This window comes from Heterocephalus glaber, unplaced genomic scaffold (assembly GCF_053883595.1).
Source record: "Heterocephalus glaber isolate CG9 unplaced genomic scaffold, H.glaber_assembly_v1.0 deba00001444, whole genome shotgun sequence".
Classification (NCBI taxonomy): domain Eukaryota; kingdom Metazoa; phylum Chordata; class Mammalia; order Rodentia; family Bathyergidae; genus Heterocephalus; species Heterocephalus glaber.
Window position 1 is genome coordinate 12,787,792 of NW_028258297.1, and position 210,805 is coordinate 12,998,596.

At 40.3% G+C, this 210,805-nt stretch overlaps 2 protein-coding genes and 1 pseudogene across 4 annotated transcripts; 1 reads left to right on the forward strand and 2 right to left on the reverse strand.

The window, feature by feature from the left end:
- Positions 1–614: 614 nt before the first annotated feature.
- Positions 615–57,864, reverse strand: LOC147827479 (chromobox protein homolog 3 pseudogene; annotated as a pseudogene). Its single transcript, XR_015452157.1, has 2 exons — positions 35,659–57,864; positions 615–1,561 (listed from the first exon to the last, which is right to left on the reverse strand). The product of XR_015452157.1 is annotated as a chromobox protein homolog 3 pseudogene (transcript).
- Positions 57,865–58,002: 138 nt separating this feature from the next.
- Sspn (sarcospan) lies at positions 58,003–163,668 on the reverse strand. Of its 2 annotated transcripts, XM_087213443.1 has the most exons (6): positions 163,550–163,668; positions 148,782–148,820; positions 127,148–127,270; positions 126,564–126,704; positions 67,650–67,736; positions 58,003–61,998 (listed from the first exon to the last, which is right to left on the reverse strand). In XM_087213443.1, exons 5-6 carry the CDS (start codon positions 67,704–67,706, stop codon positions 61,633–61,635), a joined length of 423 nt encoding a protein of 140 aa, XP_087069569.1. In that variant the 5' UTR covers positions 67,707–67,736; positions 126,564–126,704; positions 127,148–127,270; positions 148,782–148,820; positions 163,550–163,668; the 3' UTR covers positions 58,003–61,632. The 2 variants fall into 2 exon arrangements, with proteins under 2 accessions (XP_087069569.1, XP_004845795.2); XM_004845738.4 differs by lacking the exons at positions 126,564–126,704; positions 127,148–127,270; positions 148,782–148,820; positions 163,550–163,668 and adding an exon at positions 96,569–97,152.
- Bhlhe41 (basic helix-loop-helix family member e41) lies at positions 160,150–165,334 on the forward strand. Its single transcript, XM_004845740.4, has 6 exons — positions 160,150–160,318; positions 160,514–161,146; positions 161,281–161,344; positions 161,657–161,764; positions 162,076–162,187; positions 162,612–165,334. Exons 2-6 carry the CDS (start codon positions 161,085–161,087, stop codon positions 163,634–163,636), a joined length of 1,371 nt encoding a protein of 456 aa, XP_004845797.2. The 5' UTR covers positions 160,150–160,318; positions 160,514–161,084; the 3' UTR covers positions 163,637–165,334.
- The last annotated feature ends 45,471 nt before the right edge of the window (positions 165,335–210,805 follow it).

Sequence of the window (210,805 nt, forward strand, 5' to 3'; positions counted from 1 at the left end):
ACTCACTTTAATTTTTATATTTTTTTGTTTATTTCTATTCTAAACTTTATTATTTCCTCCTATCTGCTAACTTTCTATGTATGTATTTGCTTCTTCTTTTTCTAGTTCCTTGAAGTGTGATATTAGATTGTTTAATATTTCAGAATCTCCCTGGTTGCTTTCCAAAGTTGCTGCAGCATTTTGAACAAGCACGCTTGCTTAACTTCTCACCAACACTTGTAATTTTTAGTCCCTCTACTTTTAGCCATTCTAATGGACATGAGATATCATTGTGACATTTGTTTTCATTTCCTCAATGACCAGTGATATGGAACATAGTCTTCTTGTGTAAATGTTTTTTTTTTTGGTACAGGGGATCGAACTCAGGACCTTGTGTTTTGAGGCAGGCAGCAGCACCACTGAGCTAAATCCCTGGCCCCTTCTTTCATAAATTCTGTATGCATCTTTCCTGTTTTTATTTGTGTTATTACTTATTGTTGGGCCTTAAATATTTCTGTATAAGTTCCTCCAGTGTGGTGATACTGGTGTGTTTTCAGTTTGTCTCCATTTTTGTGGTTCACTTTTGTTCTGTTTTATTTTTAAAGAGAAGAAGCTTTTAATTGTATAAAGTCCAATAAATATATTTTTTCTTTCACAACTAATTACATTAGTATTTGTGTGTGACATGAAATACAGTTAACCTATTTGCTGTCAAGACTCTCAACAGCTTAGTGTTTACAATTGGCCATAATATAGATGATAAAGAGAACAGGACAAAAGCAAACGAATGCTCCTTTGAACAGGACAAAAGTTAAATGCTTAACTACAACACAACTGATCTTTAACCAAGAGCTCTGAGGTTTAGTAAAAAGGCCAGAGGTACTGATACCTATTTTTTAAAGTACAAAATTACACAATAAGATCTACATGTTGGTTATATGTTGTTACGCAGTCACAATCTTGAGAAGAATGCTCTAGAAAAGTTGTTTTGCATTTTTCTTCTGCCTGTTGACCCACAGGAAGGAGGGGATTGGAAACCCATGCTGCCTCAGAGCTCTGCTCCCATAGGACCAGGCTGTAAGATACCAAAGTAACTACAGGTTAAAAAAAATAATTTTATTGATACTTATTTGAAAATATAATTGAATGGAAACTTTGAAAATAGCGTATAAACATATAGAAAAGTGGTCTTCTAATTGTTTTATGTTAGACAAAATCACGGTGCTCATCCTGGCCTTGCCAATGCACAGACAGGTTAATCACAAGTGTGTAAAGATGCCGTAAGTCCACTGTCCTAAACATCATCCATTTGTGTCCTGGGGCTTGCGTGCTTCGCTTTTAATTTAGCTTTCTTTGACTCTTGGCAAATAAATGGCCCTTTCGGAGGTTCTTTTTGTTGTTGTTGTTTTTAATGTTTTGTTTTGTTCTGTTTTGCTTTGCTTTTGAGCAGGGAGAAAAGTAATATTAAATAATGAAGAAGAAAATATCAGTGACAGAAGGTGTTTCCCAAAGTGGTTTTCATCTGCTGGGTGGGGTTTCACCACTTGGGTAGATTTCACATGAGGATTGTCAGCTGGGCGACCTCGAGGGAGAGAAAAAAAAAGCCATGAGGAAAACATTAATGCAGAAGAAGCAGAACACAAGTCATAATGTCAATTCTTTTCTTATTTCACATTAGCTTTTACCTTAAGTCATTTATTATTTCAACATAGTTTTCAAGTCAGTGTACATACTCTCCAGTGGGTAAACCATATAGACATAAAATAGTGATTTGGAGCCAAATGATTTATTCAGATCATAGAAATCTTAAGGGTTCAAAAAAGAAGAGATATCAAGAGTAGAGCTGCCATGTAGGCCTTCAAAACAAATGTTAGAGATGTAATAGTGACATCACAACAGTCCACACTGAACCTGCCCCAGGGCTCAGCAGTATGGGGTGGTGAAGAGGAAGGATTAAAGCTGAAGAATATGAAGGAATGGGGTTTCCTTGGTCTTTTGGCCTTCAGTAAGTCTCAGCTCTGGTGTTTTTCCAAGGCAATTACTCTACGCAGACAAAAACACTTTCTTTGCTCTCATGAGTTTCTTTTTCCAAAAAAAAAGACTATCATGTGGGTTCCTAAAGTTAAAAAATACCAGTATATTGGAGTCATTGTGAGAATTATAACAAGTTTGGAAGATAAGAACACAAGTTTGTATCATCTAAAATGATAAAGAGGAATAAAGAAAACAGGTATGAATGGAAAAAGAGGTTCATTAAAAACAAAGACAAAAAGAGCGTTTCCAAGATAGCAAACGAATGAAATCTCCTTGTTGGCAAATACTTCATGTACTGAAGCTTCCTATTCAGATTTGGTTACCCTGCCCCTAGTCTATGAAATACATCCTTATTGCTGGTACAAACCACTAGTCTGGGCGTATTGTTCTTTTTAGTGTCCAGTCCCCTGGTAGACCTGGCACAATATTAGAAGAGATTGAGAATAACAGCATGAGTGATAATATAGGGTTGAGGCTGACTGTGGCTGTGGATGAGAGATCAACTTTATCAATGGATGGCTTTATGGGGAGGAACAATGGAAGATTAGTCCATTAAGCAAATATTTATAAAGCACTCACTTTGTGGCAGAACTACATGGAAGGGCAGTTAGTGGAGAGAAAAAGACTAAAGACACTTAAAAACTAGAGAATCAAAGGTCAGAAAGGAAAAGGCACAAAAAATGAACACATTTCCCTCTGGAACTCAATAGCAAAGATGCAAGTATGGAGGCTTTGGGACAAATATCTCAAGTAAATACTGGAGCGATGCTCAAGAAAAACTTGTATTGAGCATTTGTTACCATTCAGGCAACTTTTTCTGAGATGCATAGGGGGTATTGGAGGAGACAACAATGTGTAAAATATAATACCAATATTCAAGGAGTTCACAATCTAATGGAGAAATCAACTAGATCAGTAAATAAGTAATAAGGGTATATGTTGCAAGTGCCATAATAGCAGTACAAATCCACCTAGATGTCCTCATTCCAGATATCAGGACCCCAGTTTTCCCCCAAAATGGTCTTGATCTTGCCATGAAAACTACCTGGCCAAGAGTTTAACCATCTTTGAATTTAAGTCACTAGAGTTAGCAGGTACTCTAGGGCCTTTCTCTACTTGCAGCTGCACGAGAGGCCAGGAACCAAGGATCCCTCTGGCTTTCACACTTGGCCTTTATTATCAAAAGTTTGTTGTATTTTTGCATAAATAATGCAACAGTGACCTTTTGGCAATGGTTATCAAATATCAGAATAACATCATCCTTATAACTATGATTTCCTCCATATAGTTCAAAAGCCTGATACAGCACCCCTCTAATGCATTCTCTTCCACCAGTACAACTTCTGAATTTGCTATTGGTAAATGTTAACTATGATCAGAACTTTGTTCCGGGACTATCTGAGAGCCAGCTCACTGCCACCTGGAAGTGAAAACCTAACTCACTGCCTGTTTTCTGGGGCCACTCCCCATGTGAGTTCTTCGGAAGGAGACTCGAAGACAAATTTTAGGTGTAAATACGTAGTGTGATGAAGACCTCCAAAGGAAGGATGAAGAAGCAGGATTAGGTAGGGAAAGTTGATGACAACAGAGACCTTCAGAGGCAGGACTGCTCATCAGTAATCCTGTAGTTGACTGAAACACCCAGGACTTTATGTCCATTTTCCCTAGACATGAATGTGGCCCATTCCTATACAGATGGAGGCAAAGTGATTCTCTGCAACCGTGCCAGAGCCTAAAGGAGCTGACAGCTGGACACTGTCAGCTGATCACACAGCTCACAATTGGGTAGGAAGTCATTCCTTGAAGGGGAATCTGGACATCCTACCACAAGGCCTGAGCTAAGATAGGCACAGTAGGTGACGGTAGATGATGATGGTGATAGTGATGAGGGTGGATAGATGTAGAGATGCATGTATACAGATGTACAAGTATATTTATACACACATACACGGGGAGAGGAAAGAAAGGTGAACAGGAGGAGGAAGGTGAATTACAAAATAGTCTTAATATTTTCCATAATTCAAAACAGGCAAAATAATTTGCAAAGATCAAGGCTGATGATTTGGAGAAGATGGAGTACTTAGAAATATTTGCCAGGAGAAATTTTTTAAGTCTCCTGTAGGAATTTTAGAATCACCCTGCCATTGAATATCAGTTGGTTTATAGTGTAAATTTGCAGTATGCCAGTTCCATTAAATTTTGCCTTTATTCCAGTTGCATATCATCCAGGGAAAGTCCAGTGAACACAGTGCGTGCAGACCAGGCCTTGAGGTCAGCATGGTGAATGTATATAAATGCCAAATGGACAGAGAAATCAAGGGTGATGGGGCAATGTTGCAATAGCTGACCGTGGACCCCAGACTGAATGGGGCATCAAGTAGAGTTAGAATAAGTCCTGTGTGTTGGTGTGGCTTAACCTATGATAATTTAATGGTAAGAGATTTTGTGGTTGTTATGAGTAAAAGAGAGACAAGCTGAGGATGTTGGATTAGAACGAGAAAATGACCAACTTGAGATCCTGATTGGGAAATCTTCCTTGAAGAGACCCAAGATGTAGTGACACAGATAGAAGTGGGTATGGAATAAAGATGAAGAATGGTAAAATCGTGTAGGGCAAGAATATGGAAGAAATGACTTGTCCTTAGCATTGTCGTCAAGAGGGCTTTAGTAAAACCTGGAAATGTCACATTTCAATTTCAGGCTCTGCCACGTCTGGCCACTAGGGATTTATAATCTGAAACCTCTAGGAGAAGACAAAAATTTATCTCCCCATTCCTTGAAAATAGATCTCATCTGCTTTTTCCAAGCCAAGATAAATCAGGAAAATATTTTGGTGGTAGCTACTGGGTTTAAAATGCTAAACTGTGTGGAAATCATTGGTGGATGGAGGGTCAAAAAATACTTTTAAAAACAGACATCAAATGGCCCCTTCCTCTTTCACTTTCTGCCACAGTGTCTGCTAGGCCAGGAAAATGACTCATTAATAAATTTAGCACCAGAGGCTTGAATCATTCAGAAACCTCTGTACAACCACCTCACCCAATCTTACTCGACTTTAGCTCATGATATTCCCCAGCGCAGGCTGTCAGAATTATGCCTTCTACATGTGTAGTGAGTTCTACAGTGTGTACTAGAAATACATTAATAGTAAGAATTCTCATTTATTGATGTTGGAGTTCAACTAAGTGAATCATTTTAGTCTCAATACTGAATAGTGAACCGGTACTTCTTTTTATCGCTAAACCCAGCAAAATGTCCATAGCAAAACATGTAATTCTAGAGACATGCATAGCTTCAGGTCTGAACCCAGCAACCTCACACAGAAATAACTACTCTCAATTTTGAGGAAGTGATAGCATGCCTGTGTATGCACAGCTTGAGTCTAGGAATAATGCTCTCACGACTTTGTACTTACTTTGCCTGGCACAGAGCTTAGTAATAGGTATTCAAAAAACATATTTGTTGAATGAATGGATAAATGAATGAGTGAATGAAATGTCTTAAGTATAACTTTTTGTGACCATGGTCTTTCCTGAAAAGGATATGAGAAAATGCATATTTTTCCACTAAGGCAAACTTTGTAGTTCTCAGCAGTGAAATATATTCAAATGCAAGCATCAAGGATGAAAAAAATCATATTACAGAATTTCAGTCACCTTGATCTTGCTCTTTTGATCAGTGTTTGATGCTAACACCCATGTAGTTTCTGAGCAGAGGTGGGGAAGGAATGTAACATGACTCCAAACAGACCCTGGCTTCATGGCCTAGAACTTCTCAATGTTTTACCATTTTTCAGTTCATCATCTGAACCTCAGAAGCTCTGACTGCTTATTTTGTGGGGCTAGTTGGGGTAAAGAGAGTAGGTGAGTCTTAGAAAAGTCCAATCCAATCAATATGGACTGACACCTCTATAAGCAGGTAATTTGGGAGTTACAAAATGTAAAGTGTAACCTTTGTCTCAAGGTATTTCAAATCTACCTGGCAGAAAAAGAAAAGTGTAAAAAAGTGACAATAAAGGGATAAATAATTCAAGATAATAAATATTTATCACAGGGCAACATATGACCACGTGGCATTCATCTCTTCTTGATTCCTACCAGACCCCAACTCAATTAAAGTGTCCACTATTCTTCCCAGGTGATTCAAGGAAAGATGGCAGGGCGGGGGGACCTCTCCAGGTCCAAGTGTAGGTTCTAATCACTATAAAATCGTTAACATAGAGTCTCCAGGACCAGGTATAGATCCTAATTAGGATCTTTTCTTCCAGTGGTGGGCTGATGACCAACATTGGCTCTATCAGACCAGACCGAGAGAAATGTGGTCACTGCTTGGAGAGAGAGTTCCAGCTCTCTGTTGAGAGGTATAAACAAAGGAAAGGGTGGTTCTTGGCAGTCATCTTTGGACCATGAAAATACCAGACATTGGATGTCTGAGTGGAGAAAACATGGATCTCCAATGACTTTTTAAGTCCCTGAATTAACCTTGGAGCTTAACCAAACTCGGGATTTCCTGCTATGTGAGATAATAAATTTCCTCATTGCTTAAGCTGGCTGGGTGGAGGATTTGTTTCCAGTGGAATCTCAAGGAGACAATGACCCATTGCCAAATGTGTGGGCAGATAATAATTACTGTGAGAGTTCAGAATAAGAAGAGTTCACATCAGGCTAGAGTGGTCAAGGCAGCTCTCAGCATAGGAGTGAACAGAATTTAAGAAGGAGAGGCAGGAGAAAAACACTACAGGCGAAAAAGCACAAGAGAGTCGGAGGAGCAACAATGGAGAGTCAAGAGTGCAGAGACAAGAAGGAAAGTCAGAGCAGATTCTAGACCTTGAAGGTCACATTCAAGTACCCAGGACTTACTATTTTAGACAGTACACCTTCAATAAGGAGTTACACACAAGCAGATTATCTGTCCCTGCCTGAGCATTTTTAGTGGAGTCCATTCACCACAGCATTTTACTTCACAGCCAGCCTATAAAAACAAGTTGGGAACCTTAACGGGTATTTTAAGTGAATGACCCTACTGCTGCCCATTCATCCTGATCTGCCTGCATTGGGGTCTTTTCCTTCTGGCTCCACAGTCATAACTCAGGTCCTGGCATGGATGGATTGCATATCATTGGCTATAACAGATGTGTCTCACACCACAACTTGATTCTTGTTTCTTCTTGCTCATGAACTCTGGAGTACTGTTTCTTAGCAACAAAACGCCACTAAATTTTTGTAAATGCTTTACTATCTCACAGGCCAATCTCCAGCTAGGGATTCAGGACAGAGAGAAGATAGGGAAGATGAAGACATAAAGGCCAGTGTAGAAGCGATCCAAACATGTCCTTGCTCCGTGATTAGAACCAAGTTTGTTCTAAAGGAAATCAATAAGAATTTAATATATATGCTATACAAAGAACTCAGAATTGTCAAAAAAAATGCGAACAACCCAACAGAAAGTGAAAAAATGTCTAACCATCATGAAAACATGCTCAAAGTCCCTAAAATTATAGGACTGCAAATTAAAGAATCAAAGAAATATTAACTACTCTGGCAAAAGTTAAAAAGAAGCCTACTACTTATTGTTGTCAGGGATGTGAGTAAAAGTGTACTTTTATACATTGCTGGAGGAAATATTAAGTCTGAATGACTTTATAGGCAAAATGACTTTGTAGGCAAAATGGTAACATCTTTTAAAATTAAAATACATAACAACTTTATTCCAGTAATCCACTCTTGTTTTAACATCATAGAAATAAAAACGGAAATGCAAAAAGACGTAAGTACACAGAATATATGCGTGTCCCATATAAACAATGCTGTTTATACAAGGGAGAAACTTAAAAAAGGAGAATGCTCATCAAAAGAGGGACTGAATGTATTAAAGAATATTCTATAGCCATTGTTGTGGATCACTTAGTGTCAATCACTTAGTTGTGTGAATCTATTAGTCAGTTGATGCAGAAGTATTTGTATGGGGAGCAATAATGACTCAGATTTGTCTAGTGCTCACTAAATGGCAGGTACAATGCCAAGTGCTTTCCATATTTTAGCTCACTGATATTCATAGTACTCATATGAACAGGCATCATTGTCAGATTACAAATTTGGAAACTGAGCAGTGGAGAAGTTAAGTATCATGTCTGAGGATACCCAGTTAGTAAGTGGTACAGCTGGGTTTGAGCACTTGGGTGGTACAGAGCTGCTGCAATATATAGAGTAAGGAGAAAGGAAAATCAAGCAAAAAGAAAGAAAAGCATCAGACTTTACTCTTTTTTAAAAAACCAGGTGTGATATAATTGTCTTTATGCATTATAAAATAATATACTTCTGTGTATAAAGAAATTGTATTTTTAATGTGAAGTCATGCACACAAGCTTAAATATCACAGGAATTCTCTTGCATGAGAAATCCAAAATATAAATAGACCAAAGAACAAAATATAAGATAGAAAATAGGAAATGAGACCTTTTGCAAAGAGAAATGGACAAAGAGTTGGAGGGAGAGTGGATGGAGGATAGGAAGGTGATAAAAAAAAACAGAATTCAGATGTGTTATGTACATGTACCAACTCCCCATGATGATTATAATCATTATGTACTGAAAACATGTACTAATAAAAACTTTTTTAAATGAAAAAAATGCAAAGTCATAGAGTCGTAGAATCTTTGGATTGGAAGAAAGCATAAAAATCATGTAACACAATCACCTATCTGAGGCTTGAAGTGCCTCCAGAATATCTAATTCAGTCGTTGGCAAACACACTAGGAAGGGAAACAACATTTTTTAAGCATCCCCCTTTTTTGTTTGTGTCTCTGACTTATCAATTTGTCCTTGTTCTGCCAACTGGGTGTCATACAGAATAAGTTTATTCTCCATTCCACAAGAAAGCCCACCAAATATTTTAGGAAAACTATCTTATTCCCTCTAGATGTTCCCTTCTCCAAGTACCTACCCCCTTCAAAGAGGCATCAACAGAATTTTGAGTTTCCATTCATTTGGTCTTTTCTTAACAAATCTGATCTGATCTATCTATATTTCCAGCATCGTACTCACATTTACACACAATACTATAGATAAAGTTTAAAACAAATGTAGAACCATTCAAAATTATGACCATATGTCAATGCAAACTAAGCTCATGTTACCTTTTTTGATGACTAAATTATACCCTTGATTGTAAATGAGCTAGTCAACTAAAACCTGTACTTTTCAGTGTACTTTTTATCACTACAGAGAACTACACACACACACACACACACACACACACACTCACACACTGTGAGTTGTTTTTCAGATGCAAGTAACATTATAAAATACTCTTTGGAGAGAGACTGACCTGAGTTTTTAATCGTGGCTCTACCTTATCCTATGTGGGCTTTGACTTTGTTTAACCTCAGTTTCTGCAACTGTAAAAAATTCCAGTTACACAGTTGCTTTAAGGATTGAAAGCAGAAATCATAAATGATAAAATATCTAAGTATATAGTAAAAGAAGCAATTTTGAGCCATTTTATTGCCATTGATAAAGTAACTCAACTTACCAACATTTGAGGCTATTTGGGATTAAGATTATAGTTTCCTTATGATAATTCCTCACCCCTCCTTCCTGTCAGCCACCATTAAAAACATCCTCTGGTTGACTAATCTATATCCCTTGGGAAAGGTCAAGCACCGTTTATTTTTATCTGATTATCCTTTTTCCAGCAGTCCTTTGCTACTTTGCAGATTCTTCCTTCTTTCTTGAGGTCAAAGCTTTTGACCTATTGCCAACACCATTTGTTCACAACTTCACAAAATCCACTGATCATTCATTCAGTGATCTCATGAGCCAGGAGAATTGGGCTCATTTAAAGCAGTTGAAGAAATCAGACAATTTTCTCTCTAAATTCCCATCACCAAGACATTTCTTCTTCAAGAAAGGGGAAACTCACCCTGCCTCTCCTTATACCTCCTGATTGATGAATCTGTCAGGAAAGTAAGACAAGAATTTGTTAGATGCTCTACTTATAGCAAATGGGACTCCCAACAGATGCCCTCCTGGTTGGAGTAGACTTTTAGGTTGCTTGAGATCTGGGTCAGGAAAGAATCTACTCTGCCAGTTTGTCCTGCTTAAAACACTCACACTGCCATCAGGTTTTCACATTTCTACACAGGTATCCAGCTTCTTGATACGTATCTAAACTTCATCCTCTCTTACAGGGTTAGTTCTGGGTTTTTGATGGTTTGTTTTGTTTTGTTGTATTATTACAGATTAAACTCAGAGCCTCTGCACTGAACTATGTTCCCAGCCCTTTTTATTTTGAGACAGGGTCTTGCTAAGTCACTAAATTGACCAGGCTGGGTTTGAACTTTCAACTCTCCTACCACAGCCTCCCACCAAATAGCTGGGATTAAAAGCATGCACCACTGTGCCCGGTGGTAGTTCTGTTTTTAAATCTATTGAACCTAGACTTTTTCACTGTACATTGTCCTCCTTCACATCCCCACCTTTTTTGGTTAGTAAGCTTAAATTCTGTCATTGCAGCAACGCACTAGCATCACAAATCATTTTTCTCTCCATCCTACCTAGTTAAACTCTTCCTGATTATGCCCTCTATTGTGCCCACATCCTTAAGTCTTAACATGGCTAGAAAAAAATCAGAACCCTGCTGAGTAGTCTCACTTTAATTTATGACCACAAACTTCAAATGAACATACGGCACTGCTGTTTTGCCTGCTATTTCTCAGCTTTTTTCACACACCTTCTAGCTCCTCAGTCACTCCACACTAGCTCCTCCTTCCATCCACTGACTTAAATACATATGTCCCTTCTTTTCCCTTGTGCTTTGCCTTTGCCTGAACACTCCCCCATCCCACCCTCTTCATGATTTGCTTTTTGTTCCCTCAGGCTCTCCCTAAGTACCCTACCTAGGAGAGCACTCACTATTGTCAACTATTTTCTTTTTCCTCCACAATACTTATTTCTACCTGATTTAATTCTTTCTGGGGGCTCTGTCACTTTACCATTTGTGAAATCCACCCTACTAGCCTCAGGATACCTGTGTCCTAAGCCCTCCACCCTGCTGTTCCAAACTGCATACTTGCTCTTAATGTAGGTGGTGTAATTATCCTAAAATTTCTTTCATCTGCTCCCTAAATTGGAGCCACTTCTTTCCAGATAAAATGCTTTTCTCTTTCTTTGTTTAATTCTTCCAGCACTGGAACACATCCTCTGGGATCTTGGACCTCTAGACTCACAAAGTCTTAAGCTGTAGGGACAAAAAGCACAGATTTCCCAAGTGGGTCACTAGGTGCCATAGTAAGCAGGGTCACTCCTACTTCCATCCCTTGTTTCCCAGACCCATTTATTCTACATAGTGGGGACATCCACAGAATAATAGTCATTGATTTATAGCAGCAAGGACTCTCGAAGATAATCAAGCCTCAATGCCCTATGGTATCCATTTTATATAATGAATTAACTGTCCTCCTAAGAGGATAGGGTAGTATTAGCTATGGATAGTCCTTGGGAGAATGAAGAAAACAGTCATCCAAATAATTTTTAGTATGGATTAAATCTTTCTTGTACTCCTAATTGAGAAAGACTAAGGGTATATTCTATATCCTACAGGACAACCTTCCATATACTTAGTAACATCTCCAAGTAGGCACTATGCTTTTAAAACACCTTTGCATTGCTGTCAGGCTAGTACTTGTTGCTGGTCCAGTATGTGATATATTATGATCCTATGCTTGTTACTACATTTGTTATAACGTAATGACTCTCTAACAAGTGTACTTCTGTTAGATCAGTTAAAACACTACTTTCTGGGCCTTACCTCTGAGTTTCATTTAATAAGTACAGCACAGGGTAAAAAAAGAAGAATTTGCATTTCTAATAAATTTCCAAATGATGATGATCCAGGGACCATACTTTGAGAACTAGTGCTTGAGTTCCTTGATGCAATGCATTATTAACAAGATTTAAGTTGATGGATCAAACACTCTATAAACCTGTGGATAGCAGTGCAGGCCGAGAGCCTGAAGGCAGAAAAGACAAATCTACACCTAGAAAATGTACCCACATCCCCTTCCCTTTCAAATGAAGAGGTCCAATGTAATCAACTTGCCACAAAGTGGCTAGTTGATCTCCTTGAGGGATGGAGGTAATATTGGGGTTTTAGTGTTGGTTTCCACTGATGATAGGTTGGACAATTGGCAGTGGGAAGATCTTGGTGAGTGGGAGTGGTAGTCCATATACACATCTATTGTGCCAGCATTGGTGTGACCAATGATAGAGGCTTGCTGATATAGACCAGCTAAGTCATGACCAGCAAGTCAGCTAAGTCATGCTGATATCAGCCATCAAGCAAGTCACACTTGATCTTTTGGTGCTTTGTTTGTGGTTGATGACATCTGGCAGGTGATAATATGGACACAAAAGTTTTACATTATGTGTTCACATCTGTAAGTCTTTCTAAGATGTCCTTGTCCCATCCTTCCATTTTTTCTCTTTCTGGACCATTGACTAAATAAACAAGATATGTATCCTTTCCCACGAGCCCATACATGCTCTTACCATAAGCCACATTCCTTTCTGCACAAAGTGGCTGACCATGTATTTCACCAGATGTTCTGCCAATTGAGAGGATTTCTATTTACCACAGTTTTCAAGGTGATCTCTTAGTAATGTAAAACCAATCAATTTTTCTCTTGCATCCAGCTATTGAGTTGGCTCATCCTTAAAACAAGATCAGCCCATTTTTTGGTCTCCACTGTGTGATTATATCGCCATACGCATGAGCTAAAGGAAAAAGCATGATCAGACAGTGGTGGATGACATAGAAGTCTGAGACACCTGCTTATATGGCTTGCTTGTACCTTCTGGCCTTGACTGTGCCCTATCCTGAACGTTCTACTTCCATCTTATAATGGATTATGGCTAAGTCCACCTGATTTTGTGACTTGATGAGTCTGCCAGGACCCAGATCATGATAAGCAATTCTATTGTCAGGCATTTCATTTCTACCGTGCTTGGGTAGCACTCAAGTTGATAGTTTTTGAATGGTGTATAATTCTGTGCTCTATATAGTGTGCCTTTGCTCTAGAGTCTTTGAGGCCTACATTGTGATTTCCCTGTAGTCTTCTCGTAAAGACTTTATGACATCTTTTTTCATCTCAAGTGTCTTTAATATCATATGGTTTTCTGGGACATGGTCCAAACAGCAGTGTAGCCTGGATCAGCTGCAGAGCCCTTCCTTGTTCTGGGTTCCTCTCAGAGCTGGAAGCCTCTAACGACACCCATTAATTGGGCTATAACAGCATTTTCCAGTGTGAAATATGCTTCCTTTAGAAACCAATTAAGCTTCTTGACGGGGATTTAGCTCAGTAGTTCTGCTGCCTGCCTCACAAGTGCAGGGTCCCAAGTTCAATCCCCGGTACCAAAAAAAAAAGGAACCAATTAAGCTTCTTTCTCAAATGAGGTATGTGAAATTCAAAAGTGTGTCCTTTACTATAATGGGAATCTTAGTGTGTCAGACCACTAAGCCCCTAAAAACTTGACTGATGTGACGAGTCTTTGAATCTTCTTCATGTTTATCTCCCACTCTCTGGGCTACTGTGTCTTACCACGGCCTCCAGCATCTTTGCCACTTCTTGCTCACCCTGTTCAATTACAGTGATGTCATTAATTTTGTGAACCAGTATGACATCCTCCAGAAAGTCCAGAATTGGCCAAGTCCCTTCAGACCATGTTATATCAAGAGTAAGGAAAGTTAACACAGCTTTGACCCAACATAATTAATGTATATATTTATCTATTTCATCTGAATTACAAGATGCTTTGAGCCTTTTCTTAATGTATGGAAAATAATGCATTCATCGAATCAATGGGTATATAACATGTAGCTGAGGACATTTAGTTTGATCTAAAAAAAGATACCACATTTGGCACAACAGTTGTAATTGGAGTGTCTACTTTGTTGAGTTTGCAGGGGTCCATCAACGTCTTTCAGGTCTGTTTGGTTTTGTCATTGTTATTTGCTTTGGGAGGTAGAGGCCAGCTTGATTCATTAAATGGGGATACATTGGGACTCCTATCCTGGCATCCTTTAAGTGGCACTGTATAAAGATGGTAGCCCTAATAGCCACCACTCTCCTGGATTATGTTATTGTGTGGTAGTTCTAGAGCTTTCTGTCTGCCTTCCCCACTAGGATACCTCTTAGTCCTCAGGCTAGGGAATCAATGTGGGAGAATAAGAGACAGTAGCTGTCAACTACCAAATATATCCATTCTAAATCATTCCTTGTGGCTCTGAGGGTACTATGCCTGGAATGAGCCAGGATTTCATTTATTTCCTGGACTTCATACATCTCCTTTTTTAATAGAGGATCATAAGCTTCTAGTCCCCAGATATCAATGTCAGCTTAGACCTTATGTTCAAAAGTTCTCAAAAATCACTGGCTAATCCTCTCTCTGGTGTCTGACTACCAGAGTAAATGACTGTAGGATCCCATGGGGAGGGACTGAGGGAATTATAGCCATCTGTTTGCTGTAGTTCTACAATTCCCCGCCTCATAGGAACCCAACATCTCCTTCTTATAATGGGTCCTGTGTATGTTTAGACCAGAAACTGAGCCATGAACTTCTTCCCTTTTTTCCTTTCAGTCTTTACTTCCAATCTATCAGCAAACTTTTTGGCCTTACCTGCAAAATGTTCATTGAAACTTTCTATTCTGGGCACTTAGAATTACAGAAATAAAGAGAATAAAATCCATGACTCTATGGAATTTATATTATAGTGAGTTATATAGAATACAGACATGAATTCTATATAACATAATTTCAAAAGATAAGTATCATGAAGGAAAATAAATTGGGATACAGGGCAGGGTATAGCAAGGAAGTAGGAGTGAAAAGAGTATGCTTTTTTAATAAGGTGACCAGAAAAGATCTCTTCGAAGTTACACTTCAGGAGAGAGATAAATGAGGTGATCAACTAGGCATGTGACCAAACAGAGAAAATGTATTCCCAAATCTGCCTACTTCTCTCCATCGACACTTCTGCCATCCTAGCTCCTGTTCTGCTATCAGCAGACTCCCAACTAGTATTTCTCTTTGATTTTCTCATTTGCATAATCCACTCAACACACATCAAAATGATCTTTCCAAACCATAAGTTAAATTCTGCTGAAAACTCTCCAATGTTTCCTGTCACACTTAGAAATCCAAATTCCTCACCATTACTCCTAAGTGTCTACATGATATGGCCCTATCTACTTATTTCTTCTTTCCTTCCCCTCACTTGCCATCCTCCAGCCACTCTGGCTTATTTCCTCTTTCAAACTTTCCAAGGAGAGTCTTCCCTTGGTTCCAGTCCCTGTGTGGTTCCCACCCCTGGGGTTCATTTCACACAATCCCTTTATATTGTGGATCCATCTCACAATTCAGGGCTCAGTTTGAATGTTATAGAGATGCCCACGCAGAACACCTTCCCGTTGAAGGCTGACTGACCTTGTCCCTACCGTCATTCTATCTTCATCATTTTTTATTGTGTAGGATATGTAATACCTTCATTCAATTGATAACCTGGGTATATATCATCTCTCCTTTTCCCACTTTTTAGTAAACTCCATCATTAAAATGCTCTTGTCTCTCTTATTCAGGGGTCTATCTTCAGCATCCCAATAAAGTAATCACTTAGTTATTCTTATTTGTCAAGTAAATAAGTGACTCAATAAGCAGCCCCTTTACTTGATTCTTTGGTCTCATTCCACCTAATTTTACCAATATATGTGAAGTTAAATCTAATGATTTATTTATGGCTTATCCTTTTGGCCTTCTAACAAGCTATTCTCTACTCATAACCTCTCATAAACATACATCAGCCGGTTCTCAATAACCCTTGGCAAGATTACAGCCTTTTTCGTGAACACAGTTAATATTTGCCACCTGTTTTTGCCTCTCTGTCTCTTGATCTGTCTCCCACCTAAAGCATACACCTGCTCTGTAGTTGCTTTGGGTCCCAGTGACAGAGGACCAGACACCAGCATCATCATCTACACCTTGAATTTCCAGGATTCCGGGCACTGATAATGAAAGCTGTTTCCTGTTCCCACTTAGGACTTGCCATGGCCTTTCCTACATTATTTCTTTCCTTTTTCCCTACTCTATTTCTCCTTTCCAGGTTTCTACCTGCCACTCTCTTTGATAACTCTTTTCCCAGATTTATCTGATTATTTTTTGCCTCCCCAAACTTATACTGAGTTAAAAGTCTAGCCTCTAGCTAGACACATGCCTTCTGTGCTTGTGAAATGTGAACCACTCATGGCCAAGAACCCAGTATTCCAGCATCCTAAGCCACTGGGCCCCAAATCCAAATCCAGTTCATCAACACAACCTGGGCAGGCATTCCTTTATCTCTCAGCTCTTTCTCTTTCATCTCAAATCCAGAGACTCCATAGAATTAAGAGATGAAAAGCAGCACCTGCACCTCAAATAATTCAGTATTTTTATTCAAGGGTTTATATGCTCTAAAGATACCTTCCTGATTGCCTCTCATTGTTTCTGTTTCCAGACCCAAAACTTGCCTCTTTGTTTTCCCTTGTAATAGCCAGGTTTCCTGTGGATAGATCTAGGCTTTAAGGGTGTCTTTATGATCAGTTCTGGTGTAGGCCAATAATGTTTTTGTTCCTGTATTTCTTTATACTTCCAAGATCTTTCCATCAGATACACTGAAACTGCTCATGACTTAAAACACAGCTCCTTATGGAGTTGGAATCCCCTTGAAGGAGAATGAGCACATAAAAGAAAAAGACAATAGAGAGAAAATAAATTCAGTTCCTACACACGAATTACAATACTCATGGATATTTAAGAACTAAAACTTCCAAATGGAAAAGGAAAATTCCGTGAGGTTGCTTTATGTACTCTTTTGGTTCTTATTATAGGCCATAAACTTTACAGAATAATCTCCCTCTGAATCAAAATGTTTGTGGAATACCTTCCACATTTAAATTATAGATACAATATTAAAGAATAATTACCACCAGGAAATGAGAACAAATATAAGACCTTTATAGCTATGTTACTATAAAATATGAGGAAATAACTTTGTTTTGCCTCCTTTAAAAGGTCATTGGTCAGAACAACATACTTTTTTATCTACTCAATAGTAGTTAGAAAGGGAAAACTTAAGCTTTGCTACCAGTGGAATGTTTATTGCTGTAATATAAGGAATGTGTCATAGGATCTATTTTTTAGCATAATGGCAATTTCAATTCAGGCTTCAAACCAGTAAAAATCTTAATTTTATCAAAGAAGTATATACATAGAAAAAGAGCAATAGAAACAAGAGAGTTAAAACTATGAGAACAGAATAAGCAAGTGAACCAAGAGTGCTGTTTGTTTGTTTAATGATGCAGGTCTGTAGACAATGGTGTTGTCTAAATTAGTACAGAGTAAAATGTTGAGGATTTTTTTGTTGTTTTGTGTTTTTTTTGCTACCAGGGATTGAACTCGGGACCTTGCTCTTGCAAGGCAGAGGTGGTGCCACTGAGCTAAATCCCCAGCCCCGTACAGAGTAAAATGTTAAACTATGGGTCTCATTTCAAATTATGGCTCAGTCATTCTCAACACTACCTTTTGTGGTCTTCACAAAGTTAGTGAAATCTCCAAGTTAACCAAAACCCCAGGAAGATCAAAGCCATGGCTATGGCCAGTGCGTCCCCTTCCTGTTCCCATGGCAGACTTCACAACTTGCCACTGATTTCCCAGTGACCTTGGATGTGGTCATAGAATTGTGTAAAGATTTTGGGGCCCAGAATGAGTAAAGGCAGGTGAGCATCTTGGATTACAAGTCTCCCATCTGCTCCTCTGTGTTGCCTGCCATGTTGACCATGAATGGGAGAAACGTGCTCTGTCAGCTGATGCCAATATGTACTGCTGCTGATTGGCCCCAAAGAACTTACTTTTCTGATCCTACTCATTTGGCTTGGACTTTGGACTTCAAATCCTTGGATCTCACTGACTTTGTCTCTGCTGTCAGCAAGACCGCTTCTATATAGCATAAAGCTCTGCTCCTTCCCTGGCACCCACATAGATTCAGGCCTTACCCCAGATGCTCACTGATCTTGTTCACCGAACACAGGTCTCTGAGTCTTCCCTTGCAACCTTTTTGTGCTACTCCTGCTGCACAGAGCCTGCTGTGACCTGAGTAGGCAGCCACTTTCAGTTGTCCTCTCCCGGTCTGATTAACCTAGTTCTGGGAAACTGCCCTGAGGAGTCGAGCCTTGCTTGCTCTGGCCTTGTCTGGCCTTGACATTGGGAAGTCTTCACAGGCCCCAGCTATGCTCAAGGGACAGCCTGTACCTGAGTTGGCTCAGGCCAAAGGGGTGGCCTCCTCTTCCTTTTCTGGGTTTGTGGTTCACTAGTTATTCCTCAACCCTACCACAGTTGCCTTGGCAGCAACATTGGCTGGGGCCTGCTGGGAAAATTCCACTCGGATTTGGCACCTGTTCCTGGAAACAGACAAGCCTGAACTGCCGGAGAGGAGCACAAGCATGATGAGTTAGCGATTGAACTGATTGGGGCAACAGCAGAGTCCTTTCCCATGAAAATGGCCTGCAGAACAGAGTGAAGGAAATGGTTTCTGTTCTTTCCTCTGCTAGCAATAAATCCCTGCACCCCAGAATGGCCTCAGCTTGGCAGGTTGATCCTCAGATGATTTCTGATGGCCTACGTGCCAACCACAAGGCCAGCTTGAGAGCTGCCAACTCCGCCTCCACAGAGAATCCCTTCTCTGGGGAGGAGAGGTGCCATTCCAAACCCCAGCGAGCTGGAATGTGCTCACCGTACCCCTTGCATGTAGCTGCAGTGCACAGTGGTCAGCTGAATCAGGGGAGCTGAGGGATGGCCTGTCTGTATGGGAGATGTCAGTCCATTCTCTGAAATCTGAGACATGAAAGAAACTTGGCTACGGAGGAGCTATGGCTCCAAAACTGATACAAATGTTCCAAAATCTTGCTCTGTCATATGCTTGATTACCCCAATCCAGAAGATGGCAAATGAGCTTCCATCTTAATTATAGCTTAGGAAATATGTGTAGACAGTTCCTTGACTTCTGTTGTATTCTGTCCATTCCAAATGGCTGCTTCCAAAAGAGGGAAAGATGAAGAAAAGAAGAGACATAAATAACACTCTGATTTGCTCCAGAAAAATCTCCTAAAAGGTTAATGTTGCTTCTCATGCTTCTGAGCATGTGTGGGTCACATGCTGGGAGCTGGGAAGCTGCTCCAGACTCCCGCTGCTATGCTGCCCAGCCAGGCGGAGAGGGAAGGCGATCAGGCGGCACAGACATCAGCGCTGGGAAGCCAGTGTGGACTTCAGGGGTTTGTCTGTAACTGGAAGTCACATGAGAAGAAAAATCTCAGTCTCCTTCCCTGGGAGATGAATGGAGCAAGAATGGGAAGGGAACAATAATTATAATGCCTTCAGAAGCAGGGAAACTCCCTAGATAATGAGGTTGAAGCCACAGTCTGCCTCCAGGGATGCTGAAAGTATCAGGACACCCAAGGTGAAGGGATCGCTCAGTTTCTTGGAGCACATGATGGATTTCTAGGGTACAACGTCCTGATCATGGCTTTCTAAGGAGAGGAGGAAATGGGCCAACCCTCACATGGACTGTCTTTTGGGAAAAAGGAAGAGGGCTGAGTTAGTCTATTTCTGTGTGGCATGAGAGCCTTCAAGCTGCAGGGCAGGGAGCTTGAGCCTCACACTACTATCAAGGCGATAAGGTGCCAAAAGCATGGTCAGAATGCTGCCTTGCTTGGGGGGAGAGAGTTTCAAGAGTCCAGCTAGGATGTGTGGTTTTCCTTGGGATGAAGGTATCCATGGAGAAGGTATAGAACTCAGCCAATAGAGGCAGAGATGTTGAATGATGAGAAAAAGCAAGGCAGGCAACACAGCTGGTCTAACTGCAGCTGCCTTAAGTAGATTGATAGAAAGATGGATCAAAGATCTCAGAGAGCAAGGAAAGCAAGATGCCATGAATTTGTCACTAAGATTTCCTGTGCTGTGAGGACAGAAGGCTGCCTTTCCCTTCCACTCCAACCTCCTGTGACTCTCCTGTGTGGAGCAGAGACTTCGAATGTTGGGAAATCTGCTCCCCCTGGCGCAGGAAGTGGCCCCATGCCCGGATGCCCTATGAATCACCTGCAGCAGAAGGGGCTCATCACTCTTCCATCTGGTGTCCCTGCTCTCAGCCTTCAGATAGAGCTGGCAGCTGGGGATGGACCCAGGGACCACAGCTCTCTCCTTTTCCCACCCCACCCATTGGAAGTGAGTCAGACATGCATCACTAATCTTAGTGCTCACTGGCTGTCCACAGTGGGCTATTGCAGTCTTGTGTACCCAACCTCCAACCTGCTGAAGACCCCTGTGTAGTCTTCCAGGGCTGCCAAAATAACATACTAAAGACTTGAGGCTGCAAACAACAGCAATTTATTTCTTCACAGTTCTGGAGGCTGGAAGTCTATGGTCAAGGTATCTCAAGTCCTCTGCTCCTGGCTTCTAAAAGTCAAGCATCTCACCATATCCTCCCATCCTCTTTCCTTTGAGTGCTTGTATCAGCAGACACCAGTCACATTGGGTTAGAAGCCACTCTTATGACCTCATTTTACCTTAACCAGCTCCCTAAGGGCCTTACGTCCAAATACAATCACATTGGAAGTTAAGGCTTCAACATATGGGCTGGATGGGTTGGGGACATAATTCAGTCCATAACAACCTTACAGAAAATGTATTTGTCTGAATAGCATTGGAAACTGCTGGGGGACTCCAGACCATCCCCTCAACTCTACTGGCATCAGACAGCAAATAAGCCCCATCTGCTTGCATAATCTGGGGATGGGGTCCTGGCATCACTAGTGACAGGGGTCTTTTTTCTTTGTTTGTTTGTTTCTGCCATTTGGAAGGGGAAGCTGAGAAGCAAATTTCTGTTGTGCTTTCGCTTCTATTAATATTCTTCAACTTCACCATATTTATTTAGGGAATCACATAATCTTAAAGATGCCGGGGGCCTCAAGGGGTCTTCTGGCTGCATCTCTTGCTTCCATAGAGCTCTGCACCATGAAATCATCCAGGACAGAAGAAAAATGAGCTCAGCAGCAAAGATTTGTCATCCTCCCACCACCAGCATCTGCCAGATGCCCTGAAAATTTCATAGATGAAAGAAACCACTCCATTAACAATAATATGTACTCAAACTAAATAAAATTTATAGAGAAAGCTAAGATTAATTTCTTTTAAAAATTTATTGATTACTTAGTATATGTCAGTCATCAGTGAAACTGAGACTTAGCCAGATCTATTAACTTGCCCTCAGACGTAGCTACTATGCAGGAGAATCGGAGTTGGAGCATGCATCTTCTCAAACTCTTTGCCCAGTGTTGTTACTATGATGCCACAGAAAGGGCAGAAATAAGAAATCTGACTTTAAAAAATTTTTAAACTTAATTACAGAATTTCTTTTAAATAATACAGTTTTAAGAAAATTCGTAGGAGACTTAAATCCTATACAATAAGATACTTTCAAAACTTTTGAAGGCCAGGTTTTCACAAGCTGGACAAGCACTCTGGTTTTCTGATACTGTTCTAAGGAAATCCTTTTTGTTGAGCACTCTCAGCTTAACAGGTATAAAGCCAGATGAGTAGGATTCCAAGTAAGGAGCCTTCCTAGAAACGAGGGTGAAGTAGGATTGTTATAAGGCCATTTGGTCACTGATGAAGTTTGGTCAAGAAACCAAAAGCAGTTATAACTTTACCTGTTACAACTTTTGCCAGGGAAGATCAAAGGTTCTTTCCCAATTAGTCTTTCTCAGCACATGCAAAGTTGAATGGCAAACCTGGGGAGGGCATGCTGGTAGTCGCACAACTGCCACCAGTACTAATCATCGCTAACCTGGCACTGCCTTCTTCCCAGGGACCTTTGACATGACTCAGTCCCCAGCACAGGACTAGAGGCAGCGGTATACACAGGTGGTTGATATGTGAGCTAATATTCCGTGTTAACTTGGTCCTCACTTCTCCTTTTGACTCAGAGTGTGCAGGAAGCTCCCCACTCTTCTCTTCCGTTTGTTCTTTATTTCCATTCAACTGTGGTAGGGTCACACATTTACCAGGAGTGCAGTAAGATTTGCAGATGAACTGTAGTTTAGGACTGCTCTCCAGAGGTTCTGGTTGCTCTCCCCAGAAAACGAGGAAGGGACAAGGAAGGGTTCTTAGGGCCGACACTTCTCAATATTTAATCTTCATAGAAATCACCTAGGGATCTGGCTAGTGTGCACATTCTGATTTGTCCAATCTGGAGTGAGTCCTGAAAATCTGTATTTCTTGTCTTTTTAACTTAATACATTTTTATTGATAATAATAGGTAACACTATTGTAGCATATAATTGAAAGTAGCACAAGGATAGGATTTTGAATGTTCTCATCACAAAGAGATGGTGCATTTATAATGCAGCTGAAGCTATTTGTTTGAGCCCATCAGTTGAGTCGTAAGGCTTTTAGACAGTACAATAAGCTTAGTCAGGCATTACCATTTAAAGAGTCTAATTATGTAATTCTTCGATTTCTTTCACATACAACACAGTTGTTCACAATTCTGTGCCCTTGCCTTTGCTTCTGTCAGAGATGGTGTCTGGGTACATGAGGAAGGAATGTGTATCTTTGGTGGCCTCATGATAGAATGAGAAGACAGTGTCTATAAATTTATGTAGGGTCTTCTGGATCATCCCTAGCTCCTTTGGTGAAGGGGCAGGTCAGGGCTTCTCTCTCCACTTAGGTGTGTCCAGACTAGAAAGTTAATCTGATAGTGTTATACAAAGACATTGATGAATGACATTGACTTCCTGTGTCAAAACAGAGACTCTATGAGCATCTGGAAAACACTAGGCATGATATTTAGGGGCATTTTTAATGTGTTTCAAATCACAGGTTCCTACCTATTTCACCTGGAGATGAGGTCATACTGAGATGCTCAGTGTCACCAAGCCTTAGTTTCTTCTCTGTAAATCACAGCCACACCACAGACAGATAATATTTAGTGTCCTCCCACAGCTATAGTGAAGCATATTTAATCTTCTTTTGGTTTTGACTCAATCCAGGCAAAACTTGAAGTCCATTGAAGTAAAAGAGGCTAGAAAGTAATATCAAATATGCCAAGGACCTTCAAGCCTAAATCTTGAGTATTCCAGGTAAAACTTACTCTGTGGTAAAAGTTAACAACAGATTCCTTTTTGCTATGATTTGGTCACCCATTCCTCCATCAATCTAGCCATGAACATTTGTCAAGGATTTAAACAGGTGACGCACAAGAGCAATTCACTAGGCATGAGTCAACCTTTTGAGAAAAATAAACCTATGAAGTTCAAGGCCACAGCTCAAAATGCACATTTCCTGTTGCCTTGATTTGCAAAAGGAATATAGTATAATTTCATTCTCGCATACCACTTGCTTCAAAATGGTCTTGACTTAAGTCCTGTTTGAAAGCCCCTTTAAGTAGCATTCTAAAGAGTGGCTGACATTTTCTCTGGACTATGCACACCAGAAGCTTTTAGAATGCTGTACAGATTGCTGCTGAGAGCTCCCATTTACTTGCAAATCCACTCAACTATCAAAAGTGAAATGAGGAGAGGAGCCAAAGTCTTGTAAATAGAAAGAGGTCATTATTGCACTGATGGAACCAAGTTGTTCAAATCTTTCCACCAAACTAATGAATTCTCCCAGCCCCCTTTCTGTGTGCTTCTCATTTTGAAAGGAAGGAGCAGATCGATTGGGTAACTTGCTCAAGGCCACAAAATGTGCCCACCACCACGGTTTGGAATGAGAAAGATCTGGCTCTCAAGCCTTTCCTGAGTTGTCCTTTATCTTTTGGCTTGGCTACCAGGAAACCAAGATTTCTATGAGAGAAAAAAAAAAACCCAAGAAGAAAAGAATTAGAAAGTGTCAGGCAGCTGTATTGTTTTTATAGCCCTATTGTATGTGACATCTGCCCGTTGTGAGTTTGCTCAGTAGATGGGGAAAGCTAGGAACTTTGCTATTCGGATTGCAAATGAGGCCTAATCATCAGTCCTGGAAGATATGGGAGGACTGCCAGCCTTGGAGTCTTTGAAAACCGAATGCTGATGGTTTCTGACTGTAGCCTGGCCTTGACTTGAGCCAACCATGTCAAAGGCAAGCAACTGAGCTCTAAGAGTGGGGAAGAAAATTAACTCACAATGTTAGGAGACCCCAAATTAGAGATGTGGGCTGCTGTGAATGCAGTGAGCTGATGAGTATGTCACCTTCAGAGTCCCAATGCTCCCAAAATGTTGACCCCTTTTATAAAATGAAGAGGAATTGTCTTGCCTGCATTCTCATAATTCACAAGATGGTTTGACAGTCTAAGCCTCACATTCCTTGACTGGTTCTTCCTAGCCCTTGAGGTCAAAGTGCCTCAGATGGATCCTGGTCTTCAGTTGGTCCACCTGTGGCTGGATCTGAACCTTGAATGGACAGAGCAATGGAAGCTATGCTGATCTTCACCTGGCTGCACACGGCTCAGGGCTGGAATTCCTATTGTGAGTACAGTCTGAGGGATGGCCTTGCCCTAGCACCTATGTGACCCATGCATGGGATTGAAATGTCCACTGATTGCCCATTGGACCCTGTGTCTCAGACCTTCTAATTATCTTAGCTAAGGTTGGATTCCATAGTAATTATTTTTCCCTTTCTATTTACTTCCTCCTCCCACCAAATAAGTTCCATTTGGAACCAGGAGAGAGCAACAAATGCAAGGCAAAGGGTATTACAATCCCTGACTTGAAATTATACTACAAAGCTACTGTGATTTAAAAAAAAAACTAACATAGTACTGGCAACAAAACAGACCTGAGGATCAATGGAACAGATTAGAAGATGCAGAAGCAACTCCAGACACACTCAGCCACCTCATCTTTGACAAAGGAGCCTCACTGGAGGAAAGATAGCCTCTTTAATAAATGATGCGGGAAAAAGTGGGTTTCAGCTTGCCAGAGATTAAAACTAGACCCATATCTTTCACCATGACTAAACTAAAATCGAAATGGATCAGAGATCTAAATATTAAAACAGAAACACTAAATCTACTGGAAGATAAATTTGGTAGAACTACTGAAGGCATTGGTGTAGGCAAAGACTTTATGAACAAAACAGGAAATATCATAAAGAATCAACAACTGGAATCTCATCTTATAAAAAAGCTTTTACAGAGCAAAAGAAACCACCAACAGAGTAAACAGACAACCCATAGTGCGAGGAAAAATTTTGCCAGCTGTTCCTAAGACAAAGGACTAATACCTAGAATATATAAAGAACTAAAAAAAATCAGACCCCCCAAATTTAAAGACCCAATCCAAAAATGGGCATCAGAAATGAACAGACATTTCTCAGATGAAATAATAGAAATGGCATATAAATATATGAAAAAATGTTCATCACTGGTCATTCAAAAGATGAAAATTAAGATAACACTGAGATTCCATCTCACTCCAGAAAGAATGGCTATTATCAAGAAATCAGCCAATAACAAATGTTGGCGGGGCTGTGGAGTAATAGGAATATTTCTCCACTGTTGGTGGGAGTGTGGACTGGTGCAACCACTATGGAAATCAGTATGGAGAGTCCTCAAAAAGCTAAAACTAGAGGTTTCATTTGACCCTGTTATTACCCTTCTTGGCATCTTCCTGAATGAATTAAAAGCATCATACCACTGTGCTGTATGGACACTCCATGTTTATAGTGGCACAGTTTGTAATAGCTAAATCTTGGAAACAGCCCAAATGGCCATCAACTGGTGAATGGATAAAAAAGAGGTGGGTTTTTTTATACAATGGGATACTACTCCGCCATACTACTCTCTGATAAAGGAGACATTAATAGGTAAATGGATGCACCTTGAGACCATACTCTTAAAGGAAATAAATTGGACATACATGTTTAAATACTGCATTGTTTCTCTGGTGTGAGAAACTGAAAGTGTAAATAAGGACCAAAATATATAATAGATATTGGGAAATGGGAAAAAAAATGTTCAAATTGGAAGAGGAACGAGTGAGGGGGGCGGGGGAAGGAAAGAAGGGATAAGAAAAAAAGAGAATAGAGGAAAAAATGGAAATGAAGCTTTTGTAAATAAGGGGAAGAAGGGTTGAAGGGAGGGGAGGAGAATGGGAAAAAAGAAGCAAGGATTTCCTGTAATACTTATCCCACTTCCACTAGAGTGTAAGCTCTATATGTACAAGGATCCTGTGTTCCCTAAAGCACGTGAAGTTCCTGGAATAGTATCTGGCACATATTAGGAGTTCGACTAATATTTGCTGAAAATTTTTTTTCCTTCTCTTTGATCTCTCTTATTGGTTTCTAGCCCCTCTGTATATGTTCTCAAAGATCTCCTTCTAATCTAGTTCTATAGAAAGAATTTAAGACCCTGGCTAAAGCCTAAGCTAAGAAATTCCCCTGCACCTCAGCTGCTGAGAGAAATGAATTCCTACCCTGAGAGTGACAGGTCACAGCTCTGCTTGTGGGGACAGACACATCCTCAGAGGGCCCTGCGGGGATGCCTGGGCACAGAAATTACACAGCTCTGCTCTGTTTGGGGTGAGTTTTCCTCACTTTGTTTTCTTGTGTGCTTGGTGGCTTATTCCTAACTGGCAGCCCAATCACCACACTGCCAGATGGTGCGAAAGATTTACCGGAATTTCGTTTTCAAATAAACCACAAGCTTGGATGAGCTAATGTTGTTCCACATAAAAAAGCCACAAAACTGGACAAATTAGCGTTGTTTCAAGAAAAGAAATTTGTCCAAGCCATCAGCTCTGCCCTTCTGAAAGGGCTCCAGTGGTTGTATGTGTGAAGAGCTGGGGATGGGGTCATTCCCATCCAAGGCCACCACACCAAGGGATGGGAGGGGAGGGTGCACCCCTCTCCCTGAATGGCTGCCTCCACAGAATGGTCCTTATTCCTCTGTCCTATTGAGTTGCTTCTGTCCACTTTATCTCAGAAACACCAAGCACCTAAGGCTGGCAACAGCCCCTTCCGGCACATGAGCAGCACAGAGCATCCATCTCTCCCCATAAACACACTGTCTGTGAGCACTCTGGGGGTTTAGGCACCAAGCCAAGGTCCCCCACAGCTGCTTGACAGGGATATGATGGCAGATCACTTATAAACCACAGCTGCAGGAAGTGCTCGCGGCCATACAGCCTCATAGACAGTGTTCCCCAAGACTGGAATCCTGGACTCTGCCATTTCACCACTGTGGGATTACGAACAGGCTGCAAGCCCATGAAGAACCATGAAGCCCACGAAGAACCTGGTCCTTAAGAATGGATTGTTATAAGGACAAAACTGAGCTAATGCATCAAGTCCTTCAGCAGTATGCCCGATGCTCACTAAAATGCTCCCTATATGCTCCCTAAAATGTGGGCTCAGCATGGGGCCTTGGTGTCAGGCATGTGGCTGCCCTGGCTCTTCCTCTATCACTCACCTCATCCATCTGGTGCTAAAGGGCCAGTCCCAGAGGTGTGTCTTATGCTTTCTGTGGTCAGCTGTTGAGCAGGAAATCAAGCAGTTTAGCTCAAGCTGAAAGAGCCCCTGAATCTAAAAAATTACTTCATCTTTCCTCTTTCCTTTTCTTGACCAACGCCAGAATAGATGCCTTACGAATATTGTGTTAACTAGAATTGTGTGAATTTACCTCCTTTCTGATAGTTTATATGATTGATGCATGAGGAGATTCTCTAAAGAAAGGTCTAGGATTTGGGGTTAGAACTGTGCTTGCTACATGGGGTAAGGAAATCTGGAACTTGTGCAGGATTCAGTACAAGGAACTGGCAATTGTCACCAAAATACCTGCCATTTATTGAGCACTTTTTAAGCTCAATTTACTTCATTTTGTTGAATCTTCACTATAAGTTTATGATATTTCTCCGGTTTTGTAAGTGAAAATACTAAAGAAAAAATTTGCTAGTTGTAAAAGGGCCATATTTGGTGGACCATATGGCTTGTTCATGTCTCACAAACATATTTCTAGATAGAAGTCACTAGAGATGAAAATCAGGTTAACATTAAATGATGGTAAAGATGGTGGTGGTGGTGGTGATGATGATGATAATGAAGATGATGATAGGTTAAAAAAATCCACAACGTTCTTTAATGCTTTACAAGATTTACTGCAGTCCTCGCAACTGTTCTCTGGGACAAAGGCTCTTGTTGCCCCATCTTACAGATAAAACAACCAAGCAGAGAAGCTAACTATGTGCCAGAATCACAGGGCTGGTGGTAAGTAGCTGAGCAGGGATTAAACCATTTATGCTGAAGATTGCAATTTTTAAAATTTTTTGCATGAAATTCATATCTGTTAACTAGAAAAATTCAAGGAACAAGAATTTGGAGAGAAAAAAAATACGTATTATGTTCCATTGTTGTGCCATTCTAAAAATAGAACACCAGGGATAAATGGATTAAAAGGAGGCTTTTTATCTTGACCTCTACACTAAGCAGGGCCCATAGACAGGGCTCAGCTTCCTGCTCCTACATTGAAGAAAGTTTCCTACATTGCTCATCAGGCAAGTTGCCCTAACCCTATTACAGGATTCACCACACCAGTAGTGTCCAGCCTCTATTGGCATCCATGATTGCCTTCATGGAAGACAATTTTTCCAAGGATTGAAGGGGTTATGATTTCAGGATGATTCAAGTGCATTGCACTTCATTGTGAACTTCATTTCTATTTTATTACATTAGATTCTCATAAGGAGCATGCAATCTAGAGCCCTTACATGCATAGTGCACAGTAGGGCTCATGCTCCTATGAGAATCTAAGGCCACTGCTGCTGCTCTGCATGGGCAGGGCTTAGTCAGTAATGCCAGCAATGGGGAGCAGCTGTGAATACAGATGGAGCGTCTTCTCCCTGGTTGTTCACCTCCTGCTATTCGGCCCAGTTCCTAACAGGCCAGACATTGGTATTGGCTCGTGGCCTGGAGTTTGGTGACTCTTGCACCACAACATAAAGCAAACCAACCAACTCCATCTGAGACCCTGCCTGCACACCAAGGTGTGGGTGGGGATTTTCTGAGGGCCAATGAAGCTGTGGCTACTTGCTGGGCATGTTGAAGGGCATGGCAGGTGGGAATGAGGGAGGAACAAGAAATTATTTGCTGATGTAGAGAGTCCATAAATTTTGACTGGATTTCTTAGAAACCTGAAGAGATATCTGTGATTTCTACTTCATTATATTACAGGCCTTGATTTTGTTTTGTTTTCTTGGGATTTTGTTTATTTATTTTTACCTCAGAACATGACCTATAAGATAGCCTCTCTCTCCTGTGTGCGTCTCTCTCTCTCTCTCTCTCTAGCCGAAACTAAACCTTTGACTTCTCAGTTGATAAAAATATGCCCCTTTCTTCACCCCTCAGATTTATTTCATTTTTTACTGTTAACAGGAGGTTTGGAGAAAGGTCTGCTCACTTTGAATACTCCTGGATTCTGGCTGGAGCCTGGAAATAGGCCACAATCACTCCAGATAAGAAAACCCCTGGCAGGTTAATCACAGGCCAAAACAAACAGTGCATCTCCTCACAAAGTGCCCAGCTGGGCTGCAAATGCTGCCGCAACGTTCTTCCAGCCTGGGGGCCCAAGTTTGAGAACCACTCCTCCCCACAGGCCCCACCAGGCTCTGACTCACGCTTATCAGTCTTTACTAGAAGTTCCGGATGAAACAACACTGGGGAGAAACTCACTGTTTCTACTCCCTAACTCTGGCCATGACTCATTATTCAGCAAACACCAAATGGTTCCACATCCTCCTCCTGAGAAGGAGGCACTGAGCCCGTTACATAAGCCCCAGTCTACAGCTGCACTTGGTAACTGAAAGTGAAGCACTCCTGACTGAACGGAGGCCCTGTGGGGAGCGGCATGACTCTTTCCTTACCCCTAGATACTGATCTTTATGAGAGGAGAAACCCTCTCCAGGAGAGCACCCCCAGAGCCAGGGTGTGCTTGGGGGTTTGTTTTCTGCACAGTAGGCCTGATGTTTGGAAGAGCTTGTATTTTCTGCCTAGTTAAAACCCGGCCTTTCCATAGTATCTCTGATCTTATCTCCTGATGAGCTGGAGCTGAGCTGCATGAGGCAGGATCTGCCTGGCATGCAGAGCCCAGGAGGAAACGTGGCATGGGGTGTCTGGGCCCAGGGACCCACCCAAGAAGGACCACCCAGGAACCGTCATCTCACAGAGAGGATTTGCGAGGGCTGTGTTTGTGTAATATAGGCTCAGCACTGGGATTGTAGAAAATAGAGTTGAATTGCAAAGCCCAGAGCAAAGGAGACAGTTGTTGGTCTGTTTCAGGGGTAGAAGTGGCTTTAAACGGCTCTTTGAAAAACCCAGAGGGGTGAGAAGAGATCATTTCTGGGTTCAGTAGTCCCGTCTTCCTTTCCAGCCTGCATTACCAGGGAATTATTTTTAAGGAATAGTGGGAAGCAAAACAAATTCAGAACCTCTGCTTCTGGTTCTCACAGAGGCCTAATTGTAACACCACAGGAAGCACAGGCTCGGGAGGAGACGTATCTTCTGGAATGCTATGCCTAGGGGACTGGGATCAGTGTGCCATACCTGGCTCCCAGGCAACACCACAGCCCTCCTTAACTGGGCTTCAGTATGTGTTTTGGCAGAGCTGGGAACAGCCAGCAGGGGAGGAGTTTCGAGTGAGGGACCACATGGTCTTGCAGCTTGGCAATGCTGCTGTTCCCAAGGACAATGTTCCAGGAAACAGTCCCCAACACCTCAGGAAATGAGATGCCAGAGACAACTGGCCTCTTAAGGCCAGAAGGGCCAGTAAAACTGGGACATTTCTGTAAGGACATGGAATGGCATTATTGGGTTATGCAAAGGAGGTGTGCTCCCATGGCGGGTATGGTACCAGGTTCCCGGCCTTCCCGAAAGGCACAGACATGGTGTTCTTGGCTGACTCATGTCTCCCTACCCCAGTTCATATGTTGGAATCCTAACACCCCCACTATCACAGGCTCAGAGCCTTTCACGATGTAATTGAGTTACAATGGGGTCTTGAGGTGGGTCCTATTCCAATATGGCTGGGGTCCTTATAAGAAAAGAAGGTATTTTATGCAAAGAAAATGGAAGAGACAGCCATCTGCAAGCCAAGGAGAGAGGCTTCAAAAGAACCAACCCTCTAGGCACCTTGATCTTAGACTTCCAGCCTCCAGAACTGTGAGAAAACAAGTTTAATTTCTGTTGTTTAAGCCACCAGTCTATGGCATTTTGTTACGGTAGCCTGAGCAGCCTGTGACACATGGTGATCCTGCAATTCCCCTGACTTGGAGTCCTTGGCTTTTCTTCAAAGTTCAAAACCTGTGTTGTTTACAGGTAGTTCTCAAAAGACAAGTGATGGCATGCAGGAAGAAAGTGCTTCCTTCCCCGGTACAGTTCCTTAGGGCAAAGGGATGTGAAGACTGGGCTTCGTGAGTGTTTTCAGAAAAAATAGAAAGGAAAGCAAGTCTTGGTGAGAAGAAGTGAAACCGTGTCCCCAAGGCCCTAGTCAGGAAGCACAGTTACATGGGCCTTCCCTGCAGGAAACTGTGACTGGCACTGTGTGAACAGTGTGCCCAACCCAGGAGATGTTCCTGAGCCCCACTTTAGGATGCCAGGCCAGCATCAACCCCATATGCCTGCAGTGCCTCAAGGGAAATACATCTTCTTGTTGGCCCAGAGGGTCTCAGTAGACACTGTCAGAAGGAACCCTGAAACACAGTGCGAGCTGCTTAGTCATTGGCTTTGGCAGAGTTTCATTTTGTCTTCTCTCTTCTGTGAGGCAGGTATCAGAAACCAGAATCCACAGAATCAATAACACCGGAAGGATTAATGATGGGATTCCCCACTACTGCTATCATCTAACTGCCCCAAGTTTACTCTAGTCTAACCTTCCAGAAATCTGGCATTTTAACTGGATATTCTCGTTTCACCTCCTTTCTTTTAAATCTCTTTTAATTAAATGTGCTTTGGTTCCTGGCTGAGCTGACCTCAACTGTCAGTGTCATTGGCATGGGCTGCAGAGGCTGAGTTCAACCTGCCTTTCAGAGCTATCCCCAGTTCCTTCTCCCTTCTCCAATCCATGCACACGTGAAGATGAGGACAATGGGGGCACCTCTCAGGACAGTCCTCAGAACCATTTCTGCTCACTCTGCTTACCCCTCAAGCCCAAGAGAAGCTTGTAGTCTCCTAATTTCATTGAAGATTAAAGTTAAAACAGAGAAGCATTAAAAAGAAAGCCAAGGCAGAATCAGGCTCTTAGCACGTGCAGCAGTTCAGAGATGAAATACCTTTTAGAGGGAAAATTATACCCTCAGCCCATAGGTACTGACTACATCCTGCCATAAATGCCTCATAAACTTGGAGCTTCAGCACAGCCCTGAGAAGAGAAGGCTGCTCTCTCCCACGCGCTGATGACAGGCCTGGCCTTCTTCCAGGGAGATTGGTTGCAAGGCTGGAAACTCCCTGATTTAAAACAATGTCTGGGTGTTTTCTGCTTCCTAGGAGTCTGAAGGAGGATAAAAGTTTAATAAACTTGGTGTTTAATTTGACTCCTCTCGCACTATGTACCCATGCGTCTCATCTGTCTTTATTATCATGCCTACTACAAATGTGCCATAAATAAAAGACAGGGGGCTATAAATAAGCTCAGTGAACCAAATGAAGTGACTGCTTCACATTTGTTGTCTACTGCACAGTAGTGGGCATGGGTACTGGGTAGGACATCAGTTCTCCCACCCCTCTAATACAGAACATAGTCCCTGCTTTCTAGGAGCTTGTAAGCTAAGTAGTCCAGTTAGAAGATTAGTCAATCATTCCTCCAATTTTGCATCTCTAAGGCCTGTTTTCTTCTCATTCATCACCTCCTTCATTCTCTATCCTCCTTTCACTTTGCCTTCCCCTTTCTGCCCTCCTACCTCTTCCCCTTCTTCCTCCTGGTTCTCCTTTACGGGCCTCCAGAGGAGAGCATACAGTTGATGTTTCATTGCTCTCAAGGGCAGGGGTAAAGGGAAATAATTTGGATTTGTCTATGAAGGAATCTTTTCTTCCTAACACAATTGCTAACGTCGGCTTTGGGGGTGAGGTGACTATGAAGAGAGGAAGTCATGCCAGATGAGTGTAGGTGAATACAAACATGGCGAGACACAGGCCTCCAGAGCTGGAGGAGGACTTTGGATACTTGTAAACATTCCCTCACTTTACAGATAAGAGAAATGATACACAGGAAGTTTAGTGATTTATATAAGGAAAGAGTAATCATCCATGGATCTAGACTCAGCTCTTCCTGTTTCTGAGTCAAAACCAGGGCCTCCTAAATGCCAAACAAAGTGACTGGGAAGGCCATCCATGAGCCTAATCCTACCACCTTTCACCTGTAAGTTCTTTCCTCTTATCTCATTACATTAGATGGAACTTCCCGAGGTGTTACTCTGGCCTGTTGTCTGTCAGTCATGTCTGTAAAAATGAGCAAAGTGAGAATGGCAGAATGGAGACAGCACTTGGTTAGGAGTCATGGGTCATGACCTGCCTCCAATGACCCACACATCCTTGACGGAGTCATTTTAGAAAATCTAGACTAGTGCCACCCAATAGAATTTTAACTCAAGCCACACGTGTGAGCCACTTATGTAATTTTGAATTTTCTAGTAGTTTCATTTTTAAAAAGAAAGTGAAATAAGTGGGATTAATTGTAATGATCAGTTTTATGAAATCTAACCTATCCAAAATATTACCAACTCAATATTCCTCAATAAAAAATGTACTGAGATATTTAACATATTTTTTATTTCACATCAAGTCTTCAGAAATCTCTATGTGTTTTATATTTACAGCCTGCCTCTGTTCAAATGAGCCACTCCAAACACTCAGTGGCCCCATGTGACTAGTGGCTACCATGTTGGACAGGAAAGACCTGGACCTGCTTCTTCATCTGTAATACGAAGACTGTCAGAGCTTTCAAACTGTCTTTGCTTATGAGTCCTAGAAATTTTTTACAGGGGCCTCAGTGAGAGAGAGAGAGAGAGAGAGAGAGAGAGAGAGAGTGTGTGTGTGTGTGTGTGTGTGTGTGTGTGTGTGTGTGTGCTGGATGAATTTGGATGGAGTGGAGATGGCCAGCTTAAGATTGTCTGCTATTACTTCATGTTAGATACTTCAGAATTAACTGTTTTTTAAATACTGGACTCTGGTATATGATCTTGTTAGGAGATGTTCATAGCTAAATAAAAAAAGTTTAAAACCCTTGCATAGCATAACCTGCAAACTGCACGGATAATCCCAGTCTAGACTCTGCCAGACCTGAAAGAGGAAAACATAGTCACCTGCCAAGAAAGAAGGGGCCAGGTGACAAGCATGGGAGTGGCCCCACACTTCAAGGGGTTGTAAAAGACAGTAAATTAGTGTGTCAGCTGCAGAGACTCCCTGCTAGCTGGTCAGGTTAATGGGTAACAGCTTGTGTTATCAGGGCTTTGTCTGAGGGGCCTGTTCTGCAGCCTTTACTTTTTCCATAGGCCAAAATGTCTGGAATCTGGAGTAACTGATAGAGAGATGGCAAAAGGACAGGCTTTCTGTGGAACAGACCTCGGCTCTCTCGCTCCCTAAGCATTCTAGCATAAGGACCTCTTAGCCTAGTGGGTCCTACGTGAGTCTCTAAGCATTTTCCCTGCTGTCTCCATTTTAAACTGTACCATAAAAGAAAATAAAATGCCCCAAAAGGCAAAACAGCTGCAAGATATAAATGGCTCTATCAGCAGAGGATGCAGTTGTTGGAGGCTATCTTTAAACTCAGCTTCCCACAGCCACCAGCCCCGCCCGCTGACTTCCCAGAGCTGGGCCCAGTGAGGGGACCTCATGCCTGCAGGCCACGGGAACCCAGCTGCTGAGAAAAGACACGTTTTTGTTCAATTCTTTGCCTTTATTCATTGAGTTACTAAGCAGCCCTCCTGAGTTCAGGTAAAACATGACTCCCATCCTCCCGGAACTTGAAAAATGTTATGGTAAAGTGAAGATATCCTCCTTATCAGTCAGCTAAAGATTCCCGGAGTCTTAGGTAAGCTAGTGATGAACAAAACATACAGCAGTCCCTGGCAGGTTTACATCACCAAGGAGATAATTAAAAATACGCCTGCACATTCCTTCCTGTCTAATTCTTCTTTTACTTCTCTCTGATCTGTCGTATGTAGGTCTTTGGTTGTATACTGTGATATTATGATATAATAAATATATATTTTGGTGTGATATTATGATATAAAAAGAAATACACACTTCGGTCTTCATTCCCTGTTTCTGTCCAGAGCTCTTGGAAAGCCTTAAAATTTCCTTAAAATAAAGGTAATAAAGGTCTTTTGTTATTCATAACAAGTTTCTTTGAACTACACCTGAGTTTATGTTAAGAAGGTGATTTTTGGGAAACCCCTAAAGATGGAGGTCTGATTGCCAAGGGAACCAACCATGTGATTGGAGGGTGAGAAATTTCAACACCATCTCCAACCTCCAGGAAGTGGGAAGGGACAGGAGATTGAGTCATTCACCAATGACCAGTGATTTAATCACTCATACTTACATAATGAAGCCTCTGCAAAACCCCAAGAGATCTGGTTTGGAGAGCTTCTTCGTTGCTGAACGCATGAGGTGCTGGAACGGCGGCAGTGTGGCTGAGAGGCCAGAGAAGCTCCACATTCTTTCTTGTGTATCTTGCCCTGTCCGTCTCTTCATCCGGCTCTTCAGCGGTACCCTTTAATGTATTGTGTTTATAAACCTGTGACCTAGTAAGTAAACAATTATTCTGGGCTCTGTGAATGACTTGTAGCCAGGGTGGAAGGAAGTTGTAATTTACCTGGTGATCTAAGACTTACACATGTCACCTGAGGGGTCTGCAGTAACTCTGGATAGTGTCAGAATTCTGTTGAACTCTAGGACGCCTAGCTGGTGTCCACAGAGAATTGGAGAATTGCTTGCTGTGGAAAGACACCCCATACATTTTGATAGCCAGAAATGAAGTACTGAGCGTTGTGAGTAACAGTACAATGAAAAAAGTTTGTTTTCCAGATACAAGTTCAAACAAATCCTCAGAGGGAGCTCTAGATTTCTCCAGGTGGAAGGGACGGTACCATCTAATTGTCAAGAAACGTTTGATTAAGAATGACAGCCCTTTTGGTGTGCAGGATGTACCTACACACTTCCCATGACACATTGCTTCATTGAATTTCACAACATCCCTCATCAGGACACATGATTTATAGAAAAGGAAACTGTCTCAGTGAAAGTATGGCACGTAGGATGAGGTGGAAATGGGATCATAACTCAAGCCTAAGGGATATACAGACCCAGGTGCCTTCTGCATAGCACTCTACTGTGGTCTTAGAGGTGACCCAATCCTTGTGTTTAACATTTCTATACAAATTCTTCAGCCATAATAGTAAGAAGAGAGTACTTGTAACTGTGTTCTGTTCAATATTTATTAATTTAGGAAGAGGTACTAGTTAAATGACATATGCTTAGGTTTGATGAACACAGAGAATAAATGTTAGTCTGGATCAACCTCTCTCTTTCTAAGAACAAGTATCTTTCTCAATCCCACTTTCTTCGACTGAGGTCTTATTTCTCTATGGAAAAATATCAGGACAAGTGGTTTGGTAAATTTTTCTAATAAATAGATTGAATTATAATAAATCTTGGAAACTTTTCAAATTAAGTTCTACATTGTTACCCAGTTCTACATTGAACAACTTACTTTTCTTAGAAAAAAATAAAAGAAAGTAAAATTTAGATTTCCCAGAAAAAGTCTATTACAAATATTGTGGCCCAAGGGATCTTAGTCTTCACTATCTCACAGCTCAGACATCCTGATACAAACATGTTATCCAAGCAAACCAGCTGGAAAGCACTTTGGCTTCTCAGTATTTGTCTTTAAGAGGGGCCTCCTGGGAAACCAAGCTTTTCTAGACCCAAGTAATGAGACTAGAAAAATGGAATGACCTGTGGTTGGGCTAAAGTTTTGGACAAGACCCCATTTTCCTAGATGGTCAATTCACACCTCTCTTCTTAAAGCTGATCTCTCTCAGCTTATGGCCTCCTCCCCATTTTGTTGAAAAAAAAAAAAGATGCAATTAAAAGGGAACTCCCACAAATCTCAATCACATCTCCTTCATAAATGCATCTATGTCCACGTATCTCCACATATCCTGCCTTCTCTCCACTTGTTAGAGATGAATCATCTACTTCTAAGTCCAAGCCCTCTATTTTGTTATTCTATGTCAACTACTCATTGACTTTGCTTAATCCCACCTCTCCTGTATCAGTGCTTCACCTTTCCTCCTGGGCATTTCTATCATTTCATTTTATAGAAAATGCCTCAAAAGAATCATTGGTATTTACCATCTCTTACTTTTCTCCTCTGGAACGCATTACACACAAACTTTCATATCTACTATTCAAAGAAACAGCTCTTTTCATGGTAACCAAAAAATAAATTCTCAGTTCTCTCTTACTTGTCAAATCCATAGCATTTAACACAGTTGTTCATTTCCTCTTCTTCCAACAGTTTCTTCACTTGGCTTCTAGGATGCCACCCTCTTGGGGCATTGCTGTGCCTTTTTGGAGAGTTTATCCTCATGCTCTCATATTGAAACTCTGCATGGCTTCAAGCTTGGCCCTAGGTCCTCTTCTCTCCTATTCTCTTACAGACCTCATTCAGTTCCATGGCTTTAAAAATCCTGTCTTTACACTGAGGACCATCGAATGTGTATCTCTAGCTTAGACTACTCTGAACTCTACACTCCTATGACCAGCTGCCTGCTTGACATCTCTGTGAAGCAGTTCCACTCACACCTACTCTAACATCAACCTTACTGAAGGAACTTGAACCTCCTCTTTCCCATATCTTCCCTTTCTAAGTAAATGTCAGATCCACCCTTCTAGTTTCTCAGAGGCAAAACCTTGAAGGAGGAAAAGGAGGATAAACATAGTGTCCATTTCATAGGCAATTGTAGAGATTAAATGATCAGTATTTGTTGAGAGCTTGGAGCAGAGCCTGGTGTATAATTAGTCCTACATAAACTCTTGTTAAATTATTAGAATAAACAATCATTTTGGATCTTTGCTTTCTCTCCTATCCTGTACCTAATCACCAGTTAATCTTATTAGATTTTCATTAGAAATATGTACAAAATATGGTCACTTCTTGTCTCCATTGCTAACTCCCTGATCTGAGTCACTGTCACCTCTTGCCTGGATCACTGCAATAGTGTCTTAACCAGTCTCCCTGCTTCTGCCTCTGCCCTATTGGAACACAGGAGCCAGAGGAATCCCTGGGAAACAGAAGTCAGATTATGGCACTTCCTTGCTCAGAATTCCTTAATAGCTCCCATCTCACTCAGAGAAGAATCCAAATCCAGAGCCGTCCATATTCTGCAAGCCTTGCCTCCTCTAGCTCTCTGGATTTCTCTCTACCACAGACTCCTTACATCCTACAGCTATACTCTTACCCTTCTCTCGCTTCCTTGAATATATCAATAATGCTCCTGCCCAAGTCCCTTACATCTTATATCTCTCTGCCTGGGTTGCTCTTTCCCAAATTAGCAGCATAATTCCCTATCTTATTTCTTTCAGCTGCATTCAAATGTCGTCTTGTTAGAAAAACCTTAGCTTTTCACTTTCCATATGATGGTAACTGCCATCTCCACCACACAAAAATTTTTCCCTTTTTCTGCTTTTCAAAGTCCTCTGAGACAAAATATTAATATTTCTTAGTCTGTTATTTATTTCTCCCCCAATACAACATCAGTAGACTGTTTGCCTGCTGCTGTATTTTTACAACCAATAACAGTGCTTGGCACACAAAGCGGATGCTAAAGACATATTGGTTGAACAGTTAATGAATGAAGCCCCATTCCTTGTGCAGCTCCCTCCCTACTTGCTCCCAGATGAAGCTGGCTTTTGTCTCCAGAAAGCTCAAGGAAGCCATCTTTTAGAAAAATTGTGAACTATGAGATCTTTCATATTCAGCTTTTAGTGAGGAAAGGGGAAAAAGAGATTTTTTTCCATGGTCATGAGTTAAAGTTGTCTATATCTGATAAAAGTCCTCTCCACCTTGTGACTTCCCAGCTGTTTACCTCATGTGCCTTTCTCTCCCAAACTACTCTGAAGTCATTCTGGACGACAACCAAGCTACATGTGCCAAAAATACCATCTAAAGCTCAAGGGTACAGTGTGACAAAGGCACAGAAGTGAGAAAGTGAGTGCAAAAAGCTGCTTTGAAGAAAATAAGATAAAGAGAATTAGTCATGGAGTGATGTGTAGCAACTTGAATGTCTGGATATGGGTTGTATAGTAGCCCACAGAACATGATGAATTGTTTAAAGCTCAACTGAGTATTAAGTAACACTAATGAGCTGTGAGCCAAAGAGAATATAATAAACATATTCTTGCCTATAGCAATTTTACTGATAAAATTTAAATACATTAGTCATTTTTCCTTTTTATAATAGCTGCACTGAGCTGCCATTTACCTCAGTATTAAATGTTGTGTGTATTGAATGAAATCATTATAGTAAATTTACAGAATTGTAGAAATGCCACCAAATCTACAGGTTGAAAAAGTTTCCTTCTATTTTTAGTTTGTGGAGAGTTTTTAATCAAGAATGGACATTAGATTTTGTCAAATCATGAATGGATATTAGATTTTCTTTATCTATTAAAATGATTATATCATATTTTTCTTTATATTTTAGGTTAATTTCTCAGATCTTAAACCACCTTTGCATTCCCAAGATAAATCTTAATTTGTTTGGGTGCATAATTCATTTTAGATGTTCCTGGATTAATTTGCTAATATTGCAGTAATGATTATTGTATCTGTGTTCATGGTGGTTATTAATCTGTAATTTTTCTTTCCTTGTGATACCTTTGCTTTGATATCAGGGTAATATTGGCCTCACAGAATGAGTTGAGAAGTGTTTTCTCCTCTACTTTCTGAGAGAATCTGTGAAGGACTAACATTTCTTTTTTTCTTTCTTTTTTTTTTTTTGTTGGTACAGGGGATCGAACTTGGGACCTTACACTTGCGAGGCAGGCAGCGGAACCACTGAGCTAAATCCCTGGCCTGGACTGACATTTCTTTAAATATTACATACAATTTACCAGTAAAGCTATCTGGGACTGGACTAGTCTTTGAGAGAATATTTTTCATTCTAAATATATTTTTTATACATCTATTCAGATTTTCTATTTCTTTCTGAATTAGGTAATGTGTGATATTTTGAGCATTTGTTCATTTCTTCTAAATCATAGAAGTTCTTGGCATAAAGTTATTCATAATATTCCTTTTAATTTCTGTAGGGTTTGTAGTGATGTCCTGATTTCAGTCCTGATTTTGATAATTCGTATCTACTTTTTTTTTTTCTTGGTCAGTCTAGCTAAAAAATTGTCAGTTTTCTTGATCATTAAAAATCACTTTTCTTCAAGTGAGAAGGGTAGGGGAAAGGAAAGAAGGAAAAAATATGAGAAAAGGAAAAAATAGAAACAAACTCTTTGTAAATAGGGAAGGGTGGAGGGAGTAAAAGGAGGGCAGGAGAATGGGAAAAAAATAAGAAGCAAGATACTCATGTAAAAAGGTACAAGATCCCAATGATGAATGTAACTGTACTGTATACCTAAACTGTACCAATAAGCTTACTGGGGAAAAAAAAATCACTTTTCTTCTTCTACATTTTTGTTTTGTTTCTTGTTTTTTGGTACAGTGCCACTGAGCTAAATCCCACCCCTCTTCTTCTACATTTTCTTTTTTTTTGAATATAAAACTATTTATTGACCACTGCTTACCGTCATTTATAATAAAGTAAACAATTTACAGTAGGACAACATTCTGGCTACTACAAAGTTATTTTTCTGGCTTCTGCTGAAACAGCAACCCAAATACTGAAGATTGACCCTACATGTAAGGAACAAGTTGGGGTCAAGAAAAACATGCAGGTCAATAATTTAGATTATAAGTTTGTTCACTCATTTATTCTAGCAGGTCCTAAATTGTGACCACCTCTAGCCATTCAGTAGGTTTCCATGAACTAAGTCTTAGACATCCATGAATCCTGACTTTGAATACAGATTTCAATTTGTTGTAAGGGACTAGGTCATGAGCAATCTTTAATGTTCCCTTAACAAGTCTTCCTTAACTAATTCAAACAAACCAGGTTGACTAGTTACCTTATTTGGGTGGGGAAGTTGTTGGTCGTGATACAGTTTTTTTCAGGAATTTTCCAAGCAAACTGCTGTATTTTTGTAACTAAACACACAGATATGGATTCTGATATGGCTGCTTTGAAAATACCCATTTTAAGCTGTCCAGTTAACCACAGAATCATCTATTTAACTTGAAAAGTTATGGCTTCAGGAAAACTTTCAATTTAACTGTGATTTATTTCTTAGGTTGCTCAGAATGATAGCATCTCAAACATGAGCTTATCACCCATAGTTTGTGTTTTGGTGAATGTTTAAAAACAAAACAAAAACTATTTACATAAGTATTTTATTTATACACACACAAACAAAAACTCAGAATGGTTCTTAAGCATGTGAGCTAAAAATGAGTTCTGTTTGAGTTTGACTACGGATAATTTTCCGAATATTTCGAAAAGCAGAGAAAATATATCCGGCTATCAAATGCTGTTTTCTGATAAAGGAAGCAGCTATAGAAAGCTTTTTATTTGTTCAAAGTAACCAGTGCTACTGATGCGAAACAAAACCCAACAACTTCCTCAAATACTTTCAAAACCAACATATTAAACTTGATTTTCATTAGAATGCTGGGTTTTTTTCACACTAGTGAATCAAACACCATGACCGTTATACATATATATATATACACACACACACACACACACACACACACACACACACATACATATATATATGATGTAAGTGAGTTATTGAGCTTCATCTTCTGGACAAGAATTCCAAGTTAGTCTCTCTTTATGAAAAGCAATTACAATTTGAGGACATTTCATATTTGCCTCTCTTGCCAGCACCAAGTCAGCCTTATCTGAATCTTTCCATTCCATGAGAAACATCAATTCTCCACTACTGTCTGTGGCACCAATTATTCATTCAGGATCAAGACCTCTAGCAAATCCTCTAGGTTTATCTGCAGCATCTCTTCTTCTTTGAATTGCTATCATCAGATTCACTGTCATATAAAGATTTTCTTTTTGTACCGTCTTTTTCTTTACCAGCTTTTTGAGAATTAAGAAATGCTTCGATTAATTCTGGACAATCTAAATTTTCTTCAGGTTCCCATGGATTGTCAGCATCTGTAAATCCCTTCCACTTCAGAAAATATTCCACCTTCCCATTCACTACACGACGGTCCAGTACTTTTTCGACCACAAATTCTTCAGGCTCTTCTTCCTCAACTTTTTTACTTTTTCCATTTTGTTTCTTTCCCATTTTTTTGCAGTGCAGTTTCATTGGAGGCCATTTTTTATTGCAGACTTGCAGAGCTATTATTCACTGCCTGGGATGCTCACGTTGCGGGTGCGCAGCGCCTAGGCCTGCGCACCTGCAGCTCCAAGGAAACTCTTCTACATTTTTAAAGTGAAAGCTTAGATAAACGATTGGGAACTTTCTTCTTTTTTTGTTACAGGCATTTAAAACCATAAGTTCAGAGGCTGGAGGACTAGCTCAGTGTTAGGAAGCCTCCCTGGCATGTGTGAGGGTCTGGGTTTTGATCTTCCAATACCACAAAAACAAACAACAAATCTTGAATTTCCTTGTAAGGATTGATTTAGCTGCAGCACTTAAATTTTGTTACATTTTTATTTCATTTGGTTAAAATTTTTTTCTAATTTCCCTTGTGATTTCTTCTTTAAATCATAGAAATGTGTTGTTTAATCCCCCAACATTTGGGAATTCCTCCAATTTTTTTCTGTTATTGACATCTAGACATCTAGTTCTGTTGTGATTGGAAGCATATCTTATATGATCTTAATCCTTTTAAATTTACTGAGACTGGTTTTGGGTCACTGCATTCAGCCTATCCTGGTTCTTTTGTGTGCTTGAAAACAGTGTGCGTTCTGCAGTTGTTGGGTGAATTTTTATGTTAGTTTGGTGTTATGGTTTATGTGGGGATGTCGCCCCAAAGCTTCATGTGCTCATAGTTGGGGCTTTTGAGAGATGATTGGATCATGGATTAGTCCACTGATGAGTTTATAACTCATTGTGATTTGGGAGGTGAAGCCTGGTCAGAGGACACTGGTCACTGGCAGCATGGATTAGAAAAGTATATCTCCCTCCTTCTTCCCTTGATCAGTCTCTGCTTCCTGCCACCACACCATGAGCTCTTTCTCCTCTGCAGGGCCCCCTGCCATGCCACCTTACCCTCAAGCCAACCAACTATGGTCTGAAACCTCTACAGACTGGGAGCTGAGGTATTGTGTCTCAGCCACAAGAAAGTAACTAAAATACCAAAATCTGTATCATCAAGATTCACAAGAGGAATATATTTAATATTTTAAAATATGTTATATAAAGGATTTATAAGGTGGCCTTACAATGGCTGCCTGGAGATGCAGGGGTGGAAGAATGCAAAAGGACTGTCTGCATGCTGGAGAGCTGGAGGGTCCAGTTGAAAGGCCTGGAGTGCTCTGGAAGCCAGGAGATGGGTGTCCAAAGGCAATGGCAAAGCTTGGGGCTCCTCTAAGCAACAGAAATGGAGACTTTCTTCTTCCCCCTCATTTTATTCCATCTAGACTACAAGCCTATTGGCTGGTGCCACCCACATTCAGGGTGGGTCTTCCCTCTTCAGTAAGGCAGTCATCTGCCTAGACACACCCAGAACTGTGCCAAACCACTTCTCCAAGCATTTTATTCAAGTCTACACCACAATAACCCATTTACAGTTGAAGTGGCTTATAGTGTTAAATTTTGTTTAGTATTTGTATCAAGTAATGAGAATAGTATTGAAATCTTCAACTGAAATTGTTTCATTGTAAAATTCTTTTACATTTCTTAAATGTTTCTTGTTTTTGGACCTCTTTTAAAGTTCATTTACATTTAGAGTTATTCTATCTTCCTATGTTATGATACGGAAGTGGCATCATTTTCCATTTTTAAGATCCTATTGTCCCAACTTTCTAGGTATTACCTCAACTTCCCCATAACTCAAATAGGGATAATGATATGGATGGATCTCAGGACATGAAACTCCAAAATATGACTGAAGAAGATCAAAATTACCACCCCAAAATATGCTTCTTTGGCAAATTGATTATTTTGAGCTGGTTATTTGGAGAAACCGAAGACACGGGAGGAGCTCTAAAAAATTGTCATTTGTAAGAGAAATTTATAATTTCTTTATAAATTATAAAGGAAATCTCTATTTGTAAGGGTCTCTCCCCTGTCCCACAAAAGGACAATAATCCATAGAGACTCATGAATGAAGACATATCAACTCACATCTGCTAACAAACTTTACCTTTGCTTAATGTGCTTTTCCTGGCCATCTTCTGTTACTTAACCTGGACTTTGCCTGCACCTACCTTTCTTTATTGCAGAAAATGACAGTACTTAAGCCTAAAGATTAAACTCTTTCTTTGAGCTCAACTCTCTACAGACCTTTTCATTTCTGTCTCCTGTATGAATGCATGAGACATTCACGTTAATAAACTTCTGTTTGTTTTTCTCTTTTTAATCTATCTTTTGATATAGGGTGTCCCATTTAAGGATTATTACAAATAAAGAGACAATTACTTTTTCTCTCCTACAATATCTACCATGTTAGTTTGCTGTAACAATTAACAAGTAAAATGGGAAAACTTGAGCACAGTGCTAGGCATTAGAAGCTACTCAATAAATATTGAGCTTCTTCCTATCTCTCCTCTTTATATTGAGATGTGAATACAAGATTGGCTTTGAAAACAATTCTAAAAAGAGCAATTTCTCATATTACTTTTGCTTCTAGTAAATATTGTTATACTTCCCAGGAAGTGGCAGAAAGGGCGTCAGGCAAGCTGGAAGCCAGGAGTGTAGCTTTATTTTTCATCACTATAAGCTGCTGGAGAGCAGTCACTATACCACCTTATTAGTTTCTGTACAGTTTGTGCACAGTGTATCTTTCAATAAATATGAAATCAATCTGCCAAGCATTCTTGGGGAACTTCTAAGTTTTCTAAATCTTGATGGAAGTATTTCTCTATGGGTGATGAAACTTGAAACAGAGGAAATATTTGTCATATAAGTTAAGGAAATTAAAAATTAAGATTAAACAGCATTTACCCTTAAAATACAGGGGCCGGGGATTTCGCTCAGTGGTTCTGCCACCTGCCTCGCAAGCAGAAGGTCCCAAGTTCAATCCCCGGTACCAAAAATAACCTGAGATTGAACACAGGGCCTTCTACATGCTAATCACAAGTACAGCGTACCCCACCACTGAGCTACACCCCTAGTCCTAACTGTGGCTCTTGACTAAAGAGTAAAGTTGCCATTTAGTAAAAATCTACCATTTATTATGTACCAGGTACCACACAAGGAGCTTTGTACCTGTAAGGAATTATCAGCTATGTTCTGTTATGGGCATTCTGAAGGTGACTACACCAGGGCTCTAAATACTTAATGGTTTAATTTGTGGTCATATAGTTGGTTGCCTAAATTCTTACAGGGATGGAACGGTGGAGGCAGGATTAGAATTCAGGAGTATTTTCCTTCGAAGTTAGTCATCTTCCTCTCAGGACAATCTCAGTCTGCGATTAGCATGCTGATGAAATTTTCCAGGGACGTGAACTTTATGCAAGTGCCATTGGTTAATTTTTACTGATAAGTAGTGGGGCAGGGGGAGGTGTTCAAGTATTTGCCAGACCATTCCAGGTTTAACGCCCAATCTGTAGCTACACTGCTTTCTCCTCTTCTGTGTCAGCCTCCTCTGTGTCTGTCCTGAGGACACATGGTAGCATTTAGGGCTCACTGATAACGCAGGATAACCTGCCTGTCTCAAGATCTTTGACTTAATCACATCTGCAAAGTTGCCTTCTACCATGATACAGGATCCAAGAATTAGAACATGGATCTTTGGGGAACTAATATTTAGTGTAACATCTTTTCTACTTTAGCTTTTTAATCATTGGGCTAGCTTCCACTGCCTGTCCAAATTAAGGAAATACCTCGGAGGTAAAAATGAAATTTTAAAATTTATTTAAGGCAATAGAGAAAAATATATAGGGGTGGGAAGTGTCCATATTTCTTATATTTTATGTACATTCTCCCAGTTTTATTTAATATTTGACTTCATTTTTACTGTTTTTAAATATTTTGTATTTTAAAGTTAGCGAAGAATAAATGTAGTGAACAGAATAAAAATCTACCTATAAGTAATTCATGTTTCATGTGCTCTTTGTTAATCACTCCTCTGTTGAAGTCCAACATAGCTTTTTTCAGACAGTAACTTTGTTTTGTAAAAAAAGGGCTTCATTTACCTTTTGTACATATTTACTTTAAACAACAAGAAACACTGGATATGATATCTCTGTTTAATTTACAGAGTGAGAGAATGCCTCTAATCACTAGGTGTTTAAAACTCCATCCTTTTACAAGAATAATACTATGTGATTTTAGGCATCCTAGACATAATCACAGAATTCATAATAAAACCATTTTCCCTTTGAGCTCAGATTTCTCTCTCAAAGTTCTTTAAAGAGAAGAAAGTCACATAGAAGAGATGTATTTGAAGAAGTTTCATGGTCAACCCTCAAAATATTTACTTGCTCCAAGTCCTTTCATTGACTGGGTCCTCCAGAGTGCTGCCAATGTCCCAGGACAAAGACAGACCATTGTGACTAACCAAGTGGGCAAAACTGAAGGTTCTTGTCTGGATCTCACAGGGGGGCCTGGGTGCTCTATGCAAATATGGATAAACCATGCCCTTGTAAATTACCGGTTTTGAGTTCCTTAAGCCAAGTTGTGCCTTCTCTTAATGGATGTGAAAGGGGGGGGGGTGGTTAATGAGAAAGCCAGCCCATTTTTTTCTTCCCTGTAGTGTCCCTGTTCTAGCCATGACAAAATGCCTTAAAGGCTGGCTTTGAAAGGTCAATGTCCAGCATGACGTGTGTACTATGCTGCTCCTTTTCAGGTATTTGCTTCAGAGTTGCCTTATTTTTCCAATCTATCCCTTTCTTTTGTATGTCTGAGAAATTATTCATCCTAAATGTCAAATCTGAAGTAACAACCAATTATAGAAACATGAAATATTTTCACAGTCTAAACTCAGTTTCTCAGTATCTTTCTCTGTGTGGGTCTACCTGTGTAGGTCCCATGTGGGAATGACCTGCTCTGCTGATGAACACTCCCATGGTGCCTGAACTACTTATGGTGGCCTTCAGCCCTCCTGGGATCTGATCAGCAATGGCCACCTCCTTCACAACGGGGAGCAGCTTGCCCCACAGACCCTCTGATCAAGCCATCCCCACCATCTCTTTGCTTCTTCTATTGCCTAAGCTCACACTCTGGCATTTGTATCTGTTCTTTCTGCCTGGGATGCTTTGTCCCACACCATTTCCTGGCTCTGTTCAATTTTTGGGGCTCCAGCTTAAATGGCATGGTCAGCAAGAGACCTTCCTTTGCCATCCTTCACAGAGCTGCCCTTTCCTTCACTCTCCCCACCATAAGAAAAAAATGTTTTTGAGAGAAGTTCTTGCTATGCTGCTCAGGCTGGTCTTGCACTCATGAGCCTCCTGCCTCAGTCTCTGGAGTAGCTAGTACTATGTCGGGGAGAGGGTGCCACTGTGCCCAGCGTTATGATTCCTTTTCTTTACTTGGATCCAACCCATGGCCTCATGCATGTTAGGCAAGCATTCTACCATTGAGCTACATCCCCATTCCTTTTCATTTTTAATTTTGAGACAGGGTCTTACTAAGTTGCCCAGGCTGGCTGGCCTTGAACTTGCCAACCTCTTGCCTTAGTCTCCCAAGTAGCTAGGATTACAAGCGTGCACCATCATGTGCGGCCCAGAAATGGTGTTCTTCATATTTACCCACTATTCAAAATCTTCCATTTGCTTTCTTGTCTTTTCATTGTCTTTCTCCCCCACATAATTCAAGCTTGTCTGCTTCGCTGATCTCTACACAGGCAGCTGCTAGAGTAACACAAAGTAACTACTCAGTAAACGTCACTGAAGTATCGAATCTCCAAAAGCATTGATCTTTTATCCTATGATTAAGAGGTAGGGGTGTTCTGGAGAAGCTCAGAACAATCAAAGACCCATGAATCTGGTTATAATAAAAGGTGCCCATGACAGAAGGTTGGGGAAAGGCTTGGAGTGCTAGTACCTCATTGGGTTCTTGGGAATTTGGGAATGAGCTCACTCTACCCTTCTGCCTACCACTTCCCTACTCACACATCCCAATCCCAGCTGACCTGGCCTAGCAAAGAAACATCTCTCTGATCGTCTCTTCCCCCGACACACATCTGGACTATGAAATACGTGAATAATGAAATGGTACCGAGGTTACCACCCACTTCTGACAGAAGTACTTCAGGCCCAGCATGATTAAGCAAGCCACATGTGCACATTCCTATGGCATTTTGCGAAGATTCTCCCCTTGCTCACACTCTGGGAAGGGTTGCTTTGGTGAGTCACTTCAGGTAAGGGGTAAGACAGGGCCAGAGGAGATGGTGACAGTGGTGGGGACAGTCTCCCTCGGGGTCTGTGCTTTTTGTGCCTCGGAGGTAGAGAGATTAAGTAGAAACTCCCAGCTAAGCAGAACTGGGAGGCAGGGAGCAGTGACAGTAAGGGTCCTGTCTTGACCCCTGGCTGAATACTCCTATTATTGCTCAATCTGAGTTAGGTTAAAAGCAGACAGATTGTCTTCTTTAGTCATTTTCCCCCCGTCTTTCAGGAGGTATCATACCTGAAGTCTAGAAATTGATATAATTTAAAGGTAATGAAAAGAAAGCTCAGCAGCTGCATCATATTTCATGCCATTCTTTCCTTATCCATGGGTCCAGCCTCTCCCAGATCCTGTGGCCTTCTGTCTTATTGCCAGAAGTGCTGCCTGGGGTGGAGTGCAAGGGAAATTCTGAGGCCGAGGCCGTGGTGGGCCCCCTGGCTGCATTTACATTGGTCACATTATCACTTATTAAGATAAGCTGGAGCCAGCCCAGTCCTTTTATGAAGTTGAGCAGGTGAACAATGTTTTCTAACTGGTCTGGCTGAATGACCAAAGATGCTACTTTTTTCTGTTCTACCTACTGGCTCCAAAGTTCAATGCTTTTTAGCTTTAAATTACATGTTTGGTGTCTCCCTCAAATATGGGGCAGGGGGTGAGGTCTGATTGCTTTGGAAGAATTTTATACAACTGGCCAAGTTCTGCATTCATTATGGCTGCGGTGTGTTTGCACTGGTCCTTATGGGAAAGACACAGATTTTTTTAAAAATCAGAAATAATGCAAGGTGGTCTTGTAGCATAAATCCATTTCCATGACCAAGGACTCATAGGCCACTGTTTTCTTCCCAGGGAAAATGGCCCTCAGAATGTACTGGGTCAGGCCAATTCACTGTCACTGGAAATTGTCTTTGGATCTCCTTTCTACTTTTTCCTGTGTGCTACTCATCACGTGATACCTCCTGAGATGTCAACTGTAGCCCCAGTAAAGGCAAAAAGAGTACAGCCCTGGAAGGCATGAGGACTTGATGGAAAAGAAACGTGTTACAACTTGCCCATCAGTCTTTTCTATGCAGTGTGGAAGAGCTCAGATATCCCAGAGCTTTTCAGAAGTAACAGCCGGCATGCTCTGCTCCAGAGGGCCAGCCCAGCTTTTCAATGCACATCGCCAAAGGCACGGGCAGGTGACCAATCGAGAATATGCAATGCTTCTTGGAAATGGAAGCATTTAGAGCAAATCTAAAACCCAACCCAGTGGCAGAAGATGTGGAGTTGGTAGGACTATCATTCCCCATGGCTCCACAAGGAAAAAACTCAGAGCATACCAGTTTCAGAGAGGGTTTGTTAAATTAGCCTGAAACTAGACTTAATTTAAAAGTCTGAAGTCTCCCACAGATCCTCTGAGATACCATGGCCTCAAGATGCTATTTTGAATATGAACTGCAAGCATTTATGCTTTGATGGTGTAAGCCTAGTCTAGGCAGATGAGAAAAGATTCCTCATCAGCACAGCAGGACTTAACTGGATTGTTCTGAGCACCTGGTCAAACATAACAAAATTGCCTTTTGCAACTCTGGTCCATACCTTCAGATTTAAAGATGTCAGGATTTGGAAGCTCTGACCTAGTTTTCCCACACTTTCTAATATTTTCGAGAGGCTGAGGGATTGGTTTGTCCTTTCTATGTCCTTTAGGGCATAGAAATTATAAACTTGAGGATTTCTACAAAGTACTTTGCTATAAAAATTTTAGTTGCTATATTATTTTTCTAGTTTCCTGATGTGCCCATGAATTTCTATGTGTTGATAGTTTATCATCAAAATTCTCATCATAATACCCTTATATAGTATTGACCATAGACCCTAATCTAAATCTATAACAAATAATAATGTATTCATTCTTTACAAAAACTCTATCATCCTTCACATCAGGCAACTGAGGCAGGAAGGAACAAAGAAATTAGTTGGCTTACCTGCCAAAGGCCACATTGAAATTCAAATCCAGGCAGTTGGTTCAGAATTATATTTTTCATGACTATAGTTTGTGGCCTGTCAAATACAGATAGACACTGAATTCAAGTCCTCCTTAAAATATCATTCTGAGATTTCTCTAGTCTAGTTAAAAAGGATCATTGCTTTGCACGTCATTTTTGTGTATTAAAATATGTAGATTATTAAGGGGCTTATTTAAGTTTTATTTTTAAAGTTACCTTGAAGTGATAATTTATTGACATTTCAATCCTATTTATTCTTATAGTCTCTTCTCTATGTCTGACCCTGTTTCCAAAATTCCCAAAACTAGAAGTGTTGTTTAGAGATGAAACCCCAGGGGATAAATCAGATAGACAGTGACATTACTAGAAGTCTCTCTTGGTTTGGTAAATTCTCATGATTTCTAGCTGGAAGATTTCCTCTTATATATTTTGGGTAGTATTTTAATAAAACCATTGTAGAAAAGGAGTTGTATACCATTTTACCAATAATCTTCAGAGATTATTTAATATTCTGCAGAAATAGGGATTCCACAAGATCCCTTAGTAATTTTTCCCATATCTTACCCATTCATAGTAAGAAAGTTCTCCCCAATGTCTACTTTAAATCCTTCTTTCATAGTCAGAGCAGTGAGAAAAAAATGGATTTGCAAAGATGAATCCATAACTCGCTTTGAGTTATTTTACATGATGAATAGCCCCTCTCCATTTTGAGATAAATAAAATGGAAGCAATTTAATTTGATCATTTTAAGTGCACTTGAACTTTACATCATCTCCTGGAAATAAGAAATCTAAAGAAATAGGGTTGTTTGCATTTTTGGGTTTTTTTGGTACCGGGGATCAAACTCAGGACCTCGCACTTGTGAGGCAGGCGGCGGAACCACTGAGCTAAATCCCTGGCCCTGAATTATTTTGAATTTGGTGTAGTTTTTAAATTATACAACCTAACATTTTGTCCTGTGATGTAGGCAAGTAGTTCCTGCAAGAAGCTTAGACCTAAGACTCGAAGGAGTCTTCAAAGATCTTTGGGGAAATCTCTCTTTAAAAGCTGGAATGGAAAGCCCCTGTTAGGCTCAGCGATTCGAAACTCAGTGAACTGCTGAGACCTGAGGCACATTTGCAACCAAAGCTCAGCACAGGAAAATAGCTCACCCATCTCAGTTTGGTAGCTGCTGTCCAAAGATGCTTGCATAGGCCTGGCGAACTGATCCGTGACATGCAGGCATCAAGGGAAGCAGGAGGGACAGCTCTGTCAAGGGAAACAGTCTGTGACCTCTTCTCTCCAGGCTGCCCACGTAAGGAGGCACCAGGAGGCAGCTGGAAGGGCTGTATCACACCCAGCTCAGGGCATCTTTTCGCAAGCTCTGCTAAGGACTCAATGTCACCGAACAAGGAAAGAAATGTGCCTCTGCCTGAACCTAGACACCTAGCTGGTCCCAGATGAGAAAATGTCTACAGCTGAAAGAAGCAAGTAGGGGCCTGAGGGATCTTTGAAAGACCATGAGGTCTATGGGGAAGCGGGAGCAGGCTGGCCCCTCCTCTAGCAAGCTTCCCTCCCCAAGGCTGCTCTGGCAGCAGAACCAGATGGAAATGTCACCTAACGAAGGGTGTTTTATTCGCCTTCGTCTACACTCCTGTCTTACACTGTGAAAGCTCCCTGGTAACAACATGCAAAGGTTCTTTTCATTTTTAATTGAATCCTAAGAGGTATATTTTTCTTTCTAGAGGTGCCAGCTTAAAGTAATTACTAGAATTCCCAAAAGGGCTAATCAGAGATTCATAGAAAATAAAGAGAGAAGATCTTACCCCATGGGTCTCTGTCATTCTGCTCAGAAGTCTCTTGCCATCCAGGGCAAAGATCACAGTTCTTGGCATTGCAGTCTATTAATAGATGCCTTGAAATAAATCCCAGCCCAGTGAGATAAGAGAAACTGATTTCACTCCGCAGGTATCTCTCCTCTGATGACCACACACCACTTTCAGCAGCTGTTTATCAAAATCAGATTATTAAAGGGTAATTAGATCAAAAATGTTTGCGCCTGCCTCCATCTTCAATTACAAATGACTCTCATGTGCTATTTGAGCAAAGTACTGTGGTGACCTATAGATGAAGTAGCCTTCGTGTTCCCCGAATCTTGTAGTGAACTTATAATTCCCCAAAGACCACAAGCATTAAGTCTCACTGTTGATCCTTGTAAGTTAGGTGAGACCAGCTCATCTCCACCTCCGTAGAGGCTGTGGGTCATAATAGAATCTATCTTTGTGATAAGTCATAGGTCACTAATGGGTTATTTTGAGCTCTCCCAAGTGGAAGACAATGGAGCATTTAGTAGGTTGTGGAGTTATGTAAGATGTCTCTTTCCAAACAAAGAAGAGGCAGGACACCCAGCCAAAGGGTTGAGCACAGGAGGCTGTGTGGTCTGGTGGTTCCAGGGAGAGACATGGGGCCAGGGCTTCCTGGGTTCACCTACCAGCCGAGACTCTGACTCAGGGGGAAGTGGAGCCAAGACTCTTGGCTTGAGGCAGATAGACTATAAAACCAGGAGAGACAAAACCGCAGGTCTGTGCTCAAGGACTCAGGGGAAAAACACATTTTGGAAATTAAAAAAAAAAAAAAATCACCCTGTTAAGTTACAGTTTGGGACATTTTCAATCAGAAACGAGCATTTTTCCTGCTTAGTGGCCAACACATCCTGCTCTAGGCAGCAGTGTGAAGCCAGGCCAGTGTCTGAGGGTGTTCTGTGTGGATGAATAGAGAAGCCTTGGGGTGTGAGCAGAGTTAGTCAACCTTGGTGAGTTGTCACAAGTAAGGCTCGGGGAGCCAGGCACTTGGGGCAAAGAGGTTGTGCATGAATTCCTCGCCTCTGCTCCTTCTGCCCTACAGTAAATGCCCTATGAAACTGGGAGAGGAAAAATCCCTTCCCTCCAACTTTCTGGATGCCTCGCTTCAACCAGTCTGACCCAAGGTTTGCTCACAAGTAACCAGCAGCCTGATTGGGTGCCGACACACAGCAGAGCTGGGGCTGATGGGAAATGTTCTCCTAGTCCCACCAGCTCGGAAGCTCTGTGCTCACCCTGGTCAGACAGAGTAGGTGGCTTCCTACATAGTTGTGCTTGAAGGATGGCTGGGTGGGCCTCCACTCCTTGGCATCATGCCTCCTTTCTCTGGATCTGCAGAGTTAAAGTTATGCCAATGTTAAAGTCATACCAATGTTCATGGTACTAATCACTAGCAGTTGTGTTAACAATGTCTTAGTCACATGGAAATGGGATGGGGGATGAAGGGCAGATTTGCTGTGGAATGGGTGGGGTTGGGAGGGTCTCTTCTTCAGAAGAGTAGAGAGAGCCCAAGAGAGGAAAAAGATATAAACCCAATAGCTGTCTTGATAATTTTTCCCAGAGCTGTCTGGAGTAACTTTAAAATCAGGTGGTAGGTGGGTGTGAGGTTTGTACCAAGATGGTTACTCTTACTCTAACCCAAGTCAGGCCAAATGGAATCCAGGTTTTTTCTTGTGGTCACCTCATCCGGCCACCAAATATGCTCATGATGTCACTCTTCTCTACATTTGCCTGCATGCATGTTCCCAGCCATTGGTTAAACAGCCAAGTCAGTGTCTCAAGTCTTAAGTGTTCAGTGTTAAAATAAAGTAAGCCTTCTCTCCTTTGGAAACTGTATACCACATTTCTGTCACTTTTTGTCAATATAGGTAAAAATTAATGAAAGATTAAAGCAATTTGAGAGAACACTTTCTATTCAGTAGGAGTGCATGAATTCTATACCAAGTGAAAGAAATTTAAAATAATCCACTGAGGTTAGTGATGGTTTTATTCACACGCTTTTCCACTTTGGTTTCTCTAACAATTCAGTCCAGCTGACACATCACTGTCAGGCCTTTCTGGGACCTCAGTGGTCTGATAGCCACATATCTAGGAAGGTGTAGGAGATGAGTTGGGGTGGGTTTTATAAGATTACAATCATCTTCTCCGCTCGTGGTGCCCCTGTCCCCTGCTGTCCTTGAGTCATCTTCTTGCTCTCTAGAATCACATCTGGTGGGCAGATTCAACATAGTGAGAGGGGTCTGGGTGGGAAGTGGAACACATCAAATGGGGTACCCTGGCCAGAGTGATGTAGTCCAAAGCCTCCAGGTTCAGGGCTCCAAGTGCCCACCGACCTCCTGTGGTTCAGTCCTCCCTTTGGGTCTCACTCAAGTTCTGAAAGCTTTGGGTGGGTCTCTGCCCCATCTCAGGGCCCCCTGCCTCCCTTGTAAAAGAGCAAGAATCAACTTGCACCCCACAAATCAGGATCCAGGCCTCCCATCCTCAGCCATGGTCAGAGAGGCTGGGTTAAACAAAAGACTTCATGTTGCTAAAATCTTGGCATTTGGATTATTACTGTAGCACCTGCTTTTTCCAAGAATAATAGATGAATACATGTCCCAAATCCTATTGATTACAGGATCTTTCTAATGACCTTCCAAAACAAAAAAGATGGTATCTCTGTACCTATGCTTTGGAAAGAATTAATAAGCAGATATAAATATTGGTTAGAAAAAAATTAAAAATGAATTATTGGGCCAGGGATGTAGCTCAGTGGTTCCGGCACCTGCCTCGCAAGCGGAAGGTCCTGAGTTTGATCCCTGGTACCAAAAATAAAAAGAAAAATGAATTATTGTATTAGAGCTGTCATCCTCCTATATATGTTTTATTTTCACTTACCATTGGAATTTTTGAAACTGCAACACAATATCTGATATTAGTCATTACTTTATAAAGACTAATTTACAAATGACATGGATATATCAGTTAAAAAAATTTATCATGATGAATAGGCTCTATCAAGGAAAAAGTAGGCTACTGGCTGTGTAATTTTGACAATTAAATTGGTGAAAAATTTAAATATTCATGTTAATGTGTTTATATCCAGCTTAGAGAATGATGCTCCATTTGGTATTTTCTGATGGTGCTCAAAAGTAAACCTTTTATGATTCTTGAATGAGAATCAATGACTCAGAGATAAGCATATCAGAGATGTTTGATACTAGCTTTTAAATAAATGAGGGAATGTACGATAATGTACAGAAGAATGATAATGTATAAAAGCTCAGTGAATTAAATCAATAAATCTAATATTTAGAATATACAAAGAGCTCAGAAGAGTAGACCCCCCAAATAAGACTCAATCAAAAAATGGGCAACTGAAATGAATAACACTAACACTTCTCAGAAGAAGTACAACTCAAAACATCATTGAGATTCCTTCTTACTCCAGAAAGAATGGCTATCATCAAGAACTCAAAAAAACAACAAATGCTGGCAAGGTTGTGGGGGGAAAGGAACAACATTGTTGGAGGGAATGTAAATTAGTACAGCCACTATTGAAATGGAAATCAGTATGGAGATTCCTCAAAAAACTAAAACTAGAAATGCCATTTGACCCAGCTGTACTTGTTCTGGATATCATCCCAAAAGAGTTAAAGGATCATATTACAATGATACATGCATACCCATGTTTATAGCAGTACAACTCGTAATAGCTAACTGTTGAAAGCAGCCTATAGGATGGTCAACAGATGAATGGATAAAGAAAACGTGGTGTATGTACATAATGGAGTACTATAATGTACATAATGGAGTACTACTTAACTGAAAGAAGGATAAATTTGAGTCATCAGGAAAATAGACACAACTTGAGAAATAAATCAGACACAGGAGGTTAAATATTGCATGGTTTTCTTATACAAGATACTCAAAATGTAAGTAATTTAAAGAACAAAATAACAGATACGGTAAAAATAGGGAGATAGACTTTGTGGAGATGGAAAGAGGATCTGAGGGTGAGGGAGAGAGAGGGGAAGGGGAAGTAAAAATGATTACGATGCAACATGTATATGTTCCAATTGCCTAAGGTGAATGCAATTACTATTTATCACAAACACACACAAAACAAAAACAAAAGAAAAGCTCAATAAAGATTTGTTTTAAAGAGCTGGGGTTAAACATGCTTCTCTTACTTTAAGTTACAAATGAGACGAAAAACAAGAAAAATGCCACAGCCTTTACTTCTGCCTGAGAGAAGATGAACACATTAAAAAATAACCACATGGGGAAACCAGTAAATAGGGATCCAAACAGATCCTAATTCTGTGACTTCTGTGACTAACAATAAAATTTGGCACTATCATATTTTATCTCATTTTATTTATTTATTTTTTGAGACAGGGTCTTGCTCTGCAGTTCAGGCTATCCTTAAGATCACTGTGTAGCCCAGGCTGGTCTCCAGCTTGTGGTGATCCTCCTGTCTCACCCTACTGACTGCTAGGATTACAGACGTGTGCCACCACGCCCGGACTACTATCATTTTTTAAAAGTAGAATTTTTCTAAGGTCCATTTGACAATATTTCTGGTTTATAAAAAGTATGTCACTGAAGAGAACAGCAAAATAGAGCTTCTTTTCTATGTTGCTGTCCTGTGATACAGGACACGTGTCACAGGCCATGTAGATTAAGCTAAAGAACAAAGAAACCACATATATATTGGTTTCTCTCCACGAGCCAGCCTGTTTGCTAAATGCAATGTCATTCAACCTTCCCCATGGTACTGTGAGGCAGTTAGATTTTTCTCTGCTTTACGTGAGAAGAAGATAAAAACCAAATAGCTTGTCCAAAGTCACACAACCAATAAATAGCAGCCAGAGTGCCAAACATGGGACCTACCACCCTAGCACTAACCCTAACGAATCCAGCTTTGAATATGTGTCCTAAATTGTTATTCCTTTCTTTTTGCATCCTACAAGTTTGTCTACCTAAATGAAAAGAATCACTGCATTTTACACTGTAATTAATGCTTTAAATTGCCTCAGAGCTGGAAGGGGATGTCCTTGAATTGAGATTTGGAGTGGGGAAGACCATCTGTTTTTCTATGTAACTGAAAATGTTGACTATGCCTGGATGTCTGGTACTCAACATGTACCCCATTCTTTTGGAAAATTTTATTTGACATTAACTGATACAAATTAATAATCAGCATCCCAGGTACCCTTCCAAAGATTTTTTTTTCCAGCTCAGACTCTACCTGGGGGGCAATTACAGACTTGATTTCTGCAATGGATACAGAGTCCCAAAGACAAAGAAGTCAAAATAGTAACAATTTTTGGGTCTATTCCCGAGCCCCACTTTTGAAGTTTTTTTGAATTAAATATTAACATGTGAGAGTCTATGTGCACCAGTTCATGTGTATCATACAGTCACTTAAAAGCACATCTGAACACAGTGTTTTCAGAGACTGAAAATTTTATTAAGAAAATCTGTAGTATACACATCCTCTTTAAAAACAACCACCTCAAACATGGAGAAACATTTCATTTTCTACTCACTATTTGAGCAAGGCCAGAAGAATGAAACCGCAACACCAAAATACAGACCAATATTTTTGAAGGGGATAATAATAATCATTTGCAATAATAAAGTACTAGAAAATCAGAAGAAACAAATCAAGGTATTCATTTCAAAGGCGCAACCGCTAAATCTTCATCTAAACGAATGTTTCCACTGTGAGTCAATGTCTTTGGCCATCACATAGCTCCATACACAATGTACAGCTAAAAACACGATAGCTGTTTTATTATATTAAAAACTGATAGCCAGTGGATTTACAAAAATATATGGCCACATAACAGGAGTTCAGAAACAATCACTGGAAAATACAAAGATGTGTTTCATGTTTGCAAATGATTGGATCTGCAGGGCAGTTTTTTCGTCTCTGATTATGGTTAAGTAACCATTCCACAGCTGTCCTTTGGAATCTCCCTCGGATACCCATTGTCCCCGCCTTTACTAAAATTTAATAAACATGTTCCAGATACACTGCATGAAAGAAGGGAAATGCAAGAATATGAAAAGAGCCTAACGTCTTGGACAGGAACAGAAAATAGATCCATAATACATTCTTCCTGTCAGGACAAAACACTTGATGTCTACAGCTGGAAACCCCTCAAAAAAGATCATCTGCATTTTTAATTCGAAGAGGAAAAAAAAAGTTAGGCCGGTTACTTGACTACAGTTTCCAGGGCCCTGGTGTAGCTATACTCTTAGGCACAGTTCCAAGACGCTGCCTACACAAATTTGGATGGAGCGGGGGAGGCACAGATGGTGGTCACGTGAAGGCACAGGCCGACTGAGTGGGCTCGGTTACAGAGTCTGTACATTTCGGCTGCTGTATTCCTCCTATTTCAAGTCCTGCCAAGTCCCGGCTGTTTCCCTTCTTTCCAAAGTCTTGATTCGTTTAAATCTCCTGAAGGAGGTGGGAGAGGAGGAGGATTGCTCAAATCTTACTCTCTTATGGCTTAGAAGAGACAGTCCCCGTCTTGGCTTCCTGTCAGGTTTTAGATGTAACATTTTGCTAAGTGTAAAGCTGTGTATCTGTTCTTTTTCTGTTGCCCTTATTGTAACTTCAATATTTGCAAAACATAACATCAAAATACTTCAAATCCAGCCCAAAGCAGTTTGTTATTCATGCAACACAATTCTTACACATATCAATACACAGTGAGCTTGCAGCTAATCTCTTCTTCCTTTCTTTTCTGTTCCTTTCTTTCTTTGGGAATTTAAGAATGCTGATTACACAATAGTAAAATCCCTGTCATGTATGCATATGTGTATGTGTGTCCTGACTACTATAGGTATTGTTATCAAGCTCTATTACTATCTCAGCTCTTCTTGGTTTCATTGTGTAGAAAAAGGAAGCTTACAAGCTTAAGTTAATCTATTTAAAACAACCTGTGAATCATCTGTAAAGCATAGAGCACCTTCATGATGTGGAGAATATTAATTTTCTAATATAAAATCTTGTAGAGTTCACTATAAAAAAAGTTGCTAAAGGTATTCAGGATGGGCTTCCAGTGATGCCCGATTCATAGTAGATAACATTAAAGTACGACTTTCTTACTCTTTAAAAGCACGACTTTCTTACTCTTTAAAAGCCTACAACATTCCAGATCATTTTCTTCTCTATGTAGGAAACTTTATCAAAACCCAAAGCAGAATCAGTTTGGGGGATTTTTCTTAACAGGGCCCCAAGGACTTTTCAGGTCATCTCCAAGAGATTTGGTACTCCGTGGATGATATTTTTTGTGTGTGATCAATTCTGCCCTAAAGTTTTATCCATTGAGTTGGCCAATGTACTTTCTTGCCCTGAGCTCAGGCAGAGCAAGGCCATTTTTAAAGTGAGTTAAAACACAAAAAGGTTTTCGCATTTGTTAATCAGGTGTTTTATCTGGAGGACGTAAGAGATATTTACAGTCCTCTAGGTTACTGTCTTAACATTTTCCTTTTTATTTGAGTATTTTTATTGTGCAAAAATTGACACCATTATCACAATCAATGTAATTATTCCTATATCCTCAAAAGCAAACAAGAACATGTTTTCCTTTTAGGGTAGAATTTAATGATCAGAAAAGTGTATCAATAGGGAGCATAGAGTACTAATAGAGAAATTCTTGATAACACTTATGTTGCCTGAATTTTCATTTTTGGCTCCTTCATTAAAACACTGAAATTCTTCAGGATTTAATAACAATGGTACCATGATAAGGTACATGTGCTTTAAGTCTTAATTAAAAATAAAACTACTGCCCCAAGACCATGGACATATTACCCCAAAAAGGACACCAAAACGTTATTTTGAGTCTATAGGTTGACTACAGGCACAGGTTATGTATCAAATGCAATTTTATGAATAAAACTCATGGCCGTTACCCAATTTTCCTGAAAGGTACATGGTTGCCAAGAGAGATACTTTTTAACATATCACAAATGTGCTATTTGTATAAACATTTCCTATGACAAATGCTTTTGTTTTTGTTTAAACGAGTGTTTTTAACCTGAGCATTAGGAACAAAATTTTCTTTTTATAATTCTTGGCTTGGGGTGGATCTTTAAGCATGTTCTCTTGTGAGAGTAATTTCTCTTAACACCAACAGCACTGCGTGAGTACAGCCAGAGCTCATTAAATAGACTTCTGAGCATAATTATAATTAACAATTAGCTAGAAATTAGTTTTAATGATTTGTTTTAGATGATAGAATAGAAGCACAATGTAATTATTTTTAAACCTTCTACATCATTAAGAGTACAGCTACCACTACCTTCCAATTATTGAGAAGTAGACAATCATCCCCAAGCATTTAGCAAGTGATTCACTTAACAGAAACCAACTAAAGGAGCCCGAATTCCGCATCCCAGCCCAGCTCTTTATGATTACTTAGCCCATTGCAAAGTCTATTCCTTTTCTCCTCTGCTTTGTAAAGCTATCATGTCCCGCAGACATGTCTACCAGGGAAAATAAAAACATTCAGCCTGGACATTTAGCTCTTCCCTCACTGCTGCCTCTCACCAAGACACCCCCGTGAAGAAAATGGTGAGAGGCGTGAAAGACCGGAAGAAAACTATAAAATCTAGCAAGTGGGCTTGAATTGCCAGTTCACTTCATTGAACTGGACCAACAGGAAAGAAGGTCATATGAGTCATGGATAAAATGAGTGTGAGGAATAAACCCCACACTCTAAAGATAGATCTGTGTCATTCGTTCCCCGTTCAGCATTCTTTAAAAAAAAAAATTTTTTTTTGGTTCCTGGGGATCGAACTTGGGACCTGACCTAAATCGCCGGCCCTCTTTCAATTTTTAATATCCAACAAATCAATTTGGATCTTGTTCCCCCCACCAAGAATTTTTAAAAATACAATAGAAACCTGAAGAAATGCTCTTTGTTTTGTGAAAAATATAAAAATATTCATTTAGACCAGTGAACAGTATTTATTGTCACAAGTTTTCTCTTCTTCAAAAAAATTTTTTTTCTCCTCAGCTCCTCAGTGTGCTGTTTTCTCTCTCACCTCAGAGTGAATCAGTTAGGCCTTTTGCTGCTGGCCTTCGGAAGCTGTGAGGGAGCACATCCTCACACCCGCATAAAAGACCTGGTACCTGTGTTTCCACATCACAAAGCAGGCCAGCAAGCACACAAGGCCACAGACCAGGTTAAGGACCATCTGGGTGAGTAAGAAGAGTTTGAAAGTGCCAGTGACGCTGGCACAGTCAGTCACATCCCGGTAAACAAAGGTCCTGCTGAGTGGCTCGGAGGAGGGCAGTTTGCACTGGCAGGAGTCAAGTGCGGGCTCACAGGTAAACTGTGTGAGTTGCAAATAGTGGTGGGCAGCGAACGCCACGGCCAGCACACACACTGTCAGGCCCAGGGCACTCAGCAGAAAGTACAGCAGCTGCAAGAAAGCAGAAGGAAACCTTGCTGGTTACAAAGACCATTGGATGACTCTTTGCAAAGCTAATTAATGAACACTGTTCTTTTTCTTCTCTCTCAGGAAGAAACCTAAGCACCTAAATAGCTTCATGTTTATTTATTAGGGAGCAATTATTAAATCCTGATCCCATTTCCATTTGCCATACAGATGTTGGGCCCCTTTCATGAATTGGACCAACTGTATTAGCTTGATTGTGGGATGTTTATGTCTAGAGGTAACATGCAGTCTAAATGAATCCCAAACAAGATAGCCTTCCCTGGATGATACACTGTGCCTATTTTGAAATCAGAAATTGATAACTAAGACTAGAAAAAAACAGTATGTTTCTGTAACATAAACACTGCTTTGGCCAAAATTATCAGTAACTGATCAACTAACAATACAGGTTAATGAAAAAGACTGTACTTGATGTAATAGTTGCCAAGCTGAATCCATAATGCCAGGAACTCCGGCAAAAGGTGCTAGGAGAAGAAAATTATGGCTCTGGAAGGCAAGTTACTTGATGTCAGCTTCATCATTAGTCTTATTCCAAGTTCAACTATAACCACGAAGTCCCTGAGCATAAAATAAACTCTAAATGGTGCCCTGGGCAACAAGGCTCTGAGCACTGTAGTAGTCCACGTTAGTCTCAGGACTGGAAATGTCTGGCTGAAGTTCTAATTCTGCTGTGAAAAAAGAATGGAATCGCTGCAAAAGCCATTTAGCTGACTTACATCTGAAATACACTGACCAGACACTGCAGGTCCTCGTTGAGATGGTCACAATAAACTCTGTTGTACAGAACAACGAAAGTTCTTGGGATTGGACTCCCTGACGGGAAACATTTCTCTTGATGGTCCACCTTTTGAGAGGCTAGATAAGGACTCACACTCCTCAGACTTGGGAAGTGACCGCAGTTCACAGGGAAAGATTTGTGATTCCACAGTCAAAAGTTGCCCTTTGCAAAGAGCAGTTCTAGTGCCTGAGAAGTTCCCAAAGTAAAATTAGTTCCAGCCATTTCCATGTTCAGATTAAAGGAGCTCAGAAAAGATTATGCCCTCCTCCTACTCCCAATTATATATAATTTAAACAATATTTTAAAATATAAATATGTGTATGAAAATCTGCTAAATGAGTGATTTTCCACAGTGAAAATTTCAAGTGTTTTCAAGTCTTAAATTTGGAATAGTTGAATTTTAAATTTATTTTTCTTGGTGTGTATGTGCATGTGTGTGTTTGCTAGTGCCCTAAATGTGTGTCTGGTTTGCCTGGAAAGAAATCCAACAGAGATTGTATATAGTTTGAATGTACTTTGAGGTCTGGAAGAGAATGGAATTGGTTAATGCCACCTTTGTTTAATATATCTTAATATGTCTTAACTAAGGAGTACGTGTATTCTTTGAATCTTCTCAGGAAAGATATGTTTTCAAATTATTCTGAGGTTGTCAGAGGCAACCCAAATATCTTCATCTGTGACACAGTTTATAGAAACATGGTATATCTCAGGAACATAACAAGGATAGTTTAGAGTCAACATGTTTAGTGTTCTCTGGAGAAAGGAAGCCAGATAAATACAAAGTGGCGGCATTATGGAATTTAAAAAGGAATTATTTAATTTGTGATATTAATTAAGTGAAATCTGTACTTTGATCCTATCTCCATCATATGCAGTGACTATATTTGTTCAAAAATGGAATGTATGGGCTTAACAATATGGAGCTATTTTCTGTGTAGTTCTGAAACATTCAGACTTGATGATTGACTATTTATTTATTGAGACAGTGTCCCACTATGTAGTTCAGGCTGGCCCTGAACTCACTATGTAGCCCAGGCTGGCTATAATATCGAAGCGATCCTCCTACTCCTGCCTCCTGAGTGCTGGGACTACAGGTGTGCACCACCATGGCCAGCTTGATGATTGATTTAAACTTCATGCCAACAGTCGAACTGTGCCGGCCACGTTACATATGTGCACCCATGGCAGCTGTGTCGCCCAGGTGCCCGCCAGAGAGCTGGGAACTATGGGCTCTGGGAGCATCTGTACATCCTGAGTATCAGGAGGGAAGTCTCAAGCTAAAGTGAAAACTTCCTACCTGGCAGTTATCTGCTTAGCGGAATGGCTCCAAAGAGAGTTTTCTCTATATATTTCATTATCGTCAATGGATGAACCTGGAGGTCTTGTAACCTCAACACATACCTACAAACATACATGTGGGGGGGAAACAGAGTCTCAGATTTCCTATAACATTCACTGAGACAAAAGTCAATTTGCTGAAAATAGAAATGTGTCTATTGTTAAAAGAATAGTTTCTGGCACACAAATTAAAAGATTTGCCCAAGATCATTTAACAAGTGTGTAGCAGTACTGCATGATGTTTAAAAGCATGAGCCAGGAAGCCTGAGTTAGAACTCGGTCTTCCTCTCAGTAGCTATGATCCTTGGGTAAATTAATCATTGTGCGTGCACCTATATTTCTTCATCTGTGGACTTGGAATGATGATCAGGATAGCAATGACTTCACAGGACTATTATAAAGATCTAAAGAGCTGATATCTGCACAGGGCTGTGCATGGAATCTAGTAGCATTCCTGAGGTACTTGTGAAATAAACAGATTAGCAGGGAAGGACTGGGCATTCCAGTCCTCAGGTTTCTCAGCATATCAACTCTTCGGTCTTTGTCTTCTCTGTTGTGGGATTAACAACGCATCCTTGGCTTGTAGGAAGGATGTAAACATTTACACAAAAAGTGATTGCTCAACTTTAATTGGGCCTCTTTTAAATATGCTAGAAGCCAGCAAGGACCCAAGGTAAAACCATCTCCCTTAGCTCCTTGCAACGGAAGCCGATTTATATGTGTGTATATCTCACACATTCAGACTTGGTTTTTCCCACTCAGGAAAGCATCAGAGAACAGGAGGAAGTCACAGAATCAAGTTTCTTATCTATTTTAGGTCATAAATTGTACTTGACTCTCCCCCCCCCCCCCCCAAGCCTGCGGGCTACATCTGCAATGCGGGAGCTTTTTTTTTTTTTTTTTTTCCTTCAGGGCTTTTTAAGTTATCTGACAGCAACGAGCTCCTGGGTTAGAATCCATAATCTAAAATCAAGTGGCTTGTTTTACCTACACGGCACGAATAAACTATCAATGAAAGCGTGTACGATGACCTTGGGAATCCGAGCAAATATATCTTGATAACAGCAGGCGCGGGAGGCATCTGTGTCTCGGGTCGCAGCCGGCAGAGGCGCGGTGGCAGCGCTTATGCAACAGCAGCCGCGCGTCTCAGTCCGCTCGCTCCCTGCCTCTCCCTAATTGGTACCCGGCTGCGGTTTGCACGTTCGGTGATTTCGGGAGGGAGGAGGCTGGTTCTGCTTCAATTTAATTACCTTCCTCGGTGGCCTGAATGCTAAGGCCCCCGCTGCAGCACGCTACGCAGGAGGAGGCTGCCGCAGCAGTCCAGGACCTCTTGGATGTGACAGTAGGCACAGTGCCCCGGAATGTTTCCGAAAGCACGTGAACGAGACACGTTTTTGAAAAGCCAGGTGAGCCCTAGAAAGCTGGGCCACCGGGAGAGGCAGGAGGCATGACCAGCAGCTAAGTGGCCTGCCAGGGGCAGAGGGCAGGGAGAAAAAAGGAAAAGCACTGGTGACATCCAGGGCCTGTCACAAGCCAGAGAGAGAGACTACATCATGCCCTGACTGCTCTCCCTGGCTATCTGAGCGTTCAGCAGGAGGAAATAAATACTCAAATCTTGGGCCAGTGTACCCGTATGGGGGCTCTAAAATGCAGCTAGGCAGGTGGGAAGCTAAAAGATGTGTTTTATTCCTGTCCCCCTCCTAAAATAGTATGAGATGACCCCAGGGAGTCAGCTGTCCCTGGTGGACCACCAGAAAACTGGAGCCTGGTGAAGCTCACTTTGGACCGGAAGCTGCTGTTAAGAGCACCTTCCGTGATTCTGGCAACAAGTATCACTAAGAAAGAGAAACTTGCCTCCATATTTGTCATCGTCTATGACAGGCGAAAAAACAGGTAGCTAATGAGAGAGATCTTCCTCGTAGGGAGTTCTCAGCCTGCCTGACATCGGCAGCGACTTTTTTCTTTGTTCCCCTAGCTCCTGATGTTAACCAAGGTACAGATGATGTGATCCTTTTGGGGCCTCTCTGAAAGAGAGGTTTGTGCTTCTCTTGTTTTCTGGGATCATGGGATGGAGGAATGAGAGCATTTCATGCAAACTGATGAACACCTACTTTAGGGTGTTTTTCACCTACTGATTGAAAGTTCCTAAAATCTAACAGATCATTTCTTACTAGGCTTTCTTTCATTCTTTCTTTTCTTTGCTTTTTCACCAAGTTTTGTTGTTTAGTAAGACTTCAGCCAAAAAAGTAAACATGAACAGATGCCTGCTCTCTCCAGCCTTTCTCTTTGAAGGAAAATTCTCAGAAGGAAAAAGTAAAATTTCCAAATGTAGGTTGATACACCAAAGTTCTAAGTCATAACAATTTGAAAATCATCTATTTTTTAATTTAAAAAGTTATATGTCACTATTGGAGAACATTTCAAAATTAGATAAAAACTGCAAAATGTTGCTAAAATTTCAGCACTCGCAGATAACCTACTTTTTCTATACACCAAAAAGATTACCTTTCTTCTGTGGAATCATATCATACATTTTGTGTAACCAGTAATTTATTAATTAATATGTGACCTTTTTATTCCACTAATTTATTTTTACAGCATGATTTTTAAAAGTATCAACACGTTGCTAATGTCAACAGCTTCGATTGTACTCAATGTTCTAAAACATCTTATTTTCTCTTAGTAATTTCCGATTAATATTGTTGACTTACTGTTATACCTCACTTTGTTATTGTAACAAACAAAAGAATGTTTTTCTATAGAAGAAAAGTAAACAGTATGAATGGACAAAAAAATTGCAGAAAGCTTTTTATTCTCTGCTAATAATAGTTGAAAGAAAGTGTGGAATTTGATATCTACTAGCTCTGATTTCTCGGATCAGTGCTTTATGTCCTTAAATTCTGAAAGAGGGTATCTATGTTTCCCCTTAGAGATTCTACTGTGTAGCGAAAATGCTGTTCACTTGGCAAGACTCCAACCAACTACACTGTTCCTAACAGAGAGAAAATTCACATATAAAGGAAAGACACACTCTTGCCAAGCCATGCACAGCTCAAACATTGCCCTGAGACTCTTGGCTCAGATCATCTGGTTGCACCCAATGTACTTTTTCTGTCTCAGTGATCCCACCTACAAGAGGAAATACACTTAGATTGCTTCATTATTAAAATATTCCAAATAACCCCCAAGATATGGAAGTGGGTGCCAGTGGAGACACCTTTCTCTAGCCAAGTGTTTTGTTGAGCTAAATGTTCAATATTCCTTTTAAGGGCGCTAAAGGACACACTTCATACGCTTGATGCCAACCCAGTTCATGGAAATTAAGACTTAAGAAAAGACTAGCATTACCTTTGGGTCTGGATCGATGCCCTCTTAAAACATTTTTTGGCATGCCTGAAAATGCAATTTCTAGATTCATCAGATATGCAGCCCCTTAAAAAGCACTGTTTTATTTTTGTTCTTATGTTTCTTGCCATGAGATGATAAAAAAATTACTTACTTTCATAAAAAACTGGATACATGTCCGTTCATCAACTTGATACGAGACACAAAGCATAAACAAACCAAGATAGGCCACTAAACAGACCTGCAAGGAGAACACAAGATAATGGATGTTATCAGGGTGAGTCCTGATTCTAATGGCATCCATCTCAGTGTCTTTCATCAGTGACATCCATGGTATCAAACTGTTCATTTCATTTTACTTATCTTTATGTGCTGTGTTTTGTACTCACTTGTAGAACACAGCTTTAAAACTGTAAAGTCAATTCATTTCAATTTAGCTAGTATTTATTTGTGTGCCAGGTACTACGCAAGGCACTTCAGGGTATACACAATGAAGAATACAATTTTCTTAACTTTCATCAGGTTTTAGTTCAGTGCAGGCTAAAAGAAGTACGTACACCATTTTAAGGCAGGGCATTATAGTCAAGTGTAATTCAGAGAAGTATAAAAAAAGGAAGAAATTAAATTGAGTCAGGCAATGTAAAAGGTTTCACTCAAGATGTGGATTTGAAGTAGTCTTGAAAGTCATAATAATAATGATCCCTAATGTTTACTAAATACGTACTATATGCTGGAGCATTTCCAAAGGATTTGGATGTCTTTCTTCATGTAATTGGCACCAAACCTTAGAAAGTAAGTGCTATAATGATCCTCATACTGCAAATGAGGAAGCAAAGATACAAAAGACATAAACAATGGAACCAGGGAGCTTGGGTGAAAAGCAGTTGTATGAGCAACAGCAGAGGTGAGGCCACACAAAGCATGTTGAGGGAAGAGCAAACACATACCCATAACTGAATGAACTAAGTGTCAAACATAAAAGGTAAGGGCCGGGGATTTAGCTCAGTGCTTCGCAAGCGTAAGGTCCCGAGTTTGATCCCCAGTACCAAAAAAAAAAAAAAAAAAAACACCCATAAAAGGCAAGATGAAGATCTGAGCGTGTAGGAGTGATTTAGTAAGTGGCAGAGCAACTGCAAAAGCTTCTGATCAGGGAGGTGACATGATTTGACACATTTTTGGGAAATGAGTGGTGGGGTTGGATGGGCTGGCAATGAGGAGATCAGGATGTTATTTTATTAATCTGAGCAATATTAACATGTGAAGGGGCCAGAGCTCGGAGGGTGGCAGGCAAATTCAGAGAAAGGTGGAGAAGAAAGGTGTAGCAGAAGCAGAGGGTATATACCATGGCTATGGCCTGACTTTTGGGAAGACACTAGAAAGGGAGAAATAGAAATCAACAACCACATTTTTGAAGGTCAGTGATAGCAAGATGGTGGCTGTGCCTCACTGACAGCAGCTGCCAAAAGGAATAGAAGGAAATGTACTTGGTCTGTTAGTCAAACTGTATTTTCTTTTGCATGAAGTGGAGATTTAAAAACTGATTTAGAGTTTCTAATCAAAGCATATCTATTCACATTCAATTTTGGAAAGTATAAAATGTCAAAAAAGTTTTATCCTTTAAGCTAGAAAAGATAAGCAACACAGTTGTGTTTTCTGATAAGCACAGTTTTCCTAGAGATGGATGTTGGAAGGATAGCTGAGAATCACCTAGCAAATCATCAAACAACTGGTTTGGTAATTGTCTTAGTTATTTTTCTCATTGCTGAGACAAAATACCTGACACCAGTGTTAAAGGAGGACAGGTGTATTATAGCCCACATTTTGTAGAGGTTTCAGTTCACAGTTGGCTGGCTCCAAGGCAGGGTGCTATGGCAGAGGGGCATCACAGAGGAGAAACAGTTCATGGCAGGCAGGAGGCAGAAATGCAGCAAAGCACAAAAGTAGCATGCAGCAAGCAGCCACAGTGACAACAGCAGCCCTCTTTCTGTCCCTTATATTATATCCAGGCTACATTCTGTCAGCGTGGGTAGCACTCACACCCATTATTCACACTCAGAACTATGCCAAACCAATCCATAGACTAATTTAGTAATCACACACCCTTAATCACAGCATTGCATATTCTAGATCTAGCCACCTCTGAAAAACCCCATCTATGACTGCATGAGTCTTTGGTGGGACATCTAGACACAAACTACAACAATAATATTTATAATTCCCATCACTAGCTCCTGCTTCAAGCTATAGACAGTCCTAGTTAGGGTGGTAGAGCTGGTAACTTAAAAGGTGACATAACTTTTAAGATAATACTTCTATTCTCTCCTCAGTTATATATTCAATACAATGCCTGTAACTGCATCTCTTCCCAAGTAGAGCATTGTTCATTTTTCTACTGGACCATGAAGCCAAAGGCAAAATTTCCTTTTAGTCCTGGCTCTTTCCAAGGTTTTCCATTATTAGGACTGGCTACATGGTTTAATAGCAGCAGATAACATTTCCAGTGGAGAGACACAGCACTAAACTAAGTGAGCATGGCACGGGTTGAAGAGGTGTGATGGAAAACAAAGCAGATCAGACCCCAGGAGGCAGATTTTCAGTGCAGGGCTGGCAGGTGCAAAGCAAATGATACTGAAGTATCATTATTTGTGTGGTTCATAGGTGGCTGACATTTCCAAGTCTGGGATGAAGTTCTTTTTAGAAGCACATTTTTAAAAATACCAAATCAAGCTACAAGCTTGATAAGGTCTGTTAGAATTTACTGTGTATTCTCACATTGAAGATTCAGAAAGCTGAAACAATAGAAGAAAGACCTCCTTTTTGTTTATTAGTAGCAAACCAGGTCAGGGTTCTAAACCTGCTTCTGTAGGGTCAGCATATTCCCAAACATATGCCTGTGCTTCTTCGTTGCTTTCTGTCTGTGGGTGCACAGGGTCAGAGTCTCTGCTATGTAATTCTTTGTCTCCTAGAGACTACTGTGCTGATTTAGACAACTGCCAAGACTTTTCCCCTTGCCTTTTTGAGAGACACATTCAAATAATCAGGCTTAACTGACCAGCATTTTAAAAAATCTGATTCAGTGCCTCTGCTTGAACAAAATTTCTTCTTTTTGCAGTAGCTATTTCTTTGTAGCCTTCATTTATCCTGGTTTCCAGTGAGATGTTGCATAGAAATGCATGACCTCATTCTAGAGGATTTCATTTATTCAGTCAGCAGAACTTTATTGAGGATATACAATAGCCAGATCCTGTGCTATTGTATGACTCTGGGAATCAAGAGATGAAAAATATAGTCAATTACACCAAGGACTATCCAGCCACCAGGGTCTCTTATTCCAGTGGGGAAAGAGAAAAGACAGTGAAGTTACAATAAAATGTAGGTAGTAAAAGCACATCTACTGTAAGAATACACCAAAGGGATTGCTAACTTGGAGAAGAGTTGATAGAGGAAGATGGATTTTGAAGGCTATGCAGACATTAGCTAGAAGGAGGGTATGAGGAAAGATATTTTGGGCAGAATGAGTAGTGATAGTGCAAAGACATGGAGAAACACAAAGTGAATATTATAGAGCAGGACCAAAGATGCTTTTTAGAACAGTCTATCTGGCTATGGAGAATGCAATGAATTGAGGAAAGATCTGGGAAGGGAAAAACAGCCAAGACACAATTCTTGTCCTATGGAGAAGTAAAAGCTCAGATGGAGGTGAAGATGGAGAGTCGGGTGTTTGAGTGGCAGCTAGGCAGCTGAATCCATGTGTTCTAAAGACTGAGTAGCTGTAAGGCTGAAGGAGAGGGAGGCTCAGGAAGGCACTCAGTGGCCTACATGACCTGCACGTGCAGGTATATGGTGTTGACGAGATGTAAAGGGAGCAGCAGAACAGGAATGGGGACTAATGATCACACATGGTCTCAAAGCTCAGCCATCTGGACCTAGAGCTCAGGAATGAGGTCTGGGCTGGAGATGAGGATTTGTTAGTCATCAGCATATGTGAAGCTATTGAAACCATAGGAAGCATTGGTCCATCCAAAGAGCATCTAGTGAAAATAGAAAGGGGGCCAGGAAGTTACTCAATAATGAAGAGTCTCTGAATCCTCTGAACAGAAAGCACCTTAAATATACTTCTTATAATTTTGGTTGCATATCATGTCATATCTAAAATTTATTAAACTGGTGATACTTTGAGAATTTTGAAAGCTTCACTTCTAGGTCCTTGTGTCCCCTTGCTAAAAAGCTTAAATTCAGATTTTCATGTCTTAGCCATCACATAGGACTTGATAAATTCTCAACAGTTTTTCCTTACCCACAGCTTTGGATGTTACCACACAGCTTTTTTAAAATCAGAGAGTTTATCGGTATTGAGCATAAGCATGTTCTAGAAGCACAGTATTTACTGGACTTAAAACTGAAGGCTTTATGGCCACGTGAAAGAAAGCAAATCTCTCCTGCCAGACTGAGGGTCTTACTTCCTGACCTGGCAGGACATGGGCATGACAGGAAGACATGGTGTTCTGGCTTCCCAGGCAAGGAAGGGGGAGCTCATATTAATGAGCAATGAGACCGGCCAGACCTTTCTGGCACAACATTCCTGGAATCCAGGCCAGCACTCCCATTAGATATGGCGAGGTGAGGCCCACAGAACAGGAAACAAGCAATTACGTGAGATTTTTCAAGGAGGCCTTTGTGGGACCAGACACCCAGGCCTGAGGTGGACAGGTGGTGTCACAAAGCACAAAGCCAATAGAGAAAGGGGTGGCGCTGAAAACCAGCTCTGAGAAGGCAGTAGGGCAAGCACCATTTAAGAGCTTGGTAAAAGCCTGTGTGTGAGTGGATAATTACATTGATAAGAAAAGCTTGAAGTTTGTTTTTAATAGAAAACATAACAATCATCATTTTAACTCATTTTAAAATATGTTTTAGTGTAAGGAGAAAACTTAAGTCCTAAATTTCGCATTCTGTCTACAGATATTTTTTGACTTTACTGGGTGAGGTCTGCAGTCTCTTATGAGTTAGAGATTTAAACAGGGCTGAAATGTTCTCTGAATGTTAAGTCCATTTCTAGATACAGGAGTCCTGAGTCTTGTCACATATTGGCTTTGTTATTTATTTGGCCTATTGTACCTGCAATGGTGTCTTTTAAGTGATGGAATTGTGAAAAAAAGTGGATTCAGGGGACAATGTCCTGGAAGATTTACCTACATTTTGCCCCTTTTCATTTTGTCATAGCTAGAAAGTATCACCCTAAACATTTTGTGAAAATAAGAATTATTGGTATTTACTTCTCTCCACATCATACGTATTTATATTCTGGTCTTGTGACATTCACACAACCTCCAATTTATTTGTTTTCTTCTTTTGGTTGTCAACGGAGCCGCTTGACAGGGCTGTCTGGGGAATACAGCCTTCCCCTGTCAAAGGCCTTTGCGTGTTCCTCTTCTCCCTCAGTCCCCACTCCTCAGTCATGAGCCTGAAATGTGACTATTTCTGTAAGTTAATCAACTCCCACCTTTGTATTTAAAGTGCTTTAATTTAATCAATATAGTGACAAGATGAATTTGCTTCTGTTTGCACAGTGAATTGATCAATCAGGGAAGTAGCAGAGCTGTAAAGGTTTCTCTGCCTATTTCTGAAGACAACTTATATAAATTTCATTTATTTAACATAATTGAAAGTAAAATATTAGAAATCATTTTTAACAAATGATGAACATATTACAGTGTGTCAAATGAATGTAGGCTTGGGAGAATTGTTAACACATAATGTACTAGACAATTAAGTAATAGGAAACAGAACATTCCAAGAAAATCTATTCAAGTTTGTTTATTGAATCAAAAGTTCAGGATTGGAATGAATATTTTTGCATGACTTAAGCATTTTACTGGATTCTTATTGTCTTTTTGTTATGGGAAGACAAAATCTAAGAGAATGGTTCAGAATCACTTGAAAGGCTTGGTAGAAAGGTACCAAATTTCTGATTCAATAGGTCCCAGGTATGGACTGAGATGCTGCATTGTTAACAAATACCTAGAAAATACTGATGTTGTTGAGAATCACAGGTCTAAACTATAAACAGGGTCTTCTAAGTGCTGATGGCTGGTGTGGAGTTTATCAGAATGTTTAGGGATCTAGAGTGGCACACTATCTAGTGGGGAATCTTATGGAGAGCTGTTAATTATAAGCAAAAACAAAATAATAATAATATCTACTTACAAAATAGTAAACTTAGTACTGAATATATACATATCTCTCTATATATAGATACAGATATCTAGACAGATATATAGGTATAGATATATAGATATATATTTGTGTACCTAATTATCTCAAGAATGCATGCTACAAGGGAGAGAAAACTAAGGCTTCAGAAATGTAAAAAGTTAGGTACACATTCATTGCACCCTAAATTTTTATATTAATAATATATACAGGATAACAATAAAAGTATTGATTCTAATTCTTCCCCATAAAGAAATGTCATCTCGGGCTGGGGATTCAGCTCAGTGGTTCCAGCGCCTACCTCGAAAGCGCAAGGTCCCAAGTTCAATCCCCAGTACCAAAAAAAAAAAAAAGAAATGTCATCTTTTCTAATGTAAGAGTCCCTAAATTGGAGGCAACTCCATCTCTCTTGTCTTCATCACTACTTAAATACAACTTCCTTCCAGAGTTTGTGGTCTCCGTGCTTGTGGTTGATGGTTTGGGGAACATCTCTAAATTATCAGTGTGAAATAGGATTTGCTTCTGTAGATAGACATTATCCCTTCCAATCCAAAGCACATCCATCCCTTCCAAAATTGTATCACATCTATAGTGTTGTGTCAGCAAATGTTTAACAACTGGTTGAGGAAGAGCTCTTCCTAGCAATTGCTAATTTCTATGGCGTAACAACAACAACCATGGCTGACTATCAGACAATCTCTAGCTTACTCTTGCTCCTCTTCCACATTTTCAGCCTCCTCTTGAGTCTCTTCTTGGACAGAATCATTTGGTTACCAACTTGGATTGGTTTGTACTATATTTGGCACATTAGTCTTTAGTATTTGTTTGAGATCCCTGTAATCAGCCTAAAGCAGCAATAAAGACAGCCAAGAAGAAATCCTAGTAAATAGCCCCCCCATCCCTATGAGATATCTCCTATGACCCCCAACAAATGCCTGAAACCTCAGATAGTATTGAACCCTATATACACTATGTTTTTTCCTGTATGTACATATTCATTGGAGTAATGTTATATTAGGCATTGAAAGAGATTTACAATAAAAAATAACAATAAAATAGAATTATAGCAATATACTATAATAAAATTGCCAGCATCATTACTCTTGCAGTTTGGGGCCATGTTAAGTAAGATAGAGTTACTTAAACACTGTAATATAGTGACAGTTTTCCTGAACCTAGACAACAACTCTGAGTAAAGGACGGGTAGCATATACATCATGGATACACTGGACAAAGGGATGATTCACATCCTGGGTAGAATGGAGCAGGAGGACACAAGATAATCTGAACATCATGCAGTTTAAAATTTAAGACTATTTTAATTTTGGAATTTTCCATTTAATATTTTCAGGTTGCTGTTGGTCACAGATAGTTGAAACTGCAGAAGACAAAATTGGGGATTAGGGTCATTATTGTACTCATTCACTGATGTGTAGGATTAAGTAAAAATGGTTATAATATCATCTGTGAGATCTTGCTATCAGTGGGCACTCCCATTTGGGTATCAGTCTCCAACTAAGCTTAGCTCAACAAACCTTACTGTGCTAGGAACTAGGAATATAAGGAAGATATAGTCTTTGCCTTTCAGAATTTACAGTTTAGTCCTCACTTGCAAAAGAACAACTGAGGTGCAGGAAAATTGATTATCATGTCATTGGTGTGACATTGGGCAATGCCATTAGCGTGAAAGAGTAGCCAGTAACAGCTCATATTTCTCCCTTACTGATAACCTACCAAGATTCTTTATCCTTTTTACAATGTGAGTCATGTTATCAGCTGGGTTTTTTTCTACTGTATATTGTTTTTAAAGACAAAGTTTTAGGTGTTTATAAAATAGGACTTATATACAATATAATTATGAGGGGTAGCTCCTCCCTACATTTATTAGTATAGTATAGTATAGTTTAGTATAGTATAGTATTTTTTAGGTAAAAGCAAAATAAAAGGCAAAGAGAAGAAAATACAAAAAGTAAGAAGCATCAAATTAAACTTCATTCAACAAACAATAACTCTATTTGGTTTGTTAAAAATAAGTATAAAATTATGAGTATAATTAAGGAGACAATGCTACATAATGGAAAAGATATGAGCTTTAGAATTTGAATCTTGAATATATTTATTTATTGGTTAAATGATTTTGAGCAATTATTTAATTCTTTTTAGCCTCAGTTTCCTTGTCTATAAATGAAGACAATACTGCTTTCATGTGATGGTTAATCTGAGGATTAATGATAATATAAACAGGGTACCTATGATAATGACTATGTTATAGCTAGCGAATTGCTGGTAATGATCACTACCAACATTATTATTGCAAGTAGAGTCATTCATACACTTATTAGAATAGACTGAGTTTAGAATATATTGAAAGGCTTTTCATGTACTAGCAACATAACCATGTTTAGAATTGACATTGTCTTGTTTATAAATATCATGTAGTTGATTTAATGTCAGCATGAGTCAGCACTTGGCATGATCTTTATATAAAGAAAAGTCATTAAGTATAGATGATTTGACATTTTGATGTTAATATTGAACAGTTTTATATGCCTGGCACCTTACTAAGCACTTTATGTAAATTATATCATTTCATCTTCACAAAAATCCTATGAGGTGGTCACTATTATGAGTCCCATTTTATAGATGAAGAAATAGAAGCTCAGAAAGATTTTATGCTGAAAGGGCACCATCCATAGCACAGAGTTGAAAACTGTACCCATCAGAGTACAGAGCCTGCCTTTTGGCCACCACATGACACAGCCACCTCCTTGGAGGAAAACCGAGAGCACTATAAGCAAGAACTGCAGAGGTCTGGAGAGCATTCCGGAAGCTGCTTTTCTCCTGTGTAGCTGAAGCATCACTGAGGCCTAGTGTGAACAGTAAATCTCACAACCCAACCTAGGGGATTGCAAATCAATCATTGAGACCTGGTCTTATCATGTACGAAGTGGAGAAAACAATACTTACTTTAGAATTTGTTTTTAAAGATCTTAAGTAATGTGCCTGGAATCATAGTATATATTTTTCTCCCATCTCTTATGACCTCAAATAGTGCCAGTGTAACTTACTCTGAAATCTGAGCTGAAAATGAATAATATATGCAAATATAAGCACTCTATCATTTCTTAGAAATAATCTCATTCTGTTCTTTTAACAAACGCTCATTGTGTACCTGCCATGTGTCATGTACTCTTTGAACCTTGCCAATCCACAATGAAGAGAGAAGACAAAAATCCCTGCCTCAGTAGGCCTTAAGCTTTAAAGTGGAGAAGCAGTCTGTAAACAACTACGTAAGTATATCTCTAGCATGTCAGCTGTTGAGAAGAGTTCTGGAGAATAGAGCACTGATCACCATAACTACCCCCCCCCAACAAACACGACATAGACTGATTAACAAAATACAAACAATAAATCCACTGGAAAAAACGCATTGGTAATGTCCAGATCATCTTTAAAAATGAAAAACAATGAAAGCACATGGTGAACTTGCTGTTGTTTCTTAGGAGACCCTTGCTGGCTCTGTGATTTCAACAACATGTATCTACTACATGTAATCTAAGGTCTTACAACTCCACATACAACATGCCAGGACCTGGACAGGCGACAACAGAGGGCAACTAGATAAGATTTATAGCAAAATGGATCACACAGCTAAAAGTACAGACATGGTTGATCTGGATTTGACTGACATGAGTTCAAAACCCACCTCCACTGCTTTTTAGCTAATGGGCATAGAACAAGATAACTGTTAGAGCCTTAGTTTCATCATGACTAGGATAATATCAACAATGTGCACTTCATAAGTTGGTGAAAGATTAAAAGAGACAGCATATGTAAAGGGTTAGTATCATAACTGGTACATAAAAGACAGTCAATAAATATTTGTCAAATAAAGAAATAAATCCATTCATTTAGTGACTTGGGTTACTTTTGCGTTCGCAGCCAGGATCCATTTATCAAACATCTTTCCAGTAATGTTGACGTAAATAGTTTGCAAATATCTGAGAGGAATAAAACTTCTGCTTCTTTTTTTAATTTCTACTACAAATTTGTTTATTATCTACTACCCAGGAAATGCCAAACTCAGTGACCATGCTGAGCTATGTATGTTTCTCTGATGATACCACTGTGGTTTTACAGAGTTGAGCATTTAATTTCTGAAAAAAATGCTGTTCAGTGAAATATATGTTCTGGACATAACATCCAAAATTAATATTACTTTTTTAAAAACACAGTGGTCTCAGCTAAGCTTGGTGCACAAGACATTCGTGACAAATTATAGAAGTGATGGGGGTACGAATATAAAGATTGAAAACTAACCCAAGGGTTTTTGACAAAATTGAGCATCAAGATGCAGGCAAACATGGTAATAATCTGTCTCGAAATGGTGAGTGTGAATGTACAGATATTAAAACTCAGGGATCTAATCATAAACTTGAAGGGTTTTCCTTGGTTTTATTAAACTAGCCTCAAAATAGTAGCTTCTTTTCTAATGTGAATAAAATGATAGCTCGCTATAATTTTTTGCCTTTTTAAATTTTCTTCTTCTCTTTTTTCCTTTTTTTTTTCAGGATTGGAGATTGAACCCAGGGCATTTGCACTGAGCTACATCCCCAACTCAGTTTTTGTATTTTTATTTTTAAACAGGGTCTGGCCCAGGCTGAGCTCCAATTTGTGATCTCCTGCCTCAGCTACCCAGACTGCTGGGATTACAGGCATGGGCTACCACACCAGGTTTAGCAATAACTTTTTATAGCTTGGAACTTTTACTAAGGAGTGGCCTATGATATACCAGGAAGATATTCAATTACTAGTTCTTTTAAATTAGGAATCCACAACTTCAGAGCTTCATGACTCAAGTCTTTTATTATTAGAGTAGAAGTTGTTGGAAAACGCTAGCACAGAAATCTTCTCTTTATCAAAGAACTAAATTCTGCCTATCCACAAAGAGTTTGGATTTTGACCTACAGCCTCATCTATATATTTCCATATCTTTCTGCGAAACTGGGGATTGCAAATTTGTAATATTTACTTAGCAAAGATGATCCAAGAGATTATTGTTTAAAAGCAAATATTAGAGCCCTAGGTCAAAATTTCCCAGAGAGAAGGCAGTTCTACATGATAAATTCTATCACAGAAAATGATTTCCTTTTAGGGTGGAAAAAGAAATGACACTCCTTCAACCACTCCTAGATTCAGCCCCTCTGCAGTAACCATTCGATCTTTCTCCTCCCTCTTTTGTATTAAAATTGTCTTTTTGCTTGAGGAGTTGATATCTGACAGGTGTATGTTGGAATTACTGTAAATGCATGCACTGTTCATAAGTGAGCACACAAAGACATTTGAAATTGAACCAAAGTTACTTCTGTGCAAATTACAAAAGTGGGCCTAGGGCCGGGATTTAGCTCAGTGGTCCCACCGCCTGCCTTGCAAGCGCAACGTCCCAAGAGTTTGATCCCTGGTACCAAAAAAAAAAAAAAAAGCGGGCCTATTCTCACCTACGAATTCCTTCACTCTAGATCTCTGCAAAATAAACTCTAAAAATAAAATTTCTAAGATCTTGTGTGGTGATTCTTAAGTAAATTACTGCCAGCCACAAGAATGAATTCGCCTGATCTGTGTGATCGAAGCTTTGATTGATGGGGAAAGAAGTAATCGCACACCAGGCTGAAGTCCTCTGTATGAGCAGACATTTCCTTTCCAATTCAAAGTGGTGAGTTTTTATTATGAGTTAAGTAGTCAATAACCAGAATTATACTTATTGTTTGTACATTAACTTATATTTTTTATTAATTTTGTTGATACATTTTAGGTATACAATATAATGGCATTCATCATTCTAGACTTGCAGCTTTACATATTCTATCTTGGTTCTTATTTTTCCCGCTTCCCCTGCCCTCCCTATTTACAGAGACTTTGTTTCCATTTTTTCGTTTTCTCATATTAATTCCATTCCCTTCTTTCCTTTCCCCTACCCCTCCCACTTCCCCTTTCCCTTTGCCACTTTGCTTCCTATTTCACATTATCTATTATACGTTTCAGTCCTTATTTACACTTTCAGTTTCTCACACTAGAGAAACTATTCAGTATTGACACATGTGTGTCCTATTTATTTCACTTAAGAGTATCGCCTCAAGGTGCATCCATCCCACTTGGTCTTGTGTATAATCTTCTTGCTGATCTCCTGCATTCTATTTGCCACTATATTATTAAGGATTTTTGCATCTATGTTCATTAGTGAGATTGGCCTATGGTTCTCTTTTTCAGTTGGGTCTTTCTCTGCTTTGGGGATCAAGGTGATGCTTACTTCCAGAAAGGAATTTGAGAGTACTGCCTCCCTTTCAATTTCATTGAAGAGTTTAAACAGTAGTGGCAGCAGTTCCTCTCTAAATGTCTTGCAGAATTCAGCAGTGAAGCCATCAGGACCCGAGCTTTTCTTAGTTGATAAATTTTTAATTATGTTTTCAATTTCATTGATTGATATTGGGTTGTTTAGGATTTTTAGGTCTTCTTCGTTCAACTTTGGTAATTCATATGTATCTAGGAATCTGTCCATTTCTTCTGTGTTTTCCATCTTATTGGCGTATAGGTTCTGGAAGTAGGTATCGATGATCCTCTGGATTTCTGCTGGGTCTGTTGTAATTTCACCCTTTTCATTCCTAATTGCATGGATTTGGGCCTTTTCTTTCCTTTTTCTGATAAGGTTGGCTAAGGGCTTCTCAATTTCATTTATTCTTTCGAAGAACCAACTCTTGGCTTCATTGATTTGTTGGATAGTTCTCTTAGTCTCCATGGCATTGATTTCTGCTTTGAACCTCATAATTTCCTCCCTAGTATGAGCTTTGGGTTTGTCCTGCTCTTTCTTATCTAGAAGCTTGAGGTTCAGCATCAGGTGGATTAATTGAGCTCACTCTGTTTTCCTAACATCAGTATTCACTAGTATGAATTTCCCTCATAAGGCTGCCTTCATTGTGTCCCATAGATTCCAATATGTTGTATTGGCATTGGCATTTAATTCTATACTTATTTCTTCTTAATATTTTTTTCCAATAGTTTTGCCTTTAAACTTGCATTGCTGTGTATCATAGCCAGATTGGCTGTAGAAACACAGAAAGATTGGAAAGAGAAATGTGCTTGTGGAGTGACTTTGCTACTTCTCAGCACTCATTGTGATGTGTAGATGTTCACGCCTATCTCATTTATTGCTTTATGTGATATTAGAACAGTACACTGATGGAACTGATACAAATGAGTTGGAACTTGTGAATGGCAGCTAGATCAGAGGACTGGTGAATCCCCTAAGTCCTATGGATACAGTGTGCTTCCCTTGATGTTTCTGCCAAACTAAACTTTCTGCTTGAAAGCTAAGAGGAAGTACATGAAGTGTGCCAGCACTCAGTCACTAAAAGTTTTAAATTCCAAACCCTGCTTGAAAGTAATTGCAAATTACTTGACATTTTACACCATTGAATCTTTGTTGTGGTGGTGGTTGTTTTGTTTTGTTTTTTGAGACGGGGTCTTGCTATGCAGTCCAGGCTGGCCTCGAACTCACTATGTAGCCCTGACTGGCCTCAAACTCACAGCAATCCTCCTGCCTCAGCCTCTGGAGTGCTGGGATCACAGGAGTGCACCACCACGCCGGCCAACGCCATTAAATCTTATGACTGCATGTTTCATCAACTCTGAAAACTGAGAAAAGAAATCCCAGTGTCCATGTTATCAAGGATCCTTTAAGTAGAATACATTCACCTGGGCTTTCATTTCAGTATTTTAACACAGATTTGTATATGTAGATTAAGATTCTTATTTCATAGGAATTTCTTGGAATTTTGGCAATTACATCTTCAAAATATTGAATAAACATAAACAACAACATTGTTAGGCAATAAAATTGGTTTTGAATAAAAACTGGAATAAAATAATAATAGGACATGAATTGTGTCTTTGACTCAAAATGTCCTTTTTCTTCCTTATCTACCTGGTGTAATAGTACTCCGACTTCAACTATTTTAAATTCAGTTGTATTCATTCTTTAAACTCTGCTCAAATATATTCTCTACCCAAAAGAGTACATAGTGTATGTCACTTACTTTGTATATATTAGCTCATTTATTACCCAAAACATGCAATAAGTAAAAAAAATGCCCTATTTTATACAAAATTATAATTCAGAGAAAGTAATATGAAAGTGATCCTGAATAAAAACTTGGTTATTTAAACAAATGAAGTGTTAAGAGGGATAGGGAGAGAGAGAATAGAAAGAAGAAAGGACAAATATTTGAGTAAAAGAGATATAAAAATATATGTATCAATTGCAGTGTGTAGATCTTATTGGGATCTCTATTTTGAACAAATTGTGAAGAAATATTCATGAGTTAATCATGGATATTTGCACACTAATTGGATTCTATTAAGAAATTAGCTTGTTAGGTGTGATATTGGTATTCTGGTTACTTATAGTCTCTGTCATTTGCTTTACATAGTAAAAATATTTAAGGGTGAAATGATACAGAGTCAAGGATTTACTTCAAAATAACCTAACGTGTGATGTGCGGGTGTGGAGGAAGGATAGTAACACACAGATAAATAAGACTGATCATGCCTTGAGAATTATGGGGACTGGATGGTAGAACTATCACTGAGGTTCATTTTATGCTTTTTATCTCCTTTGTATATGCTTGAAATTTTCCATAATAAATAGTCTAAGAAAAAATGGTTCTAGACTTATGACACTATTAAGACCATGGCAAGACAAAATTATTTGGAAGGGCTTTACCCTCAGATAAGGTACCTTAAATTAGCATACGTAAAGCCTCCTGAAAGATGAGCTCATAAGCCAAAACTAGCCAGAACATGAAGAATTAACTTTTTAGTGAAGGCCAGTTTGCATATATGAGTACACACACACACACACACACACACACACACACACACACACACATTCTGAGGACTAAAGCTGTGAGAATTCCAAATAATGGCATTAACACACTGAATCTATTAAAAGTATATTCAAGTGGCTGGGGATGTAGCTCAGTGGTGCCACGCCTGCCTGGCAAATGCAAGGTCCTGAGTTCAATCCCCAGGACCACACACACAAAAAAGGATATTCAAAATAATTAAAGACAGGAATGAAGGAATTGAAACCATGAATAAAGAACAGAGCACTTTTTAAAAACACCGGGAATATTTGAAATACAAAATTCCACTAATAACAAAATAGAAGTTCTAGAAAGAAAAAAGAAAATTGATAGTTAGAAACTTAATAGATGGGTAAAAGGCAGATTAAAACCTAAGAGAGGATGGGCCAGGGATTTAGCTCAGTGGTTCCGCCGCCAGCCTCCCAAGTCCAAGGCCCCAAGTTCGATCCCCGGTACCAAAAAAAAAAAAAAAAAGAAAAAAAGTGCAAAACTGGCCATTAAGGACTCAGTGTCAGCAACGTTTTGGGCCGGGGATTTAGCCCAGTGGTTCCGGCGCCTGCTTCGCAAGAGCAAGGTCCCGAGTCCGATTCCCGGTACCAAAAAACCCCACAACACACTCAAAACCTAAGAGAGGAGGGGAATAGTGAACTAGAAGATCTGAGGAAATAACCCTAAATACCACACAGAGTGATAAGCCTTGAGATATGATAGGTTAAGGAATAGGAAGGCCAGAACAGGAAAGCTCTAAATCCACATCTCACAGCAATTTCAGAGACAAGGATTCAAGAAGGGGCAAACTGGTGGGATGGCTGATAGCTTTTTTTTTTTAGAATTAATGAAAAACACAAAAATCTTTAATTCAGGAAACATTACCAATCCCCGGATACTGCATTTAGACACATGGTAGGTAAATTGCACAACATCAAGAACAAAGAGCAAATTCTGAAAAGCAGTCTCTGAGATGGGTGTGTTATTTATGCTGAAACATTAGATGCTTAGTACACTCACCAGCAACAGCTGAGATCCAGAGATGGAACTGAGATTTTGAAAAGACTGAGAAAAAAGTGCCATCAGCCAAGGACTGGAGGAATTCATTATAATTGTTAACTTAATGTGGCTACTAAATAGCCTACAAAGATTGAGTGTAAAAGGGCCGAATTACAAGAAATTTTAAAAATCGACATAATTTTGGGAAATTTAACATAGATTTCTCAGCAAACTTTAGATCAAGAAGAAAAAAATAGTAATGATATAGAAAATTAAACATGATAACAAGCTTGATTTTATAACTGAATATAGAACCTTAAATCCCAAGTGAGACAATCAACATTATTTCCATACATGCATAGAATGTTCATAAAAATCAGCCACAAAATCTCATTGAATATCAAAGAATTGGTATTAAGGAAAGTACATGAAGCGAACACAAAGCAATTTAATTGAAATCAATTATCAAAAGACAAACAAAAAGACCTTAGACAAGACTCAACTAAATGAAGATCTCTTCTATGCTCATGTGTAGAAAGTACAAATTCCATTGGGCATGTGGTATAAAACTGTAATCCCAGCACCCTGGGAAGCTGAAGCAGGAGGATCACAAGTTCTAGTCCACCCCTGGATAACTTAATCCCTTCTGAGACTCTGGTTCCAAAAAAAAAAGAAAGAAAATAATAACATAAAGAAAGGAAGAAAAGGCTGGAGATGTAGATCAATATAAAGGCCTTCAATTCCTAATACTGGAAAAAAAGTATGAATTCTATAAAAATACCCAAAGTATTTTTCTTGGAATTTAAAGGGTTGGTTTTTGTTTTGTTTTGGTTTTGAAAGGTTGCTTTTTGAGTAAAGAAGGAAGAGAAAATGGCAAAAATTTATGAAGACAATTTTGAAGAAGAAAATGGGGGAAAGGTGCACTGTTTATCCTATTATCTTCATAATCAGAGGCATGATAGTGCTATTTTCAAGAGGACAGTATGATACTGATGTAGTGATAGACAAAATAATGGAACTGAAGAGAATCACAAATGAAATTTCATATGGAAACATGACAGTTGATAAATAGATATGTCCAATCCATATAGAAAGGCCTATTTATTAATTGGTACTAAGAAATTAACAATCTATGTGAGAAAATATGCAAAAAGTTCACGCCCTTAAACTAAAGGCATAAACACAAAAAGCAAAACTTTGACCTTTTTAGAAAATGGTACAGAAAAATCTCTTTCTGACATTGGAATATGGAGAAATTTCTTTAAAATACAGCAAAGCACACACCATAAAAGGATTGATAATTATAAAAATATTAAGCTTAAATCTTTTCATAAGAAAATCACCATAACAAAAGACATGATATCAGCTCAAAAAAAGATATTCTCAGTACTTAAAAGCATAAAGATTAAATAACAAATAGATCCTAAAACCCAAGGAGTGAGAAACAACCTATAGCAAATATTTTAATAAATAAATGATAAGAAAAAATCAAAATGTCCAATCAACATAAAATATGTTCAACTCTAGCAGGAATCAGGAAAAAAAGACAAATTAAATATACCACTCCACACAAATAAGAGAGAAAAAAAATATTCTGATTTACCATTGATGGAGGTATAAATGAGTACAATTTTGGATTTATATAGTGACTTGAATAATAAGTTGAAGATGTCTATCTTACTACCCAATAATTCAGCTTCTAGAAATATGCCTTAAAGAAGCTGATATACATGCACAGAGAGCCAGGGACCAGAGTGTCCATTGCAACACTGTAATTACAAAAAAAATTCATTTTTGGAAGCTATCTAAATGTTCTTCAATAGGCACATGAACAAATTATTATTACATATTCCTACAGTAAAGTACAGTATAGCAAAAGTGAATGAGTAATATCCATGTATTGTTATAAATAAATCTCAAATAACAATGGGCAAAAATTATACAATCTTATTTATATGAAACTTAAAGCAAAATAATAATTGGTTATAGATACATACATATTGGAAAAGTGAGAAAATAGGTATAGGCATGATGAATACCAAATTAAGGATAGTAGATAGCCCTGGAGAAGGAAGGAATGGTAAGAAAATGTGATTAAGGAGTGAAAGACAGAGGAAGGACATCAATGTACCATAATGTTTTCTTTCTTTAAAAAAATATAAAATTATGAAAATATATTAAAATTTGATGAAGCTAGGGATGGATAAGTGGTTTTATTCTATATGTCACTTTAGAATTGAAATTTTTATAATTAAAAAAATCATAGAATTGCCCATACTCATTTAAACTTGCACAGGAAGGAAAATAATAATTAATTTCCAACCACGTTTTGGAAAATGGTTAGAAATCAGCAGAGCCAGGCTCTTCCCCACACTTGTCTTACTCCAAAGCTGGAGCCCCTCCTACAGTTTGGGCTCTGGGTCCCTGCCTTTGTCACTTATGACCTTCACTTATGACCTCCCTGGCATCACACTATACACAGTTCCAAATGCCACCTGGCACTTGGGTATCTGAATTGTCCTGTAAGGAGCTGTTCATGTCTCCTGTACCGAAGTTAAGGACCTGGGCAAGGGCACTGTACCCAGCACATGGAAATATACGGGGAGGGTGGCCAGGATGGCAGAAGTTCTGATGTACTGGTAAGTATTCTTTCTTTTATAGGTTTCTGTTCTGTTGCTTATCAACCACCTAATTCACTCGTTTGGCTTAGGAGAAACTAATCACCAATGATTATGTACCTACTTTTGCAAAACAATCCCTTGCCTGAAGAAGGTTTAAAAAGAAAAGAAAAGAAAAACATTGTGTTCCAGCCATTTCTCATGAATCAATAGGAGGAGCAACATTGTCACATATTTGTGGGGAAAAAATAAACAACTTATAGTTCATTTGTTTCACTTTAGGAGTTTTCAAGCCCTCAGAAGTGGGTAAGGAACCTTGTTAAAGTGGATTTAGCCCACTCCAATAGTATAGTTGTAAACTGGATTTCATTACTCTGGCATAATTAAGCAGCTTCTCAAATTAAGCCCTATTTTAAAAATTAGTGCAGAGATAATTCTGCACTCATGCCCCTCGGCGTATACGTGAAAGAGTACAATAGACAGAAATCTATTAAATAGAAACTATGATAAATCAATATAAATTCAATTATATAACATTGTAACACTAGCGCAAATAAGAGAACTACTTTGTTCAACCTTTAAAAGATATGACTGAGTGGCTTTTGTAACTGAGAGCACTTTAAAGAAATAAAATAGAAGCGAATATTAGCAATCCATAGCAATATCACTTCTCATCTGAACATCGCTCTGTTCTTTTGGCAAGAGGTCTGTGTCCCCAAGCAACCTGCATCCCATCCTGCGTGCCTGCCATGGCAACAGGGTTAGCCAGACACTGAGGTTTTTGTAAGGTGTGTGTGAGGATAGGGAGAAAGGCAGGGAGGCTTCAGGGAGGTATCCAGGTGGAAAAATTGGTGACGCACTAGATTCGGTGACTGAATGAGAATTATTTATTGAGGCTTCTATGACACAATGGTTTTGGTCACTCTATGTTCATTTTTAAAACATTATAGTTGGTCTCAGAGGCCTGAACACAGACCTAAGCCCTTTAATAAGCATCCAAGACTACTTGCTATGGAATAGGTTATGAGCCCAGGTCAACCTGGGTGGGTTTGGACCTTCTGTTTCAGAATCAAACTAGTGGAGAGAGGGCATAGAGAAGCGCGTAGACTCACTGAGGTCGCTTGTGCACTGGAATGATGGCATCAAGCGTTTCATTTGTGTGCATTTATGAGGAAGTTATTTTTCCTTTTGTGCAATTTTTTTTTTTTACCTTGGAGTCCTAGCTTGTCCTTCTAACAGCTTCAGGAACCCAGTGTCCTGGCGGTCACAGGGTCATTCTAAAGGACCCCCCACCCATACACCAGAAGTCACAATGAAATGAAAGGCTGCCTTTCTCCTGAAACAGGTTTCCTTCACAGCTTTTCTGCACAGCTAAACAAGAGATAAGGCTCACTCAGCCTGGGCCTGATGGCCTGATGTGTGTCCCACACCTGATACTTTAGATGGCCTGAAGGTGTTATTTTTTCCCCTAGTTATACAGCTAAAATTATCTCTACTCAAGGTCTAGTTAACACATTAGCAATTCCCCCTCTTTTCTTGTCTCCTGTCATTATACTCTATACAAGAGATACCTTGATAATAACTTCTCTGAAAGGGGTGTTTTAGTGGCTCATTATAGTGAATGCTGAATCAAACACTTTAAAAGCAACAATTGAGTGGTCTGTCACTAAAACATTTTCCTTGGGACTTCTCCCCACCTGTCCCAGCACCGGGCCAGGCCAGGGAGAGTTGCTCAGCTCTGCAATGACAGGCGCAGGCCCAGAAAAGCTTCAGCAGAACCCAAGAATGCTCAATTACAATCTCTTTGCTTTCAAATGTCCAGCCACGTGCTGGCCCTTTGCCACCCCCAGGAAACACAGTGCTGTGTTAGGAAGGGGCTGGGGTATAGCAATGGTATGTCAGAAAGCATCAACTTGACATGCAAAAGTTAAACTGGTTACACTACAGCCATCACTCTGGAACCTCAGTAGTGGCCAGGTCTTCCTTTGGCCACTCACTCTGGAACTGAAATGGGGCTCCTTTTTCTGAAAGGTTGCATCTGTGACAGTTTTCAGCAGCCTTTTTTGCCATTTCCTCCTCAATGGTGTAGCTTTGTGCACTACTTGGTAAAGGAAAAGAAGATCCCAGTTTGGGACTTCTAAGCTTCAGGAGCAAAATCCCAGGAGAAGCCCTTGAATGACTAAGTGGGGATCTGCCAAGAAGGCACAGCTGGGACAAGAGGCTGGCATAGAACAAAGGCCAGGGAGGGGACAACCCAAGAGTTTTATTCTGACACATGTCACAGAACAAAATCTTTGATCTGATTTTCAGTGTCATCACCAAAACTGGAGATGGCAGATGGCTGCATGTTATGAAGAAGAGCTGAGAGATAGCTTCTCCTGAGTTCCAAATAGGAATCATGACCCTTTATAGGACAGTAGGCTGATCTCATTGTCAAAAATATAAGCACCCCCAAGGTACCACTCAGCTAAGCACACCTTGCCTAGGTGCCATTTAGCTACCTCTCACAACATGGTGGGTGGTCCCTAAGCCTTAGAGAGCTAATACAGTCAATGAAATTCCTAAGCTACTCTTCAAATCGCTTTCACTAGCTAGATCTACTCGATTTTATTTTTTTACAGAAATTTGACAAAAAAAGTAATCTGTAAATGCAATAAAAGCCACCCCCTCCAAATGTTTCACTCAGTTGGCAGGAGCACTGAGCCACACCAACCATTGCACTGCCACTTGGCAGTTTGCTGGCTCAGAATTGCCATCAGAAACATGCAGACTTCTAGCTGTTCCAAGAAAGCCATAGAGCTTTCATTAATAAGGTGAAAAATAAGCTTAAGAACCACTGAGTTAGTTGTACCAATGTACAGTCTCACCAAAAGTGCTATGGATTGAATTGTGTCCTCCTAAAATGCATCTTAAAAAGTGAATTCCTAACATGATTGTATTTGGTGATAGGGCTTTTAGGAGGTAATGTTAAATAAAGTTCTAAGGGTGGGGTTCCAACTGAAAGGATTGGTGGCTTTACAAGATGAGAAAGAAATCCCCCTCTCTCCAAGTACATGAATCAAGAAGGGACCATGCTGAGCATGCAGCAATAAGGCTGCTGTCTGTGTACCAGGAAGAGAGCTCTCACCAGACCCCGACCACACTGGCACACTGATCTCAGACTTCCAACTTCCAGAACTGCTTAAGCCAGCCTATGTGTGGCATTTTGTCATGGCAGCTGAAGCAGATGAAGACAGAAAGAAAACCATATTTTAGTTAATGCCGCATGTGTAGATGTACACATGAATTTTAAAATTAACTAGGGGATGATCGAGTGAGCTGCCTTGCTCAGGCATCTGACAGTTATTCCTGCCAAGTTTTATCTCAATGCATGGAGATTAAGGCTGCTTCTAAATCATCTGAGAGTGTGCGTCTGAAACAGGTATTTATATAGTTTATGCTATAAACCCTGTGCTCAGCATCTATTATTTTAAAGAAGTTCACTATCGGCCTATGAACTCACTGCAATAAACTGGACTTAAACATTCACAGCAGATAATAAATAGAAGGTTAAAGATGACATCATGAGATCCCATCCAGTTCTCAACTTTGATGGGCTTTTTGATCATACTTTAGTAGTTTGCCAGGTTCTAGGCCCTAAAACTGAACTGCATTCTTCAGTGAAATGATACCTAATTCAAGTTTAATGACTAGATTCTATTCCTGTCCTCCAGTAACATAGAAACATGCATGTTGGACTCTTCAGTATGCTCTTGTATGTACTGGTAACATTTTAATCTTGATGCTGACCCTTGAGAGAACAGCATGAGCAAGTGGGTCCAGTTAAAGAGCACCCTTAACAGAAATGCCAGGGACAGAGCTAAAGGCAAGAAAAAGTCTAGAAAATATTCATTTCCTCAGAACAAATTGAAAGTGTATGCCATATTAAAAATGAATTATTGGATCAAATATTAGGGAAATTTAAGCCATTGGTTCCTTCATAGAAGATAAGATTGGTAATATTGACACCTAGTATTCAACTACATCAATCCTAACATGTCCTAATTGATTCTAGTTAGGGAAATGCAAACTAAGTCAAATGACCTCTCTCTCTCTTCTAATGCTGTAGTCATTTTATAACATGAAATAAAACATCTTCATAGTGGTGTGTTGAAGTGTTCTGGGACCCAAAGTCAAAATACAGTGGACCCTTGAGTTATGACTGGCCTGACATATGAACAACTTGGGTTAGGACCAGAATTTTAGTTTTAAATTATGACCAAAGTCTTGAGTTACAACCTGAATGCCATCTGCTTGTACTTCCAGATGTTCTCAGATACAGACTTAACCCTTAAAGAATTCTGGAAGGAACATTACAATATCCTTTCCTGTGTGGGGTTAATTGAGAAATTCTGGGCCAGTATCTCTCTAAGGACACTGAGATCTGCCTGTATACAGGAGAGAGACTTTGAATGCTGTGTAGAAGTACCTGAGCCTTCAATTGACTAACTCGAGTTACAACCAGCCCTCATGGACGAATTGAGTTTGTAAGTCAAGGGTCCACTCTATAGTAATAACACACTCTTTATTATTGCTTCAGAGTATTCTTAAATGTTATAAGTCAACTTAAATTTCTTTGTATTTTAGTATACAACTCTATAGTTTAAATGGTGTTATGGCTTGTGTCTAGATGTTCCCCTAAAGCCTCATGTGATCATAGGTGGCTTTTCAGAGGTGACTGGATCTAGAGTGTGCAATGCTGGTATTAAGTGTGTGATGCTGGGATCAAGGGTGTGTGATCACTAATTCAGTCCATTGATTGGTTTGGCATAGTTCTGGGAATGGATAATGGAAGGCCCTCCTTGGGTGTGAGTGCTATCCACTCTGAGGGTGGGTAGCCTGGATAGAATAAAATGGACAGAAAGAGGGCTACTGTGATTGTTTGCTGCTTGCTGCCTTTGCTGCCTTCTGCCTGCCATGAACTGTTTCTCCTCTGTGATGCCTCTCTACCATGCCACCCTACCTTGCAGGCAGCTGATTATAGACTGAAACCTCTAAAAACTGTGAGACAAAATAAACCTTTTCTCCTTTAACTTTGCATGCTGAGTAGTTTGTCTCAGCAATGAGAAAAGTGATGAAGACAAATGGGCACATGCAAGTTCAAATAAGCTCTGATAATAGGAGGTATAAAATAAATGGATTTCAATACCACACACTGGGTTTCCATTGTGTGTCAGGGGATACTTAGTGACTCTGAGGATATATGATATACTTAAACTAAAAGAATATATTATTCATTTTCAAGTTTATAAAAAAATTAAAACAAAAATGATGATTGACATGTCAGAAGTTTCCAGAGATCAACTTTCTAAGTTAACTTTCTGAGCTGAATACATCTGCAATATAGGATTTAAACATATCAGGATTTGCCCCCATCTCCTCTTTGTTTTTTAAAAAAAGAAATACTATTTAAGGACAACTTTTTCATTATATAAGCACTCCTTTGGCCTTTGTGTATCTGACATTGAAGAGGTAAAAGCATGTTTTGCTCAATGATTTTGACTATCATTTTGAGTATTTTGTCCAATCTTAATATTCCTTATTCTTTATTCTATTCCTGAAATTCTTTTGGGAAACTTTCACCAAATTCTTGCATATTCCATTTTATTTTCATATACTCATCAAAATTAATTTTTACCAATTAAGCCAACTACATTCTGTTTTTATACTTACTATGAGAACTTCATATGCCTATAAGATAATTTTCTTGCCATTATCTATTATTCATATCCAGTGGAGATTGAGTCAGGCCATGTGATTATAATTCCTTACTTCTTAACAAACTTGTTTTACTTGCTGTAAGAAAAATTATTTCCCAGTGGTACATGATGGGATGTTGCATTAGGTTTGGAAACATATTAAAGTCTCAATAGTCTCAATATGAAAAATAGAAAATTACTAGGCAGTGTGTTCCTAAGATATAATTCTAAATTTAATTTTTCAAATGTCAAAATCTGTATATAGAATATTGACACCACTCTTAGCTTCTTGATTTGTCAAAGGGTCTATTAGAACTTCAATGATGAACATTTCTCCCTTCCAGTTCCTCTCCAGAACTATGATCAAATCATTTTGCTAAATCATCATGTATTGTGCTTTCCATTTTTTATAAATTATGGATAATAACAATAGCTGATTTCACTGTATGTCATAGGTCTACTTGCAAATTTTATAGTATATTCTATTTGAAAATAATTACTCAATTTTTCCTTGTATTAAGTCAAAACTTAAAATAGCTTTTAAAAATTTGAATACACCTGCATTCTGACTTTCTTAGAGTAAATTAACATGTATTATTGAAATTCTTGACAAGACTTTTAATCATTACATTTCCCCTTTGTTTAATCCCTTACCTTAAATTTTATAGAATGATTAATATGGTTATGTATCTCAGAGTTTATATTCCAATGGAAAGGTTATAGGAACAACAGAGGGAGAAGAAAGAAAAACTAAGAGCACAATAAGGCAAATAATTCCCACTTTCCATGAGAATATTGTCTCCAAGGGCCAAGACACCAACAAACACTAAACCCCCACTGGAAAGGAGAAGCAAGAGTTTGCTCTTAAATTGACTTCAGTGCAGCCATGCCAAGGCAAATAAATCACTGCAAGTGAAATACTTTGAAAGGTAAATGGGCTTTAAAAATATTTGTGTAGTTTAAATTTTCTAGTGAGTAGTATTCATTACTGCCAGATATGATAAGGGCACATGTCCATCAGGAACTGGAGATTTCCTCCAGGTACATGACTCAATATTTTTAAACCAATGGTGAGTGCAGTGGACACCCTTGACAAATGATACTGAATGAAGAAAAATAAGCCAAGTTTAAACATGTAGTGCTCTACACAAACCAGAACTGTATTCAAGTAGAAAGGAAATCAAATCCCAAAAGTTCTTAGAGTCTTTTAATCTATACATATTTTTTATCAATAAGAATTCTGGAATGATGACCAAGCTTGAATGCCTATCTGACCAAGCAATTCAAGCCATAGGAAAAAAAAATGCAGATTGAGCTTCTACTTCCTGAGATCCCTTGTCCCTAGCCAAATTCATCCTCAAAGATGCTGTTTGACTTTGTATTATCACTGTGGTGTGACTTAACCCTCCAACCATCTATAAAGAATTTTGAGAGAAGAACAGTTACGTGGTCTCCATAGCAGTTCATTTTTTCCCCTTTTGCTTTAGAGCAATCTTTTGTAACTGAAGTAAAAAGACCTCAGTCCTCTCTCTGATTGAGGGTGAATGCAGAGTTAAACATGGAGGACAGGTTAAAAAAATAATCTAGTTGTTTTCCTAAAATTTCACTGGACTTAAGTCTTTGATCACAAATCACCAAGGGCCTCTTTCAGTTTATAAGCAGAAGGTCACTGAACATTTATCAGGTCACCCAAGCCTTGGTCAACCAGAAAGACATTTCCTATGGAAGGGAAGGGATTTATTCAGACACCTAGGTTGTATTATGGGAATGTAAACCCCAAATCCCAAATTAATGGGATAGCAGCATTGGAAAATTGAACAGATTACATATGGTAAGAAGCAACCAGACTAAAGGTAAGTAGAAGAGCAAAGGACATGAAGTTGCAGCTGGTGTGGGTTGATCAGTCTGCCCACATTCCAGAAGTGGGTGTGGCTCTGCCTCCGCCCCCATGGAATGACTTGTACTGCTTTGGTCTAGCGGGTCTAGACCTGCACAGGACAAACTTTTCAGTACTGCCCGCAGGATATATGAAACCACAGTCACCCTACACCCAAAAGGGAAAATGACCCTCAGCAGGCCCCTCTTCTCCAAGTTTATTTTTATAGACCTCCAGAGAGATTCAGAAAGTACAGTACTGGAATAATCTAATACCATTGAGATTGCTAAATAATAACTTGGCTGAGAACAGAGAAAGGTGAGATGGCCAAATTGATATCTTCTTCTAGGTTCACACTGGTCTTGGGAAATGCAATGAATCCAAAATGACTGTTCTGCAAAACTACTTTTGAAGTGGAACTATTTCTTCTAGCTTTGAAGAACGCCATTATCCATGATTGCTTCACTAGTAATAGCTAATAAAAAGAGCTAACTCCTTGCACGCTCACCATCAGCTGGCACTATTCTATGAGCTTTCCATGTATTTATTTACTTAAACCTCAGAATAACCCCAATCATTCTGATCTCATTAATAAAGAAATGGAAACCTAGAGAAGTTAAGTAACCTTCCCAAAGTTATTCAGCAAATAATGTCCGAGCTGGAGTTCAACACCAAGTGCAATGATTACACATCCCCATTTCACCATCTCCTTATCTCTTCTCATTCCTGAACACTTGGAAGAGCGCCTGTGACCAACCACAGAGAGCATGGCGAGGGCACTTGTGGTGTCCGTGTGAGGCAGTGACACACTGGGAGGACAGTGCTCCCGGCCTGGCTTCTCAGAGACCCCCTCGCTAGTTTCAGGTCATCTCTGCTGGCTGCCCTGCTCTATATAGATTCTCTGTTGAAAGACAATTCAAGATTATAGATATCACCCGGGCAACACAGTGTGAGCAAACTTCAAATGGAGCCTAGATTATAAAAAGAAAACCAGAAAGAACAGAGACCTGGCTGGATATAATGTTCCTTGTACCACACCCCGGGCAATTAGGAACATCATATCCCACCGGAGATTTAGTTCATGAAAGTTCACAATTTGTATGTTACGTCTTAAACATTAAAATGAGTCGTCCCCGCCTCCCCATTTAATTTGTTTCTTTGGTACTGGGCTTTTTGAAGTTGAAATAAAAGATAGGAGACACATTAAAAAATGATGCTAGAAAACACTGAATCAAAGAGTTTCATTCCTTTTTTTTTCCTTCTAATTTGCCTAGCCTTTAAACACAGATATTTTTCCCTTGAGTACATTGACAGTCATTGAGGTGACTAACATACTCAGTATATCTTAGTGAAAAGCTATTTTTAAAATTACTTGATTTAGAAAACTCCAATCATGATAATTTCATGGGACTTCTTAGTATACAAATTAAAAGTTTTAAATTACTCTGCCAGCATTTGTGAATTGAAATAATCTTAATTAGAAAATACCTGCATTGATGCATATTTATCAGGTGTCTTTAATATCTGCCCTGATTCAAATTTTGAGGGTTGTTTTACAAGTTATAATTCCTGTGGTCAGTAAGGGCAGTACTGATGCCACATGAGACCAGCAATCAGAGGTGTCAATTTAGTCTTTCCCAACTCTGCCACTTTCTCTCTCTGGATCTGAGAATGGCATGTACCTTCTTTTAGCTTCTTTCCTTAGGTAAAAGCATTGTTTCATGGATCAAATGAAACAAGGCACTTCAGAGTTTAGTAAGCAAAGGCACTACAACATGGTCTTAAAATTGTAAACCAAATGTAGGGGGTGGCAGTCCCAAGCAGGAAATTGCAGATGAAGCTGACTGTGCCCTTTGTCACTCTCCTGGACCTGGATGAGTCCTACTAGAGTTCTCACATTTGAGAAATGAGAATAAGTACCCCACAAGGATGATATGGGGATTACAAATAACATCTGGACAGCCTCCAGTAAAGCAGGCACACAGTAGGTGCTCAAGAAATGGCACCCATTTTACATTAAAGAATTCATCTGATGAAGCCAAGTGTGCTAGTGTTCCAACACTCATTCTCACAACAGCTGACCACTGTTTCTGCTCGGAACAGTACATCCATTAGAAGAGTCCCAAACAGGCCTCTGCCATGGCCAGCGTCCTGGGTGTATCCCATTTTAGACCCTGGTGGGTTAAAGCTACCTTGCTGCATTCACATTTCCGGCCTTAGAACATTACTTCACAGAACCTACTAATGGACCCTCAATTTCATAAAACTAATACTACCTAAATGTGTCAACTCCAAGTACAGGCTGTTGTCCAACCTGCTTTTAATATATGAACTTACTTAGGGTTTCGCTCATTTAGGGGCAAGGATGGAGCCAGGAGAAAGGGATCAGAACAAGCCCAAGTGAACCTGCAGTTGTCACTGAGGCTGTTCAGTGTGACCACCTCGAGCAGCCTTTGAGAGCCGAGATCCCTCCCTGGCTCCAGCGCTTTAGTCAGGGCCGCTGGAGGCCCAGGAGCAGAAGGCCGAAGGGCACAGTCCTGCCGCGTGCAGCCTCGCCCTCCCCCGCCCCCCGGGGACCCAGTGTGCCCCCACGGTCACGAGCAGAGCGAGTTAGAGGCGTGGAGCTGGAAGGGCGCATGCATGTGGGTTAGTCTCAACTGGACCATGCGGCGGCTTTGCATTCCCGTTTGGCAAGCGCACTTAGGCAAAACAGACTTGATGCTTACAATGATCCCAGCCCAAAATGGAGTGTCTCTGACTAGCAGGGAGGAGCTGACGCTGGCCATGAGGAAGCCCACCACGGTCACGGCGATGCCCAGGGCCAGCTGCAGTAGGGCGAGCAGCAGCGGGAACCGGCAGCCGCAGCACGTCCGGGCCTCCTCCTCCCCGCACGCCTTGAGGGCCCCTTTGCCCTTCTTCGGCCCCGCGTCGTCGGGCCCGGCGGCGTCCGCGGCCGGCGGCCCCCCCTGCCTCTGCGGGCCGCGGGGCTGCTTGTCGTCGCCCATGGTGGCCGGGCGGCGGGGTGGCCGGCGGGCTCTGCGCGGCTCCCTGGGCCCTGGAGCGCGGCGCTGGGCGGGCTGAGCCTGCCCTGGTATTCGGATTACGGAGGCTGAACAAATATGGAAAACATTGGGAGTTGACTGCCGGCTTCCGAGGCCACAGGAGTCCGCGGCGGAGGGGGATGCCAGGGGGGTCGCCAACTGCCAACACGCGGGGACGCAGCGCCCGCCGGTTCCCCACCGCGGGTCCCGGGCCCCCAAAGCACGAGCGCTCTGCACGGGCGTGTGTGCGTGTGCGCACCTGGTGTCTATTAAACCCCTCTCTTAAAACCCCAGAATGTTGTTGTTGTTGTTGTTTTCTGGGAGGTGCAATGCAAGGTGATGAATGTTTAAACCATGTGAGTTTAATTAACAGACAATTTTTAATCCCAAATAGGATTTGCCAGGCTCCATGCTGTGAAGTCATTTCCAGAAGTTAAATTGTTCTAATTTTCCAGCGGAGGCATAGACTCTTCCAAGTTCTGCAAGCCCAATGACAAATAAGGCATTTCTCCCATTGAGATGTTTGCTTTTAAAGTAAGTTTATAGAGGTGCTGGTGAGCTCTTTCACATGTATTTGTTTTTGAAAGCGCTTTTAATCCTCCCCCCCCCCAGTAATATATATGGTTTCTCCAGCCAGTGTGTCCCTTGAGTGTTTAGGGGGTTGTCATTATGGACGTTTTTACCCAGGGACTTATTTTTAAGACATCTACAATGTGCTGGAAGGGTACTCAAGATAGAGACAAACCTGTTCCTCACCCAAAGTCACGAAGCAGATCAGCTAAGCCGGTCATGGTTATTCTTACACAGCTCTATTCAGTATTACTTAGAGTAAATTTCAGTGAAACCATTAGGAGATGATCCTGTCAGACTGAGGTATTTAAACCTCCTTTGATATGGTCATTTTACCATTGAGAAAACTATATTGAAAAATAAATGAGGTTGCCAAAGTGCGAGGGTAAATTAAGCAAACTTGTAGGTTGTTTGCATCAGTGTACTTAAAGAAAGTCTAATTTTCCACTGATTCCTCAGAATTATAGGCTAATCATCATCAGCTCTCCTTATAACTTGCCAAGTCCTCACAAAGGTACCTTTGAAGACAATATATTCTTCACCTTACGTATTTCATAATTTTAGTACTCTCCTGATACTTTCCTTCTGGACAAGAGAGAAAAATATAGCCCATGGACACGGTAATTTAGAAAGTACAATACAGCCGGGTGTGGTGGCTTATGCCTGTAATCCTACCTAACTGGGAGGCTGAGGCAGGAGGATGGCAAGTTCAACTTGATTGGCTTGAGAGCTGCCCAGGGGAGAAGGAAAGCACAATGGGGTCTGGGTGGGTCAAGGAGGTGTGGCTTTGGGTGCTGTGTACAGTTCTTGGCCCCTTCCTCTGGGGTACTCTTTCCCCACTCTGCCTCGTGCCTGCCAAGAACTAAGGGATTTTACTCTGCTACACCCTTCTGCCAGGATGTTTTTGCCTTGGAGCCAGCTGACCAGGGTATAAATCCTCTGAAACCATGAGCCAAAGAAACTTTTCCTCCTTTAAGTTTGGAGAATCAGGTAATTTATCCTAGCAATAGGAAAGCTGATTAATGTACTTGCAGATTAGATTTGTCTTTCAAGTTTCAGAACTAGTGTGGTTACAATTAACACATACTGTGCCTGTTACCGATGACAATAGCTTCCAAGACCCTGTGGATACCCAGACCCAAATACACTACATTTTTTCATATGCATTACTGTGATAAAGTTTAATTTATAAATTAAGCACAGTATGAAGTCAACAACAATTAATGATAAAATAGAGCAAATATAATGATATACTGTAATAACAGTTACTTAAACTTATGAATTGTTTATTTCTGGAATTTTCTATTTCATGTTGTCAGAAAAGCAAAATTACAGATTGGGGGAACAACTGCATATTTTATTAATAAAGGCTTACTTTTAATTGCCCAGCTAAAGAACAGTTACAAATGCAACCAGTAGCAGTGAACAACACCCCAGATAAATTGTGATCCTGCTAGTCTGATTACAACCGCCTAGTTCGATTTTTGGCTTCCAGTAAAGCAGGTAGTAGTGTAGGGAACCTCACACCTGATTATATTTCTAACAGCACTGGTGCATCTGTGTGTGAGAGGGCCTGGTCTTTGACAAAATCAGGAGATCATAGTGATAAGGATGGTATTTTCACTTAAATGACACAGGAAAGTTGAAACAAAGAAGAAAGAGAGAAAAGTTGTCAAATACTTAGTGAATGCAATCAAGGCTGAAGTGAGATTATATTGTCACCAAAAACACAGTAAGAAAATTTTTCCTTTAACGTGTCTTTTTCCACTGACAAAAATATCACCATTTTAGCAGAAGTGAACAAGTTTAGCAGAAACCAACAAGGATGTTTTTAGTATTCATAAATTATGATGCCACTATTTTATAGTTTCAGCAGTAACTTCAGATATTTATATTATCAGAAAGAAAAGCAAAGTAGAAACAAAGTGTTTTCAGATGCTCTTGGATGCTCTTGTAACTCAAAACTGACAGAGATTGTAAATTAGAAATTGGAGGAGAGTAGTTAATATATGTTTTGTGATTATTTAGATCCTCTGGGGAAAAAACAAAATCAAGCTTAGTGTCTCTATCTTTACAGTCTATCTGAAACTTAGCATTATTTTGAAGTATTTATGTTTCAGAGGTTCAGAACAGGGAAAATGATAACTTTTTCAAAGTACAATCATTGACAAAATGTCTTCAGGAAACCCAACTAGAAATAATCTCTACACCAATATACTTCAGAAAACAGTCTTAGATTAGCCAAGAACAAAAAAAGATTTGACAGAGAAATTATTACAATTCCAAGGTTTACATCAAGTCTTGTAATATGTAATTACATATCTCAAAAACATTCCATTAGATTTGCTATAAAGGAGTATCAAATACTCTGCAGAAAACAACTAGGACCTTATTTGTCCTAAGGAGCACTGTTGTCCCCAATTGGCTAAGGAGCCTCCTTACCTAAAATGACTCCAGGGATATTGCTGATCTGCGTGTGTGTGTGTGTGTGTGTGTGTGTGTGTGTGTGTGTGTGCATGTGTATTGGTGTGTATAGAAAAACTTTTTAACTTTTCCATTTTATTTCTATGTCATTAATTTCAAATGTGTCTTTTGCCCTGATTTTTTTCTCAAAAGAATTAACCCATTTATAACTTTTGCATGGCAGTTTGTAGTTTTGAATTACATCATATAAGTAATGTTCTCCTAATGGTCAACAGAGGGCTTGTGACTTTTTCATTCTACACAAACTCTATAAAGATTATAACTAGCAAATTGTTTTATTATACATTTTACCTACTTACAAAAAAATACTTTGTATTTTTATGAAAATTTTTAACATGTAATTTTGATATTTCCACTCCATTTGATGAAGTAGAAATAACTAAATTTATTTTAATTAAGAAATACCAGGAGACTAGATAAATAAATTATACTATATTTTATAGTCAAATACTATTCCCAATAGAAAAAGAATGAACTATTAGTCATCAAACAATGACTTGGATGAATCTCACTGTGTGTTAAGGTGAAAGAAACTACATGTAAATACGGCATAAATTCCATTGACATACAAATTTTTTTTTAAGTCAAAAGTAGTCACTAAAAATGTGATTGTGGAAATGGGATGAAAGAATTCACCAGGAAGTTCCAGAAGGGACTGTCTAGGCAATGGAAGTAAGTCCACTTCCATTACACATGGGTGTAAACAGTTGTCAAAACTAATTGAACACTTAAGCTCTGTGCATATTATAATAGGTAATGACATCTCAGTTTTTAAAAATGTAATAAAAAGAAAAATGCAGGGAATCACTGGATATCTGCCAGTAATTAACAACATAACAAGTAGGATTTTAGAGTGTTTTGTTTTTGTTTTTGTAAATTTATATCATACCAGACTCTCCCAATTTCTCTTTTCCCTGTGTGACCTGTATTAATTATGTATTGCTGCTTAATAAGCTACCATAAAACTTGGTAATTTGATAAATGTATAAAAAATGTTCAACATCACCGGTCATTCAAGAGATGCAAATGAAAACAACACTGGGATTCCACCTCACCCCGGAAAGAATGGCTACTATCAAGAACTCAACCAATAACAAATGCTGGTGGGGTGTGGGGAGAAAGGAACCCTTCTCCATTGTTGGTAGGAATGCAGACTGGTGCAACCACTGTGGAAATCAGTGTGGAGATACCTCAAAGAACTAGGGCTAGAGGTCCTATTTGACCCAGCTATTCCCCTGCTGGGTATCTTCCCCAAAGAATTAAAAGAATCATACCACAGTGATATATGTGCACCCATATTTATAGCAGCACAGTTTGTAAGAGCTAAAACTTGGAAACAGCCCAAGTGTCCATCAAGTGGAAACTGGATAAAGAAGATGTGGTTCTTTTATACAATGGAGTACTACTCAGCCATAAAGAACAAGAAACTAGAGACATTTATAGCTAAATGGATGCATATTGAAGCCATACTCTTAAGTGAAATAAATAGGACACACATGTGTAAATACCGAATCATTTCTCTAGTGCGAGAAACTGAAAATATAAATAAGGATTAAAATGTTTAAAATGAGTAATTGATAATTTGAAATAGGAAATAAAGGTCCAAAGGGGTAGGGGTGGTGGGAGGGAAAGGGGAAAGGAAAGAAGGGAAAGGAAAAATTATGAAAAAAGAAAAAAATGGAAACAAAGTATGTAAATAGGGAAGGGTGGAGGGGGTGAAGGGTGCACAGGTAATAGGAAAAAAATAAGAACCAAGATACATCATGGACAGGTACAAGCACCCAATGATAAATGTAAACATATTGTTTACCTAAAATGTACCAATAAAAGAACTTAAGAAAAGAAAAACTTGGTAATTCGAAATAATAATAATTATTATTATTTATCGTTTCATGGTTTCTGTGGGTCAAATATTCAAACAGGGCACGGCAGGGACAGTTTGTTTCCTTCTGTTACCTGGAAGCCTGGAATTGACTGAAGTCTTCACTGGGGCAGGAGGCTCTGTTTTCAAGGTGGCTCACTCACCTGGCTGGCAAGCTGTACCTATCCATCCTCCAGCATAGTGGCTGGCTTCAGTGGAAGTAGAGATTCAAAGACTGAGATTAAAAGTCATCTTTTGCTTGATGTAGCCTCAGGAGTCATTTGGCAATGCTTGAACCAAATTCTAATCTTTAGTAATAATTCACTAAGATTAATTCTAGCTCAAAATCAATGAGAAAAGAATTAAGATCTAGATTTTGAAGGGAATCCTACCACCACTCTGGGAGGCTGAGGTAGGAGGATCATAAATTCAGTGAGACCATGTCTCAAAATTTAAAGAAAGGCATGGGGGGGGAGGGGGGAGGGATTGGAACATGTGGGTATAGCTCAGTGTGAAGGCTCCAGGTTCAATACCCAGTGCTGGAAAAAGGAAAAGTTCTAACAGAATCAAGGAGTATCAAAGTTTTATTTTCAGATTGCTCGAGTGTCTGCATGAATTGAACCGCCTTTGCTGATCTCTTGAATACTGATACTATATTCCTTATAATTCTCTTCTTTGTCCTCCTTCTGTGTATCCTATGGCTTCACTGAAGACTCCCAAACCCCTTCGAAGCCCAGACTCTCCTTAGCTCTAGATCTGCAAATGCAAGTACCTATCCCCATCCCCATTTAAAAACCTAAAAGAACCTCAAACTCATTCTGTCCCTGAACTCCATAGAAAAGTCAAATAAAATAAGAGTCCAAAACCTACAGTAACAAGAGAGTCATCGGTTACCTTTGCCAGCACAATTCCTTGAAGCAGTATCAAAATTTCAACAGGTTTAAGGATGAGTAGGAGATGAAAAAAGGAGAACACATGTAAAGAAATGCATGGACATGCTCATCTCTGAAGGGAAGGAAACAAAGAAATTGTGGCTATGTGAATAATGTAAAGCCATGGTAATGTTTACCTCTTTTCTAGATCTTAAACCTCCCCTCAAAGGCTCCTGTGGTGAAGACTTGGTCATAAGCCACAGCACTAATTGGGAGAGTGGACTCTAGCAGGTGCTGCCTAGTGAAAGGTCATTAAGGGCACACACAGGAATGAGATTTTGGGACCTAGCCCTCCTCTCTCTTCACTTCCAGCTGCTGGGAGGGGAAGCTCTTCCATCACATTCTCTCCACACTATGCTGTGCTGCCCCAGGCCTAAGGCAGCAGGGCCAAGTGACCATGCACTGAAGCCTTCCACCAGAACAGACCTTCCCTCCTTGAAGCTGATGTTCTGGTTAGGTTTTCATATGGACAAACAGTTAAGTATGTTTGTGTGCTGAGGAAGAAGGTGGTAAAAGTTCCAGGCATAGCTGACAACTGATCAGACAGGCTGCTTGAGGTGGGAAAAATGTCTTTAAAATCCTTCAATTGCATATTTTATTTGCCCATTTTTATTTTTGTTTTGAAAATCATCTTTAGGAATAACCCCACCAAGACACTTTGGATGAATAATAATCATACTTGCTAAGTAATAACATTCAAAACACCACAGAGTCATTTTAAACATCCTATGTGTTCTATGAAAACTCTAGGATGTTCGTTTTGACCACTAATCCTCCTCCTTGGTGAACAGCTGAGTCATCCTGGGCCTCCACGCCACACTGACATCTTTGGTCATTTTTATAATAGCCATGCTTCTATGACCTTAGACCCTTGCATCTGATTTCATATCTACTCATCACCACCTTTAAAGTCATCTTTGGCCTGAAGAAAAAACCCTTGTAGGTCTTGTGCTTTTTATCCTAATATTTTTCTATGAGTTCGCTCATTTCTATGCAGCTATGAATACTAATGTGGTCTCAGACTACCAATCTCTGCTCTAATTGCTACCAACCGTGTGACTGCAGATTCCTTAACCTCCCCCTAAGTCTTGGTCTCTTCTCTGTACAACATGAATATTAAAAGTCCTCACCTCAGAAGTTTGCTATGGAGCATAAATACAATAGATGATGAAAACACAGAAAACACTTCCTGCTATCAATTGCTTCTTGCTTATAATTGATCAGTTATAAGCAAGTAATCGATAATAGCTATTATCATAGACTTGCTTCTTTTTCTTATTTGCTTCTCTCTTCCCATGTACTGTCTTTGTCTGCAATTTCCCTTTGGCAAACTTGTCCTGGTTATCTCTCCTCTAACACTCTGCAGAGGAGTGGAATCTTTCCTAGTGGAATCCTCACTGCTTGATAATCTCCGGACTTTCAACAATGCAATTAGTGCTTTTCTTCACAATATAATTTTCTTTTTCTTCTCTTGTACCCTGAGAGTTTTTGAGAATGACTCCTAGTTGAAATCAGTTCACCCCCTTAATCTATAGAGTTTTCTGTTTCTTCTTCTTCCTCCTCCTGCTCCTCCTCCTCCTCCTCCTCCTCCTCTTCTTCTTCTTTTTCTTTTGGTACTGGGGATCAAACTCGGGACCTTGCATTTGTAAGGCAGGTGCCGGAACCACTGAGCTAAATCCCAGGCCCAGTTTTCTGTTTCTTTAAAATGCTCCCCTGACCCACCTCTGTCCCCACCCACTGTTGCGGAAAAGTGGCCATACTCAAAGGCTGTGAGTCACCCACCCAGCAGATCATAAAAGCACTGCTGTTTTATTTCTAATTTTCTGCTGTGTACCTGGTAAAACTTCCATCAGATAAATAGGAAAGTCACAATTGATTTCAAATTATTTCACAGAGGTAACTGAGTTGTCGATACTTTAAAAACAATGTTTTGATAATCTAACGGTAAGCTTAGGTCAAGCAAGTCCTGGCAGGAAAAGTCCACATTTCTCACATGTTTTACCCCTAAAATATTCCACATCATGTATGGGACATTTTTGAGGCTTAAAAATGTCTATTTAGATAGAGAAATGACTCCTTATCCACCCCAATATGGTTTTGTGGAACTGCTTCCCACCCCATGTCTGCCCCATGACTGTAAGAGTGGCCTTGGCTTGACAATTCCCAAATCACTGATATCCCTTCTCCCTACCTTTTGTTTATGGGCTGGGCACATGGAAAGGCTAAGTCAAACCACAGCACATCAGAATCCTCTGGTCAAACGAGGTAATGGTGCTGCAGGGATGGATGCGTTCTGTCTTTCTGTTGGAAGGCAGCTGGCAGTGTTGGGATTGCTGTCCCACAATGTAAAGGGAGTCTTTGGATGACAGGAGAGAATAAGACCAATGTACAAAGAAAAACAGAAGCTAAAAGAGCAAAAAAGATGGTGCAGGGAGGGAGGCACTCAGAGAGATTTGATGACATATAAGCATCAGAAAACCGCTATTCCAGCTCCCTTTTGAACACCCCAGGCAGGAGACTGTCATGTTCACTGCTGCATCACCATAGCTGGTATACAGGAGATGCTCAATCAGTACGTGTTGGATGGTTAAATAATTAAGCCAGTAGATATCCCTTTGCTTAAGAGAGCTATTTCTATCTCCTGAAACTGAATGTACTTGGACCTGGGCTCTCACCCAGGCAAATCTCAGCATCACCACCATGAGCGCCCTCATTTCTGTGATAACAGACCTGCAGTAGCTAAAGAAAATGTGTGGAAGTGAAAAATGAGTGGTGAGTTCATTTCCAAAGAGACTGGCATATTAAAATAACAGATTTTTTTTTTTTGGTCAAATTGTGTGGAAAGATACAAAGACAGCCTAGGACGAGATAAATATTTTATAAGGTGTCTATTTACAATGCTTCTGCAGTGTGGCATATGGGGGAATGCCAGGTGCTACTTAATAATCTGCACCACTTTCCACTGAGGTGCATTTTTACCAATAAGGTATCATGCTCAACTAGCTCATTATACCTGGGGCTTTTATTTCTTTCGTTAGCCTAAATTAAAAAGTTACATGCTAACAGATAGTTGTATGCACTAGTCTTTAGCCAGGGATGCAGGCCAGAAGCACCTGTAGCACTCATAAAGCAGTTTTCTGCATGCCTGATTTGCTTGTTCTGAGTGTGGGGTGGGCATGTGCATGTTTGGGATGCAGTTTGCTGATTAAGCCCTACTAAAGCCCTGCAGGTCACACCCCAAGCTAAGCTCCTTAAAACAAAAGGGCACATTCTTTCTCTCAAGTCTGTTACTTTTGGTTTTACTTTTCAGCGGTGGGCTGCTTGCACAATATTGTTCCTTTAGTGCATTCAATACACATTGACTGAGTGTCTGATACTACCACACAACCCATTAGCATGGATCCCTGCCTCTCTAGAGCTCCCATTCAAATGGAGAGAGGACTCCTGATCCTAGGAGTGGCATAAAGTGTGTCACGTGTTAGGTCAGGTACCTGTGTGTAAAGTACAGTAAGGCACAAAGGGCAAAAGTACTTTGCAGCAGAGTGCCAAAGTCTCGGGCCACGGGCTAGAACTGGATGTGTGCGGGAGCCTGGTGACCCATGGACTTGGCACAGCAGTGCGGCTGTTCACATCTTGTGGCTGTTTGTCTCAGAGGTGACTGGAATGTGTGAGGTCGGACTAGGGGCACAGTGAGGACATTAGCTCACCTGACCTCACCTTCTCACTCAGCCACTGGGCCTTCCGTTGACCTAGGCCTTGGAGGTGCTTCTAGTTGGGCTTCTTTCTTCCACTGCCCCAAGGCCCTAAGGGCATAGTAAGACCAGGACTAGGTACTGTGAATGGAAGAGTGGCTGAAAAATATATATATATATATATATTTCAAATATATATGATATACATTGCACATGCTATATTCATATATCAAATATGATGTATTATTATACTACATATTAATTACATTTCATTATATATTATTTGTAAATATTTTCATATATTTAATATATGTGAATATAAATTTCAAATATATATCTGCCACTCCTAGATTCATATTCATACATACACACTATGTTTATATGAATTTTTCTCTCCTTCCTATGTCCTTGCTATCCTCTCATGAGCATTTTACTATATGACATAAAAACAGAGTAGAACAAAACTATCCTTAGTTTTCGAAAGAAATTCACTTCACTTTTTCTAGAGGTTGTTTTTCTGCTCCCTTCCTCTCCATGAGATAAAATACTTCCATTTGTTGACTCTTCTCTAATGGTCTTGCCACTGTGAATGTCCATCAAAAAGAGAAATTAATTATGCCACTCAATGACTATGGACAGTTTTTGAACAGATTTCCAATTTTTGCTAACTTTCAGAGTGACAACTGATTTGTGACTTGTTGCTTGTATCCCAAGAGGTTGCAGTTCCAGTCAGAGGTCAAGTACCTTTTGTGTCAACACAGAGGTTTTATCAGGAAGGGAAAGGTTCTACCCCAAGCCTTCCTTCTCCATGAAGAGCTTCCTAACTCTCCAGGCCGTTGAACAATTTCTTTCTTAAACTCCTATAGAATTTATGTATTACACATTATTATTTATATAGTCTAACATTCTATCTTTTATACGACAGTCTTCATTTACTTATAAGGCATTCTTTGTTACTTACTGTGTGTTAGGAATTGTGGTTAGCTACAAGGGGAATGAGTAGGATGAATAGCAGAAAATAGGGTCTTAGAATAAAATGAAGACCTAACTGCAACTTATAAATATACACAGTACTTAGAAAATGTGGGCCTCGCTCTTTGCCTCTCCAGTGCCTCTTCTGCAGCCTTTGGAGCAGTAAATTTCCCACTTTGGGCTGCACACTCTGACCATCATCCCTAAGAAGTTTCCCTGGGTCGTCAGACTCCCATAGGCCACTGGTACAGTGCTTGGAAGACGGGCATGTTTGCTGGCTCCTCTACCCAAGTTTTGACTCATAAAGAAAGATAGTAGGCTGAGTCAGGGGCCGCTTCCTTAGAAGACCCTGGGTGCTAATGTACTTATTTGCTGACAGCTTCTTTTTTTCCAGTTTCCTCATTTCCTTGTGGCCATCCAAAGTGCGGTATGATTTGGGATGATGATTAGGAGTTGTGATGCAGATCAGTATGGATGTCTGGCTTAGGGTTTATGATCCAGCTGAGAATCATACTGCAATCCACAATGGTGTTTGGGATCAAAGTCCACCTAGATACTTGCAGCCTTCCCTACATATACAACCCTCTGGAGACCACGAGAAAAGATAGCTGTGGTTTCCTATGGCTCTGGGTATTGTGAATGTCCTTTTCATAATTCTATTAATATCCTCCCCTATTTCTAACATTGGTCAGTAAGGGTAGCAACTGAGTCTTGAATTTCTTTTATAGTGGCCTACACAACAGAGTTAGGCACAGAACAAATGCTCAACGATAAAGATAATACTATTGGTAGACTGAGAAATTCTCTCTGGATCTGACTGTATTTATTAACTGGATTTAGTTTCAATTATTGTAAGATGTTTTAGCATCTTTTTTTTTGCTTAAATTCTTTTATTGGTACATTTTAGGTATACAATATATTTAAATTTATCATTGGGTGCTTGTATCTGTAAGATATTTATTTTTAAAAGAAAGTTTTATGTTAAGAAATAGGCATAATATGTTAGATAAAAGTCAAAATTTTCAAAGGTACAAGAAGTTATAATAAGCTCATGTTTCTTATCCCTGGCTATGTGTCACCCACAGCAATCACCCATGAGGCTCTTTAAATGCCTATGGGCAAGACCTCTCTCTGGAGATTCTAATTAGGAAGGGGGCTGACAGACAGTGTGGTAAGGTCAAAGCCCTATTGATGATTCTGATTTGTGGCTGGGACTGCAAGCCATTGGCCCAAATTAAAAAACAAAGAAAGAAGAGGAGAAAGGAAAGAAGGAAAAAAGGAAGGAAAGAGGTGGGAAGAATAAAAGAAAATCAATTAATCCAGGTACCAAACTAATCCATCTGAAATGAGTCTGCTTCTTCATCTCGATTAATTTAATGAAGTTAAAACTTTACTTACTGAAATTATAGTTTCTCACAAACCTTTGGAATATTGTTTTGGGAACTTTCATCAAAGCTAATTTAAGAACCACCAACATAATCATCCTCATTAACCAATTCTAGTGCATGCTGAACCTGTTTTTTTGTTTGTTTTTTTAAGATTGATCATCAATCAAGGACAGAAATGTAGAATCAGAGGTAATGAATTCACCCTTCAACTCCTGGTACCCACATTCATGTACATGCTCAGTAAAGTGTCTATTCACTGGATGAATGAATGAATGAATGAATGAATGAATCTGCTTCAGACAAGCTTATCTCAGTCACCTTGCCCAAGATCCCACTACTATAGATGACCATGCTGGCCTCAACTCCAGGTTAGCATCTCCATCTCTCCTCTTCTGCCACCAGCTTGTCTCATCCCCAGACAACCTACTGCTGCTCCCAGTGTTGAATCCATCTGTCAAGAATACTATTAGTGGGCAGGGGATTTAGTTCAGGGGCACCGTGCCTGCCTCACAAGCACAAGGTCCTGAGTTCAATCCCTGGTACTAAAAAAAAAAAAAAAGAACACTATTCGCTTCCATATAGAATATGACAAATAATGTGTCACACTAGGTTTAGAAGCAATTTTCACAAAAAATAAAACTAATTAGAGAGACAGAAATGGTGCTTAAGTGAAATGCCTTCCAAGGCAACTACTTTGAAAGGGACAACATGTATTTCTATGTCTAAGATCTGGTGCTTTAACAGTCAGCCCTTGATTTTCTACTTCCAAGTTGCACTGTGTTGTCCTTTGTCCTACGTGCTCCAGTAGAACACAGCACCGCATTGGTTTAGTTTGCAGGTTTCTGTCCTGGACAAAGGTGATTATCTCACTGGACAAATTTGGCTCAGATCATCCTACAAAGCACAAAAGGTTACTAAACTTTGATTTATAATTACTGTCTCTGTTTTCACAACCATACGCTTTTAGATAACATTGCCTACCTGATTTTGAAGGCTTACTTGTAGCTCCAAGAGAATCAAGGTCTTCAAATATATTCTCACTATACTCCCTTTTAAAGCCACTATTGAGAAAACAACTATAATATTACATATTCTTAAAAATAAAACCACATAATAGAGCTACTGTTGTTGACTGATTTTCCTTTAACAGAGTTATTGAGTCTGGTCCTAAATAATAATCTCCTTTTTTACAACAGTAAAAAATAACTTTTTTGTTTTTTGCTATCACGTCTGCAAAGAGAAGATAACACAGAATTCTCATAAACAAGTGAATCAAATGAAAATTTACCCAACTGGTACCGAGTAACTCTGCTCAAAACAGCTTCTTTGGATAAAAGAGAAAAAAGAGTACAGAGATCATGGTTTCTTATACAACCCGAATGGGAATGGAAATAGATCTCCTTTAAACACACAGCACGCATGTAAAACTTGCTTGAGATTCTCTGCTGTTTAAGTGATTCAATCTGCTTTCTTCTCAGCCAACCTCTTGTCCTCTAACAATGGCTTCCCTAGGGCACAGCCCAGGTATAGAAGATTCTGGAAGGTGGACCGGTGCAGACTTCTGAGGAAACTGGCAGACAGTAGGGGTTGTTTCCTTCTTGGAAACTTTTAATTCTTTCCTTCCAGCACAGTAAACTCTGCTGAATAACTCTGCACTTTTTAAATTTACCTCTAGTGTGCTCTATTCATGCAAATAACATTTGATAAATGTTTTAGCTTGGAGCAGCATTTAGTATCTTCAACATTTATTGAGTCTCTAGCTATGTAGGAGATGCTGTATTATTCTGAAGAATATAAAATTCAAGTGTCCAATTTTCTCCCCATTGGTCTCAGGACCTCAAGTGAATTTTAAGATAATGTTTCTTGTACCCCAGAATATATATTTTATCTTAAAGTGGTTAGTTATTAAGCAGTGAGCTTTAAATTTTAGATTGGGGTAAAATATGCTATCTACTCAGAAGGTATAGCAGACAGGTGGGAAGTAGCACTTCTTACTTGCAGTGGTTATTTTACATTTTGTAGCATGAGATTGTGTATGTAATTTTGCATAATGGTGGCACTTTGGGGGTAGTCTGGGAGGTGAAGTGAAAGTCCCTTCTCTTGCTGTCGCCTCTGATGAGGTTCTGTAAGCACCATAATGCCTAGAGGTGTCAGGACACTCTGTTCATTGTGTCAAGAAAAGAAATCTCGCCACGATGCACACGATCGTGCGAATGAATATTCAGCACCTCCAGCACAGATTCAGGGCTAATGATCCAGATTTTGAATTTTCAAGGGCCAATTGTGAAGCCTCCTTCTTTCACGCTGCCTTTCTTTTTAGCAGTTTCATTATTTGTTCACACCTCCAGGAGGAGAAGTGAAGAAGGAAGATGAAACATAAATTCATCAACTTTTCCCAATTCCCTCCTCATCCTGCGGCTTCTCCAAATCCAACACAGGTTTTGGAGAAATTGAGAGGGCTCATGAGATCATCTTCTATGTGCCTTCAGAGATCTACCCAGCATGTAGCCTCTGGTCAGGACCAATTGTATCCTTTCCATACAAAAGGCAGCAACCTAAATAAGTAATTTACTATGGGACTGGGGGCAAAAAGCTTGGTTAAATAAAAATCCAGTTAAAAGGCTTCAATAACCTGAGTGATGAATATCATGAGAAATTCTGCAGCCCTGTATGTAGACATGTGAGTGTCATAGAGAAGCTAGAGTGATACACAACTCCATTGCATCTCTTTCCTCCTTCCCAGGTAGCCTGACCCTAAGAGGCATGGCATTCTGTTGTTTGTTTTTAATGGCTACCATATGGTCTGCTAGCACCATTTTGTAGGGTTTCCTAGGAGGCATTTGGAACCAAGGCCACACAATAAAACCAGTATTTCTGATGCTGTGTAGGTAGGTGTGGACACAAGAAACTGAAAATTTATCATGCGGGAGTTGTGTTGAACTGGGAATATGGGGCTCCTGAATAAAATCGTGGAGAAGGTGAGGTTTCTCTTGAAGCAGATCCACCTTGCTTTGGAAGCCTCCTCTACCCTGATGTTACCACGGCCCCCAATTCTCCCTTTGGAGTGCTTGGCTCTTGAGTACAGTACCTTGTTGCCCACGCCCAGGAAACTTTGCTCTCTGTCTGCTTAGCATGTGTGATTTTCTCCAGACATCCTACCCTGACCACCCTTGCGAAAGTTTAGACCAGCTCTGTTCTTCAAGTCCTTACCAAAAGCTTCTCCTGTGGAAGGTCTCAGGTCATTATTTGTCCTCTTTGTGACGTTGTGCACCGCCCTTCCCCAGGCCAAACCCTGTCAGTCTCTGAAGTCTCATCATAGATGGATGTGTTTATTGTTGCCTTCCTACCACAGAGCTGGTTCCATAGCAAGAGCCAAAGAAATATCTAATGAGTGAATGATTTAATCTTGTTCAGATATCTACACTGATATCAAATATTTATAGAATCTAGTGTCTTTAAACTCCTAGGGGGGGGTTTCTGGTTTTTAATCCCATACCAGTTGCTCTTACAGGGTAAGACAGAACAGGGCCACGCTTGCTGGAAACACGGGTGGGAGATGCCTAGGCCATAGGGCATATCCAAACTTCCAAGGCCCTGCTGTAACAGTGTGTGCCCCCACCTGAGCTAGGCCCATTTTGCACCTTTTTGCTTTCCTCTGTCTCTAACCCACCCTATCCTATATGTCTTTTCCCAGAATTTCAACCGAAGAATTCAGAACCCATTCATAGCATGGTCATTTATTTGCTTTCCTCCCTACTGAAGCTGGGTTTTGCCTTTCATCTAGGTAGTGATTATTCAACCAGTCATCCTTAGTCCTTCTTAATTTACCACATTCTACACTTTACATTTCCATCTTTATGATTGTTAGGCCTTCTATGTCTTATACTAAGTATGCAAGTATTTTCACACACACACACATACATACACACACACACCCTTTACAATGACTAGGAGATGTGCACCATTATTTTTCCATTCTATTAAAGCACATTAGTAAGTTAAATAGGAAAGCACACTAAGAAATTAGATCAGTTGCTCATGGTTACCACAAGAGGTCTGGCTCCAGAGTCTACACTTTTAAGTACTGTACTCTGTTTCTTCTCACACAGTAGGCATGGAAATTGCTTTTGATTGTTGTTCTATTCACGTTGCCTTCTGAAAGAATTCTCACTCTTAGTGCCTACTAAGTGAGGATCAAAGCATGTGACCTTATATATTGTGGCCTCAGGTAATTGGTTACCCTGTTAGTACCTGATCCAGGAGATCTGATCCTTAGGCTACCCAGTGAGCTAAGATTTGGGTTCTTGTTCAAATGACAACTAGGATAAATCATGTTAGAAAATCTGGAGTTGAGAAAAATGAGCAACTAGAAATGCTGTCAGTAGATGGCAGAGATGAGTATTCATAGTGCATGCATTATGTATAGAAATGGATGGTGCCATGTTGAGTCTTTTGCAAGATGAGTAAGCAGAGAGCTGGCTGAAGCAGAAGAGCAGAGCATGTGGTCAGATGAGTGAGAAACAGACAATGGTGGCACTTATGATGTGGAAAATCTAACTCCAGTTCCTCATTTTCTAGTTTACAGTTTTGGGATTTTTAGTCTTTGCATTCAAAACATCTGTAACTAGAGCCCTTTGCTCTCAGATTTCTGACTCCTAAGGTTCCCAGTCAGTCCTTACAGATGATCCCAAGAAGAAGAGGAAGAAATAGGGAGCTCCTTTGTGGGAGGGGAAGCTACAGCTGTTGCTAAGTGGGTCTAAGTCATGTCCCTGGGAGGCTATTATCACCTTCACATTCCCTGCCCTGGATGATCCTGACTGTACAGCCACTGGGCAACATGGCTGGTCAAGGTTGAACCCTTCAAAGGATTAGAGATACAAAGGTGCCCAATAGCCCAGTGTTTATCTGAGTGGCCAGAGCTATGTACTAATCAACCCCACATTCAGGGCTGTGTGAATCTAGGCCGGAATAGATAGCCACTTAAATGTGAAATTCTAGTATCACTCATTCACAAAGAGACAGATAATAATAATAATAATAATAATATTAATAATAATAATAATAATATGACAAAGACATTGAAAAGATGTTTTTTATGCCTCAGTCATTTTCTTTAAATCTTCTTATTGGATGCTCACTAAAACACTATATCCTTCCAGTCATTGGACTGTTCTAGTTTTATATTCCAAACTTTAAAGAATTCTATTTCTCTTTCTTCTTATATTCTTATTATCTTAAGAGTGAATTCCCAGGCCCGGGATTTAGCTCAGTGGTTCCAGCACCTGCCTCGCAAGCGCAAGGTTGCGAGTTTGATCCCCTGTACAAAAAAAAAAAAAGAGTGAATTCCCACATGGAAAGCCTTACAAAGTCACACTGAGAAATGTGGATTTTATTCTTAAGGTGGTGAAAATCTACGGCAATATATGACCAGAAAGTAATGTGTTTGCATTGATGTCGTGGAAATATCACCTGATACAGTGTGAATGGACTGATTGGGAAGGAAAAAATGGAGGCAGGGACATCAGCAGGGTGGCTGGTGTAATAATCCAGCAGAAACAAGATGGCTCCTGGAACAGGGCAGTGAGACTGGAAACGAAAGAAAAGAGTGTCCAAGTATCTTTCTGACACAAGTAACTTAGGAGATGGTATTTCCATGCCAAAGAATAAAGTAGCTACTCCAAATGAATATCTACACTTCAACTAATTTTGGAGGAATAACTACTTTTGTTTGCCACAGTCACTTGAGAACACAAGAATAGGAAAGATAAAGGTGAAGATCTTTGATACTGAAGTTACTGGGTAGAGTTGTGCAGTGGTACTCAGCTTTCCAATGCACTTAGGAAGAGGCCTAACCAAGTCTAGGAGTTTAGCTTTAACATATATTGCTTTTGAACATCTTTATTTAGAGTTTGTCTTAATTCTGGAGTTAAATTTTGCAGAACATTAATATCACTTAAACATTTAGAGAGCCTTGTAAAAGGTTTAAGTACAACATTCATAGTCTCTCATTTATTACTGAATGTGAGTCACATAACCAAATAGTCAATGTAATGCTTGTGATGAGTCTTCTATGAAAGAATAAAATACAGAGAGACTGAATAAATTGTTTCATTAGAATAATTAAGGGAAAATACCCAAATGAAAAGAGGGATCTGAAAGAATTTTAAGAAATAAACTCTGTGACTTATGTAGAATTTATTTCCCTTTATAGACTCATGTACTAGCTAAAGTAAACTGACTTTTAAAATGTACGCTTATTAAGCTAAAATTTTGGGTCCGCCTCAGCTTTTCTGTATATCTCTCTAAGATACTGAATTACTAAATATGCTACTTATAAAATAAAAATTATCATTGTTTAAAAAATAAAATTTCCATGAAAAGCACACACAATGAGATTTGCTAGATAATAAGAGACTGAAAAGGTAAGCCTCATACTTGAAGACAATATTTGCAAATCACATACTGATAAAGGATGTGTACCCAAGATATGTACAGGATGAACTCTCAAATCTAGTAATAAGAAAACAAACAACTTAGAAAGACTCTTCACAAAGGAAGACAAACGACAAACACCTAGAATAATGTGTAATACCATCAGTCATTATGGAAATGTAAATTAAAACCACAATAAAATATCACTACAAATGTATTAGTGTAGCTAAAATTAAAAACACTGAAATTCCAAGTGTTAATGGGGATGTAGAGGAACACCTGAAATGAAAAATAGTACAACCACTCTGGAAAAGAGTTTGGGAGTTTTAAAAAAATGTTAAACACACATCTACCATATGACCCAGTCCAAAAGATTATGAAAGCTGAAGTAAACATACAAGGATGTTCATCACAGCTTAGTTGTAATAACCCTGAAGTAGAAAGAGTCACAGGCTAAATTGCAAAATAATTATCCTCTTTATTTGTTTGAGGCAGGGACTTATGTAGTTCAGGCTAGCCTCAAACTGGGGATCTTTCTGTCATAGCCTCTCAAATACTGAGATTACAGGTGTGCACTACCACTCCTGGCAAAATCACTATTCTGAGAGTAAAAGTCAGATCAGGAAAAAATACATCTGGTAATTCTTTGTCAATAAAATCCTAAAAAATGCAAACTATATTAGGGCAGAAAGCAAATCAGTGGTTTCCTGGAGATGATGGGGAGAAGAAGGTTTCCTGGAGATGATGGATAGGAAGGAGGGATTACCAAGTGACACCGAAATTTTGGAGAGTGATGGATACCAAAATTTATCAAATTGCACACTTTATTTATAATCTATAGAAAAAATAGGAAGATATGGTGAGTATCTGTAATGTAAGGAGAACCTGGAGAACAACCAATATTTAATCAAGATGGTGTGGAGAGATCAGGTGTATAATGTCAGTCATAGTGCCCTGAGAGTATGAGTTCAACCTTCTAATAATGCCTGCCATTTCTCATAGCAAGCACAAAGAAGTTTGCTTATTTATTTTTTTGTCTTTACTAGGTTGTAAACAAGATGTATTGATTATTTTTGGTGACCCATGAAACCCCAGGCATTCTTTCCTTTTAACCATAGAAGCTCTGCCTTTTATGCCCTTGGATGTTCCGCTACAAAAATGTAGAAATCTCATTATCACATATTTCATTTCAGTTTTTGAGATGGTTATCATGAATTTTTCCATGTCCACCTATTTATGGGATTCTTTAAATAAATCATCATTTCTTTATTCATCCTTGAAGATACCTTTTAAGTTTAATCATCCACATAAATGAGCCATAGTCAACATAACAAAAAGAAATAAGAAGAATTATAAGGGCAATATATTTTAGTGCACTGGCATTTTGTCTCTAAGTTCATTGAAATATAAAATTTGAAGACAGAATACAGTTTACCCATCAGTGCTTAAAATAGCTTTTCAAGAGAAACACTGCAGGTTCCTGATATAAGATCTTCTATCTTCCTTACTAAGACCCTCCAGAAAAAGCTATAAAGATTTAAAAAGGAAGGGAAAAAAGGGATAAACCCTTAAGAGTAAAGAGAAAGAGGGTAACTCATTTGCATATGAAATTTTTCAACAAATATCTGGACACTGGATAAAAAAGGGTGCCTGTTGAGGAAGTAGCTCTAGATAGTTCCACGGAGCTCCAGGGAGACTTTGAGCTCTGTGTCTGTTGCTATAGAGGGCAGAGTTCAGAAATGGATCTAAGAACTGGGAGCTCCATTAAAGATCTGTTTAGAGAAAAGTTGCACCCATCTGTCACCCCTACCTCCACTTGGAAATGAAGAACACAGCCTTACGTGCCTCTCAACACTTAGTCCAATGCTCCTACTGAAAGTAAGGAAATAAACTACAACTCCTAGAATGGCAATGCATGCCATTCCCCAATAGGGTTAATAAACGCAATAAGGTTTCCCCAATTCTGCAAATTGGAGGTCATCTGGAAGCCTGCCAGTCATATCCTGTCTCTTTGCCTAAGTATGAACAGGCAACCAAAGATCATAGAATGTGTAAGTAGAGTCAATGGTACAAAACAGGAGAATCAAAATGAATAGCCCTCAAATGGAACAGAGAGAATTCAGGAAACGGGAGAATAAGTTAAAAATGAATGTGGAATAAATGAATGAATGAATGAATGAATGAAGCCCAGAAATTGACCACAGCAACTTAGGAACAATAAGATCTGAGAATCCCTAATAGAGAAGGGTAACAAAATTAGAGTATGAGTGACATTGATAAGAGAATGAGCTAGTAAGCTAAGCTGAATGGGCTTGAATCTCATTTCTATCACTTACTAGCTGTGTGACTTTTAACCAAGTTGTTTGATTTCTCTTCAAATCTGTTTCATCTGTAAAAAAAAGAGAAAAAAAATACCAATGTGTAGAGTTACTGTGATGATGAAATGTGATGATTTCTATTATTTAATTGAAATAGCACAATGGTTGATAAAAAGGAGCACTTACATTTATTATTATTTCTGTTATTGAAAGGGCAAAGCTGTTACTCTCTTAATCTTCCCTGTCTGACCAATAGGGAGGACAGTAAAAGGTAAAGTACAAATAGCCAAAAAGATGCCCAACTTGGAAGAAGAACTTTCTCAATAAATATATATTCAATTAATTCCCAAACACAAACTGTCAGATTCCGAATTGAAGCAAATTTTCTCTAGCCTTCTCAGAATTAGAAAATCATAGATCACAGGGGAAAATTAAAGTAATGACAATAGATAATTAAAGAACAAGAGGTGAAGCATACAATTCAAGGATGTTTATAAAGACATTTTATAGTGCTTTGTTACTTTGAAAGGATTTCAAAAGTGCTAATCAATCTACTTGTTTGGATCTCAGTAAATACACGAAGACTTAAAATAGCACCTATTCTGAAGTCATGGGAAGAAGATGGTCTATTAATGGCTTAGGACAGTTCTTACTTAGAGCAATTGGAATTAATGCCATACATTTGAAGACAAGTTTCTCAGCTGCGCTTTATTTTAGATCTGTAGTTACACTGAGAAGCTGAGAATAATTTATTGTCATCAATCCTCGTTAAATTCCTAATTTTAACTATGTATTGTAGTAGCAACTATTCACTCACATAGTATACAGTCAGATGTACAAAAACTGCAGCTTCTCTCTCTCACTAGAATTTTTCAGACTTCCTCATGAGTCTCCACATTGTTGAAATTGTCCAAGTGTGGGGTGTCTAGGGAGTGTACATTTTGTTTGATCTGCAAATGTTAGTCCTGTCCATTCATTTGCAGTGTCTCTTCAGATGACTCAGCTTTTGGCTTAACAGCCCTCATTTGGAAGTTGCTTTTATTTTCAAGGTCTCTCTACATCCCTGGGCCCCTCAATGAGCATTTGAGGACTTCTGGGATCCTGTAAGGTCAAGTATGTAGTAGGAGGCAGCAGGTGCTCATCTCTCTACCCACCCACACTGTGCTACCACCCCTGTGCTGTCTTCTTGCACCATTTTGGATTTGCATCAGATTTTCTAGGAGCTGGAGATTTTCTAAGGGCTGCAGCCTCTCCTATGATAGATACCCTCAGAAAAGTAAACATTAGTCCAAATGTCCTTCAGCTTGTACATACCAATCTAGATATTTCTAAAACCTACTTACTGATGTTTCCAATCTACATGGGAGAAAGGAGTGAGAACTCTGAAATGTGACCTCCTCAGACTCTGTCTTCCTCACCTGGGGTCAGAAGGGCAGGCTTCAGTGTTTCTCCTTCCTGTGTTATACCCTCTAACCTCCTCCTACACCCATTCCCATAGCTTAGCTGTCTTAAGAGGAAGGGCTGCCCTCCATGCACTAGGAAAGAAAATCTATGTTTTGAATTCCCAACTTAATCTTCAGAAGCTCATGTTAAGAAATTTATATCACTCTTTCTTTCTGGCCAAAACATGACTTAAATGCCTATTGTCTTCTTGGAAAACCTACTTTGATATCAGAAGCTAAATACTAAGCCTTCCTAGTCCTTTGTATTTCTTTTAGCGCATTCTTAAATCCTCCTGTGGCAAGTGTGTACTTACGGAAAATACAAAGGCAAAAATTTCATTAATACATTTCAAAACATATCCCCCACTATGAATAACTGTCATTACTCCACATTCAGGCAATTTTCATTGACAACATTAATTTGTATATTAGCTGACAGCCTCCCAACTGCTTTTGAAAGAGAATGGCAAAGACAGAGCAAAAAAAAAAAAATTATTAGTAGAAGGCAGAATTGATTCTTTGAGAATTTCCAAATTAAAGAAATGCTTGCTGAATATAGAAATACATTGCTGAATATATAGGAATATAGTGCTTTCCGAGCATTGCTCCAGAATTTCAATCAACAACCTAAATAAATATTGGAAGGTAGATGGCCCACTGTTATCTTAAATTACTAAAAAAGAAACTAAGCCCACAATTTTTCTTTAAAGACAGTAACTAGGTTGCTTTCTTTGTCTTTTAGTCTTGTTAATGATACCACCTTTCTCCAAGGATGACAACCGTCTTGAAGTCAGTTTAATTCAAAGCACATTTGCTACAGACATGGTAGGTCCTGTGTTAGCCATCACAGCATGTCTGGAACACAAACTTGAGCCTCAGGGAAATTTCTTTATAATCTCTCTCTAACCAATCATTGAATCACTAGCATTCTTCCTTTGAAACAGGTCTCATGTCTTCCTCTTGCCCCTTTTTTCTACTGTCATCATGTCTTGTTATCTGAGTCACAGCCGTGGTAGCACGATGCCTCACGCCCTTTACACAACCCTGTCCTGCTGCCCAGGACACAGGTGACTGCAGTTATTTCTTCACCTCAGTGTTGTTGGTGCTCCATACGTACTTACTGGATTTAATTAAGTTTTTCAGTGCTCATATAGATGTCTCTGGACAGCCTAAGAACTGCAGCCAAAAGTAAAGAGAAAGGACTGTCTCTAAAGCCAGTGTTATTTCATTCATGAAGGGCAATAATCATGTTCACCTCCCACCCTCATTGGGTCATCACTGCTTTGACAGTGTGGGGGTTGGAAGAGGGTTGGAAGAGAATCATCCTAATATTTTTGAAACTTCTCCTCTCCATCTTTCTATGGAAGCCTTATTATGTGCATAATAAATTCTTAGTGCCCTTCCTTTTAGTGTCTCATGCCAGTCACATATTTAGCCTTACAAATATGACGCCCTTGCTATTGATATCATTCTTACATATCCTTTTTTTTCATTCTTATATATCTTGAAACATTCAAAGCAATGTTAATGAGTGGCATTTTTATTTTAAAAACTGCAATGTAGTATAACAAAATTGGCATTTTCCCGACTTGCGGGGGGGTGGGGGGCGCAGGGTGCAGTCTTCAGTATCTGGGTTCTAAAGCCAACTCTACTTCAGAACAATCCCACCTGAACCTTGTTCCCATGTGGGCTCTTATGTTATCACAAAGGACACAGAGTGCCATTTCAGTCTCTTTAAGAGAGAGCTGCTGTTTCTCAGATGGTACAGCCATTGGTAAATAAGTTTGTTTATATTTATTAAATGAAGGGAGTCTTTCATACCTGCTGGCTGTCTGGGTTGGTAGGAAAAGGAAACAGGGAAGATTTTTAAAGAGAAGCCCACTCTTCTGTTTTCTGAAGAGATTCACAGTGAAGAAGGAGATAAAGACAGAAATTGCTGGGGCAGAACAAGCTGGTGTCCCTGATGGCAGGGACCCTCTGCTAAGCCCTGCCAATCAGTCTGTCTTGAAGAGAGCTTTTCACCGCCCTTTCATACCCACTAATGCTTTTTCTAATCTTTTCAATAAGGCTTTTAATATGTGACATAAATGGCCGGGGATTTAGCTCAGTGGTTTTGCCACCTGCTGTGCAAGCGCAAGGACCCGAGTTCGATCCCCAGTACCAAATATGTGACATAAACATTTTACATGGAAAAAATACAAATAGAGAGATAAGGAAAAATATTAACAAAACTGATCACTGTTATGCAATCACTATGAACATTTCACTATGAACTTTCCTTAGTCATTTCCTCTCACATATAAGTTATGTGCCTTAATAATCTAGTTCCCATTGAAACTGGATAACTGTTGGGTAACTGAACGAGTTGGCTAACTAAAGGCTGTAATCATATAGTTACTCAAGTTTGTGCTCTTAATTTTTCCACCTTAATTAACACAGCCATTCAACTTTTCAATATTAGATATTCAACACCTTCAATTTTAGAAGTTTTGAGAAGTTCCATTTAATATCTATATCCCTGGGGGAACATTCATATTTTTCTAATTTTTCTATTATAGATCACACAGTGATAAGCTTCCTCCATATTGTTTATTCTACATTTTGGGGGCCACTTCTTATGGATAGATCAGGGGTCAGCAACCTTTTCCTGTAAAGGGACAGCTAGTAAGTATCTTTGGCTTTGGAGGCCATAAGATCTCTGTCTCCATTAACAACTCTACTGCTGTATTACAAAAGCAGTCACAAATAATACATAAATGCATGGGCATACCTAGATTCAATAAAACTTTATGTATGTGCAGTAAAATTTGAATTTATTTAGTTTTCAATTTGTCATGAAATGTTACCTGCTTTACATTTTATTTCACCATTTAAAAATGTAAAAACCATCCTTAGCATACAAGAGGTACAAAAATAAGCAATGGGCCTGAGGCCTATAGCATCCTGGCCCCTGCTCCAGAGTCTAGGAATCTGAAGATTGACTAGTGAAAGGTAATGAGCCATCTGTGCTCTTGATATACAACCAGTCTGTTCCTTGTTGAGAATGTTGATGGATTCCTCCAACCATGGTTCTTGGTTGTTAATTTCTGAGTTTGGGCCTTTAAATAGTGTTTTGATCTCTAGACCGCAAATGACTAAGGGAATATGCAAAAGAACTACCCTTGCAGTTCTTTACCTTTGACCAGTACCCGTATTCATTAAAATCCACTTAAAGTGACAAGTCTGTATGAGAGGTCATCTGGTCCCCCTCTGCTAAGACCATCTGAAGGAACAAAAGCCCTAGTTAAAAGCTGCACAGAAGGGCTCTCCAGGATTTCATCATCTAACCTGAGCATTTCCCGGTCAAACAAATTTCATTCTAAATTCTTCATTTGAACCTGAGAATACCTGGCCAGCTGCCACCTTCAAACACAAAGACAATTATTAAGTTAATCCATCTGATTTTCTTTCTGTATCCTAGGTTGATAATGATGAACCAGAACTATTTCCTTTTGTAGATTGTGAAATTAAGGTATAAAAGTGTCTTTTCTCTGAACGGATGGTGACTCAGAGAATAGGAAAACTAACTTGAAATTCCCTGTTCCCTGCCTCTAGGGCTGTCAGGATCATAAATTAATATTTATTAAGCATCTCCTGGTTGCATGCCATTGTGTGAGGCAGGATGGCAATTAGTCCCACTCATTTTTTCCAATTTATTAAACTGTATCCTGGATGATTAAATTGCTTCAGGCCATAAGTACAAAATTGAAAATATTCAATTAGGACACATATAACAAAGCAGCGGCGGTTAGAACATGCTGTATTAAAATATCAGCTTTACAGTTTCTAGTCTCAAAATCTGGAGGGGACAGGTTTACTAGTCATTGTGAAGGCCAGACTTCTGTCAGAACAAGGAGGGCAGTGGATTCCTTACAAAGAGGAAATCCGGGGGCTGGGGATTTAGCTCAGTGGTTCTGCCGCCTACTTCTCAAGTGCAAGCGAAAGGTCCTGAGTTTGATCCCCGGCACCAAAAAAAAAACAAAGAACAAAACAACAAAAAAAAGAGGAAATCCATTCTCTAGCTCCCTATAAAAGGAATTTTAGATTCAAGATTTGTAGGTGGCTTAAATTATCTGCCAGGGGCTTTCTAAATATTTCTTAATTTTAAGGTATGAAGAAAGCACACTCCCTGTTATTCCAATGAGAAGTTCAAAATTTTTCCCAAAAAATAATTTAAAAGTTTTCAAATAAAGAGACTTTACAAATATTTTAAATCTTTTTAAAAAAATACAACTCGTAGGGGGTGTAAGAAAGGGTGATAAGGGGATGGATATGATCAAAATATATTATATACATGCAGGAAAATATCTCACCGAAACCCAATGTTTTGTAATATTAATGTGCACAACTAAAAATACATTCAAAATACAACTTGTTATTAAAACATTTAAGTGGCACACACTATGATTTGAATATGTCTCTCCTTTTTGGAACCAAGCTCTTTTTTTGTTCATCTGATGGTCTTGGTGCTCAATAATATCTGTAATGTTGGATGTAAGGTGCAGTGCTATTGATTTATCAATGTAAAATATATGAAATATATCTGTATTTAAAGAAATATAAACCTCTGGGTAACAGAGGTTCCCACTTATTTTCAAACTTTTCACTATAAATGAGTGCTTTTGTTCCCTCCAAAATTCATGAGGAAACTTAGCCCCCTCCAAATTTCATGCATTGCCAATATGATAGTAGTAGGAGTGGGCTTTTAAGAAGTGATTAGGACATGAAGCCTGCACCACCATTAATGGGAGTGAGACCCTTTTAAGAGGCTTCCTGCAGCATTATTTTAGCTAGCTAGCTTACTTTCCCATTTTTCTTGCCTTTCTGCCCCTGCCATGTGAAATTACAGCAAGGAGTCCCTCTCCAGATGTTGAGTCTTGATCTTCAACTTCTCAGTCCCCAGAACTAGGAGAAATAGATTTATGTTCTTTATAAATTACCTGGTCTCCAGTATTCTATTATAGTAGCATAAATTAAGATAAATGGAAAGCTTTTTCTCACTTATTCTTATGCTAGCCATTCACCCAATTTTACTTATTCTATTTCTAATGGCTTCAGAGATTTTTCAAAGTACCTTTTCTTTTTTTTTGTACCAGGGATCAAACTCGGGACCTTGTGCTTTTGAGGTAGACGTCGGAACCACTGAGCTAAGTCCCTGGCCCTTTTCAAAGTATCTTAACAATTAATTACACTTTATCACAGAGAAGGTATTGACTGCCTTCTTAAGAATAATACTATATCTTGCTCCACGCCTGTTTCAGCCAGCTTTCCAGTACTGTACTAAAATACCTGAGAAATTAACTTATAAAGAAAATGGTTTGTTTTGGCAATTCCACCTCTTGACTTGTTGGCCCCAGTGCTTTGGTTCTGTGATGAGACACCGTGACAGAACTGTGTGACAGAGCAAAACTGCTCACCGCATGGCTATGAGCAGAAGAGAGAGAAAGAGGAGGGATATGGGGTCCCATAATCCTCTTCAGGGGCACATCCCCTGTCAAGGGTCTTCCTCAAGGACCCTCCTCTCCAAGGCTCCACCCCCAGTACCACCTCCCTGAGGACCAAGCCTTGCAAACTCTTACTATAGCACCACTGCACATTGAACTTTTAGTCCATTCAGGTCTAAACTTGCCGTCTCTCAAGACAAGACTAATTTCAGTTTCTTCAAGCTGTAATGCTGTGGCCTTATTTGCATGCAAAGTTCCAAGGTCCCAAGACCCATGCTTTCTTTTTCCCTTGGTTAGCAGATACTACACACACACACACACACACACACACACACACGCACTTCTTGAAGCATACAATGTTTATTCTACATAATCCTCTTCTCCTAACCTCTTTAGATAAACATCCTCCTACCAATTTGTCAACTTCATTTGGGTGTATATACATTTTTCAGGCAACATACTAACTTTTCAAGCTTTCAGGTCATTTGGAAGTTCTGTCTTAATGCAATTTCTCCTTTTGTGATGAACATTTTGCTGTTTTAACCAAGCAAAACTTTAAACCAAATTCCATCGTGATTTCATTATAAAAGCAATCATTGCTCACCACTTTAAATTTGAGGTTTAGTGAATTATTGCATTCACTAAGTGGTCGTGATACACATTTATGCCACCCTTTGGTATTTATTGGCTAAAAAATGTTTTGCGAAAAAATTGTATCTACTGGAAAAATGTATGATATTTGGGCAGTGTCATTCTTAGACTAGAAACGCTAAAGGTTAGCTTTATTATTTTCAGTTACACAAAGGATTTGGAAGGGCAAAGCATCTGGTTACTAGTTATCCATGTCTAGAAAGAATGAATAAGAAGCTCAGGGCTTGGATTAAAGCAAGAGAGCCACAAGTCTAACAGCGGGAGGACTCTAACACTATATTAGACACAGGATGATAACAGAAAACCCATTGGTAAGTTTGCACCTTCCTGGCCTAAAAGCAAGACCTGCTTGGGAGATGTCCTCGAAGCCCCATTGAGCTGGATGAATTATAAAAGTAAAAGGCACAACTGCATGGGTGAATATAGTGATTTTTTTTTCAAATCAAAGCCAAAAAAAGAACTCTCGATATTATGTACATAGATGAGCAAATGCTATAGTAGTACCCAAACTACAATTGAGGAAGTGACCGAAAGTACTAGCCAATGATATGTCACACAATGAATGTGCATAACAGAATACATATCAAAAACATTCATTGTTCACTCATTCATCCAACAATAGGAGCTGGGAGCCTACTATGTGTCAGATACTGTTCTAGGCACTGAAACAAAACAGATTCCTGACATTGTATAGTTCATAGTCAATTAGAGAGATGCTACTGACACATGATAAATATAATAAGTAAATCACAAAGTATGTTAAGAAATGATAAGTGATGAGAAAGAAATTACAACTTAGAGCAGATCAAGGGCGAACAAGTTTGTAGGGTGTGTGTCAGGATGCAGTATGAGAATGGTCTGCGCAGGCCTCCCTCAGGATGAAGACGAGTGGGCTTGAGGGAGAGCTGGGGCGAGCCCAGAGTTTCAGAGAAGAGTTAGAGCCATGGCCCTCAAGCACCACGTCATCCACTGGGGTCAAAGAAGAGCAGTGAGGCCAGGTGGCTGGAATTGGGTGAGAGCAGACAAACAAGGCGGATCTGAGGACAGAGGAGTGGAGACTTATCATGGAGTGCTATGTAGATAGCAGGCAACACTTCGGGTTTTACTGTCAGTGAAAAGCGAGCCCTGTGAGGGTCGAAGCAGAAGAGAGGCAGGATATAACTTTGAATTTAAGGTGCTCACTCAGATTGCTGTGCTAGGGACAGGCTAAGGAGGAGAGGTGGGCCTTGCAATAAGCTGAAAAGTGACCGTGGCTTTGACCAGGAGAGGAGCTGGAGAGGTGATAAATAAGGGGGACCATGGTCATGGCAATTCTGAATAGGAAAAAAAGTGATTCAGGAACCACCATAGATAAGTTTTACCTATACAGGACAAACTCACACACTCCCTATTTCACCAAGGAAATAAATAAACCACTTTGTGTTTGTGTTGTTTAGATCGAATGCTGCAGCTTGCCTAGTTTCTCGAAGTAACTGGCAGGACTTGCTGTACAGATGAGTTTGTTCTGACAGTGACTGTAGAATAGCAGAGAGACTTCTCTTGCCACCAAACACACCAATGCTATTTGTGTGTTAAGACTGCAGTGATTACTTGGGCCTGTAAAAAAAAATGTAAATTGACTTTAAAAAGGGAAGCTCATTTGAAAGTAAAAGATCACTGGGTGGTGGGTGGGTGGGGGTGTAAATGGGGGATATAAAATAAGTGTACATGTGTGTACCTGGGAGTATTTTTCTATTTTTTTTCTCTTGATCAGATACTGAACATCATGGATTGTCCAAGTCATGTCCTATGCTATCAGCTTCTCTCTTTCAAGATGGAACACCACACCCCATATCCCCTACAGCCTGGGCCATCACTGTAGTGCCTGTTCCATTAGGAAAAGATGTAGGTCCAGCTTCCCACCCCTGCTGCACCCCAGGCCTCTGTGCTGCGGTTTCCCAGTCTTGCTCTCAGTGGTTGATGTGCTGCAGGGAAGAGGTTCACCCCCATCTGCAAAATCATCTACAAACCCTCATCAAGGGACAGATGTCACAACTGACCTCCTTCATGGTCCAGACCCTTTCAGAAGTGCATTCGGGATGGTTGTTTGTTTGTTTCCTCATCCAGCCAGCATCTGCCTCTTAAATTCTACCTCCATTTGGGATTCCATCCTCCAGAGAAAACTGTTCAAGGATAAAGTACATTTGGGGATCCACACATCAGCTCTTTCTGTGTTTGTAATCATGACTGTCCTCGTGAATGGGTGCAGAATGGATCCTACGTCTGGAGACATACACCACCCTGAAACAGCTGCTGTCATCACCCAGAAAGACCTCAGGATGGCTCAGCTGAGAATCCCTCTGCTCCACAGACCTCATTTGAGTACACACAATGCATGGGACACTCGGGGGCCCCCTGATATTCCTCTGGTGGCTGATCTTTAGCCAGGCATGTTGCCAGGGCTTCTGCCCTCCCTGTCTCAGTTTTGAGCCATTTGTACAACCATTGTTTTTACAGTATTACTGAAACTCCTGCTTGAGGGACTACATAAGTTCATTGGGCAGAGTTAGCCTTGGGGCTTCTAGCCTTTGAAGACTCCTTCCCACCCCAGGGCATGACCTAGCAGTGTGAGGCCTCCAGGCTCCATCGCCCTCTGTCACATCCCATGGTGGGGCTGTGCTTTCTAGCCAGCCACACCTCTGTCCCCCATTCAGTGTGGACAGGGCTGAGTGGAACCAGGTTCCTACCATGGGACAGAGTCACCTTTCCTGGTCACATGGCTGCTGCACCTTCAAGAGCCATTATTAAGGGCAATGTAACAAAGGTTCCTGAAAGTCTGTCATCACTGATCACTTGAAATGGACACTCTCCTGACCCCAGATATCTTCCCCTGGGGCTTTGGGCTTGACAACACAATGGATTCTACTGGCCAGAGAGAGTGATCAGTGTCCCACCAATCTTGCAACAGTGCCTAGTGACAACACCTGCCTCCAAAGGGGCCATGGTATACAGTGGACAAACCAGAGCATCCTAGACCCCCAAAATGGTGGTCAACTGTCAGGGAAGTGCTGCCTGCTGAGAACCCTCAGCTGTGTTTGTGCCACTGCCCTCCCTTAGCACCTGGCTAGGACCCATCTACCTCTTCTGGTTATAAAAAGACATGCTGTAGTCTTGTTTGACTTCCTTCAGATCCTGGGATGTGAGCGTTAGGGACCCCCATCCCTCTGAGCCTGAGGGTCCCAGGACTAAGCTGTGGAACCTTCCTGATCATGGGTCATGACTGGGCTGGTGTCCGAGGAAACAGCAGGTCTGGCCAGAGGCCATGTGTTTGTTTACAGAGCTTGGGCAGAGTAGGCTCTTATATGGACAAATCATGGGGTGGAGAATGAAGGAGGGACTTACAAATATGGAAGCATTTTCAAAAGAAAGGAAGGGAAGGAAGTGGGGGTAGGAGGGAAGAGAGGCAAGAAAGATAATCCACTGGGTGAGGAATTGCTGAATGATGCATAGGACTGACATTTAACATTCTAGGGTGCTTCTCTCACATCAAGGCACACTAATATCCTATATATGTTTTTTGATATCACATATTAGAATGAGCATGTTTGATGCCTAAGACAAAACCTAATCTCCATTCCTAGTCACCTTGGATTTGAGCTATCAAACAAAGAAAAAAGTCAAAGAGGACTTCACCACAGATGAGAACGTAGATAACTGGCTTTGTGACGTTTTTTTTTTTTTCCTGATAGAAGCTACTTAAAATCCTGAAGAAAATATGTTTTTTTAAAAAGGAAAAAGGAACATGTTGCCCATATGGACTCAGGGAATAGCTGATTTCTACACAAAAAGCCTGGATACTGATCAAGGCATTGATTTTTGTTCCATGGTTTGAAACTGCCATGCTGCCACTAAGCCACTCAAATCTTATCAATAATTAGGATTTTTTTTCTTATCCTAGTGTAATGAAGCAGAGCTATATAATATGGCCAGGAAGAGCATAGAGACATTCTATGGTGACATCAAAGTCACCTTGACCATGATTTCTGGTATCTTCTATTCATCCTAATACAGAAATCGGATGTGTGGGGGTATTCTCCCAGATTTTCTTAAAAGAATCAGCAAAATTAGTCACTGAACAGTTTAGGAGTGTCAGCGTGTCATTGATACTAGTGATTGTATCCAATGTGAATTTTTGTGGGCATGAAGATGATTCAGAGTGGGCCAAATTTACTCTACTTTACTCAGAATATTTAAGTGTGAAACAGATTCCAGAGACTGGGAATGAGAATGTATTTCCCAGCAGTCAATTTACTTTATGAATGATACTGAGTTGGCCATCAAAGAATTGCCTTCGGCCAATCATTATATCCTGGACAGCTGCAAACAAGAGAACTTGTAGTAAAACTCTGCAATCATTTGGTGAAGTCAGAAAGCACTTTTGTTAATTATTAGACAGTACATAGTTAAAGTTCTGTATGAATCTGCCTCTGGAAATCACTCCAGTCACCCAAGACAGCACTAACAAAACGGAGCTGAATGGCATTTTCATCTAGACAGTAGAGCTGTTGTTATTAAAAACAAAATTGCTTAAAAAGAGCTACTTCTTGGGGCTGGGGATTTAGCTCACTGGTGCCATGCCTGCCTTGCAAGCTCAAGGTCCTGAGTTCGATCCCTGATACTGTTAAAAGAGCCAACTATAAAAAACACAGTAAGGAACCCTGCTCAAAAATATGTCCCCCATTATGAGATACCCCAAGTTTGCCACTGGAAGTGTCTTTCATTTAAAATGAAGATGAAACAGTATGAAGCATACAAGATTTAGAGTCAGGCACCTGGGTTCTAAAACTTGGGAACGCAGGCAAGTCCTCCAATTCTACAGGACACAGGTTCCTCACATGCAAAGTAGTGATAATAAAATTCACCCTACAAGCTGCTCGGGGTTGTTTTTCATACCCAGAGATGGTGGAGTCCTGCATAGTAACCATACTTCCTGCCAACCGTCTTTAGAAAGTGTGTCCACCTGAGCGCATCTCCATATTGTATCTTTTTAAAAACTGTCATTTTCTGTGAAACTTCTGTTGCAGTCAGCAGTGCATCGATTGTCTGCAAGCTTTCTTGTTGCTATTGGGGGTTTCTCCCAATCACATGTTTCACCATCGTGGAATATTCCCTGTTGAGACCAATGGAAGGGATTTTGTTGGCCTTTCTGGGGCAGTTGGTTGCTTTGTTTTTCACTCAGAGCCTTGACAAGGAGCCTCTTTGGCCAAAGGAAAAACAGGTGGTGTGGGCCTAATTATCATTCTGCGGTCCTCCCAGTCTCATTTCCCTTTTTTGTCTTTCTAGTCATGCTTTATTTGCATTTTGACTCCACCATTCGAAGGAGATGCCATTTCTGCTCTCTCACACCCAGTCCAGCACTTCCTTTCCCAAGGCAGCTGTGCGAATGGAAATACTGTGGGCTTTCTAATGCTGCAGGCGGTGGTTCTAATCCTGGCTCTGGTATTTACAAGTTTGTGATTAACCGTGGCTTCTTTGAACTCTTATCTCCTCATCTGTGTAAACGGAAATATATCTACTTCACCGGGTTCTTGTGATTAAAGGAGATTGCGTACATGCGTCTGAATCATACCAGGTGATCAATACTTATTGATTTCCTTATTCCTTTATCTTTTTATTCTTTACTATGTCCAACTTTCCCTCCCAGGATCCTTTAACATTGAAGTTTCTTGTTCTTTTCCCTCCTGTCTTTCTTCATTCTCTTTCTGTCCCTTGGGCACCTTGGCTGAATAGTTAGGCACAGGACTCTTGTCTTGGGGACCCTACCTTCAAAACTCACTTCTTGCCACTAAGCTGTCACCATGGACAAGCCTTGGCCTAACCGGCCAAGTGGGCCCACCACTAGGGCTCCCCTCATGGGTGGCTGTGGTAGTCAGTGTAGTGGTACACAAAAAATTTAGCCAGGTGGGCTTTCTTGTGTACTCGTTGATGATTAATGTTGGCTCTGACTCCCTGGTTCATTATTAAATCTTGCTCTTTCCTTCACATTCATCATCAATAATTTACCTTCATGTTCTTCTAACCTCAATTTTCCTCTGTCAGATTAACTTTTGCCCTTTCTGCCAAATTTTTCTCTCGCCTACATGCATATTTCAAAACCATTCAAGGGTCATCATTCTATTACTGAGGTGCCAGGGGACATTTTTTTAAATGTTACTTTTTGTTGTTGTTGTTCCTTTTGAGGTCTTCATGTATGTGTTACAACCATTTTAGGATAAAACTCAGGTCATTTTTATATTTGTGAAAGTTTGGTTATTTCCCTGTGTTGTTCTTTATTTTTTTTCCTCTGCACAGAACAAGACACACCCCTTTTATGTTGAGAGACATGCTCCTGTTCTTTCATCTGCAGCCTTCTCTTCCATGTTTATAATTGTCTCTTCTCTAACTTTCATTCCTTCAGCTACCAATGCACCTCTCCCTGATCAATCTAGACCAGTCAATTCAACTCATGGTCAAATCTCTATTATTTGATCTACCCAATATAAGAAAACACACATATTACCCAATGGCCTTTCTGTATACCATGAATACAATAGTCATACATTTAAAATCACCCAATCACCAACTTGCTCTAATCTGACGAATGTAGAACATAGTCTTGGTGTGTCTTTTCTCTCCAAAAAGTTGATAATCAGTGCGGAATAGAGATTCTGGGTAGTGTGGTAGAGACCCAGAGATCAGTCCCAGTGCAGTTTCCCATCTATAAAAATTGATCTGCTCCTAGATTCTATGGATTGTTTTCTTTGTTCTTATTCAGTCAGGCCCATCTTCCTCACCACACACCATCATCATCCCTGAGCCCCAACATCTGGGCCCCAACCCTACTCCTTCCTAACACAGTTCTGGCCTGGGATCTGCTGTGGCTCTAAGATACTGGACCCCATTCTATTCTGCTTTCCATAACTCAGCTCCTTATTCTGCTTGCTCACCATAGGAAAGCAGAAAACACCAAGTTCACACCAATAGCTCCCAGTCATTGAACACATATTAAGTACCAGTTTCTGAGCCAAAATGTTTGTATATTCTTTCTCAGTTAATTTTCATGGGTACCATTTTTATTTCCATTTAACAAAATAGAAAACTCAGAGAGGTTAAGTAACTTCTTCCAGGCAATTTAGCCATTCCTCAGGGCATTTAACTAATGATAGAGCTGAAGCCCTGTCTGTCTGATCTCAAAGCTTGCCCTCTTTCTCCTCAGTGCATCTGTGGAGGAGGCAGGGAGGACTTGGTTCATGCTCCTCCGAGCTGCACAAGGGACTGCTTTCTAAGATTTCAGGTGCCACAATCTAACTTGATATTGTTCTAAACATACAGAAATCTTGTCTTTCGTCTGTAGGTTATCCTCCAGTGGCTGGCCCATGCTACATCCTCAGGGTTCAGTAGTGAAGAACACACACAGCCTGTCCTCCCTGTCTTCCCCTGCAGAGCAAAGAAGCAGCCTGATTTTTCCAGATCAACACAGGGCAAGTTGCATAAAATCTTCACGAACCCTATTCTGTTTGACATATCAGGAATATAAACAAAAAATGAAAAAACAGGAAAATGGGCCTTTTCATAGCACCTTCTAGAATGCTCAGGTTCAAGGTATGTTAGCTAAAATGAAGTTTTGTCGTGACTCTGCTCTAAAAATAACCACCAAAAGAGCAAAGATTGGAAGCCTCCCTGAGGCTACTCCAAGTTTTCCCACCAAAGGTACCCATTGCTGAGACTCATCATCACGGAGACGAGGCATCATGAGGTCCTGGGCTCCCTGAGCTCAGGCTGCTGTGAGTCCTAAGCTCATACTTCTTCTGCAGTGGGTTCCTCTAGACTAGGGACATAAGCTACTAGTTTCCACGATTTAGTCTTCACTGGTGGATCTCAGCTTAGCCACACCATTTTGATGATTGAGACCACTGTGCTTCAGCCACCTGATGGAGCAGTAGGACCCAAGAAGGACCAGTACCCAGAATTCATGGACACCGTTGCTGCCCTGTGGCAAGAGTCAGGAGCTCCCCAGCCAAAAATAGGAGGCTGTGCCTTTACAACTATGCTAATCACAAGCCTCTTTGATATATTTTCCAAAAATAAGCCAAGGCTCAGAATGCTGTCACTACTAGCTCTTCTGTTTATTCACCTATACACACTCATTCAAAAAATCTTGAGTACTTACTATGTGGTCCGCACTGTTCTAGCATTGGATAAGTAGTTCATTGTTACTGCTCTCAAGGAGCTCATATTCCAGAGACAGAAAAAGAGACAGAAAAATAATCAAATAGACAAAATACTTTTAGAAAGTGACAAATACTTTGAATACTAAAATAAAAAATAATGAAAATAATACTTTAGAACAATGATGATGGTAATATTAGCAGCTAAACTTACACAGTGCTTAATATGATCCAGCCCAAGGCAAAGTACTTTTCATATATTAACTCATTGGATCCTCTTAACCCTATGAGGAAAGTGTCATAGTTACTTCCATTTAATGAGAAAACTAAGGTATAAAGAGGCTAAGCAGGGCCGGGGATTTAGCTCAGCAGCACCAAGCCTACCTCGAAAAAACAAGGTCCCGAGTTCAATTCCCGGTACCAAAACAACAAAAAAACAAAGAGGCTAAGTAAAGAAATGTGACAGAGAGTGGCGCAATAGGGTTCCATTTGGTAAAGGAGTCAGGGAAGACCGCTTAGGAGATGATCTTCCAGCTGGCACCTGAAGGATGGGAAGGTATCAGCTGTGGAGTGTTCCGAGGAAGAGTAATCCTGGCAAAGGCCCTAAGGTAGTCACAACATAGGTATGTTTTAGGAAAAGAAAAGCCAGCATGGTGCCGTGGAGTGACTGAGTGGGACAGCAGGCAAGATGAAGGGTGAGGGAAGCGTGCACCACATGATGTAGGTCCCTCTTAGGCATGGTAAGAGCTTGGGTTTTCTGCTAAAGTAAGGGCAACAGGAGGATGTTGAAGGGCTTATGATGGGAAGTGATATAATATAATAAATATTTTATAGATAGTCCTCGCTTCTGCATAGAGAATAGACTGTGAACACACTGGGAACGGAGACAGGAGAGAGCAGGTTGCAGCCTACTGCAAAGGGGCGAGGGGATGAGAACTGGGGTGGTGGTAGGAAAGAGATGGATTCAAAATACACACTTGTGGTAGAGTCAGAACAGGGATAATGAAAATAAATCATTTATAATTACCCTGGTGCTAGCCTGACCTAGATTGGTGAGAGCCAAGTGTTAAATTGTCAGATATTTTGCAAGTCAATTGTCGAACATAGCCAATATTAAAAATTCAATTATGCAAACTTGCAATTAAAGAAATTATATTTAAAAACCAAAGGTAATAAGTACCTAAAACTTATCCTCATTATTTTACTTTTACTACATTTTTACTGTTTCCTGTTATCCTGTGGTCACTTATGGGGATCAGTTTTGCAGAAATATTACATAATACGGAGCAGCTGTGCATCTCTGTGTTCAGTGCTGTCACATGCATAGCTTGAAATCAGTCACAGTGAAAGTATTTGCACTACGGAAATGGGCATAAGCTACACATCGGGGCTTGAATTTCTTTTTTATTGTCCAGAATTAAGAAAATGATGAGAGAAATGTTAATAATGCCACTTAGACTTAAGAGTGTGTTGTGTTCATTGTCTCTGAGTTAGGAATAGCACAACATACTGAGGAAACATTCTTCCAGCACCTCTCTCCTCTTCCTCTCCTTCTCAATCTAAGTTAGTAGCATTGTCCAAAAGCAATGGTAAATGATGGCCTTGGATGAGGAAAAGATCTAGTTGTTGCATTTCATTTTCATTTCCTACCACACTGGGGCACATGAGGAAGGTTAATCAGATTCAGACAACATTTTAAAAATATACTTATGTCCTGCACATCTGAGTGTAATATGTTAATGGATTTTGTAGCCCCATTATAAGAAATTTGTAATTGATGTTTTTTAGGCCACAGGGATTCTCGAAGCATGCTAAAGGCTAGATCTTGTCACGTGCAGATAATTCAGGTCCTCTGTCTGGCCTTTAAAATGAGAGCCCCATGAAGGCAGGGGTTTGCTTATTTGTTCCGATGCATCACAAGAACTTTGAATTGCTCCTGGTGCACACTAAGTATTTAATAAATATGTATTGAATGAATAAGTGGGACTTTTTTTTATTGCCACAGTGAAAACCATGTGAAACAGTGCTTCTGAGAACCCCAATTGAGCACTAAGAAGTAGCCATGCTGAGAGACTGCAAAAGAAAAGTTAACATAATGTTTGTGGCTATTTATTTTTCAGGTTAAGAAGAGATCTAAATAGGGAAATAATGCTTGTACTAATATGAATATTTTGGGATGAACAATCTCTCTCTCACTTTCCTTGCTCTCTCGAGCTTTTCCAAAGTATTTAATAAAGTTTATGGCACTGCTTTTTTTTTCAGTACTGGAGATTGGACTAAAAGCTTTAGACTGAACTATGTCCTCAGCCCTTTTAAATTTTTTAAAATTCTGAGACAGGGTCTGGCTAAGTTGCTTAGTGGCCCAGGCTGGGCTTGAACTTGTGACCCTCCTGCCTCAGCCTCTCAGAGTCCTGGGATTACAGGAATGCTCCCCCACACCCTGCTCACTTGGGTATTTTATCAAAAGCAGAGCTCATTTTGGCATTGTAGCAGATTCTTTTTCCCAAAAGAAAAAATAATCTATTCAGAATACTAACAAGGCATTTAAAGAAAAGGACAATTATGGCTATTTAAAAAAACACATTTGCTCCTTTATTTCCAAATCCCACCTGAAACCCCACCTAGCTATGCCATTCCAGTGTCTGAAATGCAATGCTGAATTTCTGTATCTTGAAAAATTCTGGAAGTGATTGGTACAGTGACTCACTTCTCAACCAGTGCTCACCCAGGCCGATGAATAGCATTCTTGAATTTTCTACTGAGCAGAGCCAAACAAGTGACTTCACACATCAAAATCCCAGGAGTGATTTTGGGCTAACTTTCCCAGAGGCAAAATTAATCCTCATGCAGAATGCATCACAAATCCAATGACAACTGGCCCTTTCCAGGTTTTAAAAAGAGTCTAAAATATCAAAAGCTGTATGTCCCCTTCCAAATCCACTGGGACTCACAGCACTGGCCTTTATGCTCATTTATAATATATATTTTCATCTGCAGGGTCTCAAAGGCCTCCTTTTCCATATTTATAATAAGTAAAAAAGTTATAATGATGTAGATGACTCCCCCAATTAAAAACATATAAGTATTTGCACAAAAATGAAAAGTATATCTTTTCATTTGACTTCCATTTTTTTCTTTCTGGTACCGGGGATGGAACACAGGACCTTGTGCTTGTGAGGCAGGTGCACTGCCACTGAGCTAAATCCTAGGTCCCTTGACTTCCACTTTAAAAAGACACTTTTAAATAAGTTCTTTTTGAAGGATATTTAATTTGTATGTATAGAGAATTAAGGATAAAGCAAGAACATAGTCATGTCTGGGGAGATAATATAATTATCTTAAATTTTAAAAATCAAACTGGTTTGCCGGGCATTTAGCTCAGTGGTTCCACTGCCTGCCTCACAAGCCCAAGGACCCAAGTTGGATCCCTGGTACCAAAAAAAAAAAAAAAAAAATCAAACTGATTTTATAGAATCAGCATATAAATCCATAAGCGGTTAAAAGACTAAAATGTAAGGGTGTCATATTTCAGAAGGTATCACATGGATATTTTCAGTAGTGTTTGCTGGAATAGGCTCCTCCGTGTCTAAATATTCAATCTTGTGCTGTTGCTACCCAGCTTTATGTGAAGTGTAACGCCTGTGTGCTAAAAAGGCAAAACAGAACTCCCTGTGCTGCCCCAGAGTCAAATCCATTTCTGTCCTCTCCAAAGTGCTTCCTTCTGCATGGCTAATGTCAGCTTGGCCTTGAGCTCTTCCTGACACAATCAAGAGGGAGCCGTAAAGCTTGGGTGCCCTGGGTTAGGACAGTGTTCAGTTGGCTGGAATCATCTTCAAGTTTGAGACAGTTCGCCATATAGCATAGTTATGTGCTCGCTCATGTTTCTTCCTATATTGGACAAGATGGGAGGAAGGATGGACCTTAAGAATATATATAGAGAGAGAATATATAGAGAGAGAACATATATATATATAATATATAGAGAGAGAATATATATAGTGTGTATATATATATATGTATATATATATATATAGAGAGAGAGAGAGAGAGTGTATACATATATATATCCAAATAAGGACAGATTTCAGTTCTAGAACCTCCCCTTAGAAATCTCAGGTGCAGTATGTGTGCACATGCACTCATCTACATAAATTAACTATATACAAAAGGAACAGTAATTAAGTAATGAGGTGTTTCATAATTTTGCACATAAAAATGACAACATATGTTCCAAGTAGAAAAATATTTCCAAAGTGTGATTGTTGGAATTGCTGTTGTTGAGAACACAGGCAGCACGTATGGAGTATAAGGTATGAGACAGACATGTACACTTATTAACTTGTTGTATTCTCATGAAAAATTTATGAGCTAGATATAATTATCAGTAAGAGATAAATGAGAGCAAGAGAGGGTAAGTAACTCACCCAAGGTCAGAGCTAGAAGATGAAGCCGGACATCAAGTCTGGTATCTGGTTGCTCTGAGCCCTATTCATTACACAAATAAAATGAGCTAAATATTGAAGTTGTTAGAGACAGAATTTGATTTTCTTAGATGATCATAAAAATGAGTAATTTTGTTCCCCTACTACCCCTGGATCACCATTATATTTACTAATTATCATGTGATGAGGTAGATATACAAAAGTACAGTACAAGGTATTAAGATTTCCAATGATGAGAAATATGAAGTACATTTTCATGAAATGTTTACAAATTCAGGAGCACGAACCAATAGACGTAGTACTTTTTAGGTGAAATATGTAAATGGCATCACATCTAGAGCCCATTTTGAAATAGTTTTTACATAGCAAGTAGAGAGGGCAAGCTCTGTGCTCATCAATTTACAGTAAATACTTCTCTACGTAAGCTAAAAGCTCCAGAAGAAAACAGTGTATTATTACTTTAAAATCCAAGAGAGCTTGAAGTCTTCCAGATTGCACACTCTAAATAGGAGTAATGCCTGATGAGGCACAAAGAGAATTTCTGATTAAAGAAAAAAAATTCAGGGCTTAGAGTGGGTCACGCAGCAAGTCTGAGTTTGTAACGGTACAAATGGGAACAGTAATTGTACTAGATTAGCCAGTAATGATGGAGCAGACCTAGCATTTTGCCCATTGTAATTTCTGTAGCCTTCATTTATTTCCGAGACATTTCTGAATGGAGATGTCACATAGAAGCCCAACTGAGAGAATCTCATAATGATGAAGGAAGATTTTTTTAAAAAGGAAAATGTTTGTCTTTCAAGTTTGTGTTTTTACCTGGTGTATGCACAGTTTTACAAAACCATGCTGGAAACAAGAGGAGACTGAGTTAAAGTATGTTAGAATGCAAGACGCCCAAATCATAAAACCTTAATTAGAGGAAACACAGCTTGTTTCAACCTCAAATTTTTCACTTGCATGCACTCTGTAAGATGGCACATTGTTTTGGTCCATTCTTTATCAACACACAAGACTGCATGGTTCATTTTTAACTTAAAAAGTCAGTTCTACAACATTCAACAGGCTGATTCACTCTCTAGATTTTATTCAGATCAATGTAAGGTCTCCCTTCCATCAGTGCCCAGAACAAAGATGCAGGCTACACAGCATTTTTATTCATTCCACAATAACATCACCCTAGATCTATCTGCCTAATTAGAATCTGAGGAAGGAACTGCTTCTCTCCAAAATCTCCTCAGGGTAAGGCTGAGATATATGTGGCCATGGAAATAATGCAGAGCTCTGCTCAGTAAGTATTTTAGTCAGCTTTTCCTCACTGAGACCCAATATTCAATACTGACAATTTAAAGGAGGAAAAGTTTAATTTGCTCACGGTTTCAGTCCATGATTGGTTTGCTCAAGGCAGAGATATTATGGCAGAAGGGCTTGGCAGAACAAAGGTGCTTGGTTCATGAGAGCCAGGAAGCAGAACAGGGAAAAAGTGCCAGCGCCAAAGGGGTCAGGGAGCAGATATGGTACCCGAGGTCACCCCACCATGACACACCCAGGAGCCTGCTTTGCTAATCTACTGAGAGTTTCTCAATCCAATGAAGTTGATAAATCAGGACTAATGATCACAGTAAAGAACAAGAAGAATTGAAGAAAAGGGGCAAAAGTGCCAGGCCCTTATCTCAGGAGTCCTGAAGATGTGTGTCATGCTGATTTATGGGCTATTGCTTGTAAGTAAGATCTGTGAGTCCTTACAAAAGAAACTCACATAATAGAAGTCCAAACTACAGAATAAATGCACCGATTGTCTTAAAAATCCCCTGACCTTATTTATTTATGTATTTATTTATTTATGTATTTATTTATTTATTTATTTGAGGGTGGGTACCAGGGATCAAACTTGGGACCTTGAGGTTGTGAAGCAGGTGGCAGAACCACTGAGCTAAATCCCTGGCCCTGACCTTATTTATTTTAAGAAATATTTATGTCATTAAATAAATACTAAGGTCTATCCTCCAATGCCACAAACTTGTCTTAGATGTAATGTTTCTAAAAGAAAATTGTATTAGTGCAAAGACAGAAGTAGGAAAATAAGCCTCATATATTTTGAGAATCTTGTTGCCCTCAAAATTGCACCACTCTGTCTACCTATGTAGCCGGTGACTCTGTAAAAATTCACTCAACAAACAGAAAGGGACATATAATACAAAGCAAGCTCTTGCTTCCATAAAAACCCTCCACCGCCAAGATTGCAGAGAAAGAGGAGTGATGAGAAAACCAAAATATTGCATCTTTTATAGTTGTCTCTGGCCAATTAGACATTTATGATAGTGTACTCAGTAGTATTTAAAGTTGAACCTCCATAATTTTTGGCATATGTAAATATTATTGTGCTTTTATTTATTTCATATGCTAGCTATACTGTATATTGCTTCATTATGTAACAAGATGTCTTGTGTGCTGAGGCTTAAATATAGATATTTCCAGAGAGGAGAATTAAGCAGGAGCCTACTTCCATCTGCCCACGTGTATATATTAGTTTATTTATGTTTTAAAGAGCATCCTGGGAAAAGCCAGTCTGAAATCTTGTTCAGGTACCCAAAGTCTTTTAAAATCAGTAGGATAAAACTTGTTCTGCATATTGAAGTGTTATTCTTATGTTTTACTCACCAAAGAGACTTCCAGAACTGCTTCGGAGAATGGCAAGAATATGGGATGAGCGTGTTCAAAATGAGGGGGAGCATCTTGAGAGGAATTAATGGCAATGTTTCTTTTACTGTGATAAATTTTCTACAATTTAAGCGTTCACCGTATATTTTGATCACATCTCACATTACATGATTCCATTGACAAAAAGCCCGGAATGGGCAACTCTGTAGAGACAGAAGTAGATGCACAGTTGCTAGGAGGGAGCAAAATGGAAGCAGAGACTTGGAGAATGACTACCATTGGCTACAAGATTTCTTTTTCCAGTGTGGAAAACATTCTAAAATTGATCTTGGAGGTGGTCACACAACCTTGGAACATACCACAAACTAACTGCACACTTTAAGTGGGTGAATTTTATCATGTGAGAATCATATCTCCATAAAATTTGTTTTTAAAACCTTACAAACAATAATTGTGCCTTAACTTTTTCTGTATGGTTCAATAAGACATTAGTTTGAGGCAGAGAGGGTGTGGTTCAGGCGAATGCATTTCAAGGAATTATGCAGATGTAAAGAGCAATGGATATCAGAGAACCTCTCCCGGGTGGTCCAGTCTAGCAGCGGAAATGTCTTTTACACTTCGTAAGTTGAAATGGCCCAATAGAGGTCAGAACAGGAATGAGACAGAGTATTCCAAGAACTCACCCTGAGAACAAAGGTAACCAGTGTGGTCTTGCATCTACATATGACTTGGAAAGTGATAGGGACCCCTCCATCCCAATCCATCCATGCTGGCCGGTTGTGCACTCGGGAGAAGATTTCAGATATGACAAGAAAAGTGATCCTTCTAGTTGAAAAGCACCACGCATTCTCACTTTTCACGGTGGGGTGGCAAGTGCCTCTGGAGCTAAGGACCCACTCTGTTCATTCTAACATAGCCAATATCCAGAGGAGAGGCTGACTTCAAGCTCCATAGGCAGCCAAAGGCCACATCTGTGGAGGGGAGAGGGCAGATGCAGGGGCCAGAGCAGAGTCCTGACTCACCCCACTGTAGCACCAAGCCAGTAAAGTATGCCACCAGTTCATGGGGCATAAGGACTCCACTGTGAGCTCCCTCTCCCATCTCCTAGGACAAGCTTCAGTCGGAAGGAACTAGCTCATCCCAAGAGCAAAAACTGCAGGCTCCCAGTGGAGGGGCAGGGGGCAGCACCCTCATTGTGTCCCCATGGCGAACCTTTTAGAGTTTTCAGTGATACAAATAGCCAGCTACCGCTCATGTACCATCGGTTCTCCACCCCTGGCCCGGGGACTCATTTCCCCCAGAACCTAATCAGAGGCTATGCTGCTAGCACAATTCTGGCCTCATAAGAAGAGCTTCATGAACTTGTTCAAGACTAAAAGGGATGCAGTAGAGAGGGAAAATCAGCCAAGTCTTGGATACTTGTAGGCACTCTGAGGGATTCCAAAAGCATAAATGGACAGAGGCTCTGTACAAGCCAGAGCTTCCTGTTACCTACTGTGAGGGACTGAGCCATCAGGGCACAATCCTAATGTCCCGGACTCCCCTGTACTCACCTGCCCTGTGCCCTTCCCCATCTCCTTGGTACAGCACCCACGCAACCACCACTATAAAGGAAGATGCGTCACTAAGGCTGGACCAATCAGAGCTCTCGTCAGCCCTCCTCGGACACAGTGAGTGATCAAGTTCCCCCAGCAGGGCTCCCCAGAGTCGATCACCAGCCTTGCTTGAATCAAAATGGGTGGGATCAACCCTTCACCCTGATTACTAAGCAGTGGAGATGGGCTTTAGAGTTGCAGCCCTGTGTCTCTCCCCTTGGTTTTAGCCTTGAGAACAAAACTGGCTTGAGACAATGAAGTGAATTTACAGAGAAGCTGAGATGGGAGATGGAGAAGGGCGACCCAGTGATGTCCACATCTGTAATTCCTGTCACCTCGCCCTGCCCCCCCCCCCCGTTGGCTACACATCAATAATCTCCGCTGCTTCGGCTACTTTGAATTTGTTCTCTGCCACTTGCAGCAGGGTACATCCTTAGTCCAATGGCATGGTCTGTCTCATGGGGTCTGAGACATTCTGATTACATACATGTAGATGTGACATGAGTTTGACAGATGTGCCATTTCTAGTTTTTCTGAATAAACTGGAATAGGCTTAATTCAATTCAAGAAATATGGATTGGAGTGAGTGATGTTTCACATTAGGATTATCTTTTCTCCGATAATACAGTAGCCAACCATTTAAATTTATGTACTATTAAATTAACTGAAATAATAGTTTACAGTATTCCTATATGGAATACTGTTTACATTTCCACAGAAATGACTATATGCTAGCAAATTAAATCATTATATTGAATAATCTCAAAAGTTAACTTAAAATGAATCGAGTACTGGCAGAGAAAGAAAATGGCCAATTCATAATTTTAAATAGGAATTTAGAATATTAATAATATAATCACAGACCTTGGAAATGGAAAGATGCAGTAGAGATAATCCATTCTACCAGTCCAACCATTGCTCCATAGTCTTTCAACACATCTTTTATTACTACATGTTTGTGATACATGATGAATGCATTCATGGTGGGGAGTTGGTACGTGGACAGTACATATCACATCTTAGTCCTTTTTACTTCCCCCTTTCCCATCCTTTCCTCCTCTTCTCCATTCTAGATCCCCTTTCCATCTGCAAAAGGTGTACTTCCCTCCTTCCTATCATCGATCTTATGCTGCTTGTTACCACTTTAACAGGCCAGTGGAAATGAAGACCATTTTCCACCGACTTGCTAAATGGTAAAGAGCCAGCAAAGAGGGATATTACTACCAGGACTACAGTAACAATGTCTCTCAAAGTTCTGTTTGGCCATGGAGGGCTGTTTTGGGCCTTTTATTCCATTAGTCTCACTTGTTCTTGACTTAGAACATGGAGGCCAGCATTTGCTTTGGGGGTTGTTTTTGTAAATCATGGTAAAGTTCTACATTCCAAATCACTTGCTGAATGAATTAATACTACTCTTGTATTTCTTTAGGTCCCAACAAGTCTTTAAGGTACACCACAAAAATACAACTATTAATTTCACATGCCAACACGTCAGGTATCTTTCTAACCCTTTGAAATGTTTGGTTGACTATGGGAAATTAAATAAGCAAAATCCATTTTCAAGCCCATGAAGTGCCCCTGGTGTACCTAACTCCCCCATAATGTCACATCAGTGGTCATAGAGAGGCACTTGTCACACCAGCCCTAGAGGCAGACTGCCTGCCTTTAAATCTTAGCCTTTTACTGCCTTGTGATCTTGGGCAACTTACTGAATCTCTCCAAGATTCCTATACTTCACTTGTGAAATAGAAATAATGCCAGTCCCACAGAGGTTACTTAGTGAAGATGACATAAAATTATCTCTATGAAGTGCTTGACAGATTGTCTGGAACATATAATTACTCAATAATACTCTATGCTGGTTACACAGGGACTCATAATGACCAAGTGTATCAAGATGAGACAGCACTATCACCCTGAAGATTTTACTTAGCTGTTTGGTACAACCTTTGCTTATTCAAATAATTAGTGTTTCCTTTAAAATATGAATAAATGACAACTTACCAAAATATCTGCTATGTTTTCAATAGAATATCAAACACTATCCCCTGAAGGACCCAAGCTAAGCCCTAAGGGTCACTCCTAATCTTTCTTCCTTACCTTACACAATAAATTGCTCACTGATCCCATGGACTCCACCTCCAGAATACTCCTCAGTTCTGCCCATCAGTCTCCTCTTTCCTTGTTACTGCCCTGTGGTATTTCATTTTTATAATGCCGTATCCTTCTGACTAGTACCCTGCCTCTAACAGTATTCCCCTTCTAGCTGTTCTCAACAGTGTCATCAGCACAGACTTTCTAACCCACTTTAAAATCCTTTGCAAAACTGACCCATCTTAAAATCCTTTGACGTCACCTAAACAAATTAAAACCCTTGGTAAAATCCCCGAGATGAGGCATCTTTTTGTCTCTCATTTTAGGTTCCAGGAGCCCAGCCCGCTTTGTTTCCCCTGATACCTTTGTGTCCTAGCTCTCCATTCATCCCATCTTGAACATCCATCTTCTCCTTCTTACCTGCCTTCTTTGGCTTTCCCATTTTCTCTTCAAGATTCCCCCTTAACATCATTCTTCTGGAAAGCCCACCAAGATGCTTTTCCTATGTGTATTCGTAATTCGCCCCATGTGAATCCCTTTTACTGCATTATCTATCCTGCTCTGTAATCGCAGCTTTCCTCATCTTCTCTCCCATAGCCTGTGTGTATCCTGAGCCAAGACACACAGGAATTCTTCACTCCGAGTTTTCAGCAGTATTCACAGGGTGCTCACTGTGTTAATATGATCCACGAGGTCCTTGCTTTTGTGAAGTTCTTGTTTTAATGGTGTGTGTCTGGTAGGAAGGTCTAAAGATGATAAACAAATTACTAAGACAAATCAGAGTCCGATATGAGCTATTTGGAAACACAGTAAAAAGTGACCAGGTGGAGGGGCCTTGCTGAGAATCTAAAGGCTCCCCAGCTAGTTCTGGAAAGATATAGGAGAGAACGCTGTACTCGAGGAATGGGTGGTGCAAATCACGAAGGAAGGCTCCAGCTTGCTGACCAGACAGAAGAAAGGCATGGATGGATAGAGCCCAATAAATCACAGGAGAGAAAAAACAATAGGGGATGATAGCAAAGAGACTGATGAACAGACCTTGTAGGGTCACGTAGGCTATTGTGTTGGTTTTCCATATGGCTGCTCTAATAAACGACTGCAAATTTCGTGGTTTAAACAACATTCACTTAGTACCTTACAATACTAAAAGTTAGAAATCTTACATGCATCACTGGGCTAAAATTGAGGTGCTGGCAGGACAGCATTCCTTTTTGGAGGCTGAAAGAAAGAATCCATTTTCTTGCTTTTTCCAAGTCTTGGTTTTTTGCCTCCCTTTATCCATCCTTTAACCCAGTGACACTGCATCTCCTGGGTGCTCTATAATCACATCTCCATCTAACTCTCTTTACCTCTTTCTTCCACTTTCAAGGACCTTTGTGATAATGTTGTGCCCACCTAGATTATCCTGGATAATCCTGCTACCTCAAGGCCCTTAATGTAGTCTCATGTGCAAATTCCTTTTGCCAGAGAGGGTAATATATTCACAGGTTTCAGCAATGAGGACATGAACATATTACTCCACCCACTACTGATACAGAAAGAAATTAGGACTTTAATTATAATAAATAATTACTGGATAGATTTTAAAGAAAAAAGTGACATGAGCTGGTTTATATTTTTAAGAGTCTCTTTTTCATGCTGTGGAAAAGGTGTATGCAGAGAAAGCAGGGACAGGGAGATCAGGCCACTTCCCAAGAGTCCCTGGGAGGCATAGTGACTTTGACTAGAATGATGACAGTCAAGATGGTGAGGACTGTTCAAATTCAGGAAGGATTACGGAACAAAGAAAACAGAACTTGCTGATGGATTGGATGTAGAAAACTGATGAAAGAGAAGGATGAAAAATGATTCCTAAAACTGAAGTTCAATGGGCCAGCGTATGGTACTGTCACTGACCAAGGAGAAGCACATGAATTTGGGCAGGTGGATATATTAGGATATATTAGGCTGCAATGGTCATGTCGAGTTTAAGGTAACTACATGACATCTTAGGTGAGTTACAGAGCAGAAAATTCAGTTTATGAGGCAGAAGCTTGCTACAGAAAATAGACACAGAAACATAAATTTGGAGGTCATCAGCATAAAGATGACATTAAAGCAATGAACCTAGAGGAGATAATCCAAGAAGGAAGGTAGATACAGAAGAGGGCAAGAGCATATTCTGAAATACATGCCAAGAGCTCCCATTCATATTTTAGCCTTAACACCTACACTTGGCCATATGGGGCCCCTCTATAAATTGTTGGTAAACACAAAACCAATGTAGAGACTAGCCATTATTAGAAATTACATTATGAAAATTTATAAATTATACTAAAAAACTTAACAAGTACTCAAAACTGACTGCTTCCTAGATATTTTACTATTACCTTTGATCTTGCAGTTAGTGCATTTATTGTATTTTCCTAACTCCACTTTTCAGGGATGTTGCATTGGTAATTTGAAATTAGCCCTAGTGAGACTATTTCTACCATGGGAATCAGCAAATGGTAAAGTTGGGGTTTGATGTGTTACTTTGCTGATTATTAGACTCAAAATGATGGAGAAAATGTTAATCATTCAGATTGTAGTTAAAAATATGTCATGCCTATCATCATTGCATTGTGAATAACACAAAAAAATGAGCAAGTATTTTCCCAATACATGGAAATTATTATGACTTAATGAAGAAGTTGCTCAAGTCACTGACAAATGGGTGAAGCTATAAAAATGTCTTCATTGTCTCACTTTCACTTTAATCACTAACATAAACAAAAATATCAAACAACATTCATGTTGGAATTAAGCTTGTGAATTAATTGCAACCATAGTTTGGCAAAGGATTAAAAGGTTTAGCAAAAAATCAAGAAAAGCATTCAGTGACAATCAATCAATAATATGGAATTTACAGGAGTAGCACATATTTTATTATTATATATAACAGTCTACTTTGCTACATTTTTTATAACAGGAAAATGAATAATAAAACACACACACAATTTTTCCTAGAGGACCAGTTGAACATTTACCAGCATACTACTGCTTACATCTAAGCCTAACTAATGTATGTATGGTATTAAATGCAGTATTAAAATTATTATATTACTATCTACTTACAGGAAGTAACTAAAATATTCATAGCAAATTCATGATTTTTAAATGTTGCTTGGTTATTTCATTTGGGTTCCAGTAAAAGGAAAATGGATCTGTCTGATAATATAAAAGGTAGAAAGGTTGATGGTGACAGCTTCTTTCTATTTGTCTGAATTTATGTTTGATAATTGGTATTTTTTCTTCATACATAAATGCTGAGCATCACTAGCACCTTTTGGGAAAAAGCGGACTAAGAAAGTGCAATGGCTTTCTTAAAGAACTACCTGATGATCAGTCAGGATTTGGACTGATTAAAGCACAAGGCTTTCACTGTGAATATGTAGTTATTTAAATACAGTTAAAATTAAATAAAATTTAAAACCCAATGCCTTAGTTCCATTAGCCATATTTCAAGTCCTCATAGCTACTAGCCACCATATGCAGCAAGGCAGATTGTAGATCATTTCCATAAGTACCAAAAATTCTGTTGGACAGCACTAATCTAGAAAATTTCTCACACAGGAAACTGAGAAGTTCAGTGAAATCAAGGATTGCTTTTCAGGACACAATATTTCTCCAAAAGAATTGCATAATTGCATATAGTTAGGTATTTACTGTTCAAGGTAGTAGCTAGTATTCAATAGGTATCTTGTGTCCATCCTTACAGCTTTGTAAGTGAGGGTGCTGAGCTTTGAAAAGTTCAGTACTTTGCCTTTTATAGTCAGGCAAACAGGTAGCAAAAAAGCTTACCTTTGGGCTCAGATTTTCAGACTCCAAACCCCAGGCTCCTTCTGGCACTGTGAATTTCTCTTTTCTAAACAAAAATCATGGACGGTGAATAGAAATTTTCAAATTTTGTCTGAATGCTTGGAGCCACTGTGCAGACAGGAAGTCAAGATATGGGCATGGACTCCATAGTCTCCACGCCTGCTTCAGATCCTGACTGCCACTGACATGAACAAATGATTTAACCTGTGCCTCAGTTTCCTCATTTTCTGAAGGATATAATCACTATCCCTATTTCGAAGGGTGGTTGAGCAATTTATAAGTTAGTATTTGTAAATCACTGAAAGAAAGCATGGTACAAAATAACTGCTCTAAAAGTACTTTTATTATTATTAGAAGAGCTGATATAAAAAAAGAAAGGAGTCAAAATGTCTTCTATGGTCAGTGAACAAAGTTTGAACCTTATTTCAGCCATATTGCTCATTTAAGACCTAAGCAGGCTTTAAACTGATGACAAAGGATGGACTGATGGCACTCTCTGCCCCATTCCTGCACTAATGTGGAGCTGTGTGACCTCTCAGAAGACCTGTTTAAATAGCATGATTTAAAAGCATAAGGTTATGGCCAGAATTACCTATTTCCAACCAACACATGAAATAAAGTAGACCCTTAGCTAGATATATCTCTTTAATGGAAAAACACCTTGACAGGTCTGGCTTTCTGTTTTATTATTATTCACCTATTAGTAAAGGAAAGGATAATTGAAACCAATAGGTTTATCTCTTGAATTTAAAGTGTTACTTATTTAATCATTTTCAAACACCTATATTTTCTATGACAACCTCATGTTTAACCAGGCAGCTTGTAAGGGGAAAACAATAGCCAATATTTGTTGCTCACCTACTATGCAGCAGATGTGTCTCATGCGTTGTCACAGACCTGCACAACAAGCACAGGAAGGCACTTTTGAGAAAACAGATTCATTAATAATTTGACCAAGATCACACAGCTACTCAGGGGAAACAGCCTTTGAACCCAGTTCCTCTTGATCTTGAAGCCCAAGCCCGTATGACCCTGCTGCCATAAGGAGCAATGTGAAATAATATGAAAAAAACCACAGAAAAAGGTGATGTGTCTATTTCCTTACTTTCACGGCATCTGAAACAGAATTACTAAAATATAATAAAATAGGTAGGGTCTAGAAAAATCATTAGTGCCATTATCTACTAACAAAGAGACTCAGAATTGTATGTGCCAGATAACCAGCGGCAGTGCAGCACTGCTGAGCAGGCGTGAACTCAGACCCAGTCTGTTCGTGGCTTGCTATCCTCGGGGCTGTGTTGGAGAACTGTAGTCTGATTTGCAATCCCTTGATCAGGAAAATCAGTGTTGTCCCTCTGAATGCTTAATGAGGGAAATTGTAATTCTGTGTCTGCACACGTGTCAGTGCCAGGAGTAAATGCAAAGTTGGTTTGCAGATGAGAGCTGAGGTGGACCTGACCCAATTTCCAGCCTACCAGAGCATGATCGATCACCCCAAGGCCACTGCTCCACACCAGTGTCACATTATGAAGACCTGTTCCCCACGTACCGCCTGCTGCTCCAGCTCTCTTCTGTCTGTACTGACCCCACTTCTTGCCTCCTCTGTGCCTGCCAGCATGGCATTCTGATGGGTTGGCTTCACTCGCTCTCAACCTTCCCACTTTGTTCCTGAGTCTGAGGTTTGACTCCTACATCTTGGCACAGTGCTTGTTTCTTTCTGCACTCCTGGTAACCAAGCTCTTTGGCTCAGCCCCAGGACCCCCTCTTGTGATCCACTCAGCCAAAAGATCTGGAAAACCAGCTCCCCATGCCCATGCCTGGCCACTGAGAGCCATGCCCTGGATGTTACCTCACCAACCCTGGGTCCCAAGAGCACCTGTGGAATGCAGCTGGACTAGCTCCAGCCCCGAAATCTTTCTGCCTTGCTAATGTGCACTGTGAAAGGAGGTAAAAGTTCTGTGAGTGAGAAACAGCAAGCTACCAAGGCTGTTTGGGAGCATGTTGGCTGGGGTGACTGTGATTGCCTTCTGGGCATAGAGCATGTCCATCCTGGTACAGTGACCAACACTGATTCTAGAGGCATAGGCTCTACCCCCAGAAGAGCCCCTCACAACTCCCCCAAAGGCCCTTCCAAGCTGCTGGGCTGCCTCTGTCTCAGGTACATCTTCTGATCCTCCATGTTACCCTTGCCAAAGGCTCCTAATCTCCCCATGTCTGGTGAGGCTGAAAAATAAATATGCAGTGCCCAAGGACAGTGAGAGAAGCCCTGCCCACAAGAGCCGCGCCAATATATGACAACCCTCGGGGATGGAAGGGTGGGAGCCAACATTGTACTCCCCACTCCAACAGGTACAAGGGTCCTTCAGATATTATGTGGCTTGGATATGGCTTGTCACTCGAGCATTTCGCTAAAATAAAAACCACCCTCAGTTCACAGATGATTTGGTAGAGCACCTGTGGGAATCATTCCTAATTTTGTGGTTGTTCTGTGCTGAACACTGTGCTTGGGCATAGGGACACAGGAGGTGTCTGTTTCATGAAGCTCACAAACTAATGGGGAAGACAGATATCAAAAAGTCTTGCCTTTCAAACGGAAGTAAAGATAAAAACAGGTACAAAGGAAGCTTCTAGAAGGAGAAGAACTTGGTCTAGGATTGGACAGAAGGCTTTGTTGAGAAAATGATGTTTCAGATGTCACCTGAAGGATGAGCAGGAAGAATCGAAAGGAGTAGAGAAGGGAGGAAAGACATTCCAAACTCCTGGAATAGCATGAGTGAAGGGCCTAAGATAGAAGAAGAGAAATAGATTAGACTGAAGGGGGGATTTAGCAGTAGCTAAACAACAAACAGCATCTTTCAAGTCATGGAAGAGCTTTTATTTTTATTTTAACTTAATGATACTAGGAAGTCATTGCAGAGTTTTGATAAAGAGAATATCATGGGCAGAAAAACTGTTCTGGCTAGAATATTGAGCAGTAATTGGATTAGGTGTGCTGGAGAGAGAAGGTAAATGTATACAGTGGATGTGGAGAATAAGAAGTTTGTGGTCAACTCATCGCCAGCCCTATTGCCTTCTATACTTGTCCTCAGTACAGAGGAGAAGCTTAGAACCCACATTTTCCTGTAGAGTTCCCTTAGATTTTGCTACTGAGAGGCCCTTGTACCAGATTCGGCAAGTGGAGGGGCCATCCCACTTTGCTCCACTGGTTGATGTGAACAGATGCCAGGTTTAGAGCTTCCAGACAAGCTCCTGAAAGTCAGTCTCTGCAGCAGGTAGGCAATTAAGCCCTGGGCTTCTGATGGTCAAGACTTCCTGAAAGGCAGTAGCAGTTTTTCCCAACCCTGATGACCCCATCCTTGCCAAAGGTCATGTATTCCTTTAATCCCCTTTGTTAAAGCCTTCCTGCTTGAAATACCAGAGTGATTTTTGTTCTCCTTACTAAACCCTGGTTGTTAAAAATCAGTGAAGAAGGACAACAGCAAATCAGGGGCCACCATAATCCCAGATTTTAAGTTATATTACAAGGCTACAGTGATAAAGACAGCATGGTACTGGCACAAAAACAGATATGTGGATAAATGGAACATTCAGCCCTCTGATATCTGACAAAGGGGCCGAAAACATACACCAGAGGAAAGATAGCCTTTTTAGCAAAAGGTGCTGAGAAAACTGGCTATCCACATGCAGAAGAATAATTCTAGACATATATCTCTCACCATGTACTAAAATAAAATCAAAATGAATCAAAGAGCTAAATATTAAAACAAGGGGTGGAGAGGTAGAAGGGAGAGGAGGGGAATGGGGGGAAAACAAGAACCAAGGTACATGATGTACAGGTACAAGTTCCCATGATGAATGTGATCATAATGCATACCTAAAATGTAGCAATAAACTTAATAAATAAAAAAGAAATAATAATAAATATTAAAACAATTTTCTGGAAGATACAATAGGTAAAACTCTTAAAGACATAGGCACAGGCAAGGACTTCCTGAACAAAGCACCAATGACATGAGAAATATCAACAAAGGGTTATATTAAATTAAAAAGCTTCTGCACAACAACCAACAGAGTGAAGAGACAACCTACAGAGTGGGAAAATATTTGCAGCTACTCCAAGGACAAAAGACTAATATCTAGAATATATAAAGGACTCAAAAGAAATTATACCCCCAAAATAAAAGACCCAATCAAAAAATGGGCAATTGAAATGAATAACACTTCTCAGAAGTACAGATGGCCAATAAATACAAGAAAAAAAATGTTCAATATCTCTGACCATTAGAGAAATACAAAGTAAAACAACACTGAGATTCCCTCTTATTCCAGAAAGAATGGTCATCATCAAGAAATCAAATGATAACAGCTAAGAAGGCTGCAGGGAAAAAAGAACCCTTCTGCATTCCTGGTGGGAATGTAAGCTACATAGTACAATCACTTTGAAAATCAGTATGGAGATTCCTCAAAAAACTAAAAATAGAAATTCCATTCAACCTAGCTATTCTCCTTCTGGATATCTTTCTGAAAGATTTGTAGATACTGTATTGCACTGATACATGCATACCCTGTTTATATGAGCACAACTCATAATAACTAAGTCTTGGAAGCAGCCTATATATCCATCAACAGATGAGCAGATAAAGAAAATGTGGTATATGTACACAATGGGGTACTATTCTGCTTAAAGAAGCATAAATTTGAGTCATTTGTACATCTTGAGACCATAATGGTAAATGAAATAAATGAGAAACACAAGCATAAATATCAAATAGTTTCTCATATGAGAAAACCAAAACATAAAAAATTTAAAGAGCAAAATTAAAGATAGGTAATGAGAAACAGGGATATAGATCTTTTACAAATGGGAAGAGGAACAGAGGGAGGGGGAAGGAAGAGAAAGGAAAGGAGACATAAAAAATTATTAAAATATGTTATGTATATGTACCAACTCCCCCAATGAATGTAACAATTATGTACCACAAACAAGTTTTAACATAATTTTTTAAAAAAATCAATGAAGAAACTGAAGAATATTGAAGTGAGATATTATGGGAGTTTGGTCTGGAGTGCAGGTAGTGAGCACAAAGAGAAGAGGACAGATGTAATATATATTTATGAGGCAGAATCTACAGGACATGGTTGTTAATTGGATGGGGGAAGTAGAAGAAATGAAGGAGTTAAGAATGGCCATAAATATGAGGCTTAAAGGTCAGTTTGCTAATGTTGCCATGCAACCCACAAAGCTGGATGGGATGTGGACATCATGCTGCCCCAAGCTGCCAGCCCTGCCAGGCCCCTTTACATGTTGAAGTTTGAGTCCAAAGAAGAATGCAAGGAGTCAAGTGTATGAAGGTCAACTCATGCCATTTGCATGGTGAGAAAACCTATACACTGGATGTTAGAGGCCATCGTAAGGAGTCATCCTCTCTTTGGAAAACATTCCAGTCTGCTCTGGAGCAGAGGGAATTAGCTAAGCCTAAAGCTGTCCAAATCCCGCTCTTAAAAGACTATTAGGGCAATGACCAAGCAACTGGGGTCAGAGTGAGGACTGAGGGACTGGGAAGCAGCAGGAGATTCTTCACTGAGATGACAGAGGGTGTGAGACACCAAGGAGGCAAACCAAGTCATAATCTACAGGGTAACGTTAGGTTCCAACGCCCAAGAAAGCAAGTTCAACATGTAGCTATGAGAAGAGAAGACCATACTACTTGCCACAGGAGGGGCAGAATCAGAGACAGAGCCAGTTGGGTGCACATAAAGTGACGCTGAATACCTGAGAGGGGCTGTGCATTGAGAATCGACCATCCCACTAACACCAAAGACTTGGGCCTAATTGGAGCGTGGGTGCAATGAAGGCCTAGAATGCTCAGGAGAACAGTATTCTACTTGCCAGTGGTCTTTTGATGACAGGAAGACCAGTCTCACTCATAGACCCAGGCCACTTCCTAGAGTGATTTCTGAGTGCATTACTACAGAGACATAGCTGTAAGTCCATCTTGAATGCACCAAAGAGGAAAACATAAAATAGCTCTAGACTAACTACTCAGCTCTTAGTGACCTCTTCTCTCTGAGAAATTTGATCCATAGATTGTAAGCTTGTTGAGGACAAAGTTCATTGCTAAATCCCTCCTGCTCACCACAGAGCACAGCATCATGTAACAGCTGGGAACTGAGTAGGGATTCCAAGACATTAGACAGCGTTAGCCAGTGGGCTAATGGCAACCTTTATCCATGTGTCTCTCGGTAGGGAAACACACCCAGAATCCCAACCTCAAATGTTGGAATTCCACACCACAACTTGAATGGGAATTTGCATCTGTGCATCTTTAACGTGGAGCAAAGAACTGGGAAAACTAAGTAATGTCTGCAGGGCACCTGCCTTCACACCTGCTCATAGTAAAGTGCTCCAGATACACATTCTCTTCCAGGGCCACCTTCCAGTACCCACCCTAGAAGTTGGCCTCTCTGCTCCCAATCTGCTACATGCACCTCATTTCCTTTGTCCTCTTCCTACTTCAGAACCCAACCGGATGCAACAGCCCTCTTTCCTCATCTTCTGATCCTTTATAAATGTAGCCAGAGGCAAAAGAAGAGCAAAGTCTTAGCTACATTCTAGCTGAGTTCAAATGGTGCCTTTCTGCTGGAAGTTTCTTGCTTCAACCCAAATGCCAAGGGCAGAAGGGGACAGGTGATGCTCCATCAAAAGGGAGACATTCACTTCCCAGAAAGTGTGCAGCTGCAGCTCACATGCTACAGGAAGAGGGCCGAGCCCTGTTAACTTCCTCTCTATGCAGATTTCTGTGATTATTAGAACTTAAAAATACAGATGTTAAAGACCACGTGTTTAAGGAGTTAGTTAAGTTTGTGCAACTGCTGATGGAAAATCTGAGCATTTTCTGAAACTGGAATTAAGAGCTCTACAGTAAAGAGACACTGCCAACATATGTGGCATTGGAGGGGAAAAAAAGAGACACTGATGAAGAGAAGAAGAGGACCTGAACAAGCCACTTCCTTTAATCACTCTACCACAAAGATCACTACAGCCAATCTAATACCCATTCGCTGCTCCCAGTTTAGTAAAAGAACCCCTATCTTGTTGGGGAGCCCCAGCTTGACAACTGTACTCTTCTGACCCCTCTGTAATAGGATTGGATAATAAAATCCATGCAGAAGTCACTGGGTAGAGCTTGTAAGAAAAGATCCTTAAAGGGACTTTGCTCAGGTGAAAGGCCCCCTTTTATCCTTCCCTGCAGGAGTCACAGCAGCCATCTCATCATCATGAGGCAATCTTGAGGATGGAAGCTGGAGCGGAGTGGAACAAAAAGCAGAAATCTGTGACACTGATGACCCTACTACCTCTCCAAGTTACCTCTGGAATCCTTCCCCTCTGACTACTATTATTTGATCAAAGAAGACATTCCTTATTTGTTTAAGCTACTGCTATTTTGGCTCAAATACAGCTCTCAACTCCTATATGTAGCATAGATTTTCGTCAGTTTCCTTACAAGTGGAAATTATAGGTTAATATCAGAACTAAATTTTGTAGGTAATTATTACATTTGAATTCCTGCTTTAATTGTTGAATAAACTGCAGACCACTAGTTATAGGTACAACCTCAGTCCTGCTTAACTAATTTTTCTGTTGCCTTTATAAAGTAGGGGGCCGTAGAATCTATAGCTCCTTACCACAAGGACACCACCTAATAACTGATTCCAGGACCTTATGAAGCTGTAACAGAGTGGACAGAGAAGCAGCTGTTTAGCACATCTTATTCTTTTCGAGTGTATTTCACATTACATAACATGTTTCTCGTTGAAGCTTTTTCCAAGAGTGTTCATCAGCAGTATCAAAGAAAGCAAGAAGGTTAAAAGGTCCCTTTTTCTTGCAGCCTGCTAGCCAGCTAGTCCAGGAGGATGCAGAAAAAGAGCAGGAGTGATGTGTGGGATGCTTATGGGTTTATCATCTTTTCACTCCACTTTCCTGGTGTTGTTACGGGTCAGCATCAGTGTGAGGGGCCCACACACACTGGAGAGACAGGGCAGGTTAGGGACAAAGCATGAGAGGGATCCTAGGCTTGGCTCTCCCCCAGCTGTCCTCTGTATGTTAAAGACTCTGGGAACACCGAGAACACATTAAATTCAGGCTAGCCTGCATGAGTGTTTGTGATAATCACATAAACACAAAACGGCAATGACTGCAGCAGGCACACAATTTATTTTCAGTACTTAACATTATCCTTGGTGCTATGCAAAGATCAATTAAGTGTATAAAGGTCTTGAGTAGTGATACATAAATATAAAATGTGATTCATGTGTGTGTTTACAACCACAAAGACACATTAATTGGTAATCTATAGGAAGACGTTGGTTATTTTGCAAATTAAAAGGGGACACTCGGGTTGCTGCTGCTAATGTGCTGACTATGCAACTGGGAAACCTAACCTTCTATTTTGGGAATTTAAATCCAGTACCTTCAACAAATAACATCATCAATATTCTAAAGTCATATTTGGCTTCTGGTGAGCAGCAGAGGGATTTCCCTCCCTCCCAAGTTCCTTCTCAGAGGTACCTTCCTGCTGTGGTGTGCCTCTCACATTAATCCTGTCCCCTGAGGGCGAGAGTGCTTGCCAAGAGAAGGAATTACTACCACCTCACCCTGGTTTTGATTTTAGCATCAATTCAAAACTGTTCTAGATTTTTTATGGTCTCTGCTTAATAGGCTCCATCCCCTGTTGGATGTAAAGTGATATAGAATGGCATAAATTCTTACTGCCCAAATCAGAGGTGATTACAAAAGGTATCTGGGGCCAGGGGTATGGTGTGGTGGCAGAGCACTTACCTAGTATGCTCAAGGCCCTGGGTTTGATCCTGGGCCCAGAATAAAGGCATTTACCCACCTGATGGGCTCTTCTCATGGCATCAGAGGCAGGAGGCTCCACACTCGGGGCAGAGCTGGGTCCTTTAAGGTCACCAGAGACACAGTTGGTTTGGATTGGACCTGGAGTATCAAATACTCACTAGTCACCTTTCCAGAAGAGCAGTGGGACTTGCACAGTCCTAAAGAGCCAGGAATCCTCTATTCCTAATGGAAATGTAACTCTCTCATAAGTGTTCTGCTTTTGTTTGAAATCGACATTTCAAGCAAGCAGGACAAGACCTTCCAAAGCCACCGATGAACAGAATGAGTGTGGAGCTCGGAATTCTTGGGTGGAGGAGAAAAATTGGGCTAAATATTCCCTTTCATTACTCTCTAGTAGTCATGCCCTTATTTAACCAAAGAAAAGCAAGGGAAGCAGCTTCCCATCACCTCTGAAAGGAGTAAGATGGGTATCTTTAATTGGAAGCCAAGCATCACAAAATTATTTAATTATAAGTTTAAAAGGGTCTTTGTGTGCATTTTGTATCTTCATGGCTTTCAGCAGGGTGGCACAAAGCCTTCCTAAAAAGATAAAGACTCCATCTATTTTTAAACATATCCAGTGAGGGAGACTTGGTTCCTTTTCCTTTGTCAGACAAGGGAAGTTCTTCCTGTTCTGAGCTCACCACAGGTGGACTTTGCTTCTTTAATAAACCTTCACATTAGAGTTTGACTTGGTTTCTTCAGTGAAGACTGTGAAGAGCCTGGCACCACCAGCTTTTTCTAAACTCAACTTCCATCTGCATATCTGTATAAAATTGTAACAGTTATTTGGGGTATTTGGATTTTAAGTCAATAAATATGGAGCTAGATGCCAAATGAGTGACTCACTGATGTGGCAAAGGACTGGCCCCCTTCTTCAGTTATACTTTTTCCATTCTCTGCCATCAACTCCCATAACATCTCTCCCTTTCCCATTTCTCTTTCAAAAGTATCCACAGCAAATGTGAGCACACACACTGTTAAACAGAAAAGCATCCCAGAAGCAGTGAAGTAATATGTAGCCCTCACCCCTCATATTCACATCTAGGGTTAACAGTAAAGGGCACAGACCCTAGGCCACACTGCCTGGGCTCAAATCCTGGGTCTGAGATCTTTGACACATTTTGTAATCTCACTATGTAAGCATTTTCTCATCTGCAAATGCAGATAATAATAGTATTTGCCTTACAGGATTGTGGAAAGGAGCAATAAGTTAATGCATGAAAAGCTCTTAAGTGTGGAGTCTGGTACTCTGACCCTGAATGCCAGGTTAGCTATGCTTATGCCCTCCATGTAGCAAAGGGCCATTCAGAGGCAATGAACTCGGCCCGATATCAAGCAGGCAAAAAGCTTGAAAAGAAAAGGAGTAGGACTCAAGTTTAAAGGATGTGGGTAAGCAGGAAGTTTTGCCACGTGAAAGGGTAAAGGAAAAAGTCGAAACACAAACAGGAAGTAAAACAAAAATTACAGGGAAAGAGCAAAAGCAGACATTCAATAGGAAAAGACAGGGTAAAAGAAGAAAAAGAAAAAGAGTAATGGGGGGCATGAAAGGGAGACGGAAGAGGAAAAGGAAAACCAAGAATAACACAGGATATGAAAATTTAATTTAAAAAAGCGCCCATTTACAGCTTGAGCTGGGTATCAGGTATGGAAAGAGGGGCAAAGAAGAGCCAACAACAATTCTGCTGTAGAAATAGGGAACCTTGGGGCAGAAGGGAGAGGAGAGAGGAGAAAAAAGTGGTAATAGCAAAAGACTTCCCTGGCAGGGTCCTCCATATCTTTAAATTATGGGAAGTTTACATGCTCACTTAACCTGCCCTTGACCTTCAAGGCTCCCGTCCCATTAAGTTGCTTTACTGACTGCCCCAGACTGCTTAGCCTCTAAGGTCAGATGTCTGCCTTGTGTCTCCTCCGCTCTTCCGACAAAGCCAAGACAGACGCAATGATCCAATCTTCATTTCATTTTCACTGAATACTCTAGTCATCATTTTCAGGTGAAATTTAGCTCTGGAGTATGTATTTACACCCTACTCCAAACATCAAGAGACTTGTAAAGAGACTTGCTATTTTAATTATTAAAATATTTATCTTAACAGCGCTCTGTCATCCATCACTTTTTGGTCTTAAAAGCATGAGGGGGGAAGTGATACATTACTGCAGGAATAAGCCATGTTAGGGTTCCAACTTGCCTTCCCCATTAGAATAAAAAAAAAAAAAAAAAGAATAATTCAACTGCCTGGAAACAGAAAGGAAGTCAGATGAGGTTTTAAAATCATTTTGGGTAAAAATGCTTCTTCAGTATTATCACTATTAAATTGCCTATTTGGTACAAAGTATGTCCCCCAATTTGAGGCAATCGAGAGACTTCAAAGGGTCCTCTTAAGGGTCCAGGAATCGAACCGGCCCCGAGCGGCTCCGGACGTCAGGGTGAGCCTGGGCCTCGAGTCACGAAGCCAGAAGCGGTGCGCGTCGCCGCTGCGGACCCGGGAGACTGCAGCAGGCGAGAGGCTCCAGGAGACGGAGACGCGGCTCCCGCAGCCACGTGACCGCCTCCCAGCCGCCGCCTCCCGCGACCCAGATCCGTCCCCGGAACCCGCACCCAGCTGGGCGGGCGGGGGGGAACAACCGCTCCAGGCCCTGCTGCGCTCCAGTGCGCGTACCCGGGCGTCCCACTCCCCTGGTTCACGTGCCACTGGCAGTAAATAACGCACCCGGAGAGAATGGAAATATTACTTTTAGTGCAAGAAAACCCGGCTTCTATACATCTACTAGGATCCTTGGTCCCACCCGAGGCAGACCCAAGTAGCGTCTGGAGGCCCGGGCGTGCCACAGAACACGCTGCCTGTCCCCTGGCCTCCCAGCCCCGCGCCGCCGCACTGGGCGGCTGGAGCTGTGCGCGTCTCCCGACGCTCCCGGGAACTCTAGCAGCGAGTCTGCTCCCGGGGCGGCTCTGGGGAAAAGCGGCCCGGCCGGTGCCGGCCTGTGTTTCCCCGCGCCGGTCGCCGCGGAGCAGGGCGAGCGCGCGCTCACGGGCTCCCGCGCGGGGATGTGGCAGCGGCGCGGGTCGGATCACGTTGCCGGCCCTGTGCCGGTACCCGCTAGAGACAGGCTTGAGGAGGGAGGCTCGGGAGGCGCCAGCGGTAGTAAACGTGGGCTCGGCACACTCCCGGCGTGGCTTATCGCACGGGGGCTGGAGGTGGGGATCGGAAAAGAACGCAGCGTCACGGTAGGCGCAGAGAGGCGCGGAGCCGAGCGGGCGAGCGGCGAATGCCGCACTACCTCCCCGCGGCCGCCCCTCCCGGGCCACCCCCGTCTCCGTCCCTGCCCCACCCCCGCTCGCTCCCGCCGCGTTCCTCCGGGAGCCCTTGAGGCCCCGAAATGTCGTCATCTGCCACCGTGATTAGTGGTACCGCAATTCCGGCTGCTGCGGGAAGTTTAGGTGACCCAGGGACACGGTGTCGCCGAGGGACACTTGGAATGCGACATTCTGAACCCAGTGACTACATTTTCATTTCTCCTAAATGCTTCAGGGAGTGAATTTCAAGTTGTCCCTGGTGGGGGGTAACCTCCAACCCAGCGCCAAGGGGGTCCTCCTCCCCCGGGGCACTGAGCGATGAGCAAACAAGTCTCCAACATTTCCTGGGACTGAAGTTTACCCACCGCGAATGCCCTTTCTCTTTCCTTTCTCTAGTGCAACAGCACAATCGGTGGAAAAGCAACAAGCCACGTTCCCATTTCTGCACCGTAACGCCTGCCGAGCCAAGGAAGCCCGGGCTGCCCCGCTGCCGGTCCCCTCCCCCCGCAGACTGCGTCGCCTCTGGAGGATGAAGAGCTTGGCCAAAGTTGTTTTTCTTTTCCGGTGGCCCTGATCAGGTGTCCCCGCCCACTCCCGGCCCGGCCCCTCCTCCCCCGCCCCCCTCCGGGCTGGACCGCGGATGGTACGTTCCGCACGTGAGCTGGGTGCTGGTCTGGCCGGCGACGCGCGTGCCCTATGGCCAAACACTGCCCGGAGTGAGAGCAAACTACCAGCGCAGTGGGGCCGGCGCGAGTGTGTGCGTGTGCGTGTGTGTGCGCGAGCGAGCGCGGGGGGGGGGGGACCCAACTGCTTCACACTTTCAACACTGCACTGAAGAGAGAGAGAGACTGAGAGACCGAGACTGGAGACGCACAGATTCCCCCCAAGATCTCCCAAGGCTACCGTCCCACAGATTATAGAACAGAGCCCCAAAAATCGAAACAGAGGAAACGGACAGCAATTGAACATGGACGAAGGAATTCCTCATTTGCAAGAGAGACAGTTACTGGAACATAGAGATTTTATAGGGTAAGGTGCACCCTTTCGAATATCTGCCAGGGCTCCGGTATGATTTTTTTTTTTTCCTTCAGAAAGTGGTATGGAGCGGGTTAGGGCAGAGCCCCTCCCGGAATGGGTGCCTGATGCTGATTTCTGTTTTGTAGATTGGACTATTCCTCTTTGTATATGTGTAAACCCAAAAGGAGCATGAAGCGAGACGACAGCAAGGTAAGTGTAAGTTTCCGATGTTTCCCATACCTTGCCTGGATAGTTAATTAGGACCATTGATTCACAGTGAAGCTCTGCCCGCAAATATATTCCAGTCCCTGAGCTTCTCCAACTGTGAATTTTAAGTGGCTTGCTGGATACTCTCAGGGGGATATTAAACATCATACCTGAATTTAAATTGCAGTTCAAATAAGTCCAGAGCAAAGAGGTTTCTTGGGCATAGTTTATCACATAAGTATGGGGGGGGGGGCTACAGTTACTGAGAGAATGTTTAGCTTACTGTTTTCTCTTTTCTACTACTCACGTATTAAGGATACCTACAAATTACCGCACAGATTAATAGAAAAGAAAAGAAGAGACAGAATTAATGAATGCATTGCACAGCTGAAAGATTTACTGCCTGAACATCTGAAACTGACAGTAAGATGTACATTTTCATTTTTTGCTGCTCTCCGAGGGCGTGTTAATAGCCTGGTAGGACTCCCAGAGATACAAGAATAAATGTAAATATTAGAGGCCTATGCTAACAACTTGTGCTATGATGTAGTTTCCCACAGACTCAGAACGGGGCCAGAAATCATTTAGGACCTGCCTTGAGGAAAGCTCAAGAAGTGTTAAGAATAGTAGTTCTTTCAGAGTGTTTGCCTAAGTTGCTGTGCTGAATGGAGAGCAAATCCAGCCAAATGTGTGTTTCTAAGTAACCAGGCACCCTTCTCTTTTGCACACCGCAGACACTGGGGCATCTGGAGAAAGCAGTAGTCTTGGAATTAACTTTGAAACACTTAAAAGCTTTAACAGCCTTAACGGAGCAGCAGCACCAGAAGATAATTGCTTTACAGAATGGTAAGTCAGTTCAGGGCAGCCCATGGGGTAGCAGTGTTAAGATCCCCCCACTTCCCCAGGCTCACTCTCACTTGTGAAAATTGCGTATCCTTTCCCTTCACTGGAGAATGCCCATTTCCCAAAGCATCCCGGAGGCTGTGGGCAGGACCCAGGGGAATCAGATTTTTATTTAAAGTAGCAGTTGCACCCTTTCCACCTTGGATTTTCAGCTGGGAGGAGAGCGCCCCCCTCCCCGCGCTGCTCCCTGTCCCCGCCACCTCTCTTCTCTCGGCAACCGGTGGATTCTATCACTGGAATACTGAGGAAAAGCCGAGAGCACTTCAGTTAGTGCAGGGCCCACGTGATAAGCAGATGTTTTAACGTGGATATTTTTCTTCTCGCCTCCATTCATCTGCCCCCACCCCCACCCCCTTATTCACCCCAGGAGAGCGATCGCTGAAGTCGCCCATTCAGTCCGACTTGGATGCTTTCCACTCGGGATTTCAAACATGCGCCAAAGAAGTCTTGCAATACCTCGCCCGGTTTGAGAGCTGGACACCCAGGGAGCCGCGGTGTGTCCAGCTGATCAACCACTTGCACGCCGTCGCCACCCAGTTTTTGCCCACCCCCCAGCTGTTGACTCAACAGGTCCCTGTGAGCAAAGGCGGTGGCGCCGCCTCGGCCGCCGCCCCCGTGGGGTCCCTGGAGCGCGCGGGGCAGAAGCTGGAGCCCCTGGCCCACTGCGTGCCCGTCATCCAGCGGACTCAGGCGGGCGCCGAGCTCGCAGCCGAGCACGACACGGACACTGACAGCGGCTACGGCGGCGAGGCCGAGGCCCGGCCTGAGCGCGAGCAGGGCAGAGGCGCGGGGGCGAGCCGCGTCACGGTCAAGCAGGAGCCGCCCGGGGAAGACTCGCCGGCGCCCAAGAGGATGAAGCTGGACGCGCGCGGCGGCGGCGGCCCGGCGGCCACCGCGCTGCTGGGCCCCGACCCCGCCGCGCTGCTGCGACCCGACGCCGCCCTGCTCGGCTCGTTGGTGGCGCCCTTCGCGCAGCCTGCCGCCGCCGCCCCCTTCTGCCTGCCCTTCTACTTCCTCTCGCCCTCCGCCGCCGCCGCCTACGTGCAGCCCTTCCTGGACAAGAGCGGCCTGGAGAAGTATCTGTACCCCGCGGCGGCTGCCGCCCCGTTCCCGCTGCTGTACCCCGGCATCCCCGCCCCGGCCGCCGCCGCCGCCGCCGCTGCCGCCGCCGCCGCCGCCTTCCCCTGCCTGTCCTCGGTGCTGTCGCCCCCTCCCGAGAAGGCGGGCGCCGCCGCGACCCTCCTGCCGCACGAGGCGGCGCCCCCCGGGGCGTTGCACCCCGCGCCCGCTCACGGCCGCACCCACCTGCCCTTCGCCGGCCCCCGCGAGCCGGGGAACCCGGAGAGCTCCGCTCTGGAAGACGCCTCGCAGCCCGGAAAGGACGCCCCCTGAGTCCTCCCGCCCCTTCCTTAGAAAGGACGGAGACTCCAGCGGAATAATAATATTAATAAATTAAAAACACCCTTAACGTTTCTAAGGGAGGAAGCGTACTAGATGCACGACAGGCATAAGAGAAAAAACAGGTGTTTTGTGTACATTTGGAGTTCCCGTTTTGCTCATCATTTCTCACCACCCCACCCTCCGCTCACTAACATCATCCTTCCCCCACCCCAGCTGTAAAGCAGCCTGTGCAACAGATATTGGTTCCCTTTTTTTCTTTAAATGATCCCCTAGATAAGTTTTTGCCTCCTGTGAGGCCGTGTTCCATCACCTTTTAAGATGTGGAGCCTCATTCTAGAGGAGATCAGAAAGGGGGCTGGCTCTGGGTGAGCTCGTTGGAAAGGCTCATGCCGGGACAGCAGGGACTGGTGTTGACGGGAAACGGGGTAGCGGTTGCTCAGAGCTGCCCTGCCTGGTTTAGAAGACGGTCCACAGACAGATTTGAGGATCTTTGAGAATTGATTGTCGTCAATATTTCATAATGGTCAGCTTTTCGAGAGGCGTATTTTTTTTCAGAGAAGTGAAGATGGAGTTGCCCACGTTGTGACCTATTCTGAAGTGGTTGAAATGCTCTCTTTAGTAACTTGTACTTGTTTAAAGGAGACACGGAGTCGGGCCATCGTTAGCACTAAGTCAGGGAACAGGAACAGAGGTGGATGAGGAAGGCCAAAATCATTCTTCCAACCTTTGCTCGCACTTTATGGAGAAACTGACCACAAATCAATTGACTTGTCTTAATTAGTTACATACATATCATATATGGTATATATTTATCTCAAGTGCATCTATTCCCATTATTTAACCCATCATGTTCCCAAATTTTTATAAACTTACTGTAAAAAAAATTGCACTGAACTTAAAAGAAAGTCCAAACTGATTTATCCTATATTCTTGTTAGATCATAAAAGTGGAAGGAAACAGGAAGCTGGTCAGTTTTGCTTGGGAACGTTGTACAGATGTGGAATGAAGCCCTGTGCGGCCTTCTATCTCCAAGTCTATGTATTTTCTGGAGACCAAACCAGATACCAGATAATCACAAAGAAAGCTTTTTAAATAAGGCTTAAACCAAGACCTTGTCTAGATATTTTTAGTTTGTTGCCAAGGTAGCACTGTGAGAAATCTCACTTGAATGTTATGTAAGGGGTGAGACACAACAGTCTGACTATGAGTGAAGAAAATATCTGGGTCTTTTAGTCAGTGTGGTGCATTTGCTGCTGCTGTTGCTACTGTTTGCCTCAAACGCTGTGTTTAAACAACGTTAAACTCTTAGCCTACAAGGTGGCTTTTATGTACATAGTTGTTAATACATCCAATTAATGATGTCTGACATGCTATTTTTGTAGGGAGAAAATATGTGCTAATGATATTTTGAGTTAAAATATCTTTGGGGAGGATTTGCTGAAACGTTGCACTTTTGTTACAATGCTTATGCTTGGTACAAGCTTATGCTGTCTTAAATTATTAAAAATAAATAAATACTGTCTGCAAGAAACCAGTTGGTTTAGAAAAGTTTAGTATGTGAAGATAAAACTAGAAACTATCTTTATATTCTAGTATTTTCAGCACTCCATAGATTCTATTGCCTAAATATTGCCACACTATTTTGTGATTTAAAAATTCTTACTAAGAATAAAAACTTTATATACCATATGAGATTGTCTAATAATTAAACAATATAATGGCTACTCATGTAGCTTTAAGTTATCTATGACTGAGGAAAGAAGTTACTAAGGTTCTCAGATACACACCTTTTTTCTCATTGGCCTGATATCACACATTTCCAGTCTCTTGCAAGCCTTCAAGCTTTAGCTGTGTCTACCTGCTTGTTCCCAATGTATCTCGATGAAAAGTGCAAAAGAAAAACCTACCAATCACTTTGTGGTTTGTTTATGCTACATCCAATTTACTAATGTTTTTGTGATTGATAAGGTTGTCACTTCTGTGACATCAGGTAGTTTCTCCTCTGTGGTCTGGTGTTTTTCTTTTACTGAAGTCCTGGTTAAATACACTACCATATAAGAGTGCTGAATTTCTGTGAGTACATGTTTCTAACTTTTACAAAATAATTCTGTCACAGGATTTTACCATGGAAGTCAAGAAACATAATTTGTAAACTTTTCTCAAATTTATAATCAAATCACTGATTAGATAGAAACAGAGTGAAACACTGTTGAGTTTTTAGTTTCAAGAGTGTTCTCAATTTTTGTAAGGTGTTTAAATGATTATCAAAATTTACAAGATGTAGAAAAAGTGCTCCCTCTGCTGACTTTGTGGCATCCAAACTGCAATGATGGACTATAGAGCAGGAAGGAAACTCAGAGATCAGCTGTCCAGTTCCCTGGATTTTATAAGTGGAGGAAAATGAGCCCAGAGAGATTGGTACCTTTTCAAGGCCACACAGCTACATGGAGCCTGCCCTGTTCCATTCTTCAGTCAGGGAACTGTCCCTACTGCAACATCTCAGACCAAATAAACCCAATCGGATTGGGAAGCGCTCCTGAAGCTCAGTGAATAAACCACAGAGACAAAGGAAATAAAAATTAGCCTTAGAAAACCCAAGGGTTTTTGAGCACTGTTAATTTATTAAACTTCAGAAAAGTCGTCTATTCATCTAAACCGGAAAAAATGAGGAAAACATTTTAAATATTTTGAGCTACATTTTATTGCCATTCTTGTACTAATATCAGTTTTATGAACAAAAAGGATTCAAAGTAAATCAGAAGATAGTGAAATGTTTCAGCATTTGTATAATTTTGGTACAATAAAGTAGAAAACTTGGGGCCGGGGATTTAGCTCAGTGGTTCCGGCACCTGCCTTACAAGCGCAAGGACCCTAGTTTGATCTCCAGTACCGAAAAAAAAAAAAAAAAAAAAGTAGAGAACTTGAGGGTTGGACCAGATTGTATAGGTCAGTTATTTAGTCCAAATGTCAATCTCATATTGATAATAAGATAAAGTTAGAGAACAAATGCAAAGTAACACTGCATCTAAAATATTTTGGTCCTTAATTTATTTCAATGAACTGAAAGATGGTCATAATTCACTAAGGAGGCTTTCTATATCTGCAGTGATAAAATTTCAGCTAATTTGTGGATTATATGATTTTCCAATTTAAGACAAGTATGACTTAATGCTTTCATGAGTATAGAATTATTCTAATTAATTTTATGTATGTTTCTCAGCAAACTGTGTTGAATTGATACATGTCCTCCTCTCTCCTCAAAGAGCTAAACTTAAGTACATTTTCAAGGCACTAGAAACTATAGCTATGTAAACATGACTGGAGTTCTAGTTCCTCTCATTATGAAACTACTTTTCATTTAGCTCTCTGTAACTGAGAATATAGGATATAACTTTGGTTACTACCGAACACCTGGGATCTGTTCAAAAGTTACGGAGGCCTGTGTCCATCCATGTCATGGGTCAATTCTTGACCACGCCATGAAGATAATTACCAGTGGAGACCTTGGGAAGAGATGCCTGGGTCATTTACCTGGGATAAAAAGGAACAGAGCTCTCCTGACTGAATGAAAGCCATTGGAATGCTGAAAGCTGGCTGTACTATTGTGATAAAGACGCACTACTTCAGATGGCAACTTGATGTTTTTATTTTTTTTAAAAATCTTATTAATCGATTGGACCTTCAGATCAATATATTTAAGCCCACCCATTGTTCTCTCTATGTTATTTTAAATAAGTTCAAAGTGGATTTGCAGTGCCTGCTGAAGTCCAATATAAGCTCCAGCTTTTCATGGGAGAATTTAAGTAGGGGATTGACATAGAAAATTATCACATACTTTCTGTGATTAAGATGGGATTTATACTAAAAAATATGCAGTAGATGTACTTTAAAAAATGCTATTTGAGGAGTTGTATATTTGTCCAAACATTGTATTTGTTGAACTTGTTTAGTGAAAATGCCTAACAAAATATATAAAATTATACTTTTAAAAAAGCTGACATTTTAAGGTTCTAAATGCAGTGATAGCTCCCATGAAATAATAGTTTAGCAAGCTGAAGCTTCTATGTTCAAGTGCCAATACTGTTTTCCTTTTAAAATTTTTAAAAGAAAACATACTAAAATGTATTCTAGATATCCACTAAAGTGTCTTACACACGTCTTAAACCCTGTACATAGTAAACTTTTCTAAATAATTCAGGGCAACCATTCTAAACATGCATTTCTTCTACCGTGCATTTCTTCTGGGAGTATTTACACCTGTAAGATTCTTACTGGGCTCTTAAGTATGCTTTTTACAGGGTTTTTAGTTTAGTTTAGTTTATTTACTCCCAGCCTGGCTGTCAGCTGTCACTTCTTGATGGTCAGAGTGCTTCCTCCAACTTTTATCTCCTTTTCTACCTCTTACTGTGGGCTGGGAGACCATTTAAACAAAACCACACCCATTTGAAATGTGTCTAAAATTAGAGTAAATAGGTTCACACAGAGGATCTAGGAGTTCTTTTGTTAAGAAAATTGTGTGAGCTTGTGACTCTGTGACATTTGTCTCCCCACATCTAAAAAATTTCCTTTAACTTCTAGATTCTGAACAATGTTCTACAGCACATTATTTATTCAAAAGCCTTCAAATACTCATGTATTTCTCCATCAGTTCATTACATAAAAATAAAAGCAACTTGCTAATGGTTTTAGTCTATAGCTAATGATAGATTTTCATGTCAGAAATAAAGCATTTAATTGGCTGAACACTCAGATTAACAAGAACAGGGGACCAAGGGCATTAGTGAAAATCAATTTGGTGTTTTGATTCATGGATTACCCTGGTCTCTGCTTTGGACATCTTGGGTGTCAGTAGCAAAAGCATTTTGGTGAACTCGCAGGGCGGAGGCCTGCATGCTGCCTCTGTATTCAGACACACCCAGTGCAAAGCTGCTGTGAGAGGTTTCAAACTCATCCATTGCAGCAGACTGTTTATTGCCTCAAAATCCAATAAACCAAGGGTATAGAGAGTCCCATTTTTCTTGTGTGTGTCTGTGTGTGTGTGTTTGCTGGGGATTGAACCAGAGCATTCTGCATGCTAGACAAGTGCTCTACCTCTGAGCTATATCCCAGGCCCCAGATGTTTGTTTTGCTCCTATTGCATGCAAGATCTGTGGTGAGTGCTGGAGAATGAGATTAATTTCAAGATCTCAAAGTCTCATGGGGTCAACAGAGCTATAGGAAAATAACTCACTGTTGCAGTAAGTGGTTTGCAGGGGTGGACACAATGCTGGGTGGGGACTGAGGCTGCCAGCTTCCACTAGGTGGATTTGGAGAAAGCCCAGAGAAGAGGATGGATTTACAAAATGAACAGGACAAGGAGTGCAAGAGGTAAAGTCCAAGGAGAAGGCTCAGGTGTGTTCTGAACTAAACTGCCGGCGAGTTTGCTTAATCTGTTACATTTGGTCTGTGGTCTGATCGTGGATCTCCTAATTTCTCCATCTCTTTAGAATTTTCCTGCCCTACTGCCTCTCACCACCATCTGCTCCCGTGGATCTGAACAGTGGACTGGGACTGGGGACTCAGGCCGCTTCCTGCTGTAAATGTTGATACGGTAGCATTCACCCCATGATAACAGTATCTTCTGCACGGGGAGCTTGGTCAGCAGGATACTTGACAAGCAGCTGCCTACCTCCTCTATGCGTGTGTTCTACAACCGAAGCCAAGTGATGACCATGCTCTCCACTAAGCAACCCAAGGGGAAACAAGGCATGCTAAGGCCTGTTTTTCACAAACCACTGGGAGGAAGCTGAGGCAAGGTCATAGCGTTCAGTACAGAACCAAAACTGGAATCAGTTTTGTCAGTTCTCAGTCTACTGCTCTATATTATTACAAGAGTTTTAGTAAGGAGGAGGGGACCTGCTGCGGTTTCCTCCTGGAATGAATCGAACTAGCCCATATAAGAACCTAAAACCCAGAGCAGTTACTGGTGGAAGTGGAAAGATTATCATGGAAATAATCTTTCTAAATTAGACACAGAACATTCGATAATCATAAAAGATATGGCATTCTGGGGAAGTAATTTTCAGTCCTCTACGAAGGACCATATTATTTTGCTGGTTATTCACTTTGACGACATTCAGAAATTCACCCTCTCGATTTCACAGTCCTGGGATGATTTGGGGGAGACATCTCCACCCTCTGCCCCAATCCTCTGTCCTTGTGTGGTCATCCTTGAGCTGTAGTTTCCCCATAAAACAAGGTATCTGGGGCCAAACGACCTGGGAAGCTGGAAAGAGGAAACCTGTAGAATTGGGTAAGTAGGAAAGAGGGTCACGCGCTACAGTTTTTATATAGTGTATTTTTAGGGCGTTGTGAACTTTAGGTAGGGTTTCAAATTTGGAACCTTTCCCATATGGGTGTGCACAGAGAATATTATGTGCTGAAGAGAGGTACTGAGTATCCGCCAGAGTTCTGTAATAAATTCTGCTTCCATGTGCGGCTTTCCAGCTTCCCCGCTGTGACTGGAGAATCAGCTTTCACAAGGCCAACCTGGATCCAAGTTCTGGAGCCCCAACTACCCACAGGTTCCAGAAAAACCGCTATGAGATAGCATGAAAAGAACAGCATGATGGATTGTCTACGATACTCTAAGCAGGGCTCGTTTTCCAAGCATTTATCACCCGAGCAGGGCTTGTCTGCCGAGATATAACGTAGCTGGGTAAACCGCACGTGACCGAACAGGTAACAACACCTGACTGTACGTGCCCGCACCCCGGAAGGTCTCGGCAGACACAAATGAGTGCGACACTGGATCGCTGCTGAGCTCTGTGACTCACCATTTAAAAACTGATAAACCAACCCTGGCTTCTTCAATCGCCGCCGTTTGAGCGCCTCCGGGTGAGGGAACGGAGGGCGGGGTGATGTTATCAGCCTGGAGAGCCCCAAGGAGCTCCAGGGCGGGAGACAGAAGCCTTCTGCGGTTGCCTAGCGATAAAGCTGCGGATGACATCACCCTCCCGGAGGCCGGCCTCCCCCTTCCCGCCCCTCCCTCCTCCGGTCTCCCACGCCCGGGTTCAAAGTACAGCCGCGCGGGGTGAGCGGGCTGCAGCCGGACGCGGCACAGTCACGTGTGTCTGCACATGTCTGGGCGCACGCTGAGCGGCACGTGACGAGGGCGGGTCCGCCGCAGCCCTTCTGCGCGTGCGCGCTGCGCCTCTGCGACCGAAGCTTTCCAGACTTGGACAGGGCACGCAGACCAGGGGCGCGGGGACTACGGGTTGGGGGACGCGGGACGCGCACAGCCTACAGCTGCGCCACACCCTTCTCTGCTGCGCCCTAGCGAGCGGGTCCGGGGTAGTCATCTCTGTCTAATTAAAGCTGGCTGTTTCACTCGGGACTCCTCGCACTATCCTGACGCAGCAGTTTGCGAGCGGCCCTCCGGGGCGCCGGCTCCCGGAAGGCCGGCAGACAGCTCCGGAGAACTTGGGGGCGGAGCTCCGAGCCTGGGCGGCACCCGCGCCTGGACCCAGGGAAACCCCGGCGGCGTGGGGGCGGGGAGAAGGTGCGCGAGCCCGGCGCGCGCGCACGAGGTTTCCCGGAGGCGTTGCACGTTTTCTTTAGACTAGCGCGGAGTTTTGCAAATTGAATTTCTACTAATGAGGAACCAGGGGATTTGCTTAATTGTAATAAAATACATTGGGACTTTCCTTTCGAGGTGTGGAGTAAAAGAAATGATTTTGTGGTACCAAAGAATTTTGCATGGTGAGTAGAATGACACGGGCTAATGTAGCCAGGGCCTAAAAGATTAATGTTTTAAGTTACACATTTCAAAAGACCTTTTCAGATCCCCTTAAGAAAAAAAATTGCCTTCCAGTTTTTAAAGAGACCATGTTTCATTTTGTAGTGCTTCCCAAAACGTGCATAGCTGTAAGCAGTCTAAAATGAACGGCTTGGGGGAACTCTATGGTTCTAATGCCCTCTCGATGATAATACAGTATCCCCAGGGTTGTTTGTTACATAAGTCGGGAGGCACGCCCTCATATAGTTTTGGTCATGTGAGAGGGGTCTCAGGCGATGCTAGTAATATTTGGACAGGTCAGGTGCCAGTGTTTGCTAAGACAGAATGGTGGTAAACTGTCTAAAGGGCACAGCGAGTGTCACCCTGGAGACAGACTGTACAGGCTAGCAGTAACAGAGCACGAGGCTCACCTTATTTGTAGTTGGGCCTTTAAAGATACGTATGTATAATATCCTATAGGTGGAGTTTGAATAATACTATTCCCCCTCATTGGTCTGTTTGTACAAGACAGCTTAGGTACCTATATTGGTAAAAATCTGAAAGTTCAAAAAGCACGGATAAACTTCATTCACTCAACAAATGCTGCCTGTGTACCAGGAGTTAGGGATACAGTCCTGCTCCATACAAATTCGTTACCCCTGTGGTATTTACTAGCAACAAAGCCTCACGAGTTCCCAGCTCTTTGTCAGCTAGTTATTATTTAGGCCATTTAGTGACCGTGTCCCACTGCATGGATTTTTTCATTTTGCGCTTAGACTGTCAGGTGGAAGGACTTAACCTGTCGTCCCTTCAGTTCCCACTCCCTTCCTCTTCCCTCCTGTGGAGCTATATAGCCTCCCTGCTGGTCTTCAACAGGACAGAGGAGCCCTTCCCAGATTATTTGCACATGTTTGTTTTCTGCCTGCACCATCCTGGCCCTGGATGTATGTATCCAACACCTCCTTGCTGGTACTTCAGAGAGGCGTTCCATAAGTAGCCTACAGGCAATACCTACAAATACCTCCCCACCACTAACATCATTCTTTTCACTGTTGTTTTTCTTCCTGGCAGGTATCACTCTTGACATACTACTGACACAGTGCATGTGTTTAAACACATATAATCTGTTGCTCTTGTCTCCCTCACTGGAACAAGCAGGAACTTTGTTTTGTTCGTTGCTCTTTGTCCAGTGCAAGAATGGTATTTTTGACAAATAAATATGCATTGATCCTCGTTAATGTTTCTATATGAATGAATAAACACCTCGCAACCGCTTCAGTTTAACAACTTCCAAACAGAACAGCACATAACTCTCCAGAGCATCACATTCCATGTTACGAATCCACTTCCTGGACCCTTACTGAACACCTGCTGTGTTCGGGGAACTGTGTGACTAAAAGAATAAACTTTACAGAGAAGTCAACAAGTGAGAAGAAGGCAAAACCAGTTAACATTCCACATCCACAAATGGAAAAGATTTGGCACGATTTAGAGATCTATTGAGCTTTTTTTATTTCATAAAATTTTGGGTACAGTATTGAAGCATGGAAAAAATTTCCTTAATGGATCAAATATTAATTTCACCTTATCCAAATGATTACAAATTACTATATTCAGAATTGTTCATTGAACAAAGTTCCTTGTGTGAGATCAAAAATTAAAGATTTTTATCATTTCTCTGTCCCCTTAAAATAGCTATAGTAGCTCTGCAGAGGAAGAATAAATTTCTGAACAGGTCATAACTCATTAAATAGCCCCAACCCCTGTGTAGAACTGAGAGGGACTCCCTGAGTGTGACCCGTGATGGAATGCTCAACAGAGGTGACCAGGGCTTGATGAGCCCAGTGGCCTCAGCTCTTGCTGGCTCTCCCTGGTGTGGTAACATCTGTCACTCAGTCAATGAGCTTCTTCAAGGGAAGGGCCAGTATCCATTTATTGATATATCTTCTGCATCTACCACAATGTCTGGTGCACAGTCAGTACTCAATAAATGACTCTTGCAAACCAAATCCTCCTTTCCATCGCCACATTCTCCTAGCTCAAACCTTTAGCATTCCTCACCTGAACTGTTAACAAGAATCTGCTTAGTAGCCTTTGTCCAGTCTCCTTTTCCCCAAGCATTGGCCACACAGCCAGCACAATTACAGATGTCTAAATACAAAAAGTGCATTAAAGAATAGCCAGGGATGCCTTACTATATGAAGAATGCATGAAAGCTTAAACTTTTCCTTCTGGTTCTTCCCTCCTCTGTTCTCTGTCTTTAATAGAATAACCTCCACGTGAAAGCCTCCTACTCATCCTTCAAAACTTGGCTCAAATTGCACCTCATCTGAGAATTTCCATAGTTATATTAGTCAAAATTTAACCTCGCCTACTCCTTTGCTCTTAACCCCTTCTTCCCTTCTTTCCTTCTTCCTTCCATCCCTCCCTTCCTCCTCTCTCTCCCCTTCCCCAGTACTAAGGATTGAACCCAGGGCCTTCACACTGAACTACATGCCCAAACCGTTGCTTTTTTTCTTTTTTCTTTTGAGACAGAGTCTTGCTTAAGTCACTAAATTTCCCAGACAGGGCTCTTAATTTCTTATCCTCCTGACTTGGCCTCCCCAGAGTTCTGGGATTATACCCTTTCTTTAAATCTCCATTTTGATGATTAACATCTTGTTCCACAAGCATGCTTGTGCAAGAAGTGATGCACATTCTTCTTTTTTTCTCATGAAATCTAACTTCAAGCCACTTCCTCAAGGGCTGGTAGAAAATGGTCTCAGTCTTGTGGGCTCTCCTGTTCTCTTGCCACTTTAGGATTTTCACAAGCTTCTGGAATTCCAAGCTAGCAGAGAAAGATCCCCTTCCTTCTCAGACAGCTGCATTCTAGATGACTGTCAGCATCCAAGCCTTTTGCTCCCTGTCCTCCCACCTTTGCTACTCTCTGGGATGGAGTCTTTGCCAAAGCTGGGAGCCTTGGAAGCTTTGGAAGCATCGCAGCCCCACTCCCCTCTGTGGCTTCACTGCCCTTAAAAACCCTGCGGCCTTGTTGCTTCTGCCTAGTCCTTCTTCATAGCATGGGGCAGAGGACAGGGACCAGGTCATTCACTAACTGAGTAATGTTCTACACAGCACGGTGGGGACCAGAGCGAACTCCTACTGCAGTTCAAGATCATCAATGTTTTCTAAGGGAAGCTGAAGAAATCCAGAATCAATGTGAAATCTACTTTCAAAATGTTGGCAGCTATTTTTAAAAACTTCAAAACACTTCACTACCAATGAAGCATATCTGTAAAAGTTTTATTCAATCTACAGAAAGCTACTCTGACATCATTGTTTTAAAGGAAGGGTAGGGGAGTGGCTGGATGATTTTCTTCAAATATTTAACCAAAAGTCTCTGGATGCAAGTAGCCCTGAAGTTGTTCTTGAAAATGAGTGGAGGAAGAAAGGCAGTGAGAACAGACACAGATTAATGTCTCAATAAATTATCCTGTCACATAGGGACTCTTCACCTCGTATTGTAATTAATTGTGCGTCTCTTGCACGTTGTTGTCCAACAGATCAGCACCTTTCCCAGCCCTGGCTTGGCCCTGGCTGCTCTCTGACAGGCTGTTTACTTTTTCTTGGCTCCTGCTTCAGCTTCCTTTATGGCCCTCCCAGACCTCTCTCCTCCTTGCCTCTAGACTTATGCTTAGCTTGAGACTCCTAGGAAAACTCTCACTTCAGAGAATTCGAATTGAGCCATCACCTGCTGCAAAGGATGCCGGGAGCTCCAGGCAAATGAGTCTGCTCTCTGCTAAGGGAACTCTGTTGTTCATTCATCAGCACACACCTAGAGTCTGCTGCCTGGCACAGGGAAAATACCCAATAAACATTTATTGAATAAATACCTTTTAAAAAAAAATCTGGGGGCTGTTCCAGGCTCTAAAATAATTTTGAGAGCTCCTAGACAACTGTTGGAACCTGATGCTTCATAGGTGATTGATCCAGAGAGAGTAGTTTCCCCTGACTCTTGAGTATGGGCTAAATTTGGAGGAGATAATCCGGGAGGGAATGCAGCTGGCAGGCCACTGAGTTGCTCCTGGGTCAGGCTGGTGCCATCCAGCTGTGAGCTGGCTGTGTGCATGCAGCCTCTCTGTCTGCTCTGATTACTCCTGGGAGGCTGGCATCTGCTCCTCGCTGAGGGGGCAGGGGAAGCTCCAGGACCAAGGTGTCACCTTGCTCCCTGTCCCTTGGGAATCCTGAGCCTACCCTGCTCCATTAGAAGGTTGTCTTTTGGAGAAAAGGGATAAACACCAAGGTCTCTTCCTCCTCCTGTGTTTCCAGATATATTTTTCTTCTTGTTTCTTCCTCTAACTTTTTCAAGTCTTTTCAAAATATATTTTGATGGTATTTTAAAATTCATACAAACCATCTTATTAGATTTATCTTTAATCCTACTCTCATGTTTTATGCAAATGTCCCATAATTCTATTTTATATCTTACTTTGTTATCCTGTTGTCTTTCAACCTTTACTTATTTGGAATTTCATGTTTTAAATTATAACTGACTTTATTTTTATTTGCTTAACTTTTGTAACAACTGGGGATTGAACCCAGAGAATGCTGAGCTCCATCCCCAGTCTTTTCCATTTTTTAATTTTGAGACAAAGTCTCACTAAGCTGCTCACACTGACCTTGAACTTGGAGTCCTTCTTCCTCAGCCTCCAGAGCAGCTGGGATTACAGGTGCATGCCACTGCACTCAGCTTTCATTTTTATCTTATCACTAATATTAGTTATTCTAATCTTCCAGTTTTCTTTTAAAATTTATCTCCTCGCTCTAATCTTTATTCACCTTATTTTATAGCCCATATTATACTTTTGTTTTATGAGTTTCTCCTAATTCTCTTGGTTTTACATTTTGCCTTAGTATTCCTTGAAGACTTTTTTTTTTAAGTATCCCTTGAAGGCTTTTTAAGTTCTTATTTTTTAATTTACAACTTTGACTTGGCTTTAAGTCTTCTAAAATCATCTGACGTTGCATTTTAATCTTTTCTCTCTTTCCTTCCTTGTGGCACCAGCATTCTTCTGCCCTTTCTCCTCTATATATTTGACATTCTAGCTCAAATAATGACTTATAAAAAAACACATTGAAATGGGGAAGGCTTTTCTGACCTTGCTTCCCTTCCATCAGGCACTGAAGCTCCTTTTATTTTTGCATTCATGTTGCTTTTTGACACAGCATTCTATGTGTTTTTTTATTTTCATATTGTATGGTCTAAAATCGATCATCACTTATTTTATTCATTTATTTTGGTTGCAAGGAACAGACTCACTCCAGTTACCTTGAGTGATGAGCACTCTATTGCAATCAATGTGCAAATAAGGAAACCAGAATCTCAGCAGCTTTGTAGGCCAGGCACCCTGCTGAGCCTGTGGAAAATCCTTGGGAATCACTGGGACTCAGAGTTGAGTCTCACAGGCACTAGAACCAAACAAATTTTTTTTTGAAGTTTCAGAGGCAAACATCACTGTGGGAATCTATTAATACATGTTAACCTTGTTAATACATGTAACCTGATTAAATTTGAATCTCAAATAGAAGAATCCTATGGATGTCCAAGGATAAGAAAGCAAGGCACCCAAAGGGAAATAGGAGCCGTGGTTAGGTAGCCCTGGACTCCTGCACAGCAGTATTTGTTACAGAAGAGAGAGGAGCTAGGCTTATACCAGTGCTGTGAAAGTGTGGCCCATAAGCCAGCAGCACTGGCGTCACTTGGGAGCTAATTAGAAATGTGGTCTCAGTGCCCACAGCAGACCCATTGACTGGGAATCTGCCTCATGACCAGATGATTCCTAGGCACATTAAAATTTAAAAAGCAATGGGCTGGTGCTATAGCTCAGTGATTGAGCACTTGCCTAGCATGTACAAGGTTCCAGGTTCAATCACTCACCCCTCAAAGAAACAAAAAGATTCAGTTTTTAAAAGAAGTTCCTCTAGTACGAAGGCAACCAGTAGCATTCTCACCTTTGAAAGAAATAAAGCAATACGTCTCAACTCAAGCTGCTCCTTTTTGCCTAAAACTGTGGGGTTTTTTTTCTTTTTCTTTTCCCTAAGACAATTTGCTTGTGCAATATCTCTGAGTGAGTGTGGAGAAATTCATTATCAGACTAGAATTACTTAAGGAATTTTTCTTTAATACTGTTGCATGGATTCCACCCTCAGACACTATGGTTGAATTGACCTGGGATGATGCCCAGAATTCAATAACTTTTCAGAAGTTTCCAAGCTCATAACAATATGCAGCCAAGGTTGGGAATCACTGAACCCAGTGAAACCAAATCCATGAATCTTTTCTGAAAAAATTACCAAAAGATGGACACCAAACAACAGAGAAATGAGTAAAAATAAAGAACTCAGGAATGAAGGGGCTCTGGTAAGATGTAAAGATTGAATCCATTTAAAAATAAATAGCAAGTAAATAAGTGGGAATTTTGGTTAAACAAAATGATTGTAGCTTTAGAAGGTAAATACCCTCGATACATTCCTGTTTATGGTTGGTGTACTCTCTCACCAAGTCTTTTATATGTAGGATTTTATATCTCCAGGTTTCACACTACTATACCTCATTTCCTCCCTGTACCTCCTCTTGCCTTTTTCACCAATGGCAGGCTCACCATCAGCCAGATGATTCATGGAAATGACCTTGCCAGTCTGCTTTCAAACTGGGTTTCTAAAACGAGGCCAGAATGTGAGTTAGGGGAAGGCTAGGGAGAACCTTGTGCTGAATGGAACTGGAGGGATTGGTAGGGACCCATGATTACATATTTAACGTATCTGCCCAGCTCCCATCTCCTTAGGGCCTTCCAGATACTTACTTCAGCTGTCCTAACCTCTGATCTCCACCTTCTCTGCTCAAAGGACTGCTGGACTCTGCCTGGGTTCCAGGTTGCCACACTGCAGTGGGGCAGACAGCCAGGACTGTCACGAGGTCCACTGCTTTGGTTTGCCCTGTCTTCAGGATAGATTGTGGCCTTGCGTCACCTGCTCTGCCTTGTATTACTTACTCTCCAATGCCTGTTGACACTTACCTTAGGTGTTCTGTCCAGTTTTATAGTTAAGACAAGAGGTCTCACAGGTGAAACTGGAAGTTCTGGGCTACGTATCTGATAATAGTATTATATCAATGTTAAGTTTCCTGAAATCGATCATGTACTGTGGTTATGAACTCCACATTCTTAGTGCACATGGGGCGAAGTACTTGGCTAGAGGGTTAAGATGTCTGCAAATCACTCTCCAAGGCTCAGTCACAATATTAATGCGAGTGTAGCTCCTTACAGGGAGCAGGAAAAAGACAGTGATAAAGCATATATGGAAGATATTATCAGGGTGAATCTTAATGAACATATTTGAGTATTCTTATGAATTATCAGACTACTTTTGTCACTTTTCTATAAGTTTGGATGTTTTTAAAAATAAAGTGAATAAAACATCCCCTTGAGTGTAAACTGGATTTGATGCACCTCCAAAGGTTTTAATAACTTTACAGTGGAGAAACCTGCCAGGCACTACCTTAACAGAGCATCCAAGGTCAGCATTAGCAGGGATAAGTCTGGTGGATATCATGTACCCAGTGGTATTGTGCAATGAGGACTCAGAATGTATAACACAAATTAAGAACTAGTGGATGTCCTTAAAGTATCTTTCCATAGACACTCTTCCAAATCTGTCATTAGCCATTCATTTTGTTTCAACCTACAGAAGTAATATCCACCCATTATTTTCTTTTTTTGTTTTTCTTTTTTTTTTTTTAGACAGATGTGAAACAGAAGGAGGACCTTGGATTATCGAGGCCCAGTCTAATCATCTGAGTCCTTAGAAATGGAGAATCTCTCTTGATTCAGTGGGAGTAAAGAGAAAGGAGGAAAAAGGAGAAAGCCTTGAAGAGTGAGAGGGACTTGCCTTGTCTTTGCTGGGTTTGTAGATGGAGGACCCCCCCCCCTGCCCTGCCGGAAAAAACCCCACAGACAGACAGACACACACACACACAGAATGCAGAAATTCTCTAGAATCCAGAACGTTCTTTAGCTGACAGACAGTGAAGAAACAGGAACCCCAGTCCTATAACCAGAGGGCTTGAATTCAGCCAGCAGCTGACATGAGTAGGAAACCAATCCTCCCTTAGGGCTTTAGAAAGGAACACAGGCTGCCCTCACCCCAATGTCAGTTTGATGTGACCCACCTGGTCCTCTGACCTACAGGATTATAAGGTAATGAATTTGTGCTGTTTCATGGCACACACTGCATATAGGAATTCATTCTATACACTAAGCCCCTAAATTCGTGGTAACTTGGTATGGCTGCCATGGGAATTTAATACTGTAGGCCTCCTTAAGAAGTGAAATTTCAGCAATGGTTTGAAAGAAGTAGAAGACGATGGTATGAGGAGATCTGGGAGAACAGCATTCCAGCACAGATGACAGCAAGTGCAAAGGCCCTGGATTGAGAGCAGGCGTGACACGTCCCATGTCAGAGGAGCAGTAAGAGAATCAGAGGGGAGGATGTGAGGACAGGAGAGTTTGCCTTTTCCACTGTCAAACCAGACCAAATGCACTCTCTACCCAGACTTGGAGGAAGAGAATCACCTTGACCTTTTTCTGATTGAGAAATCAGGCACTCAGCCCAATGTTCCCCAGCACCCAAGTCCACCTGCATTCTCACTGTGTGGGGACTCACCCATAAGACCCAGTCTCATTCCATTGGCCTGACTAGACATCCCTAGATTGCCCAATTTCTGAACACTGGTTATCGGCGGACCCTGTGGGTTCACTCCCCGTGCCTCAGGCCACATTGAAGCTCAGCAGAGCTGTATTCCTTTACAGCCAGTGGTCTTTCTGTTACCTGCTTTCTGGAGATTAGGATTTCTTTCCTAGAAAGTTGGTTATGGAAAGAACCCTGAGGTATTCTGTTTTTTAAACAGATTTAGCATCAGACGGAAAGACATCAGGGATTTTTTAATGTGTAACAGCCCATATTTGTGGGGTTAGTGATTTTATCTTTCTGGTTGTTGCAGAATATGTTTTGACAAATGTGAATTGGCTATCTTTTATCTGTTAAGCTCCAAAGCACTGTTATCAAGCATTGCAGGCCACATTTCAGGAATCTCTTTCCTTCAACTTTTTTTGGGGGAGATCTACCACAAACTGGTTGTGATTTGTCTAAACATTTATAGTTTCTGTTCCAGGCAGGTGTGGTTAGTTCAGAGTGAATGACTCCCCCTTTCTTTTCATAGTAGCAGAAGATGTGCTCTCTGACTTGCTCAGCTGAACCAACATGGGACAAAGAGAACATCTCCTGATTTTTATTTTGAATTGCCCCAAATATCCCCACTTGAAAGAGTTCTGATGTACTTACATTTATTGTTCCTGCTTGTGAAATTATATTGATGTCCAGGGCAGGTTATTGGATTCTGGCTAATCATTAATCTGAGTATCCCTAGTACCTAGTACTATGTCTGGAATTCAGTAAATATTATAAAAATTCATTCATTCATCCACTCACTCAAAATGATTGACCTTTCTAAGATTTTTATGTCTCCAGTATTGGGACTAAGTAAAATTTAGTGGTGTTGATAATTTATTATGTAACTGAGAAAAACGTTGCAATACCTTTTACTTCATGGGTTAAAAATATTTTTGAGGAAATTTTATCTCAGAGGTTAATAGACCATATTTATTAAAACTGATAGTAAATTAACCAGATAAAATGAAATAAATTTTAAAAGTGAGAATAAAGGGATAAATTGACAAGAGATGTTATTATATGTGTGTGTGTTTTGTTTTTTTTTGAGACAGAGTCTCATTATATAGTTCAAGCTGGCCTTGAACTCAGTATGTAGCCTAGGCTGACCTTGAACTCACAGCAATCCTCCTACTTCAGCCTCCTGAGTGCTGGGATTGCAGATGTGTGCCACCATGCCACACTTTTATTGTGTTTTATAACTTAAAAAAAAATTCTTCTAGAGGGATACATTCAGAGTCCTATGGGGGAAAGATAAGAAAATGGGTATGAAGTAACTGACATCAGTAACTCTCCTCTTCCCATAGCAGCTAAACCCTCCATGTGATTGTAGACATTGTTGAGCTTTCCAAGCTGCCTTGTACCCTGCTAGTGTTGTGAGGCCAGGCACAAAGCGTCCCAAGACCAACACAGTGAACTTTGGCAGAGATCTAATAGGTCATTTGCTTCCTTTCTGATACTGCACAATCTCCTAGAGATTCAGCTACCCTACTATCACCAGACTATCTGAAATGCATAGTAAGTAATAAGTTGTTAAAGTCACGCAATAAGTCTGCAATGGTATCTTCCCCCAAACACAGAGATTTTTGTAGTCAGTTTATACTGCTGTTACAAAATACCAAAGATCGCTTAAGCAAGACATTCATTGCTTATAGTTCCGAGGTTAGAAATCAGATTAGTCAGCAGGGTTGGGGTCTTGGTGAGGGACCCTACTCTGGATGGCAGACTGCTAATTTCTTATTGGCTCTTCATGTGGTGGAGGGAAAGGGAGCTCTTAACAGTCTTCTAAGAATACTAATTCTGTTCACAAAGGCTCCACCCTCATGGTCTAATTATCTCCCAAAGGCCTCAACACTAAAAACCCTCACACTGGGTATTAGATTTCAGTACATGGATTTGAAGGGACATAAACCTTTGGTCTATACTGGAAGCATTTCTTGTGTTTGGATCTCTCCCCAGGTGTTGGTATCTTAGGAAGATAGTGTTTGCTTTTTAAACTTGGGGGATTTCCATTTAGCACCAACACATTACTTTAAGGACACAGCTTAAATTCAAAAGTGCTATCTCCAAGTATTCATCCTGGACAGAGAAGACAAGCCCAAATTATCCAAATCCTGCATGTCATCTAGCAAAAACTGATATATCTAGAATGGACAAATGCAGGAATCTGGATTCAGCTTGTCATCGTTGTCATCAGATAATTCTAGTGTGTAAAAGCCTGAAGAGAAGCATGCTTTTACGTGTCTGGGCAGACAAAGCAGAGGCAAAAATAGGCAAAGGTCTTGACCACAGAGCTCTGCCCCACTAAACCTTATGCTCAGCATAGTTTATCCCATTCTGTTAGAATAGTTGGGCTCTAAATTCTTCTTAGATTAAAAAGACCTGAGCTTCAGATCTTGACTCCACTGGTTAATTTTGTAAACTTGGGAAAATCACTTGCACTTATTTTTGCCTGTTTGTCTATATAATAGGGATGGTGATGAAATAGGTATTGTGGGGTTCAAGCTTGTGAATGTTCAAGCCCTAAACAAACAGTATGTAATTGGTTCCTAGGAGACAGGATAGCATAGAGGTCAACGGCATAGCATCTGCCTGGCTTCAACTTCACTCTTCAGTTTTATGATGTTAAGCAGGTTACTGCTCTGGATTATGTTTCTTTGTAAAGAGGATGATTTGAACAATAATAGCAGCTTTTGAGGTGTAGTTTCAAGGATTAAATGCTATAATCTAAGACCTCCATGTGTTTGCATGTCATTCTGGGTAGTTCAGTGGTCACACAATACTGTGGAAAGGCTGGCAGGAAGGAAGGCAAATGTAGCTTCTGTCTGACACAGTGGGCCAGCATGACCTGCAAGTCACCCAGAGTGGCATTCTCTTTCTATGGCAATGGCCCCCTGTGAAATGCTACAGTCCTGGGCTTCCTGGTTTCCCCCAGTGATGGGCTCAACCTTTAGCCACCACTACTCACTTACCAGGTAGGTTGCAAAACTAGTTTACTTGGTATCTTGCCATCAAATCAGTTCTCACCTGCATTTTTTTTTTTCTGGGTCAGAGAATCATGAGTTTTTGGGTCAAGAGCTGTCTGTCAGGAAGTTGCTTTGCTAATGAGATCACTCGGAATTTCTTCAGGAACTTCAGTGTGTTGCTGGGTAACAAACCTTTAGTACCTAAAAATCTACACAGACCTTCAGTTTTGCTAGCTGGGCAATTGAATTATAGCTTACTTAGGAACATCCTGGGATTACCAGGCTGTCAAACACTTTTAATTAATGACTCGAGGGCTGGTTGGTGTCTTTCCCATGAATGCTTTCCATATTTCTCATATGGAAGAGAGGTGTGATTGTGGCTGTTATTTGCCTGTGCCTCCTGTTATATATACCGGGCACTATTGTGAGCACATAATGTGTACCAATTTGTCTAACTAATGAGCTTAATGCTACCCTGTAAGGAAATATAAGTGATAGGAAATTAAGCAAGTTGCTTCTAGTCATGTAGTCTTCCTAGGCTATTTTGCCATTTGTTGTTACAAATAGGGCAGTGACAGGTCGTCTCCACAGCAACATTTAATTTGTTTCTAGTAATTCCAGTGAACAATTTCTTTCTATTACTCAATTTATTCCAAATAATTTGATTACACATAGTCATGCAACAGATCTCTTATGACTTGATTAACAGTCATGTAATTCTCATTCTTAAAAATACATATTTGAGTCAGAAATTATGAGAATCTCATCATTTTATTTACCTAATATGAACTTAAAAAAGTTTTTCCTTGCATATCTACTCTAATTTGGCTTATTGGGATGTAACCTTCTTGATGTGGATAGAAAACAAATTAAATGTCTCCAAAATATCCAGTTGGTAATTTCACTCAAATTGTTTTGTTACCTATTGTAACATCAATTTCCTCACACCTCCCCCCACACAAAGGGATTTTCTTTATTGTTGCAAAGATTTTGGTGCCACTTTTACATTATTTAATGGTAAAATGCCTTACACCTAGTAGGTAGGTAGTCATACTTAATGGGTTAACTGATTAACTAATGACATTTCTGACAATTCTTTACTTGTACCCTAGTTATAAAAGAATGCTCAGCTTACTAATGCTTTTAAAAAATTATTAATTGAATAAAATTCATTTCATGCGTGGAAATAAATACAGAAATTTCTCAAAAAACTAAAAAATGGAAATCTCAGCAGTTTCTTTTCATGGCATCTTCCTAAAAGAGTTAAAGACATTATATTATAATGATCCATGCATACTCATGTTTATAGCCGGACAACTCATAGTAGCTACATCTTGGAAGTGGCTTATATGTTCATCAACAGATAAATGGAAAAAGAAAATATAGTGTTTATACACCATGAAATATACTCTGATACAAAGAGGGATAAATTTGAGTCATTTGTAGGAAAATAGGTGCATCTAGAGACTATGATGTTAAGTGAAATAAACACACAAGCTTCAATATTACAGGTTTCTCTTATGAGAAACTCAAAATATAAATAAAAAGCAAAATAAAATGATAGATAATAGGAAATAGGGTGATGGATATTTTGCAAAAGGGAAGGGGACTAGGAGACATTTAGAACCCCCACAAACCTTAAGAGTGACAAATGCTGCTGGGCACATATGTGCATATGTGCCTGTAGGTGGTTCAGTTCCACGAGATGCTGCTGGTGATGTGAATGTCAAAGATGGCTAAAAACTCTCACTGCAGTTATGAAGGAGACATGCAGGCCTCTTCCCTTGACTCGTGTGGTAGCCGTATTCTTAGAATACTCTCAATTTTTATTAAAACCATGCTAAAAGTCATTCATGTTTATATGTAAAAGAGAAGGCAGATGAAAAGTTGTGAGATGCACAGGACAATAATTTTTCTTTGGGACTGACCTATATATGTTACTATCTCCCCACTACATTTTGAAAACTAATAAATATTTACAAGTACAGGATATGATGTAATTTTTTGTATTTGTTTTTATTTTGTGGTACTGGGGATTGAAGCCAGGGCCTTTGCACTGGACTGCCTCTTAATCCCTTTTTTATTTTTTATTTTTGAGATAAGGTCTTTCTAAATCATTAAACTGTCCAAGCAACCCTCTTGCCTCAGCCTCCCAGCCTACTGGGATTATAGGGACACTTGACTACGATGTGATATTTTGATAAAATGTGACATGATTAAATCCAGCTAATTAACTTACTCATCTGCTCACTGATCATTATTTGTGATGAGAATATTTGAATTTTACTCTTACCTATTTTGAAGTATACAGTAATGCAACAGATTATTAACTATAGTCATTCTTGTGCAGCCGGAGCTTTGTATCAGTCATGAAGATCTCCTTATTCTCTCCCCTCCCCCAGCCTCTGGCAACCATCATTCCTAGTCTTCACTTCCATTAACTCAGCTTGTTTTAGATTCTACACGTTAGTGAGATCATATGGCATTTGTCTTTCAGGGCCTGGCTTATCACACATAGTATAATGCCCTCCATGTTCGTTTGTGTTGTTACAAATGACAGAATTTCCTGCTTTTTAAAGGCTGAATAGCATACCATTGGTATGCTATGTATGTATCACAGGTGTAGTATATGTCTCACATACATGTACACATATACACATATATGTACATACATGTAACACACATGGAAAGATTATACATATATATACACACAGAATGCTGTTCAGACTTAAAAAGGAAGGAGATTTCATTCAATATATATGTACATAAATACATTCTGTGTATATATTACATGTATAATACATATTCATATATATATATATATATATATATCACATTTTCTTTATCTATTTATTGGCTGATGACACTTAGGCTAATTCCAAATCTTAGTTATTGTAAATAGTGCTGCAGTGAACATAGGAGTGGTGGTAGCTCTTTAACATATTGATTTCAATTCCTTTGGCTATATACCCACAAGTGGGATTGCTGAATCATACAGTAGTTCTGTAGCTTTTTGAGGAACCTCCATTCCATTTCATATAATGGCTTTATCAATTTACATTCCTACCCACAATATGCAAAGGTTCCTCCTTCTTCACATCCTTGCCAATATCTATCTTTTATCTCTTCATCATAGTCATTCTACCAGGTTGAAGCAATATCTCATTGTGCTTCTAATTTGTATTTCCTTAATGAGCAGTGATGTTGAGTATTTTTTCATGAACTTGCTGGCTCTTGTATGCCCTATTTGGAGAAATGTCTGCTTGGATTCTCTGCCTGTTTCTCAATTGAGTTATTGTTTTGCCATTGAGTTGCTTCTCCACCACGTTAACCGGAAATAGTACCTCTTGTTTCTAGAACCACCAAAAACACCTTGCACATTTCCAAACGACCCTAGGGGGACGAGCTGCTTTTGTTGTGAACTACCACCCTGGAGGTTTATGGTAAGCTGGGATTAAAGGAATTTCTTTATTAGTCTTGCCAGAGCAGCTGGAGTTCACAACAGTGGTTTCTTAGCATATTGTTTCATGGAACTTTCAATCTACTTTTTATAAAATTTTAATTTGGAAATCTTGTTGGATCAAATAAGTACAATGTTGCAAGTTATATCTGAGCCTACTTTTTTTAGGGTTATGCTATTCCTATGTACTAACTGAGGAGCTCTCTGTATCTTTGCAAATACAACCATCTTTGCAGTCTCCTGTGAAACTTGGACGTCTAGATTCTTGTTCATATTTTAGACATTCTGATTCTTCAGTAATTCAAGCCAACTTGAGTTTCTGAGTGTGGATTTTTAGTGGTTTATTAATCTCTTGCCTTAGTGGTTTCCCTTTAAAAATCTTTACTCTTTATTAATTACAAAATTGTTATCACTAGATAGCTGCCTAGTGATTCCAGTGAAATGAAGTGTTCCTTTTGGGAAAATTTCTAGTAAATAAAAGTGACCAATCATACAAGGTTGTACAGAGATACCAAACTGAAAAAGAGCTTTCAAATGATCTTTGTCATTTCAGAGTGAGCTGATAAAATACAGTCACTATTTGTTTTTTTCACGATCAAACACTTGAAGTCCTTGACATAAGTTTCTCATCTTCTTCCAAAAACAACTCAGCAAAATAAATTAACATAAAGATAAAAATCAAACTTCTCGGATAATGAGTATGTCTTCAATTGATTGGGATCTCTTCAAATTAAGTGTTCCCTCTAACACTGGGGCTTTGGAACCCTGGAAGGTTGACGGACGGTAGTTGCTGCCCCCTAGTGTAAGATTTGTTGTTACTACAGATAGTGGGTTCTTGAAATAGTCTGGGACACCAATTGCCAAATGAATGGGAAGTAAGTTAAAATGGTTTTTTAAATGACAAAAATAATTGCAAAAGTTATATTACTCCTTAATGATAAGTTAAATAAACCAGAAACAGAAGGTTAAATATTACATGGTTCTCTTATGAGGGAAACCCAAATTATAAATAATTTAAGGAAAAAATTAAAGAGATAGTAGGAAATAGAGGTAGACTCTGGAGATGGGAAGAGGTCTGGGGAAGGGGTAAAGAAGAGGGCAGGCTGGGGAGAGCAGAAGAAGCAAATGATCAAGATGCGATATATATATATATGAACCAATTCCCCAAGATGAATGTAATTAGTATGTATCACATATATTAATATGTGATACATATATTACTCTTTCACATATATTACATATATTACTCTTTCACATATATCATATATATTACTCTTTCAAAATGAGAACTTAGAACACTTTTTAATATTTTCTTGCAGAAATAGTAGTTTGGTGTTGCTGTAAGTTTGATTTTCCTCATTGTTTTCTGCTTTTTCCACTTCTGGGCTGGCCACATCATTTTCAGGACCCAGTGCTAAATGAAAGCATGGTACCCCTTGTTCAACAAGCAGAAGAGAGTGCTGTTAAAGGGGGTAACAATTCCCCCTCCCGTCCACTCTCTTGTCTTGTTATGGAGTTTTAAAACTTGTTACTCAATATTATTGTAGGGACAAATTTAAAATTTTGTTAGCATGACTTTTATCATTCATCTGTATTCATCTTTACATTGTATAATGCAAGAAGTTTGCATATAAAAGCAAACGTAACTTATATTAATTGTAAATACAGTGTGCTTTGGAATTACCAAAATGATACAGTTTTAACACTTTGTAATTTGTGCACTCATATGAATATACATTTCCTCCTCTTTTTCCTTATTCTTTTTTTTTTTTTTTTCCAGTAATATGGATTGAACCCAGGGTCTCGCACTGAGCTATATTCCCAGATCTTTTTGAAAAAATTTTGAGACAGGGTCTCACTGAGTCATTAAATTACCCAGGATGGGCTTGAACTTTCGAGTTTCCTGCCTCAGCCCCCCATAGTGTGGGAATAATAAGCATGTGCCATTATGCCTGGCTATTATATAGCTCATATTTATCAGAACAGTGAAAATGCTGCACAAAGCTGCTTCTACTGTTTTTAGTCCACATTTTGATCTGTGCCCTTTCAACCAACACTCTTTAACTTTGGCTCATTGACAAATAAAGAACTGTAAGGGAAAAGGGCCAGGAGTTGCCCTATCTGTTTCCTCCTCTGATTCTATCAGTTTAAGTGGTTGATCAAGTAACAGGAGTAAGAAAGCACAAGACAGGATTTCTTGTTCCTTTGCTTTGAACATGGTCTTCATTAGGAGAAAGTTGTGGTTGGAACAGAATGGCCAGCCTCTCTGGCCTCTCTGCTCCTGCTGGCTCATGGCAGATGTCGCACACTTGCCTTGTACTGGGATTGGATCTTGCTGAATTCCCTCACGCTGTGAACCCACTGGGGTTCTGTGTGGCTGGGGCACTGTGAATACTCTGCCCTAACAGGGAGGTAAGGAGTGGTGGATTTGCGCATCACAGGCACTTTCTGCTCTCACAGGCACTCCATTGTCTCATCAAATATCACCTACAAAGCACAGGTTTAAAAATAATTTTTTTTGAGACAGGGTCTTGCTATGTAGTCCAGGCTTGGCTTGAACTCACTGGGTAGCCTAGGCTAGCCTCAAATGTATGGCACTCCTTCTGAGTGCTGGGATTACAGATGCAGTCATGTCCAGCCAAAACTAAAATTATTAAGAATTTCATGATGCTGACTGCAGAGTATTAAACCCAACACAAGTCCTTTCTGTCAGTCATACTATCATGCCACCCGTCCATCCATCTGTCCATCCATCCGTCCATCCATCATATTGGTTCTGTCTGGAGAACCCTGACTAACACATCCACCAGTAAATCTTCTCTTTGCATATCTTCCTGGAGTCGTCAGCTCTTCCTTCTCTGAATAATTAGTGTACCTGTTTCTGTCAGATCTCCTCTCCATTCCTTCCCTTGCTGTCTCTGATCTGTGAGTGAGATCTGCATAGGACATTTGTGACTGGGTAGTTACCATTTCTGGAGCTCTCTATTCCATTGTGAGATCCATATTTTCAAGCGATAAAATTTTCCTTCTATCCGAAGAATTTCCATTAATATTCTTGCAGTACAGTTCTCTGCTGATGAATTCTTTTAACTCTGTGTATTTCACCACAGTGTTTAAGATAATAATAATCTTCAAAATCTATCAAATGTGAGACTCAGTTTTTAATGTATGTACCCTGTGTTAGTTACTTTTCTTGTTGCTGAGACAAAATGCCTGACACCCAAAGTTAAAAGAAAAAAGGTTTATTTAACTCATAATTTGTAGAGGTTTCAGTCCATAATTGGCTGGCTCCAAGGTAAGGTGGTGGCATGGCAGACAGGCATTGCAGAGGAGAAACAGTTCATGGTGGGCAGAAGGTAGCAAAGCAAGCAAGGGAACCAACAAGTGACCTTAGCAGCCTCTTTCTGCTCCTTTTTACAATCTAGGCTACCAGGATTAGGGCAGTGCCAAACCGATCAGTGGACTGATTTAGTAATCATGCACCCTTAATCCCAGCATCAAACACTCTAGATCCAGCCACCTCTGAAAAAGTCCCCACCTATGATGGCATGAGGCTTTGGGGGTACATCTAGACACAAAGCATAACATGCCCCTACTTTAATGAAATGAGTTTTATTCTATTGATCTTTGTTTGAATTTCCTATAGTGCAACAGTAGAATCTTTCTTACAATGTATATTTCCTTAAAAAAGAAGCCTTAGCAGCTTTTGATTCATTCTGGTTCTTCTTCTGTCTCTCTCCCTCTTTTTTTTTTTAGACAGGCTTTCAGTTTGTAGTTCACAGTAGCTTTCAACTTGCTACATAGCCCAGGCTGGCTTAAACTTGGAATCCTCCTGCCTCAGCCTTCTACATACTCCTGCTGGTCTTTATGAAAAATTAAAGTCTTGCTTCTTAAAAATTATTGAAAGTGGCCAGGTGTGGTGACACAATAGGCCAGGTGTGGTGGTTCATGCTGGTAATTCCAGCACTTGGGAGGCTGAGGCAGAAGGATCCCCATGAGTCTGAGGCCAGCCTAGGCTACATAGTGAGTCACAGCCAGCGTGAATTACATAGAGAGACCCTGTGTCAACAACAACAACAACAACAACAACAACAAAGAATTATTGAAAGCTCTATATAATAGTACTCTAAATCCAAGTAAAAAACCTATAAAAGTTAGAAAAAACCCCATAGAATTGTGTTGTCTAATTCCTGCTCTGTTTCCACACATACAACTTTTTAATTGTACAGGTGAGAAAATTTAGGCAACTGTGTAAGAACCAAGTTCCTTTGGCACATATACTTAACAGAAGCCCTATCTTATGTACAAAGATTTCGTTCCTTTGCTTTAGATTACATATCAGGGAAAGTGGATTCGATTCATTTTGGGAAATAGCAGAACTAAAGAGGACTAATTTGGCATGGGGATAGAGAAAGAAAACTAATTTTTTTTAGATTTGAAAATATGATCCAGTGACTATGTCATTGTCTTTCATGCAAGGTCTATCTGTAAAACTCACTGGTCTCTGTTAAGAAAACGTGGTAGATACTTAGGAACGATCCACCTGACCACCAGAAGGCACAAAATATGAGATAGGAAATAAAAGTACACAAATTTTTGAAAAGCAAAAAATACTATGGAGAAGGGTGACCTCAGAGTAAGAATAAGTTGACTGATTCAGAGTTGGAAGAACTTTTCATTACAATCATGACTACTTCCTTTACAGATGCCCAAATAAACCAAGTAGCTTTTCAAAGCCACGCAGTAAGCAGCACAAAATTATTATCTTTCAGTTCCGCACCCACTCTTTAACCTGACCTGCTCCAAGTGTTTTCTTTTCAGCTTGGGAGATCAAACAAAAATATAGACTTGGGGGTAAAGATCCAGAGTGAAGGGAAAAACAAAAAAGGTAATTAGTTGTACATGGAAAGGTGTCTTTTTAATAAATTAAAATCAGAATATTAATATCCACACCAGAACTTCCTCCTGAATTCTAAAGTCTTGCAAGTAGCAGAGCTTCTCAGCATAAAATGAATTTTAAGTGCAATTTAGCAGCATGAATAAGGATCCTAAACTGTAAACAGATGGGAATCTGTGGGGATAATCACAGGTGATATTTACAATGTCACAAGATCAAGCGCTGATTCTGTAAAGATGAAGGATCTTTAAACTTCAGGCTGCTCTGGACACAACAGCGCCAACCTGGAGTCGTCCTGTAGAGGGCATTGGATGACCAGGCAGCAACACCGCCACTGTGTGCCCTGGGAAACCCGGCCGCCCCGCTGTCATCCGGCTTCTTGGAGGACAGCAGGAGGCCAGTGGCCGCCAGAAAGAAGGAACGCCGGGGTCAGGCTTCCCATACAGGTAAAACCTTCCAGCTCTTTCTGCACGAATTTCCGATGCCGCGACCCCATTTTGAGAATTGTGAGCTTTTTCTAAATCAAGTAAGTGGTTGACAGAGGTTGAGGAAAGTCCAATGGGAATGCATTTTTTTTTCCTTTAGTGTGTACTACATAAAAGAAACAAGTGAAAGAATTATTAAAAAGTACGTTGAGCCAGACATGGTGGCACATGACTGTAATCTCAGCACTCTGGGAGGCTGAGGCAAGGAAGATCTCGAATTTGAGTCCACCTCCATAGGTAGGTAGTTTAGCAACTTAACAAGATCATGTCTGAAAAAAAAAAAAAGTGAAAAAGGGCTGGGAATATAGTTCAGTGTGAAAGCCCTAGGTTCAATCCCCAGGAGCACAAAAACTAAAGAAAAGGAAAACAACATACTTGAGCGATTCAATCTAAGAATTTACTTTGAAGATCTTATTCGCTGAAGAGAGACAGCAAAACTAATTTCCATTTGGACAAAAAATGCATTTATTCTCCTTATTTTAGAGATGTTGAGCCCAATGGTTTTTGTTTGTTTGTTAAAAGAAATAATTAAATGAGGAGCAATGAGCATGAACGAGAGAAGGAGGTGAGCAGTTACAGCAGAGAGGGTAGATTTGTTGAGAAACATTGTTCCGGGCAAGAGAAAGGAAATTGAGACAAAGGATACTTGAGCTTTGGAAATGGACCTGGAGCTTGGCCTGGGTGAGTTACAGGCTGACCTCACCCAAGTTTCTATGCCAGAAATGTAATCACTGCACTAGCAATAAGCAGTGACCCTGAGCTGAATCTATTGAGAAATTGAGAAATACAAGTATCACAGATCTTCAGCCTGAGTGGCCACCCCTGGAGTCCGAAGCATCCATGAAGGTGGGTGGAAGGAGACGGGACAGACCTGTGACACTTTGCAGCAAGGTGCTGAGCCTGTTCATGGAGTGCAGACTGCACTGGCTGCAGCAACTAGAAGGGACCAGGTCGAAGGAGAGAAAGGACCCCACCTGGAGTGGGCATCAGGCAGGCTGGGGAGCAGCAAGAACATAGTTGTGTTGTTAGTGATTTTTTTAAATTGACATTTTAACCTAGTATTTCTAAAATATCATCATGTTCATACATTCTCAATGTACAATTATCCATGAGATATGTTACTTTTTCTTGTTGGTGTTCTGAGTCTTGAAATCCAGGGTGTTTTTTACACTTATAGGTTAATTCTGATGCTAAATTTTCAACAAAGATATTGACCTGTATTTATATCTACAGTTGAAAACGTAGCCCCACATACCCACATTGTGCTAGACATCTTTAAACAGTTCCCAATTAGAGGATTAAGTACCAAAATATACAGAGAAAAATAAAGGAGAAAAAAAAATCTGTCTTTTATTTTGTTTTTTACTTATATTTCTCATGTAAGAGAAACAATGTGATATTTAAGTTTGTGTGTCCAATTTATTTCAGTTAACATTATGGTCTCATGGTGCATCCACTGACCTGCAGATGATTTCAGGTTATTCTTTTCTATGCCAGACTAGTTAGTACTCCATTGTGTATAAATACTCCATTTTCTTTATCCATTTACCTCTCAAGGAACAGTATAGACTACTATGGAAATCAGCATGGAGATTCTTCAAAAAACTGAGACTAGAATTTTAACTCAGTATTATTAATGTGGACCATAAAGGAATATTACATAAAATTAAAAGTAATCCTAAATTTATCAATATCAGCAATATTGGTACTAAATATTTCTTGTAAATTTGAAAGCTAATTTACTTAATACTTGTTAGCGATTTGACTTGAGCGAGGAGTCTCTTTCTTCTCTAAGTAGGTGCAGACTCGTTCATTCACCTTTTGGTTCAATTCATATTTATTGAAGGCATATTGTGCACCAGGGCTGGGATACAGGGGAAGGAAACAGACATGGTCCCTGTCTGGTGCCCCATGCTATACAGTGAAGATAAACAGGAAGTGACCTCACAAGTCACTGTATCTAGGATAACTGTGTGACAGAAGTCCCAGGATGCTCTAGGCTCACTGTAGGTGATGGTAATCTGGGGGCTGGAGGAAGGAAGGGGGGATGTTGTATAAAGATTTTTCTGAGGTAAAAAATCAGAAGTGCAGGTCTGAGGATTGGTGACACGGAGATCTCCCTGGGCAGAGTTGGTCTTTAAGAGTGACAGCAGCCACGTGGGCCCAGGCAGCCTTCAGGGTGACACCAGAGGAGATTCTGTTCAGCCAAACTGAGTGGCTAGAAGATGTTTTAGGAGTTACTCCCCTTTCTTCACTCAGATTACCTCTCAACTTTTCCATTTCCCTGGCTGCCCATATTGTGGACCTCCTGTTCAGAGGAAAACTGAAAGAGATTGAATGGACTGACAAATGTAGGTGCTTCTGTGTTTGTGACTTCTGTTCTTCATTTTCATTATTTTCAAAGCTTTCTACATTTATTGTCTTACATGTCATAGAATCGTAAGGTGCTGGAGCTGAAAGAGAATTAGAAGTCAACTTTCCTTAGCTCTTTATTTGATAAAAGTGGAAACTGAGGGCAGAGAGAATCAATGCTTTTCCTGCTGTTATGGCTCTTAGGAGACAGAGATAATGTGAGAACTTGGGTCTCTGGGTGTCTTTATACCTTGTGCTGTGCTATTTCTTTTCCCTTAAAAATTTCAGAGTCAGGAAATGGGGAGTTTAAACAAACATAAAGTTAACCTGCTAGAAACCATTTCCAATAAAAATCCACCAGAAATGAAGCAACTCTAGCCATGGAAGATAGGCCCACGGCACCACACATTTCTCCACAACAAAGTTAAATGTCATCTTTGTTCTTTACTTCATCAAATACATTATCTGTTATCTTTGGCACTTCACTTGTCCTCTCCATTACCCCATCTTTGGATGGCACAAGAATTCCTGGGCTTATATATAGTAATTCAGGGGATGGGGGATCTGATTCTCAGCCCCCTTTGAGAGAGAGGCCTTCAGAAGTAGTGGACTTACACTCTCCAGCCAAGTTTAGCCTGAGAAAGTGCTCTGCCTGCCTTGATGCCTTGGAAGCCTTGTATGTACAGGTCTGCAGCCCCCAGCCTTCATCCCCTCTGTCTTGAGGAACCACCTGTCCTGGGGTGTGGTTCTTCCATCTTCAACCCTTAGTTCCTGAAATCCAGGCCATCTCATTCATTTTGTTGGCTGTTTATCTTTAATAAATGGTGTCTGCAGCAAAGTCTCCTCCTAATTCAAAATTCCCTTCATTTATCCTAAATCACCCACATCAAAAAGTTTCACTACCTTAAAAGGAAGGAAGAGCCCAGATGTTTGACTGCTTTGTGATTTTCTCTCCTTTCTGGGAATGGGGGCTGGAAAGCCAAAAAAATGCAAGCAGAATTCTCTAGAAAATCTGGAGGTGCTGAAAACACAGCAAGATAAACTAAAAAACAAAGTTTAAAGATTTTGGTTAAATTTGTTTTCATGTCACCCTAATTAGATGGGTAAAACTGTATCTTAGACAACTGTCCTGTCTACCTGTTGTTAGACAGTGACTGCTGTGGACTGAATGCTTGCATACTCACAACATGCACAGATTGAAATTCTAGCCCCAAAATTATGGTATTAAGGAGGACTTTGAAAGTGATTAGGTCATGAGGGCAGAGCCCTCATGAATGGGACCAGCGCCTTTTTAAAGAGATTCAAAGGACCTTGGTTGTCCTTCCATCCTGTGGGGACACACAGAGAAGACAACCTCCAGAAGGCTCATAGCAGACAGGGCCAGTCATCCAACCTTCTGGCACCATGATTTTGGACATCCCAGCCTCCAGAACCGTCACAGATAAATACTTGTTTATAAGCCCCATGGTTTGTGGTATTTTCTTATGGTAGCCATAATGGATGAAGATATGGGCCTTTCTCCCAGTGCTTTTAACTTCTGATCCCCCTTGGCCTCTCTCTCTCTCTCTGGCCTATTCTGTCTGGGGGCCTCCTCGTGGTGCTTTGCTCCAGCTCCTGTCCTTGGCTCTCTGCTTGGTCTACACTTCCCGACTTGAAAGTGCATATGAAAATGTGGGTAAGGTCTCACTAAAGCAGAAATTCTAACCCAGAAGTGAGACCTGAATTCTGCAGTTCTAACCAGTCCTCAGAGGCTGCTGAGGCTGCTGGTCCTCTGACCGAACTGAGTAACGAATATACTTCTCCCGGAGAAAGTTTATTCTTCACTGTGAGCTGTATTTGTAGGTACTTTCAGGATGAGGTTAACCATCCTTTTTCTATGTCCACGTTTATCTTTATTTTTCTGTCAGCCTTCAGACCTGCATCTTTTAACACCCGATGGACAACTCAATGCACTTCTTAGAGCATCTCAGCAAGACAAATGTCGAACTCTACTCACCATCTTCTAAATGCCCCTTTTCCTGGTGGTCCCATGTCCATTGCAAACACCCCAAAGTGGTAGAATTTCAGAGTTGGTGAGGACAAGGGAGATTACCTAGTGCAGCTTCCTTCTTCCTTTTTTGTTGTCTCTCCAACTGAGGAAATCTTCATTTTTTTGTAAGCTCTCTCAAAGGCTCACTTTTCTGTGAAGATTATAAAATTGTTTCCCGTGAAAATTCATCATTTCCTCCTTGGAGCCTGTGGCTTTGGTTTAAGCTTGTGGCAATTAAAACTAGTATTAAGCATTAGTGAATTCTCATTCCCCATTCCATTTTAAGTTTCTTAAAGTACAGATGTTTGTGTGTCCTGACAGAGTGGTCCCCATTTATTCATGGCTTTACTTTCCATACTTTCAGTTACTCAAGATCAATCAGAGTCCAAAAATATTAAGTGAAAAATTCCAGAAATAAGCAGTTCATTAATTTTAAATTGATGTTGTTCTAAGTAGCATAAGGAAATCTTGTGCTCTCCTACCTGGGATATGAATCACCTCTTTGTCCCAGTGTTTCCATACTGTATATGCTACCTACCCATTTGTTTCTTAGTAGATGTTTTGGTTATCAGGTTGACTATTGTGGTATCAAAATGCTTATGTTCAACTAATCCTTATTTCACTTCATAATGGCTTTTTTTCTTTCTTTTCTTTTTTTTTTTTTTTTGGTACCAGGGATCGAACTTGGGTCCTCATGCTTTCAAGACAGGTGGTGTAACCACTGAGCTAAATCCCTGGCCCTTCACTTCATAATGGCCCCAAAGTATAAGAGTAGTGATGGTGGCAATTTTATTATACTATATTGTTATTGTTTTTCTATTTATTATTCATGTTATTGTTAATCTCTTACTGTGCCTAGTGTATACATTAAACTTTATTGTGGATATATAAGTATAGGAAAAAACACAATGCATATTGTTTAGTACAATATTTAGTTGGAACTATATGCAGTTTCAGGGATCCACTGAGGGATCTTAGAATGTATCCCTTGTGAATAAGGTGGGACTACTGCATTCCTTTGTTTCTACAGAGTCCCTGAACTTGAGAGATTCTCTGTAAGCATATGTTGAATTAACTGGGTGAATAAATCCATGGGATAAACAAAAAAATATCAGGCAAATATTATCAATATAATGGAACACCTTTAAGAGCTTGAAACTGACAAATACCAAGGGCTTGAGAAAGTAGGGATATAGTGCATAAGTTACTTGATTTTCTTCTGGATTTATTAGAAATAACAAACTGGCATTAGAAATGGACAAAATCCTCACCCCAACCCCCAACTTTGCCCAGCTCTGTTCTTGTCTGGATATTCTCAGGCAACCAGACTGCTGTGCCCTCTCCTCAGTATCCCATGTTTGTTGCTATAACCACGCTTTAAAAATAAGCAAGCATGTGAGGGTGTGTGTGTGTTTATGTTTATGTGTGCATATGTGACTGAGCACGTGCATATGGATGGGGCAGGAAGCTGCTGTGGACCTAGGAAGAACTGAAGTTCAGTTGGAAGGTTTTCAGGCAGGAGACTTTCTTTTTACTTAGGAGAGGGTCATCCATTTGTTCTATTCAGGGCTCCAGTGACTGGATGAGGCCCACCCTAATTAAGGAGGACAACTTGCTTTAATAATACTACTGATTTAAGCACTAATTTGTGGCTTATTTTACTTTACCTAATATTTTGTACATTCCTCTGTGTTGCTATAAGTGACAGGACCCCACTGTTTATGGCTGAATAATATTCCACTGTGTGTATATGAAAGTTGTGTGTGTGTGTGCATGCATACAGTACTACAATGAACATGTATCTGGACACCCTGTGACCAAATCAAGCAGACACATAAAATTAACCATCATAGTATACATATGTGGATATATGATATGGATTGTACTTAGGTATACATAAAATATAGCAGCCAAATAAAAGCCTTTCTGTTTACTGAATACCATGGTGACCACAGCCTCCAGTATGTGTTTGAAGTAAATCACTAGAATCCTTATGTTGCTGTTTGACAATATCCCTTTTGCCAAGAGCCCTGAATAAATTTAGAAAGAGCTTGGAGGATCCACTCTGCACAGGGTCCTGTCTAAGCAAACATGGAAGGTGTGGTGTCCCTTTGCCTCATGGTAGTAGAGCTTCAGATGTGGTCTGAGAAAGTTCTTGACAACATTTTATAGATATGAACAACTTTGCTCATATCTAGCTCTAATAATACACCAAAGTGCCTTGTTGCCTTGACAATTCCTTTAAAAAATTTTTTATTGTACATATTTAAGGCATGTAACATGATGTTATGGTATACATATACATGGTGAGATGCTTACAGGTGAGCAAATTAACATATTCATCACCTTCCATATTTTGTGTACGTGTGTGGTAAGATCACATAAAGTCTACTGTCAGCATATTTTCATTACATAATTCAGTATTAATTATGGTCCTCTTGTAGTACATTAGATGTGTAGATTTACTCTCCTTACATAATTGTGAGTTTGCTTCTTTGACTTTTATCTCCCCATTTTCTCCCCATCACACTCCTGATGTTGTTTATATGTATTGGATATTTTATTTTCAATCCATATATATCTGAGATCATGTATTTTTTTTCTGTGTCTGGATTATTTTACTTCACATGATGGTCTCTAATTTTCATTCATTTTCATTCATTTTTGCAAATGGCATTATATCCTATTTAAGGCTGAATAATATTCCACTGGGGGAAATATACATATATAATATACATATATTAATATAATATAAAATATACATATATGGAAATATATACATGTATATACATATATGTATACACACATGTATATAATATACACACATATACGAGTCCATGCTGTATTGGGTATTGTGAATAATACTACAATGAACATGTGAGTGCAGATATCTCTATGAAGTGATGGTTTCATGTTTCATGGGTATACTCCATCTCAGGAGTTGCTAGTCATATGGCAGGGCTCTTATTCCTAATTTTTTGTGCTAGTTCCCCTGCTACAGAGGTTTTGTTCATAAAGTCTTTTCTTATGCCAGTGTATTCAAGAGTTCTACCTAACTTATCTTCCAGCAAGTTTAGTGTTTTGTTTTAATATTGAGATCTTAAATCCACTTCTATTTTAGTTTAGTGTGTGGGGAAAGATAGGGATCTAGTTTTAATCTTTGGCACACTGAAATTCAGTTTTTCCAACACTATTTATTAAAGAGGCTATCTTCTCTCCAGTGAGGGTGGTTGGCTCCTTTGTCAAAGATGAGGTGGCTGAGTATGTCTGAAGTTGTTTCTGCATCTTCTAACCTGTTCCACTGATCCTCGGGTCTGTTTTTTTACTAGTGCCATCTGTTTTTATCACAGTGACTTTGTAGTTTAGTTTCAAGTTGGGGATTGTGATACCCCCTGTCATGTCTCTGTTGCCTAGAATTGCTTCTGACATTCTAGGTCTCTTCTGGTTCCAAATGAATTTTCTGATTGTTTTCTCTAGTTCTGTGAAATATACTGTTGGGATTTCAATTGGAATTACACTGAATCTATATAGCAGTTTTGGAAGTATGGCCATTTTCACTGTTTTTTCATCCTACCAAGGAACAAGGGATGTCTTTCCATTTTCCGTTAGCTTCTTTGATCTCTTTTTTCAGAGTGCTTTAGTTTTCAATGTAGAGGTCTTTTACTTCCTTCATTAGATTGACTCTTAGGTATTTCATTTTTTTGGATGCTATTGTGAAAGGAATTGTTTCCCTAGTTTCTCTCAGTGAATCTGTTATTTGTGTACAAGAAGGCTACTGACTTTTGAGTGTTGACCTTGTATCCAGCTACTCTACTGAATCTGTAAGTTAAGTCTAGAAGATTTTTAGCAGTTTTTTAGAACTTCTATGTAGAGTATCACATCATCAGCAAATAATGACAGTTTAACTTCTTCCTTTCCTATCTTTATTCTTTTTATTTCTTTCTCTTGTCTAATTGTTGTGGCTAATGTTTCTAGAACTATACAGTGGTGACAGTGGACATCCTTGTCTTGTTCCTGATTTTAGCATGAAAACTTTCAGTTTTTTACCATTTAGTATAATGCTGGCTGTTGGTTTTTCATAGATACCTTTATCAGGTTGAGATAAAGACCATCTATTCCAATTTTCTGTTGGGTTTTTATCATAAATGCATGTTGGATTTTGTCAAATGCTTTTTCTGCATCTATTGAGATGATTATATGGTTTCTGTCCTTGGCTATTTTAATACAGTGTATTACATTTATTGATTTACATATGTTGAACCATCCTTGCATCCCTGGGATAAATCTGACTTGGTCAGGGTGTATGATCTTCTTGATGATCCTCTGTATTCTGTTTGCCATTATCTTATTGAGGAATTTTGCATCTATGTTCATTAGGGAGATTGGCCTGTAATTCTCTTTTTTGGTTGGGTCTTTCTCTGCTTTTGGAATCAAAGTAACACTTCCAGGAATGAATTTGGAAGTATTGCTTCCCTTTCAATTTCATTGATGAATTTAAAGCGTAGTGGTAATAGTTCTTCTCTAAATGTCTGGTAGAATTTAGCAGTGAAGCCATCAGGACCTGGCTTTTCTTTGTTGGTAAATTTCTAATTATGTTTTCTTTTTCACGGGTTGCAATTGGGGTGTTTGAGAATGGCTGCTATCATGAAATCAACCAATAACAAATGCTGGCGGGGGTGTGGGGAAAGAGGAACCCTGCTCCCACTGCTGGTGGGAGTGCAGACTGATGTAACCACTGTGGAAATCAGCATGGAGATACCTCAAAGAACTAGGACTGGAAGTCCCATTTGACCCAGCTATTCCCCTGCTGGGTATCTCCCCTGAAGAATTAAAAGAATCACACCACAGTGATATATGTGCACCAATGTTCACAGCAGCACAATTTCTAATAGCTAAAACTTGGAAGCAGCCCAAATGCCCATCAACTGGAGACTGGATAAAGAAAATGTGGTTTTTTAAATAAAATGGAGTACTACTCAGCCATAAAAAATGAGAAATTAGAAACATTTATGGCTAGATGCACATTGAAGCCATACTCTTAAGTGAAATAAATAGGACACACATGTGTAAATACCAAATAGTTTCTCTAGTGTGAGAAACTGAAAGTGTAAATAAAGACGAAAAGGTATAATAGATAATATGAAATAGGAAGAAAAGGGGCAAAGGGGAAGGGGAAGTAGGTGGGGTATGGGAAAGGAAAGAAGGGAATGGAGTATGAGAAAATGAAAAAAAAGAAAACAAAGTCTTTGTAAATAGGGAGGGATGGAGGGGTTGAAGGGAGGGCAGAGGAAGGGGAAAAAATAAGAACCAAGAGAGATTATGCAAAGGTGCAAATTTCCAATGATGAATGTCATTATATTGTATACCTAAAATGTACCAATAAAATAAAAATTAAAACAAAAAGAAATTGGGGTGTTTAGAATTTTTATATATTCTTCATTCAACTTTGGTAATTCATATGTATCTAGGAATCTGTCCATTTCTTCTGTGTTTTATATTTTATTAGTGTACAGGTTCTCAAAGTCGGTATTTTTTTCCCATTAAGTTTACTGGTACATTTTCATTATAAAATACAGTTACATTAATCATTGGGATCTTGTACCATTACATGAGTATCTTGGTTCTTATTTTTTCCCCTTCCCCTGCCCTCCCTTCACCCCCTCCACCCTTCCCTATCTGCAAAGATTTGTTTCCATTTTTTCCTTTTCTCATATTTTTTTTTCCATTTTTTCCTTTCCCCTACCCCTCCCACTTCCTCTGCACTTTTAGACCTTTTCTTCCTGTTACACAATATCAATTATACATTTTTTAAATTACAATATAAAGAACTAGGAGACATTACCATAGATTTTACAGAATTTAAAAGGATATAGAAAGTATATTTCAAAAATCTGTCTTGAAATAAATTTGACAACTTCTAAGAAGTACCTTGGAAGACAAATTAATGAAACTAACTCTGGAGGAAATGTAAAATTTGAATAGCACCTATTAAAGAAAGTATATTCCTAGCTTGAAAACCTACCTATATGACAACAGCAGGCTCATATACATTTTAACTGATAAATTATATCAAACAGGTAAAGCAGAAAAAAGAAGGAACACTTCTCCCCTCATTTTAGGAACTCAACATTGTGCTAATCCTAAATCTGGATAAAGATAATAGAAGAAAAAAGTATGAACACAGAAATTTGTTTAACAAAACAAACTCTTAGAAGTCAGATCTGGCAGGATGGAGAAAGTGGTTTTGTTATAGGGATGGCAGTGTTGGTTCAGCATTGGAAGATCCACCCCCAAAAGTCATCATTTTAACAGAGGAAAGGAAAAAGCCATATGATCCTGTCACTAGTTGGAGAAAAAGTATTGGACTAAATTCTACAGCTGTTCATGGTAAAAGCTATCAGGAGACTAGAAGTAGAACAGAACCTTCTCAACAGATCAAAGACATGTACTCCATACTTCCAGCGAGAATGCCTTATATGAATGGAGAAGATACAATGCTTTCTCCTTAAGGTGGGGAACAAGGGCAGATATGCTTACTCTTTATCTGTCCATTAAACTTTGAAACCTAGTCCCCACCAAAATAGTCTGGCAATAAAATGGCACAATTAGGATAGGATTGGCAAGGTAGAAGCAAAATCTTTATATGTAGATGAAATGATCATCTACAGAGAAAATACTAAGAAATCTCTAGGAGCCCCTAGAACTTGTATTTGAATTTAGCAGGATTAGAAAACACAAGGTATATATAAAAATTCAGGTCTGTGTATACTTGCTATAAATGAAGAATTGGTTATTGAAATTTAAAAGCTATGTAGGAGTACAGAGGACCTAGAAAAGTTAAAAACAAAAAAAACACAGTATTGGAAGACGTTTAGCACCTAATTTTAAGACTTCTTCTAAAGCTACAGTAATCAAGGCAGTGTTGGTGTAAGGAAAGACATATAGATCATTGGAATAAAACAGAGAATCTAGAAATAGAATCACACATATACAGTCCACTGAGTTTTGAAAGATTATTTAACATTAGCATTTTATAGAATACAAACTCAATTCAAGAGCCGAGGAAGAGATAGTGTTTTCAGCAAAAGGCACTAGAACACCTGGTATCCGTATATAAAAAATTAACCCCAACCCTTTATTTCCATACATGAAAATAACTTGAAGGGATCTATGAACCTAAATAAGAAAGCCTAAAAGTATAAAACTTTAAGAAGAAATTATAAGGGAAAGTGTTTATGAATTCAGGGTAGGCAAGAACTACCTAGGATACAAAAGACACGATGTATAAAAGAAAAAAATTGATAAGAGATTCCATCAAAATTTAGAACTTTAAATGACATCATTAAAATGAAAAGTAGTCCTTAAACAGACCATATTTACAATGCATATAACCTATGACCAGAATATATAAAGAATTCTTAGAGCTCATTAATAGTCAACCCAATTAAAAAGTAGACATAAGAAGACAATAAATAGCCAATACAGCACAAGGAAAGGTGTGCAACTCTAGAATCAGAAAAATACTAACCAGTACAATAACAAGATTGAATTATACACTCATTAGGGAGATGAAGTTAAAAGTTTTAAAAGCCTTGTCATGACTTTTTCTTTTTGTTGGATTCTCCCCCTTTGCGTTTAATTTGTCATGCCCAATGGATTCATTCTGCTGGGTTTCCTGGGGTTTTGAGCCTCATAGTCTTTTCCTAGGGTATTGTCTAAAATTTTTTGGAGTGCCGGTTTGATATTCATGAAGTTCCTGAGGTGTTCTTTATCATGAAAGTATCTTATTTCTCCATCAATTTTGAAAGACAGTTTTGCAGGGTACATCAGTCTGGGTTGCAGGCTGTTTTCCTTTAGGGCTTGAAATACATCACTCCAAGCTCTTCTTGCCTTGAGGGTTTGCATTGAGAAGTCTGCTGTGATTCTGATGGGCTTTCCTTTGTATGTGATTTGTTTCTTTTCTCTCACTGCTTGTAGAATTTTGTTCTTCTGTTGGATTTCTGGAATCCTAACTATTATATGCCTATGTGTAGATTTTTTTTTTTGATTAAGCCTAGCTGGAGTCCTATATGCCTTACTTATCTGTATGTCAAGTTCTTTTCCCCTCCTTGGGAAGTTTTCTGCCATCACTTCTGTGAACAGTTTTTTTATGTCATCTCCACTCTCTCTTGTTTCTTCATTGACTCCAATCAGTCTTATGCTATTCTTCTTTGCATTGTCTAGCAGCTGCAGGATTGATTTCTCGTGTTCCTTTACAATTTTAAAGGAATTTTTCTTTTCCTGGTCACTAATTGCAATCTTTTCTTCTATATCTGAAGTTCTATCCTCACATTGGTTCATTCTGCTGCGCAGACTTTTGATGGAGTTTTTAATCTCCTGGAAATCTGTTTGCATCTGTTTTATGGATTCCATTTGTGTCCTATGTTGGGAGTCCATCACGTTCCTCAGATCCTCTATTTTTTCATCTGTGTCCTCTCTAGATTTATTAATCATGTCTTGCACCATAAGCAAAATCTTTGCTGTTATCTGAGTAATTATTTCTGATTTCATTTTTCCCAGATCCTCTTTTGTTGCCAGTTCAGAGAGTCCGGGTGGTTGAGTATCAGAGTGTTCCATCTCATTTCCCTTTGGGGTTGCTGTAGGTGATCCAGAAGTCTGTTTTTGAGGCTTGTTTACATGTCTTCTCATTTCCACATTGCGGGGTGTGTGTGTGTGTGCTTCTGGCACCCGTGCAGCTCACCTTCTCTGCCCTAGTAGCTTGGGATGGCAGTGGGGGAGCTTCCTTCCAGGTGCTAGGACCGGCTCAGCTTTTCTGCCCTAAGAGCTTGGGATGGCGGCAGGGGAGCTTCCTTCTGGTTGCTGGGACCGGCTCAGCTTCTCTCATCAAAATCAGTATTGATGATCCTCTTCCTAATTGCATGGATTTGAGCCTTTTCTTTCCTTTTTTTGATAAGGTTGGCTAAGGGTTTATCAATTTTATTTATTCTTTCAAAAAACCAACTCTTCAATTCGTTGATTTTTTGTATTGTTCTTTTAGTCTCCATTGCATTGATTTCTGCTCTGATCTTTATAATTTCCTCCCTTGTATGAGGTCTTGGGTTTCTCTTGCTCTTCTTTTTCTAGGAGGTTGAGGTTCAGCATTAGGTTGTTTATTTGAACTTGCTCTGTTTTCCTAGTATGGGGATTCACTGCTATGAATTTCCCTCATAGAACTGCTTTCATTGTGTCCCATAGGTTCCTGTTTGTTGTACTGGCATTATCATTTAATTGTAGAAACTATCTAATTTCCTCTGTGACCTATGGGTTGTTCAGGAGAGTGTTGTTCAACTTCCATGTGTTTGTGGAGTTCTAGCGGTTTCATATGTTATTTATCTCCAATCTAATTGCACTATGGTCTGATAATATACAGGGGATAACTTCAATTCCTTTGCATTTACTTAAGCATGTTGTATGAGGTAGCATGTAGTCTATTTTGAAGAATGACCCGTGTGCAGCCAAAAAGAATGTATATTCTGATTTTGTGGGGTAGAATACTGTAGACATCTATTGAGTCCATTTCTTCAAAAGCTTGGTTCAGCTCTAGTATTTCATTGTTGATTTTGTCTAGATGATCTGTTTGTGACAGTGGGGAATTGAGGTCCCCCACTACAATTGTATTAGTGCTTATTTGGTTTTTCATTTCCATTAATATTTGTTTTGTATAGTTGGGGCCATTAGTATTTGGTGCATATATTTTATTCCTAATTTTTAAAGGCTCCTCCATATTGTTTTTTTTTAATATGTGTACCAAATTTACATTCCTACCAGTAGTGTATAAGAGTTCACTTTCTCCACACCGTCAATGACATTTTTATCTTATCTTTTTCCCATCATACTGGGAATTTAACTCAGGGTCTTTGCACAGGTTTCTTTTTTCCTTTGAAGCAGGGTCTTGCTAAATTGCCTAGGTTGCCCTTGAGCTTGTGATGCTCCTGCATTAGCCTTCCAAGTAGCTGGGAAGACAGGTAGATGCCATTGTGCCAAGTCATCCTTTTTGATTATAGCAAAGTAACCATTTTAACAGGTGTGAGCTGGTGTCTCATGGCTTTGATTTGCATTCTGCTGATCATTAGTTTATATACACATTTGGCATTTTTATGTATTTGGTAAAATGTTTCTTTGGGTCCTTTGCTCATTTTTAAATTGGGATATTTGTTTTTCACTCCTAAGTTCTTTGAGTTCCTTATATTTTGGATATTAACTCCTTTTCAGACACATGGCTCGTAAATACTCTGGTTTGGTGTGCAGCAACTTTTTAGTTTCATGTATCCAGCTTGATTATTGTTCCTTTTGTTACCTGAGCTTTTGGTGTGATATCCACTCTTCATTCTCCTGTTTTTCAGAAAGAATAATGATTCCTAAATAAAATAGAAGAGAGCTGCAAGTACAGAGTTGAGGATTACTTGAATATATCATCTATAATTTGGATATTTATTGAAAAAAATTTGAGCCTCCTAGAAATATTCATTTAACCTTACAAAACCGTACCTGACAATGGCTTGCTCTTACAATTCTGAGTTTAAAAATATATGTCTACATACATACATATCAGGTTATACAGCTGTATTCAGTTTGAAAGGGGCCATCTAGTAAAAGAAAGCATCTTTAGATCTAAAGGCTGTTCCTTTGGCCACTGTTTTGGAAAACACCGTTGACCAGTTTTGCATCTTTCAGGAAAGGTCATTTTTACCCATGAGTTTGATTTTAATTTGAAATATTGAGGGTAATTCAATTCAGATTTGACACATTTGCTTGATATCTTCAAAATAACTTCTTCCTGCATGCTATTAGATTTAAGATGATAGACAAAATGAGTAACTAGTCCAAGGGCTTAGTTACTGGGTCCCAGCCAGGAAAGGGATGTACATTCTGAGTCAGTTGCTTAGAAACAGAATGCTGGATGCCATGGGCTTCCCAGGAATCTCCAATCTCTTGCTGAACTCTGATGTGGGGTATGCAGCCACATGCCTCCTTCTTATCTCTGCCAGGCCTGCCCCCACTTCAAATCTTACCACCAGTGACTTTTTTTTTTTTTTTTTTTTTTTATTAGTACATGTTGGCAGTATATGGTTACATTCATTGTGGGAAGTTGGTACATGTACATAACACATCACAATTTGCAAAAAGATCTATTTCCTTTTTTATTATCTATTTCTTTATATAGTACTGTATTTTGGATTTCTCATAGAAGCCATGTGATATTTAAGCTTCTGGTTTATTTCACTTAGTATTATGGTCTCATGGTACATCCATTTTCCTACAGATGACTCGTTTATCTTTCTTTATGGCAGAGCAGCACTTATTGTATATAAATACCACATTTTCTTTATCCATTCATCTGTTGATGGACATATAGGCTCCTTCCAAGATTTAGCTATTATGAGTTGTGGTGTTATAAAGATAAGTATGCACATACCACTATAATATGTCTTTAACTTTTTCTGTTACCTTGAAGGGGAATAATGGTCAAATGGAATTTCTATTTTCAGCTTTTGGAGGACTCTCCACACTAATTTCCAAACAGTGGTTGTACTAGTTTACATTCTTCCCAACAATGTAGAAGTATCCCTTTTTCCCTGCAGCTTCACCAGCATTTGTTATTATTCAATTTTTTTTTTTTTTTTTTTTGTTACCAGGGATTGAACTCGGGACCTTGCACATGCAAGGGAGGCAGCAGCTCTACTGAGCTAAATCCCCGGCCCTATTATTCAATTTTTTGATGATGGTCATGCTTTCGGGAGTAAATTGGAATATCGGTGTTGTTTTCATTTCTCTAACAGCCAAATAGGTGGAACATTTTTTCATATATTCATAGCCCATTTACACTTCTGAGAAATGTCTAGAAGAGGCTTTTTAAAGCCACTTATATAAAATTGCAACTTCTGATACTGTTTCTCTTTACTGCTTTTTTTCTTCTTGGTTTTGTCCCCAACCAAAGATACTACGTATCTTGCTTCTTTTTTCATCATGTTTTTCTTTCTAGAATAAAGCTCCATTTTGGCAGAGACTTTGGGCTTTTTGTTCATTGTTCTATTTCCAGTGCCAACATGAGTAAGCATTCAATAAATACAATGTGTGGAGGTCTTTTTACCTTCGAGGGCCTCGACCATTTTAGTGGGGGCTTCTCTGATTCTTCCCATGTACTTGACTCTTGTGTTTTTTTGTAGAACTTGCTCTGGACAAAACTAACCTCATTTTACCTGACATTAAAGCCCACAATTTCCTTCCGGAATTTATTACTTCTAGTTTTCAAAGGTCACTAAACTTCTGATAAAGTAAGTTTCTGTACATGTATTCAGAAACTCAATTACATTCATTCAAGGTAGGGGAGGTTTTCATGGACAGCAGAAAATATGAAAAAGATGGGATTTTTAGTAAACTGCCAGTTTAGTGATTATGAGAAGACTAAAATAAATAAATACATGCATACATAAATAGCAACAAACCCAGTTTAGTTTTAAGATGCATCACAGTACATCAAGTCTTCCATGCTGAGCTGATCCAATCACAAATGGAGATTTATCATCAGCACTGGGTGAGCTGTTCAAATGTGATGTAGCATATGTTCAGGAGAGGAGGGATAGAAGTTAGTATTTCAAAGTATTGGGAGTATTTAACCCAGGAAAGAGGAAAACCAGGGGACGTGACAGATGTCTTCAAATATCTGAAGTGCTGTCACATTGGTAAGAAAATGTTTCTTCTGTGTGGCCTTAAGGAAAGCTGAAATTACAAGGAAATCTATTCTGGTTCAATGACTTTTTTTTTTTCCCCTCAAATGGAGTGGTCTCTTGAGAGTTCTGATGCAGCTGGCATTGCTGAGATGACAAAGTGGTTCATAGCTGTGCTCAATAAATGTTACAATTGTCTGTCTCCAGGGACTCTGCCCCTTGGCAGAGTTGTTCCTGGTGTACATTCTGCACCGCTCCTCAGGCGACCCAGCCTCCCTTTGTGCTGTCAGTTGTTGTGTTCTTTGCTTAATGTGTCTATGATTTGCTTTATGCTTAAAAACCTTTTGCTACTTTGTATTCAAAGTTATTTGGCTGTCACACATCCTGAAGTTGCAGGAAACTTGAAAGTATTGGCTTTGCATAGGGTTGAGCTTGTATTGTCCACTTTCTTCATTTCATTCTTGACTGTGTCAGATCCTTCTGTCACGTTATACATACACATGGCAGATGAATGAAAGTGGTTGATATAGAACACATCTCAGTATAATACTGGGAAAATAGTATTCTAATATACTGGCTGAAGGGACTTAGATGGTTAAATCTGATGCAGAAAAAGGGATTCCTCCACATCCATGCCAAGCCCAGTGGAAGGTCCACTCTAGAATACATAATATGCTATGCATATTTTTCTTCTCTGTTCCTCCTGCGCTAATCTCTTGCATGCCTGCACACAAAGCAGAGTATTTATGAATATTCAGCATGAGATCCATAGCACCACTTCCACCAGCCATTTTAGGCTGTGAATAGCTGTGAATACCTGAGATTTCTTTCTTTATTCTGCATGCCTATTTATATACTGAGTCCTTTCACTGCTGTCTACTTAGGATGTTAACAACTTGCTCAATCCTATTCTTTTCCTGGCCCAAAGAAGGTGTTCAATAAAGATTTGTTCTATGAATAAAGCCACCAGCTACTTTCTTACTTGTTCAAGCTACCATCGTCTCTGGCTTGGTTTGTACAGTCCTCATTAAGTGGCCTTCCTGGCCTCTCATCATGAACCTGGTCCAGTCAGTTCACTACACCGCCAGCCAGAAGCATCTCCCTTCCTGTGCCTATGTGATCACTTCATTTCTGTGCTTCAAACTCCCCTGTGGCTCCATGGATAAAGCCCACACTGCTTACCAAGCAACCCAGGCCCTGCATGATCTGATGCCTACCTACCCTCTCTCAGCCCTCCCTGCTCTCCGCGGTCTGGCAATAGCTTCTTCACCTTCCCATCTTCCAGCCCATGCCAGACAGCCCTTCCTGGTTCAGTCACCTCCTCCAGGGTCTCTGATGTGCTGGGTTGGGGGAGCCCCTTCTGGTGTGTTTCCATGGCTAGCTTCAGGCCTTTGATTGCGCTTCATATGTTGTAGCAAGGCTTGCTCTTTAGACTGTAGCCTGCCTGAGGTAGAGGCAAAGCCGTGATACTTTAACGGTTGGGCTCACTGAAGACTCCACAGGGCCCTTGTCAGGTACACTGCAGTTTGGGCATCTTATTTCTTGCTGTGCCGTTAACACAACATACAGGGGGACAGCATGGATAATAAAAATTCGAAAAGTTCCCCAAGCAAGCATGTAGGATAATTAATACTTAATTCAAAGTTTCTCATTTCTGTTTGCTTTTATAACATTATTTACTCACATATGACTTCCTGACCAAAATATAACTATTACATATAGCAATATTATAATTATCCCTGTAA

What these genes read in the sequence shown, in the direction of transcription:
- Sspn (XM_004845738.4), bottom strand. Translation starts at nt 96,847, where the DNA reads ATGGGCGACGACAAGCAGCCCCGCGGCCCGCAGAGGCAGGGGGGGCCG. An exon ending in CATTTTGGGCTGGGATCATT is followed by an intron (nt 67,737 to 96,568) that starts GTAAGCATCAAG and finishes TTCTCCTTGCAG; the next exon opens with GTCTGTTTAGTGGCCTATCT. An exon ending in GTATCCAGTTTTTTATGAAA is followed by an intron (nt 61,999 to 67,649) that starts GTAAGTAATTTT and finishes GCTTTCTTGCAG; the next exon opens with CTGCTGTACTTTCTGCTGAG.
- Bhlhe41 (XM_004845740.4), top strand. Translation starts at nt 161,085, where the DNA reads ATGGACGAAGGAATTCCTCATTTGCAAGAGAGACAGTTACTGGAACAT. An exon ending in TGAAGCGAGACGACAGCAAG is followed by an intron (nt 161,345 to 161,656) that starts GTAAGTGTAAGT and finishes TCACGTATTAAG; the next exon opens with GATACCTACAAATTACCGCA. An exon ending in CTGAACATCTGAAACTGACA is followed by an intron (nt 161,765 to 162,075) that starts GTAAGATGTACA and finishes TGCACACCGCAG; the next exon opens with ACACTGGGGCATCTGGAGAA.